This window comes from Bactrocera tryoni, chromosome 2 (assembly GCF_016617805.1).
Source record: "Bactrocera tryoni isolate S06 chromosome 2, CSIRO_BtryS06_freeze2, whole genome shotgun sequence".
Lineage (NCBI taxonomy): Eukaryota > Metazoa > Arthropoda > Insecta > Diptera > Tephritidae > Bactrocera > Bactrocera tryoni.
Window position 1 is genome coordinate 81922688 of NC_052500.1, and position 259507 is coordinate 82182194.

The 259507-nt window shown below is 36.1% G+C and overlaps 4 protein-coding genes across 11 annotated transcripts; 1 reads left to right on the top strand and 3 right to left on the bottom strand.

The window, feature by feature from the left end:
* Nucleotides 1-11166: 11166 nt before the first annotated feature.
* Nucleotides 11167-16356, top strand: LOC120768218 (zinc finger protein 420). Of its 3 annotated transcripts, none has more exons than XM_040094788.1 (7): nt 11167-11417; nt 12882-13069; nt 13147-13347; nt 13407-14311; nt 14378-14563; nt 14632-14957; nt 15040-16356. In XM_040094788.1, exons 2-7 carry the CDS (start codon nt 12905-12907, stop codon nt 15180-15182), a joined length of 1926 nt encoding a protein of 641 aa, XP_039950722.1. In that variant the 5' UTR covers nt 11167-11417; nt 12882-12904; the 3' UTR covers nt 15183-16356. The 3 variants fall into 3 exon arrangements, with proteins under 3 accessions (XP_039950722.1, XP_039950724.1, XP_039950725.1); XM_040094790.1 differs by lacking the exon at nt 11167-11417 and adding an exon at nt 11645-11871; XM_040094791.1 differs by lacking the exon at nt 11167-11417 and adding an exon at nt 11645-11829.
* A 4609-nt stretch (nt 16357-20965) lies between these two features.
* LOC120767909 (serine-rich adhesin for platelets) lies at nt 20966-195211 on the bottom strand. Of its 6 annotated transcripts, none has more exons than XM_040094264.1 (10): nt 194999-195211; nt 178580-179289; nt 174884-175057; nt 170082-174827; nt 168616-169907; nt 54684-55288; nt 54397-54615; nt 38430-38737; nt 30567-30788; nt 20966-27622 (listed from the first exon to the last, which is right to left on the bottom strand). In XM_040094264.1, exons 2-10 carry the CDS (start codon nt 178650-178652, stop codon nt 26130-26132), a joined length of 9132 nt encoding a protein of 3043 aa, XP_039950198.1. In that variant the 5' UTR covers nt 178653-179289; nt 194999-195211; the 3' UTR covers nt 20966-26129. The 6 variants fall into 6 exon arrangements, with proteins under 6 accessions (XP_039950198.1, XP_039950197.1, XP_039950196.1 ...); XM_040094263.1 differs by having other exon boundaries at nt 168616-169910; XM_040094262.1 differs by having other exon boundaries at nt 168616-174827.
* Nucleotides 55744-60441, bottom strand: LOC120767910. The gene is made up of 2 exons (XM_040094268.1): nt 58138-60441; nt 55744-58068 (listed from the first exon to the last, which is right to left on the bottom strand). Exons 1-2 carry the CDS (start codon nt 60439-60441, stop codon nt 55744-55746), a joined length of 4629 nt encoding a protein of 1542 aa, XP_039950202.1.
* LOC120767911 lies at nt 80283-81197 on the bottom strand. Its single transcript, XM_040094269.1, has one exon. It carries the CDS (start codon nt 81195-81197, stop codon nt 80283-80285), a length of 915 nt encoding a protein of 304 aa, XP_039950203.1.
* Nucleotides 195212-259507: the final 64296 nt, after the last annotated feature.

A 259507-nucleotide genomic window follows, 5' to 3' on the forward strand; every position in this document is an offset into this window, starting at 1 on the left:
GCAGCGGCACTGGTTGTTGTTGTTGTTGCTGTTGGCGCATGTCTTTTTATTTAGGTAATTTATGCTAACAGCTTTTCACTCTTTTTCCGCAATCAGCGGTGAATTGTGAAGACAGACAGCAGGCTTGTGCATTCAGCCACGATTCGTTGCTTCTGCGTGTGTGCGTTTGGGTGTGTGTGTGAGCACCGCTTAGCAGCTTAGCGCTTAGGCAGCAAAATCAGCCGAGCAGCACACGGATGGCGGCAACAATGTTTTCCTATCGCTTTGTTGTTTTTGTTTTTGCTTTTGGCTATTGCTGTTATTCTTGTTGTTGATGATGATGAGCTGGCGCTTGACTTGGTGTCTGCATTGCATCGTTGCACTTCTTGTCATTCCCCCTACCTCACACCTCGCTTCGTGCCAAGCTATTAGTTGTGCTTGCTGCGGTGGAAAGTGGAAATAATTTTCGCTTACGAAATGGCCAAATGCTGCTTGACTCACTGAATTATCAACTGACAAGTACGACTGCTTGTATGTCTAACTGGTAAGCCGTCCAACCGGTGTGCCGGTAATGTCAACGCTAATGTTTTGCCACTGAGTTAACCCTTTGCGACGCGAAAATTGACACAAAACCGCTTTTGCTCTAGGTTCAAGTTATTTTGGTCACATTAGAGCTCCATTTAGTTCGCGATTAGTAAAATTAGCAACTTCTTAGCTGAGATGTGTAAGTTTTTGTTCAAAATGATCGCAAACCTTGCTCTGGTTAGTCCCATAAAAATTCGCTGAACTATCAAAGGTCTAAGGAAGCTAAGGGGGGATCACAGACGTGAGACAACAGGCAATTAGAACTCTCAGACTTGATTTAGGATAGTCGGAACTCTAACTATGTATTTTCTTGTAGTAGTCTAATAGCCGATTCAATAGCGAACCCTGCCTATGAGATCAAATCGCTACTTCTGCAAAAGTGTAAAGAACGGCTGAAGAGTCTAGCGGAACGTAACCAAGTTCATCTCCTCTTAGAGCCCGGTCACAAAGGTATAGCTGAGAATGAACTGGCTGATGAGCTCACACGCTCCGCAGTATACACTAACATGGTAGAACTTGAACCTTTCTTTACGCTGGATCCTCTTACCAGGAGCTGTTCCGCAAGGGAGAGGAAATAAGAAGAAAGTTATTGTCAACAACTCTAAGGCATGCGTCATTGCCAAGTTTTTAATCAATCTCCGTAGGAAAAAACTCAAGCTACTTGCCACATTCTACACTGGCTACTGCAAGCTGAAGAATCACTTATATAACATGGACCTAGCTTCTTGTGCAAATTTCCGAATCTGGGAACTGACTGCATAGCAGTCTGCAGACTCAGGACAAAGGCCTTGAATCCATGCTTCCAAACAGGGGTCACAACGCCTCTCTACCTAGCAGTATATTGGAATTTATCAATATGCTGGGGCTAGATGGATTGTTGTGATTTAGGACAGGGCACAATAGACCTAAGATCGCGCTGCAATCCTGTATTTATCTTATCTTATCTTAATAGCTGATCAATGATTTCGCTTCATTGCTTTGTTGATCAGAATACGTAGATTATCGACAGAGTATCAGAAGGGCCTGCTGCAGTATGAGCTCTAAAACCGAGGGAAACGTTAGCGCCTAAAATTTGCGTTTGCACACGAGGCCTCAATACTCTCCCATCATATGCACGCTCGTCTCCAGGTTGCAAGACCGGTTAAAAGCTAAGTATCTGGAAAACAGCGGCTAAGAACTTCTTACTCTCCCACCTTATAGCCCAGACCTTGCGTCTTCTGACTACAATTTGTTCCGGTCGGGTCAGAACGCTCTCACGGGAACACCTTTCACATCAGAACAGGGTACCAAATATTGGCTGGATTCATTTCTGGTCGCTAAGCCATCGCAGTTCTTTTGAAATGGAGTCCAGAAATTGCCAGAACGCAGCTCGTTACTGAGAACCTCCTTCCATCTAGGATGCGTCAGACAATAAAGTAATGTTTCTTATAAAACAACTAAGCAATTAAAAAAAGGCGCCCAACTACCAAAAATAAATAGATTTTCATATGCATGTGTGTGTATGTGTGCTCACAAAACATGAAATTAGTAAGACGTTGAATCAGAAAATCGTGCGCAAATCACCGAAAAAATAATAAAAACCAAAAGCAATGGCAGAAGCAACTGCAGACCACATGCAGCAATACGAAAATACACACAAACAATAACAACAATAAACAACAGAAACTTGGACACCGTCTCTTTGGGTGTATACAAAGAGATCTCTGCGTCTGAGGTATCTGCTGCAAAAGTCTTGCCTCCTTTGTCGCTTTACCTTCGACGCTGCCAAAGTCTTCTAGGTTGATTTAGAAAGTCTGCGCGGCGCAACACATTTATCGCGGCGCTGTCGTGTTGGCTAATAGACAGATAGACGTGCAGACTGTAGGTTTCGAGGCAAATGCGAAAAAGTGAAGTAGAATAAATAAGCAGCGTTTGGGTTGCATTTCGTGTGGCGAGGTGAAAATTCTTATGAGCTTGCAAAATGCAAATAAGGCACACAAGATGAAGTTGGAGTAACTTATTGTCGGTTGTGCTTGCGTTTGTATGCACAGTGTGCTGAAAATATTTATTTATCACAAGTTATTAGAAAAATGCTAAAATCAGCATATAAATGACTTGTTGTGTTTGTAAACGATAATAGGTTGTTATATTGGCTAAATGTAAAGATTGTGGGTTTGGCTAAACGTAAACAAAGGTTGTGGAATAGGCTAAATGTAAAGAAAAGGATCAGTACCCTATTAAATGTAAACAAAGGGGTCATTAACCTCATAACGTAATATGAAGTTACCTTAAAAATTGTAAACAAAGAGTGTATTAATTAAAGATTGTTGTTTTAGCCAAATGTAAACAAAGGTAGTTGTCTTGGCTTAACGTAAACAAGGTTGTGAGATAGGTTAAATGTAAATAAAATGATAATTACTCTATAAAAAGGGGTACAAAGGGTCATTAACCTCAGCAAAATCTAAGAAAAAGGATTAGTGACCTCAGAATGCCCTTAAAAAATGTAAACAAAGGGTTCATTGAATCCAAATATAACAAAAGGTTGTTTTCTTAGCTAAATGTAAACGAACGTTGTTGTCTTGGCTAGACGTAACAAAGGCGGTGGACTTGGCTCAATATAAAGGAAAGGGTCATTGAGCAAATAAAATTTAAACAAAAAAAAATATAAACGAAGGTTGTTGTCTTGGCTAAATGTACTGGATTGGATAAATGTAATCAAAGGTTGTGAATTTGACTAAGTATAACCTAAAGTGTCATTGATCTCATAATTTAAGTCAAAAAGGTCATTAATCCCAAGTGTTGTCTTAATTTAACGTACGTATACGCTAAATGTAACCAAAGGTTGTGGACTTGGCTAAATGTGGACTAAATGTAGAATAGGTGTCATTGACCTCATAAAATGTGGAAAACTGTCACCAAATGTAAACTAAGGTTGTTGTATTGGCTACATGTAAACAAAGGTTGTGGACTTGGCTACATGTAAGCTAAAGTGTAATTGACCACATAATATAAGCAGCTGTTGTCTTGAGGTTGTGAACTTAAGTAAATTTAACAACAGGGCCATTGACCCCATAAAATGTAAACAAAAGGCAATTGACCCCTTAAAGATTAAGCAAAGTTTCACAAGTCTCCAATAAACTGTTCATTACTCGACACCTCTATTTCAGATCACTATAATATATAGCTGGCATAGTGATTGGTCAAACTCAAGCCCTTCTGCGTACTTTTAATCATTTTCTTTCCTCAAATCTTTCTAAATAACTTTTCCTTGTTTTAAATTTTCATTCAAAATCTTTTACCAATTTTCAACAGAAGTCCACCGTGCACCGTTTCCTAGCAAACATCGCTCGTATAATTTATTTTTGTAGCCATCATTGCACGTTTTTCTCCTGCTGCTGTTGCTGTGCTTTAGCAACTTTTTCTACGATTGTTGCTATTTCTGCAGCGTCGCAGCGTTTTTGTTGTTGTTAGTAAATTCTCCGCGAAACTTCATTTAGTTGCTATTGACCACCGTTGCTCTTCTTTATTGACCACAAATCGCAAAAAGTAGCACTCGGCAGACACGTACACGAGCACATCCAACGACTACACAAGCACACACGTGTACATGCGAGCCAGCGACACACACATGCACGCAGCGGCCGCCAAGCGCACAATTTAAATGCTTCGACGCGCACAGCTGGTTCAATAGGCCGCCTAAACCGCAGCATGCGCCACCGCCACAGCCACGCAGCACCGCCGCTCACCTCACCCCGCCAGCACTCGGCGACTCGGCGTGCATTAATTGTGCATTTGCATTTGCATTTTATCGCACTGCCGCGTACCAACAGCTCGCACTGTCCGATGCCGGTGCTGGCGCTGCATCGCCACACTCGCCGAGAAACATTAGGCAGACGCTGTCGGACGCGTGTGGAGTAAGCGTTTAGTTGGAGCTTAGCAACCGGCAGCATTTGAAAGAGAAAATCGTCGCTTTGGCAACGGGCGAACAAAAAATTTCAAGTTCACTATCATTTTCATATCGGTCGAACGTGATTGGGGCGACTATTGTACAGCAACAACAACAGCGCATGACATCGCATTGTTGTTGTTGCTTTCTGCAGCGATTGATGCGATTAGCGCCGTGGCACAACTATTCAAATATGGCAGCATGCGCTCTCACAAATACACACAAGTATTGGTGTGTGTGTGTGTGTGTTTGCGCGCTTAGTCGCGTAACGGGTGTCAGTTGCCGGACGCTTTGCGCTGGCAGCGAAATGTTGGCGCGTCTAAATACAGCCGCATGCCACACTTTTTCCCACAACGCGCGTATTTCATTCGACACAACAACAACAAGAACAGCAGTAATTGGTTGTCCGTTGGCTGATCGACTGGTTGCTGGCGACGACGCCGATATTTTCACTTGATTTTGTATTTATTTTAAGCTCCATCCAGCTGCCACAGCTGCCGACGCGCCCACAATCTGCTAACAGCCAACATTTGCATAAATTTTTATTAGTTATTTGCTTTTCATTACAACGATTCTTGTAGTTTACTTTAGTGTTTTCATTTATTTTACTGTTTTTTGCTACCTGCAGCAGTTTTATATATCTTTTTACTCCTAACTGAGGGAGCTTCATATGTTTTCTTTAGATTTATTGTACTCCGGGTAGCCTATGTTGCTGCAAAGAAGGAAACGTCAAAGGCCCTATCAAGTATATACAGTCTTTCTCTCGGAAACTCGTAACGTCGACTCATCAGATGTTGTCATCGTCCATGCCTTTGCACCATATAACAGGACGGGAATAATGAGTGACTTGTTGAGTTTGGTCTTTGTTCGTCGAGAGTGTGACGACTGTTTGTTTGACGACAGGAGATATCTCATTTACTACCAGACCCATTTGCAGAATTAACGGCACCGATGTTAATGCGAATTATATCAATATCATCGGCGTACGCCAGCAGCTGTACACTCTTATAGAAGATTGTACCTTCTCTATTTAGCACTGCAGCTCGAATTATTTTCTCCAGCAGAAGAGTGAAGAAGTCGCACGATAGAGAGTCGCCTTGTCTGAAACCTCGTTTGGTATCAAACGGCTCGGAGAGGTCCTTTTGGTGTTACTCAACATCAGTTTATATAGCCGTGTTAGTTTTGCGGGACATCGCGGCATAAAGGCAGCTCCTTTTCATACTGTCGAAAGCAGTTTCGAAATCGACGATGAGGTGGTGTGTATCGACCCTTTTTTCACCGGTCTTTTCCAAGGTCTGGCGCATGGTGAATACCGGTCAGTTCTTGATTTTCCAGGCCTACGGCCACATTGATAAGATCCGATCAGTTTGTTGACGGTCGATAGAACCTCACATTATATCATATAGCTCCCATAAAAACTAATCGAACGAATTCTTGTAAGGAATCTTTTCCATTTGTGAATGGTATTATAACTTTGGTGCTCCCGAAGTTATCTCAATTTATGTGTTTTTCTATTTCAAGCCATCCGCATCTTTCTCTATTTGAAGGTTTTAATTAGTATAGTAAAAATGATCCAATTGATGTGATATATGCACCGTTTTGTGCAATAACTTATTGCCAATTTGAAGGTAATTTCATAATGCCACTTTTATAGAAACCCTCGTCCCTATTGGCACAAAACTGGTACAGCTCTTGAAGCGAATTTTTCACTAGCAAATTCATACGCCATGAATCACTTTGTTCTACGTCCAAGCTATAAGCTAACTACTTGAAAATCTACCAACGAAGCTACTGCTGGGTCATTGTTAATGTAGACCACATACATTTCCTGAGGGAACACAAACTCTTTCCTATTAGCCAAAGCTGGTCTTTTCTGGTTAACTACTTACTTCAAACGATCTATTTGTTTCCAGTAAATGTCCAAATTGAGAGTTAGGCTGCAGGGAAGCAGGTCATTATAATGGTTTTCCTGCCAATCACATCAATTACATAGCAAACCCCTCCTGACGGTCAAGACTGATTTGGCCACCGTTTGTGTCGGCTCATTATGATTCGACCAAGGCCTTTTTTACTTAATGTTGCCGTAAGTAATCCACTTTTCATCAGCAGCAACCAACCATTTCAGAAATGGACCGATTTTGTTACGATTCAGTAGCATTTTACAGTTAGAAATTCGGCACATAAGATTTTTTTGCGTTCTTTATCTAACTTTTATCTCTTTAGCCTTCAAAATGGTATTAACAACACAGGGGAACTAGATAGTTTCCATTACTTTTATTAAAATTTTCGACTATTGGTCTACTAGAGCGTCGTGAGTCTTTGGTATAAAAATTACCGGAACGAAATAAACGAAACCGAAATTGATCATGATGATTATGACATTATCTGACTTTTTATTTTTATTGAAGAATAGAAGAAGTAATGCTGAGTTGGGCAATCACAAAATCGTCTGAATAGTTTTTTAGCATATTCAAATATCACACAATAAATCTTTGATCAACACTGGAGAATATTCTAAATATATTTATTTTACTTTGCAAAAGAAGTTACGTAGTATGAAGATCTCATAGATGCGAGGGGTATCTGAAAACACTTCTTCAAAAGAAAAATAATAAGTTCAACAAGAGATCCACTGAATTACTTTCTGTTGGCAAACTTCATCTTCCAGCAATCGTTTGAGTTCTTACTGGACGTATCCAATAGGAATTCATGGGATAAGCCTGCAGATCTTATCAAGACGCAAGTTGTCAAAAGTTTTATAGAGGAAGTTGAGGTGGAAACATCTAGCTTTTCTAAGAATGAAGTTGAAGCATCTCGACAGTCATACTCCAGACTTTTGCTTTGAAGGTTAGACACAACTACAAAAATATTAATAGAACTTTAGTGGTAAAATAGCATAGAAATATAATAAGGTCTATTGAGCCCTCTCCTCTATTACATGTACACACAAAGTCCTCTCAAAGGTAACCTCTGGCAAAAGCTTGATTGACTTTTCAATCAGCTAGTCTGGTTATTTTTTTATTTCTTTTTTTTTATTTTTCTGGCTACTAAAAGGGCATTATGTGTCAACGGTAAAAATAATATCTCAGAAGGTTTCGTTAAGATGAGAATATGCATGCAATTTCTAAACAGAAGGTGCTTCATAAATTTTATTGCGAAGATTTTGCAGTAATTTTCATAAGTATAAACTAGTCTATTTTCCACTTTCACTCTCAACAAGCATTAATATTGTCAAACTCAAATATATGTATGTATGAATGTACTATATATACATATATATTTTTTACTTGTCTTGTTGAGTTTTGCGCCATTCGTGGCAAATGTCGTAATTTCGGTTGTCATATTAATATTTATTAGCTTGGAAGTAGGTGAAAATTTGTAGTTGTCCATGAACTGGAAAATATAAGTGAAACGGGTTAATGTGGAGCAAAATTGTATTGGAAAACCTGGTGGTGACAAACGAGCAACTTTTGCTGATATTGCCATATATTTTTTAGATACCTACGGTAAATGAAGGAAAAAGAGTATAAATAGTTCAACGAGTCCACTTATGATAGTTTTGGGTAATATTAGGTTAGTGGGTTGAATTAAATACAAGTTTTTGTGGAAATTAGTGGTTAGTGGAAAATATTTGGAGATCGCAGGAAACTTTTGTGGCTGACAATGAATATAAGTAAACTTTAGTTCGTCTTTTAGCTTTAACTTCCCAAGTCACTGAAGGAACCTGTGAGGTCGAGTAATTACCGATATTTCATCTACTGGGTTCGGTAGAGGGTGATCCTAGCTAATGAACGAACGGCTGTCTTTGAGCACCTGGAGAGTCAGGATAAACATTTTCGCGTGACGTGTTTCTGTGAGTGGTGCAAGCCGAAAGTGAGTGGAAGCGTGCCAAGAAAATATGAACATGTGGGACCCCCAATTTTCGAATAATGTAATCACAGATAAGGTGTCATGGATCTTTGGGTAAGATCCCGAGACAAAGAGGCAATCTTCCGAGAGGTACACGCCGGCGTCTCCTCGCCCAAAAAAGGGAAGAATGAGTAAATCTAAAGTAAAAACGATGTCTTTTTGGACATCAAAGGCAACGTCCACCATGAATTGGTTCCTCCTGGACAAACCGACAACGCGAAGTTTTACGTATAAGTCCTCAAGAGACTCAAACGAATTGGCAATCGGGCCCGACAAGACCGGATTAGAAGTTGCACCACGACAACACCCCAGCGGTGTGAGCTTCTTGTGAACAGCTAACTACATAACCGGACTTTTTTTGTTTCCTAGCCCGAAATGGCCGATGAGAGGCAAGAATTTTGAGACGACAGAGGGGATCCAAGCAGCATGCACCTTGGCTGTTAAGGCTATTCCGGGGAATGCCTTCCGTGATGCTTTTAATGCTTGGAGATGGTGCTGGCAGCGCTGCATCGACGTAGAAGGAACCTATTTTGAAAGTTTTTAAAGAATTGTAACGATTGGTTCAATAAATTTTTTCAAATCGATTCAGTCCTATTACTTTCCGGACAAATCCTGTACTATAGACTTCTATGTATTATAACAAAATGAAAGATCAGTAACAAAAAGTCACAGATATCTTGGCTTAAAGGTGAAAACTAATGGAGTCTGTGAAGTCCTGGATTTCAGCTTGCAACTTGGCTAGGCACCGCGGGAAATTGACTACGTAGTATACTTTGTAGCCTTTGGTTATAAAATATATATAAATCTACATTTCCATATATATACGTATGTAATGTCAACCAGCATCGCCTGAAATTCTTGGGCTTCGCACAATTTTGCTTTCAGCCCACATGGCAGGTAAATTCTATGGAACTGCAGCCAGCACAGTGAGTGGCCGATTGCAGATTAGGAAGAAAAACGACTAGACACTTACAGATGTGCTTCTACACAAGAGTATGTGTATGTATAGCATGGAAGTTATGAGAGCGTCACAGTAGCGTTGAGCCATAACCATTGGTGGGCAGCAGCCAAATGGACGAGCTGACTTTGGAAGCAAAGTTGCAGACAAACGCCGACTACGTGCAACAGAGTAAGTGTAGTCGGAAAAAATGCGTTGACTTTTTTCACTTTCATCCACACACACGGAATTGATAGACATATTCACTATCTGCTGTGGGCCTAGCGCGTGATGTGCCAAGCGTCTCGAGTTGAGACGCCGTGGAAAGGCACAAGATCGGTGTCAACGGCGGCCGCGCACCGTTTACAATTTATTGTTTTTGTTTTTAGGTGCCGAATGTTTGCGCAAACATAGTTACACACATACAGGCAGCGGTTGCAGCGAGTGAATGTACAACAATAAAAACAACAACTGGCAAACGGACAGGAAAACATGCCGCATTCCACAGCTCAGCGCCGTGGAGGACGACTCAATGTGAGTTGTCGAGTATGTGTATGTGTGAGTGTGTTGGCGCATGCATGCGTGCCTTCAGGCCAATCAACGATATGGAAATTGTTCCTCCTTTTACGCGGTGTTTGGCAGTTTTACTTTTATTTTGTGCTCTGTTTTGGTTTTTTAGAAAAAATGCGGAAAATTTAGAAAGTGAATAAATGATCTCCGCGGAAAGTGAAGATTTATTGGTGGATCGTGAAAAATGCATGGCGCAGCAGGCGCGGGTGGCAGTGCGCGCACTTGCCGGTTACGTGACTGCAGGTTGTTTCGGTTCGGTTTTTTTATTGTTGGCTTAAAAAATAAAAAGCTCTATATTGTGCTGCTGATGCAAGTTTGAGGGAATTTGAAAATTTAGAAATACTTAGAAGTGTTACATATGTATGCAACTGTAATTACATCATTTTATCTACCAGACCATATCTCGCGAACTACGGAAATATAATAATATTTAAGGAGTTACATACATATGTATATTCACATAGGGATTACAAATGATTGATATTATTTTATGGATTAGAAATAATTTTAAGCCGAAAACTTTTTCGGATCTTTTTTCACAGGTCAGCCAAGTGGTCGATTACCGGTCCTTTGGAAAATAAATATTTAAAAAAATAAATCATATAATATTAAAGCACACTAAATCCTGTAAATACACATTACTTTCAATACTTTATAAAATACATTATTTAGAAAAAATGCCTCGGCCAAAAATATCACAAAAAAACACATTTTTTTCTGATTAGCAAATGGCTATAATTATATACATAAGTATATAAAACTTAAATACATAAATATTTTTCCATCAAATAAATTTGCTCACTTAAATTTAAAAATTTGACGCCAGCAATTTGTTTCAAAAGCAACCCTGCATTTCATACTGTACGTTCAATCAATATCAACGGCAAATTAATTGCATGCATTTAGGCTGAACTTTAGGCAATAATCAGGGAAAACGTATGTCATATAAAATACGTTCTCTGTCAGCTCTGTTCACGCGCCACTGTTAGGATTTCTCCTTCTTAGCTAGCAGTGGTGAAATGCACTCATCGCATTTTGTTAGCTTTTGACAGTTCACACTCTTGTCCGTTGTTGCACCTTCTCTATAATATACGTTCTCTGATAACCACATATTTATTATTAAAGACGCTGACAATTTAATAAAACTTCATTGCAAGCATATAACTAATATTTACTAAGTAAATTTTTATATAATAATTAATAATAATAATACCCATTTTAAAACTATCTCATCCAACAACAGATGCTTTTGCGCAATTTTGTCTTTCTCACTCTTTTTCCTTCTCAACTTGCACATAGTTGGCAACGCTACGAAAATTTCAGCGAAAAGAGACCAGGGTGTCCCTTTCTGACTGCAAAGCTGCCGAAAATTCAGTCTTGTTTTATCGGCTGAGCGAGTGTGAACGGCGTGGCAAATGCGCGAGTAGTGCAATTTTAATTCGAATGTGCGAAGAAGAAAACTAAGAAAAGAGACCAAATTGAAGATTTTTCCTTTCATCAAGTTTAAACGAGGTAAATATGCGTTACGGCATCCAAATTGCGCTAAACCGAAAGTTTCGCACATAATTTTAATAAAATGTTGTATAAGTGTCGCTATCGAGCAGTTTGAAAAAAGTTATGTGGTGCATTTTTTTTTCATAGTGCTGGTTACCTGTAAGTGTAGGCATCCGCCATATTGCTTTTCTTGTCTATTCGTCGTTGGGCGCACTGCTCGCTCTACCCAACTGTACAAGTACGAGTGCTGCCGCTTCTGCTGATGTTGTACGACGACGGCAATAACGAGATCGTCGAACGGCTGCCCTCATATAAATCGAGTTGAAGTGGCGTGGAAGAAAAAAGGAAATTTCTTGCTTACTGTCGCCTGCTCGCACGTAGTCTACTGCGTTGCTGGAATTTGTTAGAAAAAGAAAAAACAATAATAAAGGTGAAATATTTGTACACAAACCGCCAAAAACAAGATAGAAGAGTAAGATCAAAACAAAAGTGTTTATAATCATCATAAATTGTGCTTAATTCCATAGGAAATGAAGGCGCAAATTGTAGTTCGTGTACTTTCTATGCTAATATATGTATTAGTACATATGTGCCTAGTTCGTGTATTCGGATTTGCTCGAACAGCAATTGATTTATGCAATGGTGTGCGAACGTAGCCAATACGTAGAAAAGTGGCATAAGATATGTGAAATTAGTGAACAAGTGTATGAATGACATTGAACTCCACAAAACTAAATTAAAACAATGACCCCCACTAGCAGGGGCTTGGTGTTACAATGCAACATGTAGAATTAGAAGAGTACCCTCAAAAATATCATGCATATGTATGTGCTTCTGTTTGTCGTACAGTGAAAAAATTGTTGCTCCTCAAAGTCATTGAACATAGCCTTTCTACAAATTTATCACTGCTCCCACATAGATATTTCCTCAATCATCTTATATTGCACTTTACTATTTCGTTCGCTATTTCTCTCGTGTGCATTCAGTGCTTCTCGCTCATTTCTACTATCTTTAATTAACATTTTTTCTTTCATCATCTATTCTCTTAAAAATAGCTTTTAAGAGGATTCATTGCACCTTAATTTCCTATCAACTTTCATATATTCATATTGTTGTCTTCGTTGTGTAAACGTCCAACGAATAGATTTATTAGCGAGTGAGAGACTACCCAACGAGTAGAGGGTAGTGCCAAGCAGCTTGCCTTTTCTCGCCCTTACATAGCGTTGCCAGAATTTTTTAGGTGGTTTTGTTTGCAACTTTTAATGCTTTTAGTCTGTTGTATGGAAGCAAGTGTGTTGAAAAAGTACGACTATGTATTTTAGTTTTTTGAAAACAGTTTTATAGCAAAAATGTAAACAAATCTCTTGGGTTGGTGAACTATGGAAGTTCCAAAATATTTTGGCGCGCAAATAGCCAATTGGGATAATATATTGAATAATAATGTAATTAATAAATGATGCTTATTTTTAACTTTATTTACAGTTTAATACATTTTAACCGCTTCGATGATGGAGGATCTGACGAAGAATATAATATTCACTACGAATGCAATAGGCGCCAATGGGCAGCCTACTACTATACAATACCAAACAGCTGATGGCACCATATTAAAACAGCCGAAAATAGAGGGACAGAAGGAGCAGCCCACATTCTATTATACTACCACAAATGTAAGTGATTTTTCACAAATAACTTTAATTTTTACTTGAGGTATAGTTTTATAACTAACAATTGTATGCGTTTGCAGGGCGGCGCCGCAACCACAGTTAATTTAGCACAACTTACCACTGATGACAACAAAACTTGCTACATAGCGCAACCCGTTGGTGGTTACAACTACGCGCTCGTGAATGGCATGCAACTAAATCAAGGTAGCACCATCGGTATTGCCACTTTGGATGCACAGGGACGTTTGCAGATTGTAAACCAAAACAAACCAATTGCAGCAGTAAGCAGTATATATAAAATTCAAGTTAATTCATATTCATAGCGTCAATTATTCGCTAGTCTTTGCAGGCTATCTCGCCCATGCCGAATACCATCTCAAACATCAGTTTCAAATGCGATGTGTGCGGTTTAATGTTTTCACACTTGGCGCTATTGAATCACCATAAACGTATACACACGCAGGACGGTAGTGATCAACAACAGGGTCAACCGGAAACCATAGTTGTGAATGCGCAAGGATTAGTACAGACACAAAATATTATCACTGAAAATGGTCAAATGGGGCAGATACAAATTGTGGCCACCGAAGCTCTGGAACCGGCTACAACTGTATTGCAACAGCAACAGCAGCAGCAACATAACGCAGTGGTCACAAATGTCACCACGCAGAATACCGGCAACGAATTAGCCGTCAATACAAACAACATCGCTGGATTAAAATCCGTTAAACTCACACAATCAAAATGTATAACATGTGGTAATCAAATGTTGCAGCCAGCCAAACGCAAAGGACCAAAACTGGTGCGTTGCGAGGATTGTATACGTGCCGATCAAGAGATGCACGCACCGCAAGGCATCACACCCACGCAAATTTTCGTTGCACAAGATGGTGACATAAAATGTGAACTAAATGAATTCGTAACTGGCGGTAGTGCGGATTCCTCGCCAATGGACACACTTTCAGGGCAAGGTGGCATGTTGACACATCACCAGTTGCAACCAGTGCAGGTGGTTACAGCTAGTTCACCGGAGTCACATCAACAACAAAGCAGCCAACAACCACAAAATATTGCGCCGAAGCAAGAACAAACAGGCGGACAGTCAACTGCAGTCAATAATCATCCAGTGAAGAAACGCAATCAACAACAAGTGACCAAATGTCAAAAGTGCAATGGATCTGGCGTGGTGTTTGTGGGATCAGGCACGCCGGCCACCAAACAGCAGGCTGTCAATGTAAAAGCAGAGTGAGCACATATTAAAATCCTTTATATTAATAATACTATAACAATATATCGTTCTTCCACATGCAGAAACCCCAAGCCGTTTACATGCAACATTTGTGGCGGCACCTTTTCGCGTTACTCGAGTCTGTGGTCACATAAGAAACTACACAGCGGCGAAAAGAATTATAAGTGCACAATTTGTGGACTGGCTTTTGCAAAGGCGGTCTACTTGAAAAACCACGCAAGGATACACACCGGCGAGAAGCCTTACAAGTACATACCATTTATATTTATATACGAAGACAACAATTACTAACTTTTATTTCTTCTTTGTTTCACAGATGTCAAACATGTGGCATGCAGTTTTCGCAATCGCCACATCTCAAGAACCACGAGCGCACGCACAGCGGCGAACGGCCATATGTCTGCGAAGTTTGTGATAAAGGCTTTGCGCGCCACGCCACCTTATGGAACCACCGGCGCATACACACCGGCGAAAAACCCTATAAGTGTGACATATGCGGTTCGGCATTCTCACAGGCTGCACATTTGAAGAATCACGCAAAAGTGCACTCCGGCGAAAAACCATTCCGTTGCGATATCTGTTCGGCGGCGTTTGCCGATCGCTTTGCGCTCAAGCGGCATAGAGGCATTCATCAGAAATACGGTTAGTTAATCTACAAAGACATATTATCTATATTGAAGCAAAATAGTGGTGACGGTGCTAATATGTGTATTTGCATTTGTAGGACAAACTGCACCGCGACAACCAGCGCAAACGCAGCAACAACAGTCAATGACCACCGATGGGCAAAGTGTTATGATACATAAACAGGAAATACCCGAAATGGATGACGACGCACAGCAAGAGGTGATCATATCTGGCTTATAGACAAAAGCGGCAACAGCAACAGTTGCCACAAACGCAATTATTGCTGCGCAGCGGTATCAATTACACGCGACCACCACTTCCGCTACCCCCACTTTAACGGCGACAACGACAGCGAATAACAAGTTGCAACAACAACAACCACCATCAAAAATGCAACAACAAACATCCTTGCCAACACAAACGCAACAGCAAACTGCAGTTGGTGTTACAACAACTGTAACGGCCAACATCAACAGTCAACAGCATCAGATAACACAACTTCAAACGCAACCGCAACAACAACAACAGCCACAAACTCAAACACACATGAGTCAACAGCACTACACTACCACATATTTGCATGATACCAATAACACGGCTACAGGTGCAACAACAATAGCGCGTCCACCAATGCAAACTGTCAGCTACTATTATCAGCAGCACACGGCAACAGGTGAAATAATTGTTGCTGCCACCCCCGCGCCCCTAACACCCTCTACTTCGGGCAATGTGTATCCACATGCTTAGAGGAGTTACTTGGCTTAGGGCCGTCAAAGACGCTTGGACTCTTATGGTAGTTGTTGTTGCCTTCATTTTATTGTTGTTTTTTATGACGTCGTTGCAATAGTAGGTTTCACATGTGCTTGAGGCACACATGCAATCTACAGTTTGAATTTTTTTGCAGTGCAGCACACTTTTCCAACTCCTTTACATATTAGTGTTTCTTACTAAAATCGATTGGATACTTGTAATTACCGAATATTTTATATTTGTAACTGCACTTGTTCTGTGTGCACCGTTTGTGTTTCGGCCTTGTCTAAAACACTTTTGCGCTAGTGATTTTACTTGGTTTCATGTGCCAATTCAATTATATTAGGAACGGTTTAATTGATTACTAAGCGTCTCGAGGTTGCAAGAAATCGTCACTACTGCTATTATGCTAAGAAAAATTGCTGCAACTCTTCCAAGTAAACTTTGTTGGTTCGCCTATATTCATTCGAACACTTTTATAGTTTCGGTTAATATTCCCACTGACTTCCAACCGTTTTCTTCGCGTTGTGTAATTTTATCTTACTGCTCAACAATATTGCGACCGGATCAGCGTGAATAGTTGATTACGTTTATTTTAATTTTATATATACATACATATATATTTTAAGTGTACACAAATAATTATTATATATCTATTAATTAGTCTAAACAAATAAAATTTTTTAAATTATGAATACATACCAATAATAAATTAAAAAATTATTATAAAAAATCAAATTTAAAAATGCAATATTCGCACCTATGGCGTGTTCGAGTGTGACGTTTTCGTATAAAATTAATATTAGAATTTAGTCATCGCATAAAGGAAAAAAATTAATATACAGATGTATATTAGTGAAAAATGTTGCACGAATATATGGGCATAAATAAATATATTTAAAATGATATTAATATTAGCGATTTAATACTTAAATAAGCTAATTGAAATCAAAAATACGTATGAAACAATAAAAGTGAATTTTTAGAAAATAAATAAAAAAAGTCGAATTTTTTTAGTGAAATTTAACAAATAAACCAAAAAAAGAATATTTTGTAGTGAAAAAAATAGAAAATTATATTTTTTGTTCCAAATTGTTGTGAACTGAGACAAAAGAATATAATCTTTTTGTTATTCTTCTTTTCATTTTTTTTTTATTTTTTAAATCATTTATATTTTTATTGTACGAAACAACAATATTACAAATTTTTCGCTCCAACACTATATTATTTCACTGCCCAAAACAATAATCAGAATAATTAATTTCACTTTCGAGAAGCTAAAAATAAACTAAGCCATAGCTTCAATAATATATACATACATACATACATATGTATGTACATATATGTATGTATATACATACATACATAAGTAGGTTGTCAAAATTGTTTTAATCCATAGTCCAATATATCCATATCCAAAATCAGCTGTTTTGCTCTGTGTTTATTTTTATAAAACTGCGAATGATTAATTTTGAAGTGTTGATTTGATGTGATTCCTAAAAACAAAGTTTATATGTTTTTTTTTTTTTTTTTGAATTTTAATATTTATACATTTTTTTTATATATTTTTTTTAAATGTTTTTTTTTATTTTCTTCAATTTTTTTTTATTTTCTTTAATTTTATATTTTATTTATTTTTATTGCTATTTATTATTGGTTCATTATTTTTTTATTTCTTATTTTTTTAATTTTTGTTTTTTTTAATTTTTTATGTTTTTTTAATTTTTTTTTTTTTTTTTTTTATTTTTTATTTTTTTTTATTTTTTTCTTTTTTATTTTTTTATTTTTTTTTTATTTTTTTTAATTTTTTAAATTGTTTTTAATTTTATTTTTTTTTTTTTTTATTTAATTTTTTTATTTTAATTTTTTTTTAATTTTTTTTTTTTTTTTTTTATTTTTTTTTTTTTTTTATTTTATTTTTATTTCTTTTTATTTTTTTATTTTTTTATTTTTTTATTTTTTTTATTTTATTTACCTAAAATTAAATTTTTTATTAGTTTTAGATATTTTTTTAATTCGTTTTTATTTGGTCTGCAATATATTAATATGCTTATTTATATTTCATTTTCTCTTTTTATTTTTATTTTTAATTTATTTTTTTGCTAGTTTCTGTCAGCAAACCTTTTGTTATTAAAAATTTAATTTCAAACATTCCAATCGATAAAAATTTGTTTTTTGAGTGATAACTGCACACGAAAATACTGCAAATCACACAAAATCATCAAACTGAAAAAAGGAATTCATGAGAAAAATAAAAAAAATATATACATATAAAACACATTTACTGTTGGATGGTTTCGATGACAAGTAACCCGAACCCTACCACCTAAGCAGACATTAAATAACCGCTACAACAACATCAACCAGAAAATAGTAGATTTTTGTGATTATGGATTAAAATTATATTTTCATACTATGTACTATATATTTTTATAAATTATTTTTTTTTATATATAAAAACAATAAGAGAAGGCACGCTCCGAAGTATCGCAACCTGTACATACATATATACTGACTCATGAAAACTGAAATTTAAATCAAAATTGCATATTCATGTGTATTTTTGCTTTCATTATTTTTAATAACCTCAAATATTATTATTATTTTTATATATTCCAAATTTTTAACCTTCACACAAATTGTTTTTATTCATTTCATTGTTATTTACTGATAACTTTTATTCAAAGTACTGCAGATATTTTAAAAATTATTAATTTTTCAAAACTAATTTTAATTTTTAAAACAATTTTTATTTTTCTCCTCTCTTTTCTTTTTTCATTTCTCTTCATTTTTATTATTCATGTCCCTTCTTTATTTCCTAAATATTAACCATTTTTAGCAATTTTGATTTATTTACTGCAATCGCTTATATTACATAACCTCAAATAACGCTTTCGCAAATAAGCTTTCAGTGCTAGTAAGTATTTGGAACTTTTGCACTTTTGATTTGTTTAATGCTAAAAATATGTTTATTTTTTCCAGTCTGGTAAGAAAATCAGAATAATTATGCCCTAGAATATATTGATAATACATACTTATATTAAGTTCATCGAGATACCACTCTACAAAAAATGGTGAGTACAAAAGGAATTTTTTAATTTACCGCCACGAAGACAATAAAAAGCAAAAAAAGAGTCCTAAGTTAAGTTATTAAGTTTTCCATTAAAGTTTTTAATATTCAGAAGGTAGCGTCGGAGACTCTACAAAGTACATATATGTATATACGTGACGAACTGAGTCCATTTAGCCATGTTCTTTGTGATAAAGTACCCGGAAATTGTAAATAAAACGCCAAATATTTTAGTTATTCATCAATATTTATTTTGTCGTCTTCAAAGTAATCCCCACCAGATTTAGTACACTTATGCCAATGATTTTTCCAATCCTCGAAACACTGTTCATAAACACTTTTCTTCACGAACGTGGTCTTACCTCTTCGATCGACTGCCAACGGTTTCCACGGAGCGGCAATTTCAGTTTTGGAGGCCTCAATACGGCCGAACAGAACTCCTCATTGACCGTCTGTTTCTCCGGAACAAATTCGTGATGCACTAAAACACGAAATTCTTTGTTTGATATTTTTATCCATTGCAAAAATCGAAACGCACTACTGAGGAGTACTAGTATATAGACTGATCAATAAAAATCCAACCGGCCAATTTATCAGATGTATTATAGAAACTAAGAGAACATTTTTAAAATCAAGCTTGGCCTACACCTGAAGGTATTTCGCCGGCTTTGATCCTGGCAAGTCGCAAGAGTATGAAATGTTTCGTTACACCCGAATTTAGGCCTTCCTTACTTGTTTTTAACTTTTTATATTTTTGTTTTAATATGTTTTTTTACTTTTTATACAACATTTATTGTTTTTTATAAATAAATAAATTTTTTAAAATTTTGTTTTTCCTTTTTTTTTGTATTCTTATTTTAATTTTCAATATTTTTTTTACTTTTTATAAATATATATTTTTAATTTTTATAGGTTTTTTTTTAATTTTAATAATTGAATATTTAAAAAAATTATTTTTTCTTCGTTAGATGTTTTCCATTCTTTTGTTTTCATTTAATTTTAAATATTTTTGTACATTTATAAATATATTTTTTTAACTTTACAAAAAAACATAATTTTTAATTTTTTATATGTTTCTTTTTAATTTATTTATATTTTTTATATTATTATTTTTATATTTCGTTAAATCCTTACGACATCTATCTGACTGATTTTATTTTATCTTTTTTTTAGTTTTTAATGTTTTTTTTAGTTTTTAATAAATATATATTTTGTTTATTTTTATAAATATGTAAATATTTTTGTATTTCTTTTTTTAATTTTTTCGCCTTTATTATTTGCTTTTCTAATACATATACATGGAGGATGGAGTCATGTGTAGAAGTTCACGCAAGTGAGGAATATGTTTTTTTACTCGCATAAATATATGTACATACATATGTTCCTATATAAATTTTTATTTCATTAATATTTTTTTAATTTTTTATATATTTTTTTTTAAATTTTTTGGTTTATTTTATAATTTTTCTCTATATTTTTTAAATCTTTACGTCAGCTATCTGACTGTTTCAGTCGGGCATGATTTCCACGAGTAATTCCTATAAAGCTTTCGGTGTCTGGGGGAGCGGTTTTTTGTGCGGGTTGACTAAGTTCGATCTGTTATGCACTGTTCGGTTTCAGACCTTTTCCAACAACTGTGCGTCAGTTATCATATCCTTCTTCCCTTAAAAAGATTTATTTTATTAATCACTTTACTTACCGTTTCTTGGCGCCAAGTTGAAAATAATTGTGAGAATGCACTTTTTTGGCATAATTTATTAAATAATTTACTTACAAATTTAGTTTATAATTATAATAATAATGTCATCAATAAATGTTAATTTTTGTTCTTGGAAATTATTTATGTTATTAACCAGCACACTTATTTATTTGCTACACCACAAAAACAAAATTAGTGCTAAAGACAATAGTTACGCTTAATAAACTTTAAAAGTTTTTGTTTTTTCTTTTTCTTTTTTGTTTTTGTTGTTTGCTTAAAATGTACTTAAGTAAATAAATTTAATAATTTTAAAAAATTTTACTAATTAGGAATAAATTTGGTTACAGTTTCATTTTGTTCAATGTCAATGTATGCATGTATGCATGTATGCATGTATAAGTATGTTTGTGTATGTATGTATATGTGTGTGTGTGTGATTGAAACGAATTCACGAAATAAGGCCATTAGCTGCTTAAAATTACTTTGAATGTTATTATTTTCACTTTTTTGTTTTTTATATTTTATTTCTCATATAATTAATTACTAGTTTAAATGTCGGCTTAGTCATTAGTTAGTCGTAATGGGAAAGCATGAGTATGAGTTTAGTTAAAGCAAGGCGTTTTAATTGCAACGCAACATAGAAATATGCCGCCAATGTTCGGTCGCTCCACTTTCTGCTGCTTAAGCGTCGAAATGTTAGAATTTATTTTGATTACTCACTAAGTCTCTGTTGATAAAGATTTTTTCTTTCTTCATACAATGAATTTTTACGTTATTCTAATGCTTCTAAACAGTCATCTCCATTGCTTGTTGGCGCCGAGGCGTTGCTTTGTTGTCGCCACTAATGGCTGCCCAATTTCTTTATTCCTTCAAGTACTCAACTTTTGATTTAACAATTTCTATATATGTATATATACTTTCAGCGATATTTTAACCTAGCTCTGTTTTCTATATCTTTTGGTTCGCTTTACATTACTTGGTATTCACTGGAAGCTTAAGGATATACATACACTGAGGAGTATGTATGTTATTTAACGTTCAAGATTTTTTTGTAATTTATTGATTGCGAACCCCTGAAAATTCATAACTTTTGTTTTTTTAATTTTTTTCCTATAATTTTTGTTCCGAATTTTATTTTTATATTTTCCGTAATCCAATTGGGAGACTTTTTTCAAGCGTCTCGTTTCAATACTTCTTTTATTTTGGTAGCCAAATCCTTATGATGTTTCTTATTATAGGGGTTATGTCCACTTGTGAATTTCAAAAAATCGAGTTTTTTTTTGCTTATTTATCGAATGTACATAATTGAAAATATTTTCCATCAACTTAAAGCTGATCGGGTTCGTTGATTTAAAAATATTTTCTGAAAATTTAAAGTTAATCTGCTAAAGAGTTTTGAAGATGTGAGCGTATTTCTAATCGCTCCCAAAACTTTAAACGCGTTTTTCTGCTTTCCGAGCACGTGAGACATACTTCTCCGAAACGGTTGAGCAGTCTTGAGATTTCTATACGGTCTTCTTCAATACATTTGTCAGGTAAGGATAGAGAGAAGAAGATTTTTCATAATAATTTCGATAATTTTGAATATAAAATCTTCCTCACCGCCAGGCAACTTTTCCTTTGGTACTTGTTGAAGCGGCTATTAACGATAGGCACTGCTTTTTCGACGGGGTCGGAGATAGGCAGAAGAGTGTTAAATGAATGGGGTACTAGACCCCCCTTAGGAGGTTAGGTCCCTCTTGGATTAGTATCGAAAACGTCCAACAATAGGTCCAGGAAACGTACTTTTCGTCGAGATCGTACGATATTCAGAAGGGTGTTAGATGAACCTGGGCATGCAAAGCGATGGTTAGAGTGATGTATGATATATTTAGTATGTCCTGGTCGGTTCTGGATAAGTAGGAGTTTAACCTGCTACAGTTTCCAGAACGAATTTTTGAAGGGTTCCCCTAGATTCTCGTAGCATGGGAGATAGTTTTACTCCAAGTTCGCCATTCACTGACGGCGATCGGTAAAGGTGTTGAATGCTCCACTTTAAATGGTGGTTAGGGCGTGTCTAAAGTTGGTTGCGTTCGCAGACTGGTTGGCGTATAGTCATGTCGTCGACGTAATCTAGGAAATATCGTTTGATGTTTCTAGGATGCGGTTCCGCTTCAAGCAGAGATGGCTTCTGAGAAAACATTCCATTAGCAACTGATTGAAAAGAAGATCATTATGTTTCTTGACCGGAAGCATGCTGTAAATGTTCAACTGGAGACATCAAGAGGCATCGAGTAAACGATGTGCAGTATTTTGATACGTCGGAACCTTCTTCATCTGCATTTCACTACATCCAGATGATCATATCGGTGCGGGGAAGTTTATGAACGGTCTGCCGATTGCCTTGTGTGTTGCCAACAACATTTCTTTGCATTTTCCCCAGCAGTTGCCCGTTAGCGACTAGAGGATTTTGTTGTGACTCTGTTCTTTGGATTGGCAGTAATAACGTTCGTATGAGGAGTGATGGAGATCCTCTTGGAGACCGATTAAAGTACATGAATTAAGTACATCATATCAAATTATTTTAAATTATTTCATAAAAATTTCAAAAGAGATAAGTAATCCTGATTTGCAAGTGAATATAATGCCTTAAAGGGGAACATCCGTATGTAAAACATCTCTCCTTCGTGTTTCCATTTAACCAATTTCTATCTTGGAGAATTCTAAATTGATTTATATCTCTGAAAACCCTGAAATCAATCTGATATTTCTATTGATCGTAGTTTCTATTCAGAATCGTGACAACGTCTTAAGCATGAATTGAAGTAATCTTTAAGTGCTGGTAATGTTGAAACGCCTGTCTTTGACTAGCTTATATTCAATATCTATCTCACTCCTTTCAACACTTTTAACCATCATCGGTTTTTGATTATTTACATTGATCCCATAATGGGTAAACCAAGTCTTCATGGTAGTATAGCTTGGATTCTCATTATGAAAATCTGTTTCTTGAAGTAATTATTTTGATTACTATCAGAACTTTTTTCATCTTCTTAAGAAGCAGATGCTTCTTACGAGTGTTGTTGGTAGTTACAATGTTATACTTTAGTCATTCACTTATGCAGGGATTACGTTTAGGATACTATTACATCCAAGTGATTGGAAAATGTTATAAGGCTTTGGGGTTTTAGAACTTTGAAAAATTTCAAAGCGTAAATACTATAATTTCAACCTTTTTTGAAATGTTTCCTTCGTAATCGTTTAAATGGCTCAATTTCATGAACTACTCGTTATATTTCAGTAAGTTAACAAAACAGTAATCCATTGAACCTTCAAATTTATTAATAAAATATTTTAATGGCAATTATACGGCATTTGTATAATTGTTTAAAATATGTAGTCTTTATAAACTTTCGTGATAGTGGATGGTATTCAATAACTAAGAGTTTGGAATTTGAAAGAGGGATCCATAAGAACGTTTTTCGAAAACAGCGATTTTGGAATTTGAAGAAGGAATACTACGATTTTCGAGAACTGGATTTTGGCATAAGAAAGATGAGTTCATAGAATCCTTCATTTTTCGAAATCTGGGATTTTGGAAGTTGAAGAAGGAATTCATAGAATTCTATGTTTTTCGAAAACTGCGAGTTTGGAGGAGGAGATCCAAGGATTCTCCGTTTTTCGATTGCTGGGATTTATGAATTTGGAGGAGAAGTTATATGATTCTACGTTTTCGAAAACTAAGATTTGAAAATTTAAAGAAAAGTTTCATAAAATTCAACAGTTTTTCAAATAGTGGGATTAAAAAAGGAATCCATAGGTTTCTTTGTTTTTCGAAAACTGCGATTTTGGAATGTGAGAAGTAATTCATAAAATTCTACCTTTTCCGAAAACTGCGATTTTAAAATTGGAAGAAGAACTTCATCGAATATTACTTTTTTCGAAAAATGTGATTCGGAAATTAAAAAAAAAATAATTCCTTGAATTATTTGTTCTTCGAAAACTGGGATTTTGAATTTTAACAAAGGAATTAATAGTGCTCCTTATTTCTCGAAAATTGGAGTTTTAAAATTTAAATAAGGAATTCATGGAATTCTAAGTCTATGTTTTTCGAAAACTGGTATTTTGAAATTTATGGAAGGAATTCACAGAATTTCACGTATCTCGAAAACTGGGTTTTGGGAATTTGAAGGAGGAATTCATGATTTTACGTTTTTTTTTTTTAACTGGGGTCTTGGAATTTGAGAGTGGAACTCATAGGGGCTTTTTGGTGTCAGCACTAAACCCTCTCGTGACTTCATTCGGCTTAAACTTGACTTTTTGTTGGTCATGGAAATACAAATATTCATCCCTTTTGGAAAATTAAGCAGTGTTCTGACAATTTTCTTTAAAGTTTTTTTACTTAGTTGTTTTCAAAACGCTAAACCTTAAACTCGATTGAATGTATTATTAATTCTCGCTGTTAGGTTGTATAAGCTGTCATGTTTTCGGTTAGATTTACGTACACGAAGAAACGGTTGTTTAACCATCTCTTACTTGATCAGATTCTGCTTTCGGATGTAATGTTAGGTATAACACTGTTTCATGATTGAAATCTAAGTTTTTTAGTAAAAAATTAATAAGTGATTTTGATAGGTTCTATAAGCCTTACAATTTGTTCTGTTCGTTCGTAATAACCCTGGATGAAAGCGATTTGCTATGCAAGGTCAAAAACGTTATGCTCCGAGGCCTAATATTTTTAACGAAGTACTATCTTTCTTTCTTTTGAAGTTTCAAGCTCCTTCGAAATCCCTGTAATCCGAGTAATACAAGCTATTTGCTATAAAGGTTCAATGGTGAATGATCCGAGACCTAATTTTTTAACGTACCACCACTTTTTCTTTAGAAACTTTGAGTGTCTTGAAAGTTCGAACTTTTTTTTTTGCAATCGGAGTTTTTTAATACATCAGTCCTGATTAAAAAATGTGTAACAGATATTTAAGACATCTATTTTGTTACTATTCTTCCCATATCTCTCCCATTCAATTCTACAATATCTCGTTATTGGCTTGCTTGCGAATAAAATTTTTGTATTATCTCATAATCACCCATGACTTCTCGACTTATTTTTTACACTTTTTTAACACTAAGAAAGCTCATAACATAAATATTATCTAGCTAAATACGAATATGAAGAAGTATTGTTGTACTTGTATGTATGTTTATGCATAAATATTAGACGATTTCCGAAAATTAGCATGATATGAGCGAAATGTGGAAGATTTCCCGATTATACTTCTAAAGAGACTTTGTATGTATAAAGTTCATGTTATGTTGTATGCGGTGTGCGGTGTCTAAATACGAGTTCGGTATGCGTTCCTTTAAATGTGGCTAAGAGAGGAAGCTTCTTTTGTTCGTTAATCAGGCTATAAGAGAGATTGATTATAAGACTATATGCATGTTTTGTGTATATTAGTATGTATAGCTATTAATATAACTGACTTAAAACTACATAAGCTGCGTTCCTATATCCGATACGACCTTGAAGCAAACGACACACCCTCTACATGCGTGTACTTTCCAGCGTCAAAGAGCCGGCGGCACCATCCGCGCTTGCGGACATCAATAAGAGATCCGACGCCGTCGAACCGGTCGAGCCTGCCGACGAAGAGCGTTTCTTGGTACCACTGCGACCGTTGCTTTTTAAAAATCAACTTGTAGAACGTGTGAGTAGCTCGTCGTCATCCAGTTGTGCCAACGCAGCCGGTGAGCCCACATCGATGGTGGTCACACGGTTGCCGCCATCCGATGCCGATGGCAACTTGATGACATCGCTGTCGGACGTATGTACTGGCATAATGATGCAGACGAAGCTTTTGCCGGTTTGTGAGTCGCGTGGATGCAATGTTACCGGATTGAATTTATCCGTTTGTCCATCGGTGAAGGTTTGTAGGCGCTGATAAATTTCGGGATAATGTTTGCGTAATAGCACACCACGTCGAGACAAGATATCCAAGATATTGGAGAGTATGAGTTCGCCCTGACCGTTATTCGAACGTAAACTTGGATTGAATGTGAGTATGAGTATCTCGGTGGTGGGTTCCGGCACGGCAACCACTGTTAACGGCTGCAGTTGTTGTTGTAGTTGTAGGGCCTGATGTTGTTGCTCCAATTCGGCTAGGATGCTCTTGCAGAGTTTCAGTTTGGCACAACGCGAGACCAGCTGGCGTTCCCAGCGTACTGGCGCCTGTCCCATGCCCGGCGCTTCGCTGACCACACAAATGGCCACGTAGATGAGCATCTTGGAGTCCGGCTTGTATTCGGTGCTTAGCTTCAGCAATTCCGAGTACAGCTCGAGACCCATTTCGGCGGGCATCAGATCGGGCCAACGCACATAGGACGCCTCGCCCATACACTGAAAGCCGTGCTTGATGAAACTCTCAGCCGCCTCGGCGGAACGGAAGAGCACCCGCACAACGCCGCGCCCCTGCGACAGGAAGCCCTTGCGCGCTAACAAACTGAGATGGCGCTGCGAATCGACATCATCCTTACACGTGGCTAACACTTGGCGGCACAAATTCGACGCGCGTGAGTGTAGACATGCTTTGCGGTGCTTCTCCCAGTGGGCGCGCCGACATTCACGCGAACAATATAGATGGGTACAATTGTGGCATGACTTGTAATACTTTTTGGCGTCTGCGGGTGTGGCGCTACGATCGCACTTGGTGTTGCGGCACTTGATCTGCAGCTCGGATGTGGTCTTATTATTGGACTCGGAACTGTCGCCGAGCGAGACACGGCGCGTCGACAGTGTGGCGTTCCCGGCGCCGATGACACCGCTGCCACCTCCAACGCCACCGCCACTGCCGCCGGCGGCTGACGAGTGGTGGCTGTTGACGCTGGCGTCTTGGTAGTACCCGGCAACGTTGGTGTGCTGCGTCGTTGCGCCGATGCTGTTGCCGGTTGACGAATTGGTTTTGGCATTTTGTTGTTGCTGTTGTTGTTGCAGCTGTTGTTGTTTTTGTTGTTGCGGTGCATCGCCCTCACTGCGCCGTCGCAAACGTTGCTGTTCGGCCTGTAGTTGTGCTAGTAGTAGTTGTTGTTGGGATTGCTGTAGTTGCGTCTGGGATTGGGGAATTTGTGGTGGTTGTTGCTGCTGCGGCATATGACGGAATGTTACCAGGGACTGACTAGCTGAATCGCCTGCGAATGAGAAGAGAATGTGCGTGGTTTGAGGCAATAGTTGATTGTTAACTCTTTCTTTAACAACGTAAACATTTGCTAAGTAACTTCTAATGCAGTACACAACGTCTAGGCATTCCCAATGAAAGTATCAAACAAAAATGGTTTTAAAAGCACATGTTCACAGGAGTTCTTTTTTAACGCGGAGGAATGAGTTGAGCATGCTTGGAAGGATTCAGCCGTACTACTTGCTTCATAGCGTTCGCTACTTTCTTTGGCAATATCTCTCTTCGAGAACAAGAATTTTTGTAAAACCAAAATAAAACAGATTTTTAAAATTTTTGCGAAATTCGGCCGATACTTTTTCTTACAAAATATGTGTAACCTGATTTAAATACATCTTTGTTAAGCTTCCCTAATTTCATTTTGAATATGATTTTAGTTTTCCTAATTGGCTTATTGCTTACCAAACCACAATCTTATCATCTATCGGCTTTAGATTCTGAAGTTGCAATGTCAAAAAAGTAGGGGATAAAGGCAAAAAATAAATAAAATGTAAGCTAGAAAGCGGCCTTACAAAGAACTCATCGCTAATCTCAAATTTGACGCTTAGAAACCAATTAGTGTAACAGTGATATTAAGCAAATACTCATAAGCCGTACCGACGAAATACTGAAAAGCTATTTGTTTCCTTTTTTTTTAATAGAAATTATGTGAGAAATATAATTAAATTTATATAATCATTTTAGAAGCGTTGATTTTAAATTTTTATCTGTAAAATTTGTCGCCAGATGATATTTTATAGCTGAAATATAAGAGAACACAGCCGTATATACTAAAATTTTAATGATGAGAGTATACCATCTACTTTTAATGTGTTGAAGAATTCTTTCTCACAAATGCATTTTTTCCTTTTGTAAATAATTTCGCGAACAAAATAATAATCTGAAATATTTACACATTCATTGGCATATAAAAAAAATAATAATACTGTTAAGTGGAACATTTTTATACTCTCGCAACATGTTACTCTATAGTTCATTCTACTGTGGGCAAAAAGTAGTCAGACTTTTTCTAGGTTGGGATGACTCTTTGCCAAATGTCACATCAATCACAATCGACGCATTAACACTCAGAGATTTTACCAAAAAATTATGTTCGATAACGCTCACTTTTGGAATCAGTTTATTTATTTATTGAAGGATCGTACGATTTAAAAGCTCTAGACTATTGATTATGGGTTATGGAAGTCGCTTGTCTATGCAGATAAGCCCTTCGATATTTAATCAAGCAATCTGCGGCGGTCACTTGCCCGAAATAGTTCTTAAAACATATTAGTAAACCCTTATCTTTATAATAAATCAATATTCGGCGCCAAAACATTAAATTTATTTTTTGAAATATAATGATTTTCGTTATTCCAGCAGACTTACGCTCAATATGTCGGTGAGGTTTTGAATTTTCTTCACGAAAGTGCGTAAACTCGAGAATATGCAGTATACCTGAGCAAGGTGAAATGGTAACATAAGCAGTCCAGACCTTCCCTAGCTCCAATATACTCAATGTAGTGATTCCGCACTTTTCATCTGACTTTAAACCGTTTATTTGTTTCAAAATGTGTAATATTTTAATGAAAATGAGCGGACACGTTTTCTTAAAGATTTTGTGGTTTAGCGGCGAATTGAAATGTAAGACCTTGGTTTAAACCGCATTTTTCTAAAATAATGAATTCCTATCCAGTTGTTGACTTTTTTCTTCTTCTCTTAATCTCTTCGATTGAGTTTAAATTACATTAATCTCATTTGAAACTGATTTTAGTAAAATTTTCGTTGACACGAAGTGAAATAAAAAATATGTAAAATAAAACTAACTGTGTTTCAAGGAAAAAAATACTTTATTTTGCGAATTTTTTTCTTAAATATAGATTGAGTAATTTTATTTGGACTAATTGTGCATTTTCACAATATAGTGTAATTTTCGTCGAATAATCAATACTGATTTCTTTCGCAAAATTTAAAGCTTTCCACAGCTGAAAGTATTTCCTTGGTTTTGATCCTTCCAATTTGCGAGAGTATAAAATGTTCGATTACACCCGAACTTAGCTCTTCCTTACTTCTTATTAAATAGCCCAATCAATCACTGGTGCCTTTATTTTCACTGTATGAGTATAATAAATATTGAATAACTGAGTAAAAGAAAATAAAAATAAATAATAAAAGAGGATTTATAAATAAATATAAATGTTTTGAGGCTAACTAGTAGGAAGAGAAACCAAACATGTAAGGCTTCATGATAGGTTTTGGCTTTTCTGAAACTGTTCAATAAAAGTCCTCCCTAAGTTCTTTGATTTAACGCTATGAGTTCCCTTTGGAGAACTTATTTTTACTATGTTTTTTTTATTAGAAGTAAACTCGTTCTTCGCTTTATGTTTTTTTTATATTTTTTGTTTTTAATGTGGAACTAAAACATATATATAATACAAAATACTAAATAAAAGAATATTGTTAAAGAAATGAATATTACGAATATTAATAATATTAAATATATAAAATACCTTGAAATTTTTTAAAAGTATTTTCCAAACAATAGTAATGTAATACTGATTTATAAATCCAAATATTATATAGTATATATCAGTTCTTAACATATATATCGAAACACAACAATAACGAATCGTAAATAATTATATATTAAAAAATGTCAATAATTATCGAATTTCGTTTGAATTTACAAGTAAAACTATATATATTATTTCAAAACTCTAACTATTAACTTGATTCTGCACAATCACAAGTACATATCAATTGATACGATTGTGAGCCGCAGTGCTGATGTGGCTGCGCTTAAATGTCTATATATATTTTACTATATACGATTACGAATACGAATACGAGTATGTAGTAGTTACATATGTTTGTATGTACGAGTATATTTTTGTGATGGAAGAAAACTTACAGGTTCATACCTGTCGTCGTGGACCTAGCGTATGGATCACTTGTGGCGGCGGGCCCCGCGTTGACGTTGACGCCGACGCCGACGCTAGCGCCAAGAGCTGCACCCGCACCCGCACCAGCGCCCACGTTCACGCCCTGCACTCCACCACTGGACGACGCTGACGACGATGGCAGTCCTAATAGTGAGGCTAAGACATCTTCTAGCGAAGCGGTGCTCAACGAGCGTTCTGGCGCTAAATTTCAGAATTTCGATGCAATTTTTGTATTTTTTTTTGTTTTTTTTTTTGATTGCGAGCAAATGTTTTCAAGAGAGTGTTTTTTTGTATTTTTTTTTATAATTTTACGAATGAAAAGGTGGGGAAATTCGGTAGTTGGTTAGGTTTTGGCAATTTTGTACATATTTCGGCATATATGTATGTATGTAGCACATATTGTTGACCGCCATTGATTGTTGATGGATTTGAAAGAGTTTGGTTTTTTTTGGTGGGAATTTCAGTTTAGTTAGCATTAGTAATGTTGGTGTGGTAAAAAACAAGAAAAAAGAAACGAGAATATAAAACGCATATATATTTTAATTGTTTTTGTAAAACGCTTTGCTTTAGCCTAAGATATGTTTACTTAATTAAATGCTAATAAAAATAACTATACTGCCAACCATAAGTCTTAGAAAAATTATACAAAATATCAGTAACACATGGTATACAGCCTGTCTCTCGATAATGACTGCTACTAATGAGGTCTAAATGCCTGACACATTACGCAATTTACTTATGATTTAGTAAGAGCTTTGGGTAACGAAGCAAATTTTATTGTTTACATTAAGTTTTTAGCGGTCTAAAATCGCAAGTATATACGTGAGGAAGAAAGGAAGCGTTTAGTGGGTGGTAGTAATTCGGAGCGTGGAAAGGGTGTTTCAAGGAGAGTGGCACAGAAATTTTCTACGATTTTTAGTTGCAATTAATAGCTACTGTTAGGTTATGTGATGGATGAATAATAGTATATACTAGAAGTTATAGAAAGAGACTATAGTATAGATATATATAGTGCATTTTGAAAATACTAAATAACAAATAACTTAGTATTAATTTTTTAAGATGTTTGTTAATAGAATGTTGAGAAGTGTTTAAAAAAGTAATTTTAATTAATTTGGAGTTAACATAAAGGGTATTCAAAAGATTTATGAAATAAAACTTTATAGTTTGATGTCTACCCTTCTGTCTATTCGTCTGTCTGCAAATACGTGAAGTACTTCTTCACTTTTTGATCTATCGAACTGGAATTTTTCATTTTCTTCTCAAGAAACATTGTCGAAACTGCCGACATAGACTAATAGCTGTCATACAAACTAAACGATAAGTTAGAATAGTCCTTTGTGAAGCCATTAAAAAGAGGAACTCCGGTTTTCGAACTTGTAAATTAGCAAAACACTTAGTAGCCAGTACAAATTTGCACAGGCGTTTAGTTTCCATTCCCGCCAGTTCTGTGGGATGTCGGAATGTATGCATTCGGATCAGTTTGACTTCCTGATCGTGGGACAGCCTTACAGCATGGACGCCAATAGCTCGTTAAAAGCCCAAAAACTAAGGAGATGCTAGCCTTACTGAGGGTAAATAGATCACTAGACCTCTTTCGATCGATTTTGGGCCAAAAGGCTTTTGCGGCAGCGCACGTACCGATAGTGGCCCAGCGCTGGCCAAACTTCCGCGAAGCCCAGCCATCTAGTAGAAGAACACAAGAGGATACGGAGCGCCGACCCGCTCCGATTCTACTAATAGCGGTGCTAGGGTGCCTTTTCTTTCTAGCTCAGCAGCTTTACAATTTCTTGCAATTCCGCTGTGGCCTGGCACCTATACCAGTCTTATCAGAAAGATACTCTATGATATGGATAGCGAGGTTAGGCATTCTTTGATCAGCACTGAACGCACCGTTAATGAGTTCAAGGCTTGTATCGCCGCTCTGCTATCTGAGTGAATTCCCTGAAAGAGGCTGCACTCCGGACAAGTAAATCTACTTCTACCTTAATAACTGCAACCTCAACCTGGAAGACACTGCATTAGTCGGGGAGTCTGAAAAATCAGTGAAAAATGTTCGCAAGTACGTCTGTTGAAATTAATTTTACAAGACTACTTGCTTGGAACTCATGTTCCCATAGTAGTTATGCTTTTGACCATTTTTATGTGGACAGCAACTGACAACTTACTGTAAGACTTAGATAAAATGTTAAATATGAAGTACATGTTGGAAATCTAATGATAAGCGATGACTTATTGTACTTATTATATGACAAATATGGCAATGTTCCATTGAAAATAATATGCTTGGTAGATTTCTTAGTACCTGATAGCTTAGTACCCTCATAGCTTCATCGAATTAGTTTTCTCAAAATTTAAGGGAACACGCAAGTTGTAGAAACATTTAGGTTAGAAAAGATAAGGTTAGGTTGGAATCATTGAGTGACACCTTTAGGCTTCATATTATAAGATTTATCGTATAAGCCACAATATTCAGAGGAGAAGTGGCAGAAGAAAGGATAACATATTACGTCTAGTGAAAATAAATCCATTAATATTATAAATTATTACTACGCTATAAGCATTTGGGATCCCCACGGTATGATACGCTAGAGGAGGTATCGATAGTGAGTGAACTGAACTCCATTTCGTATCTGTCTGTGCATGTTTTATTGGCCTGCCAGATTAACCTAACCTTTGTGATAGCTTCACCCACTTTTCTTTGAGTAACCGTCAAATATGGACGCCAGCAAAAAGTAAATGCGCCATATTTTACAGTTCTTTGCCAATAAAGATGAAAACGTAAGCCAAATGACTGAAAATGTGAATAATGTTTATGGTCCTCACAGCCCGTTCAGGTAAATTTGGTGTCAAACATGCACCACACTCTGAAAAGCCATTTATCGATTCTAATGGAAATCGCTAAGTTCGATCGTCATGTATGCTCTGCTTCGAATCCCCGGCAGCTAAATACAAAAACCGTTTGGTGTCATTTAAATAAGGCTGGTTCTAGAAAGAGGCTCGATTGGTGGGTGCCACACTAGGAAGCGCCAAAGGCCTCATGGGTCGAATATCCATTTCTGAAAGGTATGGTAACTGGTGATGAGTGTCAATCAAAACCCGTCTTGATCGAATCACGTACAGTACACGAAACGCAATTAAATCAGAGATGACGGTCAGGATGATTTTTCTTTTGACATAGTTCAGCGAATTATAGACAGCGCATGGACGAAAACACTCCAGCTCTGAAAGTATTCGAGGAAGAGGAAGACATTCACTACGTCAGAAAGACCAGGTGGATAAGGATCTGGCTTCGCTTGGAATCTCGAATTGGCGCCACATTGTGAAAAAGAAGAACGACTGGCGCGCTATTGTAAACAGAAAGACATTGACTTTGTTACTACTAAAAATCGGTTAAAAGGGCATAAAAGCAAAATTTTTAAATGAAGAAGAAAAGGGGGAATAAAATAACAAAAATCAAATAAAATTGGCTAATCAGAGACACAAAAGTAAAATAGTAATATGTAAAATAATATATGTAAACAAACCAATCAGAATCCAATTAAAAGAAATTAAGCTTTGTTTAAAACAAATAATTTCCATACAAACATATAAAATATATGTTTCATATGCAAACACTTTTATTTATATTGAATAACTTTTATATGTAAATCCGTTAAAAACTAAATTATTTATGAAATCTACAATTTTATTTTATTTTTTAGAACATCTTATATGTTTATGTGTATATGTAGGCATGTATAAATGGTATTTTTTATGAAAATAAATTTAATGGTATATATAATATTTATATATGTATGTATTTGTGTATGTATTATGTTAGGCTTGTGAAGAAAATGTAGTCAAATGCAATAAAAACACGTTTTAAATTAATAATTTATATGTGTTGTGTACATATACAGTTAGCAGTTATGTATTTATTACAAATGTGAAATATATATAAATGTGTTATACGAAAAAAATGTATGTATTTTTGTATTATTATTTAGCTTTAAATTATGTTTTACAAAATTATTTCCAATACAAGAAATTTAAAATGCACATATTTAATTGTTTAATTAGACTAAAAATTATAATAATTAAAAAATCATTTAATTATAAAAATTAATAAAACACAAAATTTCGTCCGTTTTTATATACAATTGTTGTTAGTTACATAGTTATGTTTATTTTTTTAATATTTTAATGCTGAAATTTGAAATTTAAAATAGAGAAATTTAATGTTTTGGTATAAAAATTTCGTTAATTGTCAAAAGGATGTATATGCATGACTTGCTTGGCTTATTTTGCGAACAAAATCTTATGTCACGTTATGTTATGCGTTTTAAAAATGTGAATTTTTTCGCTGTGAATTATAATGATTGTCATGTGAAGAGCACTCACTAGAGGAACAGCAAAAATTGGACGATTTTTATATCAAGGCATGTGAGTTAGTAACAAAATGGTGCGAATATGTTTGGTGAATTTTTTGGCACAAATGTATATGATGTTCTATACTAGCGCTTATTTTTATTTAATAATTTTTTAGAACATTGAATTAGTCTATTTTAAAACTCTGCCAAAGTAGAAAATTCATTGAATTCATAATTTTTTTTGAAATTGTTCCAAAAAAAAAAATTATCAAATAGAAAATATTTCGAGTTTAGTTTTTCGTGATGTTTCTTTGATACTTAAAACTTCTTCGAAAGTACTTTTGAAATCGCGAAATTTGTATTGAAAATATTTTGTTAGTTTTTCGTGATGCTTTTTGACATTTTTGCGAAACAAATATTTAATACCCAGTTTTCATATTGAAAATATTTTGAGGTTAATTTTTCGGGATGTTTTTGGTCACTTGAAAGTTTTCCGAAAAAAAAATTTAGGAATCGCAATTTTTATTTTGAAAAAATTTTGAGGTTAGTTTTTCGTGATGTTTTTTGATACTTGAAACTTAAAGAAAAAAATTTGAAATGCGATTTTTATATTGGAAATATTTCTTGACAGATAGAACACATTTTTTTCAAACGAATACTTAATTTAATTTTTCTCATTTCAATTTTGAATATTTTTGAAAAACTAATAAGTAAATATTGCGAAGATAAATACATATACATTTTTAAAAAGATCTTTTGTATTTTTAAGAAGATAAATATCAATTATCGAAATGTAACTTTTCGTGGAGTATTAGGTAAAATTTTGACAAACTAACTACGCCTTATTCAAATTTATGATTTTTTTTCACACTCCCTTATATCAGCTGATCAAATTTGAGCCGTACCGACAAAAAAAAATTGTTGTAATCCAGTCGATTTGTTTTTGATCCTGGAAATACTCAAATTAAGCCTATCACTTCACTAGACAATTCAACAGACCAACAAAATTCAATAAGGAGACCGACCAATTTTTGTTTGCAAAGATTTAAAAAATTTGAAAGTTTAATGCCACAGCGCAGAGTATTCACAAATGGTGTTTTAAATCTTGGAATTATTTGAAAAAATTCAACAAATTCACAAAATAAGTTTTCATAAATTCAGTTCAGTCCTAGCTTACCTTCAGGCGCTTCAGTTATATTTTCTGTTCATTTTATATTCTGGAATTTGTAAACTTGGTGGCATAGTAAATTAAAAAATTTAACTGCCTTAAAGACACTTGAAAAAATTGGCTTTAGAATTTAGGCGCCTCAGATTTTTTAAAATAATTTTTCAGACATTGGCAGCTTGCTAGTGTCGTAGCTTTTTGGTTTTTACTGCATATTTTTGACGCTTCTTTAATTATTATGATTTTGTGAACACTGTAAAATGATTGAGAAGTCTGTTTTCGGACGTAAATATGTATTTATTTTATTTTCATGTTATGTTTTACAAATAAAATAAAATTTTTATATAATATGTTTTATTATGTAGATATGTATGCAAATTAATTGTCATCGTCGAAACTTAAAAGCTAAAGAAAGAACAAAAGCATAAATTTTAAAACTAAAATTTAATACAACATAAATTTATATTATTTAACTATGAACATTTTTAAAAGTACATATAGTTAAAAATTAAGGGTCAACGAAATGCGTTAATTAAATAAAAATATTATAAACGTAGATATTTTGAGCATAAACAAATGGGGGTAATGAATAGTTTTTAAATTTTTCGTTTTAAGTTTTAAATTTTTTGTTTTAATTTTTTGGAATTTTTCAAAATTTTTCGAATTTTATAAATATTTTTAAATTTTTGAGTTTTACTCAATATTTAAAAAAAAATTTTCATCTGATCAAAATTTGTTACTAATTGAAAACTTTTGAAAACTTTCTATACTTCAAAATTTTTTCAATTGATCAAAATTTGTAAATTTTCAAAATTTGCAATATTTCAAAAATTTTCAAAAATCGCAATATTTCAAAAAATTTAAAAATTTTAAATATTTTATAAACTTTAAAATTTTAAATTTAAAAAAAAAATTCTAAAATTTGCAATATTTTAAAAATTTTCAAAACTTGTCAATATTTAAAAATGTTTAAAAATTTTTAATATTTCCAAATTGGTTTTTATTTCAAGAATTTTAAAAACTTTCGATACTCCAATATTTTTTCAATTGATCAAAATTTGTCAATATTTCATATATTTTTAAAATTTTCCATATTTAAAAAATTTTCAATATTTCAATATTTCAAAACTTCAAAATTTTCAATATTATTATTTTTTAAATTTCAAAAACTTCAAAATTTTGAATATTTATAAAATTTTCAATATTTCAAAACGTTTTAAATTTTAAAATTCGCCAATGTTTAAAAAAATTTATTTTATCGATTTTTCTTTTCAATTTTGAATTTTATGTTTGATTTTTTGTTGTTTTTAAATTTATTTCACTTCATCGTATTTAAAAATATCAATGTACGTTTGAATTTTAAAACATAATATTGCAACATTTGTTTTTGAATTATTTTTCTTTTTTGTTTTTGTTTTTACATTAAAGCGAATTTAAGGTAAACTTATACGCATATAAATACAATCGAGAATACATTTTAAATACATTTTGTATATATGTAAAGTTATATAAATTAAATGTTAAATAATGTATATATATATGGGTGTGTGTGTGTGTTTTAAAAACAACATAATCGAAAAAATTAGGTGCAAACTAATCTTAAGAATGCCGTGGGATTTTTTGTTTTCGCATTTGTTAGCATCTGTAGCTTACGAAGACGCCTCGAAACCGTTTTGGAACAAAAATTTTAACGAAATCTACTTGTGCGCACTTAAAATGTAAAAATTAAATTTTTACATGCTAATTGCAGATTTTAATAATTTCAATATTTTTTTTTAAATTTCTTCTGCAACACTACAAATTAACGGTATATTTATATGTGAGTAATGAAATGCACTAAAATGTATACATTGAAGTATATACTATATATGCGTGTGTATGTGACAACTACATGGCTAAACATCTACAAATACAATGTTCAACTCGTTGCTTGTTTTGTTGTTTTTATTGCGAATCGCTTGCACACTACTAAATGAAACAAACAAACAGCATTTTTGCTTCGCACGCTAAACGTTTTCTTGCGCTTCCACTACAGAATATTTTCAATTTCAATAAGAAAAGTTAGCTTCAAAGTGTGTGTGTGTATGTGCACGCTTGCATATGTGTGTACATGTGTGTGAGTTTAGAAATTTTGTTTTTGAAGTGAAAAAAGTTGGCTGGTGTTTGCTGTTGCTGTAAATGCTACATTCCATATGCGTTCACATGTGTATGTGTGTGTGTGTGCGCTTATGTATTTTAGGACTTACGGTAATTGTATATGTACATACAACGCGCTCACAGTAAATTAGTACATAATTATTGCCTAAATCATAATTGTGGACTCACCACCGCCAACGATACTCAGACCGTTCATGCGTAACACATGTGGATTTGTTGTTATCGCTGTGGTGATGCCGACGCCACCAACACTATTTGGTGTTGTTATTGCCGTTAATGTATTTGATGATGAATTACTTGTATTGTAATTGTAATTATAATTATTATATTGACTGCTGCTAATGCTGTTGTTAGTTGCTGTATTGTTGTTGGTATTCGTAGCGCTACTAAATGCGGTTGCTGTCGTCTCGATGACCGGTGTTTGCGGTGAGTCCAGTGGTCGTATGCCAACAAATGAGGATTCAAGCCAACATTTTCTAAACGAATTGCAAAGAAATTGGAGAAAAATGAAATTTATTTTATTAGTAAAAATTTCCAAAATGTAAAAATGAAATAATTAATTATGCGTTTTAATGTATTATTTGTGGTTAATAATTTTTGTTAGCTGTTAACGCTGTATTAGTGATAGTGTTTCAGTGCTGAGCATTTTAACTCGGCATTTTATTAATATTTTTAATATTTAGTAGAGCATGGTTGCCATGCGGACATTTTTTAAATGTGTACACCGAAAAAGTTATTAAAATTTTAAAGGATGGCGGTTTGTTAAAAAATTTGTAAAATTTCGCGCAAATTTTTGTTAGTATATTACAGAAACTAGAATAAGCCTTTTATCCCTAAATAAATAGCAAAATTCAATATATTCTTCATTTCCATTTTAAATGGTGCCTAAATCACATTTCATTTTCAAAATATATAAAAACATGGGACTTTTTGATATTTTGTATGAAACAAGTAAATTTACAGCTTTAAAAAAATATATTATAGCAAAACATGCAGCGATTTCTTAGAAAGCAGCCGGTAGTCCAGGGCGTATACGCAACATGGTATTTTTTCATCTTCTGCATTTAATTTTGTAACTCCAAAGAAAATGAATATATTACTATGTCGAAAAAATATTCGAATACAAGATTTTACGCTCTACAAAACACGTCTTAATGATTTTTTTTTTCCTAAAATCACTATTTTAAAAGATGTAGACTTCTTAAAGTTATACATCAGACATAACTTTTAAAGAATTTCTCTTATGGAAAATATCATTCAGATCTTTTTTGTACAGCGTAAAAGTTCGTATTCGATTATCATTTCGTCATTCGTTCGCTTGCTTTGGAGATAAAAAAAATCAATGAAAAAGACAAAAAATGGCATGTTGCGTATACGCCCTGTGCAATCGGTTGCTTTCTATGAAATCGCTGCATATTTTGCTAATAAAATAAAATTTATATTTTTTTAATTTTTGATTTATTTTTATTTTATTCATTTTTGTTATTTTATATTTATTTATATTTATGTTTATTTTTTATCGCTTAAAATATCTAAATTTTAGTTTTCTAAATTGAAGAATTGAAAATTTCTTTATTTTCAGACTGTTAGTGTAACTTAATGGAAACAAGTAAAAATAAATTCAAAAAATGTGCATAAACAATTTAAAGAAGTCTTATGAAATTCATCAAAGCTCATAAAACTGCTAATTCAAGCATTAAATCATAAGAACTAGATAATAGAAAACACGAAGATAAATATGCGTGATGGAAACGCTTCGTCATTTGGGTGAGTACATACTTCACTTTCCTCCTCACACTTCATTTCTATATACTGCTATATATTCTTGTAAAAAAAAGCTTAAGATGGAAGAAAGTAATTTTTTAGAAAAAAATTTAAATAAAAATTACTGCTTTCTTCGAGTTTTAAAAATTTTATAAAATGTGAACATAGTTTTCTAAAATTTCTAAATCTCGATGTAAGTAGTGTTTTTGCATTTCAATTATTTTTCTAAAATGTTTCTTTATTTTATTACTCTCATACTCAGATGTTTTTATATATATGCAAATTTTGCACTATGAAGCTAAAAACACTCCAACGCTTAAAGAAAATTTCAAAATGTGAAAATATTTAAATCTCCATTTAAAAGTTACTCGTTTAGTCCAGTTTTCAAACTAATAATGACTTGAAACATAATAATGTGTTAAATCGCGCTGGACCTTCAAACCTGTTACCTTCAAAATGGCTTTATAAAGAGACCTATCATAAGAAATTTTTTTTTCTACGGAAATAAGCCAGCATTTTCATAGAATTTTTAACCCAACTTTCGACATTTCATCACAGCAATTTCTTTTAAACAATTTTGTTTTTATGGTTTAACCCTAATTTTCTAATCCGAACTCTTTCTTCTTCGCTTGTAATTATAAATTTTCTGCACAATGCAGCTCTACGCTTTTTCGAAATCATTTGTTAAAAAAGTTGCATACAAAAGTTACAAGTCTTTCAGCTAAAATTAATAGCAACTCTTTGCAGTAATGACATTTTCGCAAGAAATAAACTTTTTACTTTATTACACTTCGAAAACTTATAATGTAACGTTACGTACATTCATTCTTATTTGCCAGGCAATCAAGCTCTTTAAACACGAAGCGCTGCCAGCGAAAGTCTTTATTTGTTTTGATTATGCCACAAGCACACAGCATGCAATACATACATATGAGCAACTGTAGCCAGTATACTAGAAGCTGCAGTTTGGTACATGCTGCCAAACACATTTATTTACATTTACGGTAGACACATATGAATTGGAGTTCATCGCAACGCAGTGGATGATTCATAACCCAATAACCTAAATACTGTTCTCGAAAAATTTTGCACAGCCACTTTATTGACATAGGTTAGGACAGCAGGCAATTTGTATTGCAAGCATGCTGAGATAAAAGCGCATACATTAAGGGTTGTAAAGAAATATTAACATACTCGTATTAGCATATGTTTGCGGGAGTTTAACATATGGTTTAAAGAAATTCGAGTCTTTTTTATAGGTTATGTGCATATGTGTACTGAAAAAGCCAACAAAGTGCTTTATTTACACATACCACGAAGAAATATATAAATATTTGCAAATATATATGAACAGTACGCAGTATCAGTTTACACTTTGCATCGGATTGCATTGCCCTATACCCATTTTTTCATTTACCCCCATTTGTGTATTGCAATTTTTGCCGAACTGCAAGCGAAATGTATACCAGCGCAAAGTTTATTGATTTTTGCACCCCCTCATGAGTATTGCACGCGCATTCACAGTCGCCAAAAGTGCAAACGTAAGCGTAAATTAAGCTTTTGTTGTAAATTGCAGTGCTTGCGCTGCTAGCAGTGGAGGTGCAGCGCAAGCAGAGACAAAAGAGCGTGATAAACATCTGATTGCGTACCGGCATAACGGAGGTTGCTTAGATAAATATATGTTGCATATGTGTGCGTGAGTCTTATATACGACTTTGTGTGTAGTTGTGTCTTTGAAAGCATTCAAGTTGGCAATGAAAATCATGAATAAAATGTAAAAGTAATTGATAAGGTCGCGATTCAAGTAACTTAGCTAATTAAATTTTGCATGAAAACTTGAAGGTAATTTAGGTTATTTTAAGGGTTATTCAGGAGTTCTTCATTTCTATGTCTTCACAAAGGATTACATAAATATGGCAGTCCACGTGCATCTCTCTAGATCAGCAATCCAACCTAATCTAAACTAATCTAAGGGTTATTTGCAGATTTCTACAAACAATTCATGAGCCTAAAAAAACTCTGAATAACAACAAAAATTTAAGAAATTTTTTGAGTCTAAAATAAATTAATAAAATCGGCCGAAAATAATGAGGATTTTATGTTACGTATACGCCGAGGTTTCTAAAAAGCAATAAGTTAGTTAATTTTTTTTTAATGAAGCCAGTTCCGATTATATTAAAAGAGATTTGGATCGTCTTAGGAAACCGAACTTAAACCAAAAAAAAAACTTGGATCGTTTTAGAAAACTAAACTAAAGCCAAAGAAATTCAAATGCATGTTTAAAGTGATAATAGTTGGATTACGTATACGCCGTGGTTATCTTAATGGTAGCAAGTTAGCGTTTTTACTGTAGATGCGACTAGTAAGGTTACCTTAAGTTATTTGCAACGTTCAAAAAATACAATTATTTTTTCGCAAACCCGCCTCTGATCTCTTATATCATCAGTCATATAAGCTTGACCGAACAGTTTTCTAAAGCATTGAAATAAGAGGATACGCAGTTTTTAATTCTTTAAGAACTTATTTATTACTAACTTATTGTTATGTACATATATTATTAAGACTTATTAAGAAGTATACATTAAACTCAGTTTCGAAACTCGAAGACAAATATTTCGATCTTCGAAAATAATTTCGAAAATGAGTAAATCTAAAAAAAATATTTTCAATAATATCTACTTCGAAACTCGAAAGCAGAATTCTCCATATATGAAAATAGTTTCGAAAATAGCCTAAATTTGAAATTTGGATTTGGACGTATTATAATATATACATTAAACTCAATTTCGAAATTCGAAGACAAATATTTCGAACTCGAAAAATAATTTCGAAAACCTAGAAAACCATTCTTTCAATATGATTAAAAAAAAACTTTTCAATAATACCAACTTTGAAATACGAAGGCAAATTTTTTCATATTGTATTGACATTTTGACATTTGAATTTTGATTTTGGAGTATTCATCGTTTTTTGCGATGACGTCGTGTATGACGAATTCTTGAGCTGAAATTAAACTGTACCTCCATCTGTCATTACTATGGACGAGTAACCCTAACCATTCCAAAACTGAATTTGTATACTATTTTCTTTCTTTTGACGTTAATGACATTAAATAAGGTGTGCGGCTTTGCTAAAATATTCCTAAATGTAGGCAAAAGCTTACTTTTACTATTTTATATCGAATTTTTCGTAAACCTAAAAAACGAAAGCAATTTCAACCATAAAAATTGTCACAAATATTTGTTCAGATTGTATATGCTCACATATGGATACCGAATATTGTTTTAAATAGTCACAAAAAGCTTAATCAGACCAGCAATAGTTCCTCAATTGATAGATGTTTCAAACATCAAGCAAAAATTAAGAAAAGTAGGAGCTATTTTATGAAATTCTAACATACTGTTATATGAAAAACGGAACTGAAAATTCATTATTTCTTATTTCATACAACTTTTTTTTTTGTTTTTTGTGGGGTAGTTTTCCAAAAAGCTAATTTTAGTTTTATTCTATTTATTTATAACTTTTTGATTTTTATATAAGTTTAGATCGAAAAAAATATTCAAATAAAACATAAAGATTTCTTAGATTTAAACGACCTACCTATAAAACTCAAAAACTACATAGATTTAACTAAAATATTAGACCAGTAATATAATAATGCTCTATTTCACTTAATCTTAAGTTTTTAATAAGCGGAACTTAAAAGCAATAATTTTTTCATAAAACTGCAAACTCACTTGCTTTGTTTATTTTGCACAAAAAATCCTCTTTCAAATTCCTTTCATAAATTCATTTATTTAGCGAATTACTTTCGTGCATATGCTCCAATTTCGTACTTTCAACGCAAGCTGCCCTCAAGCGCCGCTTACACAACTTTCTTTTACCCAAGCGCTTACTGCGGTTTTAAGCAAGCTTTTTCAAGGCTTTTTAATTGCATTAACTTTCCACACTTATTTACTTAAAATTTTTCCGAAAAAACACCAAACACTTTTAGTGGTATTCAACTGGAAACTGACTTTTCACTCCCGTTGCGCAAGAGACACGTCTAACATCTGGCACGTTGCAGGCAGCAATGAAACAGAGTGCGCTTGAAACCGTGTAATATGTACTGCTAACCCCGCATAGATATACACAGAGTCAAACTATTTCGTACATAAGTACATGAGGGCAGACACACAGGAATATATGTTGACCCAGCAACGACTACAAATACTAACTATATAAGTATGTATGTGTATGCTTGTAAATACCGCAATGCCTGTTTTACACAAGGAAGGTATTTGTGTGGCAAGCACACACACACGTGCATACATAGATACAGTAGCATGAATTTTTCTTATGTGTTGCAGAGGTGACTTGGAGTGGTTGAACTACAACCAGCAAAAAATGTCCCGTACATAGCGGAATCATCGTTTTATTGCAAGAAAAAATGAAAAGTTGTTGAAAGATAATACATACATACATACATACATATACATATATATATGTGTGTATGTATGTCTGTCCAAGTGCAAATAAGCGTTAAAGCGAAGAGTTTGCGACAGCCTAGGCTTCCAATGGCGTAGCAAAAGCGCCACTGGCGCCTGAAATTATGTTTCATTTCACTTGTTTTCCCGCATTGTTGTGGTAGTCTCCGTCTTGGCGGCGCGGCGGATGCTGTTTTCTGTTATTGTCTGTTCGCTTTGTTTTGTGGTTGGGTTCATTGTGCATATATGTACTGGCGCACGACATTTTACGAGCGTTAAAAGCCCTTAATGTCCTTATGTAAACATGTCTTGTTATGTACTCAAACGCAATGTATGTACGTGTGTGTGTATGTGTATCCCTTTGACTATGCGTCATCTGATGACTTATAGTTTTCTTCTGGATGCTTCCTTAGCAAGTTCGTTTTTATTTTGTCTTGAAGCGATCTAATGTACTAATAGGTAAACAGCTGATTGTTGAAACGTTCGCTGAAGCCCATCGGCATAATTTTTAACTTGTATGTGACAGATAATAAATATAATCGGAAAAAGATTAGCATATAAAACAGTGACGCTAATTCTTAAATACAAAAAAAGAAAATTACTAAAAGGAGAAGGAAGAAAATATGACAAAAATGAAAGAAATACTAATTTATTGGTTATATGTTAACTCCAAATGAAAGAGAGGGAAGGTGGTTGAGTTTTTAAGGGTAAACAACGGTTTTTTCGATTTCCGTAAAAACTTAAGTCCTATTATAAATTAAAATAGCAATGTTGTAGGTAATAGTAATAATAAATTTTGATAGTTTTGTGAATAAAAATGATATTTTTTTGTATTCTCAATACTAAAATTTTTATTTTGAATCAAATATATCAACCATTATAAACTTTCGAAGTATGATTTTGATTATTTTGTGAGTAAGAGTGATATTTTTTTTTATTCTCAGTACTAATTTTTTTAAATCAAAAATTTCGGAGCATAATTTGAATCAAATATATCAACAATAATAAACGATCACTCTAAAAATTTATATTTTAATATGCAGCTAAAATCGTGAATAAAATTTTTCACAGTAAAAAACTTTACTGCAAGCTTTTATAAACTTTTTTCATGAAAGTTTATTGCTTTTTGCTTTTCTTCTTCCGAAACAGTTTCGATTTCGCATAAATTATTTTATTGAAAATGAAGCGAATTAAGCTTTCCCTTAAAGATGTAATGGTTAATACGAATTTTCTCAAAATTAAGGTGAAAGCTTTCTGTCTTGAGCTTTCCCTAAAAATGTAATTATTAATAATATTTCACTAAAAGTTGAGATGAAAGCTTCCGGTCTTGTGCTTATTAATATTAGTAGCAGTAGTTCACAGAAAAAAGTTTATAAAAGCTTGCAGTAAAGTTTTTTAATGTGAAAAATTTAATATGAAAGTTGTTTTTAATTTACTTATCTTCTTCGAAAAGGGTTTGGAGTTCGCGAACAATATTTTATGGAAAATGAATTGAAGCAGTTTAGAGTTCGCATACAATATTTTACTGAAAATCAAATGAAATAAGCTTTTTCTAAAAGTATAATGGTTGTCATACTTTAACTAAAAGCAAAGATGGAAGTTTTCTGCCTTGAGCCTTTTTATAGTAGTAGTAGTAGTTCATACTACAAATTTTATAAAAGCTTGAAGTAAAGCTTTTTAATGAATGAAAGCTTTTACTTTGTTTCACTAAAAATTCAGGGAATTATGCTTTCAAGAATATAAAATATGCAGTACAATGTATTAAAAGCAAAAGTGAAAGCTTTCTGTTTGAATTTTTTCAGAGCTTTCGTGACTTCAAAGTGAAAGCTTTTAAAAACTTGAGGTGAAAATTGGTATTGTGAAAACTTTTAAAAGCTTGATGTTCAACTTTTTAATATGAAAGCTTTTAAAAGCTTGAAGTCAAGCTTTTCGATATGCAAGTTTTTATAAGCTTGAAGTAAAGCTTTTTGATATGAAAGCATTTATAAGCTTGAAGTACAGCTTTTTAATATGAAAGCTTTTATAAGCTTGAAGTAAAGTTTTTTAATGTGAATGTGTTTTAATCTTTTGTCGATGAAAGCTTAACTTATTGTTTGCATATATTAAAAAGCTTTCGTCTGCACTAAAATTTATTAAAATTTCCGAACATATGTACATTTTCCAATAAATATTAATGCAGTTTTCCGTTTATTTCAAGTTATGCTGCCAGCTGTAGCTATTTGTTACGCGCGGTTTTTCAATGAAAATCCAATTTAAATGCCAACAAAGTTGCAATCACTTTTGCCAACCAACGCTCAACCTTTAATTGTATCAGCCAATTATTGATTACTGTTTGCTCACAAAACAACTGATTTCCCTGCTCCTGGTTTTTTGTTGTTGTTTTAATTTAATTTCTCTTTGTGCCTTCCTGTTAATTCTGGAAATTGCAATTTTTATTGCTACTTATTGTGTTTTGCTTGCCACGAGCTATTTACATAATGTGTTGTATATGTGTGTATATATGTATGTGTGTGTGAGCTCCTGTGCAGCGAATTGCAATTGTGCCACAATAAGCTGCACAATATTGTTTATTTTTTGCTTGTGTAGGTTTGCGTAAAAAAAGTGAAACATTTGCCGACCTACATATGTAGTTTTGCATGTATATACGCCCCATTTTGTTGCATTGACCGCACAGACAGTGCAATTGTGGCCGCCAGCATGCGTCAGCAAAAAATCAAACAGCTACAACAACGATAGTGGCAAAAGTCATGTGCCCTGCCGTTGTGTACACATGCAGCAGCAGCAGTTCAGCTAATGAACCACGTAGCAGCTGTGCCACCATGGCGTATGAGCGATGTGCCTGCCACTCAAGCAGAGCAAAGTGAAATGGTGCAGCATGTGAGCGCATAAAATGGCACAGAAACTAATAATAACGTTTGGACGGCGGTAAGAGGAGCTGCATTAGACGTCAGGTTAAAAGCCGGTCAGCTTATTTAGTAGAACAGACTTTTAATAATTAAAAAAAAAAATTTTGTTTTAAATTTTTCTAAATCAATTTCCAACTGGCCTAGTTGAAAACTCCATACTTTTAGGCTTAGATCTATTCTCATATATCCATACATATATATTTCTATAACTTTGCTAATAAATCTATGCCAGAGGGCCAATCAGTCCAACATTCATTCACACGTCATGAAGAAAATGAAAAGCTAGTTGAAGTAAAATGGAAAAAATTTCGATGTGTTAGGTAACTAGGCCAACGAAAAATGAAGCTTCCATTTTAATGACCAGCTAAGCTGAATGCTGCCGCCAGCAATGCCTCGAAATGGAGCTCAAAGCAGTGGCAATTGCTTGTGAAGAGAAAAATGAAAGCATAATTGTTGTTGTGGCTGCAGAGTACATGAGATACCCAGGTATCTATTCAAAAATGAATTGACATATACATAAGGTAACTGCATTCTAAATATAACTGAAGTGCGCTAAAAATTGGCTCCGATTTCATAAGCACAATTCACAAAGGTTTCATAGACATTTTTACAAACATACATGGGAGTACATATGTATAAATCAACGTGGAAACAAGTGCCTTATCGGTATTAAGTACTCGATTATTGTCATGTTGGTATGTATGTGCAAACATATTCGTAAAATCCACTCAGCAAGCAATTTTTGTATTATTGAATCATATGTCAGTGATGACAATTCCATTACCTAACGGTTCAATGGCTTCGTGCGGTTGGCTGAGTTAATAATTACTTTGTTTGGCACACACCACATACTCGTCATGCATACAAACTCAGCGCGACAGATTGTCCCAGGTTGTTAGCAAAAGTGCTGAAGGAAAAGTGCATTGAATTTGATTGGGACTGAATCTTTTTTTTTTGTTTTTTGCTAAATCTATTAGAAGCAAGAAGAACCGTTAACTTTAGCTGCAACGAAGTTATAAAATCCGTCACAGGTGCATTTCTTATACCATTAAAGGCTATAAAAAGATGTTTTCCATGATTTTCATCGGCCAGTTTGTATGGCAGCCATATGCTATAGTTATCCGATCCAAAAATTTTGTTCGGAGGTTGAAGCGCTGCTTTTGGTAATAAGCCCTGCCAAATTTCGTGAAGCAATCTTGTCAAATAAGAAAGTTCTCTATACAAAGTCTTGATTTGGATCGAATAGTTTGTATGTCAGCTATATGCTAGAGTCGTCCAATCTGAATAAAATGTTGGGAGATTATATGATTGTCTTGGGCAGTAATTCTAGCCAAATTTCCTGAAGTTATCTTGTCAAATAAGAAAGTTTCAGAATAGTTCACATATTTGGAGATAGACAGATAGACGGATATGTATTAATCGACTCAGCTCTCTTTAGGCTCTCCTGATTCATAGGGTCCACAGTCCACTAATTGAAGCCGAAATCACATTAACATTAACATTTTCTAATATTATCCTCTGTGTCGTCGAAAAAAATTTAGGAAATAACGTAGAGCAAATTTGTGTCTAAATTTCTTTTTCGAAACAAATAAACACATATAATATGTTTGAATAAATCTAGATTATAAAATTTCTTTGGAAGTTTTAAGTGTTTAATATTTTTCAATTTGTCATCCGCATGTCTGATTTCGATATTTTTAGACTCGTATTTGTTGAAACCTTTAGGTACTTAGTACTATAATTCTACTTAAAAGGCTGATAGCTGTGATGATAGCAATTATGGCTAGTTTTGGTGTGTGACTTTGATAAGGAAAGCACCTAAAGGTAGGCAACGTTCGGTTTACACTTGAGATTCCTATTCATTTTAGTTAAGAAATGCGCCTAGGTGCCTAGGTATGGAATAACTTTGGTTATTATAATGTTATAAACGTAAGATCAAATTCGACAAAAAACATTGGTAACAACTTCACCACTTCATTTTACGTATTTAAAAACTGTCAGAAGTATATACTTGTAAAATAATATAAAGAAATAAATAACATATTTTGAACCCTTCAATCCCATGTTCTGAAATTTTAAGAATATAAACTCCATGCTTATATTTTGAAGGCAATAAGTAGTTCCCCCTATTTTGGACTCATTTCTCATTTTGGACTATTACTCAATTTTACTCGCATCACAGCTCATTTTACACAACATAATTTGTTATTTGTAACTTTTCCCTGCTTTTATGTAAAATTGTATATTGTTGTTGTTTTATTTTTTGCCTTAAAACTTAATAAAACTGCGCGCAATTAAAAATGGCAAAATAAAACTGCAAGCTATTGCAGCCGCTGAACCGGGGAATCGGATTGCTGAACTATGCACAACACTCGTGGAGGCAGTGAAGGGCAATGACCAGTAATTGGGGCAAGACTCCACAGAGTGGAGAGCGCAGCACTTGAATTAAAATACGAAAATTCCGCCGAATCCATGAGCACACACAGGCAGAGTGACACAAACACATATACACATTACATAGGTATCCGCATATGTGTGTTTGCATGTGTGAAAATGTAGGAAGTGGCCGAATTGCGTGCTTTTCAAACAGCGCGTAGCGGAACTTTCTGCTTGAACGCCTAATCGAATTTTGCGCTGGAATCAATATTTTCAGCTTTTTCAAAAAGGTCAAAAACAAAATGCAATTCATACTAAGTACTCACTATTTACTAAATATTGTGTATGTTGTTGTTTTGTGTTTAGTGTTTTGCTCCAAGCAATTATTTTTGGCAATTATGCCATAAGTTGTGGTTGCATGCAACGCCAACGGTGGCACAACAAACAATATTTTCTAAACACAATTACTTCCGGTGGCACGCGGTGAAAAAACACCGTTACACACACATGCACAGCCTTGTCCATCTAGAGTTATAAATTTCGCACTTTCCGCCGCACATTTTGCCTCGGCTGTCGTCTGCAGTCTTTGCCAGCGTTTTGCTCCGGTCTATTATTATGTGCCTGGTTTGGGTAATGGCTTCGGTAATTGAATTTTGCAGTTGTGCAACGAACACTAAACTAAATTCAGCTGACAAAGCGGCAAGTTGGAACTACTATCTAACTATAGTTTAATGTACGTATGTATATATGGCGAACTATCTCCATATTTTGTTGTTTTGGAAGTGCATAATACTTTTGAGTATAGGTTTGGTTAATTTGGGTACAATTTTGGTTAGTTTTAACTCAAGCATTGATGGTTGGTGGTCATTAGATCAATTTGTTGTTTTTGTTACTTTTTTAGTTTATGAAATGTTCTGAAATTCGACCGTAGCTGGACAATAATCGCTACCAAGTTTCAGGTGTAAAATTTCAGATCGATATCTCAGAAACTGAGACTAGATCGCATATATAGGGACAGGCAGATAGTGTTACATGGCGAATCAGCTGGTCACGCAGATCTTTTATAATATATATACTTTATATGGCCTCCGACGTTTCATTTTGGGTTCAGGAAATCAGTACAGTTTAAGATCGTTGAAAGTAAGCCTCATTCCGGACAACCTTCGATCTTTTCAATTGATGGAAATATTAAAAAAAGTGAAGGTTAAGGTGCTTGAAAAACGTCAGACAAGTGTAGGGAGATGGCAAGAGAGCTCGACATCTATCACAAGTCTGATCGAATGTTTTTGGTGTATACATTGGGTATGAAACGCGTTCTTGTTCGGCTGGTCTCGATAAAGCCAAAATTTTTTTCAACTTTTGACTGCCGATAAGACATGAGTTTATGAGCTTGGTATGCAAACAAGTCAACAATCAACGGAATGGAGAAAAAAACTAGCAGAAACCAAAAACACCAAGCCAAAGCCGCTCAAAAATCTAGATGCTCATTGTTTTTTTCGATATACGTCGTTTGCTGCATTACGAATTCATTCTGGAGGGATAGACCATCAATAAGAAGACACTATTTGGCCGTATTGAAGCGTTTGCGTGAGAACATCTGTCGAAAATGTCCAGAATTGTGGAAGAACAATTCATGGGTTTTACACGATGATAATGCACCATCGCATTGAGCCACGATTGTGACCGAATCTAAAGCCAAAAACGCAATGAATCGATCACACCATTTTAACCAAATTTGGCTCCGTGATTTTTTCTTGTTCCCCAAACTGAAATTGCCGCTCCGTGGAACCCATTTTCAATCGATCGAAAAATTAAACCAAATTCACTGAAGGAGTTGAAAGCCAGTTCAAACAATCTTTTTCTTTATATATAAAATATTGATCGAAATTCGTCCAATATTTGGTGGCTTCAAAATGAAGAAAAAAAATCAAATTATCAAAGTAACTTTCATAGGAGAAGTTCTTATATCATAGAAGGTTATACAAAAATATTTATCTGTATTTTGATTTGTTAGTTTGTATCGCAAACATGTGATGACATGGTTCGATCTCAACAATTTTTACAGACATTTTAACGTTGTCTTGATTAACAATCCGATCGTCCAGCTGGTATCGCAGATATACAAGTTAGTGTAGGCCGCTTTAAATAATTTCTTCGGACAGTATAGCAATGCCTCGGATAATAATAAATTTGTTCAAGATACCTTGCCAAATAAAAGAGTTTTAAATACATGGAAAGGACTTCGATCATATGGCAGCTATTTGCTATAGTCATCCAATATTGGCAGTAACGTCAAACTTCTTATGAAGAAAAAGACGTGTACTGCATTTTAGATCTATATCTCAAAAACTGAGAGGCTTTGGAACGGTTTTAACTATCATTCCGATTGTCTTGTACTATTATTGGCTATATAAGACATCACACCTTTGGACAGTCACTGTGGTGTCTTGGGTAGATTTTCTCTTTATTATATCCGCGATCAAAACCAACTCCGATCAAACAACATCTCAAAATGAAAACAAATTAATACACAATGTATAAATCTTCGAAATGTCTGCTTTGAAATCATCAGAAAACTTCTTTGAACCTCCGTTTGCCACATAATGTTAAACCGATGATAAAAATAGGATCGTTCCTTAATAGTATGTAAGTTTGTCATATAAAAAGCACATCAACGCCAGAAATCATAGCCAAAATACAGGATACAGCTTTGGAAGATCGTCAATTGACTCAACGCATCTCATTAGGCAGTTTTAGAAAGCTGTGGGCACAATTGGTGCCGCATTCGCTAACAATGAAACAAAAACACATTCGAATGCGACTTTCTCAGCAACTTTTGGAGCGTTTTGAAAGGGATAAAGTGGATTTGGTGCGTCGATTCATCACTATGGAAGAGACTTGGGTCTGTCACCACGATCCTAAATCTAAACAAGAGGCTAAAGTGTGGTGTGAAACTGGTTGCTCGGCTTCGAAAGGAGTTCGTGTCTGGAAATCGGTCAAGAAGATTATGGCATAAGTTTTTTTGGAATGTGAGAGTAATTATGTTTGTGGATTACTTGTAAACTTGTAAAACAATTAATTCTGAATATCATTGCAACCTTTTGGACCAGTTGAAGTAAAAAATTCGTGACAAAAGACCCGGTTTGCAGAAGAAAAAAATTCTTTTTCATCAGAACAATGCACCGTGTCGCAAGAGCATTTTGGCAATGGCTAAAATCCATGAACTAAAATTCAAACTGTTGGAGCATCCATCGTATTCATTAGATTTGGCCACCAGCGACTTTCATTTGTTTCCAGAACTCAAAAAATGTATGCATGACAAGCGTTTTTCATCAAAAGAAGAGGTCATAACGGCTGTTGAAGAATATAATATTTTGCAGACCTTCCTAATTCTAACTTCAGGGATGGGATCCACAGATTGGAGGATCGTTGGAGCAAGTGTAGTAATGTTCAGGGAGATTATACCGAATAACAACGTGTATTTTGAATCATAAAATTGTGTTTTTCTTATCAAACGACAAAACTTATTGAACAACCTGGTAAGACGCTCACTATGCTATGTATTTATAACATAATCTAACTTCTAGAACGATTATATTATACTTTCTATATATTATTATTATTATTATTTATTATTAATGATATGTACTATGGGAATCATAGAGAAGTCTAATTATTGTTGCTAAGTGCGTTGGCACCACTAGTTCTCACTGCTGACTCATGCAGCTCCCTCTTTTTCGTTTTTTTGATCTGATCTAACTTCTTTTTAAACTTTCTACTTCAATTTTTTGTATGTCTGTCAACTAATAAAACTTTTTTATGGATTAATATTTAACTAAAACAGTTAGTTCATGCATAATAATGAAAGTAAATCAACAACTAAAATGTTAATGAATTACAACAACAAGAAAGTTAAAGCAAACAAAGGACAGCAACGAATTTTTGAAATTAGTAAAACAAAACTTTGCATTAACGAACATAAAATGAATTATAGCAAAATCCGCTTACCTCTTCAACTAAAAACGGCTTATTTACAAATTTCATCTCTTCTCCTCACACTTTTCTCCTCTTCATTTAAGCAAACAATCAATTAAATGAATCAACTCAAAATCATAATTTACAAGTAGCTAAATGAGAAATGCAACAACAATAATAATATTGTATAATAATCATAAGCTGTAAAAAGTTGTGGTGCTTGGTTGGTTGTCAGTTGGTTGGTGTTGTTGGTGGAGATTCCAGGTTTTTGCGTTTTCGAACACTACGACATATACTTTTGTGAGTGCTAAATTGTTGTTGTTGCCGTTTACGAAGTTTAGGTGAAACAAATAAAAGTCTGTGTGCACACAAAAATTTCTAGAACCAATATACAAGAGTGGCGGGGGCGCACTAAACAACACTAAATACATAGAAAACCTTGGTGTACGTCTAATGGATGAATATGGTGCTACACACACACACACATATATATGACATTTAACGCTAGCTGCCACAACACTACTGTCAATTTCGCTACGCTTGTGTGCTTTTGTTTGGTTTTTGTGGCTGTGTGTGTGTGCGACATAACAGCGAACGTCGTTGTTGTTGTTGTGCTTTCTTCTGAACTCTCTAGAGCTATGCGCCTACCTCGAATTGGGACTCGCCGATCTGCTGCGCTGTTGTTGTTGCTGCTGCTGCGTCTGATCATTCACATAGTGCACAATCGCCGAGGTGACCTCCTTGATGGAGCTCTGTATTTCCGGTGTGACCGGTTGCAGCTTGCCATTGTCACCGTTCGCGGTGACGCCGGCGGTCCTTTGTGTGGGCGATGTGCGTTGTTGTTGCGCGAGTAACGACGAGGCCAACCTGTGAGGTAAACGGAGGACACACATTAAATCCAAATGATGATGAGAGCAAATAGAGAGGGTGCTTACCGTTCATGTGGGGTGCGCTGTGACAGCTTCTCCTGACTGCGCCAACCCAAATATGGCTGCCGGTAGGAACTTCTTATCACACTACTTTGTCCGCTAGCCACCGATATGAAACTGGAGTTGATCGGGCCGCCACGTGTGAAGGAGCCACGTTGCGAAACGCTCGGCGATGTTTGTGACGAATTCAAATGCGATGTGGACCAGCGCGAGAATGCGCCTGCACCACCGCCGCCGCCACCAGCCGCGCTATAAACGCTAGTGCCGGCGGTGCCATGCTGTTGCGCCGCCTGTCCGCCATGATGACTATGCGCCGAGGGGCTGAGCAGTAGTGGACTGCGATCAGACCGTTGTGAGCCCAATGAACTGAGCGATGTGGTCTTCGAGTTGAGTCCCGCCCAACGGCCGGATTCTGTGGTGCGTTTACGTGTGAAATTGCCCGGTTTGTAGGCGGTCGTATTGCCCTCCGGCGAGCGTGATGTATTCTGATTGTATTGTCGGAACCAGTCTGGTATGTTGAGGCGTTGCAGTGAAGCCTGCACACGCAGCTGGTGTTCGCTCAAGGCGGCCGGATTGTGATCGTGCGATTTCTGTAGCTCATTTTCGGGTGGCTGTAAGTGGAGAAAGTCCGAAGGTTAGTTTGCTTGGTAAGACATAATAATTAGAAGATCAATAAATGGATTTTTTTTTTTAATTTTCAAGAAATATGTGTCTACTTATATGGCAGTATGTGTTTGTATCTCTACTGTAGTCTTCTTCTACTCAATATAAGCCTGAATGTAGGCAACAGTTTTAGCGATGTCGCAAACCTAATAATAAGCCTTTCAAAGAATAATAAAACTAAAAGTTGAAGAAATTTTTTCTTAAAACCAAAATACCAAACCCTACGAACCCGATCTCACAAAAAAATAAATAAAATTTCTTTTAGAGGAATTAAAATTTATTAAAAGATAAATAATGTAATAAATAAACAAGATTTCGAAACAATAATAATTAATATGGAACTAGATTTGCAATCTGGAAGGAAGTTCTCGTCGATGTATGTGATCCTCTAAGTGCACAAGGCTTAGGCCACGCTCAACTCCTTATTGGACTTGATCAATTCCTCTTGTTGTTTCTGCTGCTGGTCCAACAGTGCGTCCAATACCTTGTTCATATGTTTGTCGCAGCTGGCCAAGCACATATCGGCGTAGCGTGTGAGGAAGAACATGAAGCTCTCCAGTTGTTTCATGCTGCAAGCCTTAAAATCAGTTTCGCGTCCAATATTATCGATAGCATGGATCATGGTGCGCAATTTATGCATGTAGAGTGGCGACTCCTTCGAGTGCGGTATGACAGCACCGGCGATGCTCGAGTGATTAGAATAGGTCCTCATGCGTTTTTCCAAAGCCGTCAATTTGAGCCTCTGATGCTGTAGTTTCTGCAACATTTCCGGTATGGATTGTTTATGATTCGAGTCTAGTGATTTGTTCAGAGCTTTCTTTTGATCTTCTTCAAAGAGCTTATCCAGCGTATCAAAGTCGAATTTCATATCGAAGACGTTTTCGCATTTTGTCTCATTGCTTTTGCGTGGCAATATTAGATCGGCACTATCTACCGAGGCCACATCGTAGTAATTGGTGCCGGTAGGCGATTCAGTGAGATAACGCAATTCACTGTCATCATAGTCGGAACCCACTACTGAACAATCCAAATCCGATGTTTTTATAGAGCTGGCATTCGAGTTAGCAGAATTGTAGACCGAACTTGGCCAAGCGGTACGACCACGTCCCTCCAAACCATTGTTGGTACCTTGTAGACCCACAAGCATGCTGTAGCTGCTTTCCATTGAAAACTTAGCACAGGAGTCCAAGCTTTCAGGCACTCGCGAGAATTCATGGTCATCGACACCGAAACGTAACTGTGTCTTTTCGTTAATAGTTTCCTTTATGAAAGTGAACATGCGTTCTATCTTCTCTGGTGCCAAATATTTGCCGTTGAATGGTACAGCCAGATCGCCAGTGGAGAACCAATAGTGTGAGCAGCCATTAATAGTCGGTAGACGATTCGATATGTCGGCTTTGTCACCCGACTTTTGTGGTGAGAATTTGTAATCATCGATGCCAAAGTGTAAATCGCTTGTCTCGCTACTCTTCTGGCTGAATATGTCATATAATAAGCGTAGACGGTCCGGTGGATTGTAGAAGACATCCATGTTAATGGTGAAGTCATCAGCGCGTATCCAAAACTTGGATGTTCTCTCTTGCTGTTCGTTGTTGTGACTAACATTCAAATTGAACGAGTTACCAAAGAAGCTGGTCTCCATGGAGGTGGCCGATTGAGGCGTTTGCGTTTGCGAACGATCAACATGCTCCAGCGGACGGTCCTCACAAATCACTTGCATCGCTACGGAGTTTCGACGTGAGTCCTCCACCGGATTCAGCGAGCGACGACGTGCAGCAGTTAGTGTGCTGATAGGACTTAAGGACTGTTGTTGTAGTTGGCGTGCTGCATTGTTGTTGAATGCCAGATGTGACTGGTTGGTTGTCATGCCCCGCACCGGTGTCGAAGAAAAGTTGGAGCGATTCTGTTGCAGTGTTTTCTCCAGCTCAGGTGTGAGTTTGATGAAAAGTGGCGCAGAGCCCTTACTTCTGCGTGGTTTCGGCACAGGTGCGGAACGACGTACCGGACTCTCCATGCCATTTGAGCCAGTCTCGAAGCCGAGATCGACAAAACTGTCGATAAGCTTCTGGAGAGTGTCCTCCGGTTGTGTTATATCCAAAGCTGACTTGTTATTGACAGCACTTTTTGCGTCTATATTCTTTTCCGGCAATTCCGGCTGTTGCTTTTCCTGCTGCGTCTTCAATGATGGTGATGACAAATTCAACTGGCGTATGCTATGTTTGCGTCTAATCTCGGGATCGCTTTCTGTTAAAGGTGAAGGATCACTTTCTGTGTGTGCCGAAGGTGTGGACATAGCTGTGAGTGTATAGGCGGACCTTATCTTTTGTGGGGTATTCAAATTATTCATGATGGTTTCGTCGTTGATAGTTTTATTTTCTAGTTGCTCCTTATTTAGCGCCTCTTGTGCTGCAACTGCCATTTCATTGATCTGATTTTTGGTCGGTTTATCTTCTGTTTGCTTGGGTGGCTGCATTACGTTGACGTAGACAACTTCCTCCTCTTCCTCCTCCTCTATTTTCTCAGGGGCTTTAGCGTGATCGCTCTCAGAGTCGGTAGATGACGGTATGGGACGACTCTCAATAATGCAGTTCTCTTTCTTCCAGGTGAGTGTGCGGCGCAGCTTCTTCTTGCGTGCTGGTTTGATGGGTTTGGCAAATTCAAATTCGGCTGTTTTGTTGGCATAGGCCGTTGGTGCGGTTTGTTCTGGTTGTGACTCATCGCTTGTAATCTGTGGAGTTTTAAAATCGCCAGTTAATAAAAATGAAACACTTTTGTTTTGGGTTTTTGTCGTACAAACCTTTGGTAAGCTAGAGAGTCCCGATTCACTTTCCGCTTCCGATTGCTTATCTGAAGATGCCAATGAAGAGAAGTCTTGCTCGTTTCCTTGTTCGGAGTTAGGGTTATTAGTCGAGGGTTCTGCCTTGGGTGGTTGTGGCGCCTGACGTTTCACCTTTCTCTGGCTTTTTCGATTTGCGGTTTCAGCGTGAATTTCATCGCTGGAAGTGCCTGTCTTGCTGTTGCTGTTGCTGTGTGACAGTTCAATTTCGATGATACTTTTATCGATGACTTGCTGTTCTCTGGTTTCTTTAATTATTTTCAACGCCTTTTCAGTTTTCTTTGAAAGATAGCTATCACGTCTCATCACACGTGCTTCAACGCTTTCCAACTTAACCTTGGCCTTTTCCAACAACACATGTACTTTAGATTTGGATTTAGTCGAACTTTTCGATGTATTGACTTCATCGCCATTTGCGCACAAAGAATCCTCGCTGTTTTCTACAGTTGTAATGTCGAAGGTAACGCCATTCTTCTCCATGATCCAGTTGTAGAACAACCGCTCCATGTGCGCATTTTGAAAGATGGCCTTGGGTTGTAAGCGTTCGGCTCTAGTGCGACGTATTTTCTTCGGTGGCCCGTAAGCTTCGAAGGAGACTGAGGCGCGCATCGATTCGTTATTACGTTTCGATGAACGCTCTATCTTGCGCATATCATGGATGAATTGCAGTTCACGTGTTTTACGTGGCAGTATGCGTGGCACCTCACGCTTAGGCGCCAGCTTGTCAGGGCTTGGCTTGAGCACGACAGTAAGCGTGCTGACATGTAATTCCTCAGTCTCGACTTCCTCGTTGTCCACTTCGCATTCGGTTTGCTTAGCATCGTTGGGCTCATCATCTTGCTCTTGCAAAGATTGTAATGCAGCTGCGATCGCTGGCGGTGGTGGTGATATCGAAATGCGTCTGTTGACTGCCTCATATTCAGGTGTCTTTTGTAGTTCGGCCAGTCTTTTCAAAGCCCATGTAGATATCTTTGGTTTGGACAAATTGAATTTGGTCTCCAATTCACGTGCCAGCTCCTTAACTTTCGGTGGCTTCTGCTCACGTTCGCTGCGCTCCAACTCCTGCTGTACCGTAGCTTCCACGAGGCGTGCGTGTACGCTGAACTGCGGATGCTGTTTGGCCATATCCTCAATGAATTTGTTATATAGCAAAGCTTTATCCTTCACAGAGAGTTTGCGGAAAACATCTTCGGCGACTAGGCAAGCACTCTCGCTGTCGCTCAATGCCTTGTCGGTGTTGGTTTGGCCGGGTTTGCGCTTGAAACGTGGACTGGGCACTGGACTAGGCAAACTAGTGCGGAAAGATGGCCAACGACGGACCTTGTTGGTAGGTTTCAGTATACCCAATTTCTTAGGCGGATTTACTTGCTGTGTGACATTCATTTGGTTATAACCCTTCTTTTCATTGGTATCCCGACGCATCAATTGATGAATTTTGTTATTAAACATATGCGCCATTTGCTTAACCTTCGATTTGCGTGTAAGTTTTGGCGATTTTGGGCGTAAGGTCGGCGATGGTACTGTTGGCATCGACCGAAGTAATTCCTTCACTTTTGGCGCCTTCTCTTGTGTTTTCCGGTTTGGTTCGTTTACACTGTTTTGTTCGTATTTTTTGCGCAATTGCTGTATGCTGCTCGTCTGCGGTGTTGGTTCTGCAGGCTGCTTACATATTGTGGGCGAGGCGTGCTCTTTGTACGGTGGTGGCGGCGAACCCATAGACTTGGACATTTGAGTTTGGAAATTTGCCACAGCTGCGGCAACAGTGCCGTAGCTGGGCAATTTGTTGGGCGTATCACAACGAGATGGACCGGAATCCACATTTACGTCTTCATCGAAGTAACCCATACAATCATTTATGCTTAGTGACACGTCCAGATCGGTTACTTGTCGTGGACCCGTCGAATTCTGATAATCTTGCGCCGTATAATAACGGTCGTCCTCTAATGAGCACTCGTAAATCTCCTCGTAAGTCAACGTAGCCTCCAGCGGTGTTGGATGACTCAATCGACGATTTATTTGACGTAACCGCTCCTGACGTTCGATATCTCTCGATATGGAGAGGCAATTTTGCAAATTTTCACTATTAAACGACGAAGTATTCAATAAAAGCGGTTGTTGCGAGGAATCCGCGTTTCCGTCACTATTAATTCGTGTTGAGTTGAGCAACATATTGTTCGTTTCTATTATTTTTTCGATTTTATCTAATTCACGTTGATAAATAAGCACTTCATAAGCGTGATCGCCTTCGACGATTTGTTCGTTCATACTGAACTACCAGGAAGCTGCGCATGCGTTTTATATCCTTGGCCACAGCATACTGATATATATCCGCGAAAGAAGATCACTCGATTTGGCAAGCGCCAATAATGCAAATGCGCGGGACAAGGACAACAAACAAAGTCATCCGCGTACACGAAAACGAACCGTATTAGCGATTTCGGCGATCCTCAGCGCATATCCCAAGATGGCTCAGGGCAAAACGGCGATTATTGTCTGGCTAACGACTTAATCCGCGCACTCACACACACGCAACTGCGCGTCGGCTACCTGTCGTGCTCTGCACTGTTGTTAAGCCGACAGGCGACAAAGCAGCGGAGGCGTGGCAGCAGCGTACAGCCTTCCTACACCTGCTACCCGCGCGGAGTTGTTGCAGTGCAAACCATGAACAATGCGCTTTCCAGGAATTTTGCTACATTTTCGCCTATGGAAATTTTGCATTCGCACATATTTTCGCGCTCGCTGTATTTGCATAACCTTGAGCATGTCTGTATGCGGAATGCAATTAATGGAAATTCTTGCACAAAATGCTAAGCGTTTTTGTAATATTTCTCATCAATACAGTTCTTGCCGCTTTTTGATCCTTTTGTGCTAAAAACAGGTTTCGATACCCTTTTGAGCGCAACACCCAGCAAAGTTTCTATATTTTGTCCTTCATTGCAATTCAATAATCATCATGTTCGTTCATAATTATGGAAATGTTTAGTTGTGTATTTATGCAAAATAAAGAAACAGTGTAAAAGAATCTGTGACACATTATATTGTTTGACCCATGGTAAGATTTCCCAGTAGTGATATTCCGAAGGATTTGTCTTTTCTAGTATATTTATTATAGCATAAATTCCTCAGTTTCTGTAGTATTTATTATTTTTTTACTGCCACTACCCATTTGGTATGTAGTTTAGGCCATTACAGGTATTTAATCGCTTTCGAATAAAAATGAATGTAAATTCTATGGAAAAGTATAACTCATTATATTGGGTTGTCAAAAAAGTCTTCCGGTATTTTGGCCGATGTTACGCTGCTACTATGCCGGTCTCTTTCGACCAATTCAGCCATTTTATCGCAATTTTCGACGACAGGCCTTCCAGAGCGTGGCGCTACGTCGACCACCTCTACACCAGAACGAAAACGTTAAAACCATCGTTTTGCGGTGGAAATGGAAACGGTATCGGGTTCATAAACTGCACAAATTTTATTGGCGGCTTGAGATGCATTTTTGCCTTTATCGCAGTAGTACTGTAAAATATGCCGTATTTTCTCTTTATTTTGCTCCATGTTTGCGACGCTATAACTCACGAACGACTTAAAAGAAACGACGAATCAATCAAACTCGTGTTAGCGCGTGAAATGAGCTTTTCAAGAAGGTATAGCATGACCCGATGCGACGAATAAAACTAGAACTGTGCGCTTTCAGCGCCAACTAGCGAAAATACCGCAAGACTTTTTTGACAACGTATATATGCACATAGATCCAGTCCTGCTAATATATCGTCATAATTTAAGGTCTCTTTGACATTTGCATTAAAAACAATATTTAATATATGATTTATTTTCACCATTTCGAAAAGGTGGAACACTATAAACGACCCTTAGAGCTAACTCCTCGTAGATACAAATAAATGTTGGTTTTTCAATCACCCAACCTCACCTAATTTGGAAACACTTTCAGCTCTTTAACAGCTTCGTAGAAATATCTTTGGTTAAGTGTCCTTTAACTTTCAGTTTAAGAGGTCGATTTAAAAACGTCGGTTTTTTTTTGCAAAAAACCAATCTAGAGCATTCACAGCAAGTACTGGTAGAGTATTTTTCCGAAATTGGTTATAGTTGGAAAGTTACAGAAGTGAGAAAGTAAGTTCTTTAGAGCGTGTGGCCTTCACACCGGAATTTTGAAACGTGTTTTTCTCGAAACTATATTTTTCAAACTGGTGTTTACGATTACTCAAAAACAGTCAGCTTTAGAATTTTAATGGTAGATTCATCACACATTGCCCGAAGTAGGATTTTTGAAAAATATGTAACTGTTTCTTTTATCACAAAAAGTTGTTGCAAAAAATTATGAAATGTTGGGTTTTAATGCTTAAAAGTCTTCAAAAAAAGTTATTTATTTATTTAAAAAATTTAATTTAATGAAATATTATAGTTACGGGGTTTGCTATCTGCCACAGATAAACATAAAATTTGCTTTTTGATTTTAGGTAAGCTAGTCTGCTGGAATCATGAAAGCCGTTTGACTACCTTTTTGCTTCATGTGTGCCATTGGAGCGCTAATTCTCTCATAAACTCGACTCAAAATTAGTAAAAATTTGAAAGCTCTTTGTTTTTCTATTTCAATGAGGGTTTTCACAAGTCTCATAAAGTTATAACGATTCGAAAGCATAGCATTGAGAATTGTAAATGTATAAAACCCGTTTTTGTATGAAATCCAACAACAATTCTTTTAAACAAGTGTAAAAATTTACATTTTTACGACTTTACGATGCTTTACAACAGGTTGTGGTACCCCAAATATAAAAATTTCTAAACAAAAAACCTTAAAAAAATGCTCGTCACACGGCATGACTGTCTGAAATAGTACTTGAAGAATTTTCGTAAAATATATTAAGCTTTGAATTTTAATAAAATTTTTTAAAATCTTGTCAAAGTTCAATTCAGAAATTGGTTCGGTATTGTTGAGAAGCTATTTTATTCTGATTTAATGCTTCTCTGCAGTCGTCTGATCAAATCCTTAATACTGGATACCCCTTTCATGTATCATTACATGATTACTTTCAAGTATTGGTCTTGCAAAAATAGTAGAACCAGCTTCGTACGAATTACAATCGCTTTCCCCGTTGGGTATTTCTCTATGACACACATCCTTATAATGAAGTTCAATTTAGTATATGTCATTTAGAGCAATCAACAAGTTCTTGTTGCTGTACTTTGCTTTGTTCCCCAACAATAATTTTGCCATGAGTCAAAGCCCATTTATCTGCCCATACATACATATATACAAGTACATTTGTACTTTGTATTCACAAATTTCTAAAGGATATTTAGCTGAATTACTGTCCTCATGTGAGTTGGATTGTGCGAAATGCTAGCAAATCCCAGTGCAATAAAAGGTAGCCATAAAAGCTCATGAATTTGATTGATGGGTCTTTAATTACTACATATGTATGTAATTGCCGATGAATATAGTTTTTAGAGCACATTGGAAGTGTGCCAACACTTTCTTATATTATATACTGGCAGATAATCGAGTTTTATGAGCATACTTGAGGCATCTTACTCAGTTATTTGCATGAAAGAAGTGCGAATATAGATAATTTAATGTAATTTATTAACAGTTTTCAATAATTATAACGAGATGGTCCGATTACCCCAATCCATGACGATGGAGCAGATGTTCCATTGCCCGATCATGAAGAAATTCGAATAGCAATTACCCGCCTGAAGAACAACAAAGCGACAGGGGCCAATGAATTGCCGGCGAATGTATTCAAATTCCGTAATATCGCATATATGGTCTTATTGAGCCCACAATCAACAAACTGATTTGACATTATCAGTGTGGGTTTAGACCAGGAAAATCGACTATACCTAGATATGAAGCGAGGTTTTGAACAAGGAGACTCCCTATGGTGTGACTTCTTCAATCTATTGCTGAAGAAAATAAATATTCTATAAGCGCATAGCTGCTGGCATACGCTAATGATATTGATATCATAGTTCAGTGAATCAAGAAACAGCGGCTGTGCTGGCTAGGTCATGTTGTCCGGGTGGAAGAGAAAACTCCAGCTTTGAAACTTTACGATTTTTATTTATTTAATTTTTTCCATAAATATGTATCTCTATACAAAGAGTCTGTGTCTGTTTCCCAGATGATTATCAAATTTATTGACCGCTCAAATAATTGCTCGGTTTGCCATAACACTTTGTTTAAGTATGAAACACAAAGCTCTATATAAATATAAATAAAGTTTTGAGTCATGTCTATATTTATAATATATGCTTATATACCACACATATAAGTATATAAAGCATACCTATGAATGCATATACCATAAAGTATACCTCAATAGTTAACGTGAGGCCAATAAAATAAGCACTAACTCGGCACTAAAACTAAAATGGATTTCCTTATGTTTGCAATTTATGAAATTTTGCTAATAAACTTAAATGGAAGTCCCATAAATGTGACACATTTGCTGAATTTCTTTTCTTTCATGGTTTTATTTTCTTTTCGAAGCTATTAGATGAAGTGGACGAAAATTACAACAAAATAGAATTAATGGAATAATAGACATATAAAATAATATAACCTCAGTTTTCAGACGAAGAAAGAAAGGATAAACAAAATGCACTTGCATTGAAAAAAAAAATTGAGTTTTGGTTATAGAATGGTTACATATTGCTTATATGTTGGTTATATATTGGTTATAGTATATTGGATATATTTGAAGTCGGTAGCAAAACAGACGGAAAAATCGCGTTTGTGGGAAATGTTCTTCGGATCATTCTGAACCCTGCCTGAGCAACTATGGATCTAAAACCGGTTTCAATCCAGCCATATTTTTTATATTTTTATAAAGTATACTCTTGAATGCATAACGCATAACAGACTACTAATTAATTCTCATCTGTTGAGTTATAATTGCAAAGTAATATTTCCAGTAGATGTAGGTTACTAAATTATATTCAAAGTACAAAGTTTTCTACAAACGAAAATATATTACAAAATTGCACAAACATTTTTTCAGATAAGAAAGAATAATTTCGCTGTATAATCGTGAGTGCGCTTAGAAATTTCGCTAACGATATTTTCACCAAAATTTAGCCGAATCATATCCTTTGTTTTCCTTGCAATAATTGTCATTATTTCCCCAATAGATTAGCAAAAATGCGTTTGCCTGCCTACTGTAGTTAAAGGTTTTTCTTTATGTTCTTCAAGGACAAATTTCCGGTCATATTTTTTATTATTGTTTCTGCTTAGTCTTGCGACCTGAATGCACCTCTATTTAGCGCAGTTCTATTTTATTGTCTTCATAATTTTGTTAAGTTATTGTTGATAATTTTGGTTAATATTATATGTATATACCTATTTATACACGAGAGCACCAGTATTCTACAACTGATAGACAATTTGTCGCTCAATCAAAAAAATTTAAAAATGATTTAAAATTACTACTTTGAGAAAACAAAAAATTTAGATATATTGTGCAGAATTTTAATATTTGTGGTTAGTAGAGCCCTAAGTATTTTCAACTATTGAAATTAAGAATTTTTTATTTTTTATATGAATGGAAAACATTAATTCTGATGGCAAAGTTGGAGGTGTGAAAGGAGGAGAATATACTTTTCAAGCATAAGCACAGATGAAGGAAAAACGTTATAATAGAAGCCGCTCATTTTGAAACAAAATTTGAGGTTTGCTTATAAAACGGTTACATATCAGTTATATCTGACCGCGGAAGCCTAACATTTTATGCTACATATACGTAATATAATATAGTTGATCGTAAGCAATAAAAACTCAATTTTTGTATTTTAGGTGACGATATACATACATGAATCCGTACATTTTTAGTTTGGCATCATAGATTACTCTTCCCTTACCAAACAAATTCTTAATGAAGCAATTAAGATCAATTGAGCAATTTAACACCTAATTTAGCACACAAGCGCGCAATTAACTAATTGCTCAATTAGTACTGCGCTGATAGAGGAGGGAAGTCTATATTTAGTGAGAGAATGAAATATTATTAAGAGATATGGCAGAAAACGAAAATATTATCTTTTAGTGCAGTTAAGTACAGTAGCTGTTGCCTCAATTTTGAATAAATCGGCCTTTCGTTTTTCAAACACAAATCCAAACTCCATCAATCAGTAAAGTTTTTATAATAAACTAATAAAATTGTATTAAAGAAACTTTATATTTTATCCACCCGCAAGTTGTCACAAAACAAAAGAGTTGAAATGATCTTTAATCAGTTTTAAATAACGAACGAATTAAGCTAAATTGAGTACCTTTGAACAAAAAACTCGATTAATTAATTTTCATTTTAATTGTTTCACCAAATTAAGAAAATTTACAATTATAAATATTTATTGATGATTTAAATGGCATTTTTTATAAATGAATATTAAGGCCATAAAGTGGTTTAGAACCGCATGGTAATATAGGTTAGGTTTGGCGAATATGCTGATTTTTCGTTAAGCCACGAATAATCCCACTTGGAGACGGCTGTTCGTTGTGATGCTTACAACCCCAAAGTTCTGATAAAAAAGTACGAATAAAAAAACCGTCGCATATCTACAAAAAACCTAAAGCCAGCCATAAATTTATTGAGTCAGCAGATATTGACTCCAATCAATTCGCCGGTTTCGTAGAAAGTATGGCAACCAAGAAGCTTCAACTATAGACCGACAAAAGGTAGTCAGTGAAGGAGAAGATGTCTAGATGATTCCATTTCATTTTCTTTCAAGCAACTTTCACAAGTTGAGTTCTACAGAACTCTCTACCGGAGGGTATGCAAACGTCCTTAAAAGAAGCATATCTGCAGCTACTTTATAAGCCGCCACTTTTGCTTGAAAAATACTTCAGTGGCTTGGCTGTCTAAAACATGAGTTAATTGAGAGCTGCCGACAGAAGTCTCCTCTTCCAGCCTTTTTTTCAGCTTCGATCCATCTGGGAAAAAGTCACCGTGTATCTTCTTCAGCGACTCGGTTCCACTCACATATCCCAAGGAGATATTTGCGCGAAGACGATACCGGTAGAAGTAGGCTCCGCGGCGCAGTGGTTCAACTGATCAAGGATGCATTTGAAGAGGTTGAGGATTTTGGAAATTGTCCGATCTGAACGAAACGTAATCCGTTCCCACGCTAGTTGGGTTTACGTAACCGGAACGGACCCGGATTTTTATCCGTCTAAGAGCTGTCAACTCAGCATATAAAAACAACAACAGGATTTCGGAATGTTCCTCTCTGGGAGATGCTTCTCGGAGTTTGATAGCAATCGTCACAGCAATGGACTTACCGGCTATGTCCACGGCTGTTCTATGTGGAATGGCATTAAGTGCCCTACTCGAGGACAATTTAGACAAAGTTCCAGTTCAATTCCTTTTTTCTTATGGGAAAAAGAACCAAATCCACCAACGTCCTTACATTCAGGAGGCACCAAATATTAAAAGAAAACTAACTAACTAGAAAATAAAGCAATGATTGTCTACAATCATGCTATGCTGGCCGCTCATATACGGCGTGGTCCTTAATTTTTCAAGGTGCGACGCTTTAGCAAAGAGAAATGCCAATGAGAAAGGGCAGACAAAAGCGATTAGAAGCAATTAAGGCGGCCACAGGCAGTGGCGGCAAAACTGGGGCGCATTTCAAAATAGTTCAAAAAGAAAGGTGAGGGGAATTTCAAGAAAAACACTTGCAGCAGCAAGAAAAGTTAAAAAGCCCAACACTAAGGTGACCAGGTGCTGGGAAAACTTTTACAATCATAATAAAAAAGCCGCAAAGGCAAAGAGCCATTTTAATAATACCAGCATACTAAAGAGATGTAAAGCAGACTAGAGTAAATAAGAAAAGGCATGGGGCAAACAAAAAAAAAAACAAAAACAGTTCACATAACGGGCACAAGCGGCAGCTTAACTCGGAAAATGACATAAATATTTCCACTAAATGAATTTTCAAGTACTCAAACTAAATGCCATTTTTGTCTGCTAAATAAACAGTTAGCATTGAGCCGGTGTCACTGTGTTTGTGTGTGTGTGTGTGTGTGAGTGCCATGTGTGCCAAGCAAAGTGGCGTAAGACAATGCGCCAAACACACACAGGTACACATGCATACAAACACATTGTGTCGCTAGAAATGTCAAACTAGGGGGGCGGTTGATTTTTCCGGTTGGAGGCTTTTACAATATTCAAGCTCTTTTGCATCGCACACACACATGGACACATGCACTTATGTGTATGTGTAGAGATATGAAAATGAAAGAAATCTCAACGAGAAATCGCATCAAATGAATTTTTTACATTAAATGGGTCGCCATGTGCTTCCGAGCAGCATGCCAGCCGGGAAACCACTTGGGGGTGGACGCGAAGGCGAAGAGGAAGCTTGCAAAAATAAGCGGCAAATATGCGAATAAGCATTTCATACAAATTTGGGTCACACATGACGACTTTGGCTTGACTCGTTGCCATTGGGCTGCTAGTTCCACTGCTGCTGTGGCTGCTGGTGACATGCCTTCGCTTGACATTTTCTGAATTGAATGCTCAAGTGCGGGTCGCTCGCTGCGACGCTGGCGAGTTAAACGACTATAAGCCCCCCTCGACTGTTATTGTTTCAAATGTGGCTGTGGCATAGTATTTTTCCTTAATGCTGCTGTACGATTTGTTTCATTTTTCATTTCTTCTCTATATTTTTGTGCCTTTACTTATTCGTATTGGGTTTTAACCGCAATTTTTGACCTTTTTGCATTGCAACATTGAACATTCGCCTGAGCGACACTTAATCGACCTTTTTAGTTATGCCCAGAAGTCAACTGTTTGAGGTTATGTAGCAGTGGTTTGTTTGTGTTTTGGAGGTATTAATGATTTGAACTTTGTATTTGGAATCAACTGGATTTTAAAAGCCTACACAGGTGTATTTTTCATAGCGTAAAAGTTTATAAAAAGAGCTTCAGCTCTGTTTGAAGCGTTCAGTCTGTACGGCAGTTGTATGCTATAGTTGTGCGATCGGAACGAAATGTTGGAAGATTGTGGCAGGACTTTCACAAACAATTTTTACCAAATTTCATGAAAATATCTTGTCAAACAAAGAAGTTTTCCATACAAGCACTTCATTTGGAGCGGTCAATTTGTATGGCAGCTATATGCTATAGTTGTCCAATCTGAACGCAATGTTGGCAGATTGCACCGATGCCTTCGTCAATACTTTATGCCAAATTTCATGAAGATATCTCAACAAATAAAAAAGTGTTTCATACAAGGACTTTATTTCGATCGGTCAGTTTGTATGGCAGCTATATGCTATAGTTGTCCAATCTAAAGGAAATGTTGGGATATTGTAGCGATGCTTTCGCCAATAATTTATGCCAAATTTATTGAAGACATCTTGTCTAATAAAGACGTTTTTCATATAAAAACCTCATTTGGATCTTTCAGTTTCTATGGCAGCTATATGCTCTAGCGGTCCGATATCGGTGATACCGACAAATAATTAGCAGCTTGGAGAGGAAAGCGCGTGTGAAAAATTTCAGCTAAAAAGCAATGATATAATTAACCATTAGTTGTGTATGTCTATGTGCTTGGCCTTAGGCTCCCACGCGCCTTTGTACTCGCTTTTGTTATGAAAAAGTTTATATATGCATAAAGTCATTTTAAATTACCTGATTGTACTCGATCATTATTAACAGTTTTGCATTCGGCTATTTATTCGCAGAAATTTTCGTGAGCCCCTGTTCAAAAGTGGTGTTGTTAGACCAAATTTCGTAGTGCATTTACATTTTTTTGTTGCTATTCAATTCATTTTAAAAGCGCATTGCATTTTTTTATAAAAAATATTATAATTTTCTATTTACTTGCTGCTGGCGTTTTTTACACAAATATATTTAAGAAAATCGGAATTTGAAATATTTTAAAAATAAAAATTAAATTAATGCGAATTTTTCTATTTTTTTAATATTTAACTCATTTCTTTTTTTTATATTGCAAACCCTTAGTTTTTTGTAAATTGTCTTCCTTAATGCATTTTCTGTATCTGCATAACAAAAGTACAGTTAATTTTTACACCTCATTTCCACTTTGCACTTCACAAATCACTTTCCCATCACTCGCCCAGCAATCACACGTGCATTATTTATCCGTTAGAAAATCAACCCGCGCGTTAAACTCGCACTCAGCAATCGTTATTGCAAATTACTTCCAGCCGACGCATATTCCTTTTGTTTCCAGCATTTAACGTCATTTCTAAGTTTTCATGCCGTCATCAAGCAGTTAGCTGCTCGTTTGCCCACCCACACCCACAGTTCAACATCCACACACTTGTTTATAGACTATTAGAGAAAGGGCTGCAAATCGTATTGTGCTTGTCTTACAATTGCATTGTCGACAGAATAAACTATTTGTGCCAAAGCGGTGACCTTTTATGTACTTGAATACTGCTCGTAGAAAACGTGGGTAGGGAATTTCTGCTGATGTGGGAATGGCTGTAGAGTATGGTGTAGGAGTTGTATATTCATATTTTTAGTTCAATGTCGGAGACAAAAAGGACTTTAGATATCTAATAATAAGTTAATGAATCATGTTTGTAATGTCGAATGAAAATTTAGGGGGGGTTGCTTAGATTAGATTAGGATATACTGATGTCATGCGCTTAGTTGAGCGGAAGTATTCCGCATACAGAACGTCATAGCTGTTTGCGAACTTTAAGAGCGCCTTGATATCTAATTTTGATACTTCATCTAGTATCTTGAACTGCAAAGCTCCAATTTTGTTACTTCATTCGTATTTTGATATTTCATTTGGTATCTTGAATTGCAAAGCTCCTAGATATCTATGAAGAGTTCTAGCTAATGCTGTTCAGAAGCATAGGAGTGTTTCAACGGCCTTTTCACTTTTGCTTTTTCTGCATCTATCGCCAGTACTTATGCCCATCCGGCTCGCATGTGATGCCCGAAGTTTGTGACCTATCTATAGGCCAACAGCCCTCCTGCAGTCGCTTCGAGACCGGTTCAGTAAAAAGCCACGAGACGACTTAATCGTATAATAAGTTTCCGAGTATCTCCTGTGCGTAAAAATCTTTTTTATTTGGAAACGAAGTAAATTTTTTTCTTAAAACCGCTTTGAAAGCTTAATACATTACTGATATTGATAATAAAAATATATAACAAGTGTCTAGAAAACAAGCCCAACATAGTTATCAACATTGACATGGAGATCTAGTGAAGAAAAGGTTTGAGTGCAATAACAGATGAAACATAATCGAACCTTTGAGACCTACTAGAGAAAAGGGTTAAGTACCACAAATTAAAGCTAACCTTTGAGATATACCGAAGAAAAGGCTTGAGCATAATATCAACGCCGTAACAAAAGACCGATGAATCAAGATGAACAAGAGATGCCTCAAAAATATTTGGTTGGCAGTGTTAGTATGTATGTATATCTATGAGAACTAATAAATCATAGAAGAAGCTGATAGGAAAAAAATTGAAGCTTTGAGTGCACTCTTTGTAGTCGGAGGGTTTGGACGAAAAAATATTTTCGGGCTGCCTCTTGTCTTAACACACTTAGAGGGATGTCAGAAATGATTATGATGACTTTTAAGAAGTACTCCAACTACAACTTATAGTATATAAAAAAGAAGCATTTATGGCAATTTAATATTCATAAGGACTAATATCGTATCGATGATTAGACGTTTAACGGTAAACTCGACAATCACGCAAACCATAAATTTGTTAAAAAAAAATATTGATTCATCACTTCTTCCACTGCAATTTGCTTTCTTGCATTTGTTTGTTGCTGTGCTTTGCGCCGTCTGCGACATTAAGCGATTGAACAGCCACAAACTTCGCGAACTTCCACTACAGCGCTTTTCAGGCAAACAATTTACTTAATAGCTGACACTAAGCTAACGCTATAACGGGTGTTTGCCACAAATTAGCGCACACGAAAACATTTAACTAATGACTGACGGCAGGCGAAGACGCGCGCGCGACGCCAACGCGCCAGCTGATTCAGTGGTCACAACTGCATACTACAACAACGAAAACCGCGAAGTGTGTATTTATTTGACTGCTAGAATGTCACGAAAATGTCACAACCACACCTACGTGTGGAGTCGAAGGGTGAGCGCGTAAGGGCTGGCGTGTGGCGCGCTCGTGCGAAGGGTGTTTTGAAGTGCTTTGAAGGCGAAGGATTGTGTCAGAAACGCTGCCAACAGCGCGCGGCAAACAAATGCCATGGCCGCGCAGATATTTCTCAATTTAATTAAACGCATTTCCGCATTACGATACACAGTGGAAGAAGTGGAGCAACTGCGCGCTGGCAAAGGTACGCGCCCGCGTCTTTGTGTGTGTGCGCAAAGGAGTTTTATGTTTGCCTTTTATGCCGTAATGACAGCGCGTCAACACCAAGCCGCTGTGCATGTGTATGTATGTTGTTGTTGTAGTGAAAGTTGGCGGTGTGGCAGGCACACCTAGCGCGCTGACACACCTCTCTGCGCTAAAGCCGAGCGCTACAGAATACTTTTACACGTTTTCCGTTGTAAAAACTCACTTTGCTTTAAAAACTCGAAATATGTGTTGTCGTTGTTGTTAATTTAATTTTATTTGATGTTTTCAATTTCTACACCGCGTTTCACTTGAGTTCCCGAACGTTTTTCGCTGTGCAAGTTGAAGTTTGCGCTAGCACGCCTAAATGTATGCTACACAAATGACCTTAAAAGCGTAGAAAAATGTCACAACACAAAGCAACAACACAATATGTGGCACTGGCACTGCAACGACACAGCGTTGCTCCAGCGCGCTCGGGCAACGCGGAAGCAGCGCCGCATGAGTGCTTAGTTGTTGGAGCAAGCGCTGGCGAAATCACCAATTTATATTTTATTGCCAAAGGCGAAAACTACAAGAAAACTTTCACAACGAGCGAAAAAATCAGCGACTTATTGGTTTGGCAGTGATTTCGTTCGATTCGTGTGAATTATGCATGCACACGGCCGACGATTTCCAAAAAAAAGACATTACATCGCAGAACCGCTTGTGTGTGTGTGTCACACACTGCTGCAGCAAAAAAAATATTGAGACTATACAGCTTGAGTGCGCATACACTTAGCAACTTTATTTCGTTTAACTTTTTCACTGCACCACTTGAGTATTGCATACTTTAGGGCGTTTCGCCACATTTCACATACAGAAAGCACTCGAGCACTTTTTCACACAACGCAAAACCGTACATTTTTCCGTGCTTCCGCTTTCGCAGCACAACTTTTAACACACTCCACGAGAAATACTATGAAATTTGATTATTTTTGCGACGAATTTTCACCACATACTACAAGAGCGCTTTCCCAAGCGCTGCGCTCAAGCGACGCAGTCTTCGTGGTCGTGGCCGACGCATGGATCTACGGCAAAGGCAGAGCTGGAATTATGTGATAGATACTCGCCGTGGTAGTTGCAAGCAGGCAAGCGAACTCGTTGGCCGAACCAAAAGCTGTGCGCATGTGTGTGTGTGCGTTGCTTAGTGCAGGATATGGAGCACACTCATACCAGCGCGCACACAAAGACACATACCAGTATATAGTAGAATAGAAGTAAGATAACCAAATTGAAATAGCAATATCGAGTAAACGTAGTGCTTCACAACCACACACACACACACACATACAAACACGTTAGGCACACATTCGGCCCGTTAAACTCCCCAACACAGCGAAACACCGCGAGCATTTCCTTAAAAAGCGCATACAATGAAATTTGTTGGCCCGGTCCTCGCAACTGTTGGCTGCCGTCGTGCCTGAAGACACACTAACACACACACATACAAGCATAGAGAAATACGCCAAGGCATAGGACAACAGAGAAATACATGAAACAAAAGCGTAGAAAAAAGGAAACAAGCGAAACTTGCACATGCTGAATACAGGAAGCTTTTCTATGTGTCACAGCACACACACACACGTGCAATGCTTGGTGTCCAATGCAATTTACTCTTGGGCGCATCCATGAAATGAGCAATCAATAGCGCGATAGCAACAGTCGTCCGTTTGTGTTAAGTGTGTATGTGAATGCTTCACAAGAGAGTGTGAAAGCTTTTGTGTTGCGTGAGAGCGTGTTTATGGGAGCGTATACGGAGCGGGAGTGAACGCGTGCGCAGGACTTGTAACAAAAGCTTTTGTGTCAATAAATAAAAGGAGAATGCAATAAATGTCAGCACAGAAGGGAATAAAGTAGATTTGGAGCAAAAGCTTTTGAAAAAGCTGCGCACAAAAAAGCTTAGTAAAGCGCTGAAGTTGCTGTTGGTGGGCTTAGTGTTACGGAGTTGCTATAAATTCCACATGTTGCTATAAAATATGACCTGTTATTTGCATTAGGAGGTTGTATTCACTTGCAAGTCAGAAAAATACGTCGTTTTTACAATTTTTTGAACTAGATACAGTTCAATATAAACGATTCCTTACAACCGACAGAAAACATTCTTGAAGTATTTCGAGGAATGGTGCCGAGTTGACAGTCCTTAGCTGGAATAAAAATCCGGGGCGCTGCCGGTTACTTAGATCCGCTTGTCACGGGAACGGTTCTGATTACCTAATCGCTTGGTTTATATGGCAGATTTATGCTATAGGAAACCGACCTGAAGATTTTCTTTGGAGCTTGCAGTTTGGCCTTCGACAATAAGCCATGCCTACTTTGATGAAGATATTTCGTAAAATTGAAAATCTTTCCATATAAGGACTTTTATCGGAACGTTCAGTTTGTATGGCGGCTATATGCTATAGTGGCTCGATATCGGCGGTTTCAACAATCAGCTGATTGGAGAGATAAATAATTAGTTCGCGTATGTACGGACAAAAGGACAGACGGATCAATTATATATAATATGTATACATTTTATTGGGTGTCTGACCTTTCCTTCTGGGTGTTACAAACAGAGTGGCTAACTTAATGTACCCAGTATATAAAAAACCTACTAGTTTTGGATTGTGCAGCCGATCTCCAAGAGAACCACCTAATCGTTCCCATGACAGTCGGGTCTACGTAACCGGAACGGACCCAGATTTTCATCCGGCCAAAGGCTGCCAACTCGGCAGGACTAACGAAAAGAAGTATCTGCCGGTAAGATACAATTTCTTGCTTAAAATTTTCTCAAATCAAAAATTCAATAAATTTATTGTTACCACAGATGAATACTGACAACAAACGGAAAAAATCGAAATTTTGATTTTTGACAAAATCGTGGCTTTCCAAAAGAAAACTTGACTTAAAAAATCGTAATTGTTAATAAAAATCTTTTTACGTAGATCATTACCTGGCAAATATAGCTAAGAGTGTCGCGTGAAAACCTAAAGTCTATCTTTAGGACCGACTTGAAACCCGTTTTTCGAAAAAACGGGTCTAAAGTTTTGGGAGTCAATTACATTGAGTTAAAGAATTCTTCCATTAAACTCATATCTTCGAAACTATTTGACGACTTAAACAAAACATAATATCGAATTTTTGGAATACAGAAGTGTATATAATCTCTTAAGGGGTTACATGGGATTACAGGTTTCAAAAATCGATTTTTTTTATTATCTTATTAAATTCGACAGCTCCTCTAGATTATTGTCCCAAATTTTCACGTTGATTCGAGTAATACGAGACAGACATACAGCCTTGAAAACTTGTACGCTCGAGGCTATCTAGGCTAAGTGCGCCGTTGACTGGCAAGATTTCTCGAGAACTACTCAACAGATTTTTAATGAAATTTTACACATGTTTTTGAGATACAATTCTTAAAGACTTGGATGAAGTAGTTTTTTCGATTACGACTATTTGAAAAAAAATGTCGCGAATTTTTCACTGAAATTTTAATTTTTTTGTAAAAATGTCTGCTAAAAAAACAATTTTCAGTTCTTTTCTTTCCTCCATGTTCTAAGTTAAGGTTTTTAACTAAAACATATATTATATTTTAACTTTAGATGATCTTGTCAGAAGTTATTTTCAAAATTTTGAGATTTTCTTTGTTAATAGTGTATATTTGTAACAAGAAAAAATTCTAATAAAATATTTCATTGTTTTACTAAAGTAAACCCATGTAATCACTTAATGGGTTACAGGGATTTCCAAAATTTTTGTAACATATAAAAACTGAAATATTTTATTAAAACTTTTCATAATTCCAAATATTGACATTTCACAAAGATTTCTTGATATTTTCAAAGGCAAATATGTTATTCTTAAACACAATAGATAACATTATTCATCAAAAGTGGTATTGCCTGGAATCTCGATACTTTATGGTATTTTTCTTAAAGCATTGCCACCGATTCATTTGTGAGGAAGTGTTATTACGGATTTATATAAAAAAATTCGAGCCGCCCCTGAAATTTTTCCTCAAAGCCACTTCTTTACATTACATTAAAGTATGTAGATGTGTATTTTATATGCATATTAACGGTAATTCAATTTGCAGCTTCAATTTAGAGTGAATCAATGTTGACACCTGAAACTCATTTTAATTTCACAGCAGCCGAGACTGAAGCGATTCTCCGCTAATCCAATTGCATATGTAAACAAATGCGTGTCACCGAAGCTGAGCAAGCAGCGCTCGCGTGTAGTTGCTAAAGCTGGGTTGCTGGCTAGTATACATATATACATACTAGATTTATATACATACATCCTTGCTAAATCCACAATATATCCCGATACTTAGTGCCACTGCAGCAGCATGAATTCTAACAAATGCAGATATGTGATAACACCTGATGGTGTGTGTGGATTTTGCTTTTTAAAGGCACCGTGAGCACATTAGTTCACAGGAACAAATGAATCGATATACAAGTATATAAATGTATGTTATATGGGAGTGTATGAACAGATATGGGATCGTATGTTCATTGCTGTTTTAAAGTGTCCTTTCATGTGGCAACCACAGCTTCCGCTGTTGACTTTGGGTGAATGTATTTTTACTGTTTGATTTGTATGCTTATATTAGTGTGTTTTCAAAGACTTTGGTGCCTCATGAAAGAGTGTGATTTTGATGTATGATATCTGTTAATGTACATATATGGGTCTCAACCATATTAGTTGACTATTGGCTATTTAAAAAAGAAAAAAAACAGGTTTACACATTCTGTAAAGGCTGATGATAGTCCATAAGATAATCGAACAATTGAACTGCTTTTCATATAAACATCCATTTTGGGCATATAAATATCACATAGGAGGGTTGCCTTTTAATTTTCGGTATACGAGAACAAAAACAAATTTTATTCATCGAAAATTGTTTTTTGTTTCTCAAAACATTCTCCAGACAGATTGCAATACTAGGGTTGCCAAATCTCAAGATATAAACAAAATTTTTTGGAATTTTTTCTCAATTTTAATAACGATAGTAAATTAAAATTTGAAACTGCGTAATGAACGGAAAAAATACATAAGTCCACATATTTATATAAAGTACAGTGATGACGACTCTTCTCCACTGAAAATTCTCGGCAGAAAGTGTGATATTTCTAACAAATATGATATGTCTCTGTGCCAATAATTTTCCTATGATCGTTGATCGAGTATATAACACCTTCTCAGAGAAAGTTAGCTCTTATTTCAAAAATACTGCTGAAACCGAAATATTATCTATCAATGATTAATTTCACAAAGTTGTGGTCAAAAATTCAATGCGTGAGCTCGTAAAAATGTTCAAAAAAGTTCGAATGTAAGCATAACGACACGCTTTGTGAATCTGCAACAATTTACAGATTTCGAATATATTTTATAGCTTTGTCAGAATCGGTTCAAGATTTATAAACAAACGCTACCTTTGCGAAAACATGCTTAAAGGTGAATTATCAAATGTGAATATTGAACGCTGAAAAATGTGCGTATCGAATGTAATAATCGAAATTGAGTTTTTTATTGCTTACGATTCGCTCATGTTATACATATGCAGCTTAAAATTTAAAAAATAAAAATAAAAAAAGTTCAAATGTATAAAATACAATTTAGGGCAGATATCTTTCTATAACCTCCTTATTTAATTAAATTTTCTTACTACTTTCACAACAAGGTTTTTTTGACAGCAAAGTTTATATAACACTGCATTCGACTCACATCATTAATTATATGCTACTAAACTAAGTAAGTCTTCATCATTTCGTGTATGTTTATACACACCCTTCCCCACCTAGCAATGCTTGTAAAATGACGCCTCTCTTTTTACATGTCGAATTTTGTATCTCATTAATGAATTCACTTTTAATTAAGATGACTTCATTAGTGTTGCTCCATAGGCTCCACAGGTCGATGTGAACCACCTGTAGCTTTATTGTTGTTGCTGTTAATTATTTTTGGCGTTGAGGCGCTTGTTAGTGGAGTTAGAAAGACTTTGTGTTGTTTGTGCGATTTAAAAAAAAATGTATATATAATTTTTACGTTTTTACGAAACAAAAAAGAAAACATAGTTCATTCGTCTACATTAATGTTTGGTTACCTTCAATATACAAATAGTCCCCATTTGATATTATGCTCTCACTTAATTACTAGCGGTTCTCCAATCGTCGAAACACGAATATGGAGGCTGGAGGCATCGTTACTGTATTAATTTGGGCCAAGAACTCAAACAAAAAGCACGCTTAATCTTGGCGTTTGCTACAGACAAAGTAAGCAATGAATACGGCCAAAAGTTGTATCACACTCCAGTCACATGTATGTATGTCAACATAATAAAAGCCCGCTAAATTTTAAAATTTCTGTTTTTTACTTAGTACGATTGAAGTCATAAAGTGCTTATATATCAGGAGTTGCCATCACTCCAAGAAGACGCGAGATAAGATATTACATATGTATCCCCGAGCTATCTTTTCAGAGAATATTTTTGTGTGATTCTCAGTTTTTTCCGAAATACTGAATATGTGTGGTGCAGTCCCTCACTAGGGCCGAACAATACCATTCATTATATCTAGTGGTTAAGCGGTTACAAGGATTTTGTAGGTAAAATATGCATATTTTCACCAATAATTTTTTCATGTAATAAATAAATTTATTTATCAAAACTTCTCAGCTTATCAAAGAGCAACATTTGAAAAGTGTTCTGCGAATTTTTCATAATTTTTTTTTTGGAAATTCAGCCATTGGCAGTTGGTTTTCGAAGGCATTGCCCACAAACGTGTCTTCGCGGCGGTCAACATAATAGGCGAAGGTTTCAACAAAAATCGAATTTTGTTGGTCAGTAGGTGAGTATACTTAGGTCGTGAATAAACGAAGAATTTGTAAAAAAAAAAAATAAAATTTTTGGCAAAGATGCAAGCAAAACTGTGATACAGGTCTAACTTTTACCACAAATTGCCTTGAAAAAATTAGTTGAAATCGAAAAAAATACCTTCGATCAATCACGAGGTCAATTCTATTTAGAAGAACTGTGAAAATTTTCTAGCAGATCGCTTCACTAGTTTCTGAGACCAACGACTTTGAAAACGATGTTTCGAGAAAACCCCGAATAAACATTGAAGCCGATCGGGCTGCCCTAACGGGCCGCTTTCCCAAAAGATTTCCTATACTTTCGTTGCGATTGCCTTGAAACTTAGGGAGAACTACTCTAGACATATTAAAAAAATTTAAACGATTTTTTGGAAATTTCGAAATTCACATAATACTTATGCGAATCTTTTGTTTTGATTTGATTGAATTTCTCGAAAGTTCGACTAAAATTTATATTTACGGTTGTTTATGGTGAGATCTTCGCCATCCAAGAATTATTCTAATAAGCGTATCAATTGTTTCTTAACCTATAAGAATGAAGAAAAAATCAGATTCTTCAACACACTTGCCAGCAAAACCACTTAACCCTATATAAACAATTGAAATGAACTCAACGAAAAGAAAAATTTTGTTTTTTGTGCGCTTAATTTTTTTATAACAATACTTATATATCTAAATAAATATAAATTAATAATAAATTTAATTTCCATAACCATCATTGTCACCAAAAATAATATCGCCTCTTTGTCCTTGTCCTTCTTGCTCTTTTTGTACATTTCGTCATTAAGTAAGTCCTCCTTTTCATACGAGAAATGCGTAATCTCTTGGAGATTTCCTTGGAATCTTTCGTATGTACCTGCTTGCCCCCGTTTTTGTCTAATTTATCTTATAATGTCATGTAGCGCAGCGCTTTGTCCAACATCTCCAAGTCGCTGGGCTTTTCCGGTTCTTCCTCGACCACGACGTGCTTCTTCATTTTGCGTATATAGCGTAAGGCGAAACGCTTGTACTTCTGCTTAATGAACTCGTGGAAATCGTGCTCTTCATGCTCCTTGCTGACATTGAGATTGGAGGCAGCTTTCTTGATGCGTACTATTTCCTCAGGTTGCTCTTTTTGTTGATTCTTTAAGATCTCGCGCCTCAGCAGTAAAGCAAGTATGCGTGAGCCGGTCGAAACTTTCGGTTTCTCGGCCAACGCGTTCGTGCGTGCACGAAATGGTTTTTGTTGTGGCGTGTCAGCTAGTGGGTATATGCCAGACTCTTCAGAATCCGAACCGGAATTGTCACCCTTCAGTGGTTTCGGTGATGGGGCGAATAGCAGGCGTGGTTTTTTCGCCATACTAACTGGTGTGCGATCCGGGCTTGCGTTGGCATCGCTGAAGTAAGTCTCTTCCTCGTCCGAGGATCTGCGCATTGAGATCGGACGTTTTGGCTGCAGCTCTTGGCGTTCGATTGGCGATTCTGGTTGCGGTTTGCGGTTACGTCGCGGTGTTTCTTTCGCGATACATAAAGTACGCAGTTCCTCATGCAGTGATGATGTGGGACTTGGCATGCAGCCCATATTGCTTGGCTTTGTGGCGATTTGCAGTGAGTTCTCCAGTATTGTGCGTGTCTCACGTATTTGCTCCTCGAAGTGCTGACGACGTTGACGCACTTTGCGATTCAGATTTTCTATGGTCTCCAAGTTCTCGACGAAGAGCGATAGATCCTCCTTGGAGAAGTATGCTGTGTTGACGCGAAATTCAGATGACGAATGGAAAACCGGTATGGAGAAGAAACTGGCGTTTTGTTGCGTGGCCATTTCTGTAGTTGTTATTTCTTCACGTTCGTTTCGCAAACAAATTTGTTAATAAATTTTAGAATTATTTCTTATACTTTTTTGCTCTGGTCGTGTTGTTTAGATTGCAACGATATTCTAGCGAATGCTGATCTCTGCCTCACGGCACGCACCTTTTATAGCCAAAGTTGGGCACCTGCGCAGGTAGCTAGCTTAAGCTGTCTCGCCGAGGACTTCATTGTTATGACCATACCTTCGGCGCGCCCACCTTTCGCCGCTATCGGCGATCTACCTGTCTCGCCGAACATGCGAATTTCGCAGGCGCGTCGTCGCGTGGGAAATTCCAGGTTGCAATTATCCTTAAGCAGCTCATTAAGCGGGTGCCTTTGTACAAATGTGTCCTCGTGATACATTTTTTACCTTGAATTATGTGATGAGTAGCCCTTTTGTCGTAAACGATGAGATCGGCTTGCGTTCAGCGGTCGCGTATTGTTGCTTCCGAAATAAATATTTTTGCATATCCTTAAACGGGCGCATAGTCGCTCTTTTACCTGGAAAATTTACCGATTTTCAAAATTGCAAATCTTCCTTTCTTTTGAGCAATTTTGAATTTCTTACGGTTGCCGGATTTTGCCGCTGCTCAAGTCCTTGAACAAAAGGTGTCAATGCGCGTAATTTACCGTTGCTTTTGTTTCGCGTACAAAACCTCACTTTCCTTTTGTATTTACGTGAAGTGCTTTTGTTTTTTGCTGCTAACCAATATGTCACGTGCTCAAGGACGGTATTAAAATTAGTTAGGTGAGAGATTAGAGTGCAACACTTTGAATTTCTATTATTATGTTTAATGCTATTTGCGATATTAGCAGTAATCTAGCGACAATTTCGTGAGAACTATAATGTTCTAGAACTTCCTAAGATGGAAATTAATTTTAAAGTAAATAAGGTGTTTGCTGTAATAAAAGTCGACTTCAGTCGGTTATATCTATCGTTATTTATTAAACTCAGTTTTAATTCTTTTTGGTGCTCAACACTTGAAGCGATGTTCATTTAATCGACTCATCGCCATGCTTTCAAGATGAGGAAGAAATAACATGAATTTTCAAAGCTGCTTCCTATTGCATCACGTGATAGGTTTGAGGAACACAGAGATGATGCAATACTCGAGTAGATTCTTTTAAAGGGTTACATGGCTTTCACGTCTGTAAAAAATTGATTTTTTTCTTATTTTTTCTAATTTGTATAACTTAACAGTTTTGGAGCTAGAACATTGAAAATTTGCGCGCTCAAGGTCAGCTCTATAGTCACATATAAATTTCGCATTTTTCTCGAAACAGTGTTTTCAAACTCGACTGTGAAGATTTTTGTGAACGACTTCACAGATCTAAATGAAATTTTACACAGGTTTTTGAGATATAATTTGCAAGGTCTTGAATGAATGCATGAATGAAGAATTATTTTCGATTACAACTATTTTAAACATGAAGTATTTTTCATCAAAATTTGCATATTTTTGCAAAAAAAAAAGATATTTTAAAGACTTATTGATACAAAAAGATCATCAAAGTCTCTGAAATTTACAGATTTGAGCATATTTCGGCAATGGAAAAGTTTGTCATAAAACCTATAGAACTTATAGAGGGTCTCGTTTTATCATTTGACATGGTATGGATTCCTTATATCCAAAAGAAATATTAATCTTACCACTCCAAATATCGATGGAACTATAGCTGTTTTGATATTTAATCAGACAAGTAAAACCTGAAAAAGTAAATTATACGTAACATATGTAAGTCGCAAAATTTTTCCTTCAGATTTGTTGAGTAGTATAAACGCACACGTAAAGTTCCACTCTGTTATGTTAGGTTAGGCTACAAGGGTGCTCCATGCATTAAAGGTTATGCAGTATCTCATTCTGTCAGCTGTAAATGCTGGTTGTTTCAGACTCCAGAAATTCCTAATACAGATCAAGAGATCTTAACAGATCGACGAAGCACTTTGAGCCCACCACAAATTTGATGGGGACTAAAAATCAATCCCAGAAATTTCGGCAGGTCCACCGAAAGTGTTTCTACTGAGATGTTTCGAACAAAATCTCCCAAAAGCTTGACAGTTACTAAGAAAGTATCCTGAAGATGCCACCGCGCTTCTTCCATACTGTTTGGCAATTTTACATTCAACAAGATATGTAGCCTCATCGCATGGGAGTCTATTGGAACTGTCCAAAAAATGCTGGTCCCTAGATCTACGACTTCGAAGTTATGACTGTCAACTGTGATGTGGGTGCAGTCGCGAGTGCGACGACTGTTTGTTTGATGATAGGAAATATTTCGTCTTGCCCACGTTAACTGCCAGTTCCTAAGGTATGTTAAAATCACCTTCCGAGGATTTCCATTTTCGTCTTGAATTCGTAGTGTTGAACTGCATAACTACAGTGGGTCATACTTGTATATTACGCAAATATGACTCTAAAGAAACCATCAAAGAAGTCGGTAATTTGAGGCATATCACTGGCGTGCTCAAATCGCTTTTGGGGCTTCTGGCATTAAACTTTTAAAATAAAAATGATTCCGTTTTTAATTTTCTTAAAGAAACTTGAGCTAAAAGACGTGACATTCCATTTACTTAAAGCACCATCTGAGCTATTGCATTGTTTTCATAATCTCCCAGAAAAGTTTAATCATCCACAATTTTCCCCCTCAAGACACAATGTGAGTCGGCTTTCAATGAAGATTGAAGAATGCTTCCATTTCATGAACTACAAACTCAAACTCCTCAAAATGAATTAAACAATTGTGCTGTGCGACGACGCGAAGTCAAAGTTGTTGCTAACATTTAACCCGTTGTTGCCCAGGACAATGCACAACAACAGCAAAAACACTTTTGTCAGCAAGAAAAGTTCAAGAAGAGTACAAGTTTCTTGTGAAGTCTTTCGCTTGATGGACAGCGTTGGCTTTCTGATTTAACTAAGTGGATTTTAATTTACAGACAATTTGCGGCAGCACAGCAAAGAAATTGAATTTAAGTGTATTAATGTGACAACGGGCGGCCAATCAGTGGGGTGTGGCTGGAAGGCTATTAAAACATACAAAAAAGATTAAAAGCAAAAGTGCGAAAATGGCAAACTGAGTGAAAGAAAAAGACACAAGCAGGCAAAAATGAATCTGCTACATCCCACATAACCTCAAAAATGTGTGTCTTATAACCTCAAAGTATATTTTTAGTGCCACAAATTGCCTGTATAAATAAGCGCCTATTATTTGTAGCATTCTAACTGACTGACTGACTTTTAGAAACAACAAATTTATTTCTTTATGCCTTTCGCTTTCACTTTCGTCATATATTTTCTTGGCATTTGACTTAATCCTTTCTTGTGTTATTTATTTACACAGGTTGTCTTATAGATTTTCCTACATTTTTCTTAAAATAAATAAATAATCTGTTGTTTTTTTTGCTTTTCGCTTTTGTCTTTTCGCATTATTTTTGTTGCTGTTATTGCGTTGTGTTATGTTTTTCTTCGGACGGCTTTCATGTTATTTATGTCTCATGCCAGACTCTCGGTCACAGCTGTCAAATTAGTGTAATTGTCAGTGGGACGCTCGTTTGCGGTCGCACAACTCATGAGCAGCGTCAGCGTCTGCGAATTCCGCCAGCGCATACATACTTACATACGTGCGTAAGCACATACTACGTCACCTACATATATAGGTATTAATGTACTATACGTCGTCGCCAAGCATGTCCGTTATTGTGTGCGGTGAACTCGCCAACGTCGTCACTGTTTTCATTGCTTGGCTTGCCGTCGACGCATTCGAGCGCTCGGCAACCTACAGAGGTGATTGCGGTGCAGCGACTCACTCATCCGTCTAGCTCAGCACGTTCATTGCACTTGTGTGTCCGCCACCACCGGCCAGCAGTCGGTCGTCCGCGCTGACGACACACATTGTCTTGTTATTTTGGCAATTCTTCTGTCAATTATTTACTCTCGCCCAATCGGTTCAAGTAGTGTCTTTTTTACATTCCTTTCTCAGTTACCCCCTCCCACGCGCGTTTTATCAACGCTCGCCATCGTTGTACAAGTGTCAGCCGCAGATTGACATGTTTCGCTTGACAGTCGCCAAGTCATTGACGCCATAAATAACGAGCAGCGGCGACGTTTACGTTGAAATAAAAGCGAAAAATGCCAAATAGCGCAAAAAAGTGATTCGCCCTTTAAGGATATGATGACAGTCCAACGTAAATGACTCAAAAAGATTTTCATGGAGTGATAAATTGTCAGTAAGCTGTCAAGCAGACTATGGCTTGAAGTATATAAACACGAGCGGGGGCGTGGAACAGTTAACGGAAATATGATGTTAACGTAAATTGTTTTATATGCTCTTGAGAGTGCAGAATGCTCATGAAAGCTTGTATGGGAGGATATTTATTTGATTTTAAAGCTGAGTTTGCTTTCATAGCGCTTAAACGTAAACTGCCGTTACAAACTATGTGTTGTCGCGTCAAAATTATTTTAAAAGTGACATAAATATATTCGGTTTATTGCAAATTCTTATTTATTTCCTACATCGAGTGCAACGCTCTTGATTGGTTGCTTGGCTGGAGCGCCAGACCAAAAGTGACCTCCAGCCTATTTAGAAACCCTTATTCAGACATCACATGCCTTTGTGATAATTGCAGATTATGTAGTAACTAGATCTCTGAGTAAATAATCCGAATTTGGTTCATCCTGGTCAACTAGAGATTAGATACCGAACCGACTTTTTTGGAACGATGGAGCATACTTTATTTGCTCTAACGTTCCCAAAATATATACAACGGGGCTTTTAATAGGAATGCTGCAAAAATAGACCGATAGGGATAGCGACGTCATATTTTTCCCGCTCTTTTAACATTTCTCTTCAGTAAGGTTTGCCATTTCATCATGGGAAAATATACGATCCAACAACGAGTCGAAATTATCAAAATTTACTACCTTGAACAATATAAGGTTCCGACAGGACGGCACCACAAGCCACACATTTATTATTTTATTGAAACCAAGTTTGGTGAACGTGTCATCTCACGAAATGCTCTAGTCAATTGGCTGCCTCGGTTGTGCGATTTGACGACGTTAGACTATTTCCTACGTAAAGTCTATGGTCTATGCCAACAAGCCAGCCATATCGAACGTGAAATTGCAGCAGTATCGGCCGATTTATGCTTTAAAACCGTCGAAAATTGGGTTCAGCGTCTGGACTTCTGCAAGCGTTTTCCTAGTTTTTGGTAAGCTCAGATTATAAGTATTAACCTCAAGAGCAGTTTTCACAATTGAAACAACTTCTAAATAGAGCTAGTAAGAACTAATCTACCTACCTTTGATGGAGTGATTTGGTGATTTGTTTATTATTTTATTTTAATGGCTAATGATTTCAAGTTTTATTTTTCACGCAGTTAACGGTATTAAAAAAATTTATTTAATATCTAAAATAAATGCAATTATTGACATTAATTTTATTGTCGATTTCATGCGTTATTGATCATAGCAATTGTGCCAAGAATTCATTATCGCGTCATGGCTCGACGCCTGTTGAGTTTTGTAATTGAGATGAGAAGTATTGCTTTCAGTACTAATCGTACTCTCCACGTTAATTAAAAAGTTCTTTTAGCGAGCTTAACTTATTCAGTTGTGTGAAAAATGTACGACAAGTGAAATGTGCGACACGTCTCTTGGTAAGTTACATTTCAATTACTTGAGATTTTTTCAATATTTCACAAAGAAGTTTCTTGTTTCGAACATTGTATGTATTTTTCTGGTTGAGTAACATTTTCATGCGAGGTCATTGTGGTGGTTATAAGCTCGAGATACTCGCATTTACATAGCCCTGTTAAAATAGTTTAGGTAGAGTTTGAGGAACGGAAAGCATTTCCCACATAAATCTGAGGAGTACTGCCATATGGCAGTCATTGGTCGGATAATAATGAGAATCTATTCCGGGATCTTTGTGGAAATAACGGTTGAGGTTATTCATCTGCGATATTTATTCATTTTAATTATACATATAATGGAATGTTTCCATTATTTATTACGCACATAATATAAAATTTGTCGTACCAATGGTGAGAGTTCTCACTTTTCATTTTTCAAAAGTTTATTTAGTTTCAGAACATTCGATACCAAAAATGTAAGGTGCTATCAAAGGACCCAATTGTTGAAAATAACGTGAATTCATATTTCTATGCTACTCAAGACCAAATGAAAGTCAGGAATTTAATCTTGTTTGGAGACGTACCTGAAAGCGGGCAAAAAAATCACATGAGGCGTACTACATATAACCATTTATACTAATTTTACTGTATTTTCATATTTGAACATTTTTAAATTTACAAATCATTTGAATAAATCTACAAAATTCACTAAACTCGAAATGAAAAGGGGGAAAAAGATAGTAGAGAGCAGAATAAAATTAACAAAAGTGTTTATAAAGTTTATAAAGGGGACAGTAATGAAGTTTAGGTAATAGTAGCTTTTGGAAAAACAGCAGCAAACAATAGCGAATGCATATACTCATGCTCACACATGCACTTATGTAAAAAACTTTAAGCTTACGTCATAATACGCTTATTCATTAAGTTTATGCTTAAACAAATAGTGGCGTCGTATTACCAATATCAGCAAATTAATAACACGAAATCAGACCTTGATTGTCATGCTCTTTGCTGCATATAAGAATATACAAGTATGTGACTTATTTGTTTGCATATTAAACATTTGTATGCATTTTAGGGCGAGCCAAAAAACTAACTTTGAAACTAAAGGTTAAAATGAACATATATAACGGGTGATCCAAGTAAATGTACTTTTTCCAAACGCCTGAACAACTTTTACATATCGTTCAAATTTATTACAAACTTTCACGTTCCATAAAGAATGTGTTTTGCGAGCGCTTCGCTCAGCTTATGGTCAACATAACCAGCCTACTATTCGCAACACCATCAACTACATATCTTGAGATCTAACATTCATTATTGAATAATTTTCGACCGAATAGTTCACGTGAGTGAATAAAATATAGCAGCTGTAGGTGAGAGTGTACATGAAGACCGTGGAGCGTCGATTCGGCGCCGTTCGCAGCAACTCGGACTGACGTATGGAACGGCTGGACGCATTTTACGTCGAGATCTTAAATTGAAAGCGTACAAAATGCAGCTTGTGCAAGAACTGAAGACGCTCGACCTTTTCAAATGAAATCGCTTCACTCTATGGGCTCTTAAAAAGTTCCAAGGAAGTCTGATGTTTGATGTGGTTTGGGTGCCGGTGGAATCGTCGGTCCATATTTCTTCAAAAATGATGCCGGTGAGGGCGTAACCGTCAATGGCGTCCATTTTCGTGCCATAATAACCGACTATTTGGTGCCTGAAATTGAAGCTCGTGATCTTGGCGACATTTGGTTTCAACAAGACGGCGCCACTTCCCACACATCGCATCAATGAATGGACTTATTGAGAGAGCCTTCGGTGAACAGCTAATTTTGGGCCGGTCGATTGGTCACTGAGTTCGCATGAAATCACACCGTTAGTTTTTTTTCTGTGGGAACATGTAAAGTCTAAAGTCTATGCGGATAATCCCGCTTCGATTCAGGTCTTGGAGCTGAACATCACGCGTGTCATTCGCCAGTTACCAGTCGAAATGTTCGAACGAGTTACCGAAAATTGGCCTCAATGACCACCTGAGACGTAGCCGTGGTCAATATTAGGAAGAGGTAATTCTCAAAAAATAAATGAACTATAAGAAATATTGCCCATAAAATTTGAAGTTTCTGTGTTTTTGCTTCTAAAATTTGAGGAACCTTGAACATTTTTTTGGTATAGAGGTTCATTTTGATGCAGAAATTCTATTTTGACTTTTTTTCTGCTCACGCTAATGCATATACATATAATACTACATATAGTATTAAGCAATAACTGGTTAATTAGCAATCGGTTATGCCAAGTGATAAACTCGATTGATTAAAAGAACTTATGTATGTACATATGTGATATATATGTAGCTATTAAATACATACTAAGTGTGGGTCAAATTAAGCTTATGCAGCTTGCTTATGTTTACGTAGCACGCGCTTACGCTGTTATGTGCGCGGCTATGGTTCATATGTTGAAGAAACAAGCCAGCAGACACAACAAATGCAAAGCAGTTGTGGGCACAAAATTGCAACAACTATTTTTTATATGCACATGTATATGTATGTATATTTTGCCGTTCTTGGTGGTAGCAGCGAGCTAATCAAACTGCAAACTTTTGCAATCGCGCGCCCACTTTGGCGCAAATAAACACAGATATCTGGCAAGAAAGTGTATTTTTGTAGCACACAAACATAAATATATGGTCATGCATATGTATACCTAAATACATATACACATATACAAACACACACACACATGCACAACTAAGCCCGCAAGCGTTCGCAGCGCGTTGAACTTACGCAACTTCAGCGCAAAGTCTTTGCAAGTTGCCACAAAATGCAAACTGCTCATTCTGCGAAACACACATATTACTACATACATACATACATATGTACATGAGCAGATAATATGTATGTTTGCATGTTGCTTTGTGTTATTTGCAATTTGTTCTGCTGTTTGCTAGGGCGTTGCTGGCTGCCGCTTGCAACATTGTTTTGTACCGTGCGGCGCAACAATTTCTGCTTACCCAAGACACAAGCAGCAACAACAAAGTATTACTTTTACAAGAGTCGGCATAATAATGTGCAACATACGCGTATTGACATGGCGAGCAAGCGATGAGTGGGCATAGAAGTGACTCTGTATGCCGCTGTGTGTTGCAATTGCTTTGTTGCAGCCAAAGACAAACAGCCGCATTCACCGTTAATAAAGAATGCAACTTTGTTAAGGGCAAAGTAAGTTTCGAAAGCAGCTCATCATGAGTGTGTATGTATGTGTTTAGTGGAAGTAGTGAGCACCCTTTGTGCGCTCCTTTTATTAAATTCAATTGCAATTGAAACAATAAACAAGTTTAATTTCTCGTGACATTTCGAAATGCAGTGAAGACAATGCTATTTATCTGAATTTATTGGCTACGCAGGCATAAAAAGCACATACAAACATATGTAGGCACGCCCATTAGTCATTTATATGAGCAGCTGTCGTAAACCCGCTTAAATGTGGAGTTTAATCAGCCCCCTATAAATACTCGTGGCAAAGAATTTTCTTTATTGATTTTTTTAGCGCTTTCACAACCATATGTACATATGTATGTACATGTCGTCACCTGAAATGCAAAATAACGTATCATCAAAAAATTCGAAATTGAGTGTCTTATTGATTATGATTCACTACTTCAAATAACTTACATAATTGTATGTGCAACATTTTCGGGTTCTGAGCTCAGATATAAACCAGTTTTAACCAATATTAAACATTTTTTTCACTCATGTTCCATTCTATTTCGTGTTTAATTCATGCCACTGTAAATTTCCGAAAATGTTGTTACGTTATTTTGCATTTCAGGTGACGATATGTATGTATGTATATGTATATACATACATATATATACATATATAATATATTGTAACCTAATAAGCACAACAGCGTATCATCAAAAAAAAATATATAGAAAATCGCTGTTAAATATAATAACCAATATATAACCGTTTTATAACCAAAACTCAAATTTTGTTTCAATGCGAGTGTATGATAACAAATAGATAGCCGGTTTATAACCAAAACTCAAATCAATATGAGTCTTTGATAACCAATATATAACCATTTTATAACCAAAACTAACCAATGCATAACCGGTTTATAACCAAAACTCAAATTTTGTTAGAATATGAGTGGTTTTTATACATAATATCGTTTTTGCTTCGCCTGTAAATGATGTAACGTTATTTCGCATTTTAAGTGACGATATGTACATATGTATTTATATCCGTATATACATACATATGTTCCAACAACCAGCTGCCACTGGCTAACCTCAATTAAATTAAATTATTTTGATCCCCATTTTGCATATTCGTGGTTTAATCAGCGGTTCAAAGTGTCAAAAGCGCCAAAAGCGTGTGTGCTATGGAGGTTGATACCGTTGTCAAACCACACTTCCACTTGCAAACAAATATGGCATATATGTATGTACATATGTATATGTACATAAATATATAAGTATATGTGCGTTGCCCAATTTGTGGTTTTGTCTTCACTCACTCACTTGATTAATTGAGTTGATTAATTAATATGCTTAAAAATTCATAACTCAACGAGTACAAAAAATGTCGTACGCAAGTGCATGTGTTTGAGTTTATATGAATGTATGTTTATCTACACTTGTTGTACCTACAATAAGCTTAATTTAATCCAGCCATCTAACCGGTTTTATTAATATTTTCTTGATTAAAAAAAATAAAATGCGTTTTTTTGTTATTGTGTGCCCATATTATTTGCACTTGAAATGAGTATTTAAAGCTTTTCGTATTTTCTTGAAATCAATAGTTTTTCAGACTTACGGTTTGTTTCGAAAGGCACAAATGTTGTCCTTTAGTTAAGAATACATACCTGTAAAGAGGAAATAATAAATATTTAGTATTGATATTTAAAAATTAACACATAAAATTCATAAAGAGGACATCTCCTGTTAGGGCATCAGAAATGATGAAATAAATATTTACAGATTATAGATAAACAAATTGAATCTTTTAATCTGACACTTATTCTAGTAAGTTTGTAGATAATTAAAAAATATTTTGAATTTATCAAACAAACAAAAAAAATAAAATAAAATACAAAAACTTACGAACAAATTTACAAAAATATTATAAAATTTAACAAGTAAGGAGGGGCTAAGTTCGGGTGTCACCGAACATTTTATACTCTCGCATGATAAAGTGATACTCGAGATTTCATTATACGTCATTTACATATTTTTCATATACCGTATTTGTGTAAAGCTTTATTCCGCTATCATCATTGGTTCCTAATGTATATATTATGTATACAGAGAAGGCATCAGATGGAATTCAAAATAGCGTTATATTGGAAGAAGGCGTGGTTGTGAACCGATTTCAGCCATATTTCGTACATGTCATCAGGGTGTTAAGAAAATATTATATACCGAATTTAATTAAAATCGGTCCAGTTGTTCCCGAGATATGGTTTTCGGTCCATAAGTGGGCGACGCCACGCCCATTTTAAATTTAAAAAAAAAGCCTGGTTGCAGCTTTCTTCTGCCATTTCTTCCGTAAAATTTAGTGTTTCTGACGTTTTTTGTTAGTCGGTTAACGCACTTTTAGTGATTTTCAACATAACCTTTGTATGGGAGGTGGGCGTGGTTATTATCCGATTTCTTCCATTTTTGAACTGTATATGGAAATGCCTGAAGAAAACGACTCTGTAGGGTTTGGTTGACATAGCTATAGTAGTTTCCGAGATACGTACAAAAAAACAAAAAACTTAGTAGGGGGCGGGGCCACTCCCACTTTTCCAAAAAAATACGTCCAAATATGCCCCTCCCTAATGCGATCCTTTGTGCCAAATTTCACTTTAATATCTTTATTTATGGCTTAGTTATGACACTTTATAGGTTTTCGGTTTCCGCCATTTTGTGGGCGTGGCAGTGGGCCGATTTTGCCTATCTTCGAACTTAACCTTCTTATGGAGCCAAGGAATACGTGTACCAAGTTTCATCATGATATCTCAATTTTTATTCAAGTTACAGCTTGCACGGACGGACGGACAGACGGACGGACGGACGGACAGACAACATCCGGATTTCGACTCTACTCGTCACCCTGATCACTTTGGTATATATAACCCTTTATCTGATTCTTTTAGTTTTAGGACTTACAAACAACCGTTATGTGAACAAAACTATAATACTCTCCTTAGCAACATTGTTGCGAGAGGATAAAAAACATTTAGCAATCAAAAAAAAGTTAAAAAAAAATAGTTTAAAAATAATAAAAAAATTGAAAAAAATAATTAAAAAATAATATAAGAAAATAAAAAAAAGTAATAAATCGAAAATAAAAATTATAAATAATGTGATTGATTTGGTGGTTTTCATAAAAAATTCCAACTCTAAGCAATGTAGACATGATTTTGTCTGTAAAAAATTTATTTTTTTTTATACATTTATCTCAAAATAGTTTTTTGTTTTTCAAAAACTTTTTTGAAAATTTTAAAAGCGAAAACGGAAATTTGTTTCTACGTATAACCTATAAAATTCCTTGACGAAAGTCTATAAAAAAGTTTCTATAGAAGAGTTCTTCTTCTACACCATGTAGGCAGGGTTTTGGCAACAAAATTTTCTTAGAAATTTTCTTAAATGTTTTTAGCTCTTCACTAGCACATAGAGACATAGCCAATATTTTAGTGTTTTAACTTGGCACCTTTTCTTGTAAATTTGTAGAAATAAAAAAAAATTAAAAAAATTACAAATTAATTTTTTTGATTAAAATAAAATTAAAAACAAAAAAATTTTATTTAAAAAAAAACTTCAAAAAATAATAAAATATTAAAAACAAAATATAAGAAAGTAACAAAAAATACAAAAATATTAAAAATGAAATCTAAAAAAAATTAAAAAAATAGAAAAGAAACTATAAATAATTTGATCAAATTGACGATATCCATAAAAAAGTTTAATGTAATGTTTTAATTTGTCGCCTTTATTTGAAAATTTGTAGAAATTTGTGAAAAAGCTACAAAATATTTTTTTATTAAAATAAAAATAAAAAATATTTAAAAATAAATATATTAAAAAATAAATAAAACAAAAAAAATAATAATAATATAAAAAGAAAAAATAATTTAAATTAAAAAAATTAATTTGGACATTTAATTTAATTTTTTATATATTTTTCTTCCAAATTTTAATTTTTTTAAGACGTTCTTGAAAATGCTAAAAGTGAAACCTGCATTTTTTTTACATTGAATATAAAACAAATTAGCTGAAAAAAAATTGAACATCGCTTTGAATCAGTAAATACGGTATAAGATCTCAATAGCAATAAAATTATAATATGCCGCACTTTCTCTAAATATATTTTGCATCCATTTGATGACTTTTTTATCTCTCGCAACAAAGTTGCTAAGGAGAGTATTATAGTTTTGTTCACATAACGGTTGTTTGTAAGTCCTAAAACTAAAAGAGTCAGATATAGGGTTATATATACCAAAGTGATCAGGGCGACGAGTAGAGTCGAAATCCGAATGTCTGTCTGTCCGTCCGTCCGTCTGTCCGTCTGTCCGTGCAAGCTGTAACTTGAGTAAAAATTGAGATATCAGGATAAAACTTGGTACACGTATTCCTTGGCTCTATAAGAAGGTTAAGTTCGAAGATGGGCAAAATCGGCACACTGCCACGCCCACAAAATGGCGGAAACCGAAAACCTATAAAGTGTCATAACTAAGCCATAAATAAAGATATTAAAGTGAAATTTGGCACAAAGGATCGCATTAGGGAGGGACATATTTGGAAGTAATTTTTTTGAAAAGTGGGCGTGGCCCCGCCCCCTACTAAGTTTTTTGTGCATATCTCGGAAACTACTATAGCTATGTCAACCAAACTCTACAGAGTCGTTTTCTTCAGGCATTTCTATATACAGTTCAAAAATGGAAGAAATCGGATAATAACCACGCCCACCTCCCATACAAAGGTTATGTTGAAAGTCCCTAAAATTGCGTTAACCGACTAACAAAAAACGTCAGAAACACTAAATTTTATGGAAGAAATGGCAGAAAGAAGCTGCACCCAGGCTTTTTTTTATAGATTGAAAATAGGCGTGGCGCCGCCCACTTATGGACCAAGAACCATATCTCAGGAGCTACTAGACCGATTTCAATGAAATTCGGTATATAATATTTTCTTAACACCCTGATGACATGTACGAAATATGGCTGAAATCGGTTCACAACCACGCCTTCTTCCAATATAAAGCTATTTTGAATTCCATCTGATGCCTTCTTTGTATAATACGAGTATAAACATTAGGAACCAAAGATGATAGCGGAATAAAACTTTACAAAAATACGGTATTTGAAAAATATGTAAATGACGTATTATGAAATCTCGATTATCACTTTACCATGCGAGAGTATAAAATGTTCGGTGACACCCGAACTTAGCCCTTCCTTACTTGTTTATGGATTAATTCGTTTTTTACAAAAGTTTGAAGTTTCAAAATGTGTTTTAAACATATTTTATACGAAAATTTAACCTTTTTAATTTAATTTTTTTTATAATTTTTTATTTAATTTATTTTTTTGTTATTTAATTTTAATCTTTTAATCTTCACTACGACATTTAATTTTTGTTATTTTATTCTTTATTTCCTATGGGTTTCAATCTACTATGAATTTTTGTTTTTTCGTTTTCAAAGTCTTCTGTGCTGGTCTTATAGAGACAACCCAATGACAAATTCAATATGTAGCAATTATTGTTTCCAAAAGGTTATACCCAAATCTGTCTTAAAGTCAAAATGTGGGTTTTAAAGGGATGAACCCTAATGTAAGGCTCCGAAAAAAATTTATTTTTATTTTTTGTTTTGCATTTACGATAGTGTATACTTTTAAAAATGACTTACTAAATTTTTAATTTAATTAATAAATTAGGTTAAATTAAATTAATTTCTCAAAACTTAAAAAAAATTCCAAATATCACCTTTTATTCCTCTCTTAATTTGAAGAAATAAATGCTCAAGTAATTCCTCCACATATACACAACTATATAAATATATATGCATCTTTTTAATTTAACGCATTCTTTTTAATTCTTATCCATTTAAATGCAATAAAAGGCCACTTGCTTATGTTGATCAGCAAACATCGCTCAATTTCTATTATTACTTCAAAGCAACCAGCATTACAGAGGACCTCTCTCAGCCTTAAATGTAACTAATTCATTCACACTTAATAGTTTGTGACCTTTCGACCTTTTTCGTATTCTTTTTTCCGCTGTCACAAGAACCAACATCCAGCACAATTTGAAAGCGGACATGTTGCTTCGCTTGAATGGCACGTTCGCCAGCAGCACCCGAGCCACCAACAGCTGGATGTGTAATTGATGCTCATTTATGTATATTTTTCGGATGGAAACACACCCACACACACACGTGTGCAGCGTACGGTATTGGCGTGTGCGCAAACATTTTGTTGTAAATTGATATTTCCGCTCCACAAAATTTAGTGCGCTTGTTTTTGTTTGTGGCATGCCTCGCAGCGCGTTTAGGAAGTTCACTACACAGCTGCATTCGCGTTTCGTGTTTATTTCGAAAGCATTGGTACAGCAAGGCATATTTTTCTTCATAGAAGCTTTGATATTTTGGAGGAAGTCTACAATATTTTGAAAATCCAAAGATTTTGATATTAAATTTTTATTGTTGTTTGTTTTTGAACTATACGCGTAGACTTTACTTCGATGCTATGCAGTCGATTCCTGTCAATGTCTATATGTTTTATTCGTCTGTTTATGTCAAGTGTATGTGCATGAATGCCAGTATTTCCTTACTGCTTCCTGCCACTAAGGCAAGCTGCCGAAATTTCCATGCCAATACATCTAATAATCTAAGTTTCTCATAAAATATTAAATAATAATTTCGGTATAGAGTCTCTGACGGCTGCTTTCCGTTACGTGATTTGCTTCTGCAATCGTATTTTGCCTTCTCGCTGCCCTTTTCTTTGCAGGCGGGTTGCTGAATTTGGGTGTTTACTTGAAGAACTGAAAATTGGTTCAACCATTTTTTTTTGTAGACACTTGTATATATGTATATTTAGGTGTACATATTCCAAAAAGCTGTATGTTTTTGCATAATGTGCTGAGCGCTGCGATTAATAATTCAAAAAGTGTTTGAGTAATTGCAGGATTCCTCAAAGGTGCGCTTCTCTTGCCTTTAGTGGGAAGATGCCAATCTTGTTATGGGCTTGTGGGACTAACGACATTTAATTAATTAATACATTTGTTGGAAGACAAACGTGTATTTGTTGGAAAAACAGCCAAGGAAAAGGACGCTTTAGAATTTTTGTATTAATTTAATGTAAAGTTACAATAAGAAAATATCAATTTTTTATTTTTTAATTTAACATTTATTAAGAAAATAAAGAATAACAAGGAAACCCGTTTACTTTGGCTGCACCGAAGCCATAATACGCTTCACAATTGTATTTTTTCTTACAGTAAAGGGTTATAACCTTCTTTATCTTGATTTTTATATGCCAATTTGTATGGCAGCTATATGCTATAGCGGTCCAATTTGAACAATTTGTTCGGAGAATGCAGTGATTGCTTGAAAAATAATCTGTGCAAAATTTTTTGAAGATATCTCGTCAAATAAAAAAGTTTTCCAAACAAGGATTTTATTTTGATCGATCAGTTTGTATGACAACTATATGCTATAGTGGTCCGCTATGAACAATTCGTGCGGAGATTGCAGCGATGTCTTCGAAAATAATTCATACCAAATTTCGATCTTCCAAATGAAAAAGTTCTCCATACATGGACTTGTTTTTGACTATTCATTTTGTATGGCAGCTATAGGTTATAGTAAAACAAAATCAACGATTCTAACAAATGAGTAACTTCTTGGAGTGCAAAGGACGCGTGCGGATCGATATTTCAAAGAAGTAGGGACTAAAGTGCATAAAATATAAAAACAATAAGTTAAAATAAAGAAATACGAAAAACCCTTTTTGACTACCCAATATATTGGTTATATCTGACAGCGGGGGCTTAAGAAGTCAATCATCAAGAATATTATTCTGAAATTCTTTAGATGTGTTTAGTATTATTTTTATCCTTTGAAAACTGTATCAGAAAATCATTACCTCGGTAGGCAGCTATCGGTTAAATAACCGGTTAAATACCGCTCGGCGCTAACATACATATGTAGATGTCTGTTAAAGCTTGTATGTGTTTTTTAAGTCCAAATTGACCAAAGGTCTTATAAGTTGCGGTGCGTGTGTTAGTTTCCGCGCTAATTCTTTTAATGTTTTGGAGTTTCGGTAGCCTCGATTTGCTGGGTATTATTTGTTCCATATTTTTTCTCACATACCAAGATGCCCCCAAAACATATGAACAAAGGCTTCATCTTGATAATTTTCATTATGAATTGCCTCACTTTGTTTGTATTTTTCTTTGTTTTGTGCAACCCTGCGTTGATGCGTATACCACAACCAACATTCCCACCTACTAAGCCCTCCTGCGACAATGTCAATTATAATAATTATTATTTTTTTAATTTTATCACCAAGTCCATCAATAATTATAATAACCAGCTTGACCATACGACGCTCGCATTCCATGACGGTGATGATCTGCTGCGCGTGCTTGGAATGACAATAAATTACAGCGACATTCAGCGGCGTGAAATGAAAACAATCACAAATCATGTCATAACAGTAATTCGGTGTGCGCTTGAGTGTATGCGAGTATAATTATATGCCGTTGTTTCGACCAACAACACATTGAATATATTTTCGATAATGTTTTTTTCTTTTTCCCGCAATTACAACAGTAATTTTAATTACTGGCAGCGCTTGCTGTCTCCTCACATACACTTACATATATATACATATATATATATATATACATAGATATACATAGCTGAACTATAGCTACTATGTACTAGGCAGACATGCTTAAGCTATGAGATCACCCTTAGCCCTAACTGTGGCAGCTAACTGTGCAATGGCGCTGTTCTTCTCTAATAGGCGCTAGTCAAAGATCACGATATGAAGAATTAATGGAGTGGTCTGCCTATGGGGTAAACAGCAGGCAGCAAGCAACAAGCTGACTTCTTACATACATATGTATAACGGTTTAATATTGAAAGAAATTTTATTCTGCGGAACGTGCTTGTACTTTTAAACAACTGTTGGCATGGTTGTTGTTTTTATATTGAAAAAGATCTCCACTTGCCTAAGTGCTGGAAAATATTTCTGGATTCTGGATATTGTAGCGATTTGCTTAAGCTGCTGCAACATATTCGCATATATGGTATGCAAATGTGCAGCAACGCCAACATTTTTCGCATACGAGCACACTGATCATGAAATGTGGCATGTGGCGGAGTCAGCCACTTGTGCGCAAGCAATTTCCAAAACATTCGCGAAACTCGTAGGTTTTCAATGCCTATGATCTTCTTCTACATGAAATCACAATCCGACATTCATTGAAACAAATCGTTTGGTTTCGTTGCACGTTCAATTGTTGCCATTTGGTGGTGGCTCGAGATGAAACACATAAATGACAGATAAAAGACAAGAACAAAGTACATTGTTTAGCATTTTTGCATATTCTATTTTGCTGATTTTTGAGAACCACTGGAACCACACAGTCCACACATGCAAATCTGCAATTCTGCTCATTTCAAAGCACAACAATTTAGCATTAACTTCAATGCTTTGCCATGCTTTCAATGAAAATGCTTTTACTGCAGCCATCACAGATTTGTATTGCTTCTATTTCGAGTTGCAACAATGTCTTAAGCACTTTGGTACTCGTATATGCATAGCAGCAGCTATGCTTCACCAGTTTGTTGCATGCAAATCTTTTGAATTTGAATTTCTGTGATCTTTACATGATCATGAACACATTTTTGTGCAACTTTGAGATATTAAACGATTGTCGTTTGCTGTCTTACAGCAGTTTACTGGCGTGTAGCAGTAATGTGGCATGCAAATCAGCAATATTTTACAGATGTTTTGCTGCGATTTTTTGTTATTTTCTGTGCAATTGAATAGTGGCATTTCTATGGCGAATACTTAAATCTGCCGAGGTAAACGCACACGATATGATATATTTAGTATGAGAGATGGGAATGCAATAGAACTATTCTATAACATTTAACGGAACTTTTGAAAGTCATAAAGTTAAAAGTTATATAGAAAGTCCTTATAAGAAATTTTTTTTAATAAAATTAAAAAAAAAATGTATGGGCATACCTTTGGTAAATGGTATGACAGCCTTTAAGTGTATTTTCGGTAATTAAAAATAAAACCTACATATCATAAATCGCTACAATCTCCGAAGAAATTGTTCAGATCGGACCACTATAGCATATAGCTGCCATACAAATTTATTGATAAAAATCCAGTATTTGTATGAAAAAGTTTGTTATTTGACAAGATATATTAAAAAGATTTAGCATGAATTATTGCTCAAGACGATAGAATAATATCCGAACGCATTTTTCAGTTAGCTGCCAAATAAACGGATCGGTCAAACTAAAATGTTTGTACCCTTTTATATTATATGAAATGTGCCTTTGAGGGGTTTAAGTTAACGTTTTTTCTTGTATTACAAGTATTTTACTTGGAAAAGGATTTTAGAAGAGAGTTTCACGAAAACATCGCTTATCTTTATATAATATTTATTGGATATAATTTTTTAAATTTATTTATTTTTTATTAAATTTTTTTTAGTATTTATATTTTATTTCAGTTTTATTTATTTTGTCTCAAATAATATATATATTTTATCATTGCAGTAGTAGTAATTATTGTAATTAATATTTGTCTTTTTATTTTTACAGTTAATTTTTATTTTTTTATTGTTATATTAATTAATTACACCGGTTAACAAAAAAAGTTACAGTAACAATAATTATAATACTTATAATTTTTTATTTATTTAGTTATTTTTTTTTTGTTTCTTTCATGAATTAATCAATTTTTTCTTGTTTTCTGTTTTTTGTTCAAATTCTGATTCTACATATCTAATACGAACATAAAACAACAATTACAAAAATAGTTCCTAAATAAGCAAACTCAATAAAACAAAAATCAATTTTTTGCCTTATTTTTGTTATACATATGAAAAACTTTAATATGCAGAAGTCAGACCCAAAAATTTTGTCTTCCGGTGTTCTTATAATATATTTAATAAATATTTTTGTTATAATTAACATTTAAGGAAAATTTATTTATTTAAATGTTGATTTATTATTATTTTTTCGAAAAAAAATTACCTTTATATTTGCAATTAATTATATTTATATTTTTTTTTTTGATTACGTAAATTTTACTTGAATTTAATTTTAGTTTTTCTATATAACATTTACAAAATCTGTCACTTGTAAAGCATTTTCTAATTTCTGTATAATTTTTTAAAAATTACGTATGTAATTTTCCATAACTACTCAATTTCCTCCATACATACTATACGTATTGCATATATACATTAATAGTTTGCAGTCTCCATTCGCTGCAAATATTTATAAACTCAATTAATGAAATTGATAGTTGACAACAAATCATTTAGAGAATAAATAATATTATAATGGAATACAGTACACGCTGCACTAGCCTAAGGTCCTATGTATACATATATATATATACATGTATATATGCATGCGTATATTGATATACATATATCACTCACTCTACTTGAGCTGTGCCTGTGCCTATTCAATACTCAACTCTATTTGGTGCATCATACGCCCCGGCCGCCCATTTTCCTTTCAACTTCCACACTCCAGTCTCTTTCAGCCGCTTCTTCTTCTTCTATTGCGTCAATGTTCTACGCATTACTTTTGTATTTATTGCCGTAAATAGCGCCTAGCACAGCAAATAAATAAATATCGCCGCAGCAATTCAATCGCCTTCAATGAAAGGGAAAATTGCGAAATTGTTGTGCTCGTAAATAGTTTCGTTTGCTTGCTGCCATTTTCTTGCATTTTGTATTAATTAAATGCCTGTCGCTTTCCAGTGTTGTCAAGTGATTTGTCAATGCGAATATTTAAGAGTTTATATAATAATGTTTATAAACAAATAGACAGAGCCGGTGGAGCTGTGAATGTAGGCTTTGAATGACTGCAAAGCAATTAAATGCAGTTGAGGTCTAGATATGCACACAATTTATATAGGAGTAGATTACATATATTTTGTATACTTAATATGCCTATATTATTGCAATCGATTTATTTATCTTTGTTTACAATTTTCCATAATTTGAGCTTCTGCTGTCAAGTGCAGTGGATTTAAGTAACAGATGTTGGCACTTTCACACGCTGACTCAAGCCTTTTATGATCGCAAATTATTTACTTAGTAAAGACATTTAATAGAATGAAATAATTCTTAGCTGTAAAAAATTATTGAAATTATTTATAAAATGTATTTCACTACTTATTTAACTGTTTTAATAGTTTTTTGTCTGAGTCCGAAGGAAATGTGGAAGGTAATTTAATTTTACCAAAAAATTAAGTTTTAACTTTTCAAAATTTTTTACAAAAAATTGTTTTTGAATTGCAATGCTTTTGTTGTAAAATTATGTAATTATGTATTTATCTTTAATATTTGCCAATATATGACTTTTAAAAATGCCTTCAAAACATGTTCCCAGCTGGCGACACCAAACCAACTAATACATTTTTGCAGAAATAAGATACTTAATGACATCGCATAAAAACTGTCTGTCTAGCCGAAACTATTAAAAATAAATTGCAAAAGTATGTACTTGTATGTATGTATGTATGAATATGTAGAAATAACGAGAAGACAAATATGCATATACATATATTATAGATTATATATGTGATTTGTGTCTAGAAACCAGTCTGCCAAACCAATAATAATATTATCGTGTGGGAAGGTAGTCTGTGAAGTCAGCATATAAATTAGCTTAGCTGCCAAAAAGATTGTCAATAGCTTGCTGCAAGTGAAGGGACCAGAGTGTGCTGTAAGAAACAACATACAACAAAAAATAACAGCGAGCAAAGCAATTAGTTTTAGAAGGGTGTGGTTACAGCTTAAAAATTATATATTTATGGAGAATAGGAAAGTACGGAACTTTAAAGTTTCAGCACTGATTAAAAATTGGTAGAAATTGATTGATATGTAAAAAAAGTAATTTGAAGGCTATTTGAAAGCAATTTTTTAAAATAAAATTTGAACTATGATTCAATACATTTCTTTTAGTATTATTACAATTTTAGTTGCTAAAAATAAGTTCACTGAGTAATTTATCGAATGTGTGAACAGCTTAACAATTGAGGTGATTAAGACGTAAATTGTCTCATACATTGCTTGCTGTTCTAATGGACTCTAATGGACTTGAAAAGTCTTTTGATATTTTTTTAGTGAAAAGTTCTCTGCGAGAGAAGTGATTATTAACCTTAATTTTCTTAATGAAAAAAAATTAACTTTTGTGACTAATGTAATAGAGTTAAGATAAGTTTGCAATCAACAGCTTTGTACCGGAAAATAAAAGACGTTGAAGGGTTTCATGCACTTACGGGTTTCAAAGAATCGATTTTTTTTATTGTCTTATTTAATTCTACAACAATTGTCCTACATTTTCAAGATGATCCGAGTGAGAGTTTCGGAGATATAACTTTGAGAACTTGTGCGCTCGCGGCTAGCTAGGCTAAGTGCGCTTTCTTTAAACGCATTCGAACCGATCTTCATGAAATTTTACACTGGTTTTTGAGGTACATTTCTTAAAAACTTGGACGAAGGATTTTTTTCGATCAGAAATATTTGAAAAAAATATCGCGAAATTTTCACTGAAGTTTTAATTTTTGTTGTAAAAAGATCTGCCAAAAAATCTATTTTCAGTTTTTTTTCTTCGTCCAAGTTATAAGTTAAGGTTTTCACTAAAACACCTGCTTTTCACTTTAAATGATCCTGTAAGGATTTATTCTGCTAACGCGGGCGCATCAATTTGCCGATGAGGCACTGGGAATGGCGTTTAAAATATTTTTTACAAAAATTTCAGATCAAATTTCTTTGTTAATAGTGTATGCTTGTAACAAAAAAAATATAAAAAATTATTTCATTTTTTATATGAGAAAAAAATTGTAAAAGGCTGCTTTTTACCCGAGGAAACCAGTGTAACCCCTTAAAATATTTCAAAAATATATTTGAGAAAGTTTCTAAGCTTCAGCTTTCCTTCCTCAACACACTTTGCAGGATGCATATGGATCTCTTGCATTTAGTTGTCTATTAAACATTGATTAGGCAATTAGCTAATTGCTATTATATTTCGGTTACTTTGCAAGCGCTTTTATGCTCAGACTTCTCAAATTCGCACTAAGCTACAAAACATATTTTACAATTTGAAGTTTTTACCATTTATGGAGAAGCAACAGTAAATACGCAATATTTCTAATGTTTACTGATAATATTACGCCAATTAAGAAGAAGAAAAATAATATTATAAATGTAGCACATATGTATCGTCGTACAATATAAATTTGTATGACCAATCGAAAACAATTTTATCATTGATAATGACAAAGAAAACATTGCTCATTACTGACAAATTACATACACAATCGTGGAATTGATAATAAATGCCCATGAAATTATTTGACATGCAAACATAAACAATTTTAAATATTTGTTGGTATACTCGTATATTTCATATATGCTTTTGTACTCTTATATGTATATCGTCCCCTAAAATATAAAACAACGTATCAACAAAAAAATCGAAATTGAGTTTTTTATTGCTCACGAATCACTACATCATATTACATATACATATGTATGTATCATAAACTTTTAAGCTTCAGTTGTACAATAAGTATATCCATTATATAACCATTTTACAACCAGAACTCAAATCCATATGACTGTATGATAACCAATATATAACCATTTTATAACCAAAACCCACATTTTTATTCAATATTAGTGTTTTCTATATATCGTTTTTCTTCGCCTATAAACTTATGAAAAGTGATGTTATGTTATTTTGCATTTTAGGTGACGATATGCTCACTTCAACATTTTTATGGCCACATTTTTTCATTGAAAAATTTCTACAGCACTGATAAGATATTGTTTGTTAATGTCATCGATTTGGTAATTTTATTTCAGATTACAATTGTTTTTTAATTCAAGGTTATCAACTACTCCCTCTGTTAATGAAAATTTCAAATGAGCTTTATGGTATTACAGGCAGACATAATTTTTCAATTGATAACAGTAAACAATTACGCAACTAATTTTTATGAATTTTCTATTTATGAAATTTAAATTTTTTTACATAATTTTCAAGTACTGTTTGTATTTATATTATCTAAATTATATAAATAATAATAGAATATAATCTACGCTTTGGCTTTACTTAGTAAAGTGAAAAGACGAAACCTTTATTACAATATTTGCGAAGCCAGCAGCTGTTTCTTCATCATCTGATTGCTATTTTATCAAAAAAAAAAACAGTAAAATTTACAGTGCGGACAAAAACCCGCAGACTTGCATATCAGCTTCAGCTCGAATTGTATTCGATTTAGAATTAATGTAACAAATTAAGAATTTGTTTTGTATGGTAAATCGATCTATATTAGAGTATTATTCGAGAAAAGGCTGATTAATTAATCAAGTAAGGTTACTAATTGACTCAATTAAGAGCAAGAGTATTAATTATTTTAATATTTTATTGCTATATTTAAAAATCGTTCGGAACAGTACTTTAATGTCTAATTGACACAATTAAGCTAAGGTTGTTTATTTACTTATTTAAGAGTAAGAGTATTAATTATTTTCATTTTCTATTGGTACATTTAGCTACTGTTTTGTACAGTACATTAACTGCTAATTGACTCAATTATGAGTATATGACTTAACTTTTTATGCTTTTATTGCTATATTTAGTAATCGCTCCGAAAATTACTTTAATGGCTAATAGACTCCATTAATCTAAGGTGGTTAATTGATTCAATTAAGAGTAAGTGTATTAATTATTTTAGTATTTAATATAATGTACTAAATATTCAGTAATCGCTCCAAACAAAATACTGATAATACTACTACTACTTACTACCAATTCTACTACTATTACTACTACTTTTACCACTACTACTACTACTATTTCTACTAGTGCTGGTTCAATTAAGGTACTGATCGGAACTAATGCTAAACATATTAATGCAAAATTAAAATAAAACTATATACACGTTTATTAGTGTAGATAATTAAAACAATATTTAACTCAATAAATATTTTCATATAAAAGTTGTAAGACAACTTAATAATTGACTAAATTAAGAGATTGACAGATACCCAGGTACTTCATTTTACTTGTAAAGCATAGAAAACAAGCAATCTCAAGTACATAATTAAAATTATTGTATGGGTTACTGATGTTTTGGTTGTTAATTGACTCAATTAAGATATCTGGATATTTTATTATATTTTCCTATATTTATTTTAATTTTGGTTAGTTTGGTTTTTTAGACTGCTTAAATTCCGCAGCTCGATTTATTGCTTTTTAGTCGAAATTACTTATTTTAAATACCTTTTTTTTATTTTACAAAGAAATTCCTCGACCTTTTGACCAACTGATTGTCGTTGGCTTTTAAATTTTCTTATTTTCTAATTTTAGGCTTTCTACTTTGGCATAGTTTAGTTGCGCCACTTGTCAACCCAGATTACGTATTACGCATAGATTTAGCACTCGCCAATGAGTCATCCTCAATGAATTTAGGTACTGTGTCGCCGGTAAGTGAGTTTCGCTGTTATTTTGCGTTCTATTTAAATTGAATTAAATTTCTGTGCAAGCATATAAATGTATGTAAATATGTACTTTATGTAAATGACAAAGCGACTAGTTGTGTGGAAAATTTTTTTGATCTCTACGTGTTGCATTTACTAGCCTTGATGTATGAACATATACGAAATACATATGTACTATGTATGTTGCAAAGCCCCTCTTTTTGTTTCAATGCTCAATTAGTAGCAATTAGAACAACCCACTTTGTTGTGGAAAAAAATAGAAAAAAATCGTGTTAAATTACTCACTCAATGAAAATTAGTGCAAATGCACTGCAATCTGTGAGTAGGTCTATATGAATATGGGCCTTTAATGCAAACATTCCATTTAATTATGACGTGTGTCTAGACAGACATAGGTATGCTAATAAGAAATGAAGGTCGAAATATTGTAAGCATTAAAAGATTTTTGTGTTACCAGCATAAACTCAAGCTTCTTTAGTTTAGACTTTTATATAAAATATTTAGTTGCATATTTTTGAAATACTTTAAAAACAACAATCTCAAAAATATTAAACTGAAAGTTTTTCTTCTTTAACGTTCCTTCTTGCACTGTTCTTCCTTCTGTACATCGTTCTTCCTTATACTGCTCTTCCTTCTGTATATTCTCCCCAGACTTTCTGAACATTCGCTCCAGCTGAGGTTCTGACACTGGTTTGGAACTCGCCATGTAAAAAAATGTACTTTCAAGGAACAGAACACGATAACCTCGGATATTTCTGACCTGGTATAGGTTAATGTAAGTAATAAGAAAAGCAATCCTATTGGCCATAATAAAATATAATAATAGGTCAGGCTTGTTAATGGGTGCAATCTAATAATTCATTGCACTAATTGGAAAATTATTGATACATGAAACAGTTATTAACGCTAAAACGCTGTTTTCTGTCTACTTTGAAATACCTCGAAGTCATTAGATCGATTACCAGATATATATATTTTGAATTAAGTTGATTTTAAGTGTGCTGATTTTAGCATTACACTTTAACATTTACTTAGCATAGTAATTAAAGCACCTGTATTTGTCAATAACGTATATTTCATTACGTGTACATTCATGCCGACCGACTACACACCGATATTTACTTTACGATGAACGACGAGTAAATCAAAATTTAAAGTAGAAAAATAGTTTCTTGTTGATTGGCTGCTAATTCTTACGAAAACTTGCAAAATTTGCATAATAAAAACATAAAAAGTTGAGAAATATCTACGATTGACTAGTGTTACGTAAGACACAGCCGCCGGCGGTCAAACAGGTTCGCCGCACATCGCCTCCAGCGCAAGTCTTATGGCTCTATTTACTTATGTCATGTTTTGTACTTTTTTCCATGTAAACATTTGCAATGACTTCCATACTGTGTGCTACAAACGCTGTATATTCTGCTGCTCTTAAGATACACAGGGAGTCGCTCTTTCAAATGTGCGCTCTTGCTTGCGTCAATACTGAATTTGTTTGCCTTATGTTCGCACCACAGGTGATACATTTTGTTTTTTAATTTATTAAGTATAAATAATATTAATCAGTCGCCTTTGATTTTGGTTGTTTATGTTTGTCTGGTTAATCTTTTGTATAAGCAACTATGGCCAAGCCTTTTGTACAATAATACTGACACATGTTTTGCGTAAAGTAAATTGAATAACGCAATGAAATATTGTACAACGTTGCCAATTTTCATAGCATCTGTATGCAATGGTGCCAGTTTTCATTATTTTGTTTATTTAAATTTTTTGTATGAAAGTGTATGATAATTTCAGATAAGATATTTCTTTCCATTGTCATATGTTCGATCTTTTTGGTGTTTTTTTGGATATTTTTCGATTTCTTTCTCACATTTTTGTACATTTTTTTTGCAAATATTTTGGCGACAAACGAAAACTTTTGTATGTGTAGCGTCTCTAATTCTATTTATCAATTCTAAAAATCCTAATATACTAATCATCACGGCCTTCGGCCGATAGCTGCCATGTGAAAACCCCAATCAGCCAAGCCAATCAGCGGCCAGCATGTCGTCGTCGTCGTAAAAGGTGTTATACATTTTTACCGCACAATGTTTGTAAACTGTTTAATACATTGTAGCTCAATTGTTATTAAGATCAATAATGTAAAGCTCGGTATTTGAGTAGACCTTGCTGAAAATTTACTATATAAAGAGTTATATTTTCAATGTAAATTTAAATGTCTATAAGTGGCGATAGTGTTTGTTCTTATCCATATTGCCGCAGAAGAAAGTGACAATGAAGGAGCCATTAATCCTGGACGATTCATCTCCCAACAATTCAGACAACGAGAGTGTGTTGCCAACGCAGAGTTTAGTGGCAAACTTCTTCCGAATACTGTGCTGTGAGTGCTAAAAATATGAAGGAAACTTCGAGGAAGAGAAAGATGGAAGACAAGGACGAAAAAGGGGCGAAGAAGATGAAAGTGAATATCGACGAGGAAATTCGACAAGCGGAATGCCTATCCGAGAACTTGACTCGTATCTCGATTCTTTCGATAATTTTGACGATGTGGACACCAAATTTTCTCCTTCGTGCTGTTTTAACTTTCAAGAAGATGTTACCATTGGCGCTCATAAACAAGGAATACGAGACGAAAAGAGTAATATATTTATTGATGGAATATCTGTTAATAATACAGAAGCAGATGTTGAGCGAAAAGAAAGAGTTAGGAAAGTGTTCCATGAAGAATTTAGTAACAAGCCTCTGACGTTTAAAATCTCGCAATTTTTTTCTGTTTGGTTAATTCCCGCTACAATTACAACTATCTAAATTTAATTATGTTTATGCTACAATAGAGCGCAAATGATGAAGTTTTATTGATGAGTTTCTTTGCTGAACTTCATATTGTGTCTAATTAATCTTGAATGGATTTCTATATTATTCTTTTTTATATCTAATTAATGGTAAATAGATAATTATAGATTATTCAGCCTCTGAGCGAAGTTTCACTCTTCTATGCAAGCGGTGTAGTATACACCTCTACCATGAACAAGAGAGGCGAGGGGCGCATTGTGGACTGTTGCTCTCGATTCCAGAGTTCTCAGAGCGGCTCGGTGCTCTACAACAGTTTATTCCAGATTTTTTCTCAACAATTCAATACAATTATGCACGAATCTCGATTTTCTCTCAACCTCTCCTGTTCATCAACTTCAATCGCAAAGTTCTACACAAATTTATTTTACTCCCATTTTTTACTAACTGCCATAAAATTCATTGCCAATACTCACAGCGCTGAAATGCAGCTTTAACGACTTCATGCAAACTCCGTACTTTTTGCCACAACAATTTTTATTCGACCATTGTCTATTCGCACACAAATTACTTCGTGTCACGCAGGTTGCAAGAACAAGGCAAAACACAACAACCCTGCGACAACTCCGCGGGCGGTGAGGCAACAGCTTTTGAGGTGAAGTTCAATGTAATTCGCCGCACTGTGGTGTGAGTGTGATCACGTGTGCCCGTGTGGGTGTGTGTATTTTTCGACTGCAAAACACATGACCGGCAATTTGGAAAATTGCTTGGCTGTCACATGAACTCGACACGAGAGTGTCAGGTGAAGTTCACTGCTGAGCGACTGCAAATCGCAACCATTTGTATAAGCGAGTGTGTGCGCAAAGCAACAAAAGCAACAAACAAAGGGCTGTTGCATATGTACATCTATTGCTATAACCATTTGTTTGGGTGCAACCGGCAATGAAGCGATTGAAGTAATAAACCACAAGCAGTTAGCACACCTGCAACACACCTATACAAGCAGACACATACATACATATACATACTTATATGGAATTTTCACATTTTTTAACGAGTCAATGAACCCTTTGCTTGCTGCCTTTTCCTCCCTTCCATCTATCAGGGGTGAGCTATGGCTTGCTAGCATGGTCGATAACTGCTGTTAACCATCATTCAACATTGTGGCGCCTCACGCTTGCAGCCAACCAATAAACCAACGATTCACACTGACCACAGACAAACACTACTAACGGACATACAAATAAATACAGCACATACCAATGCCTACATTCGGCGCCCACCCCTGTTGCACCAGGTAAATGGCGGGGCTAACGAAGTTGTCTGCCAAGCTGCTGCAAATGTTGCAACAAGGGTGGCAAATAGGCATGTTAGAAAATCACTCATGTGTGCATTTGTGGTGCAAAGAGGAATAAGTGAAAGAAATTGTCGAGTATAGAAAATAGAAAATACACCAGAGCAGAGCTTACTGGGAGCGTCTAAGTGACGGTCAAGTGCTTTAAAGTATACTCAACCCTTTTTATTGGGTAGTCGAAAAAGTCTTTTCGTATTTCTAATCAAATTTTTTTATTTTTTTTTTTACATTTTAATAATAAATAAATAAATAATTGGTAGCACTGGAAATATACGACTGCAACGACATCTATTGACAAAATACGAAAATACTTTTTCGATTACCCAGACTATATTCTTTCCAGCCTTACTAAAGTGCAGATATTAGAGCAAAAATCGCACTCATTTAAAAAAAATGTTCGAAAACTGCTCTCTAATGCTTCAATTTGGCAAGAATTCGCATGTCAGCTTCAAATATTCAATTATGCACAATTTCACACAAAAAGATTCAGTCAATTTGATTAAAAGCGACTGGTGACTTCCGGCTGCGTGTGGCACGTCATCTATGGTAAAACACGAAATTCTCACGCCAACATTCAACAAATGTTTTACCAAATTATTTATGTACTCATTTCCGCTGATTTCGATCATATTTTGTTTTCGAAAAGTTTGAATGAAATGCGTTGTTTTTAACCCCTAGAAATTCCAACTAACTGCTTTTTAATTTGGCGCTGTGGTTGCGTGAGTGCAACAGTGTTTGTTGACCACAAATTGCAACAATTTCGATGCGTAATTATGTGGTTTTATCCACTCAATCACAGTCATTGTTAGGTTTAATGAGACTTCATTCTAATTTCGTCACTTTTCCATTTTTGTTGACCTTCAATGTGGTAGCGTATATGTAAATGACTATTTTATATAAAAAAAAAAATAAACACACGACGTTAAAGTCAACCGAAAATTATTTGAACAATAATAAATGATATGAGCCAGGCTTGGGCGCTATCTATTATACTCGTATACACATTATTTTATTATAAAATAAAGCTTGTTACCACCAGATTGGAAGGTAGTGCTGGAGAACTCCAGTCTTCTCTCGGCCTACATGTCGCATAATGGCGAGGTACAGCCACCTCCGGATCTGCTGAGGCGAGACGAAGAAGAGCTGTCATTACAACCGGCTCGCATGCCAACTCTAGGCACACCGTTTGTGGAAGCTCGGATACGAATGCAAGAGGTGAGTTACTGTTTGATTTTATACCAGTGAAAGCCTTTAAGTTTGCAATGTGGAGAAAGGTGGGGACTCTCATTAAAGTTTTTCTTTTGTAATTAAGCCAATAATGTTATATGGTGTATTTCTTGCTCGAAAAGCCTACACTTGCTCAGAAGCTTGAGCGCGTCCAAGGAGCGGCTCGCATCGGCCTATCCGCGGCACTGCGGACTACACAAACAATGGCATTTAATCACACGCTAAATATAGCATCCGTGGATAATGCCGACAGGTGCATTGCTGCGAACACTGGAGTCCAAATAGGGTGTCGCTGAAATTCTTTCCTACTTCAATTGATTCCCTGACAACTTGTACCACTGCTTTGTAGAGCCTGCTCTTGGCGGCTATTTATCCACTCAAATAGTCACGAAGGATATGTCGAGCCTTCTATAAAGAGTTCTCTCTCAAGCTTTCTTTAGGCTACCGTACTATTGTAGTGTTTTTTAGTATATTTACTGCTTTGGAGTGCGGCTTCTTACAGGGAGATTAGCTTTTACTCTCATAGCAGAGCGACATTTAGGCTGTAAGGCAAATTGTCAAAGTTTTATGGAAGAGAATGAGGTGGAAACATGAAGGCATTTTCTCCTCCATTGTCTAACCTTTGTAGGACTGCGGTTGAAACATCTCAACAGGCATAAAAAATCTGTGAACGGGTCAAAGCGCTTTGTGGATTTATGAGGATATTTACGAAAATTTTTTAGAAGAGTTCTAGGTAGTGATTATGTGGTCAAGACAGAAAATTAATGTCGTCTTGCTTGAAAGATGTATACATTTAGAAATCTGGGGGCAAGTAGTACATGCTGTTACATGCATTATTTGAATACGGAAGAAGATTGTAAAAATTTTGTTATGAAAATGAAACTAATAGAAGATGTTTTTGAAAGATGGTAAATAAAAATAGTCTAGAAGTATTTTTTAACGGTAAAATGCCGAACGTATTACTATAAACAGCCGTGCTCCAGTTCTCACTAACTACATGTGTCTTTTGAAGATTTAATTATGCTTCCTCTCTGATTATCTCAACACACATTATGATTTCATTCTTTTATAAAGAGTTTACCGTTATCTAGCTTCTTTTAATTCAAAATTTCTTTTTAGTTTTCGTTGTTGTTCTACTAAGGCTTAGAAAGTGAATATTAATTACATTACCATCCGCTTTGCTAGTGCCAAGCTAGAGACACGCTTATTCGCTTGAGCGCGTATAATTTGACCTGCTGAAAAGGGTCAACGACAAGTATATACTATATGTACATGGCAAAAGTAAGAAGGGAAAAAATAGTATTACATAAACAATACTAAAAACATTATAGAAACGCTGGTAATGTCTGCTTGCAATGATCCAATAAAGTACCCAGTAGGAATATTTCTTGAAAATTTAAAATAATAAAAAAATTGTGAAATGTTTTTACAAATAAATAAACTACGTAGGAGGTATAATTATTAAAAAATCGTAAGATAATTAAAAAAAAAACAAAAAATAATATTTTTTTGGAAAAAAATATGTATGTATATATTTTTCAAAAAAATAAGACATTTCAAAAAAAAAATATTTTTCTAATAAAAATTATTTTTAGAAAAAAAAAAATAATTAAAAAGAAACAATCCGGATTTTTTATTTTATTAATTTATTTTTGCTTTGACGCAACTTTCAAGACAGAGCTGAATGATTTTAAAAACTAAAAAGCTCATACTTTGTTCACATTTTCATAAAAATTTGTTTTGAGAAATTTCTTTTTATTTATGTGACAAAATTATCCACTTTAAACTCACGCTCAGTCATTACAACAGGTGCCTGCTGCTCACCTAACTGTACTGCAATTTGTATTTATCTTGCAATTAACTTTAAATAGAAAACTTTGTGAAATTGCTTGACCCGTTGTAAAAGTTCACAGAAACTTCTCTGAGCCAGCTGAAAAAAGTTTGTCTTGTGCAACAGAAAGAAAGAAAGACTCTGCAAGTTCCGCTCAAGAGGCATAGGTGCGGAAAGTAGACGAAGAAAGCAATTACAAGATAATTAAAATACAATTAACGCACAATGCAGAATGCAAATGTTGAGAGGAAACTAAAAAAATAATAAAAAAAGTATAAAAAGGTGGCAAAAAATGTTGTGTGTGTAATTTAACGGAACCGACATTTGTAAGAGCAGCATACATTGCCATGTTTTCCTACATGTGTATATACATATATGTATATATATTAAATTCTACTTACTCATTATAAACTTAGCATAAAGGGTGCGCATTCAAGATACATACCTGTAAGAAAAGATAAGAAATTTATTAAAAATCAATGGCATCATGAAAATAATATATACAATATTGTACGTAAATGGGTTAAGCTTTCGACTTAAACTTAACATAATCTTAAATTGAATACACTAAGAAGGATATATTAAGTTTGCGCGGAGTTTGTAACCATCAGAAGAAAGCTTCAAGTACCCTATAAAATATATACCTATTTGAGCAGCATGACGAGCTGAGTCGATTTAGCCAAGTTCGTATGTCTGTATATACGCGTAGTCCCTCAGTCGAGATATCGATTTGAAACTTAGCACACATGCTTTACTTCTCAAGAAGTTGCTACATTGTTAGAATTGCCGATATCGGACCACTATAACGTATAGCTGCTGTACACACTGAACGATCGAAATCAAGTGCTTGTATGGAAAACAGTTTCATCAGAGAACATTTCTTTACGAAATTCGGTACAGATTATTGTCCTATGCAATAGTACAATCCCTGAAGAAATTATTCAGATCGGACTTTTTTCACTTATAACTTCCATACAAATTGACCGTTCAAAACCCAATCCTTGTATGGAAAACTTTTTTATCTGACGAGATATCTTCAAGAAATTTGGTGAAGATTATTGTCTTAGGCAATAAAATAATCCCCGATGAAATATTCCAGATCGGATCTTAATAACATATATCTGCCATACAAACTGACCGCTCAAAATCAAATGCTTGTATGGAAAACTTTTTTGTTTGGCGAAATATCGTCATGAAATTCATCATAGTTTATTATCTAATGTAGGGTTATAATAACCTAACAAATTTTTCAGATCGGGCCCTTATAACATATAGCTGCCATACAAACTGACCGCTCAAGCTCAAAACTTTTTTATTTGACGAAATATCTTCACGAAATTTGGCACAGATTAATGTCTTAGGTAATATTATAATATTCGAAGAAATTTATCAGATCGGACCTCTATAACATATAGCTGTCATACAAACTGACCAATCAAAATCGAATCCTTGTATGGAAAATTTTTTTATCAATGAAGATTTCTTCACGAAATTTCGTAGAGATTATTGTCCTAGGCAGTATTATAATTTCCGAAGAAATGTTTCACATCGAACATCTATAATATATAGCTGTCATACCAACTGATCGCTCGAAATCAAGAAAAATATCCTTTTTTACCTTGTTTACCCTTTTATGCTCTATGAAATGCACCTGTTAAGGTTATTATTGCTTCAATGCAGCCGAAGTTAACGTTTTACTTGTTTATTATTATTTAAAAGTGCATTTACTCGCTTTAACTTTTTCTTAAGCAAACAACTACTTTAATATCGCGTGCATTTCATGTTGAATGAATGAAAGTAATCAGTTACGCAGACAGTATTAATACTCTAATACGATTCAGTTTGGTTGTTAGTTTTCTTTGTAAGTAACAATGGAATAAATACACAGGAATACACCTCTAAGCGATATTAGTAATCGTCTGATGGCACTGAATACAATTTAGACTAAGGTTTAAAGGACAAAAATAACAAATATGTAACTCTTAAAGTTGAGGCCACTAACTTCGAATTTCAGTAGTAAATTGTAATAATTTCGACTCGTTGATGGATCGTATATCTTTCCATGATGAAATGACGAACCTTACCGAAAAAAATGTCAAAAGAGCGTGGAAAATATGACCTCGTTTGCTGTCACTATCAGTCTACTGTTGTAGCGTCCCTATTGAAAAACTCGTAATGTGTTTGTGTAAACTTCTGTAGTAAAAAAATGCTTAATTCAGTTAAAAAGGTAGATTGTAGATATTTGTATGTCAAAACGACAAAGTTAACTTTTATATGCACATGCATAGATAATTACGGATTTTCACCGCTTGCACATCACTACGTGCATATGTTTTCGTAATAAAAACGTGTGTTTGCCCACATTTTTGTTAGAAAGAAATGGGCGCGAGCCAATTATGGCAACACTGTGCCGTTACGCAAATTATAGTACAGCCTACCAGCAATCACACACACACAACGAGCATAAAGTACGGCTTTTCCAGCAAAAAGGCATTTAACATGGCCAACACGCCCAGCCCGAATGACAGTTGGCAGCGAAGCAAGAATTAAACACGAGCGACTATGCGACAAAGCGACAGCTCAAACGCTAATCAACACCGGTAAATACGGTACGCTGTGTAGGGTGTGTTATTGTGCCTATTTCCAATGCGCCGTCACAATGTTGCGCCATTTCTGCCGCTGCAACACCCACACAAACAAACATGCAACGCAGCGCAGAGGCCGCAAGAAGCTTTAGTAGGTACATTAAAGGCCGTCAATGTCTTCTAAACTGCATGCCTGCTAATTTGCCCACCACTTCTTCTTCTTTCTCTTTATTGGCGTAAACACCGATTTGCCCACCTCACTCTCGCTTTATTCATAGAAACCTTTGCGTTTTGCCCGCATTTTGTGCCTTGCTGATTGCATTCTAGCTTTGACAGCACTGCTGTTATTTACATACACACACACGCACACCGGCAGCTAGCGTCATTATTTCTTTGGTAATTGTCAAAGTGACAGCTCTTGCTAGCTGTCACAGCAAACATGCCCACTTTGTGCTCCGTTGTCTGGCACACATACCTCTGTGCACGCCTGTTGATGTGCCGCTCCGGCAGGCAATCGCTTAGGATTATTTGATTGCATTTATTTGTTGTCGCCGGAAGTGCGCAGGCGCTTTGCCTGTCTATTTTCACAATACGCTTATGTCTGTCTGGCTGTCTCCCGCTCACAAAAGTATGAATTTTGTTACGTTCAAGTTTCTTAGCGCGGAAATTTGCATAATTTTCAAATGAAGTCGTCCGAGTTGTTGTACAATAGTCGGCGATTTGTGTCATGTGAGCGATGCTAATGAGGAAGTTTTCAATTTGTTGCGAAAAAGACACAATCGGGCTACGTAAACGCATAGAAAATACTTACTGGTGTGCGTAATAATTGACGAGCCTATTAAAGAAACAGATAGGTGGTTATAAACCCATTTTGCTTGCAAGAATTAGAAGTTTTGCGGAAATTATACTTTACTGTTAAGTGATAATATTTAAGACAATTCCCTGAGACATTACAACCGCTTTTAGCATTCGTGCAAAGTTCGGTGGTGATATGACGCGTATCATACACAGTTGAACTTCCCTAACTCGAATCAACATAATCCATTAAAAAACTTCGAGTTAGAGAGACTTCGAGTTAAGGAAGGAAATTTCTATGAAATTTGACTTTTATTCTAGGGTTCGAGTTATGAAGAACTTCGAGTTATAGAACTTCGAGGTATGAAAGTTCAACTCGATTTGAAGCTTTTTGTGGACATCTTTAAAAGTTAGTTGGCCTACCTTTACTTTCAATTTAATGCAACTGAATCGTCGAATGGAGAGAACACTTCTCCCGATGGTTAGAGCAGACGTTCCATTGCCAGATCATGAAGAAGTTCGAACAGCAGTTACTAACCTGAAGAGCAACAAAGGTACGGGGGCTGTTGGATTGCCGATCGAGCTATTCAAACACGGCGACGAAGAACTGATAAAAAGCATGCATTAGCTGCTTTGTAGAATATGGTCGGACGAAAACATGCCCGATGATTAGAATTTAAGTGTGCTTGCCCAAAACTATAAAAAAAGAGCCCACAATACCCCATGCTCAACAAACTGATTGGCCTTGAAAATCAACAACTTGCCAAATATTGGAAAAGACCCGTGAAAAGAGAATCGACTCACACCACTTCGTCGATTTCAAAGCTGCCTTTGACAGCACGAAAGGAGCTGGCTTTATGCTGCAATGTCTGAATTTGGTGTCCCCGCAAAATTAATACGGCTGTGTAAACTGACTTTGAGCAACACCAAAAGCTCGATCAGGATCGCGAAGGACGAGGTTTCATGCTAGTTCCTCTACCTACTGCTGGAGAAAATAATTCGATCTGCAGAGCTTAATCGAGAAGGTACCATCTTCTATAAGAGTGTACAGCTGCTGGCGTACGTACGTCACTGTTGACAGTCAGAACTACGAAGTGCTAGATAATTTCGTCTACATTTGAACCAGCATTAACACCAACAACAACGTCACCAATTGAGAAGTAAAATCTTATCTCGACGAACGAAGACCAAATTCTACAAATCACTCATCATTCCCGTCTTGCTATATGGACGATGATAATATCCGATGAGTTGGCGTTACGAGTTTTCGAGAGAAAGGTTCTGCGAAAGATTTATGGTCCTTTGCGCGTTGGCCCTTGCGAATATGTATGAGATATACGACGACATTGACATATTTTAGCGAATTAAGGACATTGGTAATGTCGTTCGAATGGCTGAAAATATTCCATCTCCATCCATTCCATCCAAAAAAATCACTACAAAAACTAAAATCGTCTACGGCCAATAAAAAGCTTGTGAACAATTCGATTTTTTTTCATAATGCCTAACATTCATTGACTCAAAAGGCGAGAATTTTGAGGGCTATAACAAGCGGAGTACATGTTTGTTTATGGATAATGGTTGAATGCGGGAAAAACGGTTTTTGAATGGTGAATAGTATTTTTTAAGTATAAAAAAATATCGAGATGTATTTTCATACAGCACAAAAATCGTCTCTACATACAAAATATCGCTTTTATACACATGCAGGATGGGACAGAAACATAAAATTGAAGGACCAAAGGCCAACTAGAGACAATTTCTTAACAAAAATATTCATAATTCTTGTAGATTTGAAAAGAAAATGCTAATATTTTAGACCTATATGACCTCTTCATACATATGTATATGAGTAGATATACCCATATTTATTTATATGCACGTTTTTGGTATGTATGTATGTATGTAAGAATGAGTGATATGTGTTTAGATGAAACATAAGCCAAGAGCATCGACGTGAGCGGTCAAAACACGCAAAGCGGCTGCAAACATGCGTAAAATATGAGCACACATGAGTTGTACATACATATGTGCATATAATTATATACATAAGCATATTACATACAGACAAGCATATAAGGCCAAACCCCGAGTTTCAAAACACTACACCCTCCAAACACACCTACAACAAGTCATATTTCATTTATATCACTTTTCACAGCTCCACATAGACCACATACCGGCGCTGAATACTCAAATGTTTCGATGCTTATATGCATATGTGTATAAGTGTGTGTGTGTGCGTGAGTTTCATGTTGCCTGGCAGCAAATCAGCATATTTTGATGAGTAGCAGCTGGGTGCGCTTCTGCTTCATCCGCTTATACCAAATTGGGTACTGCCGACAAGCGGAAATTCGGCGAAAGCAAAGCCAAAAGCGAACAGCAACAAAGTAAATTGCTGCGTAGCCGAAAAACAAGAAAAATATTGTGATAAACTGCAGGAAATTCGGTGGCGTGTGAATTATGTGAAAATACATACATACATATGTATGTACATGCGAATCTTTCGAAATACTCACATTTTCGGATTTTCGAGTTTTTGGTGATGGGTACAGATTTTTAAAGTGATTTTATTTCTTTTTCTTTAAAGTATATATATGTACATATGATTAAAGTGAAGAACTGAGTCGATTTAGTAATATCCAAACGTCTATATATATATACGTGGAATACAGGCGACTTGGTTCCTCAGTTTTTGAGAAATCAGTCTGAAATTTTGCACACGTTCTTTTGTACCTAAGAAGCTTATCATTTGTCGGAACCGTCGATATCGGCGCACAATAGGATATAGCTGTAATACAAACTGAATAATCAAAAACAAGTCGTTGTATAGAAAACTTTTTTATTTCATAAGATATCAACATGAAATTCGACATGGATTAATGTTTAAAACTGTTCTACAAACTCTAAAGGAATGGTTCAGATTGAGCCACTATAGCTCATAGCTGTCATACAAACTGACCGCTCAAACCCAAGTCTTTGTAAGGATTTTTTTTTATTTGACAAGTTATCTTTACGAAATTTGGCACAGATTATCGTTTAAAGTAACAGTACAATCTCCGTAGAAATTGTTCAGATCCGACCACTATAGCTTATAGCTGTCATACAAACTGAGCGCTGAAAATCAAGATACAAATATTTTTATACGCTTTTATGCTATAAGAAGTGCTACTGAATGCAACAAAGTGTATTACATATAGGTTTGGTGCTGTGTTTATTATATTTCTACATGCACCATTATTAACTATAAAATATGTATTATACTTATACATTTTCTTTAAAACCATAAGCATTTCATTGACTCAACTTCATTCTTCGTGCAGTAGACACACTCTCATATATGTACGTATATACATACGTATATCCAAGTATATTATTCCCTCGTGACAGCCTAAACTATTGTTTAAATGACTTGTTTGTCCGCCAGCAGCTGTGACACAAAGCAATCCGACCTGCCAGGCAACCAAGCGAAGACTCTGTGGCAGCAATCAACCAAGCAAGCGCACTCGCCAAACCAACTGCAAAGCGAACTCTACTTATAGTGAGTGTAGATAAAAGGATATATTCACTTGTGCAATGTGCAATATGTGCAACGCTTTGTTACACCTAAATGTTCACCGCCACCAGCAACACCAGCACAGTGCCGCCGGAAAACGGAAGTATGCCTTTCGTATGCGAACGCTGATTGACTGCGGCTCACGTGACTCATGCACTTGAGAGACAAATTTCGATTTGTTTTCGATATTTCATTGCATATTTTGCTTTTCATCCTCACTACTCTGTGTGTTTTTGCTAGTGTATAGGCAGCAGGTGTTCACTTATTTCGATATTACTCAATTTTTTGTCCTGTTTGGCGTGTATAAAGTAGTTTTCAATACCCTGCTCTGTATCTAAAAATGTAAGTATGTAGGTGTTGCACGACATCCGTTGCATTTTTTCCCTGTTTTTGGATTCCCTCTTGTTTTGTTTGGTGCTTTATTGAAGCGCTTAGGGCGCTGTTGCTCATTGCAGCTGATTTGTAGAGCGAGCGACAATCAAGACAACCTGTCAGGTGCATGTGTACTATATATGCGTCTGTATGAATGCATTTAAATGCGCAATTTATTTACGATTGACGCTTTATGCTTATAATCATATTTTATCATCGCTTTCGTGTCAAGCGTCACGCGGTCTTGCACGTGAAGCCTCTTTTTGAGCTTGTGCCTGAGTGCTTGTGTTATAATTTATGTAAGTGATGTTATATAAAACTAATTAGCAATGATACTACTTTAGTTGGGACACTGCCGTCCGCGACAATCGAAGGGGGAAAATAAAGATTGCTTCGGAAATTCTTAAAATTCAAGAAAAAAGGAAAAATATCAGCGAAAAAGAGGAAGGATTTTTCTATTTATTATTTTCAATAACGTTAATATTAATAATTTTTTTTTATGGCGTTGCCAACATAACCTCTATTACCAACATTGAAACAAGCTAACTGAAAATTTGGAATCGAAAACCGCTTTTGACACTTTCATACCCGAAACATTAACCAAAATGACTCTCTTCCTACCCGAAACATTAACAAAAATGTGTTGATTCGATCCACATGAAGGATGTTGAGATCCTTTGCTCCCTTCCTGAAAACAATACCACGATTTTCAAGTACTGTATTACTGAATTTTTCGGCGTTATCGTTACAAAGGTAGATAAACGATTCACATGACGCAAGTTTTCATTGATCTCAAGGCCTTCCTTGAATGATCTGTGATAAAGTAGACGCCCCAAAACACTTCTGCAGCATTTTCATCGATTCCATTTTAAGCAAAAAATTTCAAGGAAACTCGTTGTTAATTCAAACTTTTCGCGTCGTAAACAAACAGTTACACCTCAATTTACAAAATGGGATCAAACTTGAACCGAATATAAAAATAGGGTTTATGTTGCTTGCTAAAATGGTCTAGATCGGATCAATTTGATCAGGTGATATAAGGTCTCAGTTTTTCAGAAAAGTTCAGTTTTTTATTTGCGAAAATAAATAAAATTCTTAAAAAAATCAACTTGTTTTCAAATAAAATGTTTACCTCAAAATCCATCAAACGTGTATAGAAAATCTCTGTCATTTCCAATTACCGTTATATGTATGTAAAGTGTAAGAAGTATGTAAAGTGCCTCAATGCATACAATAAAACACAACTGACATTTTAATGCACAAACTTCCAAAGGATAACTCAATTTATTCCGCAAGCAAAGTTAAACGGATTTTCACTTTCCAACCGAATCGATTAGACAGCGAATACACCGCGAAATTAAAGTCCCACACAACAACAATTTCGATTGCTCGTACATCACCCGCTGACGGCAAATTAACTACTAGACACCAACTCGCGGCGACTTGGATTGATTTAACGCGACTTCATGCCGCTTAATTGAACTCTATGCGCGTATTTAAGTTCAAATAAGTTCAGATTTCCAATTAAAACGGCAAGTAAAACCGAAATGTGGCGCACTTTAAACCGAAAATACCGAGAATCGAACGACTTGGCTTTGTAATTGGCGCAATTTGCAACAAAAAGTAGCGGAACAAATGCGATAAATTGTGGGTGAGAGTGCGTAGGGCTGCCGGTCTGGCGCTAAGTTGCACGGGTTAATAGTAGTAGATTGAGGCAAACCACTGGCGCCACAAAATAACAATAGCAGAGGGCGTAAAAAACGGTGCTGAATTGTGCGTTCGCTTTAAAATGAGCTTGGCTTTGCGGCGTTTGATGAATGATGATGAGGTTTCTGGGTAATTGGTGATGGGAGCGGCCTGTGATCGAAAAACAAAAGCCTTTCATGAGAATTAGTTAAATCTATGAAATCATTTCCCAAATTCAGACTTTATATGCAAAAGCTTTTAAAATTTTTATAAGACCAAAAAACAACTGAAATAAGTATGTATAAAAATTAAAAAAAAAAATTCTTAAAAATATATCGAAATTTTCGAAATAAATATCTTCAAAAAAAAATAAAAAATAAAAAAAAAATTAAAATAAACTTCTTGAAAAAACATAAAGATTGAAGCAATTTCTTAAAAAAAAAATGAAAATTTTCGAAACAAATTTCTTGAAAAATATTAAAAATTTTCGAAATAATTTTCTTGGAAAAAATATAAGAACTTTCGAAATTAATTTCTTAAAAAAAACAAAATAATTAATTTCGAAATAAAGTTCTTAAAAAAATATATAAAAATTTTCGAAATAAATTTCTTAAAAAAAATATAAAAATGTTCGAAATAAATTTCTTGAAAAAAAAATTAACTTCGAAATAAATTTCTTAAAAAAAATATTTATAAAAATTTTCGAAATGAATTCCTTGAAAAAATATATTTATTGAAAAAAATAATATTTATGAAACAAAATATAAAAATTTCGAAGGAAATTAGAAAAATTTTCGAAATAAGTTTCTTGAAAAAAAATTTTAAATTTCGAAACAAATTTCTTGAATAAATATAATAATTTTCGAAATAAATTTCTTAAAAAAAGAAATAAAAATTTTCTAAATAAATTTATTGAAAAAAATATAAACATTTTCTATATGAATTGAAAAAAATAAAAATGTTCGAAATAATTTTCTTGAAAAAATATAAAAATTTTCAAATAAATTTCTTGAATACAAATTTGTTGAAAAAACTGTAAAAATTTTCGAAATAAATTTCTTGATAAAAAAATAGATAAATTTCTAAAAAAATGTATATAAAATTTTTCGATATAAATTTCTTGAAAAAAAAATAAAAAATATCAGAACTAAATTTCTTGAAAAGAAAATATAAAAATTTTCAAAATAAAGTTCTTGAAAAGGAAATAAAAGTTTTTGAAAAAAATTTCTTGAAAAAAAAAATTTCGAAACAAATTTTCAGGATTTTTTAAATTTTCAAATAAATTTCTAATTTAGTTTCTTCCAAAATCTATAAAGTTTGTTTAATTTTATTTACACTCCTTCGATGCTTTGTTTATTTTTACTTTTTTCGTCCATTACATTAAAAAAATTAAATTTTTTGTTCTAAAACTGCGCAATGCCACACTATTTCCCTTCATTATTGTTGTATTTGCACTTTCCAGTCACCTTTTTGTCGATTGCTTTCAAGTGCACTTTTTAATTGTCATTAGTCGGTACATTTGCACTTGAGATTGTGTGGCAATGCTCGCTTTAGTGCTCTTCTTCTTTCTTTTCTCTTTTTTGATGTTGTTTTCCCGCGAACGCCTTCGGTTTTTCGCTAAAGTGTGTCAGACATTGACACAAAAAGATTAGGAAAAAAGTGTCAATTTGTTAGCAGCGCCCTCATGTGGTTTTCTACTGCCTGTAAGTCTGTGTGTGTATTTGGACTTTAACAAATTATCAGCTGTTTTCTGTTAAATTTTGCATAATAAGCATTTTAGTGCAAATTGCAGCCTTGAAATGTAACAAATTAGCGGAAGAGTGTTGCCGTTTCATGTAAAACATTTTTTTCTTGTATTTTACTTGTTATGTAGTGGAATGTTTGAGTTGCTCTCTTTATGATTTCCTACAATATTACAAAGTTTCCTTTTGTCCAGCAGTAGAAGCGTTTTCGTCCCAAAGTAACTTTCTTACTTTGTGTTCTACGATCTGAGTTGTTTCTTTAAGGTCCATTGATTCCAACAACCCTTGAAGGAGTTGTATGTTCGCAGCTGACCTCGAGCCAACGCGTCTGTCTTTTCGCTCCCTTCTAACCCTATCCGACTAAGAATTCAGATGATTTTAACCGGGTTGCCTGCTGAGAGTCCACTTATTGCCTGCTTGTATAACCTAACGCGGTGAGACTTAGTATTGGGGCCAAGAAGAACCTTAATTGCCGCTTGGCCGTCAAGAGACATTTATGGACTAAGGTAGAGGGCACAATTGAAACTAAGTAGCGGTGCAGTCCTCATTCACTTATCTGGAGCAGACGTCCACTTGATGTCTTCTGTTATGCCAACAATTTCGAACTGAAAGACCGAATGTTAGTCTTTTAGATTAAAGCTAACTTCTATCTGCTTTATATAATTCAAAAAATATGTTGCAATTCTTTATAAAATCATTTCTTTATCCACTTGTTATGCATCATGGATTTTCATGTACCTCTTTAAAAGCAATAATTTCTACACATGAAATTGTGCTGTTTTCCTTACGACATTTATGTCATCAACGTGCAAACCAGCAACTTCACCTACAACCTCAGCTGGTGTCATGATGTATATACAGTCAAATGCTATAATGTACTTATGTATATGCAAGCGGTACAAGAGCTTTAGCAGCATCCTTTGCGGCGTTTAACTGTAGACGAAATTTCCGTCACCACAACAACAAAGTGATACGCTTCATCAGAGCGAAGTTACGGACGCCATGACTCGGCATGACAGGTACAAATACGAAGTTAGATTGCGAAGCAAAATTGAGCCCACAGAACTCATTACATGTATTCGATTTTTATTGATACCAATACACGCATACTTAGTTACGACTGAAATAAGTTGATATATGAAGAATTCATCAAACCTTCAATGTAGTAGACTCCGTTTTGATTGACTTTTTAACAAATAGCCGTGACAAGATAGTGATAATTTCGGCACTAGCCTTTGTTGAGCACATTAATAATAAGAATGTGCATCAAAAGGCTCTGGAGACATAAATTGAAGAATGAAAATAAAACATGTATTTTTCGAGTTACAAGCGATCTCCGAGAACGCTGAAAAATGGTCTCTATTGCTGCAGTTATTTCGGTCAATTTGTGAATACAACATGCTCTCAGAGATCAGTACTACAGATAACTATATTTCGGGACCCGGCGAAGTCAATCAGCCTCAACCTATTTGGAGATGTTTCATCGTGGAGGCTGAATTTACCGACCGCTGTGCCAAAGATATGTACCTTCTTTGCCCACCTCGGTTGTAAAGTCGCCAAGCACGATTTTGACATCATGGCGTAGGGCAGCTCTCATAGGTGCGTTCCAAGTGCTCACAGAAGGCATCTTTGGCCATATCGTCCTACTATTCTGTCGAGGTCATCAACCAGATTGGCAGCGGCACTTTCCCAATTAAGGGCAAACCCAGCGCACAACCCTGGGAAGGGAGTTTGTCTTCTCACTTTATCTCGCTATCAAACGGATCGTCTTTGGCTACACAGAGGATACTTCGTCTAAGACGACTTCCGGCGTGAGCTGCTTGAGCCATATGTAAAATATACGTTTCTGGGCGCTCCCAAGTGAATGGCACTCAGAGAACTTTCCTCGCATGCATCCATCCTCTACATTCGGACTTCTCTTAGCCTACAGTACAAAAAAAGTCTAGACTATAAATCTTGAAGTTCTTCAAAATAAAAAGAAAGCAAAGCGACTATCCCTACTTTTTTGTAATACCCCAACCGCATAACATTTCAGAAATAACTCAGGTTTTGTGCTCTCCACTCAACAACTCATTTTTAGGGAGATTCCAAGCGCCACTTTTGTTCGCTTTGTTTTTAGTTTCAACCAATTAAGCAGCGAGTCAAAGTCCTTTCTTCCAACCAAACAGACAGCAGCCAGCGCTTTGCTGCTCCTTTTTCGCATTCTGCGACTATAAATAGGCTTTGGCCTCACGCAGACGCCACACATACACATGCATACATACCAACACAAGCAGACAACCACAACGCGTGTTTACAGTTGGCAAAATGAACGGAAAAAGAAAGGAAAACGGCAAAAAATAAGAATAAAACAAAGAAAGGCATGACGGAAGACAGGAAAATAGGGCAACGCACCGACTGAATGTAAACAGGCGAAATTCATAGAAGGAATAAAGAACGAGTAAGCGTGTGCAGCGGGCCGAAAGGCAGCCGAGTCAACGGTTGGCAGCGATGCGCACATAAATGATGAGCGGCGCATAAAGAACTTTAACCCTTGGCCAACACATACACATACGCACACAGAGATGCATTTCTGACTGACTGACTGACTTTGTGTAGCGAATTCGACTTCCGCATTTGCTTTTACGCCAGCGGGAATAGGCAGCAAGCGGTTGTGGGGGTAGTGGGAGCGATAAAAACAAACACAAAACACATGGCAAATGACAGCGCAGAAAATGAAATAAAACAGAATACAACAAAGTGCAGCGTAAAGTCATGTGCTGCTGACGCTTAAAGCGCATATTTGTACAAAAGCGTGAATGCTGTCCAAAGTGTAACCGTTATGCACGTTAATAGGCAGACACGTGGGTGCACACATACACACACACACCTGCGCTATTCACCGCAGTGTGTCAGTGTGGCAGCAGCGCCGCATTCAGAAATAATTTATAACGCACCCACCTGCCATTAAACATTCTAACGGTCGCAGCGCAGCCAAAGCAGTCCTCAATCATCCTTGGCACACACACACACACACACACACACACATGCAAAGTCATATAATGCACACGCCCTTCTTCATGCATTTGCAAGGTACTCTGATGAGAATCGCAGCACGCTGCCAAGCAGAGAGTGTTGTATACGATTCACGCAAATTAATTATTGATAATGGCTTTGCTGATTTTATAACTATGTATGTATGTATAAGTGTGTGTGCATGAATGAGAATGTGGTTTGTTAGATTTGCTAAGAGAATGTAGTGTATGATGCGGTGATGATTTACAAGGATAATGGAAAAGTGGTATGTAAGTGCATATGTACGTATAAGTCTATGTACATATAGTATATGTATGTATGTATGGTTTAGGCGTAACCAGTTGACCATAAATACTTAATGTGGGAGCTTAGAATTTAAAATGGAAAATTAAATAAATAACAGCAATTATGGATAATTTTTTTTTTTAATTTTTATAAAAAACAAGAGAACACGACACCTTCGGCTGCACTGAGACTACTACCCTTCACTAGTGCATTTTTTGTAGAGTTAAAGGGCATAAAAAGCTCTTTATCTTGATTTTTATCTTTCAATTTGCATGACAGCTATATGCTATAGTGGTCCGATCTGCAAAATTTAAATGGTTATTCTGGCATTATCTTAGACAAAAATCCATGGCAAATTTCATGCAGATATCTTGATAAATAAAAAAGTTTTCCATACAAGAACTACATTTTTAACGGTCAGTTGGTACGGCAGCCATATGCTATAGTGGACTGATGCGAACAATACATTAGGAGATTGCAGCAATGTCTTCGAAAACAATCCACACTAAATTTCGTGAAGATATCTTCCCAAATGCAAGAGTGGTCCATACATAGATTTGTTTTTGAGCGATCCAATTGTATGGCACCTATATATTATAGTGATCCGATCTGAACAGTTTCTACTTTGTATTGGAGCAATGTATTAGATAATAGTCCACCTTAAATTGCGTGAAGATATCTTCTAAAACAAAAAAGTTGTGCTTACAAGAACTTGATTTTGACTGTTCAGTTTGTATGACAGCTATGTAAAATAATGATGCGATCAGAACAATATATTCGGACAATGCAGCCATATCTTTCAAAATAATCGACACCAAATTTCGTGAAGATATCTCGTCAAATAAAATAGTTTTCCATACAAGAACTTGATTTCTATCGTTCAGTTTATATGGTAGCTATATCCTATAGTGGTCCGATATTGGCGATTCCGACAAATAAGAGGCTTCTTGGAGAGAAAAGGACGTGAGCAAAATTTCAGATCGATATTTCCAAAAAAGACAGGCGGATGGTCATGACTAAATCGACTCTTCGCGTTGATAATTTTAGAGTCTCCCACGTTTCTTTCTGTCTGTTACAAACTTCGTGGTAAACTTTTAAAATACTTTTAAATGTCCACCTGGCGTTCCTGGACAAAAACTTGTATATAATACATCATCACTAAGTAGCAAAACTCATCTGGCATAAATCAAACTGTGAATTTAACAAAAATTTATGCAAATTCTTCCTCAGCTTAAATTATTTGAAGCTTCCGTGGTCGCACCACATTTCCTCTGCATTGGTTTCTCCATTTTTCATTTTATATTCCCACTGGTTTTCCGCTTTGAAATAGTTCCATTTTTAGCATTATCGCCACAAGCAATTTTTTGTTGCGCCAATCTACCCTCTGTGGTCTTATTTCCTGTGGGTGCAGTGCTCCTACGAAGCAGCAAGGCTTTTGCTGGGCTTTAAGTTTGAAGCAGTGGCAGTGTGTGAAGTACACATATGTATGTATGCATATAAGTAAATATGTATATATACTTTTGTATATAAAAATGTAAATTTCGGCCTGTCTGCTCTATTTCGCAACTATGATATTAAATCATTTCCCTTTGTAAAATATATAGCGGCTTAAAAATTTGTTTTAAATTATAATAATACCCTTCCACATCCTTTCAGCACTTTATCTTTATTTTAAAATAGTGCGTTTCATTTTCTCACATATCCGATATTTAAATTCATGAGGAATTATAATAGCAATTTTTAGGTCCCGTTTATTTGCCATTCATGTCATTTACGCAAAGCTTTTTTCAATCTTCACTCAAGAGTTACATCCCCTGGACTGCTGCCTTGCCTATTGTGGTTGTAACTCATGCTGGCAGCCGCTGGAATGCTGAGCAGTATCATTTTTACTTCTACATGCTCTACATAAGCTTGGCTGCCGGCCTTTGTGCCCATTTCCCATGGCGATTTTTGCCCGGTGGCAGCATGACAAAGCATTATGAACATAATAGTTGTAAAATAATATTTAAATTCTCATGTACTCACAAGGAGTAGTGTTCTCAAAATGTAATCCCAGAGCAACGAAGCGAAAGCAGAAATGTGAGGAATTTAAATGGCGGTAGGATATAATAGAAATTTAGTTTTGTGGAAGCAAAAGTATTCAGCATTTAAATGCTTTAATTTTGATATAAATTTTATAAATTTCATGCCTAACGAATGGAAAACCTATTTATTTATTTTTGTTTATATTCTCACACGAAAAAAGTCGTTCACAATTCATCTGATTTTTTAAATGGAAATATGTGGATTATAAATTTATTTACCCCTAAAAGTAGACTGCATTAATATTATGCTTGGACATTAAAAGATAGTTAGCAACTGTGAGCAATATTTAGTTACCTCTAGGTTATATTATCAATTACCTAGGGGTTATATTATCAGTTACTTAGGGGTTATATTATCAATTAGTTAAGGGTCATATTATCAGTTACTTAAGTGTTACATTATCAAACTACAAATATTAGTTTTCAATTATTATTTAAAACGAGTGGCGTGGCGAATCCAACACGCAACTGGCATAATCAAGGACGATAGTTGTTTGATTAATGAGGCACTCATATATTCAATATAAGAGACTAGCGAACTTATTAAACGTGACGGGTCCTTGTATTTATATGTTTAAATTTTTGAAAATATCTGCTAATAACTGCTGACGTCAGATTAGAAACAGCTTTTGTAATTTCAGAATTTATTTAAATTTATATCGATAATATGTAGCTTGTGGTTTTCATATGTTGACAAGAAGAAAATATCTACAGAGTAATCCATTTTAAGTTTCCCAACTTTTTTAAAGAAAAAACACAAAAACTTTAAATTAATTGTGAAATGTTTATTATCATTAGCAACATGTTGCCGGTGTCATAAAGAATATTGATTAGGCTTATCACCAATACTGGCAACATTTTCATCTTAGCAACATGTTGCCGGTATTAAATTACCGGTTGTGCATTTGATGTTTATGAAAAACAAGAAAAAAACATTAATTTCGGCTGCACCGCAGCTAATATACCCTTCACAGGTGCATTCCTTTTTGTAACTATGTGTCCAGTTTGTATGGAAGCTGTGTGCTATAGTACTCCGATCTGAACAATTTTGTCGGAGATTATGTTACTTATTACCTTAAGCAGTAATGTATGTCAAATTTCGTGAAGATACCACGTCAAATGTAAAAGTTTTCCATACCAGAACTAGATTCCGATCGTTCAGTTTGTGTAGCAGCTATATGCTATAGTTAACCGATCTGAAGAATTTTTTCGGAGATTGCATTGTTGTCTTAAAAAATAACCTGTGCCAACTTTTGTGAAGATACATTGTCGAATGTGAAAGTTTTCCATACAAGAACTTGATTCCGATCTTGTAGTGGTCTCATATCGGCAGTTCCGACAAATGAGCAGCTTCTTGAAGAGAAAATGACGTTTACAAAATTTGAAAACTTAGAGACTAGTTCGTATATATACAGGCAGACAAACGGACATGGCTAAATCGACTCAGCTCAACATACTGATCATTTATATACATATATACTTTATAGGGTCTCCGACGTTTCCTTCGGGGTGTTACAAACATCGTGACAAACTTAATATACCCCGTTCAGGGTATAAAAATTGCCAGAAAGACTGGCCCTGCCAGTGTCGGTTTATGGGAGATTTCATTGTATTTATATTTTCGACGCATTGCAGGTCGCTTGAATCTGCCAGGAATATATGGACCAAGCGCACATGTAACATAAAGCAAAGCTTTATTCCAATTTCCAAATTCTTCGTATTTCTTAATATTTTTTATTTCGTTATTTGCTATGGAATATTATATTAAATTTTTTGCATATTTTTGTTAATTTCAACCTCAGATCGTTCGAAAATCATTCTTCCTTCCATTTTTGTCATTTCCTCATTCGTTTACAATGGATTTCAACCTTTAATGAATTTCATTAATTTTTGATCATTTTCAAAGGCATTCTACGGTCAAAAAGGTTTGTTAATTCATTCGTTTAATTTTCTTAAATTTTTTTTGTCAATTGTATACATATGCAATACGCATATGTATTGTGAATATGTATTACCGTATTGTACAAGCTTTGATTTATGTTTTTCGCGGCTTTTAAACGAACATTTGCAAGTGTAAATTCCTCGGAGTGCGTTGCACTGCTTTTTATTGCACATTCCATGCAAATGCGTCTGTATTGCGGCGCTATGATTTTCGCACACACACGCACTTATACTCAAATGCAATGTATATAAATGCAAAATAGACGCGCAAAAAAATATATGTATGCGCATGGATATGTATGTGCAAGTACAAAGATTTTTTACTGTTTTACTATCGTTGCAACTGTTTCATTGTGGCGCCACACTCGCCACATGTATAATGCAGCAGATAAGGCTGTAAAATGCCAGGCATTATTATACGACAGAATTAATTTCAATTGGAATATTCTTGATCTACATACATGCAAATCAAAACTGACGAAGGACCGAAAAGTAATTGTAAAAAAAAATGTCACCCGGCAAGCTACTGGGGTTTATATAAGGTCTATTCGACGGGAAGTGGCGCGCCTTTTGTATAGAATTACATATATTGTTACAATTATAACAACAATAACATTGTCTTCGCAATTTAGCACACGTAATGTTAGATCTGATATTTTGAGGTTATGTATGCGCTAGTAGATCGACTTTTTTTACGAAGTTATAGTCCAACGTGTCGTCCGGTTTTTTGACAGCTTTTGCAAGAACTGAAGCCGCTCGACTTTCTTAAGCGATGTCTTGAAAAGTTCCAGGAAGATCCAACGTTTTCGAGCCAATTTTTGTTCAGCGATGGGCCCATTTCTGACTCAGTGGGTATATAAACAAGCAAAATTGCCGCATTTGGGACGAACAGCAACCTGAAGAGGGAGCCATTTCATCTTCACAACAGAACGATTTGGTGTGGTTTGTGAGCCGGTGGAATGATTGGTCCGTATTTCTTCAAAAAGGGGAGGTTAGAACGTAATGGCGACCGTTATCGCGCCATGATAACCGTCTATTTGGTGCCTGAAATTGAAGCTCGTGATCTCGGCAGCATTTGGTTTCAACAAGACGGCGCCACTTTCCACACATCTCAGCAATTAATGGATTTATTGAGGCAATACTTCGGTGAGCAGATAATTTGACGTTTTGGGCCGGTCGATTGGCCACAAAGATCGTGTGATATCACACCGGTCGACTTTTTCACTCGTTAGTTATCAGAAAATTGGACTCAACGGATGGATCACAGTGGCTTAGTCGTGAGCAACATTTGAAAGAGATAATACTAAGTAATTGTACAAAATTTTTTTTGGGATCTTTTAAGGCTCGATCTATTGCTGAGAGATAGTACTATCCAGTGGTACACTGACAGCATTGAAGCAGACATTGCGGGACCGCAAACCAAACTAACCATACCAATGGAACATTTTACGAGCATTTTTCAAGCAGAAGTCTTTGCTATAAGTCAGTGCGTAGAACTCAACCTCCACCGCAAGTATCGCAAACAGCGTATCGCCATACTTAGCGACAGCCAACCGGCACTAAAAGCGATTTCAGCATATGAGGTTAAACCGATTTTAGTAGAGGAGTGTATAAGAAGACTAGGGAAGGCTGTCTCTCAGTGTGCAACTGGGTTCATCAAATCTGGGTGCCGGGACATAAAGTAGTAGCCGGCAATGAGCTAGCCGACGAACTAGCACGCTATGCGGCAGCAATCAAGATGACGGCGCCATAACCATGCATCGCGATGGAGTCCCACACTCTTAAGGAGCTGTTCCGCACGGAGGAAAGAGCGGGGAGAGAACAGTACTGGCAGCAGGCAGCAGGAATGCGCAATGCCAAGCTGCTTCTAGGAGCTTCTCAAGGTTTGAGGAAATAATCAACCACCCTCGAGACAAATTCCGCCTCCATGTCGCGATCTACACAGGGTACCGCAGGCTCAGGAAGCACTTGTCCAACATGGGCATAGTCTCTTGCGCAAACTGCTGCTTCTGCGACATGGAACAGAAACCCCAGAATACCTAATTTGCAAAAGTAGACTAAAGGCCCTAGGTTCCATCTACGTGGACAGCAGGCTCCTGGAATTTTTCAGGATGCTGGACCATATGTTATATAGGAGAAGGCACAATAGACCGTAGGTCACAATGCAATACTTCAATATTAACTATCTAAGGGAGAAGGGCGGAATGACTACAACCTACAAAAAAATATTTTTTTTTGTTAAACAATTGTATTCTGTATTCTTAAACTACGACTAAAAAGAGCTACATTTTTCTCTATCTTCTTATCGTTAGGTCATCTAAGTATTTCACTTAAAGTTGCGCTGCAAAATCGACCCACTCAACTCCACCTACTCATACCATACACATTTCTCATGATATATCATAAGAGCTACACTATACACACCTACTACACATATACTACATACACATTTACATACTAAAAATTTACGATTTCAGTGCTCTAATATAACTGTGTGACAAGCCAAAATTGGTCCATAGATTAACTCTGCGATATACATTTGGATGCCACAATTCACATATTACCGTATACATATGTATGAATTGTAAGTGTGTTTGTACGACATACACAGCATATATATTCACTGCCTGGTCACACATATTACATACCTATGTACATATATACCCGCACAATGCCACAACTGCCGCGAATCGACGCATGAAAATTAGTTGTGCCAGTTTTGATTTATTTGAATAGCTTGTGGAACTATGCAAATTGGCAAATGTGGAACGGGCTTTATGACGCTTCGTTTACAAATTCCTTCGTTTTCGCTCTTTTCACATGCCAACGTGTGTATGTAACCACAATTGCTGGGAATATAGTAATATATATTTCAATATATGTTTGTATGTGTGTGTGGTTGTTTGCCTGAGGGAGAATTGAAATTGACCACAATGGAAATTAGAAATGCTTGCCAGTCGGAATTGACGCATTTTGCAAGCTCCATTAATGCCACAGCACACATGGCATAATGTAACTGTATATATGATATGAGCGCGTTACCATCACTGCTAAAAGTGTAAATTTGCATGTATGTGGGTGGGTGTGTGCGTGTTGCTGCTTGCAAATGCAAGTTTAATTGCGCTAAGGCAGCCAGGCATTTGTGCAGAATTTATGTGTGCAAAAGATTTAAATTAAAAGCAGATATTTGTTGAAGGCGGCGTTATTGAAAAAGTTCCCTCGAGCAGAAATGCGCACTTCGCTTGTGTGGCGCCACGTAAAACGTTGGAACATAATTTATATCAACACTGTAAGTATGTGGGTGCAAGTGTTGACTGGTGATTAAATGTGGTTTTTGTGCTCAAGGAGTGGAATGGCTGTGTTTTCATTGAGAAACTCGGTAGTTCTGATTTATAGATAAAGATATTACATTTTACATAAAAAATGTTGCCTACATTTCGGCGCAAAGATTTAAAGGTGAAAAATTTGATTTCAAAAAATAATGAGTTAAATTTTAAGCTCTGAGTACAGTAACTAAAATGGAAGGTTGGGAATACAATGCCGCATGCGCCTTGCCAGCGGAGCCTCCTACATCTATACAGACGGAGCATAAATGGCTAATATAGTGGGAGGCGAAATCTATTGCTAGGAGTTGGAGTCAAGGATTTAGATTATAAGTGATAGCAGTAGTTCTTTCCAGTAAGGATCGTCTCACACTTGCAGAAGACAAACTTCCAAGTGAAGTTTTGTCATGAAAAAACTTCTCATAAAAGGCCATTAGCTTCAAGGAACTGGCTTAGAAATCTTGCGGAACCCTTAATACTTAAGCTAGTACCAAAATATACAGGTGTTACTAGAGTCGGACTGATATTTTCATACAAAAAGTAGCAACATTCTCTGTTATAAGAATCAAGGAGATAGGATGTTTGGACAAGAAAAGTTATGGACATTAATAAATCTAAATAAAACAGACTATATCCTCCCAAGGTTGGTTTTCAATAGTGACTTCTAGGTGAGAATACGCTCTAGATGTGAATGGAGGAGGAGAATACTACTTCAATCTACACCGACGAGTCCAAAGTGGATTGTAGAGTTGGGACGGAGGTATACTCCGAGGGTCCTGATATCCCTCTCTCTCTTTCTTTCTGTCTACCAAACTTTGCTTGCAGCATCCGAGCCGAAGTACCGGCTACATATAAGGCCTGTAGAGATCTATTAAATAACTACGGTACGATACAGAGAGCTACCATATACCTATAGAGCCAAGCAGCATTGTTAGCCTTGTCGCCGCGAAAGATAAACTCCAGAATGATTAACAAATGTAGGAAGGCTTTCAGCTGACTCGCAGGTGAACTTCAATTGTCCATAATTTAAGTTCGCGGCCATTGGAACATTCTTGGAAATGGAAAAGTAGACAAGTTACCAAGTCAGGAGTCTCTCTAGACAAGTCTGAGGCCGCGAACGTTCTTGCTAGGAACGACTAAGAGAGAGCTAAATACGCAATTGGAACAAAAAGCTCAGAACAGATGGAACTTTTATCTATAGGCGGAAATAAAAATCGAATTTAACTCTTCAGAATTCAGCCACACCTTCCCCTTTCTCCTTCTTACCTCAAATCGCCCGAACATACTGTTACTATTTGTTTTTGTTATTTTATCTTCAAATGGTTTCATTCTACAATAATTTTTTCTACTTTTTGTCTCTGCCAAAGACGTCAGTACATCCCTAATAGGCAGAGAGGCTCTGCACCAGAGATGTTAGCGTCAAATATAGAGAATTATATGTACATATACATACATATTAAGGCATCTATAAAATTTCAATTTCATAATATTTTAGCAGCGCTGCCGAAAATAGCAAAAGTAAACGCTAAATTACACTGCTATTCCGGTAATTGAGAGAGGAGTGCCGAGGAGTGGCGATGAGCAGCTTAATAGCTTTGCACTTTAAAAGGGTGTAGCGCAAAGAAATCGGTTGCATCACAATGAATGGAAAAACAGTGGAATTAGAAAATTCACTGCTTTTTCGCGAGTTCAGGATTTTTTCCTCGTAGAAATTCATCTAATTTGCTTTAAATATGCTTGCAGGATACCAGCTATAGTCGATTTTTTGGAATTTTAAAGCTCATGCGCAAAATATTTTTTTTTTATACCTTTTCTCAAATATTACCTAGCAATCTCTCTTTCCATATTCATTATAAAATTCGACCTTTTTCTCTAAATTGTCTTGTTATCTGCTCTAAATTGCAATAGTTGCTAGTTGCTTTGCCTTCATTTTTGAATTATACCGAACATCTTCAATAACAGTTCTTTGCCAAGCTATTGCATCTCTTCTTTTAAATAGTTTTTCAATTTGTTAAAGTTGCCCCATGAGACTGCGTGTATTTGCAGCCAACTTAACTCGACTGCACTAAAGCGAACTTCACTTTTATGTGCTGTGAAGATCCGAAGGCCGCAGTAGAGGCTTGTATGCTCTCAAGCACACTTACATAACAGTGCAAATATAGTAAACGTACAAGTATATATGGTGGATAGATAGTGACAGGCGAGTTTAGCGCCGCAACATAGAGTGCAAGACAGAAAACTCAATTCAATTTGTTATATAACACACTAGTGCGGAGAAAACAGGAAAAAAGTATAAAGGAAATATAGAAGCGAATGAAGCTCGCGGAAGTTGTATGGAAGCACAAATGAAGCACAGTGCATTCAAAATAAAATAAATTAAACAATGGACGTGCTGCAAGGCGAGGAATATTGCATGAAAAAGTATACCCGCAGTGTAAAAGTGAAGAATTAAGAAAAGGAGCAATGGCCAAAAGTTGAAACTGTGTGATTTTCAGAAATTTTAAGAACTTTTTGTTAAATCAACAGCTTTAATGCGTTAATGTCGTGTTAATAAATTGCTTTAAGGAAGAAGTGGGCTTTTAGTATCGTATTGATTTATCGATTTTTTATACTCTACCGATATTTAAGTCAAAAATTGTGCAATGATCGACAAACGTCTTTAAATTAGACTTTAACCGATTATTAATTACATCGTTCGATAATTATATAATCGATATTAAGCATTATCGATAAAAGGATAATATATAGTTATCGATTTTTTTGCAATTTTTATACTGTATTTAAGTAAAGTAATATTGGGAAAATGATTGAGAAACGCCTTGAAAATATGCTTCAACCGATTATTAATCACATCGTTTGATAATTATATAAACGATATTAAGCACTATCGATAAACATTCATGTTCGCATAATTTTATCGTTATATATTATTCTCTACCGAATCTATTCTGAACAGTATCCAGTCAATATGTGATGATCCTACTATACAATGCTGGGTCAGAAGCCTTTTGACCTTTAGAGGGATAAGAGCACAATGGAACGTCGCTAAAATGACCAAGGAAGTCTTTAGAGGTACTCCGATAGGTGGAGTGCTAACTCCACTTCTATGGACATTAGTGGTGAATAAGCTGCTAAGGAATAGTGGTATATGCGGACGACATTGCCATCTTAATAACGGGTAGGTGTCTACAGACCATTAGCAGTGATGTAACCATCGCTCCCAATACAGTCCAGAATTTTGCATTGCAAGCGGGTCTGAGGTTGAATTCAGAGATCAGAATTCAGATTCAGAGGCATAACGGGAGCATTTTAGAATAACTCCTTTTGAACTGACACTATACCTACCACAGCGACGAAATGATCCCACTTTTCAACGGGGAAGCAATATTCAAAAGAAATATAGAAAAGATGGCGGTATCGATAGTGAGGCCTGTTGGAATTTGCGTCAAACGTAGGCATCTTAAAGGATAACTATTCCTCTTGGACTTAGCAACTAAACTCTATCTAGTGTCGCAAAGGACCAAACTGGTCTGAGCGTGACTTATTGGCCTACCTGATCTAACCTAACGTAACCGTTATCATTACATATTTCTATTTTTTAATTGCTAAGTTTAACTCATAATTAATGAAGACGTGACATATCAAAAATTTACCCAATTTCCACATAAATAAAAATTAATTTTTAATAAATTTATTAAAATTGAAATTACACCGAATCGCCACATTAGGACACAAATAAAAATTATTATGAAAACCGCCACAGGAATTCATTAGTGTTGTTTGACACTCAATATCAGTTACATACCAGTTATTTATATAATAATAAATGAAATTATTTGGTAAATCATATCCATAATGAAAGAGTGCATATATAGCAATTATAATGGATATAAGTTCGTAGTAGAAATAATCGGGAAGAATTGCACTTCAATTTCATGTGATGTGCGGGGATGTGAGCAGAACACACATCAAAAGCTTTCGACAGCTTGACAGACCCAACTTTTCACGTGCCTATTTAAGTGCGGTTGCTGTACATATATACGAAAGGACACGTCAATTGTGATAAAGTCAAGCACGTATGTGTCGGATGTAAGCTATATATGCATATATACATATATATTGGCGATTGTGAAAAATATTGACGCAGTGCTGCCTGTCAATTATAAAAACATTCTCGCCACAACTTGTCCATTAAGAGTATTAAAATTCAAATAACCACAATTTAACTCCTGATATGTGAAGGTTAGCAATATTTATTGATTTTACTTTTACAAATATATACTCTGTAGGTATATATAAAGAAACAGGAAGGAAACAACTTTTCTGACTTGGAAAACGTCTCAACTTCGTTTACATTGTACAAAGACTTCGTTTCACCTACTTTAAATAAGCTTAAATGAACGATATTGCTGTTCGATTGATAATTTTCCTACACCTTTTGGAGTAGAAGTACTCCTAATACAGGACGTCAACGCTTTTTGTGGACTTTAAGAGCGATTTGATATCTAATTATGATACTTTATCTAGTCCCTTGAACTGCGAAGCTCCTAGAGATGAAACTAGCTAGAAGGCTAGCAACAGCCATGCAGTCCCGTAGTTTCTTTGTGGCCTGGAACCCACTGTATATGTAGACGCTTACACCACATCTACTGCCTGCCTGACTCTAGGGGCATTCTCTTGCGTAATGCGATGTGAAATTATTGCTTTAATTATCACCTAGCTGTCGAAGTATATATGGATCTTTTTATGTTTTCTACTGCGTTGTTAGCTATCTCAGTCGTTTTCCTGAACTCAAACCCTTCCGCCTGGAAGATACTGCGTTATTCCGGAAGCTTGAAGGATTGCTATACATTGTATATAAATTTATTTAGACAAAGCTTCTTTCTTTTGATTTCTTTTGCTTACATTTCGTTTGAGATATCTTGGTATATTTACATACATATATGCCATTTAGATGTTTTTCCTATCATTAGGTGGATAACATGGTGAACAAAAATATATACAAATGAATGCTGCTCAGCCCAGCTCTTTCGCAAATCAATTAAGCGAATGGATTTTCCGATTACCTATACACAGGTACATACATATAATGGATATTTTTGTGCCGTGCAACATGTAGCAACCTCATTTGCTAGCCACCTAATAAACATCTGCCTAAGAGCAGGTGTCTGTATGTCCCTTTGTTTAGGTGTTAGCCATAAGCTTGCAGCTTATTTGCCGAACATCACAGCTAGCACATCAATAATCCTGCATTTATCTATATACATATCTATAGGTATACATATATTAAGTTGTATACAGTCGATCTGCTGCTGGTCTCAGCGAGTTGTTCACACTTGTTTATTATGATTTCCACAACACTTGGCTGTCATTAATTGTTCCAAAGCACGTACATAAGGTATAATTGCGCCAAAGTTCAGCAAAAACTCGAGTAAACAACTGCAACAACTCAAGTTAAGACGAAAGAACAGCACAACACAGCATATAGTTAGTATGTGTGTATGTAATGCCTCAATAATATATCGCACATAGACCGAAGAACAACAAGCAACAGCAAAAGAATTATAATAAAACTAAGCACAGAAAGTACGGAATTACAGCGAAAGCAACGTGGGCAATAATCGAGCACCAAGTTGGCTCCGGCAAACACAAATTCGGAATACATTTCCTGCTATTTTTGGCGTCTCGAACACCATTCCAGTGCTGAAGTGCAAAATAGGGAGAATACTTTTATACAAACACACATACACATAGGTAAATATGTATTCATATGTATGTATGTATACTCATGTCTGTTTCTTGTGTAGTCGAACTTTGCTGTCGACATGTTTTCGAAATGATTTAGCTGGCTTTTAGAACAGAAACAGAACAGAGGCAGAGGCAGAGGCAGAGCTAGAAGAATGTGAAAGTTGCTGGAAAGCTTCTAGCGCGCTGTTTGCACAAAAATATTCACATGAATATATGTATGTATGTTAGTGTGTCTACAAATACAGTTTTGGTTAGTTTTATAGCGTCGGCGACCGAATCGGCGCCTTCTAGGTAAAATTAAAGAGTTACCTTATCTGTCATTGTAGTAATTATAACGGGTTTCTAATAAGCTAGCAAAAAATGTGAGTACATACCTGTAAAGAGAAGAGGAAAATAAAATTTAATTAGCATTTTTAATAATTTTAAAATTTTATAATATTTATGGTAAATATTGGGTGGTCGAAAAAGTATTTTCGTATTCCTTATCAAACTTCAACTTAATAATAGTAATAATACATAAGTTTCAAAATATTAAAAAAAAATCTCAGTACTATTTTGAACACACTACAATTCACATCTCAAAACTATTAAGCAAGTCATCACTACAAAACCCATAAAAATCGACGTCTGCAGTGCCAATACTAATTGACTCTGCTGCATGCTCAGCTTCTGCATTGCTGTAATGTCACTTTTTTACAGTTTACTCAGCTACTTATGCGCTTATAGACTTAAAGCGCGTAGTTACTGCTGAGAACCACTGCATTCCCCACATTATTTGCTGCTTAATATTTCACATCGCCATTAAATCCAAATTGTGCTGCTTATTGCCACTGCAGCGCCACATTTTACAGCTGCCGCACATAGTGAAAGGGTCACGTGTGTGCAAAAGTGAAACTACCCACCAAGCAGGAGGTGTCCAAATTGTTAAAAACACAATTTTCAAAGATTTTTTTATATGAAATCAAGAGATTGAAAAGAAAGAAAGAAGTTGGACATTTACCTAATTATACAAATTGAATATAATTTCATTAAAATATTTAGATATTCTCAGGATTTGTTGTTAGAAAAAATCGAACTTCTAACTCTATTAAAAGATACACTATCGGTTAAATTACTGGTTAGTTATCCAATGGAGGCGAGAGAATTGAATATAAATTCATTAAATTATTTAAATATACTCAGCACTTGTTAATTCCTAAAATTCATACTTCTAACTCTATTAATAGATACACTTCAAGCAACCTATCGGTTAAATTACCGGTTAGTTATCCAACAGCGCTACCAGAGATTACTGTTAAAGTTTCAATGAGTTTCCCAATTTAAAATTCTTACAGAAACTGCTGTGTAGTTGTGATCGTTCATCGCTTTCTTACCCAAAGGCCTTAAGAATTTAATAGCGTTCCGCGCCATTTCTTCGAATATATTGTATATTTGAAGCAATCGATTCGACAAAAATTATCAATTAGATTTCATAAGGAATTATTTTTATCAGTAAATATTAGCAGGTAACATTAAAGCTAATGCCCTGTGCTGGTTGTTACAGAGCTTCATATTCAAAATCTATTTTGGAAAAAAGGGCTTTCTTAGTGTCTTGCAGATCACCTATTCCTAGATATTATCTTTAGATATAATCTCAATATTCTGTTATCTACAGCTAGTTCTGCACAATTTCCTATCATAATCCTATTGCTTACTGGGTACTCCCATACAAGTGTTAGTCCTTCAAGCATTTCGAGTGCATTCACAGAGCTTATTGGCAATGATGCTTGGAAGCGTTGCTTTTTTCTATTCACAACTCTGCAAATGGAATTTCAAAAGAACACATACAGTAAAAGAAAAAAGATTAGGAAGTTGCATTCTTCCCTTATTTTCGTTGCAAATGTTTTCGTAAAGAGAATTTAATGCGGAATGCAATCAGTTGACCATTTGCTATTTTTGGTAAACAGCAAACTTTTGTGAAGTTGAGAGGTCAAGCAGATGACTTTAAAACGAAAGCTGCCGGGCTTTAAGAAATCATTGCAAGAATTTTGCGGAATATAAAACGCGCATAGTTCATATTATCGCTGATTGAAATAGCTTTCGGCACACCTAACTTTCATCGGACTACCATCCTTAGTTGTTACGCAAGTTCAGTTTAAATTAAAACATAGTACTTGTTCTGTAATAGAAAACTCTCCACAATTACTGGGATCATCATTTAGCAGCTCTTTTCAGTCTGTTTGCCATAAATGTCTGACGACTTATCAATGAAACTAAGGAAGGTGGCCTACAAAGCCAACAAAGCTTGTCTTTTTACATATTTTAAACGAAAACCTACTTAGGATTTTTTGGAATAACTTAGGTAGAAAGTTGAGCTAGGCACTGGAACCTATGGTCTAGTGCGCTTTTAGGGAAACTATAATAAGATTTCACACTGGAAAATCCGAACCAATTACTGCAAAGGAACTGGTGTCACTCTCAAAGCTTCATAAAAATTTCATTCATCTTCATTTACTCAGAAGGCTTGGAGCAACTCTGATCTCAAAATTAGAACATATAACATTACTTTTAATGAATGCTTGTCCTCAATCTGATGCGCGAGCATATAATAAGAGCCGTGGAGCTAAAGAAGCTACAATATTTTACAAAGATGTAGAATTGCTGACGTATTTCGACGATATTGATATTTTAGATTTTTCATGCTAGACAAAAAAGCGAGGAATGACTGTGATCGAGGACAAAGCAAAATATTGTACCTTCTGTCATCAAATACCATAAACAGTCAGCGCTTTCGCGGCGTCACTGTTGATAGTCGTAACATTAAAGTGATAGATAATTTGATCTATTTTGGAGCCAGCAATAACAACATCAGCCATGAAATCTAACGCAGAATCACTCTTGCCAACAAGTGTTACTCTGAATTGAGTAGGCAATTGCGAAGTAAAGTCATTTTCCGACGAATAAAAAATCAAACTTTACAAATCGTTCGTCATTTCTGACGTGATGTTTGATGCATAAGCGTGGACGATGTAAGAGTATGAGTTCTCGAAAGAAAAGTTTTGTTGACGATTTTTGATCCTTTGAGCAGTGGTGCTGATGAATACCGAATGATCGAAAGATGCACGAGTTACACGATAAGACTAACACTTCAGCGAATAAAGATACAGCGGCTACGCGGACTAGGCCACGTCATCGGAATGGACGCAAGCATTCTAGCTTTGATGTTGTTCGATGCGGTAACCGCTAGTGGAAGCAAAGGAAGCGAAAGACCTTATGCTGAAAAGATCAGCTGGACAGCAACTTGGTTTTACTTGGTACCTCATTACCAGTCTTAGAGCTTACTGGCATCGTTGGAATATCGGCAGGATCAGTGAAAACCGATCGGAAAGATCATTTGGGCCTAAGAAAAATGAAAGCACGAAAATCACTTAATTTTTTCAAAAACCAGCGTCGCGTTAACGTCTTTGAAGCAATGCTTTCCGACTACCTGGATGTCACGAAACGTATTATAACTAGTTTATGACTTTTAGATTTATGCTTATAACTCAGAAACAGACGATCAATTGCCCGTATATCGTGGCAGAGGTGACCCGAAGCCGAAAAAACCATGTCAAAGCAGGTAAAAAGTCAAGTTTAGGATGACAATTTCCTTCGATTATCGAGATGTGGCCATCGGAATTCCTTCCGATCGACCAAACTGTCAACAAGGAATAGATACTATTTGGGTGCTATGCGTCGTTTGCGCGAAAATATTCGTAGAGGCCGGAGTTATGTACCGACATCGTGGCACCGTCTTCAGCTCCGGGGAAGCCATTTTGTATCATCTGGAGACAGTAAACGTGAATCGCTACATACATTGAAGTCTATTCCGGAAATTGATTTTAAGAAATGTTTTGAGGATTAGGAAAAAACATTGCCACGAGTGTATTGGGGCCAAGGGGGATTAAGGAATTTGGGGGGATGACATGGATTTTGAAGAATAAATTAAGAATTTTAAAATTATTACAAATTCTTAATATTTTTTGCTCATAGTAGTATATTACGTTGCTTGTGGAATAAATGTGGTTTTATCTGTCGCCAGTGAATTTGAGGTTAGTGCATATTTTCCATTCGAATACCAATTTGTGGAAGTAAACAATTGAACAAATGCCTGTTAGGCTTTGAAAATTGAGAAATTGTTGTGAAACTCGTACGCACCTATACATATGTATGTATATATGTACATAAGTATATGTACCTATAAAACCATATCCTCTTTCCAACTGCATGTCTGTGTGGCCTTACATCAACACATAGGCACGTAAGACGCCAGCATTTTTGTAAACAATCAGTGCTGATTTCCATTGTGTGCATAATCAACTTGAGTCAAATAAAATTTTGTTGCAAAACGAAAAGCAAAAACACCAACAAAGTCTGTTGAAATCAAGAATTTGTGGTGCAGAGCACTCGAGCACACATGTTTGCATATGGGAGTGTTATTAAGCGCCAGTGTGTGTGTGTGGTAAATATTTGCTGTGTTTACATAACGCACGCGTTTTCGATTTGACTACTCTTGAGGTCTAATCATAGATACATACATATATATATTTGCACATATGTACTAAATCTGGTTATGCAAAAATTTGTTTGCCAGCGCCCCACTGTGCAGCACCGCAGCAGCCCGAGCACACTGCATAAGCGTGGGGCCTCAGTCTCAGCCACCCCACGCTGCCGTTTATTACACTTCATTTAATGGGCACTCGAGTGTTAGAGAACAAAAAAAATTGAAAAATAAAATATTTGAAAAATTACAAACCCAAAAAAAGATGTGTAAAAATCTGCGAAAAACTCCAAACTGCTGCGTTACAAGCGCGCTGTAGGTGTCTGCCGTTTTATGGCAACAACAATTTTCGAAATTACTGGATTTAATTGAATTTGCCTGGCAGCCATTGGCATGATATTTGCTAAACTAGCGTAAACGGAATTCCAAATGGACTGTTTGCGTGTGTGTGTATGTGTAGACGAATATTTCGTTTTTTGACTTTTTTCAACTTTGCTTTGCTATTCTAAATTTTCTGTATAGACATATAAAAATATTGGCCAGTAGTTAAGGCTACTTGAGTTTTTGTTGTTGACTCGCACTTGGCCAATTGTTGTTGTCAGCCAAAAAATACTGATTTTGTGCGAAAAGCAATTTGCGTCTCGCGAAAGCTCATACAAACATATACATAGACATACATATATATATACATACATATATACATATGTACATACATACATATCTACATATTATATTAATGCGAATTTATTCATTTCAAGTTCATTTGTTTGCGGTATTTTCATTTTCTTCGTCGGCTCATATGCGAAATATAATTTCTGTATCTACCCAACGCTTGAAATGTTTGCATACTAAATTTTATTGCTTTCTTTTTTATGTTCTTCTAAGATTTATTGGGTAAAAATCGCAAAATCATGCACTTGTTTTGCACAAACATTAATTGCGCTAATTTTTCTCAGTGTAAATAATTAAATTTTTATTAAATTTTTTTAGTGTATTTACATAAATATTTATTTATTTCATATTTTGAGTGTACTTATTTAAATTTTTGTTGAGTGTATTTACTCAAATAATTTTTCTTTTATTTTACGAATTTTTGTTTTGAAAATTAACACCGTTTTTGCTATGAAAAATATATTTAAGAATAATAATTTAGTATACAAAAAAGTTTTTCTTAACTTGTAAATTATTTATTATCGCTTGCTTTATTACTATTGCTACAAAAACTACAAAATTTTTTATGTACACGGTTTTACAGTGCAACATTTTCGCTTGTTGGATTTACGAGTTTTGGCACTCGTCACTCAAAAACGAAAAATTCACACAGATGATACATATAAACAAAGATGAGTCAGACGAAAAGTGTTTTTTCACGATTCTGAACTACTTCAGCTAACGTTTCTGGGTTAGAGTTCTAACGTTAGAGTTATAGACATAGAAAATGGCGCACCCAAGAGTCGTCAGTTCCATATTGTATAAAAAAGCTTTGCTGTGGCTGATATTGAATAATCGAAAAAGTCTTTTTCTGCTACCAAACGTCCCATATAGTGTTGACGAGATTGAAGCAAGCAATGGAAACAAAACGACCAGAACTTCGTCTTTCATCAGGACAACGCTAGACCACACAAATCTTTGTGGACTCGGCAAAAACTGGGAGAGCTTACCTGGGATGTTTTGATGCATCCACCTATTGCTCTGACCTTGCAACATCGGACTATAATTTGTTTCGGTCAGCAACTCCCTTAATGGAGTAAAGTTGGTTTCAAGAGAAGCCTGTGAAAATGACTTATCACAGTTTTTCGCCGAGGAACCAGAAAAGTTTTACACTGATGGAATAATTTCTCTAGTAGAAAAATAATAAAAAGTGGTCGACCAAAATGGTACAAATTTGGTTCTTAAAGTTAATTTTAAATATAAAAAAAAATAAGTTGAAGTTTGATTAGAAATACGAAAAGACTTTTTCGACTACCCTATATGAAGTACAATAAAAAAAAGTGTTCTAATAAAAAACGCAGTATAGAATAAAAACGTGTAAGGTTTTAAGAGACTATATGTACAGCTGAACTCCAGCCTGCAATTTTTCAATGCTGTATCTTTAAAACTACCAGATTAATCGGCTTAACTTGAACAGTGAGTGCAGTATTCTTGAAATGCTATAGAAATAAATAAGAAAATTAAAAATCTGTCTTTTGAAGTTGTGACACCCATGTAAACCCCTAAACCAGTACACCACAGGACCTTAACACATTAGAGAGTTTAATATTGTTAATGATCTTATTATGCTGTGAAAACTACCTGTCAATAGCAGTAGCTCAGGAAGTTGAGATAACAAGGTTCATTGAAACAGTCTTAAGATCACAAAACAAACAAGACTCAGAATCTTTTTATGATAGTTTTCATACAAAATTCAGTGAAAAACATTAAAACTCTGGTTTCTTTGTTTGAAAACTTGCATTATTCAAAATATTAAATCTTAGGAAATACCAGACATTATATTAGATATATGCAGTAAAAGTAAAAAAAAAAAAAATTAAATTAAAAAAATTTAAAATAAGAACCGAAAATAAAAATGCCGCAGCAAAACATGAGAATATATTTCATGCCAAGAGACTAAAAGTCTTAGCAGGAGACAATTCTGACACATTTCTGTGCGCATTAATTATGTGTGAACAAAATCAGACAAAAGCCATTAAAAAATTTAAATGCTAAGGAAATGAAAAGCTTTTTATTGGAGACAACAAGGCGATTAAAAATGTGAAACAAAAGCGAAAATATTCAAAACATGACTTAATGCATAAAGAGCAACGCAATTTCGACAAGAAATACAAGGGAAAAATGGCAAAAACGAAATTAAGAGAAATTATTACCATAAAATGTGAAGAATATTTGGTATTTTCACACAAAAATAACTTTGAATATGAAAAGACAACTGTTGGTAAATTTTCACAAAAATATAAATTTGTATATAAAAGACAGCTCTTGGTGAATTTTCTCAAGCCACATGACACGAGTGTTAATAATCAAGCCGTAGAAATAACGAGCCTTCGTGGTTGGTTAGAGTTGTTTAGGAGAGTGCTTGAGCAAGCCGCTTTTAATTTTTTTAATTATTGCTTTGTTTTAGTTTAATTTTATTTACGTTTTTTTGTTCACTTTCCGAGTTGATACTCGTACAAGAGGAAGAAAACCATTTAATTCAGTCGTCAAGACTGTTACTTCGTTGATGAAGTCGTAATACTTACATATATATCACTATACGTTTCGGTGACGGTCAGAAAACAAAAAAATGTTTAGGAAGACTTTTAATTTTTTTTTTGTTTTTTAGTATGAAAGTCAGTTAGCTAAAATTACTGCTAATGAGATTTTTTCTTACTTTAGAAACATAAATACGAATTTTCGTACTTTTCGCTAAGATCACAATTTGTAAAAACGAACTTTTGATATAGAAATATCAAGGGAAAATTTTTCATTGGTAGGTAAAGAGTAGGTATGTTACTGCCTATCCCACCACAATACTTCAAGGCGGTAAAACTAAGCTTCTGACGATTTGTGCTTTATCACATTGTATTGACCGTATCGAGTTCTCTTCAAACACTCACACGTTTCGAGAATAAAATTGGCTTAGTCGAAACACACTTGTCGAAAATGTGGTACAAAATTAAAAATCAGGAATGGTCTGAAGGAACTTTTTGAGATATAATAATCAAACTTTAAACGATTTTCTCTCGAAATGCCTAGTGACTTGAATTTTCTACACGATATTCTAAGATATTATATATTTTTAAGATAAGAAATAACATTTTTGATAAAAATTTAAAAAAAAAAAAAACAAAATATATTTCAGATTTTCGATTGGATATAAACTCTTATGAAGACAAAACTTCAGACTGTTTGTGCTTAGTCCAATATACTTGTAGATGATATACTATAGCATATCATGTACATATATGGTACAAAACTAGAAATGACCAATAGTCTGGATTGACTCATGTAAGATCTTTAAAATATCCTTCAAGGCGAAAGTACTGCTGCACTCTCTTTATTTACAAATTTGTGAGTTTTTGCGCTTTGAGAAACGCTTTGTTTCTTTTCTAAGAAAAAGTCCACAACAGACGTCATGAAATAAGACAAAAAAAAACGAAAAAACATAAAAATATTAGATATGTGAATATTTTTGTGCATAACTGTATGCTAGTTTTCTGAAACTTGTTTTGAAACGAAAAATTCTGGATCTACTACATCTCACTCACTCTCATCTGAAATAAACTATGATATCAGCAGTAAGCTGCATTCATATTTAATCATTTATCCATTTACATAACAACAATGGCAGTCTATAGAGATGAGCTCATACCAATTGATTATTCCGCAAGCAAAATTTGTCACAAAAATAGCTCGGGCTACAGAAGAATTATAAAAATAAATTATTCAACTATTGATTAAGGCAGAGAGAGCGAATTTGATTGTAGTGTAGAGAGGCATACAGACATATAAAGAACGGGTTGTAAATAGAAATATGTGTATAAATATTCGATATACATATGTATATAAATTTCGAAGCGAGAGTTTGAGGAAAAATATGGAAATTTTAAAATAAAAAATTTAAAACTAGTGAGAGCTTGAAAAATGATGTTGAAGTAAGTATGGTCAATATTGTATAGCAGATTTGGAAGTGAGAGTTGAAAAATTAATCAAAAATAAAGAACTTGCAGTATAAAGTAGACTTAGAAGGGAGAGTTTCAAAAAAAAACCCAAAAAATCAAAAAAAAAACCAAGAACTTGAAAAATAAAGTTTATAGATATATGATGATAGATATGGACCAAGAATTTTATTTAAAAAAAAAATATTAAAAACAAACAAAAACATTTTTTTTTAATTAAAATTTTTTAAATAAAAAATTAAAAAAACAGGAAAAATCGAAAACTTGAAAAATTAAATGTATAAAAAATGCGTATGATATAATGATAGATATGGACCAAGAATTTTATTAAAAAAAAATTTAAAAAAAAAATTCCAAACCATTTCTCAATTATTTTTGCAATCGTTTTGAGGTTTGCTGTGACTAAAAAAACTCAAACCAATTTTCTTCATACAACCAACGAAAGAGCTCCAACAGGCCAACATAGCCACTACACACACCCTCACACATACGGCACACAAGTCAATAATGCTATTTATATACTTTTCACTTGCAATTTTCATCATATTTTGTATCTGTTATTATTCCATTAAGAAAATAAACAGCCAACAAGCTGGCTGCCAGTGCAAACAACAACAAATCTGCAAAGACGAGGACAAAGTTTGCAAATTATTGACCGAGTTACGTACATATGTGGCAATGTATGCCAGAAAAAATTGACATAAGCCAAAAGAAAAACAAACAACTGATAGTAGAAAACAAAACAACACAAACTAAAGAGGAAAAATGTCACACTCGAGACTGTAAAGATACATCAGTTGACAGGTGTAGACGCCAACAAAGCAAGAGCATATCAACTAAAGAGTATATAAAACACAGAGCCAGCAAAGAGCGCGACATTGTGAGAACACACGCAAAAAAAAGCAAGACAAGAAAATCTGAAAAATCTGAAAATTCTTACTAAACAAATCTACACAAAGCGGGTACAAAGTTTATGGGCAAAGTGTAGCAAATGTAAAACATATGTAGGCAAATAATACCCGACTTTCTCAAGGCAATAGTCATTTGCGAGGAAGACGGCAACGACATGTGTGAAAAACTGAAAATCACTGAAGACAATTGCGAGGTTATGCTGTTGAACTGGAAAATACGAGGCTATTTAGCACCTGAACGGCTAAATTGATAGCAGGTAGCTGAGCAGGGAGCGCAAAAACATCGCATGGCGAGCGAAAGAGCGTCAATGCTGTAGCTGAGAGCACATGTATGCAATGAAAGAGCGTGCAAGAAGAGAGCGTATATGTTGGTTGTAGACTGCTGAAAGATTTGGTTGTCAAAATATTTACTTCATATCAGAAGTTTACATGGAGAACATAGAAAATTTCGTGCCATGATCAGCTGCCGTGGTATAAAATCCGCTATAAAATAGTAGATATTATACGATCGTGCTATGGTGGGATTTTATTATGCAAAATTATTGCTGCGAGTGGCAGAAATATACATTTTGCTTTAGTAATTTGAATGAAGTGTGAATTTTAATTATTATTTCTGCGTAATTGTTTGCTTTACACATAAATGTGAGACGAAAAAAAGAACACATGTCTCGAATTTTTGCTTAAAAACAACTACTAGTTTATAGCAGTCTTAGAAATTGTAGAATTCAGATTTTGTCGTTCACGTCGATTCACGTTTCGAACTCATTTTAATTTAATAAAATTCTATCTTGTGGGATCAAAGTTTTTTTCTATGTTAGGAACTCAACCTCAAATTTTGTTTCAATATTTATGAATGGTTTCCATTATATCGTTTTCTTTTACTTGCACACTTATTAAAAGTGATGTAACGTTATTTTGCATGTTAGGTGACGATATGTTATATGATTATGCTATATAAAGGATCAGAGGGAAGACTTTATTCTATTTAGCCATGTCTGTCTGTCTATTCAGCGGTATATAAGCGAAATCGTCAGTCAGATTTTGAGATATTGCTCTGAAAATTCATGCACATGCTTTTCTACCTAAGAAGCTACTCATTTGTCGGAAGCGATTATATCGGAGCACTATAGAATATAACTGCAATACAAACTAACCGATCAAAATAGCGTTCTTGTATGGAAAACTTTTTTATTTGACAAGATATCTTCATAAAAATAAAAATAAAATAAAATTTAGCATAAAAAATCCTCCAAGACAACGATATAATATTTGAAAATATTATACAGATCGGACCACTATAGCATATACATATGTAGCTGTCATTCAAACTGACCGACCAAAATCAAGGTAAAAATCGTTTTATACCCTTTTATGTTATAAAAAACGGACCAGTGTAGGGTATTATACTTAGCTTCGGTGCAGCCGAAGTTAGTATTTGTTTGGTTTTAACTTCAACTTGCAGCAAAACACAATTCAACTGCTTTTAAGCCAGTCAACATAAATACCACTCACACATGTCTTATTCTGTCTTAATCTATATACATATGTGTGTGTGTGAGTGAGTACTTGATTATTAATTTTTTTTGTTAAATACTTATCCCCCTTCTATATAAATCCACAAATATTTATTTAAAAAGACAATTGGTCGCCTTCGCCGCCGTCACCACCTTGGCTTCTTTGTGCTGCTGGCTAAATGCGCGCAGACAAGCCTAACTGATAAGAAAAGGCACACAAATAAAGTTTCCTATTATAACATATGTAAATATGTATATACTATGTATGTATGTAAATCTGTATATACGTATGTATGTATGTCAGCATTGCGTGCATTAAAGAAAATGAAGCAAAGGAGTAAAATAACTCCGAAAAATGGAATCACCCCCTTCTTGACACGTTTCAGCGCCCAAACAAAAGCAAAGACAATATATACATAACAACGTTTGTATATATAAATATATATTTTTGAAGTATGGCGTATGCCTTTGAGGCTGTGAACGAATTAGTGGCATTTAAACAAATTTTCGTGCCACAGCTGGCAAACAGCAGGCGCTGATAATGGTGAGCAAATGAACGAGGGGGTTCTAAATGAAATGAATTCATGTGTCTTTCAGCATTTAAAAGCTGCTAAACAAATACAAAAAGGAAATAAATTTTTTAAACCAAAAACAAATATGTAAAACAGTCTGCTTGCGTAGGCAAATGCTGCAAGACGCAGTTGATGGCAAGAGTATGCAGCGAGCAGGTTTAAAAATGCTTCAAGCGCCCACAAATATGCTACAAATTTACACACACGCACACATGCATGGCTGCATAAATGCCGTTGCGCGCCCTCATGTGTATATTTTGCTTGCGGTACGCTGATTGCGCTTGACGGCGCTGCAGTGTCTTTGGCGCGTGCGCCAGGCGCTTTATTGTGCATTTGCTGTACATTTGTTGTTGTTGTGCATTTTTTACATGCTCCGCTATTAATTGCCATTATCGGATTTTGTTGTGCAGTAAACTGCAACTGCTGCGGTTTGTTTTTGTTGTTGTTAACATTTGTTGCGGGTGTCTGACAGCTGGTTTTGATGTTTCATTTGCAGTTTGCTGTTTGTTTTTGTTTATGCTTGTGGCTTTTACACTTGTCATAAATGCACTTTGCTTATAAACATTAATTTATTGTTGTTGTTGTTTTAGCGGTTGTGTTAAAATTGGTTTTTGTAACGGTACAGGCTTGATTATAAAGTTGTATTGAAGTTTGAGGAAGCTGGACGGCAACAACTTTATTATAACCAAGTGAGGAAGTGGGGTTTATAGGATATTTATACAATTTTTACTCAAAACTATCGCCACCTAAAATGCAAAACAGCGAATCATACAAAACAAAAATCGAAAATTGCTGTCAGATTTAATAACCAATATATATGTAACCATTTCATAACCAAAATTCAAGCCAATAGGAGTGCATGATAACCAATATATAACCAAAACTCAAACTTTGTTTCAATATGAGTGGTTTCTATTATATCTCCTGTAAACTTATCCAAAGGGATGTTATGTTATTTTGCATTTTAGGTGCCAATATATTTGATAATGATTATTGGTCATTATTGGTCTCTGGAAGCAATCGGTGGAGAACCGTCAGAAAACAGCACGATAAAGCAGACTGTCTTATGAGTGGAATCGTCGCTTTATTGGTGCAATCTGTTAGTGATCGAATCATATCAAGAAAGGGCAAACTGTTTATGAGGACTCTGTCTTAAAAAGTCAGTTTCCGGTCAAAATTAAGTTATTGTATGGACAACTTTTTTATTTGACAAGATATCCTCACGAAATTTGGGACACATTTTTGACATAGACGGCGCTATAATCTCAAAAGAAATTGTTCCGATTACACCACTATAGCATATAGCTGCCATATAAACTTGCCGATGAAAATGAAGTCCTTATGGAAAACTTTTTTATTTCACAAGATATCCTCACGAAACTTGGTGTACATTTTCTTCAAAGACACCGCTACAATCTGCGAAGAAATAGTTTCGATCGGACAACTATAACATATAGCTGTCACACAAACCGACCGATAAAAATAAGTTTTTGTATGGAAAACTTTTTTATTTGGCAAAATATTCCTACAAAATTCGGCATACACTTTTCCCCAAGAAGATCGTACAATCCCTGAAGAAACTGTTCCGATTGGAATACTATAGCATATAGCTGTCATATAAACTTCTCAATGAAAATTAATCCTTCAATGGAAAACTTTTTAATTTAACAAGATATCCTTACGAAATTCGGCATATAGTTTTCCCCAAGACGGCGCTATAATCTACGAAGAAATTGTTCCGATCGAACTACTATAGCATATAGCTGTCATACAAACTGACCGTTCAAAATCGAGATAAAAATCTGTTTATACCCTTTTATGATATAAGAAAGGCACCAGTGAACGGTATTATAATCATGTTTATTTAATTTAAATCTCGAACTTCAAATACCACCACAATTTAGTTAATTACTAAAAAGGCAGTGCTTGTAATTTCCTTACTCAAAGAAAGTAATCAAAATAAATCACAAAGCTTCACGAATTTTCAGCAAAATAACGGTTTGAACTTTCATTTCCAGCGCATAAAAGTTCCAAAAGTGAAAAATTCACCAAATCCACTGTTGTTTTTATATTGGCAAGTTGGAAACAAAACTTGTTGCAAAGGCAACAATTGAACAACAGTGAAATGCCCACAATGCGGCTTATAAGCGCGTTTGAGGCTTTGAGGCGAACCACCGACAAACAAGGCGCATAAAACTCATGAATACACACAAGTATGCGCGTAAGTATAAAGTTAGGCGTTTGATAGCCCACTTCCTTATTAGCAAACAGCGACAATTTATGTCAAGACGTCAGCGAAAATAAGCGAAAAAAAAAACAAAAAAAAACCATTATAAAGAAATGAAGTGAAATGAAGCGAAATGAAAAACATTATAATAGCCGCAGCAGAGGAAACTGCCATAAGGCTGGGTACATAGTGAATCGCATGAATGATCATTAGCTTATAGTACATACATATCAAATCGGCATAGCAATAAAAACAACATATGACTGCAGGCAGGCGTTTCCTCATGACTTATACTCGCTTTGTCTTATTTCTGTTTGCCACTTCTTTGCTGCACTGTGTGCACAGCCTTATTCAGCAGTTACTGCGGCAGCTGCGTCCGCTTGCTGTGTGGCATAAATCGGTGCCTTATGCGCCGCTGAGCAAAAACCGAAAGTAATGAAAATATATAAAATGTGTGCAAACTTTTTAATTGACAGTTTATGGGCGCTCCGCTGATGCTTATTGGCGAGCCCAACTAGGCACTTCTGGCAGTCAAAAAAATTATAATAAAAAACACGCCACGTAACTTTACGTTTGTCACCCATAAAGCAGCAGATGACACAAACAAGTTTTCTTTTTCTTTGCGGTACGCTTACGCACACAAAGATACATGCGTGTAATTATTTCTTCAAAAGTCAAAAGTTTGCAAAGTGTGTGAACGAGCGGAAATGGTTAGTGAAAGTGCTGCTGCCAATTAAAAATAGTAATATTTACACACAAGGCAGCAAATAAAATGTAAAATTTCGGAAAATATGCGACAAAAGCAATAAAGCTTGCTTAAAGTTTCAGGAAAAAGCTGAGACATTAACTTTAGAATTAATTGAAAAAAAAAATGTATCAAAAAAGAAAACAAAATTTCTAGTCTTACTTGACTTTGTCAGTTCATGTGTCTAACTGTGTATGGTGATTAGCAAAAGTGATTGGCAGTTTTTCGTTTGTCTGTCGGTAGTTGATTTGTTGTTGGACGAACTAGATTTAATGACTAGAGCTTTTGTAGTACTGCTTTGATTTTTGTGGCGCTCACTTTCAGTTTAATTCTTTTTATTTTTTGGTTATATGAATGTTTCGGAATTTGAAAAATTTGGAGCGAAATAAAATGAAGTTGAGAATTTAGTGAGTTAACTAAGCAGATCAAAGAAGGCAGACAATTTTTTGGTCCAAAAAGTTTAAAAGTTTTCTCTGAAAAAATTCAGGGAAAATCGAGCTATAACCCCTTAACTAAACAGTCGATTCGGCGCCGTTCGCAGTAGCTCGGACTGCCGTAGGAACGACCTGGCGCATTCTACGTCGAGATCTTAAATTGAAAGCTTACAAAATATAGCTTGTGTAAGAACTGAAGGCGCTCGACTCAATCTCAATTGACATCGCTCCACTCTAAGATTCGTTAAAAAGTTCCAAGAAGATCCGACCTTTTCGAGCCAAATTTTGTTCAGCTTTTTCTATCTCAAGAGTCGACATTTCATCCAGAAAAGCAATGGCTTAGCGTGGTTTATGTGGGGGTGGAATCATCGGTCCATATTTCTGCAAAAATTATGCCGGTGAGAACGCAACCGTCAATGACGACCGTTATGGCGCCATGATATCCAAGTATTTGATACCTGAAATTGAAGCTCATGATCTCGGCGACATTTGGTTTCAAGAACACGGCGCCACTTCCCACAAATCGCAACAATCAATGGATTTTTTTTAGAGAACACATCAATGAGTAGATAATTTCACGTTTTAGCCCGGTCGATTGATTACCAAGTTCGTTTGATATCACACCATTAGACTTTTTCTTAAGAGGGTATGTAAAGTCTAAAGTCTATGCCGATAGTCTCGCTCCGATTCAGGCCTTAAAACAAAACATTACGCGCGTCATTCGCTAGTTACCAGTCGAAATGCTCGAACGAGTCATCGAAAATTGGGTTCAATGGATGGACCACCTGAGACGTAGCCACCGCCAACATTTGAAAGAGGTAATCTTCAAAAAATAAATGCGAAAAAATGTTCTTTCGAATGAAAGAAAGTATTCCTCTTTATAACATATTTGAAGTCTCTGTGTTTTTTCTTTAAAAAAGTAGGGAATCTCGAAATGGCTTTTACTACTGCGGTAAGTACATATATCACATATGTAGTTATGTATGTACATATATAAATAAATATGATAATAAGCCATCTTATCTCACTGCGTCTTCAGCGTCATGCCAGCAATTACCCTCACTAAAGTCATTGTCATCGTCATTGGCAACCGAAAGCAATTTACTACACACTGACACGCATTAGACGCGGAAAGAGGCTTAGAAGTTGGCTAACGAACGAATAATAAACAAATAAAGATTAACGCAATAACAGGAGAAAGTCGACAAGAGTAACATATGTAAGGAAAAACACTTACATATAAGCCGGCAGCGTGTAAAAAGCGCCGCTGAATATGTCGCAGACCAATTTTAGATACTTTTTACACATATTTTGTATGTACAGATTGTTACAAAAGTAAGAAGAATGTCGCCAACGCTTGCATTGGTAGTAACGTCATCACTTTTCACGGTCATTCGCCGAGGGCAGTTCAGAAGTAGACGCCCCGCTGACGTTGCATTAGAATAACAACTGAAAATTATAATTCAACAAGCGTTTACTTGGCAGCGAATGTTACAGCTAGTCTATGAACCACCATGTTCTGAATTAAGCTTATAACAAACTAGTGACGGAATAGTACATTTAGGGTTAGTTGGTGTTTTGAATATAATTTGAAATTTCGTAGTGTCTGTGAAACATTATGCGGTAAATTGCACTTGCGAGAGACTAGTTATCGACTAGTGCATTTCGGGTTAGTTGGTTTTTTGTATATATTTTTGAATTGAGAATTTCGGAGTATCTGTGAACCTTTTTATTGCACAATTAAACTTTTGGGAGACTACTTACAGACTAGTACATTTGGGGTTAGTTGGTTTTATGTGAATATTTTTTAATTAAGAATTTTGGAGTATCTTTGAACTTATTTAGGACATAATTTCACTTGCGAGTGACTAGTTACCGACTAGTACATCTGAGGCTACTAGATTTATGACTATATTTTTGCTTCTATTTATCTACGCAATCTATATATCACACTGATTTGGAAATTATACTAGGCAAAGCGTACATTTAGCGCTGCTGAGCCCACAGTTGATATAGCTGGCGTCACTTTTAGTACAAAATATTTTTGTAAAAACTACTCTTTCTTCTAAGAGCATCTTCCCAACTTATTATAACACGGTTTACACACAGATGCAGGTAGTATACATAATCATAAACACACACACACACCTACATAAGTACGCATACATGTTGATTCGTATATACTCGCAGTAAGGTCAAGTTACTCACTTCTATTGCCACTAACCGGCTTAGTGAGCGCATTAAAGTCGCTAATGCGTCTTTGGTAAGGTGCAGTGGATAATACAAGCACAATAACAATAACAAAGGACAAAAGTGGCTACAATGCCAAGTGCGGCAGCGCAGCGTCTGCTTGCCACCAAACATTCCAGAAGCTGAGGGCGAGAAGAAGCAGCAGCAAACAGTAGCCAAAGGGTTAGCAGCTGTTGTTATTGTTATTGCACTTGGATATGCACATAATTGCAGATGCAATGACGCTGGTGGCTGCGTTGACACTGTTTAATGCTCACAGCGCTGACGCGTCGCCGTTGATGATTATGAGTTAGCGCTAACGCGTGTGAGTATTCACAGCATTTTCATTACTTTCGGACACTCGTGTATGCATATGCGCATGGCTGCGTGTGTGTGTGAGGTTCTTTGCTGGAAAATTGTTGAGTGGTAAATGTTGTGCTAAAAGCGAAATGCAAACAGTGCATGACAATGCAATTAAATGGGTCGAGCAAAATGTGATAACAACAACTACAAGAGAATGGTGTGTAATAAGAAATATACTTTCGTACGTAAATGCGTTTCAAATGGCGTTCACGTGTTAATGCATTGCAATTAAATGAGTTTGATACAAAGTCTGCGGCTAAAAATAGGACGCGAAGCCCGGTGATTCACTTAATTTTCATGGACGCTTGTTATTGCAGACTGTCTGCGTAAGTGAGAGGGCTCATATCTTAGTAAATTAATGGAAAGAAGTATTTTTGAATACAAATTATTATTATGGCTTTGGTAATTTCCCGAAATCCTTGGGGGTAATATATTTATAGTAGTTAGTGAAAAAAGAATTGTAAGAAAGAATTAAAATGATAACAAAGCAGAAGTAAATAACAGTATACGATTCACAAATAATGAACTTTGCATACAAGAATACGATTTTGATCGACAGTTTGTATGGCAGCTATATGCTTTAGTGCTTCGATCTGAATAATTTCTTCGGAGATTATTGCGTTGTCTTGGAGAATATTTTGTGCTAAATTTTGGAAAGATATATCATCAAATAAGAAAGGTTTTCATACAAAAATTTGATTTTTATCGATCAGTTTGCATGGCAGCTATATGCTATAGTTACTCGATCTGCGAAATTTTTTTGGAAATTAAAGCGTTGCTTTGGACGATATTCCAGGTCAAATTTGGCGAAGATATCTCGTCAAATAAAAAAGATTTTCATACAAAAACTTGAATTGGATCGGTCAGTTTGTATGGCAGCTATATGCTATAGTTGTCTAATATCGACAATTCCGACAAATTAGTAGCTCTATTGGGAGGTAAGGACTTGTGTAAAATATCTGAGCGATGACTCAAAAACTGAAGGTCGTTTTCTTCTGGGTGTTGAAATCTTTGAGGCAGAACCCTGCTCAGGGTAGGTATAAATATTTTATCGATGTACAATAGGTACGATTTTAAATCTCACATCAATTTCTAGATAGAAGATTAAGGGCTTTTTATATCTGGGTAGGTGAATATTCAGAATACTTTAACTGTTTCTGTTAATAAATATTACGGAACAATAAATCATGTGATATCCCACGACTATATGCCCATACAAATAAGATTGCTTTTGTTCTTGAAAGGGCTTCGCTCAATACTTAAAATATAGAGTTCGTTCGAATTTCTAACCTTTTTCTCATTAAATTTGAATATTCTCATACGTGACGGACCACACAAAATCGATAAAAATTCTGTATTCAACAAAAAAACCGGTGAAATTTAACCATCTCATAGCAGCTCCTGATCTTAATACATACAAGTATATGCTTATAAACGTGTATAAAGATATCCTTTCCCTCGAGAGATTAACTACAAGATACTTCAAAATCCTTTAAAGCCGTTCAAGCAAACGCAACAACACCAAAAAATAGAGTGGAAAAATTTAGGTCAAATGCTATCACAAACATATGTAGCTGCTAAATAATCTGTACTTGATTCACTTCTGCCATGCTCCACAGCTTTACAAGGCCACAAATTAGTTCAGCGCAATTTAATCGAAATAAATAAGAAGAATTTAACACACATGAGAGAGAAAAATCACTGAAAGCAAATGGCAACAGTTTATTTGTTGTGTCCTTTAAGGAATTTCGCAAGAGCTGGCAGGATTCACAAGACAAGGCGGCGCCACTGCCGCAAATAAAGGCGACCAAATCCAACAAAATTAAATATTTATTGTCCGAAAATGTAAAAATGAATGTAATGCCTGTGTAGAAATATGGTAGGAACGTTTATATGTAAAAATATACCACAATAGGGACAGAAAGAGAGAGAGAGCGAAAGGTTTACATACGTAATCTATGGAGATACAAACTTTCCAAGCCAAATAGCAAACAATGAAAAAGTGTGTGGGCAAACAATAAAAAAAGTACATATTTACATATATACATATTTACGTTTGTTAATACTCTAACAAAAATAAGCAAACAAATAATTGTTTGAGTGCCAATATTGACTTGGGCTTTCAGGCAAACATGCAAATATTTGCATTAAATTCGCTGAACTGAATTTAATAAAATTGTTTTTTATAAAAAATAGAGCTTTTCTGATAATTTAAGCTGTTTATGGTTTCGAAAAGTGTTGACTGTTCCAAAAACACGTGCGAGTAAGGGAAGAAAATGCCTTTGTGAAGTCCCCAATTGAGTCAATTATGTACTATATAGTATATGTGCAGCAGATTTGTTAATTGACTCAATTAAGATGCTGTCTGTAACGTCTCCTACAATTAGATAACGAATTTTTTATTGAAAATTTAAAAACTTTCTTAAAAGAAATTTAATTTAAAAAATAAAATAAATAAAAAATTAAATTTTTTTGGTATGCTTTTTCAAACAGAATTTAGTCGAAAAAATAATTAACAGAAAAAACTTACCTAGAAAAAATTGAAATTTAAAAAAATTAAAATTATTTTGGAATTTTTGTAGTTTATCTTTAAACCATTTTGAAAATCTTTAGTTCCAAAAAAATTTTTTACATAAAAAAATTCAAAAAATTTTGAGAATATTAAAAAAAAATATTTTACATAAAAAATATTATAAAAAAATAACAATTTTTTTTTTAATATTTAGAATATCTTTCAATGAAAATTTTTATTATTTTACAATTTACTTTACATAAATATTATTTTACAGTTATGTTTAATTACAAAAACAGCAATGCTGCCATATTTCAACAAAAAAACAAAAAAAAATAGCACTCTCTTACTCTCTTCCACTTTTCTAATCAATTATCTCTCATAAACATTTCCTTTTTCGTGGCAGCTAAAATTATGTAAGCAGCGAAAGCTGGTGGGTGTGGCGAAAGGCGAATCCACAAGAAACTTCCGCGCACAAAACATTTTCGCCAGCGGCGGGCAGCAATGTGGCTTGTCACGGCGCCATTCAAGCGTCTTTAATGCCAAATTTATTGTCCAAAGCTGGCGTAATAGTTGGAGGCGTGTGGGGGAGGCAGAACGCGGCCACATAATCAAATCTAGAAAGCGCTTTGTTACTGCATGAATTATGGGAAATTGATTTTCCTCAACTGCTCGCAGCTCTTGTGGTAGGAATTTGATAAGTACGGAAATTTAATTAAAATATACGGCAAATGTGTGTAACGGAAGTGGTGGTGCAGATATGCTGAGGAGGAACTACTGAAAAATTGAAAGTTGTTGGCAAAAAGTCGAGAGAGATGGGCCTTTAGAAAAATTGTTCTCATGCAATCTCTAGTATTGTAGTTAATATACCCTGATCAAGGAGTATTAAGTTTGCCAGAAGTTTTAGCAACCACTAGGAAATGTCGGAGATCCTATAAAGAATTGACATATACTGGGAAACGTCAGAGATCCTATAAATATTCAACCTTGTCCGCTTGCTCATCTGTCGGTTTATACCCGAATTAGTCTCTAAATTTCTGAGCTATTAATCTGAAATATTTCACACATTCTTTTCTCCCCTGCAATTTCTGCTTATTTGTCCTTATTGCCGATATCGGACTATCATGTGGTATAGCTGTCATACAAACTGACTGGTCGAACTCAAGTTCTTGATCTGGAAACCTTTTTATTTGATAAGATATCTCTACAAAATTTGGCATGGCTTATTGTCCAAGGCAGCGGCTTAAGCTCCGTAGAAATTGTTAACCCTCTACCGCATACAACGCCATATATGGTTTTGGGATTTGTTGCATTTGGCTTTGCACTAGCAAAGTGATTTAGCAGAACAAATTTGTAACGGTAGTTTTCTTTGGACAATTCTTTGTTGATATTTCAGATACTGTTTGATTTTGATAGGTTTTGCTTGTTGTTTTCGTTTATTTTGTGAAGGTGTCTCACATGAGTAACGCTAAGTGTATTTCGCGGTGTTTTGGACAAAATTTTTATCATCAAAATTAAGACTTTTCTCTGAGAAAAAATTATTTTTCGAAGGAAAAACATAGTGTTCACACAATAAAAATACAAACCGATTGGAAGGTGGGTACTATAGGCACGCTTTTGTGCAAAATCGGACAAAGCCATATATGGCCTTTCATGCAGTACATACTATTTTTGGAAAAGCTGACGAAGACATATGTGGCCTTTCAAGCATTTTAGTAAACATTTTTCAGAAATGGATGCAAGATCGTTTTATGGAAATTTAAGATATGTAAATGTAGTCGATAATGGGCTTCAAAGCGATGATGATTATATATCCGAATCAGATGAAGAAGTTGTTGGAGCACAAGTTTCTGGCCAGGAAGATGTATATATATCGGAGACCGATGAAAGCAGTTCCGAAGACGTATATGATGAGCCTAGTAGCTCAAACGCAAAACGCGCTAAAAAATCGAAACCACCAAACTGGAAAGAAAATAACTTGCCCCCGTATTTAAGTGAAAACTTTCCATTTCAAGGAGACATGGAGCTTCCAAGTTTTATCGATGAAGTAGAGACGCCAGCGGAGTTCTTTCAATTTTTCTTTGACGAAAATTTGATAAACTTTATAGTTGAACAATCGAACATATGTACTTGCGCTGCAAAAAGACATAAATAAGCCGGCAAATGTTACTAAGAGCGAAATAGAGCAATTTATAGGTGAGTTCAGCGTAAACACTGTGGAGAAACTTAGTGAAAATTTGTTTTCAGGCATAGTCTTATACATGTCTTTGATGAAATTACCATCGTCGAGGCATTATTGGGATACTACAGTTGGCCAAGAATTTGTACGCACCATCATGACTTGCAATAGATGGGAAAACATTAAACGCTTTTTGCATTTCAACAACAATGAGGATATGAAATCGCCAGGTGAAGATGGATTTGACAAGCTGTTCAAAGTTCGACCACTTCTAAATAAAACCCGTGAAAAGGTACTGCTCATACCAAAAGAGGAGCAACTGGTTGTGGATGAGCAAATAATTCCCACAAAGTGCCGACATCATCTAAAACAATACATTCCGGCCAAACCGCACAAATGGGGTTTCAAGAATTTTGTTTTAAGTGGAGTTTCAGGATTTAGCTACGATTTTGATATATTTGCTGGAGCACAAAGTGATAAACATCCAGAGAGATCACCGAATCTGGGAATCAGCGGAAATGTTTGTTTTTGGGTACGGTAAGACTTAATCGAGTCCCTTACTGTAAGATGCCGACGGAAAAGGAATTGAAAAAGTTGGGGAGAGGCAGCATGGTGGAGAAGGTAACTAAAATCGACGGGGTCAAACTGGGCCTCGTTTCTTGGTTTGACAATAAGGTAGTAAATATTCTTTCAACTTTCGTTGGATGCCAACCTATATCCACAAAGACACGTTTTAGTAAAAAAGAGAAAAAGTATATTGAAATTCATTCACCACAGTCTGACGACGTTTACAATAATTATATGGGCGGCGTAGACTTGCTTGATTCACTACTTGGTCTTTATAGAATTCATTTACGCACTAAGGTTTGGTACAAAAAGATTTTTTTCCACATGATTGATATGTGCCTTGTAAATTCTTGGATCTTGTGGCGCCGTAAGTCAGGGAAATTTATGCCGTTATTTAATTTCAAACTTGCAGTGAGCGAACATCTTTGCAAGGTAGGAAAATCCCGAAAACGAGGGCGTCCAATTGCATCGGTATCAAACTCTTCATCTCCGACAACAAGCAGAGAAGGCACCAAAAAGGGTAATCGTCAAGACTTTCCTTTGAATTCTATACGTACCGACTGTATTGGACACTTTCCGAAATGGATGAAAAGTAGACTTTGTCAAAATGACTGCTCATTCCGTTCGTATACTTTTTGTGAGAAATGTAATGTATTCCTGTGCTACAATGACAAACGAAACTGTTTCACACGCTTCCACACTGAGTAAAAGTAATACACTCCAAGCAACTTTGTATGCATAGAGAGCCATATATGGCGTCTTTTATTTTCTGGTAAAATATGCATTTTAAAATATTTTTTTCTACAAATATATGTAAATGGATTCAAAATAAACGTATATTAGTGGAGTTTTATTTTTTTTTTTCATAAAGAAGATGGCCATGCGGTAGAGGGTTAAGATCGGACTACTATAGCATATAACTGACATACAAAGTGAACAGTCAAAATCAAGTCCCTGTATAGAAAACTTTTTTATTTGGCAAGATATCTCTACGAAATTTGGCATGAATAACTGTCCAAGGAAACAATAACAATTTCTAAGGAAAATGTTAAGATCGAATGACTATAGCATATAGCTGCCCTACAAATTGACCGTTCAAAATATGGATAAAAAATCTTTTTATACCCTTTTTGATATCAGAAATATACCTGTGAAGGGTATTATAGCTTCATTGCAGCCGAAATAATCTTTTAAAACACTGCAACAAACCATAATAACTGTATTTCACATACTCAAATCTGAAGATCCGCAGCTACTCATGCTCTCAGTGGCAGTTAAGCCGTCATATGAGTGTTATTTAGTGTTATTACATCATGCCATTTCGCCAAAATCCCTATCAATGCAACAAAATCTCAACCATATACACACAAAAATACAAACAATAACGCGAAAAACAAACATGCTCAACAATGCACCAGCCAAATGTTGCTGAGCATAAGATTGGTGACTGGTTAGCAGCAGTCAGGCGCGCAAACTATTTGGTTTACTGCCAATCGACATACATACATATTAGCTTTTTGAGTATTCACACACATGCATGCATGACTGCACACACATTATATACGCGTGTGCGCACACTTAAGCCAGTTGCACCCATAACGGTTAGATGACATTGGCACATATTTGCGGTGAAATGGGGATACACCCTACGCCTATATCACACACACCCACACATACATACATACATGCAACTAGCAGTTACCCACCCACTTTGTGGACAAGTGCGTGTGTGTCTTTGATCATCGATTTGTCGCAAGGTTGCTCGGCATGAGCGCTGTGCGGGTTTAGGCTTGTTTACATAGTTACTTAAGTTGTTTTTGTGGCTCTTCGCCCCTTGAGATAATTATTACTAAGCACTTGACATACCACCGTGACAAGGCGGAAAAATATGATTGAGTTAAATGATTTGAAAGCAGCGAAGGGAGGCGCAAATGCCTTTGCGGGTAGACGAACTGTAAATTTTCGCAATTAGAAATGATTATTTATTGTGCGGAAAAAAGGCTGTGAGAAGATGAGCTCAGCAAAGTGATTGTGCAAAGCATTGTAGCGTAATTAAAAACAAAATTGTTTACCAGTGATGGCAGCTCACGTGTTTTCTGTGATGTATGTGTGTATGAGTATGTATATATGTGAATATAAATGAAAATACGCTTTCAAATGTGTTTCTGTATTATTGTACGCATACATGCATGCTTATGGCTGCATATCAGTCAATTAGTGTATTGTTTATATGACAAACACATACACACATAACCACATAAATCCATAGGTAAACAACTCATTAGCTTTTAATCTCAAAACTAGTTATTCACATATTAACATTCTATTTATTGGTGTGTTATGACTGAAATATTAATTTTGTACAGTTTTTTGTTTTTAATCTTTCGAAGCAAATTAATTAAATTAATGCAATTAAATTTCGTTTCATTTTTAAAATTAAAACATAAAATAATTTTTCAAAATTATTTAAATAAAAAAATAATAATAATTAATTAACATTAATTATTAAATTAATTTAATTAATAATAATTATGAAAAAATAAAAATATAAAAATTTTAATAATAATTATTATTTCATTAATTAACAAAATTATTAAATTAATGTCCGATCTATAATAATTATTGAAATTTTTTATATTTTTCCAATTAGATTTATTTTTTACCTCGATTATTTCGCAGAACATAGCGTTAAATTAAAAAAAAATATACATACACATATCGTCACCTAAAATGCAAAATGACGTAACATCAGTTTTCATAAGTTTACAGGCGAAGGAAGAACGATATAATTGAAACCACTTACATTGAAACAAAATTTGGTTATAAAACGGTTATATGTATATTGGTTATCATGCACTCATATTAAATTGAGGTTTGGTTATATATTGGTTATTATATTGAGGCAAAGAAAAATTGTTAAATTAATTTTTGTAAAGTTATCATATTTATGAAGTGGCGTTATATTTTGTGTTGCGTTGTTTTTTGCTGTGCTGTTTTTGAAAAGTTTTGACTAAAAAGTGAAAATGTAAATACAGTCAATTGCGTAAACAGTTTTTTTTAGTGAATACATAGGTCTTTAGATTTTAAAACGTTTTTTTTTTGGCTGTTCCAGACACTGCTCTAAAGAAAAACGAAATCTTATCAACAATTGGCGTTAAGCCAATTGAGAATCTTTGAGCAAAGGTTGTGGAAGAGTTAGAGATTCCGTCACATACGAAGCCGTTATGAACTGCAGCGAAGGTGGCGTGGACGGCGTTGGATGGGCTCCATGTCTAGGACACACGCAGCGACAAAATAAATATTGATGAAAAAACTAAATAAATTGTGTTTTGTTTACAATTTCCTGGTACTTTCTAATTACAATGCGATAAAATTTTTATCTAAAAAACATTGAGTTTTGGACTAGGTAAAAATAATGGATTAAAAAATAATTTAAAATTTATTTTTAAGCTTTGAAAATGCTTATCACAACATATACTGATAAAACCTCATTAAGTTCTTATGATAAAAAAGAAAAACATACTTATATTCAAATTCAAAAACAAAAACAAAAAAGTCTTTAGTAATTGTTATCTACTTTTCCAACCACAAGACAATTAAAAACATACTAACTTTAGAGATATGTGTCTCAACGACCACTGTATGATATCACAAAACCGATTTCCAAAAACAAAATGTTATTAACAACAAATATTAGCATGGAAGTAAAAAAATTAAATAAAATTTTAAATATTATAAATTTTTGTGATTCTTTACGTGGCTCATTGGCCTACCAGATTAACCTAACCTTACTTATTGTATACAAGTAAGTATATTAGGGTAGGTCAAAAAAACTAATATCTTTTTCGCTGGGTACTCTAACAAATAGGTTCTTAAACATACATATCTGAGAAAACCTATGCAAGCATGAGCTCATTTTTGTAAGGTCTTACAGCTTTTTTATTTTTTTCATATTATCAGATTATAGAAAAATTTAGAACTCCCTACCAACTACTTGAAAAAATATTTCGTTTCATAGATAAAATTTTTTTTTTTTTTTGGAAAAAATTAATGTCCCTCAAATTGGTCTCTTATGATGTTTTATTTGCTTTTTCACTAAAATTCAACGGAAAAATATTGTAAGTTATAGTATAAAAGAAAATATGACCATAAAGTAACCTATTATTTACCGCCTACATAACTACTTTACGCAAAACAAATCAATATACGTAAACTAAAAATTGCCTTTACTCACCAAAACATTTTTCTGATTTTCCTTGTCCAACAGGAATTCCATACTTTTGTGCGGACGACGCACCGACGCTATCTGACTGCCATTAGCCGTTGTTGATTTGATGACAACAGCGCCACCGCCCCGGCCACCAACATCGCGACCGTAAACACGCACATCGTCATCATCCTCATCCAAGTCCGCATTACCGCCACAAGCCGCGCTCATGTTCAAACGTTTCGCCACACCGCCACCGCCGGCGCCACCAACAACCACGTACTGTTGTTGATGCTGCTGTGGACCGACAATGTCCACCAGCGAACGCGTCTTACCCGATATGACCGTTTCGTGTGTGTCCAAATTGGTTTCGATTAAACCGATTTTGTTATTGTTATTGGTATGTTGCAAATACGCGTTCGACATGGTTGTGTAGGTGGGCGCGACAATGCGTCCGTTGCCGTCGCCGGCATTCGACACGCCGGAACCGGTTGCGCCGGTTGTTAATAACATAACGGTTTCGCGTGTAACACCCGGCAAGGAGTAAGCGACTTGAGCCGTCTCTAGTGCCGCCGACGGAGTCTCGTATTCCACCGAATATTTGCGTTCTGTTGTTGCTGTTGCAACGCTCGCGTTTTCACTCGAACTATCTGCGTCGCGTTGATTGTTTTCTTTTCCCGTTTGTTGTGACAGCACTTCCGTTACGGCCGACGTGTTTGTCACATTAGCGGGCGCGTCGTTTGTTGGCGTTGCCGTTGCTGTGACTGCGTTACCGTTCGCTTGCAAGCCCGCATCTAACTGTTTTTCGATTTCATCGTCATCGTAGTACGAACGTTCGGCATCGAGGAAATCAGTGTAGAATTGACTACGCGACTTGAAGTTGGCTGCATTCGGCATGCCATTGCCATCCTTCTGCGCATGTGCCGGCACACCGCCGCCACCGCCCTGTCGTCGGCCACTGCCAAAGTATTTGGTGATTATGGTCGTGCTAGAGGTGGTGGCCGGTATGCTGCCGTAACGATAGGGCTTCGGCGGTTTGCCGGTAACTAGCGGCTCGCCGTTACGGTCTGTGATGGCGCGCATAGTATTCTTGTCACTGCCGCCTTTGTTCGAGTTGATAGTGGTGGTTTTCGCGTTGCCGTTGGTGGCGCTGTTGTTATTGTTTGCATTTGTTGTTGTTGCTGCTGCCGGCTTTTGTTGTTTGTTGGTAGCAATTTTTGCGTCAGCTGGACTGAAGTTGGCCGGCAATGTAGCCGAATTGCTACCGTTCGCTGAAGTCGTTGGCGATGGTGGTTGTTGCTGTTGTTGTGGAAATGTACCTGCTGGTGGTATAGGACCTTTTAGCGGTATGTAAATATAGTCGGGGCCGCTTTGAGCGGTTGCACGTTTAGTGTTATTTTGCGTTGACGACTTAATTTGTTGTACAGACGCTTGTTTTTGTTGCTGTTGTGCTTTTTGTTGTTGTTTTATATGTGGCAATGTTGCTGACTTACCGAAACTCTTACGCATTGTAGACTTGTCCACACCGTTCAGCTCGCCGCCGTCTTGCTGCTCCTGCAATTGCTGTTGTTGTTGCTGTTGTTGTTGCAACTGTTTTTTATTTTTGCGTCTCAGCGAGAAACGCAAGCCGTGCGCGAAACGCGACAGGAAACCTTTCGAACTGGGATGTTTTTCATCCTTGAATTTTTTGTTCAAGAGTTCATTGTTGTTGTTGGCCGCCGCAGCACTGCTGCCGCCTTGACCACCCACACCCACGGTTGCGTTCGACATTCTGTAGCGTGCAGTTTGCGCCGCACTCAAATTACCCACACTTTTCGCACGCCTATCGGCCACGCCCACGCCCACACCCCCTATAGCACTTTCACACTTGGGCCCGTTATTTTGACCGTAATATTGCTCACTTTCGCGACGCTCGAACTTGTCGAGCAACTGCTGCGACGCGTAGAGTATGTGATGCGCGCGATTTATGGGCGGCTCACTCAATATCGGCAGGTGTATGCTGAGCGGACGCGTTGGCTCTGCACCGCTAACAGTCGAGTTATAACTATCGCTGGCGTTATCGTTGCTGCTGACCGCACCCCCACTGGCACCGCTAAAACTGCTATTCCGATTAGATTGCGCGTCGTTGTCGCTATCGTCGTTAACAACGTTACTTTCGCTAGTTGCTTTTACGGTGACCGTTTGTTCCGCCTGTACAACATGCGTTGTTGCATCAATGATCGTCGATTTGTGACTAACATTCGCTTGCGCCGTTCCAGTGTTCACCGTTTCACTGTAGTCTGCATTGCTAGCGACAGCGGCGTCGTTTGAGTCGAGTTTTAATGCTTCTCCCTTTGTCTCAACGCTGTAGTCAGTGGCTTTGTGCGATGTTTTTTCCACGCCAAGACTGCTCTCTACCTGCTCTTGAGCGTCACTCTCTCCGAAGCCTATTGGACACTCTTGCAGACGCGCGCGTTCTCGCTCTTGCTCTTCGGCTGCTTGTCGCTCTCTTACAATAATCATTGCTCTTACTTTTTCAATTGGCACCGCTTTTATTTGCGCGACACTCTTTGTTGCGTTGCCTGCGGCGAGCGCGCTCTTCAATTCTGCGGCATAGCGCGCCGCAATCATTTCATTAACGCGTGTATTCTGTATTACCGTAGCATCTGCATTGTCCAGCAGCTCATCGTCGGTATCTTCTTGCTTCTCCGCTCCCTCCGCATGCTCATTATCTAGATGTTGATGTTGTTCACCGTATTCTTCAGAGGATTGCTCTTGCCAGGAGTACTGTGAGACCACTGGACAAAAGCTGACTTCCTTGCTGAAAGAGGTGCGAGATCCTGCGGGAAGCAGTATGCCCAGCGGTTTCTGTGTGGCGGCCAGCGGCAGCTGGTGCATTGAAGTGTGTGCACTGGACACGTACATGTCGTCCTCCACATCGTTCGCGTGCGGATCGTAGGCATTTAGGTTCGGCGTGCTGGATACCATATTGCGCTGTTTCGCGGCATTCGCTTGCGAGTGGAAGCGACGCTTCGGCATCGAATTGGACTTATTCAACTCACTGTTGCTCAGCTCTTTCGGATCGAAGTTGCATTTCTCCAGACTCTGGGTATAGCTGGTATGCAAATTGGTTGGATCCTGATCGAAGGTCTTGCCGTAGGCCACACTCGATGTATTTGTGGTTGTTGTATCACTCGAAAATAATGGCGCGTCACTAATTAAACTGTGTGTGGCCTCGGATTTGCGTGCGTGCTTCTGGCGCGCGGGCGGCTTTCGTATGGTCAATTGCACATGCTGCGCCACGGCCACTTGCTCGTCGGCGCAACCCACACTGCCACCAACACTGTCCATATCCGAATAACTTGAGTTGGAGTGTTTGCGCTGACGAGGCGGTGGACGCGGGCTGCAGCTCGGACGTTCCGCGTTGTCTTCGCGTGTGGGCAAGAGTAAATGCTCGTCAGCTTCAATCGGTTTATCATTCAAAATCGAAACGTTGCGATCGTATATTTGTGACAGTTCATCCAGCAAGAAATTGCCCTTGCAAATTATATGTTCATAATCAGCACTGGCCGTGCTCTTGGGCGTGTCCATGTTTTCGCTGTCCGAGTCGCGTTCACCTTCGCCCTCACTCGTTAAGTAATCGCAACAACGTTTCAAATTAGTCTGTACACTAATGCGCTGTTTACCCGCCTCCAGTTGCTTGCCCGAATAATCAAGTTGCGTCAGGTCCTGGTAGCTAGCGTTCATATGACCCAGCGATTGACTGGCCCAATGACGTTGACCCTCACGTTGCGCTTTATCGCCGAACGCCGCCTCAAAACGTTGTAGATTGCGTTCACGCCGCTCGGACCAACTGCAAGTACGTCGTATACGGTACGAGGTCGCGGTGTCGAAAAAGTCCTCTTCCTCAGCTTCGTCTACACTGGAATTACTGGGACTAGTTTCACTTGTGGCTTCCTCTTCGGGTGATGATTTGCTCTGTCTATAGCGTGTATTAACACGTTTTCTGCGTCCCAATTTATTTAGTTCGCTTGGCACACTCGATATGCGCCGCCCGCCACTGACGTAACCTCCAAAACCACCAATAACACTACTTTCGGTTGCACCAATACAGTCAACACCACCACCGCCGCCAGTGTTATTGTAGACACGTTGTCGTTTCCTAGCCTCTGGCGTGGACTCGTTGTCCGTTTCGTCACTGTGACTTTCACGCGCCGATGCTGAATCCGATGCCGGTGTCGATGTCGTACTAAAGTCCGAATCGTCTAAATTGTATGTTGCTATATTTGCACCACCATCCAACCGTTCAATGTCTATAAGTTCATGTTCTGACGTCTTCGTTTCGCTCCGTGCATGCTCCAGACTGTGGCCGTTGGTATCGTATGTGTCGTTCACGTCGTTACCGTTGCGTTTCTCCGGCAGAACGGGAAAATATGTTTCGTTAACTGTATCGCAGGGTTTAGAACTTAACGCGTCGCGTATATCTGGCAAACTGTTTCGTAGACTCGCACAAAAATTCTCGAGAGTCGAACGCTTTTGCGCCGCTAATAGCTCTAACTTGGCGAATGCTGGCGTTTCACATTGCGTTCGTTCTAATTGTGATTGTAGTTGTTGTTGTTGCTGTTGCAATTGTCTGGGTGTTGGTAGCCATGTGAACGAGGCGGCCGATGCGCATGTGGATGCTGAGGTGTTGGATCGCGCGGTGCCGCAACTGCTGCCTGATGACGCCGACGCCGCGGACGACGACGAGACATCAGACGCCACAGGCGAAGGCGAGTGCGCCAACGAGCGCCGCTGTTCGAGCAACAAAGCGGCAGCGGTCGTCTCTCGCGTAGGGCTATTTTTAACATGCTCATACGTTGGACACGCCGATACATAGCGCGAGCCGATAGCTTCTTCTGTATCTGAATTGCGCTCCTCATCACTTTCGTCCACATCGTCTTCATGTTCGTCTTCCCCGCAGTTGAGCGATGGTGTTTGTGGTGCTGTTCTGGGTAGTGGCGGTGGTGTGGTTGACGCACTGAATGACGTTTCGTCGTCCGTTGCTACGATGAATGTGGCGTCATTTATTTTTGGCTGACATATATCATGCCCTACGACGTAATGGTTTGTGGACGCGACATCGGTGTTTATATTGTGATTGTGGTTGAGGACGCTTTTGGAATGTGGTTGTTGTGCTTGCTCTTGTGGATGTACGGTTTTTGTCACACTGTCAATGGCCTCGACGGTATGTCTTTCCACGGTGTAGTCGTACTGCTGGAATTCCTCCTCCTCCTCGCAGAATTTCTCGAAATTCTTTGGTATACTTTTCGATTTGGCGCGTCGCAGCGTCGACGGTTCACAGTAGCCCGAGTCTTCCGACAAATTCTCCGCTGAACTCTTACCGGCACGCTGAAATGCCATGATGCGGCCATTACGCGTGCCCGCCGTGCTACTCGAGTCTGTCAAATCTTCTGCCGAGGGCTTGGATGCGGTTAAAATGCTATTGCCTGATGAAGTGCTCGAGCTGGTAGATGACTCAGAGTCAGATTTAACTTCACCCACCGTCGCTTCCATTAAATTGGCCTTACTCGCACCGAATAGCACACGCTGATCATCATCGAAATTCAACTTATCCAAATCGAAGTAGGTCTGATGCAGTCGGCCATCGGAGGACTCAAATCGTTTCAGCAGTGAGCTTTGCGAACCACGTCGACTATTATTGCCCGAATTGCTGCCACTGTTGCCTCCACTACGTGCGCCGTCTTCGCCATTCAAGGCGCCGGTGCTGCGTGCGCCATCGAAACTGAGCAGCGAGGGTGACGAGTTGCCCAAACTGGACATGCTCGCATGCTGCTCCTGCAGTTGCAGCTGTCGTTCCAATGACTCAAACTGTATCAGCGAGGAGGAACGACTGAGCGAGTGATAGGATATGCTATCCGAATCGGAATATTCGTCGAAACGACGACTGCCGGTGCTGTTACGTTGCGGCACCACAGGCTGCGTCGGCTGACCCCAGCTGTCACGTGTGCAGGCTTCATAGGCAAGAAAGCGCTCCAAACTGTTGCTGTTCGCCTCATTGAAATCAAACGGACGTTGCGTGCGACGCAAGAGCACTGTATCATCGTAACTGCCCGACACAGGCTGTGCTGCTTGGCTTTGTGTTTGTGTGTTGGCGGATTGCGCGACTGAGCTCAGCTGGCCGCCGATTATGAAGTCATCGCAGCGTCGCGCACGTTTAGCAGGACAGGCGAAATCGCGCTCTGAGATCGAATCGGGATCTGTAAAGAAAGTAGTTATATAAAATCCAATTGGCTGCAATTATATGGAGTATTACCTTTGTTAACTTCGACTCGTATGACAGAGCCTGTCTCCGATTCCGTTGAACTCCAAAAGTGTTCTCTGGTCTGCTCGTACTGATTCCAGCTGTTTTGTGCGTGCTCCTCATCCTCCGACGTCTCTTCCAGTATTGGCTCCAGCATCTGTCTCGAACTGGACAAGTATATGGCATCTGTGGACAACAAAAGTTGGGTTTAGGTGTTGTTAAGAATTCAAAAACAAAAAACAAACGTTCAAGTCTAAGAGTCAGACCTAAGCTTTGGGCACGCCATTTGCGCATTCTTTCGTATATATCGTTTTTATACCCTTTAAAGTTTATTTTAGTTCGCTACGCTTCTAAGCCACGCGCCGGCCACCAACAAACACAAAAGCTAAACCGTTTCTAAACGCGCCCAATACACAACTAAGCAACAAGACCTTTTCATCAATGTACCGCTTCAGCGGCTTGATCAGCTCGTCGTAGCTGCAATGAGCACCAACACTGCGGCGGCCGTGGCTGGTAGTGCAGCTGTCTCGCGTCCGATTGCATTCTGTGCATACGTGTTCATGTGCATATGTGTAGGATCACGCTGAACGCTGGATCGCGGGATCGCGGTGGGCGGACCGAAATACTTCACAAAGACTGCAAGTCAGACAGTTTGGGGAACAGACGATGAGTCTGATGATGATGGAAACAACAACCAACAACAAAGTAAGCGTATAAGAAGAAGATGAAGAAAAACAAAGAAAAAAGCCAAAACAGATCCAGTTTGAGGTACTGCGCTGCAGGCAGCGGTATGGAAGTCAAGACAATTACCCATCTTCAACGTCTTGGGCCGCAACGTTGATTTGTCTGTTTTGCTGCCGCATGAATTCTCCCTTTTACAGTTGATCATACAGCTGAAGCTGAGCCCCGGCCGCCAGCACAGTGCTCATGAGTCTCAAACTAAAAAGAAGTATGTGCTAAATACACATATATGTATGTATATATGCATGATTCATTCATGATCACGATTCATTTGTGCTGACGTAGCGCTTGCTTTGGCCGGCCCTAGCTGACTTGCCTGAATCTCGAATGTTGGGCCTCGGCCGACAATCGTCGTTAATAATAAATTTATTAATTAAGTGCAGATACAGAAGAAGCGGCGATGTTTGTTGCCATCGGTGTTGTTGTTGTTTTTGTTGTTGCTTTAGCTTGATGTGCAACGACGCGCAACAGTGTGCAACATCAAAATGCCGGTAAATGTCAGCGTTTGTGCAACAACAAGCAAAGCTCTTTCATCTGCCTTTTCGGCCTTCGTCTGGCGCACGCAGTCGGTCGACGTCTTGATAGGCGTAGTACCGCCCAGGTCAGCTTTGGCATACAAAATATTTGCTTCCATACTTAGCATTGCAATGGCTCACTCAGTTTGAGCGGCCTCCACTGTAATGTTGCAAGCTCATGACGAAGAAAGTCGGAGTCGCGCGGCTGCTGTCATTTCTTTTATTTATGGCAAATTGCGGTAATTTATTAATTGCAATAAGCGTTTTGCAAATTTATTTGACAAATGAACTTGTACATAGTCGGACATAACCTCAAATTAAAGCGAAAGCATAATTTGCTAATGAATACTGGAAAGTTGCGTATACTATATATTGTGTGCTTCGAATACTATTTTATCTAAAGCAAAGGTTTAAAGCTGTTGTGTAAGAATATCTTCTCCTGACAAACCTTAAAAGATGCCTACATACGCTTCACATTTCGGTCTATGATATTGTATTAGAATAAATAAGCTTCATGATCCATTACTTTATGTATCTACCAATTGTCGCACTTCCAAACTAAAGTCCATCGAGTCGAAAATCACATTCACTAGATATTTTAGGAAGCTGGATTAGAATTCCAGGCTTTTCATCGCTTCGGAATTTTTTTTTTTTTATAAACTGATGAATTATGGATTATTTTGATTGACCTCAACTATGTTATTAATCTTGTATATTGACAGAGGTTCGTGCTAAGCGAGAAGCAATGTGTGAGACTTAGTCTTAACTCTTCTTTCTTTACATTGAAGAATATACTATATGTTAGATAAATAAGGGTCTTCCCTATGTAAGTTCTAATTGAAAGGTCTGCGCCGATGGTTCGCTACCGTCAGTCTAGAGCTAGCTGAGCAGAAAACTTCTTGCTCATAATCTTCAGAAAGTTTGAAGAAAAAATATGGCTCACCATATGAGAATGTGAGATTACACCACACCCCCAGCTTAAGTAGCTTAGTGTAGTAAATGACTCAAGGCAAATATTTAAGGAACACTTGGACAACACGACAGGTAAAGCAAAAATAATAGAAATAGTATAATGTTTCATCTAGAATGCTGGCAGATAAAGGCTGTGCGCGTTCCAACCGACGATTTTTGATAGCTCAAGTAATAAGATCAGTTATGCTGTCTAAGCTGTCAAGTTGTCATGTTATTTTTGTTCAGTACTGCTTGGCATTTCTATATGGAAAGACTTACGCTCGAACAATCGTTCAACTTTATTAGGAAAATTCACGTTCTGGAAGGAATGTGTGACCCGTCTTGAGACCCAGAATTCATTATTCGATAATATTCGACCAAATAGACCACGTAGAAAATATAGCAGCCGTAGCTGAGGGTGTACACGAAGACTGTGGAGAGTCGACTCGGCGTCGTTCGCAGTTACTCGGACTGACGTATGGAACGACTTGGCGCATTTTACGTCGAGGTCTTAAGCTGAAAGCGTACAAAATATGGCTTGTGCAAGAACTAAAGCCGCTCGCACTTCCCAAGCGCCATCGATTCGCTCTATAGGCTCTTAAAAAGTTTCAAGAGGTTTCGACGTTTTCGAGCCAAATTTTGTTTAGCGACGAGGCCCATTTCTGGCTCAATGGGTAGGTAAACAAGCAACATTGTCATATTTGAGACGAAGAGCAACCTGAAGAGATTAAAGAGCTCTCATTTAATCTAAAAAACAACGGTTTGGTGTGGTTTGTGGGACGGTGAAGTCATCAGTCCAAATTTCTTCAAAACTGATGCCGGTGAAAACGTAACCGTCAATGGCGACCGTTATCGCGCCATGATAACCGACTATTTGGTGCCTGAAATTGAAGCTCGTGATCTCGGCGACATTTGGTTTCAAAAAGATGCCCACACATCGCATCAATCAATGAACTTATTGAGAGAACACTTCCTTAAGCAGATGATTTCATGTTTTGAGCGTGTAATATCACACCGTTTGACTTTTTCCTGTCATGATATATAAACTCTAAAGTTTATGCGGATAATGTCGTTCCGATTCAGGCCAGAGAAAACAAGTTCACGCATGTTATTCGCCAGTTACCAGTAGAAATGCTCGAAAGAGTCATCGAAAATTGAACTCAACGGATGGATCATCTGAGACGTAGATGCGGCCAACATTTAAAAGAGACAATCTTCAAAAAATATACATATGCTAAAGAATATTTTTTCGTAAGATAATAAACATTCCACAATAAAGTTGAAGTTTCTGTGTTGTTTTTTTAAGTATGGATTTTCGAAATAGATCACCCTACAACCCAAAGTAGGTAAATATTCTAATCGCCTAACTTTTAATTGGTTTTATGTTTTGATATAATATATATTTTTTTCTTTGTTTGTAGTATATTATAGCTCTCCCAACTTTATCAAATATTACTTGAGCCTACATAATTTAAACCTGTAGGCCTTCATTTCCACTCACCTTGTTGATCGAATGCCGACATATTCCATAAGTTTGGTGTATTAATCACACCAGCCAAATCCAAATGCTCCATGCTGTTTTTGTGTGCAAATTTTCTTTTATCTGAAATTTTTCTGGTAGATTTGGAACTCCTTCTCTCCCACTTGTTCCCTGCTTTAATTAATCCCTCAGCTTGAATGTAAATCACTTTCTTTGCAGCTCACTAATCTATTGTCGCTGTTATCTGCTTTTGACGTCAGCTGCAGCAAGCGCATGCCGTTATCGTTGCAATTTCGCTGCTTATGCAATCACCAATTCAAGGGGTATTGCAAGGGAATATCGAAATTTCTCGACGTAAATGCGTTTTTGATTCACTCGCAGCGTTTTCCGCAAGTTCTTTGCTATTCTAACGGCACTCACTGCAATTAACAATCAATTTTCTTGCTTTTGTGTGAATGTTTGTTTGTATTTTGCGTGGAATTTTTGTTGCTTCAATTCCGTCTCGATGCTTTCACACGTTGGCTTCGATTAAAATGGCAAGCGGCGATCTGCTTCCACGGCGCAAAATAATCCTAGATATTTCACTTTTGTTTATTATTACTCCGTTTCTTTATAGAATAAGCGCTTATATATGTATAAATGTTTGTATGTATGTCTAACGGCTTTACATACAGCACCAAGTTCAGCATTCGTACAGAAGTTAATAAATTTTCGATAAGCGAAAATGATATCTGGAAAGATAAGAGCGTAAATTTGTTTATGAAGAACCGTTAGCTTTTAATAAAAGTGATTAAGTAGTGTTGTTGTTATTGTTGCTATATTTGTATGAGGAATGTCTACAAGGCCAGGTAACTTGGCTGCATTACGGCATACGTTAACGCTGATGCATAACTGAGTACAAGCAAATGTGTATAATGAGGAATTTTGAGCAGGTGACTGAAGCAGGGGTTCCCAAACTAAACTAAGTGGAACAAAATAATATTTTTTGCTATGATAAGAGATTTTTTTGTAGTAATGAAAATCTTTCGAATGAAACAAACCAGCTCCTACAATCATATATTCTTGAGTACTTTTTCTTTTCTTTTCCTTTCTTTGAAAAGAGAAATAGCCTATCTTAATGTAAGTGACAGCTTATATGGCTTACTACCACTTATTTAGTTCCATTTCTAACTTTATATATTATCTTCAAGTAATCTGTGAATGTCAAGTGACATACAAGTTTGGGAAACACTGCTTTAACCGCTGCTAATATAATATATACATGTATATTTGCAGTTATTTGCATTTGCGAATATCATGAAAGTGAATTGCACATTTATTTATTCGTGTAATGGAATTTATATGACTAAGATGAGCACTTTCGTGGATCATTGCCCGGCGAGTGAAGAGCACCCAGAAATAAAAAACAAATTAAAAATAAGAAAACAAATATTAACTTCGGTCGCCTCGAAACTTAAATACACTTCACATGATGGCTGAAATTAGAGCTCGTGATCTCGACAACATTTGGTTTCAACAAGACGGCGCCATTTCCCACGCATCGCATCAATCAATGGGTTTTGGGTCGATTGGCCACCAAGATTGTGTGACATCACAAAGTTAGACTTTTTCCTGTAGGGATATGTAAAGTATAAAGTATATGCGGACAATTCCGCTTCAATTCAGGCCTTGGCGCAAAACATCACTCGTGCTATTCGCCTGTTACCAGTCGAAATGCTCGAACGGGTCGTCGCATATTGGACTCAACGGATGGAGCATCTGACACGTAGACGCGACCAACATTTGAAAAGATAATCTCTAAAAAATAAATGCCAAAGAATGTTCTTTCGAATAATAATTAAATTTGAAGTTTCTTTTTTTTTCTTTAAAAAGTAAGGATCCTCGAAATGGATCACTCTACACAAACAAGATATGTAGCTGAATTCTTCAAATCTGTGTTGTCGCCGATTTTCAGCAAGCAAGTATATAGTATATGTATGTATGTATATAATTTAGTACATATATTTTTATTTTAGAAACAGGTGAATACAAAAAGCAGCACGTAGGGAATTTCTGTTTTGAACTATTTTTGGATTATGATGGAAGCAAACGAATTTTCTATTATTTGTTATTGTGGTTTTTTGTATTTCTTAGTAGACTATTTTTATTTCGAGTAGATATGTATATCATGTAATTTTCAAATACTCTTACATTGTGACAAAAACGTTCCAAGATATTGTAATTTACATAAATTCCTCGGATAAATGATATTTTAAAATACTGTATTTTGATAAGTTGGCAGGACTGTTCTTAATTACACTAGCTGCTTAAGTCGGTACACATCATTAGTGCTTTGCGATTTTTACAATGAATAAAAATATCGAAGAAAGAATTGTTGCAAATTTTGAAGTTCTAAAGAAATTTCGTGCACGGAATCGTTACGAATGTTGGAAAAGCTGCAATATTCAGTTTCATCAAAAACGCCAGCTGACGAGTGGTAAGTACAAGGCCTTCAAGGTGGTCAAGAGATCGTTGAAGACATGTCTCGTTCTGGACGACCTTCGACCTCTTCAGCTGATGAAAGTATTAAAAATGAAAGAAAACGTTGCTTGAAAATCGTCAAGCAAGTGTTAGAGAGATGACAAAAGAGCTCGAATGCGTTCTTGCTCGACTCGTCCCTATAAAACTGATTTTTTTTCAAAAATAGTACCGTAAAAAGGATCTTTGTACATACTTGATCATGCGAATTTCGATCCCATATTCATGGACAGCATTATAACTTATGTTTATGAGTTTGACAACAATCATCGGAATGGAAGGTAGAAAAACGAGGCAAGACCAAAAAGAAAACGACAAAACAACTCAAAAATCTACATAGGTGTTGCTCATTGCTTTTTTCGATATTCGTGATTTGGTGCACCATGAATTTTTTTCGGAAAAACAGACGGTCGATAAGAAGTTCTATTTGGCCTATAGAGGCGAAGTCTAGCAAATAAAAGTAAATAAATAATTTTGCGTGAGAAACGTCGAAAACGGTTGGAACTGTGGAAGCACAATTCATGGATTCTACACGTTGATAATGCACCATCGAATCGAGCCACGGTTGTGACCGGATTTAAATACCAAAACGCAATGAATACCATCGATCAACCACAGTATTCACCAGATTTGGTTCCGTGTGATTTTTTCTTCTTCCACAAACAGAAATTGCGGCACAATGGAAGCCGTTTTCAATCGATCGAAGAGATAAAACAAAATTCGCTGAAGGAGCTGAAGGCTGTCCCAAAAAGTGTTTATGAAAGGTGCTGAAAAATTCGTTGCCATAAGTATATTAAATCTGGTGGGTATTACTTGGAAGGCGGCAAGATAAATATTGATGAATAATTAAATAGTTTTTATTTACAATCTCCAGGCACTTTTTTGACACAATGTATAATTGTTTACTTGTGAGAATTGTACAAATGCATTTATTTTATCTACAAAATAATATATTTATGTAAATATACATATACAAGTATGTATGTATGCCCACGCAAATCCAGAAGCGCATTCAGCAACTGCAAACGCCAATTAATGCCTTGCACGAATTTCTACGAATTGTTGAAGCGTTTTACAAACAAGTTGAGCATGAATTATGAAATCACCTGCTTTTGGAACTAAATATTGCTTGAGAAAGTTTGAACAGCTCAAGGCTCGATTTACAATAATTCGACAGCTTGACATCTATCTGAAAATTTGACACTAATCGGAGTGTTAAATATACGCTCATAAAGACTTTGCCCAAGCACTTTAATACTTCACCATCGAAAAATGTTATTACGGTTGGTAAAAATTTTTAATCTTTCGACTTATAGAGGCTGTAACCAGTCTTTGATACAACAGCCCTCGCTGTTTGGAGCTACAATCCCACAATGTAATGTAGTAATCAAGCGTTTCCCAGACTCTAAAAGACAGCAGGTGGATTATAGTCTCTATAAGGATAATAAGAAAGACAATAAGAGCGGCAATTATTATTCGAACATGTCAAGGCTTCACAATTGAAAATTCTGGAATTTTGTCATATCAACAATAGACCGTATAGTGGAAACTTTTAAATATTGCTGCCGCCAGCGCATCAATTGAGCATTACCCAAATCAGTCTCTCACACGTCGTTCTCAAGCGTTGGGCTTCTCTGTGACGTCGTTGTGGGGAATTTTGCAAAAAGATCTTGAACTACATTCTTACAAGATCAAATTGACGCAAGAACTGAAGCCGCTTGCCCACCAGAATCGTTGTATGTTCGTGAATTAGGCTAAGCAATAACTTGAAAATGATCCGCATTTTCATCGAAAAATCATCTTCAGCCAAGAGGATAGAGAGAAATGATTTCTGGCTGAATGGTTTCGTCAATAAGCAAAATATGCGTTATTGGTCAGGCAACAATCCACACGTACCCCATGAACCACCATTGCATCTCAAAAAAATTACCATTTTGACACTATAAGACTATTTTCTGTGGGGCTGCGACGATTGATGAACTTCGTACGAATATCGAAAGTGAAATTGGAATAGCAACGGCCGATTTATGCTTAAAAACCGCCGGAAAATTGGTAACAAATCCGTAAGTGGCTCTCGGTAAAGAAAGTTTCAATGAATAAGTCCAAGACGTCACGAATGAGACCCAAACAAACATATTTTTGATTTGATCGGGCTAAAAACGGTGAGGGAGTTAAAGAGCCAGCTTAGAATAATCCATATCTGATCATAAATAGTTATAACGGTTGATTAGATTTTTTAATTACCCCCTTGAAGCTTAGGACAAGCAGTCTTACGGCATAAATCTATGAAATAATACAGCTTAACTTAATAACACATGCTTAAGTACCGAATCCGCTTAAATAACCAACATTTTTGGACTTTATACCCAAAGGACTTAAGCGGCATTTTTAAGTAGCCAAGCCGCCTAAATTCCTCAAAAAGGTGGAATTTTTTGTGCGTCATTTAAGCGCGCTTTACTATATATTAATATAGCATTGAAGCTTACAAAAACAACATGAAATCATGATGTGTGGTTAATCATGTTCGATTCACCAATAGCAATAGTAGATTCACCTTAGTCTCAATATTCAGTTCATAACTTTCGAATTATTTTACACAATACGGTACTTTTAAAATGTTTCTAGTATTTGTTTTTCTATTTTCTATTTTGTTTTTGTTTTATTTTTCTATTTTTCCAATTTCATTGAACATAATTCGTTCGTCCACCGCAACATTCGTTTAACTTCGAGTTCGAAACTTCAACATCGATCGATTACAAAAACGAAAAACACAGTTACAACAACAATTTTCGCGCCACTAAACAACTTCACGCTTTTCGGAATGGAAATACGAAAAATGCAATTCGGTAAATCGCCGCTTCCCGTCCATATCGCTCAACTTTCGTTGCGGACATTCGTTTCGCTACTACTCGGAGAACATCACTTAACATTTTAGCGCAAATTTACATATTAGTTTATATGCCAAGATCCACGAAAGACTTTCATAAATACAAAATAAGCGATTTTATAAGAAAAACAATGATGATTTTTCAAAAATCGCCAAATTGCTGGGCTTTTGGCCGCGTTGATATGATTGTCAGTGCTTCATTAGCGTTCTAGTGCAAAAGCCTTTTGTTGGCGATTTTTTAGGGTTAGGGTGAGGGGGTTGTGGCGACGCGGTGGCTATTGGGCGCTGCGTATGGACATCTGTATTGCCTCACTTTATAAACGATTGTTGTTCTTGTTGTACTAGGTTGAAGTGGCGGCAATTTGTAGTTGTGGGCATGACGCATAGTGGAAAGATATATAAAAAAACAAGAGCTATCATACCTTTCGGTTGCTTCTTCAAAGGCACTTACATATCTACAGCTGTTTTCATGTATATACATGTGTAAGTACATATGTATGCGGCTATATCGATTATAGCTGCTTCGAAGTGCGTCTTTCTGCCTCTGACGTGTGCGCCTCTTGGGATTTTCAGCGTCAAATTTTATTTTTAAATTTTTATTATTTTTATTTTTGTGTCAATTGTTTGTTCAGCGTCCACTGTCATTGTCGCAGCGCTAACTGAATTGCTAAAGCCCTCATAATTTATAGTTCTTCGTTGATATTTTGTCAGTTTTTGTGAAACGTTTTGAAAGTACGCCTGGGATTAAGTTTTGAAGGGTATATTCCGGTCTATATAAGTACATAAATATACCTATATGTTTGTACATATATATATTCGCGTAGATATATATGCATATATTGACATAACTGGAAATCATTCAATATGGCGTATTGGTAGTATTGACAGTTTCATTAGCAATTTTTCGAGCAAATCCCTGAACAAAAATTAAACAAATAAAAAAACATGCCGCTCACAGGTTGTGGTCTCTAAGCATAAATATAATATTTGTTATAACAGCAGATGGGTATCCTAGAAAGTATATATACAAACAAAAATATGAGATATCGATATGAAATTTGGACAAGACCTTACCGAGATCCGAAGTTTTCGAACCAAATTTTGTTCAACAATGAGACCCATGTGTGGCACAATGAGTATGCCAACAAGCAAACTTGCCACTTTTGCGACGAAGAGTAACCTAAATAGATTCAAGAGTTGCCATTCCATGCCAGAAAAAGCAACAGTTTGGTGTGGTTTGTGGGCCGGTGAAGTCATGGGTACATATTTCTTCAAAAATTATGCCGTTAGAACGTAAAAGTCAATGGTGGCCGTGATAACCGACTTTTTTATGGCAGAAATTGAAGCTCGGCGACATTTGCTTTCAAGAAGACGGCGCCACTTCCCACACATGGCATCAACCTATGGATTTATTGAGAGGACACTTCGATGAACAGATAATTTCACGTTTTGGGCCGGTCAATCGTCCACCATGATCGTGTGATACATATAACGTCAGACTTTTTCCTGTGGGTATCAGGCCTTAGAGCAAAAGATCACGCGTTTGATTCGCCAGTTACCAGTCGAAATGTTCGAACGAGTCATGGAAAATTTGACACAATGGATGGACCATCTGAGACGTAGCTGCGGCCAACATTTGAAAGGGATAATCTTGAAAAAATAAATGCCAAAGAATGTTCTTTCGAAAGATAATACACATTCTCAATTAAAATTGAAATTTTTGATTTTTTTTTTAAAAAAGGTAAGGAAACTCGAAATGGATTACCCTTTACAATGAAAGGTTCAAGACCTACATATATCAAATTCCAGGACTGCAGTAGCTGCCTTTGCATATTTTCTGATTTTGGTTAGTTTTTTATGTTATAGAATTTGGGACGTCTTGATGCTATTATTATGATAATTTTTTGGAACTTGATTGTTTTTCAAAAGAAGAAAACGTTAATCCGAAAGCGGTCTAGTTACATAAAAGCGGTTTCTCAGTTTTAGGTATGATTTAAGGGAAGTGGTTAAAGTTTTATAGCAGTAAGTCAAAGCAATCGACGGTGTTTTTAAGGGAACTTTCGAATAATGTAAAGAGTCCTTTCTGGTACTAAAAAATCATTTTGTGAAGCTAGTAGATTAAATCCATAATAAATTTGCTCAATTAAAAGACTTTGAGGTTATAAAAAAACAATTTTTTATGGATAGTCTAAGTAAGTGCTGAGATGACTTCAAAATAGTAGGATGTACGTTAGTCGTTTTGAGAAATATCGGTACTTATAAAGAGAGAGAGCTTTGTAATCGCCAGCGCACAGTGAAAAATACATTAAACCCGCAATCTTAGCGGCGCTAATACGAACATCCTTGCTAATAATCAAAGCAATTGAGGAAGGAACGAATCGGGGCAATCAATTCATCAAAGTAAAATTAGAAAGTGACAGTGAGTAACTGTTACTGACAGTAACACAGCAATATTGTTGTATTGTTAACAATAAATAAATGAACGGATATACACATATGTTTTTGTTTTTCTGTAATCTGGTGCTGATTCAAATCAATTGACAATACTTATTGGGCGCTTATCGATTTAATTGAGAAATTAATTTCAGATAATTTTTTGCAATTAAAATAAAATATGACAACGCTGATTTGTTGTCATACTGAATAGAGTACATAAATGTGCACATGTGTATATCATTTCTTTATATATTTTTTACTGCGCGCCACTGCATTTGCACCACTTTCTAAGAGCTTACTTTCAGGTAAAACTATTTTTTCATGGTTTTATTACGAAAAACGGCAAAGTGTGCCTTTGAAAGTGTGGCAAATTGTCACAAACAGTTTCATAGTTATCACACTGTACATTTGGCAATTAAATTGCCCAATATGACTTCGATCTTTTTATATTCTTAACAAAAGTTTTGGCAAACATAAAAAGAAAAATAAAACATAAAGTTGAAAATCTATGGAAAATTTTCATTTCAAGCAGAAGTGGCTTTTGCTTCGCGAATTTGAAAGTTTGTTATCGCAGTCTGACATACATACGTACAAATACAGCAACAAAGATATCTAAGAGTTACACTGATTTGTGCAAATAATGAAAGGCCTTATAACGAGTAAATAATTGATAAGATTTCTAAGGAAACTAAAAGTAAAACAATGTAATTGCCAGCCGAGACTGAAGTCGCACAAAAAGCAAGTCAGTGGACGGAAATGTGTGAAAAAGGTGTACTTTGTGGGAAGTACAAGTTCTTTGTAAATAACTATGAGGTTTTGAAGAAATTTGCTTTATATAGTATATGTTCGATTAGAAGATTATTGGTATGAGACAATGTAAATAATAAATCATAACTAAAGAAGGCGCCAATAGAACTAATCAATGATCCATTTGTTTGGTTGTGAAACCTAATATTTGTATTTAAAAAGTACTTGTCACGTTGTTTGTCGGCGTTGGACTCCTAAACCCCTGAACCGATCTTAGCAAATTTAAGCACACTGTGTCCAGTTCGAATCAATTTAGAAGATAGGATAGTAAAAACAATTCATAATTTAAAAATACAGTGAAAGTTCTATAAAATGGACGCTCTCTTAAGCGGGCATCTCCATTAACCATGCATATTGGCCGGTCACACAATTTGTTAATGTTTATTAAGTACAATCTATTAAGCGGACAACTATTAACTGGTCAGAAAGGCTGGTAACCAGACATTGAGAAAGCAGCCTTAAATTCGTTATTTTGTCCAATGAAATTTATTTGTATGAACTTATTCAAAAATAAACCTCAAGTACAATCTCTTGGATTCTTATACAGACAAAAACGTCTTCGCCTTTATTCGTAAATAAAATGTTCACTGTATTGAATAGTTTATTAAATGAGTAATAGTATCGCAGCAACGCGTGGCCGGATCCACTATAATCTTCTTTAAATTTCCCCGCTTTCTGACATGTATTGCATGATATAGAGTATAGAGAGCCTTAAGAAACAAAAAAAAATTGATAAAGATAGCTGACACTAATATTTAGAGTCTGAAGATGTGAAAAGTGCATGTTAGACAAATCGTTCATAAATATTTGAGCATGAGAAAGCTTTCTATAAAGCGGGTGCCGCAAGAGCTCACAATCCAAGCAATGCACCGTGGAACAAAGCAATAAAAATGATGACAAAAGTAGCATGAATTTTGTTTAGAATTGCCTCCAAATACAATGTCTTCCATGGATCTGGACCCTGGCTACCTTTTTCTGATCTCAGAGCTCAAGAAAATTGGCACTTGAAAGAAATCGCCGAGACTGAGACATTGCTCGAAGTTATTTAACGAATGTTTTCTGCCGTTATAACAATACTAATAATAATTTAGTAACAAAAACAATAACAGCAACAGAAACATACATATTTTACAGCGTTAAGCATCACCAAATGACATTGGAAAGTTGGAAAACCTCTATAGTCAGCTCATATCCCTCGATGGTGCTATGTTTAAAATGGTATGCACTTTTCAGCCTTCTTTTTGAGCATGCACATTATGAGTAAAAACTCGAGCCGACAATAGAAAAAATTTTCAAAAAAAAGCTACGCTATGCAATAACATTGTCTGCAAAGTTTTTTTTTTTGGTTCTTTTGCGATGCTCGCAAATTCCTGGAATTTACACAACAAAGCAATAAAAACTTTTGTCGCATTTTTAATCAGATCATAAATATTTACACGCTAACTACGAAATTCGTTCCTCGTTAAAGGCCAATTTCCCCATTGTTGTCGCTGCTAAAATCAAACAAAACGCTATTTTTTAGCTGATAAATGACGCGAAGTTCCATCGAAACTTGTAATTGAAAAGGTACTGCGCGAGAAGTGATGAAAGTCAAGCGTCGCGTAAACGATTTGTAAACAAGCGTGGAGAATATGAAAACAAAAACAAGAAAAAAAGTTAACTAAGGCTGCACCGAAACAATATTACTCTTAAACGGTCGGGTCTTATGGTGCAAAGACTATGAAAAGAGCTTTGTGCTGATTTTTATATATCGATTTGTATGCCTACTATATGCTATAGTGGTTCGATCTCAACATTCCGGTGAATCTAGCGTTGTCCTGGACAATAACCCATGCGAATATTGTGAAGATATTACGTCAAATTAAAATATTTTCAATACAATAACTTGATTTTGAACGAACAGTTTGTATGGCAGGTATATGCTATAGTGGCTCGATCTGAATAATTTGCTAGGATATTATAGCTCTAATACATATAATAAACTATGGCAAATTTCGTGAAGATACCTCTTCAAGTAAAAAAGTTTTTCATATAAGAACTTGATTTTGATCAGTCAGTTTGTATGACAGCTATATGTTATAGTGGCCCGATCTGCATAATTTCTTTGGAGATTGTTGCGATGTCTAAGAATACAAGCCGTGCGAAATTACAAGAACATATCTTGTGAAATAAAAAAGTTTTACATACAAGGACTTGATTCCAAAGGTTCAATTTGTTTAGGAGCTATACGCTGTAATGATCTGATATAGGCGGTTTCGACAAATGAGCAGCTTTTTGGGGAGAAAAGGTCGTGTGCAAAATTTCAAAATCTTATCTTAAAGACTGAACGACTAGATGGCGTATATACAGTCGAGTAGATAGACGGCCATGGCAGAGTAAATATAAAAATATAAAGAAATTAATTCACCAATAATGCATGTAATCTAATTAAAATAATATTTCTTAAAACACAAAGCAAAAAATCCACACAAGGCAAGTACATAAACGCAAAACTGAAAAAACCACAAAATTACAATTTTTTCTAGCTGCCAAAAACCGGTCTTACTCCAATCGCCGAGAAGCCAAAACCAAAATTAGAATGAAATGGTAAAAATTCATAAAAAATGCGCACAAAAATACAAAAAACTCATTCACAGAAACTCAAGCGAACGCTGATAAAAATAGCCACAACCAAAGTACAAAATTAAGCATATCAAACACATATAATTATATACACATGTGTGTGCGTGTGATAGCGATATGCATTAACGCTGTGTGAGTGCCCAATAATAAACTAAAAACAAAAGGAAACACAGCGGTGAGCAGCAGGCCGGAGAACCAAAACCGAGCGCGTTGCATGCGGCGAGCGGCATTGCGTCATTTTATAAATTTTTAGATAAACGAAAATAAATCGTATTCAAAGGGAGCACATTCATTAAGCAAGCTATTAAAACAACAAAAAGAAAATAATTCACCTTTAAGTGCAACGCAGGAATGTGAAATAGAGGCCTCAGGTGAAATTTATTTCATTTGGGAAATTGGGAAATGTTTGTTAGAAGAGAATGTTGAATGGATGAGCGAAATGATTTGTCTATAAAATGTGAGCGAGCCTCGGTAGCTAACAGATACAAATAACTCAAGCGCCGTCAGATCTGATGTACTTTATGATCACTATTTTACTGAGGCCTGATAATATAATATTTATGGAAACAGATTTAAGTTTGAAGATAAGCATTCTTATAGAGTACAGAAGCATCAAACAGTTTAATGACATCAGTTTTGATATATGAAATCTACTGGCTAAAATTTAGGTTAGATTGGGTTAGGTCACAAGGCAGATTCTCACAACAAAGATAATAACGTCCGGTTTGTTTAATGTGGGTACCTCCTGAAGGCAGCCTTACCCCACGGTGCTAAAAAGCACAGCGGATCAAACCAATGCAATGATCAGGCGTTTTCAGTACCAATTGGCATCGTGTATTGGACGCATTGCCCACCTTGGTAGGGTTGTCTAAAACCTCCGCCGTTGCAATGCAACTCCACATTCAACTGACAAAGTGTCAGTTCTTCAACCACAACTATACTATCCGAAGGACCAGTCGCTATGAACAGGTTGGAGCGAACTCCAAGGGCTACTGCCTCCCATGGTACCAGGTCTCATAGCCGAAACTACTACCAGTTGAGTTTCCTTACTGTCCTGGACTGGTAACCAGGAGTTGAACCCCATACGCACCTTACACGCACACGCCATTCACACAAGAAGCTAACCCTAAATAATTCACGCGCAAACGACCCTAACTGTTCGGCAATCCGACTAGTGGAGATCACATCGCTAACATCTAACGTCCATTGGCCCAGCTAATCTCCATGCACTCAGATCCCTAATGTGCGAAAATAATCCAACCTAACAGAAAGGTGCCTTTGATGCAAAAATGAATTCAGAGGCCCATGCCCCGTATGTAGAAAACCCAGACACAAACAGAATCTGAAGTCTGAGTTACCTTCAACAAACCCAAGGTCCCGAATGTACTCATGAGTCACTCTACCGTTGAGACTGTTGTCCTAACAGTCTTGCCATCTACACCTGAACCTATCATCTAAAATCCCCTTGTTCTCTAGATATCCCTCCCTCTTTACATCATCATCGGAAATCCAGTCATTCCGCAGCAATGACACACTGAAGAACCTTCTTAACCTGAATACAACAGAAATAAGACAAGAGGGTTGCACCTAACAATACCTGCTTAGCATCCGTTGAGACGGTGCGACTTACTGGCAACCAGTCAAGCATCAAGAGCGCTATATTGAGAGGAGTTTTTGGACCCCAAGACTGACGTGGCTGCTTCCCATCATACAGCGGCTCCATAAGTGGCACAGGCCATAAATAAGACAAGATATATGGTGCGAACAGCACGACGTCCGAGCACCAAAGGTAATGTAGGATACCCTCAAAGAAGGTGAAGTGACCACAATATTACCACAAATCAATAATACTTCCAGCTACTTCGCCAGTTCCGTCGTAGGTATGTATCCGAGATGTTTCAACCTCAGTGTGGCAAAAGCTGGATAGTTAAGAAGAAAGTACCCATGCATTATTTTCCAAATACTAGGAAGAACTTTGTATTCTCTGAGACCCGAATTTAGTCAACCAAGTTAAATGTCTTCGAGATGCCTCTCTGTATCTGTTTGGCTTGAAACCTTTTTTAAATATAAGTAAAGCTTTGCTGAGGCCAGTACAAAAGCACGAAGATTACTAATGGGGTCTTACATTTATGGAACCCTAACAATCACGTAGAACGCAGTAGCGATATCAAAAGAATTGCAACCGTGTGTCTCCATTAAAATTGTGTGTAAAGGCAAATAGTAAACATACTTCTCATTTTCTTTCATTAAATAAGGTATGTATATGTACATGCTGGTCCATTCTAATTTTAATTTTCGGCAAACAATTTCAATCGGTCGCACATTCACCTGAATCGCCAATTTCGGAAACTTTGCTGCTGTCGGCGCACTAGCGCGCGGTGGCAGCCAAAAATATAGGACGCCATAGTGGATCCAAATGCAAACACAAGCCGCAAGAGCACGATTAGCCCATTCAGGCAGTGGAGCGTGTTCGACGGCAACCAAATGGCAACAGCCGGCCAGCGTTTGAATGCCGAAAAGCAGCGGAGCAACAAGCAGGCAGCATGTTGGACGAACAACCAATTACCTATTTATTTTTGGTGTGCAATTTTTCTTGTTAATTTCTTTATTTTTGTTGTGTTATTGCTGCTTCCTTTCGCTTTGTATTTTTTTCGTGGTTTATTTTCGCTTGTAATGTGTTTATTGCCGTGAATTTTCGAAATGAAAAGTGTGTCTGTGGTAACGAAATTAAAAGTATGATTAGTTGCATCAATTTAAGGGGCGTTTCTTCGTCTACTATTTGAAATTCAATTGCTTCGTTTTATAGCTCGCCTTGCCGTTGTTGTTATAAAGTTGTTGTTGTGCGAGCATTCGTCGGTCAACGACATTTTGCACTATATTCGAAAGTGCTGTGGCATCAAGTATAACAGTTTGGTGGAATTGGCGTATTTTTTAAGTACTTCGCGGTAATGGGTAGGAGAATGCTTGAAAGTTGTTATTTGAGGATTCAAAAAATAATAATATAACACGTAATATACCGCTAATAAATAATAAGTATGCTACTGTCTAATAAGTATACTACTGTCTAAACGAGAAGGTTCAGATCAGGTATGACAAAGCAAGGTCAGAGCTTCTGTTGCTTGGGTCAAGAAAGTGTATTGTCTATTCAATTATATATACAACATACATAATTACAATAACAACCCTAATCCTTTGAGAAATATTCTATGACATTCATGAGTTCAAAGCAATAAGTCTTAATTTGTTTCTTGGTAGACAGGAGCTCATCACATGTATATGTATGAAACGCGCAGAAGTCTTCAAATATAAAATTGTCACAGAAACAATAAAACACATTAACCTCCGCTGCACGGAAGCTATAATACCCTTCGCAGGTGCATTTTTTGTAGTATAAAACGATTTGTAACTTCAGTTTGAATGGCAGCTATATGGTAAGCATAATTGTTCGATTTGAACAATATGTTCGGGGATCTGAATGTAGTCTGAAGAAGAGAACAAGTTAAATTTTTTTCTAATTACTGAATATTCAACACGATGTCAAGTATTTCTAACACTATCATTTGCATCATTTCTCTTAAGAAAAAATTCCACCTAAGTATATGTATAAGTTATTTGATAAATCTGATGAGAATTAGAGTTTTCAATGAAAAACGAATGAAATAGCTTCTTATTTAACAAAAGTTTGGCTCGATGTCACAAATACAATATTTTGATATACAAATAGAGAGAGAGAGAGAGAAGAGACGAGAAGATCATTGGTAGTGGAAAAAAGGTACTGATGGATTATAAAGCGCCTAACATCAAGACGTAAACCACAATTTGAAGGGAAAGTCTAGTAAAGCATCTAGACGTGCTCTCACTTAACAGCCACTGTACTGAGCTTGCTTCCATTTGATACTCGATAATACTGACAAAAGAACTTGAGAACAGGTAAAGTACTAACTAGTACTAGTAAACTATCGAATTGGCGAGCAAATTTCAGCTGTAAGCTCTGTATTTGACAATATATTTTAAAATGCTAATAACGGGGAATTGTTTAGACGATGCGTTTTTAATGAGGCAATACTTTTTCGAAGATGTGTCTTTTTGATAGATGTGACTTTATTTATACTCAGTTTGGTTTGCCAGTTCATAATGTATAGACCTACTCCCAAACAAGGCCTGCAAATTGTGTAAATTTATTATCAAAATAATAATCCAGTTTGCAGGTTCAAAGCATTGCGCTTTGTGTTGATGTTCTGAACCATTTAAAAAAGGCTGGCTACAAAAACAAGTTCAATTTTTTGGGACCACATGAATTGTTTGTGAAAAATTTAATGCACCGAATTAACATCTCCGATTCTTTGCTGAAACGAAATGAAATAGAACCATTCTGAAGCAAATGGTAACAGGAGACGAAAAGTGAGAAAAAGATCATGGTCCAATCGAAGTGAAGCTCAACAAATGGTCACAAAGCCAGGTTGACGCCTCGAAAGATTATGCTCAATGTTTGGTGGGGTTGGAAAGGAATCATCCACTATGAGTTTCTCCAGCCTGCCAACAAATGATGAGATTGAAGCAAGCAATCGAAAAAACAGCCAGAACAGAAAGGACTTCATCCTGATTCAGTATAACGCTAGACCACACACATCTTTGATGACTCCTTAAAAAATGGGAGAGCTTGGTTGGGAAGTTTTGATGCATCCACCATACAGCTCTGACCTGGCATCACCTGACTACCATTTGTTTCGGTCAATGCGGAACTCGCTTAATGGAGTAAAGTTGGCTTCAAGAGAAGCCTGTGAAAATTACTAATCGCAGTTTTTCGCCGAGAAACCAGAAAAGTTTTACACTGATAAAATAATGTCTCTAGCGAAAATTGGCAAAACATCGTCGACCAAAATGGTGCATGTTTGGTTCATTAAAGTTCATTATAAACATAAAAAACAATAAGTTGAAGTTTGATTATAAATACGAAAAAACTTTTTCGACTACACAATATATCATCTAATAGACAATTTATATCTAAATTATTTTGAATTTGGGAAATAACTTTCTCTTTCACCAAACATACACCTATATGTACATATGTATATAATTTTTTCTACTAAATATCAACAACACATCTGTAACAGCAAAATGTTGCAGGCATAGCAAAATTCACCTGTTTTCACATTATGCTTCATACACACCTGTAGCTGTTGAACTATTTCGTATTTTTTTCGTTGCTCTGTAACACTTTAGGCACTTTTTAGGTTAGGAATAGGTCAGTTATAACGCTTTTTCTCATTCCTTTACAGTTTTCTTTTAAGCTTAGAATACTTTTATGGCACACAATTAAAGTTTTACAGAAATCGCAGTCGTTTGATAATATTTTTCTCGATTTTTTTAAATTTTGTGGAACACTTTTTCGCAACAACAAAATTTTTTTTCGATTATTTAAATAAATCCTTATGAAAATGCTTCGAAATACTTATTTAAATATGTTTTTATACACAATTTCGTGTGCTTGGACATACAAAAACCGTTACTGATAAATTTTCGTTGAACAAATAACTAAACTAAGTACACAGATCCCGGGCACACGCAGCGCCTAGCGCGAGAGAGCGCAAATTTTATTACACACGATTGCATACATACATACATATGTATATGTATATGCACGCTGCACTTGGGCGTAAACACAAAATTAGCAATAAATAATGCGGCGCACACACACATACACTTATAAGCAGCTGTACTTATGCCAGAAAGCGCTTAAATCAAAATTTGTGAATTTTAGAATTTTATTTTTTCGAAATGGGAAATGTCAAACACTGATACGCGCTGCAAGCAGTTGCCGGGCTGCGCTTGCAATTTCGGGTTTGTTTTTGTTGTTTTCTGTTTTTTGAATCCATTCGTTGCTCGTTGTTCGTTGTAGGCAAATAATATGCTACTTTTTGAATTTTGTTCGTAAAACTCGACAGCCAAATCACCTACTCGCCGCGTTGAGGTGAAATTGTGCACTGAGCTTATGATGCATGAGCGATACGGGACAAACACACAAAAATAGCTAGATATGTAGGTATGCTCCCGACAAAAGTTGATATTAAGGCACTAGTAGATGACAGGCGAAACGGCTAAGCAAACACACAAAACTACGCGAGCACTTAGGCAACCGCATATCTACCTAGTATATAGTACCTACAGCTACCTAAAAGCGTACAGACATACACACGACATTATGTGTACGCAGATAAAAGCGACTCATAAAGTAAAATAGCAAAGTGATGGCGGCGGGCACACGTTTGTAAGCGGCGAGGCAGCACAGGAAATACACAAGCGAAATTCTTTGGAAGCGCAACAATTCGCTACAATATCAAAATTAACAACAACAATGGCAACAATAGTGAATACCATAACAATAACATTGTATTAAGAGCACTTTTGAGCTAAAAAGGCAAAACTAAAACTCGAAACGCTTATCAGAAGCAATAAATGCGTGAGGCACAGCATGACCATAGCGGCTTTGCGGCATATAGAAGCGCATTAAATGACTTACACGAAACGCACATAAACACAAAACCAACAATAACAGCAATCAAAGTCTTTTTTAATATAAATATTGAAGATCAAACACACACAGTTACACACAGCCACTCTTTTTGCATTTGTTCACACATTCAACCCATATTAATAGGTTAGTACGTCACCAGGTCGTATGAGTAATATTTTTGTATTTCACTTATCCAACTAACTCACCAACCAAAATAAACTGTGCGTTCACACACAACGGCACAGGTGCCTGCGCTCTCCACATTTGTTCGCTCGCGATCAGCGTTTAGCACATATTAGGGCGGCGATTTTCTGAGGCAAGTCAGCTGATCGTCAGCTATAACAACAACGCCAGCATTTTATTAGTTAGCACAAACACAATATAACCGTAATACACGCGTAGTTATTACATAAAAAGGTATATATATGAGGGCTTAAGTTTGAGACGAGGTCTTAGTATTGTTGGTGTGCGTCCAGCGAGGCGCAAAGCGCGTCTGTTCAGTCAGCCGCTGAAAAAAGCGCCGTCACTATCGATTGTCAGCTAATTTGCGCTTGATTTTGTTTTTGTTCTGCACTTATAACTGTTACGTCGTTATACATATATAAATATGTATATATACCGATATATACAGACATAGTATATACATATATGTATGTACTCACCACAATTTGCGCAAGCAAAATAAGTTCTGTTCTTATCAATAAGCAATATTTGTAGTTGTTTTACACCACTCAAAAGCAATTTCAATTACGCGTGAATAGGAAACAAGCAAAATGTTAGTAACAGTAAGAACAAGAAAACCCGTTAACTTCGGCTGCACCGAAGCTAATATACCCTTCACAGGTGCATTTATTTTAGTAACTATGTGTTCAGTTCGTATGGAAGCTATACGCTATAGTTAACCGATCTGATCAATTTCCTCGGAGATTCCATTGTTGCCTTAGAAAATAATCTATACCAAATTTCGTGAAGATACATTGTCAAATGTGAAAGTTTTCCATACAAGAACTTGATTCCGATCGTTCAGTTTATATGGCAGCTATATGTTATAGTGGTCCGATATCGGCAGTTCCGAGAAATGAGCAGCTTCTTGAAGAGAAAATGACGTTTGGAAAATTTCAAAACGATATCTTAGAAACTGAGGGACGGACAGACAGACAGACAGACGGACACAGCTAAATCGACTCAGCTCAACATACTGATCATTTATATATATACTTTATAGGGTCTCCGACGCTTCCTTCTGGGTGTTACAAACTTCGTGACAAACTTAATATACCTTGTTCAGGGTATAAAAATCTTGAAAATAAACTAAAAACACAAAAACAAAAATAAAAACGTTATATTCTATAATACCCTACACAATTGCCTTTTTTATAGCGTAAAATAGTATAAAAACATATTTAACTTGATTCTTATCGGCCAGTTTGTATGACAACTATATGCTATAGTGGCCAGATCCCAGCAATTTGTTCGGAGAGTATAGCGTTAGCTTTCACTTTCATCTGTATAAAATTTGAGGAAGACATCCTATCGAATAACAAAGTTTGTCATACAACAACTTGATTTTTTCGGTCAGTTTGTATGACAGCTATATGTTAAAGTGGTCCGATCTGAACAATAGGTTCGGAGATTGTAACGTTGTCTCAGATAATGATCCTCGCTAAATTTCGCGACGACAACTTGCCAAACAAAAAAAGTTTTCCTTACAAGACTTGATTGTGATCGACCATTTTGCTTGATAGCTATATACTTTTGTGGTCCGATATCGACGGTTTCAACAAATTGGAAGATTCAGAGCGATATCTCAAACACTAAGACAGCAAATCAGAGATATATAAATATACGAATAGATATACACAGATAACTCAAATCCGACATGTCAAAATCGACACAGCTCGTCACGCTGATTATTATATCGATATAACATATATTTAATATGGTCTGCAATGTTTGCTCTTGGTTGTTAAAGACTTCATGACAAAGCTAATATACCCTGTTCAGCGTTTATTAAATAAAAGTTCGAAATTTCGAAACTGCATTTAGATAAATCCCCTACAAGCCAACTATCAGTTAAGTCACCGGTTAATTACCCAGTGACACTACCAAAGATTTCTGTTGAATCAATGTTGTTGAGTTTCGGTAGACGTGACTTGATGTGTTTCTGTGAAGTTATAATCATGACAGTACTAAAATTAACGATGTGGAATTCAAAAACGAATGATAACGGTACAATAAATCACCAAAAACTAAACAAAAGTAGCAGAGATTATCACATATCATCACAATTCAGCTAGGACGTCTGACTTCATAAAACGCAGGTTACTTATATATGTACAAATAGCTAAAACAACGGAACATTGTTCATTTGGAGAATATGCGTTAGAAATGGATATTCCCTTTAGTAGGACTTGCCGTAGCTGCAAACTCGCAGGGAGCAAGAAAACGGTTCTACACCTCCACTGTGAGTGCCCAACTCTTTCACAAATTAGACATCGGACCCTTGGAAGCCATCAGATACAAAACCTTGAATGTTTATTTACAAAAATCATAACGGAATTTAGTAGTTTCAACTTTGAACGCAGCAATGGAACGTGATATCAAGATATGAGGTCTTAGTTTAGGTTTATCTGGTAGGCCAATGAGTCACGCATAGATCAGTATCATTAAAATGGCGAAACTAGCGCTACATATTTAAGTCCGAAAAGGCAGCACTTTTACCTACCTCCCCACACATGTATATGTACGAGTATATAGAAAAAATCACTTATATGAACAGGCATTACAGGGAACTACAAGGTTTATATAGATTATTGTCATTTTAATCCACCAAACCAAACTACAAATACAATTTTAATGACTTCAGATATGGGAAATACAGCACCATCTGTCAACCAAAAAGTCAAAAATCTAGTTGAAGATGAAGTAAAGCAACTATAGAGCTTTAGAGTCTCTAAAAATTCTCAAGAATCATAGTCTTCAGGTGACGGTTAAAAGAAAAAGTAAACCAGTGAGATATGTAACTTCACGATATTGAGTTCATTTGCGATAGTTGTTTGCAACAAACAGACGAGTAAATGGCACATAAGGACTCGAAAGATAATGGTAAGTGACGAAAAATTTAGCAGATATATAACCCTTCAATCAAAATTGTATTTTCTGTAAATCTTACCACTATGAACCATTTGCCTTGAGTATACTCTCATTAACCACAAGTACGCTGTAAGGATGTTATCAGTTGAGAACATGAGAGAAGGTCATATAACCGTGGAAAAAGTGTGAAATCGAGCGAGTGGAGAGTAAGTAAAAGAAAATGTTTACAATTAAAGCTAATGGAAACACTTGAGGCTAGAAATTTACGATCACACTGCAGGTGTTTAATTTATTTTTAATAATAAAATTATTTGTAGAAACTAATTAGTGGAAAGGAAAATAAATGGGTACTAGAGTTTCTGTACTCATGACGTTATTTAAGTAATTGGTACAAAAGCAAATAACTTTATGAAATATTTAATTTGGAGATTCATATAAATTTTTTTAATAAAAAAATTTTCATGTACTTGGCATGCAATACTAAAAGAAGTTATGTAATATTAGGTGAAAGTATTGTAAAAGCAAGTTATTATTATTTAAAATAACAAACTAAATAAAAGTCTTGTTTTACTTTTGAACATAAAATAAATTACAAACTATAATGCTTTAAATATTATGTATTCATTTTTAAAGTTCACCAGAGAGTTTTTATTAACTGCAACTTTAGAAAGTTGCGAAAAAACTCGCCAAACCTTGAAAACACAAACGTGTGAGGATCACTCACAAACGAAAAAGCAAAATTTGAGGTTAAAATGAAACACTTAAATTCCCTTCATTATGCCAGCTAATAGTGCAATAATTTTCTGTGCGAATAAAATAAGCTGCAATGAAAGTAAAAAGTGAAGGAGCAAGCAAATGCTGCGCGGGCGTAGCACACACACATACATATACATACATATATAGTATATGTCTACATACATAAAAGCTGCCATTCACTTTGCATTTGTATGCAATCAGGCTAATATTTTCACTTAGAAAAGCAGAAAAAACTTGCGGAAGTTTAGTGCGAAATTTGCAATTACAAAATTTGTGCTGACTGCATACCAAAAAAACAAAAACAATGCGCAATTGCGATATTTAAATTGAATAACAAACAGAGTAAAGGGCTACTGTGGCACAAAGAGGCGTAAAAAATATAACAAATTATAAGAAATAAAAAAATATTTATAAAAAATATAAAAATATATAAAAAATATGTAAAAAATTAAATATTAAAAAAAAATAAAAACAAATTTAAAGGAAAACTACACTTAATAAAGGTCACTGTTGCACAAAGTAGACATAAAAAGAAAAAAAAAGATAATGAAAAAAAATTAAAATTAAAAAAAATATAATTAAAAAACTAAATTAAAAAAAAATAAAAATAAAGTAAAAAAAAAAATAATAATATAAATATATATTAAAACTAGAAAAAAATAAAATTAAGAAAAATAACTTTAAAAAAACAAAAAAAATATCATTAAAAATAAAACAAAAAAAATAATAAAAACAAAATATTGAAAATAAAAATAAAAAAAAAAAATTAAAAATTAACAAAAATAAAAATAAATTTAAAAAATAAAATTAAATAAAAAAACTACACTTAATAAAGGGTCACTGTTGCACAAAATGGCATAAAAAATAAAAAATTATATACAAATATACATATATTTTTAAGTATAAAAGATATACAAAATAAAAAAAAGTTAAGTAATTAAAAAACAAAAAAAATAAAAAAATATATAATTAAAAATTAAATAAAAAATAAATAAAAAAAAATAAAGTAAAAATAAATTAAAAATCTACACTCAATTTGTGTTTAAAAAAAAGTTTTTATTGAAAAATAGAATTAAGTGACTAGTTGAGCGACACGCAGAAACGTTAACAAAAATAACAACAACAATAAAAGCACGACTCGAATGCAACTTTGTGGCAAAAAGTTTGTTGAAGTGGGAGGCTAAGGAGTATAGTGAAATTTTGTACGCCCACGACAAACCTCAAGACGTGTAAAATGCATGGCTACACATATGACATATGCATATACACTAATATATACACATATTTACACACAAGCTGTTTATGCGCTATTAAGTGTGTTTGTTTGAATTTCGCCTAAGTACGCTGAATATCACATTAGATATGCAAGTAAGTAGGCGCTAGGAAAGACAGACAGACATATGTATGTGTGCACACACGTAGATATATAAATATGCACATACTCCTACGAAACAAAAGTCGTACTACAAACATATGGACAAAGTTACGCGAGCGTGCTACACACTGCTCGAATTAAGATGCTACCCGCTCGGAAAAATTTTCAATGCTGATGGTGAGTATCAAAAAAATTAACAAATGGAAGCAGATTATGTTGGACATAAAAACTTAAAAAGAAATTAAAAATAATGAAAAAAATAAAAAATAATTAAGCTTTTTATTGCCTTGTAATAGAAATTTAACATTTCAAATAAAATACAAAAAAATTTATTTTTGCAAAAATCAAAAACAAAAAATTAAATATGTTACGCCGATTCTATAATAATGCCCTTCACATCTGAATTTCTTATAGCTTACCCAATACAAGTTTTAAAAACCTTTTTAGCTTGATTTTAATCGGTCAGTTTTAATGACAGCTACTATGTATTTGCTATACTGACCCGATCTGAAGAATTTGTTCGAAGATTATAGAGGCACCTCTCACAATAATCTATGCCAAATTTCATTTTTCAAAGTTTCTCGAACAAGGTCTTAGTTTTGACCAATCAGTTTGTATGGCAGCTATATGCTATAGTAATCCGATCTGAACAAATTCTACGGAGATTTCATTATTGCCTTAGAAAATGATCCATGCCAAATTTCGTTACAATATCTCGTCAAATGAAAAAAATTCCATACAAGCACTGTATTCTGAGCGTATAGTTTATATGGCAGATATGTGCTATTGTCGTCTGATATCGGCAGTTCCACCAAAAGAGAAGCTGCTTAGGGAGAAAAAGAAGTATGAAAAATTGCAAATTGAAATCTCGAAAACTGAGGGACACAGGGTGATCTATATCGATTACATACCACAGTTCTTTCAAAGTGTCCCTATATGGCGTTTCCGTAATATCTTCAACTCATAATTTTGAATCCTACACATATACATATTTCTAATTTGACTTCACAGCATTGAAATATCAGTTACTTTAATAACAGCTTCTTATTCCATATAATCATAAAGGTTAAGTACTTGTAAATTTTCTTACAGGGTGCACAAGCCCTCCTCTCACTTCTGTGCAGTTTGTTTGTTAAAGTCGCAGTAGCGGTAAGCGCAGAATGTCGCTGTATGCACCAATTCATTCTTATTGCTTTTGTTGTTGCTGTTGCGTCGTTGGTGGAAGTGTTTATGACTTTTGAGTGGGAGTCGCCCCAATGCACTTTTATCGGTATGCAATCAAGTCGACATGTGGTAGCGGCACAGCGATCGCTCGAGTGTACGCGCGCGCCATAAAAGTGGATGCAATGGATGAAAAGCAAATGATTCAAATCACAGTGCATTAAAACAAATGAGCTAAATTATGGTGAATGTTGGCTTGGATTTGTGTAGGAATGAGGTAGTCGTAAAACTAGTCGGAAGTAAAGACAAAGTGGAGTAAATGGGTCGCCTAGGCTGATTTCAATTCCATTCCAGATCGTTTCGAGTCTGAGTACCTGGAGCTAAAGTGAATCTGTATCCCAAGAGGTTAGGAGTTAGCATAGCGAAGTCTGTAGAGGTCGTAATAGTCTACTAGCTCCAAAGTTATACTTGTATTACTTAGAAAGTCGGCTGAACCAACCTCATGTGAGCTTTTAATACCAATTTAAGAGAGAAAATATCTCGAAAAGAACCTGGTTCGACTTAATTAAACCACGCTTTTATTGGTTGGTTTGATATGTGAGCGTCTATTCTGGATAAGTAGGAGTTTAACCTGCTACAGTATCCAGAACGAGGCTGCTTAAGGGTAACTCCCGTTCCTCGCAGCAACTCGAGCTTTTCGTTTGCAATGGGTGGTGGTTTGACTCCAAGTACGCCATTCACTAGGAGGGAGTCGGTGAAGGTGTGAATGGCGGTTAGTACTTGTCGGAAGTTAGTTGCGTCCAAAGTCTGGTTGGCGTATTGCTTTTTGTCGTCGACATAGTTGAGGAATGACGTCTTGGTGCACCTAGGAGGCGGTTCCGCTCCAAACAGATGACTGCAAGGATGCTTTCTGCGAATGCACCCCAAGAGGAAAGTTTGAAGAGGAGTTCATTGTGTGGGGGCATACGGACCTAACTATCCAGGGGTTCGATGAGAGACATCCAGGGGCATCCTGTCGCAGTCCAGAATGCTGTGTTCTAACAAGTTTTCAGCTTCCTGGACTGCGGTTCACTGCATCCAGGCGACCATATTGATGCGGCGTACTTAAGGATCGGCCGGTCGATTGCCAACAACAAGATCTAAACAAATTTAGAAGGGTAAGTCTTTTCTTAGTATAACATCTATTCTTTGTACACATCCCTAGAATACTCATAGAGCTTATACCTACCTAGATGAGATCACTTCCGAATGACTATTTTTTTCTTGTTAGCAAAGTGAAGATCTCTAGTTGCCTCTTAGAAGCTTACTTAGAAAAGAAAATAAAAAGATCTCTAGTTGCCCTTATAAAATTTTGAGTCTACGGATCTAATTGTGTTTCTTTCACACATTAGTAGTCACTATGATATAACCTCACTTTTCATCGAAAAAATCTGAGTACAAAAGCTGGGCAGAGTTTTCACCAGACGCCACATAATATTGTGGGCGAACGATAATAGCGATGACTTCACAATAAAACAATGCAAAGTAAGTAATTTTACAATGATGCGACTATAACGGTATTTAAATACACACACACTTACATATGCAGCACATATTTATTCAATATGAAAGCGCTTTAATTGCAAAAGTTCACATGATGCGCGGCAGACAAACTTTTGTTTTGCATAATTTTCGCAATCACAAACAGAAGCACATTCACAGTCATTGCCACTGAAGATGCCACAAAGTTGACGACACAAAAGATTGAAAAAATTGCAATTAGAAAGGCGTGAGTTGGCTAACAGTTGAACCTTTGCTGCAGCTCAGTAGCGAGAAAGGTGAAAGATTCGAGACGCAGTGTGGCAGCCGAGAAGTGAGTGACATCCCTTCAACGCCGCGACACAAACGGCTCAAATGGGCGCGTTCACACACAAATGGCTTACCGATGAATTGCGATTATTATTATTATGTTTTTGTTTTTGCTTTTCGTTTTGTATGAAAACCGTCACAGCGCTTAAGCACTCTTCATGAACTGTCTACTTACAAGCGCTTTACTTTTGTCAGTAATTTTTTATTTAATTTTTATTTTTATTTTTTTGCTTAGTGCTTGCCGCAAATTAAAAAGTGAAAGTACAAAAGTACTCACACTTTTTTTAATCAAAAACTGCAAATGCATTTCAAATTTTGCACGCGATTAACACTTTTGTCTAATAAATCTCATATTTTTTGTTGCATTTAAACATTTGTTTTGCGGACTTTAATTCGTTTCACTAATTCTTTGTTTTTTGCTTGTTGGTTAAAATGAAAGGCAAAATAATGCAATTAAAAATTATGACACCAAGCAAGAGTGGCTGAGAGAAATACTTTAGCGAGCGTAGGCGAGAGTGTCGGTGTTTGGAGGAAACGAAGCCAAAGATCAGCTGAAAAAAACGAGGAATTAAAAAAAATAAAAAAATAAAAAATAATACAAAACCAAAAAATTTAAAAAATTGAAATAAAGTAAAGACAAAAAACCGAAAAAAAAAATAAAAAAATTAAAAACATGAAACTAAAATATAAAAATCATAATAATTAGGTTCCCACAGTTGGCAGCATTGGCCGCACAAAAATGAGCACGCATTTAAACAGAAAAGTAGGTATATGTAGTACTAATAGTACGTATGTTAGGGTGAGTCTAAAAAGTCGATTACTTTTTCAGTTTATACTCTGAAAGTAGCTGGTAGGTAAACATCTCAAAAAAATGCTTCCTTATTAGCTCACGCCTGCTAAAGATATACTATATGTATGATCAGTGTAACAAGCGGAGTCAATTATGCCATGTCCGTTGAACTGTCCGTCTATATACATACATATATGCGGACTAGTCGCTCAGTTTTTGAGATACCGATCTGAAATTTTGCACACCTCATTTACTCTCCAAGAAGCTACTCATTTGTCGGAACCACTGATATCGGACCACTCAAGCATATAGTTGTCATACAAACTGAAAGATCGGAATAAAGTGCTTCTATGGAAATCTCTATCATTTGACGAGATAACAATTTTTTCCTAAAATGCCTTATTCAATGATTGTTAAGGCATATTTAAATTTTTTCTTGAATTTTATAGATTGCTAAAAAAACATTATAATGAAACCCCTAATAAATTTTGAACGATGTGGTTAATGAAGAACCTTTAGGAGACCTTTTTTTGCAGAGAATTCAATTTTGTAGAGAATCCAATATAAGAGACGAGATTTTTTTTCCTCAAATAGTAGATAGTGTGATATGAGTTTTTGTTTCTAAAATAAAAGAAAAATATAGAAATGAAAATCTGAAGACATCCCTATTAATATTCAGAGCAGATGCTTGGAGAGAATATTTTTAAGCAATTTTCCACAGTACAAAATAAAGAGAAATAATCAATATTTTTGACCCACCCTAATGCATGTATGTATCTGAGAGCAGTGAATGATTGCAGTGGAATTAGTTACGAAAATTAATTAAATTGCTTAAACCAAGTTTCTAAAGATAATTTAAGTGCGTGTTGAACGTGTGTTAATTTGTTAACATTCTGTGAGAAAAAAGAGCAAACAACAAAAATCTGCTTACTAATTTTCAGCAATAAATCGAGGTGTTCAGCTATAGTTGGCGGTCTATATTTTTTTTTTTTTCATATTTTTATTATGTACTAATATTGTTTTATTTCATTTGCGTTGTTGTTGCTTTTTGCTGAAGCATAAAAATGTTTTGGTGTTGTTGGCTTTTGTGTGCCTGATTGCAATTATTTAATACTTGTCTAAACTACAGTTATGTTTTACTATTTTTTAAACATTAATTGTTGTGTTTCATGTTATTGTGTTTTCTTTTATTTATGTGTTTTTACCGTTGTTCATGCCATGGTTTTTCACTTTTATGCGCGCGGCGCGGCTATGCCGTTGATTGCCTTCGAACTTTCAAAGCAATAAACTTTTGTTGGTTTGTTGTTGCCACAATATGATTGCTGTATTTGGTTTAACAATCTTTTTATTTGTTTTAATTTTTTCTTTTATTTTTTGTTATTATATTTTTTTGTTTTTAATATTTTTTTATGTATAATTTTTTAATATTTTTTTTTATTTTTTCCTCTTTTTAATATTTTTTAAAATAGTTTTTTATTTATGTTTGCTTTTTGCAATACTAAAGCGCACGTTTCATGGTTAATTGCCAGCTGTTTAAGCCTCACTTCGGCCAAGTCTTGAAAGGAAAATCATTAGCAGCGGCGATAATAACAACACCTTGTTTCTGCTTCAATGACAGACTATGTACTGTATTAGCTAAGAATATAATAAATTTATGTTGCCATACAATGTGGGTATGCTTAAGGCTTTTGCAATTACTGTTAATGTTGCTAATGATGGCAATAAAAATTGAAAGCAAGAACTACATATTAGAGGCGGGGTCTAAATATATTACAGGAAAAATAGCAAACATCAAATGGTTGAGTTAGCTTCGTTGAATCAAAACTTAGAGACTGGCAAATCGAATAAGCAACTGACATAATTAAAATGGGCCTAAAATAGAGCGAGGTTATACTCCATTTATTTACTCCCTGAACTCAACTGGGTAATTTTGTTGTAGATTTCCTTATGATTTTCTTTTTAATAAAAAAGCAGAATTAAAGTTTAGCGAGCAGAAAAAAGGCGAATCGAAGATGGATATGGTTTCCTCACTAAGCCTTAGTTACGGAGGAGGGTTTTAGAAGAGTGGAGTTCACTGGCATGCAAACTGATTAGAGTCATGCAGGAATTCATTGCATGCTGGAAAACCAGCGCAGAATGTCGGAGGCGATTCTGGGTCAGTAGGTAGAAATTTAATCTGCCCAGTGTCCAGAACGAAGTCGGTGGGTGGATTAACAAAGCAGACGCGGAAGCTATCATCAGGCCCATTTTGTTCCCACTAGTAACCAATTTTTTACGTTGGAACATTAGAAACCGTGGAAAATACCCAGACTCAAACGACTGAAGGCTATCTATTCACAGAAGTAATGCTCTATCGTCTCATCATACTCGTCCCAGGCCAATTCTACTGTACCAAGTTACCGCCTTTTTATTTTCTTCTGATTCTAGATTCCTTACTTATTTTACTCCTCTTCTTTCCATTGTACGAGTATACAGCCCGCGTATAGTCAAGGCGCATATATTTAAATAAGTATCAATTTATAAGTGACTGACTTATGAAGAGCTTTTTTCTTCAGTGCTTGTGAATATTGAACCAAAATTAATTTGCGATTACTGTTGAATACTTAGCCACGGTCAGGGTCCCCATTAGATCACGAGTTACAGATGTTCTTATGCACTTATACCCAGAAGTGTGAGATCATTCATTTGGATTTTAAACTGGATTTAAATATATACAAGTTTCCAGTAAGTTTCGGTTATATTCAAAAAATTCTGAACTAAAAACTTCTCATTAAATCCGATAGGACAATCGCGAAACATTCCTTCGGTATTCTAACTAACCTTAACAGCATTAGAAAGGTGGTTTTAGTCTCGCCAGATAATTCAATAAATGCTGAGTTACTGGTTATCGCAACTGAGTTACAATCATCTTGCTACTTTTTGGATTTGGGATAAACCCAACAAGGGCTATTACCACACCTACTGAGTTAGTGTGTTGAAAATGTTAAGGACGCCGCCTTTTTTTGGTTGAAGCATTTCATGTGGAAACTCGACAGATTATATATGACTAAGAGCAGTTCACAATTCAGATTGATCTGAATGATGCGCCCAATTTGCATTACAATACTTTTGTTATTGTTTTTTTTTTCAATTAATGCTCAGCTTGCCAATCGTGTGACGATATCGCGCATTACAAAGTACGCAATGTGGGCGCGCGAATTCTGCGAAGTTCCCAGACATGGCGAACAGCTGACAATGACACATGGAGCTCACAAGCGCGAGTGTCCAATGAATCACTCAGCTATTTACATATGCAAGTGTAGTAATTGTTTTTTTTAATTTCATGTATTTTTACACCTTTTTGCTGTCTTGCCCGCCCGGTTTGCTTCTACAAACACAAGTAATTGCGCATGCGCTGTTGTTATTGTTATTCGTTTTTTGTTTTTTTTTTTTCACTTAATGATCGATTTGCTGTGCACTTATGCATTCGAACAAACGCTCATTCCGATCACGTTCGCCGGAATTAAATGGATCGCGACGCTGTAACTGACCGCCAGTGACGCTCGCTATATGTAAATAGACGGAATGTTTCTTTGCCTGCGGCGTTGAATGCAAATGCTTGTAAGAGTAGTAGCTGAGATGAATTGAAGCTTTGCAATTGAATCGTTTTACGCCGCGAGCGGTGTAAAATTACACGGGCTTTTGTTTGTGCTTACTTAGAGAGACTCATATAAAGGTATATACTTATGTATACGTGTTACATGTGAGTGTGGAGATATGTTTGTAACTGTATCTGTAAGTATGTCCATATGTATGTAACATGATTCGAGCGATCTTAATCGCCAGCTGCAACGCTGTTGCTTTGTCTAAGCGCTTAGGAACACATACATACAAATTTATCATGCCTTATATGTGCATATATACATATGTATGTATGCAATTTATATATTTACTTTAATGTATATATAAACGTAGCTAATAATTTGGTTCAGGTTTCAATTGTAATGCAGTTTAATTTTCCCAGCGTTTGCAGCGTAATTGTTTTACGATCTTTTCATACACAATTACTTGTATATCAATGTATGTATGTGTTGTTGTATCAAAGCGCATACAAACAAAATCACGTATGAAGTGTCAATGTTTTTATGCATTTATTTTATTTATCACTGTTTTATTTTCCATAATTATTATGCATATTTATTACACAAGCTTGCTAGTTGCTGCACACACATACAAACAAACATACAGTAGCTCATAAATATGTAGTTGTCTAGGCTAAAAATACTCACGTAATTTTTTATGGCTTTTCGAAAATGAGTTTGGGTTGAACACTCAGCATATTGATGAGCACAAATAATGCATTTATTTATTTATTAAATAATGTTTTCAATAGCAAGCGGATTCAGCTGGCTACAGAGAAGCGTTATTGTGGTCTCAAACAAAAGTTGATAGTTGTAGAGGTTAAGGTGAGTGCTTTAGGATCAGGATGAAAATGGTGCAAACCTTAAATCAGCTACAAGTAAGACGCAGTTTATTCTTTCCTTGTTGCTCCTCTTTGGAGGCTAGGGCTTCTACAGGGTGGCGCCACCTCATACTATTGGGTTTGGGCTTTCGCGCAATCAATAGAATACTGGTACCCTTCTGAGTACCTTGCTTTCCTTGGTTTCTCGACCTAAAATAGGCCATTTTTTACCAGATGCACTACTGGCAGCTCCGCTTTTGTCATCACATTCCCCTCCGTTCTTAGTAGGCATATTTTTGTTGCCGGATTTGGTAACCCAGTGGTCCGCCGGGTCCCGGTGGTGGTTTAGCAGCGGGTGATGCGCTGGTGTTTCCGCCTTCCTGGAGCTAGGCTTACATTCAGCTATAGAGTTAGTGCCAACCCATGCACTTAGATCAAGACCCTTCGGAAAACCTTGATTTCGCAGGTTTTCCGACCTTTTTAAAAGATACATCTACTTTAGTATCATCTTCCCTTCCCTTCTTTTAGACATAATTTGGTACCGGATTTGTTTCCACTGGTATTTATGATTCTTATTCATATTTTAAGCCCACTAATGTAGAGAAAAGCAGTTCCACTTGCGCATTGTCTTCTCTATGCAAATAAAGCTATCTTATTACAGAGGGCGCCAGGTATCTGTAAGATCCTTTTCCACCGAACTATTTAAGTGCTCACAGCCAGATTGATTCCCGGCACGGGTCACAAGACACCTTGATCAAGCCCTTATTTGTATTAGTAAGACTTAATATTTGAATACTGTGCTATTGAGAAGCAACGAAAGCCGAACAAAATAGTCAGACCATAGCTAGATAACTTCTATCTTCAACATATTCATACCAGTCAGCACACTTGGCGAGCGTCCAGTGGAGGATTTTTGCCGATCTGCTTTATATATGAAAAACTAGTTGAATGATTCTATTTTGAACGAAGACAACGCACAATTGAACTGTCAGTGAACTCTTTTTGCTCTTAGCTCAAGGCGGGAGTTGGCAGATATGACTTAAAAACTGTAGAATTAAGAGTAATAAGAACACCGAAAACTATATTAGCCATGAAATTCAATTTACAACCGCTCGTACCAATAAGTATACAATAAGTATCCATAAGGCGTTTGAGAGCAGAGGTACTATATGCCTCAATTATCTTCAAAAGAAGTGGAAAAGGATTAAGTTTTCTTAGTCTTGGGAATCCAGCCCTGCCTGGCAAAGATTGTTCCTTTTGAGACACTATTTTGAACTCAGCGAAAATCATTTAGGCAGTAACAGCAACATTTCCGAAGCAGATATTAGCTACAAATATGCCAATGACCACTCCGGTATTCTATCTTAGGCACTTATGCTAGATTTGTCGAACTAATCCACCAACGCATGAAATGTCACCACGTCAGTTTTAAATACTCAATGATCTCCCGATAAGACAAAGTTTTTTGAAACATTTTATATAAAAGCCCTTATTAAGACTCTAAATGTTAGAAATATAGGGTTATACAACACATTAGTTATTTTCTATGTCAGATCTTTAAGCATTTTAAAATCGGCACTGAGATTCAACGGACATAATAATTTGTTCAGAGTAGTTTGGGTGCAGGGTCAAAGCGGAATCGCTGTAAACTACCAAACCAATGATCTTGCAAGAAAGGGCTTCCTTAGCCAAATCCCACCAGGATGAGGGCGTGCCGGTGTTTCGTGCCTTTTGCGTTTGACGCTGGATCTATAGACTTCGACGATCTTAGCAAGTGTTGGTCAGCGTCCAGTAGATGTGCGGTTGTGAAATGCTTCTGGCGTTGAGTGAAATATAAGCGGTCTATTGAATTATTTGATTTTAGTAAATGGGCATGATTCTTACTGGCACTCATGCGAAGAGGAACAAGATTTTGGGTGACGAAATTTGCGAAAGTTGCATGGAGCAATGTGCGGTGGAAATATTTATACATTTTCTCCTACGCTGTCGCACTTTCGCCAGACTAAGTTTCAAGCATCCCCCTTCTCGTACCTTCCACGAACCAAGCGAATTGGCTGGAATTAATATTACTCGCCTCAATAAATGTTTGGAAGGCTCAAAGCGCTTCGTCGACATGTGTCGGTTTTTCCTATCCATACTTAAGAGTTCTGGACATCTCCAAAGACATTTGTTTTAATCTATCCAAGTGGGATTAGTCGTGGCTCCACGCATATTAACCTTCTTAACTAACTAGGTTTTCCGGGCAAAGAAGATACAGAGGGATGAATGACAAAGGAATAGACGTTATTCTGGTCATTTGGCGTCAGGATAATATCGACTTTTTTCTTTGAAATTCAAAACTTCAGCAAAAGCGCGTGAAAAATATGAAAATTCATTTGCAAATGTAACCCGTGACAAATGGGACTTGCAAGCTGTCGGCGTACCCAATTCTAGCATGAAAAGTGGAAAAAGAAAACAGGTCATAAAGACAAGTGCACAGCGAATTTGTCAGAGCTAGCAGAAAAGCAATTTTGAATACAAAGTAAGAAGCATGGAAAATTATGGCACAAAAGAAAGTATGAGAATATACACATATGTATGTGTGTATGTGTAAATGAACAATAAAAGTTGTTGGTCTGTTTGTCAGCTTTGTGTCTAAATAATCTAAAGAATCTAAACGGACCAACCGACTTCACATGACCTCATATTCAAATCTACAAAACTTGGCGCTGCGACACTGACCGGCGTCACCAAATAAATTGCAGTCATACATACATACATATTGTACATACAAACATGAGGTTTGCGAAACTTGTCACATGTGAAATGAAACATGTTTGCTGTGAGGCGTAATAACGGTGCAAAAAATGTGCAGATTTAGATATTCAGCATAATATGTATATGTGTATATACATGTACATAATATTTGGCAAAAAATTCTCAAAATTAGCAGAAAAATTAAAGCAATTATTTGATTAATTAGACACACAAACATATCTACATACTTACATACTTTTTTTAGTATACTTATGTGCAATAAAGCGCCTTCGAATGTTTAAATACACACACACATACACATACAATGCAAAACTGCACACGCACTTACGCTCGTAAATCTAATATGTGGCTGTGCATGCTTAAGTAGCATGTACAATTAGCTAATGCGCATGTTTCCACCCGTTTGTTAGCGCTGCTGATCCAGTGCCATTTGTCGTATGGCCACAGTCTTAAGCAGCTTCAGCCGGCTCAGCGTTGCCCCACATGCAACTGCCACAGCTGCAAACAAGTGTAAGTGAATGTTCAGATACGAGGTTGCGAGAGCCAAGTTTTTTCTCTGTTTAATTATTATGCTCGTATTCATAATTCGCCATGTGCCACATAAATTCGTACAAAATGGACCTGTTTCTGGTGCAAACGGGTTTAATGCGGCCACCAAAGCGTGCGCTTGTGCATAACTAGGTGCTGAGGCGGACCTGCTGGGGAATTGGTGAGTGGCTAGCGGAAAGAGTTAGTGAATAAGAGAAGCATACGAACAAGGATGCATTTTTTGAAGTTTTGATTTAAGTCCATACGATTTTTAGTTAGCCCTAAGGGGTTAGGAGTAGTCAGAATTTTCAAAAAATTATTATTTTTTTTTCCATTTTCGTTAAGTGTAATATTTTATTCTCTGAAAATTTCACGTTGATCCGATAATTAGTTTTTGAGTTATTCGACAATTAACAAAGAGAGCTCGGGCACTTCAAAGCGCTAGTGTGAAACTTTAAACGCGTTTTTTCTCAAAACTATTTTTTGAAATGGTGACAACTGTGACACGAAAACCGCTCAGTAGATTTTAATAAAATTTATACAGCTTTTTAGAATACATAATAAACCCGGGCCTGATCGAAGGATTTTTATTTTACAAAAATTTCGAATTTTAAGACCAATTAAATGTTGATTTTTTCCCAAAAATTTAGAAAAAATTTCCTGAGGCCATTTTGTTAATTTTTCAAACAAAAAGAAAATCCTTCGATCAGGCCCGAGTTTATTTATAAAACTAATTTTTTTTGTCTGATTGATTTTAGATGAATCTCCAAGGACTTATGGTTGTCACCGCAAGTACCTTTTTTAAGAACTGGGTCAACACAAACAACTTTAACTTTATACATATATTGAAATTTTTTTTTTAATTTTCGTGACTTCAAGTCAACACATTCTTTAATAATGCCATATTACTACTTTTGTAAAATAACACGATTTAATAGCAAAAAAAAAACACTGAAAATTGTCATTTTTTCGTGCCTCTGACTACCCCTAACCCCTTAATCTGCAAAGTGTATAAACTTGACATGTATCGGATGCTTAGTTTGTGAATTATATCATTTTGAGTGAAGCAACTTTTGATATTGTGAAAAAATTTAGAAAAAAAGAATTTCGCGTTTTGAAGGAATTATATAAGAAAATACAGTTAAAGCAAAAACTTGGCTTGACGACGAGTTTCCGTACACTGTCTCAGTAAAATCAATCATCAAGGATTGGTATGCAACAGCTGACATGGTTTTGGAGTCTGTATTTTGAAAAGCGCATGGCATAATTTTTATTGATTACCTTGGAAAAGTAGGGACCATCAACAGCGACTATTACATAGCGTTAATGGGCCGTAGGATGAAATCGCTAGAAGCAAGGCTTTAATCCAAAAAGTTATAAATAATTATAAAAAAGTGGTGGAAGCCCAGATCAGGCCCAACCACTGCCACTACAACCACTAGAATAAAGAGCGAAATGAAAAAATACCCGACTGTCTTAATCCAATTTATTCAGCGGAGCCTTCAGATCAATGATTCTGAGCGAGCAGTTCAGCGCAGAATCCGAAAAGACAGGTATTCCAACCACTACAAGATCAGAAAGTCTTTCATCAGCAAAAAGATCTTGAAGTGCAACCAAAGCTATAACATAAAGTTCGAACAACATAAAGTTCGGACAACTAAAGTTCGGACAACATAAAGTTCGTAGGTGGAAATACGTTATTGTAATTTGCGGTTGATTTAGCTACAGTGATCTATTAAAACCTGTAATGGTCGAAGGCAAATGAGGGAAAACTGCTACGTACAGAATACAAGTTTAGTGCATGTAGCGCAAAAATGGGTTTATAAGATAATACAAGTAAGACAATGACCCCAAACATATAAGTCGGATGCCTAAAGAATATTTTTATCAAAAATCTATAAATCTTCCACCATGATCTACCCAAAGCCCAGACTTAAATCCTTTTGACAATTTGTGTTTGTATTTGAATGAAAAGCTCGACCGTTCTTCTATTCTTAGATGAAAACCCTATAATAAAAAGGGTAGTGTGGATCGACTTGCAGGGAGCCAAAAACGGAAAAAATGTTTCATATGGGAAATGCTCTGAATAATTTTGTTCAAGAGACTATGGGTACAAAACTGGTTTTCTAACCAAAGATTCTTTGCGTAAAGTTTAGTTTTTTTTTTCCGATTATAAAAATATTCCTCATACACTTTTTGAGATAGGCACATATCTCCCATACATGCCAAAATTATTCAGCTATTTTAATTTTCTCAAAATGCTGCCTTTGAGATGAAGCTAAGAGCACGTAATTTTGCAGAACTGTTCTCTGTTACTGAAGTCATGATAAGAGCCAAATTAAGCACATTCAAAGCAACATAAAGTCCGGAGGTGCAAATCCCATACAACCAAGGCTATCAATTAAATACTCGGAAAAATCAAAGGACATTATACCTACCTGTAAATCAGCTCCAGAACTCAGGAAATAAAAAATGCTAACCGACCTTACATCTTTTTGATCATAAATGCCTTACTGCGGCACTCTTGTGCTCAACACACTCAATATTTATGTACACATTAGTGAGTTCATGCAGAAGTTATGACAGCAAATTTACCATATTTGGCGCTCATAAATATTTGCAAACACAAGCAAAAGCCGCAAACTCAATTTGACAGCCAATCGCATACACAAACGTCCAATGTATCAAGCACCACTTAGAGCGCCAACAAATAACCCACAAACACCAAAATAGACGTACACACGTGACTCGAGGTGCCACTACACCAAAAACAAATCATATCAATTGGATCCGCAATTAAATTGTTAAATCGTTAAGCTATTAAAATTGTGCGACTAACTGTGTTTTATAGCGGCGTAATGCGGCATGCCAATAAAGTAGCAACAAAAACTGCAAGTCGCACGCCGCATGCCGCATTTGGTAGCAACTTATGGCACATAGGTGTAAGTAAATACACCCATATATACCTACTTACATACGTATGAGCATAAGTGCGATATCGCGATCAAGCGAGTATTGGCCATATAAAGATCTCCTCGGCGCAGACAAGACACCGCATGCCTAGCAACAACAACAAAGTGTCATTTTACAAGCGGAAATGTTTTCGTAAACATTTTTGGCATAAAGCAGCAAAAATCAGATCATAAAAAGGAATCAAATTCATTTGCAATTAAATATGCGAATTGGCGTACGAAAAAGGCAAAGCGATTACTGTCGAGTTGAGGTGTGGACAAAGTGCTTAATGGAGCGGATTAGGCATAAATTGTTTAATAAAAAATAATAATAACAAATAAGACCGCAACAAAAAAAAGTATAAGAAAAAAGTTTACGTCTGCTGCAACGAAGCTTTAATATCCTACACATATGTACATATGTATATCTTACACATAGCATAAAAGGTATAAAAAGATCTTTTTTTAAATTTTATTTGAATAGTTTGTATGGCAGCTGCATGTTGGGTTTGTCCGATCTGAACTGTATGTTCAGAGATTGTGGCGTTGCTTTGGACAGTCATCTATGCCAAATTTCGAGAAGATAACTCATCGAATAAAAAAGTGTGACGATATGGTGTAGTGGTCCGATATAGGCCATTACGACAAATGAGTACTTTCTGAGAGAGAAGAAAACATATGTAAAATTCCATATCGATATCTGATAGGCTATGTTTATTCCTTGCGATGTACTGCAGGTGTTACAATTTTGTGTAATCGTAAAAAGTTTGCGGGCATTCGGTCCAGTCTGTTCGTTTGTACATACATATGGTACGGAGCGATGGACGAGGCAAGGACTGTATTTCCCAACCGTTGACGATGGAACAGACATTACACTGCCCGACCATGAAGAAGTTCGAATTACCAGTCTGAAGAACAACAAAGCGGCGGAAGCCGATGGATCGCCGGTCGAGCTATTCAAACACGACGGCGAAGAACTCATAAGGAGCATGCATCAGCTTCTTTGTAGAATATAGTGGTACAAAAGCATGCCCGACGATAAGAATTTAAATGTGATCTGCCCAATCTTCAAGAAGGGAGAACCCAAGTAGAATAAACCTCTTCAACATCGCATATAAGGTTCCATCGAGCGTATTGTGTGAAAGACTAAAGCCCACCGTCAAAAAACTGATTAGACCATATCAGTGTAGCTTTGGACCTGGAAAACTTACTATCGACTACATTTTCGCCAAGCGCCAAGTCTTGGAAAAGACCCATGAAAGTAGAAGCGACACACACCATCTCTTCGTTGATTTCAAAGCTGCTTTCGACAGCACGAAAAGGAGCTGCCTTTATGCCGCGATGTCTGAATTTGGTATCCCGCAAAACTAATACGGCTGTGTAAGCTAACGTTAACTAATGACAAAACTCCGTCATGATCTGGAAGGACCTCTCCGGGCCATTCGATACTAAACAAGGTTTCAGACAAAGCGACTTCCTATCGTGCGACTTTTGCAATTAGCTGCAGAGCTGAATATAGTGTACAACAGCTGGCGTATGCCGACGAGATCGATATAATTAGACATAACTGCCGCGCCGTTAGATCTGCTTTCTTCAGACTGGATAAGAAAACGAAGAGAATGGATCTGATTGTGATCGAGGGCAAGACGAAATATCTCCTGTCATCAAAAAAACAGTCATCGCACTCGTGCCTTGGCTCCTACGTCACTGTTGAAATACTTATCTTGGAAGTCGTAAGTAATTTCGTCTATCTTGGAACCAGCATTAACACCAACAACAACGTCAGCCCCGAAATCCAACGCAGAATCACTCCTGTCAACAAGTTCTACTTCGGACTGAGCAGTCAATTGAGAAGAAAAGTCTTCTCTCGACGAACAAAGACCAAACTCTATAAGTCACTCATCTGTCTCTGTGCTGCTACATGGCGTAGACGCATGGACGATGACAACATCTGATGAGTCGACGTTACTAGTTTTCGAGAGAAAGGTTGTGCGGAAGATTTATAGTCCTTTGCGCATTGGCAACGGCGAGTATCGCATTCGATGGAGCGATGAGCTGTACGAAATATACAACGACATGACATAGTTAAGAGACAGACTCTACGCTGGCTAGGTCATGCCAGGGATGAAAACTCTGAGGATATTCGACGCAGTACCCGCCGGAGGAAACAGAGGAAGAAGAAGACCTCCATTTCGTTGAGAAGACCAGCTGGAGAAGGACATGGTTACACTTTGAATCTCCAATTGGCGCCAAACAAAAAGGAAAACGGTGAACGATTGACTCGCTGTTGTAAACTCGGCTGTAACCTTGTAAGCGTAGTCTACGCCAATAAAGAATAAGAGCAGGATGGAGCCAAATGTAGCAGTTCACGCAAGTGTGGAAAGTTCTCTGAGCGCCATTTACTTAGGAGTGGTCGGAAACGATCTTTTTACATACATATGGCTCAAGCAGCTAACGACTTTTGGTATTTTCTTTGGTTAGCCGAAAACCATTCGTTTGAAGGCGAGCTAAAGTGAGAAGGCGAACCATCCCTTCCCGGTGTTGTCCGCTGGGCTTGGGACCCGCCACGTAAAAAACACCTCCAATGAAAGGATTAAAACAGCCTCGGATGAGAGACCCCCCTTTTGATGACGATCTTTGCAAACTGGTTGTTTATTGATTTTAAATTAAATAAAATTTTACTGTATTTTAGTTGATTTAGGGTTCATTCTTACATTATTATTTGATTGAATAAATTTAGCTTAAATCACGTAACTTTAAATTGAAAAGAATTCGTTTAAAGCAATTAAATTGATTTCGAAATATTTGATTTGAATTATTATAAATAAATTAACAGAATATTTTCTTCAGTCTATAAAGTAGCTATATATGTGAGTGAGTGTGTGAGTGTGAGTGCTCACATGCTTTTTCGTTCGTTCGCTGACTAATTTGTGCGTGCGCGTCAATTTAATTAAGTGGCCGAAAGTGCATTGAACCAGAAAATAGCTCAAACTCATGAAAGAGCAAATTTAAGAAAAGCACAAAAGCCGAAAACAATAACGAACATAGACGAGTGCAAAGAAAACATTGTAATTAAGCATGCTGAGAGCCAGCGGCGGCCAAGGCAAGCACACTGAATGCTGGCGGACAAGATTTTAAACAAAAAAAAAACTCGAAAAATACTAGAAAACGGATTTGAGATATTTAGAAATATAATATGCTTAAATAGAGGTATACATTTAAGCTATATGGATTTTAAGAAATTTTAGGAATATTGTAAATCTTGGTACTACAGCCTTCCTCACCAAATTCGCTATTAACTAACCGAAATTATGTAATTTACATGGCATACGTGACCCATAACTAATCGCATTTACTTTCTTTTACTTTTACTTTTACGATTTGTCGCGCATTTACTTGCAAGCAATTTTGTCTACTTACATTTGATCTCTTTGCAAAACATTGCGTAATATATAAATATTTATAGCAAATTAGGCGCAATTTGCACAGTCGGCGGTAAAAGTATTGTATTCAAATTAATGTATTTTCAACCTCCAAATGTTTAATCAGAGTTCATTTGGTTCAATTCTATACAAAATTGCTATGCGGTGCCTTACTCTATTTGGAACAGTAGCCATGGTCCGAACCACACCTTTCACCACTTAAAATTTAAATTACAATTTTGATATGATTACTATCTTAATTGGCTTTTGTACATTTATTTGAAGAATGCTTAATGATTTTCGTTAAAGTTTGTGAGAATCTTTTGATTGCTTTCATGTAACTTTCACAAAGCACTGCAGATCTTTAGTGAGATTTCTGCATCTGAGTACGGTGGGAAAAAATGCTGAAGCTAAAAGCAATGAAAAAATTGCCCACCAAATAATTTCTGTGAATCACAATTAGTTTGAGTTATGTATATATTGTAATATTTCTCATAAATTACAAATTATTTTATATTTATTGGAAGCAACTCATTAAACTTAGGTATGCATGATTTTCGAATTATAGTTTTATGGATCAGTAGCCTAAATGTAGGCAACAATTTTTATTTATTATTCGTTTCCGTTTTCCTCAGAGCTCGAGCTCTTGTCCCGAGGTATTTAAAACATAATACTGGACAATTGGAAAGTCCTAGGGCTGATACATAGATCGCACCATTAAAATGAAACTCAGATCATTTTTAGTTAGCCCCAACCTTCAAAAGGGCTTTTGTATAAACTTAACAGCTATCGGATCTTTACTTTGTAAATTATATTATTTTCAGTGAAGCATTTTTTGCTATTGTTAAAAAAGGATAAAAAGAAGTTGTTTGTGTTGATCATATATTGTTTTTTGAAGGAACAGTTGAAGCAAAAATTTGGCTTGCTGACAAGTTTCCGGACATTGCCCCAGAAAAATCAATAATTAAGGATTGTTATGCTAAGTTTAGACGTGGTGAAATGAGCACCTAAGACGGTGAACGCAGTGGGCACCCAAAAGTGGTTGTTATCGATCTAAAAGACGTTGTGTCTGAAGAAGTTGTTACCGAACCTAAAAAAGGTTGTTACCGACGAAAACATCAGAAAAGTCCACAAAATAATTTTGGATGACCTTAAGTGAAGTTGATTGAGATAGCGGACACTCTAAAGACATCAACTGAACGTATACATCATATCATTCACGAATATTTGGGTATAAGAAAATTCAGCGCAAAGTGGGTGCGGCCCGAGCTCACTTTTGACCAAAAACAAAGACGAGTCGGTGATTCAGAGCAGTATTTGGAGATCTTCAAGCGTAATAAACCGGAGTTTTTGCATCGATATGTGACAGTGGATGAAACATGTATCTATCATTTCGCTCAAAAGTCCAATCGACAGTTATCTTCGTGGACTGCAAAAGATGAACTCGGTCTAAAGCGTTAAAAAACGCAACAGTCGGCTGACAAGGATAATGGCGTCGGTATTTTGGGATGCGCATGAAATAATTTTTATTGACTACCTTGAAAAAGTAAGAACTATCAACAGCGACTATTAGCGTTATTGAACCGTTTGAAGAACGAAATCACCGGAAAACGACTGTGTTTGAAGGAAAAGAAAGTACCGTTACAAGGCACCGTATCACAAGTCAGAGAAAACAATGGCAAAATCCATGAATTCAAATTACTTTCGCATTCCCCTTATTCTCCAGATCTGGCCCTAAAGACTATTTTGTTCTCGGATTTCACAAGAATGTTCGGTGGGAAGAAATTTTCGTAGAATGATAATTGTTGAAACTGAGGCCTATTTTTAACCGTACTACAAAAATGGTATCGAAAAATTGGAGGGCTCCTTTAACCAGTGTAACACCTTGAACTATTTTCAATTGGCCTGTACAAAGCATTCAGTGAAGGGAGTGACGTCATTGTAAACCTGCGTTATAGAGTCATCGATCCATCTCTGTAAATGATGATAACATCGAAAAATGTAAATAAACAGTGCTCGAAAATCGGTGTGTTGGCAAAGAGAGGTACCAGACGATCTCAACATCTTTTGTGGATCGACTCAACACATTTTAGTCAATGTTTTGTGTATGAAGCTCGTCAATACTAGACTCGTACCAAAAGGCTTGAATATACGACGTCGAGTAGAGATTACAAGTATGGATTGACTGAAAACCCTACATTCATCAAACGCATCAGACGAGACTTGGGTTTAACGTCGAAACTGTCTAACAATCTAGCGGAGAGTGCTCCAAAAATGAACCGAAATGTCAAAGTCGGTCCAAAATCATTGTGATACTCATCACATTTTTATTTTCTAGGGTGTGTGTAACCATGTATTCTTTCGATTAGGTCGGTCGTTCAGCCGGTAAGGAATAGTACTTCGCCGATTTGAGGCGTCTACATGAAGCAATTTGTGGTAAACGACCCGGGAGCAGATAATTCACGGATTTTTCAATACGGCAATGCGGCATCACATTCTAAGATGATACACGGAGCAAGAATCATTATTCAGCTACTGCAACTTTTTTCTGTTTTCAAAACTGAACGTCGGGGAAAGTGCCATGAGTTCATTGAAGCCATTAAAAGTCATTCGCTGAAGGCTCTGAAGGTCATCTTAGCCGAGGCTTATAAGAACTATATGGAAAATTGGATTAGGCGTTGGCATGCTGGTATTGGCGCAAAAGTGGACTATTTTGAGGGTGAAAATAAAGATTTGTATTAAAATATGTAAAAATATTTTTGATTTTTTTCGAGTTGAGCTCATAAATCTCTACATATTTGGTAATTTTAAAATGTAATATACCAAAAACCGTCAAAATATTTCTCATTTGGCAAGCCCAACAGTGCAAACGAAAAGTACGGAGACTAAGTAGTAATAATTAGCTTTCATAGTTAATAATGCACAATCTTCGTTTCCATTTTATATGCACAAATATATGATTTTTATTATGGTTTTCAATCTCAACATCATTTATTTTATTATGTTTTGTTTATTTTTTCGATTTTCAAATAAAAATGTGCACATTTTTCGCGTGAATTGCAAGTAATAAATTCAATGACGCTGGGAACAAGGTCACCAACAAGCAATTTATTACTTCAAAGGCTGCGCGCGGGGGAGCGGCTGTGTGCGGCACAGACTGAGCGGCTACTGAAGTGAGTGCTTGAAGATTTCGTTGGAATGCCTGACTATTTGGCTAGCTTGCGGTTAATGCTTGCGGAATTGCTAAAGCTTGGGCAAGCGCTGCATAGCTGTGGCGACGTGTGGTTGTTGTAGGTGTCGGAGGAAATGTTGAAAGCGACTTGAAACTGGCTGTCAGCATGATGAAACCACATAAATAAACCGCTACATACTGACAGCTTGCACGTTTTAATCAAGCATTTTTATTTTTTTGACTTATTGTTGTTGTTTTTTATTGCTTTTGCACGGCGCAACATGATGTAGATTTATTTTTCCTGCTTATTGTTGGCTTATCTGACTGCGCCTTGAATTCAACAGCGTGGCGGCTGCGCGTGGAGCAAAATAAAAGGCAACAACAACAAATGCGCTAAGAAAAGAACAATAAGTATGAGCGAAAAAGCACAACTTTTCAACAAATTGCAGTCATATGGCAACAAATTAATTGCAACAACAACAGGCTGCATTGTATGATTACATATATGTTTATATATACTATGTACATATAAAAGTATTTGTTTTTGTATGCAGACAATACAAATGGTTTGTAGAATCACTCATGTAAACGATATGTTTACACATACATACACACATACGCATATGCCACACATGCATTTAAGGAAACACACCAACACTCATGCGCATTGCGTGTTCATTGTAAGTTACCCGCTGATTTTTCCACTTAATAACTGTTCTTAAGTGCATTTTTGTTTTTGTTTGTGCCTTCTCATACTACATATTGGCTTCTAAAGCCATTCGCTTATTTACAGTTCCTCTGCAGTTTGTGGGGTCGCCGATTAATCTTAAATTCCTGTCTTTAAATTTATTATAATTTGTAGTTGTTGTTGTTCTTGTTGCTATAGCATACCACAACATTTCGCTAAAGACTGCTGTTAGCTGACCAGCACTCCACTGATGCCGACTGCTGCCAGCCATACCAAACAACCATGCCCCAAAGCCTCAAGTCTACAGCTACAAGTGCGTATGTGTATGAATGTATGTTTCTATATGAATGTACGGATGTATGTGTGTGTGCTGTTGCCTGCTAACAATACGTTTGCATTCAAGTCAACATTTTTTCTTGCGGATGGAGGCCAATAGCAGCTCTCTGGCGTTGCCACTTTACAAAAGTTTCAGCTTGATTGTTGCTTTATTGGTATACTTCTGCTTCTTCCTCTTAATCTGCTGTCACAAACTATTTAATACTGTATGATTAACTTGTTGCTACATTGTTGTTATAAACGTGCTTGTATGTAAGTATGTGTGTCTTTGGTGAAACGCATTCCAATTAATTGCTTTGTAACGGTCTTTTGTTGTTATAGTTGTTTAGTGGAAAGTGAGATACGTTTTTATCGATACATACATATATTCATGTATGTACATACATATATGTTTAGCTTACTTTGTTTTGGTTTAGTTAGAAAAAGTGCTTCAGTGGAAACACGGATTTACTTTGTGATGATCGTAGATCTCTGCATTTAGCAAGAGCCGACAGCAGAGCGCACCTGCCCTGAGCGCAGTCTTACTATCAAATGCACTATAAATTTCAGTATTCACAGAACTTAAACTTTAAGACACCACTGTTTTTCTTTTTTGAGATCATTTGAGCATAATTAATAGGTAATGATTTATCAGCTGAACGATCAATAAGTTTGTTACTGAAGTAATCGTAACGAATAGGGTCGGACTTAATCTTTTTCAATCAATTCATGCCTTCTAAACTACTGGATCACCCGTTAAACCAATGAAACTACTCAGTTTTTAAGGGATAGGATTTTTTTTCATTAATGTCCATTATAATTTTCAATGTATAAGGTTAGATTAGGTGGGATTGCTGATCAAAGATCGCACGTGGACTGCTTTATTAGTTCTTTATGAAGCCATAGAAAGGAAGAACTACTGTGTTCGAACTTATAAATTAGCAAAACACTTAACAGTCAATACAAATTTGCAAATGTGTTTAATTTCCATTCCTGCCAGTTCGGTGGGAAGTCTGAAGGTATGCGCTCCCAAGTGTTTAAGTTTTGATCTTCCAAACGCGGAACAGTCAAAAAGTAAGTGTTGAGTCGTTTCCAACTCATCTTCTTCTATACAGCTTCTGCAGATGGCGTCTGGTAGGATCCCAGCCTTACTGTGTAGACGCCAATAGGGCAATGGCCTGTTATAAACCCCACTATTAGGGAGAGACTAGACTTACTGAGGGCAAAGCGATCTCTAGATTTCTTGCTAAGGTATAAACTCATATCCACTTTTATATAATTCCCTGCCCACCCACTAAAATTATGTATATATGAGAAGTATAGTAAGTAATTAGTAATTTGAGGGAGTTCAATATATGTGACCTGGTCTACGAAAAGGGAGCTAACGTGCGAAAACTAGTTTTCTGGGAAAAGCTGTTAAAAATAATCGTCAGTTTCTCGTTATCTCATTAATTGCTCTCCTTTTTTTTGACAACTAAGCCCCCTTTCCGTAGACCAGGTCACATATATTAAAAAAAATATTATAGCATAAAATTTATAATTTTATTATAACGGTATCTGGTGTGGTTTGAGTGAAAGACATATTATTTTCACCAAGCCCTCAAATGTAGGCAACTACAATACGTTTGTTTGATTTCACAGTTTTTTAGTCAAAAATGTGAAACATTGCATACATTTTGGATGAATTGGAATAAAAACAGGTTTTAAGGGAATATATTCACTTATGGATTTCAATAAGTCGATTATTTTGTGCATATAATTAGTTTACATATGTACATTTAAGGTATTATCCGAAAATTTCTAATTGATCTGGCATTTATGTAGCTTCAGAGATAAGAGCGTACTTGCAGGAGTTTTTTAACTTAAAATAATCATCCAAAACTTTTAACACGCTTTTCTCGAAACACTGTTTCGATTCACGTTCACCATAAACACAAGCAAAGCCTTCTGAATGGTCGAGAGATCTTTGAAGACATGCCGGGCTCTGTATGACCTTCGACCTTTTCAACTGATGAAAATACTAGAAAAGTTTGAGATAGGGTGCTTGAAAAGCATCAGGCAAGTGTTAGAGAGATGGCAAGAGGTCGATATCTCTCTCGACTTCGTTCGAATAATTTTAGAGAATATTTTGGGTATGAAACACGTTCTTGCTCGACAAGTCCCGATAGGGCATATTTTTTTTAAAAATATTGCCGCAAACAGGTCTCTTTGGACTCTTTGATCGTGCGAACTCCGATCCCACGTTCATGGAGGGTATTATAACTGCCGATGAGACATGGGTTTATGAGTTGGATATGCAAATAAGTCAACAATTATCGGAATGGAGGGAACAAATTAGTCGAAACCATTTGATATTCGTGGTTTGTTGCATCATGAATGTGTGCCGGAGCGACAGACGGTCAATAAAGGAGTTCTATTTGGCCGTATTGAGGGTTTTGTGTGAGAACATGCGTCAAAAACGGTCGGAATTATGGAAGAACAATTCATGGATTTTACACGTTCATAATGCACTATAGCATCGCGCCACGATTGTGACCGAATTTAAGGCTAAAAAAGCAACGAATACTATCAATCAACCGCCGTATTCACCAAATGTATGTAGCTCCGTGTGATTGCGACAAGCTCTTGATGAATAAGTAAAAACTTTGCATTTTATTTACAATTTCCGGTGTCATATATATCAGGTAAAGCTCAACGGAGTAAAATTTTCTATAAAAATTTCGAATTTTCAAGCCACTCTGAAGTGTAAATTTAAAAAACAAAAAACTTTTTGGGCAAGCTATCATTTTTTAATAAATCAAAATTTTCACTAGTCCTTCGAATTTTTCTATTCTATTCCTATTATTTTTTGTTTTTCATGTAATTGAGTTAATTTTAAGCATTAAATAGAATATACCTTATTGCTAGATATAAGTTTCCAGAAGTCATCTTGGAGATCGGGTATGGATTCAACGGTATCGACATTTTTCCAAATGAAATACCGATTGTTAAAGTACATTAAATTCTATAAATATATATTAATATTTTTTTTAATTATAAAATAAAATGCGTCTTCAAGCAAATTGCACGTTTTTACTGATTTGGAAGTATGTATATTTAATGCCAACAAGTGTGAAAACAAGTGTGCCCTAAAGGAAGTAATAATTAAAATAAGATATCCTAGTTGTTCAACATTACTAGCATCCAATTATTTTTATATAATTTTTTTTCTTATCTTTTTATTTTTTTCATTTTTTTTATTTTATGTTTCACTGTCACCCATACTAATGGTTTATAAATTTAGAAAACCATAATAAAGCCATCAACTGTCAACAATTAAACACTACGCCCAATAATTTAATATCCTATTTCACCATATGAAGGCCTTTCACTTTAATTGAAATTCCAGACATAGCAGCCATGGCGAGGGTGTTATAGCCAAATGTAAAAATAATAATAAACACAAGCCATTGTCAGCTATCACATGTTGTTTACAAAAAAAAAAATAAAAAAATTAAAAAAATATATAAAAAAATATAAAAAAAACAATACTAATAAAAACGGAGTAAAATAAAAACCTAATAATACAATTAAAAGAGAATAAAAAAATAAACAAAAACGCGTGCAAAATCGAAATAGCGGCTTCGCCCACTAATCGCAACAGATTGCTGATTAAAATTCCAAACACATATTTCTCGCCAATAATTTGCTAATTTTCCTTCCAACACGATGACAGTTTTTTGAAACTTTTGGAATTTCGCTTTAACTTCATTTTGCCGTTATTGTAGTTGGCTGTAGCATTATTTTAACATTTTTTAGCGCAGCAGGAGGAGTTGTGAGGTCATACACAACTTAGAATGCAATAAAATGGAGTCAAATTAGTAGGGAAATGAAAATAAATTATTTTAAAATTAATTGCATCAAGAATAATTAGGAATTATACTTTTTTATCTAATTATAAAATTAATATTTTCGAATTTTTTTCTCAAAATTATTCGATTAAAACATTTGGCGCCATACTTGAATTTACATAAAGTCATATTTTACACCCACAGAAACCTAACCACGTTAAGTATGTCAGCGATGACGGTAAGCGGATAAAAATTCCACCAAAAAATCGACTCTTTCGGCCAACGCAGTGATTTAAAGGCGATACCAGCAGGCACGTCGAAATTTTCAATTGGGCTCATTTGCGAATAAAAGCGAAGCGGCGACAGCAAGAAAGTGGGAAAGGGGAAAGTGAGCCATGGCTCAAACGCTGACGGTGGGAAAATCAAGTGACCCATAAAATTAGGCAAAATTTATGCGACAAATTTGAATTGTAGAAGCGAGCTAAAGAGAAATACTTGCGAAAAACAGAAAGCTGAAGAAGCTTTCAAAAACATATTTCAACAATACCGTTAGCGTCGAAATACAAATGAGTCACAGACGGTCGGCGGTAATATTTCTTTCACAAAGTATTTGTGTTTTTTTACATTTATTTCCTTTCTTGCCACACTGGCTTCGGTTTTTTCCGTTGCTGAAACACTAACCTACTTCCGCTGTTCAGAAAAAAAATTAAATAAACAAGAAAAAATAGAAAAATATTAACAAACAAAAAAGGCAGCTTAACGTAACGAAATGAAAGGCGTAACATAAATCGAAGACAGCTGTTGGGGCAGCATTTGTAATACAAATCGATTGCCGAAACACACCAAAGTGGAAAAAAGTAACACGAAATATTATTATATATCGGTCAAGTGGCTCTAAGCTGCCAAACAATGCTGCAACAAATAATAATCGAAAAAAAAAATACAAAAGGAAAATGCACAAAAACAATAAATTTATGGCACTCGGAGGTAAACAAATTCGGTTTTGAAATATTATGCATCTGAAAATGAAAGCAACAGGCGGGCAAAAAGCTAGCGCAACACTCTATTTCAACGCAAATCCAAAAGCTTTGCAAAACAAGGAAAAACGATAACTTTGGCTGCGCCGGAGCTATAATACCCTTCATATGTGCATTTTTTATTTTAACATAATAGCATCGCCAAAAGCTTTCCATAGAAGAACTTGAGTTTGATCGGTCAGTTTGTATGGCAGCTATATGCTAAAGCTGGCCGATATGAACAATTTCTTCAGAGATTGTAGCGGTGCTTTGGGGATTAATTCATGCTGAATTTCGTTAAGATATCTCGCCAAATAAAAAAGTTTTCCATACGAGGACTTGCGTTTGCGGAGTCAGTTTGTATGGCAGCTATATGATATAGTCGTCCGATCTGAACAATTTCTTCGGAGATTGGAGTGGTGCTTTAGGTAAACACTCAAGCTGAATTTCGTTAAAATATCTCGCCAAATAAAAAAGTTTTCAATACGAGGACTTGAGTTTTATCTGTCAGTTTGTATGGCAGCTATATGCTACAGTTGACCGATTTGAAGACTTTCTTCGAAGATTATACGTTTGCTTTGGATAATAACTCATGCTGAATTTCGTTAAGATATCTCGTCAAATATACAAGTTTTCCATACAAGGACTTCATTTCGATCATTCAGTTTATATGACAGCTACATATATGCTATAGTCGTCCAATTTCAACGGCTCTGACAAATAAGCAGCTCGCTGACGAGAAAAGATCGTGCACAAAATTTCAAAACTATGTATATCCCAAAAACTGAGGGACTAGTTCTTATATATACAGACGAGCGGACGAACATGGCTAAGTCGACTCAGCTTGTTACGCTGATCATTTATACTTACATACATATATACTTTAAAGGGTCTCCAACGTTTCTTTTTGGGTGTTACAAACATGATGGCATACTTAATATACCCAGTTCAGGGTATAAATATAATTTTTTACTTCTGTGCATGTGCCCACATAGAAGTGGCAAGTACTGTGTGTTGCAACAAAAAAATGGTCCGCTAAGCAGTGGGCGCGAGCCAAACTGGCAACAAAATTGCTGGTTATGAGCAACTGGCCGCGGGTTAGGCAAAACAATACCGCAATCATGTGGCTAACAACAAGAACAACAGCAAGAAATATTGTTGCAACAATAGAGACACAGCAGCAACTTTGCGTTGCTATTTTTGGTTGCTTTTGTAAATAGCAAAAACGCAACGGACTATTTCGCCTTTTTTTGCAAGTACTTCGGTGGCAACAACAAATGACAACAACAATAACTCATGGAGCACGCAAAAATTCGCGAACGCAAACGGAATCGCTAAACAATGAGCTGCCAGACAGACAGCAGCGGGTCGGCGTTGCCAACAGCTGTGTTTGCTAAACAAATAATAATAACAACAACAACAGCAAAGGCAGCTGCATACGCGTTGTGAGCAACACCCACGTCAACAACATTGACGCAACGAAATAAAATGAAAAATTGCTGAAAAATATATACAACAACAACAATAACAACAACAAAAACAATTGTTGAAAATGCATTGGCACAACAATCAGACAAGTTGAATAACCCGACGCGGCGAAAAAATGCTCGCGATGCCTTTGTTGCCACCAGCAGCGCAATCGCATTTTCATATCGCTCGCTCTCACGATTTCCCCGCTATGCGCTGGGCGCACTAGCTTCCTGCAGTGCCTTTCAGCTTGGTAACTTTTCATTCATTATTTGTTGTTGCTGTTGTTGTTGCTGTATGTGATGGCGATTTTCTCAGCAGATGTCGGCAAACAAGTGAATTTCGCAAACTGCTTGAGTTTTTACACAAACAGCAACAACAAGCTCATTAGCATTTGAATATACGTCACATATGACCCAGCAGTCACACACAAATCCTGCAACAACAGCGGCACCCACCGTATATAAACGCTTAAAAGCCAACCTCCAGGCATCCAACGCCGCCATTGTGGTCTCAACTTGGTCTCAGCAGATAGCTCTTTACAAAGGCTTAACTCACTTTTCACAAGCAGCGGACCATGCCTTTCTTTTGTGCTGGACCACTTAGTCTCTAATATGCACCTCTATGCATATGAATGCCAACTATGTATTCGAATTTGCATTGCGAATGGAATTGCCTTAACATTTGGAGTTAGAGGAAGTAATTTACTCGCAGTGCTAATACTGTATTTCTTATGTTTAGACTATAATGGCGAGCTCATTTTACGGCTCTTGACTCGGCCGTTCAAATATGTTTAGAAATTACGCTAGCTTTGCATATGTTTCTGCGTACAGAGGGGGCGTTTTGGACCCCCATTTAATTTTCACTCAATGACCTATATTTAAAACAACTTTAATTGCATTGTAGGTCCAGATTCGGTAGTAAAAATTGTTTTCTTATTTTAATTTGCTTTCTGAAAGAATATGTGAACGATGTAACCCCACATTGTTGGACTTTTTTACCTTCTATTTTAAAAAAAACCTTTATTATATAACCTTTCAATAAGCAAGTGAAAACAATTCCAAGGAATACAGTCTAAGTGCTTGCTTACCGGCCAATTGTAAGGCCATATGGGTCGCCAAAGGCAGTCGACGTCAAGCATTGGTATAACTAATAAATTTTTTGAGTCAAGTAGTTAATAAAAAATCAGCAAGACTTAATATTGAAGACAGAAAAGTTCGAGAAATCTTCAATACACTTAGGTAAATTCATCCTATTAACTCCTGACGACTGTAGCTGTGAAAATGAATTATGAGTAGGATTAGCTCTATACGATTTCGGTAAAACCCTGGCCTGTTGGTTGTGGAATTCTGACACCTGGCACCGGCTAATGTCGCAACTGCCTCGACTCATGAAGGCCTCTATAGGGAGCAGAAGAAAGACAGTGATAGGAAGCTGATGGCAGACCGCTGCTTGGCGGCCAAAATGAGGAACGCTACATTCGAGTAGACCAAGATGGTGCTGAGCGCGAGCGAAGACATTAGGGCAAAACCGAACGCAACTGAAGCTAAACCAGAGGTCGCATGAAAAAGAAGCCACTCTTGGAGAAAGACTGCGAATGGGGGCTACCCCTACGGTGTGACAGTACCGGATGGCGCCATGGGCTTTATAAACTCATTAGATATGCCGATGATCGATCGACTGTATTATATAAAGTGGCAGTCTCTAAGGTAGGGAAGGTATGGAAGTGAGCCAGGCTGTGGATAAAGCGGCCCTTCCGCTTCGCCTTACGCCTCGCTTCTGGTTGCCAGCTCAACCTTGAGTGATTGACGAAATCTTCAAATACTGTAACCCGTCACCACCCACGCATGACTGAATGGTAATAAGGCTGGAGCGAACCGGGGAACCATATCGACAAGCGCTAATTCTGCTAAATGCGAAGTCCGTCGGTCCTCCCAGCAAAACAAAGAGAGCCATAAACTATGGGTTCGAAAGAGTGGTCCTTAGAGCAATACTTCTTCCGAAGAAATACATACATACGTATATGACAATTCCACTCAGCTGTACACAGAATAGGAAATGGGAAAATTAAAAAACAAAAACGTAAGACAAATTTATTTTTCAAATATAAAGTATATAGGCACCTAAAATGCAAAATAGCGTATCATCTAAGACAAATTTAAAACCGCTGTCAGATATAATAACTAATATATAACCGTTTAATAACCAAAATTCTAATCAATGTGAGTGAATGATAGCCAATATATAACTATTTGATAACTAAAACTCTAATCAATAGGTGTGTACGATAACCAATTTATAACCATTTTATAACCAAAACTCAAATTTTGTTTCAATATGAGTGGTTCCTTTTATAGCGCTTTTCCTTCGCCTGTAAACTTTTGAAAATGATGTTACGTTATTTTTCATTTTAAGTGACAATATGTGACAATTGTATGGCACTAAAGTTATATAATATTTTACAGCGTATGAACAGCGCCTAAATATGGACATCACGTGAGCAATTAAATTAATATGCAAAAGTATATTATTGTTATAAAAGTACATATGTACTATGTTATTATGTCGATGATTAACACGGAAACCCAAGACAGAGGGAACTACATTAACGCTTCAGCTAAAACAATGCCCGCAGTCAGTCGTCAGATCCATTTGAATAATCGCCATGTGGAGAAGAAAAGCATAAATAGTATTTTACGCGCATGCAATAACAGCCGCGAAGGCAATAAGAGGAATGGGATTAGTTACAGCATAAAAGTTAATGTGAAGAGCATGAAATTTATATATTATTACAAAAAATGTGTACATATATTTACCGGTTTTTTGATAGGCTTGAAGAGCTCTTGGCGCTCTTGGTTTACTTGAAAACGCGAAAGAAAGATTTAGAAACTAATTAGACACACTTCAACACGCCAAAGTTCATTGTGTCTTATTTCTGGCAAAGGGCAGACGTTTTAATGTACTGCGTAACAGGTTCAATGATGTTTGAAAAACAACTGATCGGAGCTTTCTACGATATGTTTTAACTGAAAATTCAAATAAGAAAAGAAAACTTGCTGGGAATGTTTACAGTTTGGCTACCTGAATGTTGTGTGACTGGAGCTACTACATCAATTATCTAAAAACTATTAACTCTGCCACAATTTTTCTGAAACTAAATTATGCTCTGCATTTGATTGACTCACCGAAGCTCAATTAAATTATTAGTCAATGCTATTATAATAATAATACATAACCTCAAATTTTCCTGTCATTTGGATACTTAAGTCATCAAATGTCATCACAATGTACTAAGCAGCATTGCTGTAACGGTATAACTTTTTCAAAATTTTCTCAAATACATTTCGTATTTGTCATTTAAGCCGTAAATATGTAATCGGCTTAAATGCAATTAAATTTCAAATGCTGACAAGCAAGAGCGGAAATGAAAATATTTAACCTAAAAATCGGAATTTTCGTTAGTACGATTATGTATCCATAAGACTAGGAGACCTTGGACCATAAACTACGCTGAAAAGACAGAAAATAAACGTAATCATAAAAAAATACTCAGCGGGGAGCCAAATAATTATGAGTTGTTATTTAATTTGAATCACTAATGATGAGTTTTCTAACAGATTTGATGGAGTCTTTTAGCCTTCTGATTATTTTCATTGTAAATATTTATTTTACAAGATATTCCAAAACTACTTGTATGTATTAAATATATTTTGTTACAGAACTTTATGTAAAAAAGAATAAATTATAGCTCTATGTAGCTAGACAGATGGGGATCATCTTTCCATCATAAAAACCGAAGTCGTAAACCGTAATGCCGTAGAACGGAATAAAGTTCGGCTATTTTGGATAAGGTGACATACCTATAAAGGCGATAAAAGGGGAACTGAGACATGGGGAAAAGAAAATAAGAGACAGGTACTAGTATAGTGGTAACGTAATGAGAGAATCGAAACAACAAATAAACGGCTACAACACCAGCAGATTTTAAAATATTATTTTATTTAGGAAAAATAACTTAAGAATACTAAAAGGAACTCTTACAGGACACTACTAATGACACAATAGATATGAGCACTGACGAAACATATGCACAGAATAGGATTGAGCTCTGACGAAACTTGTCCCTTCTGTAAGCTAAATCCGTCACAACAGCGCACAAGTCCTTGGAATGCGATGCTGTGGCTAGAAGAAAGCTGACGCATTTAGAAGCCATGCTGCAGTGTCACATTAAATTCACCAAGCCCTCAGGCATCATAGATTTTCTAATAGCTTTAGGATTGAACAAAATTATGTGAAAGAATAGAGCGCACAATAGACCTATGGTCGCGGTACATATCTTCCCAATATATCATCTATCTATCTACCACTAAATACTTAAGTTTTCAGAGGACTGATATGATATTACTCTTATTGGTTGTAATAATATTAACAGGGATTTCGCTTATAGCAGCTGATAATACATGCTCCGTTCATATAGAGGACACTCGAGTAGAAGTTGAAAAGTTCCTTCGTTGGTTAATGTCCTGTGGAGCTCTGAGTACGACTTCTACGGCGGCTTTTGAACTAGTGTTGAACCTATCAGTTATAGACCTCTTCGCCGAAAACAGCGCGTTAACATCGGCGGAACGACGATTGGCTACAGAGGAATTTACATACGGAACCATCATGCATTGCTCGGATGGTAATTGGGTTTTGGCAGGCATCAACTTCACGATCACACTTTTTAATTGGGAATAAAGGTTCAAAGTAAGCAAAAGGATGGATGGCGTAAAGTCACGTTATACAAATGGACAAGCATACTATCTTCACAGTTATGCAAAGGCCGCCTTTTAAGCCGCAGTATGTTTCAAAGAGATATTTTCTATTGAGAAAACTGCAGAGTCGCTAACAACTCCAGAATCAAGAGCGAAACCAAGGCTTTAAGCTCGATTCGCATATCGGCCAAAAGAAAGCAGGACAACAGCAGTGGAGAGTGTCACCAGAAGCAAACAACTTTACTTATACTGAATGCCAGATCCCAAATGCATCGAGGGTAATGATATAGTAGACGAGATTGTCAAGGGTGGTGAACAGCTGCCACCCGAAAACGTGATCAACATTGCCTATACTTCGACCTGGATAGAAGCATGGTAAGGAAAACGCATCGGAACGATCTATTTGAATGCCCACAGCAAGAGTCATGTATAAAGCGGTAGATCGGAAACATACAAAAAACATTATAGCAATATTCACAGGCCACTGTCTGTTGGCGGCACACGCCTGCAGAGTGGAGCATCAGGGAAACAATGGAGAAGCTCTTGTGCGGTTGTCCCACACTAAAAAGGCGACACTTTAAGCCTTTGGGGGCCCCATGGTATGAGACATTGGAAGTGGTATCGATAGTGAGACCACAGATTCTATTGAAATTCCTCTAAAGGATGACTACTCTTCACAGATTTCGTAACTAAACGCCATCTGGTATCGAAAAGGCCCAAAACTTGCCTATATGTGGCTCATTAGTCTACCAGACCAACCTAACTAAACCCAACTTAATGTCCCGTGGCTATGAATGTTGGTTTTAGTATAATTTTCTTCTCTGAGATTTTACTGGATTGATGAGCAGTTTAGTGGTCGTAAGAGTTAGTATTGATATATATTCGTGGGAGATCAATTCATTCCATAACATCAAGTGAAATAAATCATTATTTTTTGTTTTACTACGAAAGGGCCTACTTCGGTATGACCAGCTTATATCTAACCAAGAAGAGGCGCAAATCTGCTTGGGAAACAGTGAATCGCCAACATTTTCAACGTCTACTCAAATCAACCCCGCACTTGTAGAGTCAAGTAAGAAGCTGCAGGTTTCGTGAAACTTATACAAATCGAAAGCTTCACCAAACGGATATTGTTATAGCTTTTTATAACACCCCTGACCCATACAGCTAACTTTCTCACTACAGGTGCTTACAAACATATTTCAATTTATCCACACTTCACTTCTAATTATAATTACAGCAGAAGAAGAAAAAGTCTCCTTTCAAGACTTTCGAACGCCGAAGCGTAGCAAATTGACAACTTCCTTCACGGAACTGCGCAAACCGAGAGAAATGGACTGCAGTGCACCGAGCCAATTAAAATCGCTATAAAAAGCGACAAGTCGGCATGCAGCACGCCACCGACTTTGACGGACGCATAACAAATGATTGAATTTCTATACCTACTCAGCTCCTCAGCTTCTTTCATGCGCCACTCAACTCGCACCATTTCACCTACTTACTGTTTATTTGTTTACAAAACAAGCTAACAGCCAAGACAAATGGCGCTGAAGTAGGGAATTCTCGCTTCATTGCGCACCAACAGTCCACAATGTAAAATGTGGTAATGCGTTGAGATCACGCGGGGCAAAAGGGGGCGGCAGAGTTTGCGATTTTTCTGCTCAACTCCTGTTTTCTTTTCTATGTAGCTACTACTTGAATTCCGATACGCTTTTTGTAATTGGCAATTGTTTGTTTTGTTATTGTTGACTCTTTACCTTACTGTTTTTGCTTTCTTCACGCGCCAGTGTCTATTCGATATACTCCAATTAGAAAACTTTGATTTCTTCGCATTTTGTGGTGTTTTTGTGCCGTGATTCTTTGTTGCGCTGCGTGTTGCTTTCTAATCACTTGCGGTTGTATATTGTGCAGCCGCGAGCGTTTTACACCACACTTCTCTTTTCCCCCAACATATTTTATCTAAGCACTATGAGCGCTCTCCAGCTCTTCCAACGATTGACAGCGTAGAGCATAGAAAGACAAGGCACAAAGCTTTAAACCATGCTAATAAAAGCGCATTCCGCAACAACAGCTGTAATAATAACAAATAACAATAACAACAAACAGTTAACAGCATCATAAATTGTATCCAAACAGATCTTAGCGGTGAGCTGACTTTCAGCTTTTGGAGCTTCATATGTATTTTCAATCCAGCCGAGCCGGTAAGCGCGCTTTTTCTATATGCTGCACTTTCTTTCCTCCTCTCTCCACATTCAAACTATTTGACAGCTTCGATAGATTCTTCTTACATATTTTCAATCCGGTAACCGCGCTTCTTTTACCCATATGCTACCTTTGTTTCCTCCTCTCCCCACTTCTATCTATTTTTTTGCTTCGACAGCTCCATCAGCCAACTCAATAAACGCTTATTCACTTAGAACTTGAACAGTCACCGTGGCTGACCTCAATAGCGTGCCTATCACTCATAGCCAAACCACTTTTCTATGCCACATGTGTTCGAATTTCACACACACACGCGCGCATGCTCACCAGCAGACATTCGTATTTTACGCTACATTTAAGACGCGCTTATTGTTTATGGTTCGCTTTTTATAAGCGTGAAATTATGAAATCGCTGTAAGAGACAGTTCACTTACACACATACAGCCACATACTAAAGGGTTTTTACGTGCTTACCGCAAATGTCAAAGCCATCAAAACCAATCTTTTTACATTTACAGAGCTTTACCTTACGACTTTGACTTTTATCCGCTTTTAAGTGGGTTTAGCTGTAAGTTTGCCAGCGAGCACTTTATGGTCATAAACACAATGTATTTGAATATGTAGGGATTGGCATATGGTTCTTAAAGTGCCGTTGCAGAATCAAGTAAAATTTGGATTTAAGACAGCTTTTAAAGATTGCCAAAGTTTGTGGAGAACAAATTCACAAAACCATATTTTACTTTTCGTAGCGCGAGTTCTGCAGCGCAGCGCTGTTGAAAATTTGGTGGCAGAATATTTTAAGCCACGATACTATGATGCAAAATTCTTTGACTCGAGAGAGTCGGGACAAATTACGAAGTTTTCACAATATATCATTTGACAGTGCTGTCACTATGGGGAAAAATAGCGATGTCAACAACCACAAGGCTCATTGACGTCGTTAAGGGTTGTTGGGCTCGCTAAAATATACCAAAAGGGTCGTTGACCTCACCATGGGTTAAATTCGGACCACACATTTCCAAGAGCGAAGATACCGTACTAGTACGTACGGAATACCTTAACTTTGCAGGGATATTTCTGATATAATACCATATTCATAATCCCACTTTTTAATTGTGAAATAAGGTTGAGATTCTTAACATATAAGAACAATATTTATACGGATTGACAAGGATATCATGTTCAGAGTTTTAAGATTATATTAAGATATTTTAAAGAGATATTTTCTATTGAGAAAGCCACAGTAACTACGTGTACAGCCAAACAGCAACCAAGTCTGCAACGTTGTTCCAAATATCGTCCATAAGTCGCCAGAAGCCTGGTCACAAAGGCATCGAGGGCAATAAGATAATGGACGATTTTAACATGTAATGATAATTCAAAACTCACGGAAAACAGCAAAGACGGGCTATTCAAAATGCACCCTATGATTGACGCTGTGAACAAACGCTTTCAGCAGGGGTGTATCACGGAAGCAAGGGATTATTAGTTGACGAATCTATGATTATTTTAGTGGGCAGAAGCTTCATCAAACAATATTGCCCTATGAAACCAATTAATTGTAGTCATAAATTTTGGTGTTTGTCGACAAATATACCAAAAGATAAAACTGTGGAACAAAGGATTTTGTCTCGCGGAGAAAGTGGCTTTGTCCCTCACAGAGGATGAGTGAGGAAAGAACAAGTATAGTATATAGAAATATTTCGAAAAGGCCAGGAAATACATGTTCAATATCCAACTGCTGTTAAAGATTACAACTCAATCATGGGTAGAGTAGACCAGGCAAATCAACTGCGAAATACCTACGGGATATGCAGGCGATCTAAAAAATGGCATAGATTGTTTTGGGAGCTTTTGGAAATAACTTTCGTTAATTCCTATGACGCACACTGTCAAATAAAAAAATCACTCTGCTCAAGGACTAATGAAGGAAAAGGATATTGGTGACATAAACGAAGCTTGAGTCAGTCGCCAACACAGTCAGCAAAAAACTGTTTCGCCGAATATCTTGCCATTAATAAATTAATATTTATAAGCTTCTCAAACCCGACGGTACTTCTGAGTACCATATACATTTTGTGCACTACGGTATCCTTGAAATTTAAAATTTTCTCATTATAGACTTTTAAATGCCGTTAAATTACCCAAAAGGAATAAAATTTTATTTTCAATGTACAATACAAGAAGCGTTCCAAAGTAAACAGGACTTTTTGAATCTAGCGTCCCTGTTGGCGCCATCTATATATCGACTGGTGCGTTAGAATCTGCTATCTTTATCGATTGTCGTGTGAGAATTTCATGACATTTCTTAGATTGGAAGTGAAGTTGTAGCGTTTTAAGTGTCAATATGTTTGCGTTATCGGTGCGAAAATAAGCTTCGAACAAAGAGCTAACATTAAATTTTGTTATAGAATTGGTAAAACTTTTACCGAAACGTTTCAATTGATAAAACAAGTTTATGGCGATGATTGCCTATCCGGTAGCAAAGTGCACGAATCGTGAGAACATATTAAAATCCGTGATCACCGGAAACTGTACATGAATTCATCAAAAATCAGCCGAAATCATCATTGAAGTTCATGGAAATGGAATTGAACATCTCCAAAGCATCGATTTATCGCATGTTGACCGAACATTTGGGCATACGAAAGGTCTGTGCACGGTTTGTTACGCACAAATTGACTGACGACCAAAAATTGTTCAGAATCCCATATTTGATCGATGCTTTTGACCGATTATTTTACCAAAAATCATATTTTAACCATTAACCACTCCCCGAATTCACCTGATATGGCACCGTGCGACTTCTGCCTTTTCGGAAAAATGCATTTGCCCATGAAAAGAAAGCGTTATGCAGACATAGAGACCATTCAAAAGGCTTGCAGCGGCATACTGGCGGCCATACCGACCAACGAGCTAAAACACTCGTCCGACATGCTTTTGGACCTTGCAAAAACCTGTATTGAAGCAGAAGGAGACTATTTTGAATGAAATAATTTGATTTTGCCGAAAAAACCATTTGTTCTGTTTTTTTTTAAGTCCTGTTTACTTTGGAACGCGCCTTGTAATTAGTTCAAATGCATTAAGCAAGTAAATAAAATAAGAAAATATTTCTGTGTTATTTATGTAAGAAATCAATAAACACAATGTTGTGACGACCTCTTGATAAATATGTATTAAAAAACACAAATTAATAAAAAAATCAATTTACATTTTTTCTTTTTTAAAAAACATTGTATCCACAAAGAATGGCAAAAAACAACAACGTAGCTGTTAAAAAGTCTCAACACGAAGAAAAAGTGCCGGCAAATTTCATTTCGCAACTATCTGAAAAGGGAAAATTTTAAAAAATTATATAACAAATAAAACAAACGTGAGAGATGTTTAAATTCATTATGAGGTGTAAAAAACAACACACAATAAATAAAATCGAAACAAAAGAAAAGAAAAAAAGACAAAGTTGTTGATTTCACTCATCGATGAGGGAAAAAACGAATTGTAAATATGTATTAAAAAATTGTATACTCATGTGCATATGTATACATGTATGCAAGTATGTACATATGTAAGTATTTGTACATATGTGTATATGTAAAACTGATATTGTGTTTAATAGATGCGAGCAATGACCGCTGCTGGAAAATAAAATCGAAAAATAAAAAATATTTGCAGCAAAAATTGCTCTCGCAAACAAAATACTACAAACAAACAAAAGAAACAAGCAAAGCAGCAACAAAAAAGCAACTGTAGACTGCAAGCAAATATGTTTAAGTATTTATGTATGTGTGAACACAATGTAAATTTCTGCATGCCAGACGTCATATGCAAGCATAAACAGCAATAAATTGCTAATATGATTTTTTTAAGAGAAGAAGAAGAAGCATACAAAATTTCAGAAAAAATTGCAAGTACCTACAATGTAGCACAAAATGGTGTATGATATTTATCAGCTAATAAAAATCGCTCTGCTGCGCAGTCACTGTGCCAGCCAAATTCACATAAATGAAACATAAAACGAAATTATACACACACACAGGCATACAAATAAAACAACACAACTTTGTTTAGACAACTTTAAATGATTTAAATGGCGACCTGTTGAACCATTCATTCATTCATAGGAGCCAACAACCAGCAGCCAGCACAACTTGCCACTCTACGGGCGCATATAGACAATTGGGTATGTGAGTGTGTGGCCGCATGTGTGAGTATGTGTGCCCACATTTGAGTATGTGTGCATATGCTTAAGCGAATTTTTCTCACCTATTCAGCGCTTGACTATTTTCTACGCCACATCTTCACTTTATTACTACAGAAATTATCGCTTCTTTCAAGTCTTCGCGCAAAACAATAGACTTTTCAACACGCTTCGCTTCAGTCAACAAGTCATGGGCCAAAGGAAGATGTGCGGCACACACCGGTCTACACATATGTATGCAAACACTTGCTTGAGCAACAATCGGACTACAAAACTTTTATTTACATAGAGTGAGACGCTTTGTATGGAGGAAACTGTCGAAATCTGTCTCACATGAGAATATTCTCACATTGCCAGTGTTGATTAAGACGCTGAGGTTTTACAACCGCTTTCGGTGTTGATTGAAGTGCCGATTAGCGCGGAAGTCGCAGCGAAAGATTTGCTCACAAAATAAGAGACTCACATGTGCTTAATTATATGGAGCACGGTAAAGAGATTCGGAAGGAATTACTATGTGCTTAAAGATGGAGCGCAAATATTGCATTTCATTGACATTTCAGACCGGATAGCTGGTTGAAAGTTGGCTTTTTTACATCCAGAAATGTTTGTATGTGTTTTATGATGTGCTCACGATGAGCTTTGAAGCGTAGAATACGCAAATTATCACTAAAATTATGCAAGAGTAGCTAGTTCGAAATGAGTACCATAACTCAGCGATCCACGCTGGCTTTTCGTCATCCCTGACGTTAGCTTTGATCACCGGATTGAGTAAACCAGTAAAATATGATTTATATACATATGTAAAATATTTCAATGGTCACTTTTAAACAAACGACTTGAAAAAGGAACTCAAGTTTAGTAAATGTTTCTCAAACGGATTGCTTGTGGAAGTACTGGGTATAGAGAAGGCCTATGGAGCTGTACTGAATAACTATGTGAAAAGACAGAAAGTAACTATATGGGCGGAATAGCTGACCTTGTCGGCACCACAGATTAATTCCAGTGTAGTCAAAAATTGCAGGAACGCTTTAAGCTCATTCTCATTCAGACACAGAAGCATTTTTCACAGCGCAAAGGCAGACGAGTGGGTCAAGGAGCCTCTCTAGATGTGCTCTAGGTTAATTTAGTAGCATGCTCAGAGAGCTTTGTACTCACTTTGAGCAAATAGCTCAGAACAGCTGGAAATCAATAACCAAATTAAAAATAACGGAGCCTAAGTATGACAGGACGAGAACTAAAGACTTATTAAATAGGTTCAGAAAGAGTAGATACAGACTTCAAGCTACTATAACGGAACATTGGCCTTTGTGAGATCATGCGCTAAATATGGATCTGCCCTATAATCATATTTCCCACAGCTGCAAGTTAAAAGAGAATGAGGAAACAGTTTTACACTTTCTTTGGCAATGCCTAGCTGAATCACAAGTCCGACATAGAACATGCGGACTTCATCAGCAACCTTCTAAACCTTGAATAGCTGTCTACAAAAAACATTTAGGATATAAGTAGTTTCATTGAGTGCATCAAATAGTTTGATCACAACGATGAAACGCGATAACAGGCTCTGAAAATACAGCTAGTGCAATAACTGAAGATGCACGACTTTCCCCAGCGACAACGCTTCACTCTATGGGCTTTTGAAATCTTCCAAGAAGATTCGACGTTTTCAAGCCATACTTTGGCCCATTAATGATGACAGTTATTATCAGTAATGGTTAAAGTAGTTACTAGTAAGGATTAATGGAGTCATGTGTCGAAGTGAGGAAAGTTCTCTGAGTGCCATTCACTTGGGAGAGACCAAAAATGATTATTTTACATATGGCTCAAGCAGCTCACGACTTCCGGTCTTAGACCAAGTATCCTCTGGGTAGCCAAAGAACATCCGTTTGAAGGGTTTGCGACCCGCTATGTAAAAAATGCCCCAATGAAAAGGACACAACAGCCTCGAATAAGAGACCCCCGTTTTGATAACGACCATGGCAAGCGATATAAGAGCATGCATCTGAAATGTCCGGTCCCTTAATTGGGAAGGTGTCGCAGCCCAGCTGGTTGATGTCCGCGTAAAAGCAAAAGCTGACATCTTCGCCGTCCGAGAAGTACGATAGACGTGACAAGGACTGAACCGAGTAGGTCCTTGTGGCATTTACTACAGTGGGCATATAAAGGAGCGCAAATTCGATGGTGAGAGGGAGACCCCATCGCCGAGTCCTGGCATTCACCCAGGTGAAGGAAGGTATAGCCACAATCCGCATCAAAGCGAAGTTTTTCATGATTTGCGCCTACGTCGCGACGGAAGGGAAGAACGATGAGACCTAGGATGCCTTCTGTGAGCCCTTGGAGTGTACTTATGAGAGCTACCCCCGACACGATGTCAAAATGCTGCTTGGCGACTTTAACGCCAGGGTGGACAAAAAAAAGGTATCTTTTGCACAGCGGCCGGTGAATACAGTCGCCATGATGAAATATTCCTAAATGAGTTGAGACTGATCGATTTCGCTTTGGTCCGAAATATGGTTATATGTAGTACTACATTCCAGCATAGGTAAATTAATCAAGGTATTTGGCTGCCTCTGGATCGAAAAGCCACCAAGCAGATCGATTATGTTGTGATAGACGGAAGACACGTCTACATTGTTTTATTTATCTTGTTACAGCCAATATAAGCCTCTGTGCAGCTAAAAACAGACGTCAACAAGCACAATGGAGGCTAGAAGTCGAGAAACTGAAATCACAACCGAGAGGCGACTTGCAACTGGGCTCCCGCTCTCTAAGAGCACTCATCAGCAACTCGGTATAAAAGAACATTTTTTTTTAGGTTTCATCCACGGAGAAAGTCGTACCCACTTCATTTGTGTAGCACCTTTTTTAGCGCTGTTGAAGAACGAATCGAAAATTCCTTTTTTCCTCAAAAATGTTTAATATAACGGGACTTTGATCATGTTATTTGCCGCTTCATTCTACGAACATTCCAAATATGGGTTCAGTCGGAACTTCTCGATAAAGTTATCAAAATTTATCAAAAAACCAAGATTTATCAAGCAAAAACTAGACCTTAGTAATTAACTATTTAAACACAAGTTATGAACATTTCCCCGGCACTTCTCTTAGCTTTTTCACAGTGATAAACAAATTATGGGTATTAAATAACCAAGGTTAAAGCAAAAACTACTATGTACTACTAATTTATCTTTTTTTCTTTGGAATAAAATTGTCTACTCAAAAACCACATTTAGCTGCGGCGAGTAAATGAAAAACCACAAAAGCCATTGACGTATGAATTCTTCCCGCTTTTTGTATGCAAATTCGGATTTGATTTAAAACCTTTTTTATGGTGCATAGCAATACAAAGTGCATAATAAAAGTGCATATGTATGTATATGTGTAAAGTGCAATTGTATGCTGAATGTCAATGCGCTGCCGAGGAACGAGAGACCGCGAAGTTCCCACCATTGGCCGCAATAAAGCTGAGAATGGAACTAAAGCGCAATGTAAACCGTGTGCAAAGCAGCGGCGGTTTGTGACTAAATTAGTAATCAAATAATTAATAGCTGTAAAAATGCAGTTGGAAGTAGGAAATTGGAAATAGATAAGTGAAGAGAACAAAGAAAATAAATTCAGACATATTTTAACCAGGCTAAATGGAAGTATGACAGTTATTAGAAGATAAAAAGTTGATTTGACAACAGTTGAGTCAAAAAAATAAAAAATAAAAATTAGTAGGTTCACTGCGAGTAAATTTCAAATTTTCTGAGTTCCCAGAGACATAAATTGATTCATTAAAAAATCAATTTCCGTTCGATGGCGCCAGCAAGCTGTCCGATCCACCATGTATTGAGGGCTTCTCAAACGTTACACAAGATACATACATACATAGGAAGTATCAAATTTGTTGCAACTTTTTTGTTGCGTACTAAACGCACAATGCATAAAAAATGAAGAAACGGAACGCAACGCAAATATGTATAGGCCGGGAGGACACTGGTGCATAAACCTGGTCACATGCTCACACACGTTGCAAATATGTGCGCACAAGTCAAGTCGCCACAAAAACGGGTTCCTGGAACAGGTTGTCGATCGCCACGATCTTCTGGCACGCAAACTCAGCCAACCAACCAGCGTCCACCAACCCGTTTTGCTAATTATTTTTACGTTGCCGCTCACATGTTTCCCTTATTTTTTTGCACGCAGCCACCGAAATGTCATTATCCTCACGTGAACACTACTTAATGACAGCTCCGTCGCACATCTTACAGCACACCACATGAGCGCTGACGTTTCTTGCCACCTACCATCGCGCTCTAACCGCCGTTGCTTTGCGTTCTCTCTCGCTCTCTCGTTCTAAATTGCCGGTTTCATATGTGGCATAAGCCAGCTAACTAGCCAACTATGCGGCCGGGCCGGCTGTGTTACGCATGAAGTAAATTCTTAACTGCACTCGGCAGAACACAAATTGTTGTATGTGGCAGCAGCAACAACAACAAGAAAATTGCATGTGGCAGCAAATTGTGTGCAACGTGGCCTAGACGATGCAGGCACTGCATTTCGAGACATAGCGTTGCATATAGGGAGAGTGGCGTTGCCAGCTGTAGTTACAAAATTATGTTTTTAAAGAAAAATATAATAGTTTTGTGATTTAATAGAAATATTTTTCTTGAAATGCATTAATAAATATTTTTTCACTGTTACAAATTTTGTAGCAAAAACAAATGCGTGCAAGTGGCAGCTTCGCCAACTCATTGGCGCCTGTCTAATTGTTATTAGCAACATAAACGCTCATGACTTTTACAGCTAGGCGCGTGTTTGTTGTTGCATTTGTTCGCGTGCAACATAATAACTACACGGAATAGCGTTGGCAACGATTGCAGCAGCGACAGAATGAGAATGCAGTCATCCTAGAAATTGTTGCATGCCACAGTGAACGTGTAAAAAGCTACATTGCGCGCATACATGCAAACACGCAGATACACATTTATCTGTACATTTATGTATTTAGTAAGAATATTGTAGAGAGGAACGGGGATACTATGTAGAATTCCAAGTTGTTGCTTGGCTTTCTACAGGCAATATTTGCCAAATATTGTATTTTAATTAATAAATACAAAATGTTTATGGATTAATTTATATATACATACATTATTTTTTGACAATTTTGTATGTTAAATTAATTTTTTTTTTTTTAACTCCAATAAATTTTTATTTATTACACAATCAAAAAAAGTGAAAATAACTTATTTTACGGAAAAAAAATTTCAACCAAAAAAATATAAATACGAAGTAATGTGTTTTAATTATAATTTATAGTTTTTTAATAGGAAGTAATTTTCTTTCTTTTACGTATTTTATGTAGTTAATATTATTTAATTTATGTAGAATTTAAATTTAATTTTTTTTTATATTTTTTGTTTCCTATTTTATATAATAAATATTTTTTTATTTATGTAGAATTTAAATTTAATTTTTTTAATTCTACGTCTTTTTTATATATTTTTTAAATATTTTTGTTACATTTTTAATAATTAATATTATTTGATCTGCTGCATTAAACTTTAAGTTCCTATCCGGCTTGATAATATTATCAATACTTATTCTGTATAAAAAATATTGGCAAATTTAACAAAATACTGCAATTTATATATCTTATTATGTTTGGTTTAATTTATTTTTATTTTTTTTCATTTTATAACTTAAATTATTTATAAAAATAATTAAACTTGCTAAAAAAGGTTTTATTGAAGTTTGTTAACTAGCTACTTTTACACAAGACCGATGAAACCCTCCAACGACGCACCTGTCTTTACAATTGAAGAGCTGCAACTGGCGACAAAGAAACTTAAACCAAACGAATTATCTAGACCAGACTGCATACCGGCAATAGTACTAAAGCTAATAGCCAAAAACCGATGGAAAAGACAACAGTTTATGTCAGCATACTTGCCTTTCTATATACTTGACACAACTGATAACTGATTTTTCGAAACGTTGCTGAAACCAAGGATAGAAGAAACAGTTACGAGGCAAACGGTTTTTCACCAAAACAACACGATTTCTGAGCTGATAAATCAATACTGGGTTTGTTATGAAGAAGTGCACAGCTCAAACGGACGGAAAGCCTTCAACAGCGCTCCACGAAAAACATGGCTGAAGCATTAGAGGAAAACTTTAAAATACCCATATATCTCAGCTTAATGTGGAGGAGTCATTTGGAAGGCAGAATCTTGTTGCATAAAACAGCCACTCAAAAGAGCGAGCAAATATTGCTAACAAAGAAGCAATTCCAACTATAATAGACATGAGAACAGCAACATAAGTTGTCAACTACAATATTAAACTTACCTGCTGGGCACGAATCCAACAAGCCTCAGCAAAGGCGTCTAAAATAACTTTCCAACTTAATAGATTCATAGTTAACGTCGGGGACCCGACACAGGAAAAACGGAAGCTTTTGAAGTCAGAACTCTGAATGTTTTGCTGAGTTATGGACAGATTCTTTGAGAAAAAATAACCGACACAAAGCCGTAGAAAAGATGTATCACACAGCTGCTCTAATGGCAGTATCGGCATATCGCACGGTCTCAGACGAAGCTGTATATGTAATAAGCGGAAGCAAGGCCATCGACTTATTGGCATGTGGACGAAAGAAAATGGGAACATTGAAGAAGCAAGCAACAAATGTCATCACCACAAAAGAGGAATAGAGAACGCTATCTTGGAACTATTGCAAGCTCATTGGGAGCAGGATTGGCATTGTAATTGGACGGCCAGGCTGATCAGAAACGTAAAAGAGTGGGAAACATAAAATGGGTATATATGTCTATAAAATAGGAAAAATCGAGGAGCCGTCTTGTATAATATATACAACGATGCGATCGAAAATGATGCTGAATACACATTTTTCAAATGACACTTTTGTCGGCCTTCCAAATTTGGATAAGATCATGACTGTCATGGTTCAAGGTGATAAAAACTGGAAGAACGTGAAATTACAGAGACATATAAGTCTTAAGACGACAAATATGGAACGCCAACTTTAAGCAGTGCAAAGGCAGTCCCAGGGTGGGCAACAGTTCTCTAGAGGAGAGTTTTTAGTGACCTGTGAGTGGCACATACCATTGCTGTTACCACACAATAATGATGCGGAAGACATTTGTCTGAACTTCCTCCGAAAAAAATAAATAAACGATTTATTTTATCTATAAATTAACTGGATTTTTTTTTTATTTTTAACACAATGATATAATATTTTTTTTAATTTTAATTCTTTTTCGTGTGTATGTAAATGTTTTTCTCTCACAATTTAATCAATTAACACATATTTCACATTAAAAACTTGGACTCTCTAATTTCTTGCGAATCACATTTAAATTAATTCAAGTGTGATTGCTCCTTCAAATTCGAGCAGAGGCGCTCCCACATTTAAATATATTTGTCAGCAAATCACAAACGAACATACACGCTGACATACTTTCAAGCACGATTCAAATGAAACCGACGAAAAAGCTGATACTGAAATCTGAAGTAAAACACTCCCACAAAATCTTGCATTTGTTTATAAACAAACGGCCTCTTTTCCATAAAAACGAAAAAAAGTTAAAGAAAAACGTAATACAGCAACAAAAAGGTGAGGATGTTTTTGGCATTTTACGTTAATTGCGCTGCAAATGCCAAGTGCCATAAGCGGCCAAAATGAATTATACCAAATCGAGACAAAACATCTGTGTAAAGAGAGCGCAAAAGGTGGCATCGCGCGATGTAATTTTGAGTGTGTGTGTATAAAAAAATTTAGAAACATTTGCCTACAAAGTGGTTTTCGCCATTTTTTTATTAAAACGAAAAATAATGTGTAGTATTTTTATTCGCTTTTGGTTTTTGTTGTAGTTGTGTATTCATTAGCGCTTGATTCCTGTCGCATTGCCATTTTAGAAAATCATATTTATAGCTAATTTTCTGAATATTTATTGATTTATTCATAGCAATATTGCTCGCTTGCGTTGAACAAGACCCTTTAAATACCCATTTTTGGAAAGTGGAAATCAATAAATGTCAAAAAAAGTGACTTTTCATGTTGTTGCTTATTAGTTGAGCTCTATGTTTCGAAATGATCGTAAAATGGAATATAATTTAAAAATAGAAATGAGTGCGCTGTTATAAAAATATTTATTATCACATACTGGATGCCTCACAGTGGAGCTTAAGTTAATACAAACTCTCTTCAAGCTTATTTTTTTTTTATGTTTTTTTGCCGGTGATCAGCGAATCTTGACAATTTATTGGGACTTTTATAGATTTTTTGCAAAATTTTCAGTGACTCACGAAATAGGTTTCTCAGAAAGTGAACCTCTTATAGGATTTATTCCGGAAAATATTATCAGGAGTAAGACTAATATACATAACTCGGCTGTAGTGTGATCAAAGGACTAGATACCAGTGAAAGAAGTTTCAGGAAATGGTAACCCATTAATGGGTTATATCGACTTCCAGCTCAGAAAAAACGTGTTTTTTGTGAAACCTACATGAGGAGCTACCGTGAGGAAGATTTTTCTGCTAAAAATTATATCAAATACCAAAACCCAAATATTTTTAGATACTTTTACTTTTAGAAATGCTGCGTGAATTAAATTTACGAATTTCGGTTCGAAACTCACCTCACGTTACAGTCCGTTGCCTGACTGTTTATATGTATATATGTATATAGATATGTGAATATATCTCCCAAATGGACCATAAGTTCATTTCCTGGTAAGAAAAACAGTTTTTGTTTGCTGTAAGTGATTTCGAAAAGCAAACACCTACATAAAAATCGAAAGTTTCTGACACCTAACGCAATAATCTTGCAAATTACTGCCAAACACAGCGTACTTAGTACAAAAATATAATAAGTAGAAATATATGTATATATGTATGTATGTATACATTTGTAGAGGTGTGTTTGTTGTATGCATGCTTCTGCAATTGTAAGGCAATTTTCTACAAGGTAACTATGAAATTACTTTCAATTTTCTGTGCAATTTAAAAAATCTCATTGTGTGAATTAGCAAATTTAATGGGTTCGAAAACTGAGTAATCTTGTGTCACACCGAAATATAGCTCAGCTGTATTTGCTAAGGTTCAACCGAGTTTGTGTGTATGTTGGTAGGTTTTGAAGGAACATTTATCAGCTGCAAAACTAGTTTTGCAAAGTCACTGAAAATGTTTACATATTTATGGTATATAATATGTATGTATGTTCGTGCATATTTTTGTGTTTGGCTATGAGCTGGGGCATTGTTTGGCAACTTAATTAAGACGGACATTTATTTTTTGGCAGATTAATAAAAAAATATATGAAAATATAAAAATTAATCATTACGATTGAAAATTAAAAATGATTTTTATTTTAAAAAACCTTAAAAAAAAAAAACGTTTATCAAAAATTGGAAAAAAAATATGTAGAAAATATAAGAAACTTAAAAACAGCTAAAATAAAATCAAAACTTCAAAAAAATAAAAAGTTAAGAATAAAACAGGAAACTAATACTCCGGCTGCACCGAAGCTATAACCCTTCACAAATATTTAACTTGATTTTGATCGTTCAGTTTATGTATGTATATGGCAACTATATGCTACAGTGATCCGATGGGAAAAACTTTTTCGAAAGTCGGATTACTGCCTTAGACAATAACCTATGTAAAATTTCGTGAAGATATCCCGTCGAATGAAAAAAGTTTCCATACAGGCACTCCATTCCGATCGTTCTGTTTGTATGACAGGTATATGCTATAGTGGTCCGATCGAACCGATTTCTTCGAATATTGAAATATTGCCTCAAATAATAATCCATTCCAAATTTTGTGAATAAATCTCAACAATTGAAAAAGATTTCTATACAAGCACTTCATATCGAAGGACTGACGGAAATGACGTGGTAGACTTTTGAATATTTTCGTTTAAAAACTAAAAAAAATAAGACTTTCTATTTTTAAAAAATATTGAAAATTTGCCGTTTTTTACTCGAAGAAACCACTGTAATCCCATAATTAAGACTGACATAATTTTGAATTAGTAAACATACATATATTGGTAAGTCGAAAAAGTCTCTTCGTATTTTGTCAATAGATGTCGTTGTAGTCGTATATCTCCAGTGCTTTTAATCACATTGTAGCATATACATACATAGTATTAGAGAAACTTCGTTTAACAAAAAAAATTAAATTCGGGGAAGTTGAAAAAAAATTACAGCCGTTCAAAAATGAGTGAAAATAATGAAGAAATTCGCTATATTTTGAAAGGGAAGGGAAGAATGCCACCCAAGCCACCAATGGAACGTATGAAGTTTACGGAGACTGTGCTGTATCAGTTCGTGTAGCACAACAATGGTTCGCTCGCTTCCGTTCTGGAAATTTCGATGTGAAAGATGCAACACACTCTGGTCGACCTATCAGTGAAAAAGTCGATGAAATTATGGAAAAGATTGACCAGGACCGTCACATAAGCAGCCATGACATCGCTAAGGAACTTAACATTCATCATCAAACGGTTCTAAACCATTTAAAAAAGGCTGGCTACAAAAATAAGTTCAATGTATGGGTACAACATGAATTGTCTGATTCTTTGCTGAAACGAAATGGAATCGAACCATTTCTGAAGCAAATGGTAACAGCAGACGAAAAGTGGATCAAATACGGCAATAATGTGCGAAAAAGATCATGGTCCAAGCGTGGTGAAGCTCAACAAATGAATACAAAGCCAGGATTGACGCCCCGAAAGGTTATACTGAGTGTTTGGTGGGAATGAAAGGGAATCATCCACTATGAGCTGCTTCAGCCTGGTCGCCCTTACTTTGCACCATCGGACTACCCATTGTTTTGGTCAATGCGGAACTCCCTTAAAGGAGTAAAGTTGGCTTCAAGAGAAGCCTGTGAAAATGACTTGTCGCAGTTTTTCGCCTAAAAACAAGAAAAGTTTTACGCTGATGGAATAATGTCTCTAGCGGAAAAGTGGCAAAAAGTGGTCGACCAAAACAGTACATATTTGGTTCATAAAGTTCAGTATTATAAATATTAAACAATAGGTGGAAGTTTGACTAGAAATACGAAAAGACTTTTTCGACTACTCAATTTTTGAGTGATGATAGTACAAAAATATATAAGAATATAATAATTCAAATGGTTTTACTTTGATATGAAATATAAATAATTAAATTGAAAACAAAACCATAAAAAATAAATTTAAAAAAGATTAAAAACCGAAAAAAATATTGATAAAGAGTGTTGTAATAACATTTATCAAAAAAAATAAAATAATTAAAAAAGAAAAACCAGAAAAAAATTAAAAATGTGTCGAAATAAAAGGAAAACCAAAAAACAAAAAAATCAAATAATTATAACGGCAATATTTTAGCTCTTCTGAGACTTTTTCTGAAGTATGGCAACGTATCCTATAACAAATAAGTGATTATTTGACTTTACACCATAATTAATTTCGGTAAAATAACTTAAAAAACAAAACATAGTGTACATACTTGTATATATGTATGTATGTATATGATTCTATAAAAATCATAACTTCTACTCACTTATTTGACATTATCGCTTGAAGATAACGTAAAAAATATCCGTTAGTCGCTAGTATGAAATCTCATTGGGATATCCGTTTCGTAAATCCACATAAAAATGCTTCCAAAATGATAGAAGTGTTTTTTGATGGAATATGAAGGGTTAGAGTTTTATTTCAATGCTGAGTGTTGTTGCTGAAGTTGATGTGGTGTTTAGAACTCGCTTTTCTTGAGATTTGCGCAGTGCAGGTGTTTTAGTTATAGTTGAAATTAAGTTACTTCTGTTTAGTTGAGACGGTTAGTGAAATACTGTTATTGTTTAATATTATGTGAAGTTTTGAAAATTTAAGTTATGAATGGAAAATGTTGAATTAGTACTGTTATTTTGAAATTTTATTTGTTGTAACTGCAAATCATTTGCGGCCTTTCACTTATTTATACAAAGCATTGCTGACGAATTTGCGTTTGCACACACCTCGAAACGTGTAATTAGCACCTTTTTCATTTCTTGCAGAGATTCGTAAATGCCAGCCAGCGGTTTTGAGACGCAATTGCCTGCACAGACGGCCAAATTTAGTGACTGAGCCAGTTGAGGAAGACTACACAAGCGATTTAGCACACGAAATAATGGCAATAACTGTTAATTTGACGCATGGAAGTGTTGTGTATATAAAAAATAAGCTTAGCACAAACTTAGTTTAGTTGTTATACAAAATAATTATTATAATATTCACACTTTCTGATATATTTTGCACATTTATTAGTTACTATTTACATATTTTAACGATTTATCTTTGCTTTTGAGCTTTGAAACACTATTCTTCACTTATTGATTATTTTCTTATTGGATTTCTCACTTCTTAAACAATTACTTTTATGCTTAAGCGCTAGCACACGGATCTGGTTAAGCATTTTTCTGCCTCGAACACGTCGCTTTCAAGATTTATGTACTATATGCACTATATATGTGTTTGCTTTGCGCTGCATTGCACTCTCGTACCCGCGCTCGCGCATTCTATTAGATCTAAATACAAAATTAACTTCGCGGCTACGTGTTCCGAAAATCAAGTTGCGCTTAAGTTCAACGTTAAAAAGTAACTGAATTCCGAGTAAACGCTCAAACCGCTGAGCACTGCATTGGTAAGATCGATCGTACGCTGAAACACTCTCCCGGTGCGGCGCGGCGCACTTTCTTAACACGAGACTTACCTTGCTTCAGCTGCTACAGGCCGCCCGAAAAGACCGGCTTCGACAAGTCTGGGCGCGTTGCCAGTTGCTTGGCTGCAAAGAAAGACGAGCATAAGACAATACACAAGCAACAACAAACACAGCAGCATAGTTACCTTGCACTTTCCGCGTGGGTCCCCTGTATGCCATAATACTCAACAGTAGTGACGAGTTGGCTGCTGTCTGACTGGCTTTACCTGTGGCTCCGCGCACACCTTTGCGCTCGCAACAGTGTTCGTACGTGTTTGCTCTCAAACATGTTCGTTCGGCCTCAAGCCCAGCTTTGATCTTGCGGTCGTGTTGGGCTTTGTGACACGCCAAGAAACTGGTTAGTTGGCTTAGACGAAAAGCGGTCGTGTTTAAGTGCGCCACACATTGGATATTCCTGATTCTTAAGCATAATTCTTGCAGTCGGTACGTGCCACACTAATGGCCATCGTGGCTCACGAGGTACGAGAAATCGATGACATTGACTTTTTGGTAGCTACATACATATGTATGTGTGTGTGTTTGTGTGTAAATGTTGGTGTGAGAAGAAAAAAAAACAAAAAAATGATAAATCGTTAGAATCAAAGAAGCAGTCGGTAATTCGCTTGAGTTTGGCCCAGTCTTCGCCAAAGGCAATGACACGGCAAAGACTTCGTTAGCGTAATGGAAGAATTAATATAATGGCAAATAGGAAACCGGGAGAATACTTGAACGGACTTTGAAGCTGTATGAAATTGAAGTTCATCAAACAAATTTTGAATATATTAAACTTAATTGAGATTGTAAATGCCTCGTAGTTGTACAACGGCACAGTCTTATAATCAATATTGATGGATTCAATAATTAGCAGCTCTGCTTTTACCAATAGGAATGGACAGTTCGGGCTATCAGCTGGTCAGCAGACGATCTCGGGCTCAATACGGATATTTCAAAAACCGTTATTGAGAATCAACTATAGAGATTTCATTGTCTACTAAGATCTTCTAAGGACAATCGTCCGTAGAGATTTAATTTTCTCCTATGATCTCACCAACCGCTTCTAAATAGAATCATCCGTACAGATGTCATTGTCTTCTGAGATTTCATCAACCGACTTTTTTAATAAAGTTCTAAAACCTTCGTCTAACCAATACAAATTCTATAATATATTCAAATTTTCTGAGGACTCTTCCAAACAACTTTTCTCAGAGAACGGAGAACCTTTACAAAATTACCGTAACATCCACTAATTACCAAGAAACCAGGACGATTTAACTCATTGGAACACCAAATTCAATATTTTTCTTTACGAAAATCTGTACTATGTCAGTATCTTATCATTCGCTGTTTGAAATCAAAGATCAAAAGATCTAAAAACTGGTAGAAGAGATTTGGTATGAATTTTGCACCCTAATCAGTGGCATGAAATCTTGAGGGGTATTTACGGACCGACGTTATGATAGGTTAGATTATGAGGTCGATCTTAACGGGGATCCTACTTGGACAGCTTAGTACGCCGGTATGCTTTGGTTCCTAAAACTCGTAGATAATAGATCATAATTCCCTTACAAATCGACAAAACGCTCATAAATTTGTTGAGCTGGTTAATGTCAGTTTCGGCTGTGACTTCTGGTTCGCCGAAGATGAGACTGCCGGGATGTTTAACTATTATGTTTCAATCTCCTCAATCCTGTCTCACTTGGGCAGCTTAGTCGCCGGTCCGCTGTGACATCTAAAACTCCTACATAATAGATCATAAGACCCTTACAAATCAACAAAACTCTTTGGGCCTGTCACAAATATATTGAACTGGTTAATGTCAGTTTCGGCTGTGACTACTGGTTCACCGAAGGTAAGACTGCCCAGATGTTTTAATCTCAGTCTTGCGAAGGACTGAGTATGCTGAACATACTACTTTGGCAACTAGCATCTGGCAAGATTTTTATCATTACTGCATGAATGCCTATTTGACAATGTCCAGTAAGAAAGAGTCACCGACCAGCGCCTGCTAAGTGCTCACGAGGTTCATTGGTCCTGTGCTAAAACGCCATAGAGAACCATAGATGTGAACCAGAGGTTAGCTTATCGGCTTTGCAGTTGCCAACGATTCCACTATGACCTGGCACCCGCCTGATGATGAAATAACTTAATGCTATTTCTAGTGAGGTCAGACACTCCATGAAGGAACGTGGACTCAGCTTTGAATGGTTAAGAAAAGTATTCACTGATTAAATTGTCACTAACCGGGCTATTTACGAGACTACCAGCTGAATTTACACAATAGATATTTCGAGATAATTCAATGAACATCGAACACACTACAAGAACCTTGTCTTTACCTCACCACTACTAGCAGTACAAGGCATATTATGTACTAAAAAACATCGAAGTATCGCTTTTGTCTCGAATAGAGGAAACATAAAACCTAAAATGCGTAACGTGTAAGAATTTTAATAGATTTTTTCCGACCACAAAACCAAAAGTAGATCTCTATAACAAATTACAAAATGAAACAAGGAAGGTGAAGAACGAAAAACAAAAATCTCCATAGACCGAACGCACGAACCCAAGAGCAAAACAAGCAGACAAAACAAATCAAAAAAGTGGTCAAGCGCTACTGGCGCAGGAAAGAAGAGATATGTTATATATATATTGTACATATATATGAGAGAGATGTGTGTCCATAAATATGAGATGAATTGCAACAGTTGAATTTATGGACGACATGTTGTAAACGGTTCGAGGAAGATATGGGCAGCTAACCAACAACAACAGACAGCAATTTCGAGAACAAAACAAAACAGGTGATAACCAAATGCAATAAGCGAAGTATTTATGAGCAAGAAGTCGGAGCGAAGCGGTAAGGTCACGAAGACAATACAGAAGCAACGGTCATAATAAAAAATAAAGAATTCGTGTAAAAAAAGGCAGACAAGTTAAGCAGCAGCTTAAGTGTATTGTAAGTAAGTTGAAACACGTAAGGGAACACCGGTAGAAACTCGAAAAGGCAAGACAACTGGATACCGCTGTAAGACGAACACAGACAGCGCGGTGTGGAATCAGAGCCTAAAACGATCAATGTGAAAATCCCAGCAGTAAATTGTATTTTTTGACGTTAGCAGGCAACAGCCTTATGTCAAACAAAGATTACTTTTGAGGTTCAAATGAGGTTCTGAAAGGCTCATATAGTTATATTGGCTATGTTGTTTAAATATACAAATATAACTTTCCAAACTCTACAAATGGAACAACAGTTGTGGATTATAAAAATTTATTCAACGAATTTTTTGTGGTTTAGGGTCTCTAACTAACATATCCTATACCAGAAAGCGGGATTACTAGAATATATATTATACAAGCCGTTCTACAATCAGAAGCCTATGAACTGCTGTAACCACTAAGTACTTTCATTTAGCACCAGTTTTGAACCAGTTAAGAAGTATATAGTACGAAACCACTCCTGAAGCCTTTCATGCCTTTTACTGCAGCCACCGAATACTTCCTACAATAAAATTTATGCATGAATAGTGAGTACATACATACGCTCCCTTGTCGACCTCCTCAAATACCATATATCACTGGCTCATTGGTGCAGTCAGTGGTAACAAGAAACGCTGTCGCCGCGAGGAACGCAACGCCAGAAGGCGTTTAAAAATGATACTACCAAAGATACCGAAGCGTCTTTTATGCTAGTGTGTGTTTGGATGTGTGCCGTTGATTTCACAATAAGACTTTCCGGTCATTTGTTTTCTACATGCTACAACAACAACGATACAACCGAAATCAAAGAATTCTTTTGTGATAATTAGGTAGACGATCTTGTGGATATTGCGATTGGTTACACTTGATCATAGTTGTGATTAGCAGCGATAATTGGTAATGAATAGCCACGATAGTCGAGAACAGATTAATTAAATATTTGCTAGGTATCTGTTTAGGGTGGATCCTTCGCGTAACGGGTTCCAAATTTTTCTTATTAACAGATAGAATAACTCATGTCTTGTCTGCTTACTTCAGCGGGTACTGCGTTGAATACGCACAGGCCTAGCCAGATCATTAATCTTTCGCAGAACCTTCTCGCGATAACGCCGACTCATCAGATGTTGTCGTCGTCCATACCTCTGTTTCATATAGCAGGGCGATGAGTGAATTGAGTTTGGTCTTTGTTCGTCGATAGAGGACTTTACTTCTTAATTGCCTACTAAGTCCAAAGTAGCACCTGTTGGTCAGAGTTATTCTGCGTTTTGTTTTTTTTTCTTATACGCTTTTAGGATGTACTATAAATCGTTCTTTAGTAAGGGTGTTTTATATTAACCCGAAAAAAAGGTATTCATAATGGGCATAGTCTGGGCCATAAGGCAGGTGAAGCAAAACTTCATGCAACTGAAATCCAAATAGTTGTTAAGCGGTCTTTCATCATAATGACGAGCTTTGTCATAATGTTAAATGATAAGCTCACACCTAGGCAAATTCTGAACGTTTTTCGGCAATCGCTCGCTTCAGTTTTTAGTTGTTGTCGGTGGCAGTCCCCATCAGTGGTTGAAGTTAAATACAAGACCTTCTGCGGATTTCACCAGACATTACCTAGGCGTAAAGGATATTCGGATTTGTTGTAGATTTGGCTGGTTGACTAGGTCTCACAGGAGTTTTTGCGTCTTAATGGATCCATTTTTCATCAGCAGTCACAACCCGATGCAAGAACGACTTTTTTTTTATAGCGTTGAAGCAGTATTCTTGATATACAACATCGTCTTTCAATCAATTTTCTTGAATGCATTCGACCGCTTTTAAACGTTTTGAAATGGCTGCTTGAGTGGACTTCCAAATGTTCTGTGAGTTTTTCTTGAGTTTAGCAAGAGTCTTGACCGATTACAGTTTACAGACCATATATACCATAGACATTCACCAAAATACGATGACTTTCGACTGAGATTTTCTTTATATTAAAATAATGAAGATGTTACGCAGCGATACTCAAGCCAATTTTGCTTTACGGTGCTTTGGTGTTGTGGATCACTATCAGCAAAAGTTCTTAGAGAAAACCGATGGCGTAGATACAGCGACTTACTGTTCTCTAAGAACCAATCCAACGGCTGCAACAGAAAAGTTACTGAACCTACCACCAATCGACACTGCAGTGGAAAGCTCAGCTGTAAAATTCGCAGCGCTAGGTATTATACAGACGGATCAAAAAAGGTTATTCGAGTGGGAACCGGAATCTATATTTTGCTCAGAGCTGGATCTCAGGCAACCCTTTAAGCTTTCTGAGTACTGCAATATCTCCCAGCCCGCCTTTGCGAATATCAATATAGACGTAGATAACCAAGCGGCAATTAAAGCAATAATCTCACATCGCATTTCGTCAGAGAATATCCTTAAAGGCAGGCAGGACATTTCTAAGAGTAGATGTACGGCGATCGGAAAGCGACTGCATATATATTGGGAACCAGCTCATGAAATACGCAAGTCGTTAAAAACTAAGTATACACAATTAAATTTCTGAAAAGGCTAACAGACGGATCAGGTAAGATGGAATGCCTAGGAGGTATGCAGAATCATCAAGATCATGTGTAAGAGAACTGAGGGAAAACACGGAAACCTTGTACTCACATGGACTCGGAAAGACTACAGGACGGTTGTTGGCTTAGTCACTTACATACTGACATCATATCCAAGC

Coding starts and splice junctions, on each gene's coding strand:
- LOC120768218 (XM_040094788.1), top strand. CDS start 12,905: ATGATGGAGGATCTGACGAAGAATATAATATTCACTACGAATGCAATA. Junction 13,070..13,146: donor TCTATTATACTACCACAAAT/GTAAGTGATTTT, acceptor ATGCGTTTGCAG/GGCGGCGCCGCAACCACAGT. Junction 14,958..15,039: donor AGGCATTCATCAGAAATACG/GTTAGTTAATCT, acceptor TTGCATTTGTAG/GACAAACTGCACCGCGACAA.
- LOC120767910 (XM_040094268.1), bottom strand. CDS start 60,441: ATGAACGAACAAATCGTCGAAGGCGATCACGCTTATGAAGTGCTTATT. Junction 58,069..58,137: donor GACTCTCTAGCTTACCAAAG/GTTTGTACGACA, acceptor AAAACTCCACAG/ATTACAAGCGATGAGTCACA.
- LOC120767911 (XM_040094269.1), bottom strand. CDS start 81,197: ATGGCCACGCAACAAAACGCCAGTTTCTTCTCCATACCGGTTTTCCAT.
- LOC120767909 (XM_040094262.1), bottom strand. CDS start 178,652: ATGGAGCATTTGGATTTGGCTGGTGTGATTAATACACCAAACTTATGG. Junction 174,828..174,883: donor ACGAGTCGAAGTTAACAAAG/GTAATACTCCAT, acceptor CTTTCTTTACAG/ATCCCGATTCGATCTCAGAG. Junction 30,789..38,429: donor TCTGAGTATCGTTGGCGGTG/GTGAGTCCACAA, acceptor TCTGAAATTTAG/CGCCAGAACGCTCGTTGAGC.